Here is a 237,860-nt window from a genome sequence, read left to right as displayed (position 1 = left end):
CTCACCTCTAATGTATTAGTCTTGCACGTGAATAGAGCGAGAAACAAAGTACGTGCACTGCCTATAGAGAGCGCTCGCGGTGGTGATTATGGCGTCGTTCTTCTGATTTTTGTTGGGTTTTGTTTCCTGGGCAATATTTTCTTCCTCGAATGTGGAGAGCAGAGGCTTGTGCAGTACGTTGTTAACTATAACGCCGCTAAGGTGTAATAGTAATGAGGCACACACGATGAGGCGTCACCTTCGGGGTGGTCCCCGAGCACGCTAGCACCCGCAGTTGAATTTGATGAAGGAGACTGCTCGCGGTGCTCGAGGAAGCCTGAACAATACAGAAGAAATCATTGCATTTGATGTGGTGATTGCAGCCTGCTCATACAAATTGGTTTAGGAATTTGCTTCAGATTAAATTTGTAAAAAAATGTGTAACGCTGTCTGTTCATTAATGGTTTGGTTGCGTCGAGTATTAAAAATTAAGAGAAATATTTTGCTTGCATATTTAATGGACACAAGCGTAGCAAGATGCAATGTTGTTTAACTTCTTCATTGTTGACAGATAAAATTAATGACTATACAGTTTGCGAGACTTAGAGCGTAAGCTATTGGTTCGAGCCAGGTAAATATTGGGGATGAACAAGATATCCAGATTGACATATGCTACCGCCCCTTTCTTCCTTTTTTTTTTTGCTTTTATACATGTTTTTTTTTTTTTGTTTTAACGGTATCCACAAATACTGATAAATCATGAAAGCTTTATGAGTAGCTTCTCTGATCGCCCTTGTAGATTCAGTAATATTGAATGTCACTTTCACGACGTATACAATTAAACTGGTTACGTAATACGCAAGAGTTATGTAGCACGTTTGTCTTGTAAAATGAACCTGCATGTCGTGTTTGAACTGTCATTTGATATGTTTCTAAGAAAAATGCGTACGGTGCATTCATTCCCGTGTTTTTTTTTTTTCACTTTATTTTTCTTAGGTGCAGCGGAGAAACTATGGTATCTCATCGAATCGAAAAGGGTGTGCTTACAGACCTGGTACCACAACATCTAATAACGTAAGCTCACGTTACGTTTCTAACGTTTCTGTTCGTCTGTTGAGTCAAGTGTCTCAGTCAAACATGTGCTGACACGCAAAGTTTTTATTGCTTATTTTTTTTTTTATTTCATGTAGCTGCGTTTCGAAATTTTCGGGTCGGTCCTTTCGGGCATCAACCAACATTCGCGATGTGGTACGGGTTACCTTTCCTTTTTTTGATTGATGCTATCATGGGACAGTATGTTAAGCTTTACTTGCACTCGGTATCCGCGTAAAGAGATCAAGCGTGTTGTTATGAAGAATTCATTACTCAGACAAAGCAAGAGATGGGAAGGTTGTTTACGTGCTTTATTTCCACGTGACTTTCGTACAAACAATGTATAATGAACGGGGCAGTCCTATAACTTGGTCATTCTCAACTCAGTGGTATACCGCAGAACCGGCGAAAGATGCCGAGAGCGAGTGGGGCTATACTAATCCAGGTACAACCACATTAGTAAGGCCCACTAAGCTTCAACAGAGACACTCCCTCATCAGAACAGGAATTGGCCTCCCTGGTGCAGTATTCGGCCACCCCCTTCCTCATGATTCCTGCAATTAACCTATGGCCCTTTTTGATGTATTTGCTCAGCATTACGGTTGCTGAGAATATCATTTGAAGCATATCATGTATTCTTGTCGAGTTATTGCAGCGGAAGAATTGTAACGGACGAACGCTATCAAAGTTGTTTTCTTGATAGTGTGCTCTCGCCCAGTGTTTGAGTTGTCTCGAAAGCGACTATGATGCACATAGCTCATAAACTAGAGCCAACAAGGAGAGGGGTGCGAAGGGTAGGTATCAATGAGTAACGGCAGATTTGTTGGTATAACATTGCTGTTGTAGTTGTTTATTATCTTATAGTTTATTAGCAGGCAACATGTCGCGCTTAGCTGGTGCATCCGAAATGTTTGATGCGGTGACCGAGGTGTGCACGATTAACAGTTTACGATTAAGAATGTGAGACGAAGTATTGTACGGCATGCGAAAAGAAAGGTGTGTAGGAGGAAACCACGCTGAATTTAATTGAGGACGAGATTTCGCGAATGTGCCCGCATATTATTGAATTGCCACTAGCCTCAAGCTAGCTGCAGTAACTTACTTTACGCCATTTATTTATATGTCCTGCTCTGTGCACGTTTTCACTTGTCCAGGCGGTCAGCTTATTTTCACGTTCTTTATTCACTTATTTTCTTTTGTTTCGCCTCCGCGTTCGCAATTTCTTTCTTGCCCATGTGCGGCTTTCAAGGAGAACTACTTTCGTCCTCATTTTAATTATTTCTTTGTTTCTGCGCGCCGGCTTGGCGAGAGCCGTCGTAACAGCCGAAGAAGGCTGCCCGCTTTTCGCACCGATGTAAAATAACGCCTGACGACTGACAGGAACGCACACAACCGGTGATACGGTGTGATGCTCTCGGCTGACAAAAGGCTTCCAGCGGTACACCCGCGGAAAACAAACGCCCCTGTCTAGCTCGATATGAGTGACACGCAGAAAAAAAGGAGGCGTGCGGTGCGAAACATGCTTCGCAACACCTCGCGCGTAATTGAAAGATGAAAAAAAAAAAGAAAAAACGCACACGCGATATACAGCGAGCGTTCCGAGGGCTGCGGCGAGACGAGAAACCGTGAGAGCGTGGTGTACCGCCATCTGGCGGACGTGCGAAACTCTTCAAAAGTTAAGTACAGGTTTGGCTCTCGCTATCTCTCTCTCTCTCTCTCTCTCTCTCGCTCTATCAGTATAGTGCAGAGTGCGCGAGCGTGAACGCGTAACAGGGCTTCACTCTCCGTTCGCGCTTTGTTCTCCATTGAGCCCGCGACAAATTGCTGCCGCCGTGCGCGCGCCATGTCCAATCCAAGCCAGCGGCATGCCTCGCACGCCTCCTCCAGTGTACCCCCTCCGCGTTTGGTCTGTTACCGTGGCCGGCACGCCAAAAAGTGATCCACGCGCCCGCCGCGGCAGCGACCGGTTGCCGACGGCGACGCTGACAAACACCCAGCGGATCCCCGACCGGCTCGCTCTGTGTCGCAACGGGGTTCCCGCAGCCGTGGAGGGCGGGTGGATCCACACGCGGGCTTCGGGCGAGAACTGCCTGCCGCGCGCCATTGCGCCGCCGCCGGTCAACTGTCTGTTCCGCCCGTTTGTTTCTCCTCTGCGCTTACGCGTCGTAATCGCGCGCAGTCGCGCCTGTTCTCACCTGGCCTGGGCGCAACGCTTCCTGCGATGCTGCGCTCGCATCGCGCGCATCTGTCAGCGCGGGATCGGCCGTCGGTGTCCTCCGGAAACGCCTCAATCAAAGCGGTCTACAAGTACGCGGCTACGGAACTTGTAGAAACGGCTCGTTGAAGACGAGCTGTTACGGGCGGCTGGCGCGAGTGAGCGAAGTAGCAGGGTGCTGTGCATTGCTCCGAAGACGTCTTGCAGATACGCATATACGATCTCGCCGCCTGTGCTGCTGCAGCGTCTGCTCAAGGATGTTGTAGGCTGATAGGAGCAATGCGACGAGCGGCCTTTTAACGACGACAGTTCCGAATGCCGCAGTCTATTTATTGCATGAATTAATTCATTCATGCATTCTACGAGCACTAGTACTAAGGCAAACCAAAATGTGCCTGGTTTCATTAGCCACTCAACCAGCGGGTCTCCGTTTGATTGTTTACAGGACGAGCGGGAACGGAAGGTTATAACGTGCGTCCTACATCATGTCAGCCAAGCTGCTCAACGAAACACACGCACATAAAAAGACGAAAAAAGAACACGGTGCAAGATGCGGTTTTAAGATCTACGGGGTTTGGTCGCCAGAGGTCTGACGACCGAACACCGGAGGTCTCAAAATTGTATCTTGTACCATGCTTTCATTCTATTATTTTTTCTTTGAACAGTTTGGTTAACGTTAGCTGGGACACGGGCAGTTGTTGATTGTGCCCCCGCCTCCGTTATCCTGATTTTAAGTCACGAACATCGTCGATATCAGGTAACTCTTGCAAACAAAAATGACAATGAAGCACAAGGTCTACTCAGGACAGAAACTTTATGTATTTCGGAGCAGAGCATCCGGCACAAAGAACAACACAACTTTCTCAACGGGTAAAATAACCACCCAGCTAGTGATATAGACGCTAATTTGGGATGGTGGTCATCTGCTTTAACCATACAAAGTTATGAGGTTATGCACTCCCCGTCCGCACGAGACACCTAAAGAAATGAACTTGCATTCTCGTTTATTTTTTATTTTATTTTATTTATTTCTTGAGCACGATATTTCGGACCTTCCTTTCCTAGTTTTTATTTGCCATACTTCATAAAAACCTCCAAGCCTAGAGAAAAAGCTACGGGAACAGAAGCTATAGTCGATAGAAAAAAGAAACTTCCGCCGTCTCAGGCCGAAAGGAAGGGTGACGCAGTGTGGCCCGCGACCAAACCGTAAAATAGACCGCGGCAACCGCCACACATCTCCGGGAGTACAGCCGTCCAATTGCTGCGAGCCACACAGTGTCCTTCCAAACGGGTGTATAACGGTTGCGCCATAAAACTTTGGACACGGCGGCAACACAGCGTCCGGTCCGCCCGAGGCTTACTTTATGGTCTCTTCTTAGCTTGTGGAGCTTCTTTGCTTAACTTTATCTACGCGCTGCAGACCTCATGTCTTTCGCAATACACGCAGGAAGTCCCCGTTTCCAACCAGCAGTGAAGCAAGGATAAGAGCTAAAAAAAGGGCTAAAGAAGCACTCTCAGATCACGGAGTCGTACACAAAGGACTTAAGATGGGTTCGGACATTCTTTGGTCGCTCTAAGGACCCTGTCCTCTGGTCTTCTCGCGCCCAACTACACCTCTCTTCGTCTTATTCCTTTCTTTCTACCCTTCTTTCACTGTGCATCTTGTTTCGATACTTGTGAAGGTCTCGCGTTCTTTTTCAATGTCTTTTTTTCTCCTAGAAAGGGGGCTTGCCCTTTTTTTTTTTCTCCTTCTTCTTCCTATAGGGTCGGCGTCTGTCCTTCGGATGTTGCTTGAGATATACGCGCCTGCTCGCTCTCCCATGCTCCGGATCTCTATTTTACCAGATTCCGGCGTTGTCGGAACGCCTTGACGCCCCCGGAGGTCGGCCACGCATGCTCTTCATTTTCCTCTTTCCAGCGCGAAGCCGCCGCTGCCGCCGCCGGCTGCTTCGTCTTACGCGTGTTCTTGCGCTGCTAGGAAGCTTGCTTGCTCGCTTGCTTGCACTTGACTTTTCGTACGCCCGCCGTCCGGTCTCTGTGCCTCGCGGTATAGGTGCCGTGGCGAACAAGATTGGAATTCCGACTCGGTCAGTGCATGTCCGCTATTTTATTCCGTTTCTCGGGATGCGCGCGTTCTTTTGGGCCTTTGTGTATTTTCTTGCCGCCTGCTCCCCGGCTCCCTACGTATGGCGTGTCCGGCAACGGTGGTCTGGCTGGGATGCCGTGGTGTGGGTCCCACCCTCTCTCTCTCTATCTACTTTTTCTTATCTTTCTTTCATCTTTTTTTTCTTTAGTGCCCTGCGCGCAGATGTTCGTCTCTGGTCAGAAACCGTTGTTGCCAGGATGCAAGGATGTATGGAATTGGCGAGCGCTATGCGTACCGCGGAGGCCCTTACCGACCTTGTCTTTCCAGCAAGCTAAGAGACGCCGCTCCTATGTTCCATTAGCCTGGTTCTTTTGTTTGTGTGTCTGCGCTGTTTTTTCCTTCGCCTCTTTTTTCTCTATGCTCGTGTCTTGTTTCGCCGAGAACCAGGAGAAGAAACGAGGCAATCTTGGGATACCCACTAGAATGCGTGGAATGGCGACTGCAAGGTGCTTTGTGCCCAGTCCGGTGTCTTTGCAACAGACCCTTGTCTTCTGTTGGCTGAAAATGGGTCTATGCGTGCGCGTTCCTCTGAGTGAGTGAGTGAGTGAGTGAGTGAGTGAGTGAGTGAGTGAGTGAGTGAGTGAGTGAGTGAGTGAGTGAGTGAGTGAGTGAGTGAGTGAGTGAGTGAGTGAGTGAGTGAGTGAGTGAGTGAGTGAGTGAGTGAGTGAGTGAGTGAGTGAGTGAGTGAGTGAGTGAGTGAGTGAGTGAGTGAGTGAGTGAGTGAGTGAGTGAGTGAGTGAGTGAGTGAGCCGGATAACAGGGCAGAACACGTGCCTAGGAAAGGAGAAATGAGCTTCGCTTAGGTGCTTATCGCAGTAATTGTTCAATATTTCCTACCTGCCTTGATATTACGGATATATGTTACGAAAATTGTTTGTAAATATAAAGTTATCTCGTGCAAAGAAAGCCAGTATGCGACGATTACTACCTCGTCTGAGCCTATCAGGTTGAAAGGAAAGAACAAACAGGCGTCATCTATGGCACTCCATTGGTAAGCAGCAGTGAGGCCAGTGTATATCTTAGTGCGTTCCTCATTCAAGTAGTCATACTGATTGGCAAGCGAACAATAATTAAGAGAAGGAAGGCTTGGCCTTTAGCATCGTGCGTATGAATCCAACAGATAATGAAGCCACACAAAGCATATTGGAAATCAACATCTCCTTTTTCTATTTTATTGTAGAACTATTACAAAGGAATGTTAAACTTGCGATGAACTTCATATTTCTAACGACAGAACCAGTCATCGAAAGTGGAGAAAAAGGCTTCTGCTACCGTTTGGAGCTCTACCCACAATTTTCACATGGCGCATTGTAGGTGGTACAGGCTGTACCGCTGTTGAGGTACAGAGACGACTGTCCCTTCTTCCATCATCTTTGATATTTGTGTGCATGTAAGTAAACCTTAGTTCGTGATTATTAGTTAGTCCTACTCGAACAATGTCGGCCGATGGAGAACTTCTATAAAAAGGCAGAAGTGACAGGCAGCCGTCGCCGTACGTTCACTGGTCAACCACTTTTTGCATCATGCAGATGATTTGGATTCGGCTCTCGCCGGCAGCAAAAGTTGTGTTTTTATCTACTTTCATTTCCATATCGTATGATGAAGTCTATAAATTTTAACGCCAAATGTAAGCTTCATCTATAATTATTCGTATTTGTCAATTAAAAAAAAAACACAAAGCACTGAATATTCCTTCGGTCCCTCGTTTCATATTTTGGTTGGTATCGTGTGGTTTCTAGTAAACTCCAAAGACATCCTGCATACACTTGGCCTTGTTCCGTCCTTAAACAATAATCGTCGTCTACATTGCGTGTACTGGCTTTCTTGAGCGCTGCAGCCTCGACATATTTCTGTCAGGAACGCCATGTCACGCCAATGCGCAAAATACTTTCGTGACCTGACAGTATACCGGAAGCGCGACGTTATAGAAAGCAAGCTAGTGCACGCAATCTAGATGCCCCTTATTGGTTGGAGACAAGGTAAGGCCTAAATGACGCAAGTTATTAGTGTGCACGCAAGTGGAGACTACCTGCTGTAATGTCCGCTTTTTCCCTCTGAACAAAGGAATGCTAGCGGGAAAACATTCACCCGTTTATCACAGTCATGGCTGAACGGCACCTCGTATCAGACGCCCATTTATTCTGGACTGCCTATCCAGAATAGATGGGCATGGTGGTATTTTCACCCCATGTCCTCGCTGGCTTTGAGGCCAACCCATCATCAAAGGCGTTTCTACTACTACTGCTCACCATACGGTGAGTAAACTTCCTAATAAGCTGGCGCAATCAGCACGTTTGGCTACTTCCTAACATCTGGCTTAAAAATCGAATTTTAAAATATGAACGGTAGCAAAAGTTATGAAGAGGTCTCCTTTCATATACCTTTATGCGCCAGAAGCACGCAAGAGGACCACAGGAAAAGACAATATATAGATACCGCTTCCTTTCTCAGTACCTATTGGCAAAAGCTACAAAGAGAAGATGCAGCGGTGAACTTGAGTGCGTTCTCGACGTAACCAAGTTTGCAACGCATAGTCATTGCCATACGCACGCGTTCCCGAGGTCGCGCGGGCTGGGCACGTTACCCGCAGACAGATACACGCTCCATTACCCGCGCAGCAGGTCAGCCTCAAGAACTCGCAGCACCCAGATGATCAAAGGCGCATAACAAACAAAAGAGCAAAAGCCAAGACGATTCTAGTCAAGAAAGAAAGGGAGAAAAATGCGCTGGGCCGAGGTAAACTAGGAGGCGATTCAGTGCGGCATCCTCCTATGCTCCAGCGCGGCGGCAGAAGCGGCAATAAACGAAACTACTTCTCTCTCTGGCCACATGAGGTTGGAAGTGGGGAGGGGGGCAGGGGAAGAGAAGGGGCCGGTAACAAGAAGAAAGAAAGAAAGAAGGGGATATCAGGTCCTACAGAAGCAGGAGCAACAGCAGTGGCAGCTCGAACCATGGCAGCAGAGCATGGTCGTATAGGTTGTCCCCAAGAAGTGCGCCGCCCATTTGTGCGGTCCCAAATCGGCCCCGGTGCGCAGCGCTCACCGGCTCAGAAACGGTGTATGGCACGGCGACGACGGGGGCGACGCGGGCGCCCGGAAAACGAGGCGACCCAGCGCTAGCGCGCGCGCGCGCGCTCACAAACGCACGGTGTATATAGCGTCCGCGCCAAAGGAGAACATCTGGGCGCGTCCTCCCCATCAGCGGCCGTGGAGACAAAAGAAGAGAATAGCGCGGAGGAGGCGCGGTCGGCAACAACGTGAACGGCGAGCGAGCGCCAGAAGCAGCAGAGTCGCCTCCGTGATGACCATAGAAACCCGTCCGTCTTCCTGTCCAATGTCGCCCCCCCCCCCCCCCCCACCCCTACGTCTTGATGTGGACATCGACCTGTGCCGTTCGTTGACGCTTCTTTTCTCCGCTCGCGCCCTTTTCCTTCTTTTTTTTTTTGTCTCTCTATTCATTTCTTTTGTCGCGTTTCATAGCGAGCTGTTCGTGTTTGCGCCTTGTTCTCTCTCGTCCACCTTCCTATGGTTATTGTCTCCCAGGTCGTGGCCATCGTTGATCGTTCTTTTCCTTACTGTGGGCAGCCTTTGGGTGCCCGACGCGTTTTTTTGTCTTCTTTTCTTTCTCGTGTCTGTTGCTCGTTTTCGAATCTATGGTGACATTTTGGACTCGAATGTCGTTCTTCATGGTTTTCTTTTATTTTATTTATTCCTATTTTTTTTATTTTCTTGCGTTCCTATGACCACGACTGCAGGTGCTATAGGCAACTGCAGAGGGGTCGTTTTTTTTCTTTCTCTCGTTCTTTGATTATTTTTTGGTGACGAGTTACCTTTGTTCTAACCAGTTTTCCTCGTTTCCAACTTTTTTTTTGACTGCCTCGTCCTTTTGGTGTAGTTATTATGCCTCTCGGCTTCAGCCGTCCGCTCGTTTGTCCGCGTTTCTTCCTGCTCGCGGCGCGCATTTCTTGAACGCGGCGTCGCAATTCTTTGTCTTTATTCTCTCTCTCTCTCTAGGTATATATTCTTTTCTTTCTTTCCAACGCAAAAACGACAACGGCCTTCTCTTGCGGCGCAGTGGCTTCATTTCGAGGTTCCTAAGCGACCACCTCTGGAGTCTGCAGCCGTTCGAGCCAGGAAGAAGAAAGAGAGAGGCCAGCCAAGGAAAAGTCGCCTCATTCCCCCTTTCGGTCGGCAGTCGTACACCGCGGTGCTGGATTCTCGGCCGAAAACTCAAAACGACTGCCAGGCGTGGAGTGCGAGCGCACCTTTCTTTAAAGAGTTGGTATATATATATATATTTGCAGTATTTGTAGCTGGATTTCTGTTGCGCTTTTCTTGTTGAACGCGGTAGTCACGCCGGCGACTCTTGAACATCGTGTGGTTCATAACTAAAAAAAATCATGTTGTACTTGATCGATGTCAATTCAAGTCGACGTTATTAAGATAGGTGTAAGAGTAATTTTCGGAGCGTTTTTGAAAACGAAGCTTCCGTTACCTATTTCACGATGTTTTGTATTCGTCGTTTTCTTCCAAGAAATATTTGTACACACACACACACACACACATATATATATATATCTGCCTACACAGCAGTTCGCGCTGATGGAGGTGGCCGTGGCATTGGCGCTATCTTGTCTCAACGTCAGCGACATGCAAATCGAGTAATCGCTTGCGCTAGCCGCCTTCTCTCAGCCTCAGTGCGCTCAGTGCGGCATTATCCAATAACCGGACGCGAGTGCCTTGCTCTCGCTTGGGCGATTACTAAGTTCCGCCCTTGCCTGTTCGGCCGACTTTTTGCTGTCGTCACAGATCACCCCACCACACTGTTGGTCGTCCTCACTCAAAGACTCCACAGGCCGTCTTGGACTCTGAGCTTTACGTTTAGAAGGGTACTCCTTCTCTGTGTCCTATAAGTCTGGGTGGCGGCATCAGGATGCCGACTGCCTCTCCCGCTATCTGGTCGATCCACCCGGTGCCAAAGAACTTGAAGCCGATGCCTGCGTTTTGTCATTACCGACTTCATCAACGTCGCCGTCGCAACAGCGTCAGGACCTTTCTTTACGAGCCCTTATCAAGCGTATCACCTCGGAAAAGCACGACCGTCCTCTTGGCCTGTTCCTACAACAAAATGACACCTTGTTCCGCTGAACTGCTCCTCGTTGTTCCCCAGCACCTACGCTCTTCTGTTCTCGCCAACAGCACGATGCACCCACTGCTAGCCATTTGGGTGCCTCCCGCACTTGCGATCGCGTTCGCAGACACTTCGTCTGGCCTGGGCTACACCTCTCAGTTCGACGCTACGTCGCGGGTTGCGAGCTTTGTCAACGCCGCAAGAAGTATTTTGAATCGAAATGGCCCAAAATGGATGGATTTATGAGGCGAGCAGCTAGCGCTGAACATGCCTCAGCTTGTTCACGTCCCCAACAGAAACTAATGTCCTTTTTGAGGAGATCGGTGAGAGTGCGAGCGATGTCGGCAAAGTTCTTAATGAAACGGCGAAGGTATGAACACCGTCCAAGGAAACTTCGGACATCAGCGGACGAACGAGGAGGCGGAAATTCGCTGACAGCACCTATTTTGCCAGGGTCCGGCTGTGTACCGGTAGCGGCGACCAAGTGTCCGAGTGCTCATATTTGACTACAGCTAAACGGCATTTGGCCGAATTGAGCTGTAGGCCGACCTGTCGAAAGAGGTGGTGAACACTAGGTCAGAATTCGTGGCTACCACTGAGTTACAGTTTCTCTAATTCCCCTCGCATCCCACTGCTTGTTATGGCAGATATATGATATGCTTGAACATAGCTAGCGTGGTCTCTAATTGCTGCCTACGTACCGTTCAACATTTGTTACGGCTGCAATTACCAACTAGCCAATGCAACATTGCTTTGCACGCTGCCTATGGCTGGTTGGGGTATTTACAAGCGCCTATTCTTGCCATCTTGAAATAACCGATACTGTTTTGTTCTTTTATGCATGAGTTGCTGTGGAGAGAGGGAAATGCAGAGTACTTCGGCTACTCCATTTCTCAATATTATTCAAGAATAAATAAAGGAACGAATTATAATGCTCGTATATATATATATATATGCATTGAAAGAAACAAATATAACAACACCGCAACGGAGAGTTTGATGACGTCTGCTCATGCCGGATTTTGACGTCTGTCCATGCCGCATGAACTTCTTTGACGTCATCTTCCGTCACTGGGTATGGCCGCTCGTCGATGACAAAAAAAAAGAAATCCTTAAATATTAAATGGTGCTGTACGGAATCTAACGTGCATCAAATATATTAAGACAATCTGAAGTCCCGGCGCCACGCCGAATCTTCACGCCGGCACCTCTAGATGGCGCAGCCTGTCCTGAGGGATGCGCGAGAGAGGAGGCAGGATGCACACACGCCTCATACTTGACGTGTTCAGGCCGTGGCAGCAATGGTGTGTTGCTCTATTGATTCAATGCTAATCGCGTAAATGTCTGTATACGTTCATTGTAAGATAGAATCTGCGAGAATTTTCAGCAGAACAACAGCCTGAGTAATTAACGCAGGTAGTTGGGCTAATTGGTGTTGATGCATTTGCTGCGACATAGTTACTAGCGCTAACAATACTAACGGGAGAAAAGAGTGGGACAGGATTAGGGCTCTGTCCTGTCCCACCTTTTTGTTCCGTTAGTCTTGTTAGCGCTAGTAACTATATGACAACAGCCTGAATCACTGATTGCAGTCCTGCTGTGTATCCTACTTTGTGCGCCCAGTGCTCATTCTGCCCTTTTTTCTCTATTTTTATTCCTTCTTTCCTGTACACCTAGTGTAGGGTAGCAAACCGGAGAGTCGTCTTGTTGAACTCTAAACCTTTCCTTTGCTAGCTTTCACTCTCTTTCTATTCGTCTTATATTCTATAGTTTTATTAAATCTACAGTTCTACAGAGCACAGCGCTCTGTTTTCGTTATTTAAGAATATTACAAATTTCGTCTCGCATATTTCTAAAATGTGGACAAAGCTTAAGCAAGAAGGCCAAAAACGAGTTTTTCGAGGTTTTTATGAATTTTCATAGCGGTATTCCAATAGATTACCCGCTGAAATTTGTCGTGTGACTTGGGTAAAAATTTATTCAGGGATGCCTACCGACTTGTCTTTTGGCGGCCCTTGCAAACGCCCACAATCGCTCGTAGCCCCTCGATTTACGACGTAATCAAAGCCCCAACGCATCCTTCATAGCATTGATGTAGTGACTTCCTAGACCTGATTTAATTAAGCTTTTCCGCTTTATTACATCAGGCGTTTCTTCGAGAGACGTCTTTGAGATCTTTCTGAACGTTCAAAGCGTTCAGAGTTTGTGGTCGCCGTACGGCTGTTACATCGACTTTTGGAAGACGGGCCATTGTAGAGATTACCTTCGTCAGTTGATTGCCCCCTGAGTTACCTACGTTTCAAAGATGCCACAATTTTTCACTTCGCCTGTCAAGATTCTTGCACACAGGCCGCACTATCAGCGTCGATGTCGAGTGGACTCGCCGCTAATGGAGTGTGACCAGAGTAAGCTTAACTGAAGCTTACGTACTGATTCATTTTAAAAAACGCTGGCGCATGTCGTTGTCGAACAAGATGTGTTTCAAAAGGAAGGCACGTTGGGCACGTTGTTAATGGTCCGTACTGAAAACTATTCACAGTGCGAACGACACGAAAGAGACAAAAAAGATACGCCTACAAGCGCTGACTATTGTCTGTTGATAGTCAGCGTTTGACCGTGTATCTTTTCTGTGTCGTTTGTGCCGTTCGCGCTGTCAGTTGTTTTCAGTGTGAGCTCCACATAGCTGTCGCTGTTCTTACATTTCGACCAGGGGTCTTTCCACTCAAATCAACGCGAACGCAGAATTGTCCGATACGGGGTGAGAACTGAAATAGCCGCGACAGGAGCCGCATGTGACACCCTTGGTAGGGCCATACTGAATATTTCCCGCAGATTAGCAAGTACGTACGAGAGAAACTTAAACGAAGGTGAATGGTGTGCGAGGTAAACGCGAAACAATAAAGAAATCCTCACAACGATAGAAAAACAAGTGCGAAAGCATCAGCTGTGGCTTCACTCGCGTCTTCGCGCTCCGTTACTGGCCCGGGCGAGCTGCTTTACGGTGGCTATTAGAGGGGGCGCTCGAAGGCACCGAGACACCAAGGGAAGGAGTGCGAATAGACGGGAAGAAGAGAATCTGCAGAAAGAACGGGAGAATTATACGAAGCAAACAGGCCTGGGACATGCCTGACAAGGAAGAAGGTAAAGGGAAACAAAGAAAATGGGAAGGTACGGGTGATGGCAGTGGCGAGGGAAACTGGTAAAGAGCTCCCAGATATGGGTCCCTGGGTCCGAACAAAGGGTCGCGCCGAACCGACCGACGCGCGGCCGCGTTCCGTGGGGTTTCGGGGCACACAAAGACTCCGGGGTTTACCGCCGCTCGTCGTTCTGGGGGGAGCCGCGACATGGCCGCGAAATGATGAGAGGCCCGCTACTGCCAGAGTGCGAAGCGCGGGCCCCGTGGAGCCTAGATACGAGAAAGAGCGAGGTTTGTGGAGAGGGGAGTGGGGGATAACGCCGGTACGTGACCTTTTCTTCCCTTCAGTCCCGTCGTCGTGGAACTCTCCGCCATTTTCCCCTCTCTCTCCCATAGTTTCCTCCATCCCCACATTTTCCCCAGCATCTACCGTCTCCTACCGCTGCTCTCTTCCAAACCCTCCGGCGTGCCTCAGTAGTAACATCAGGGTAGATGGGCGAAGGGAAGAGAAGCCGGTATGGGAGAAGGAGAAAAGATGGCAATCGTGCGGATCCTGTGCTGTGTAACCCTCAGCGTATTCCTTTCTTTTTTGCTTTTTTAATACTCGATCATGTTCTTCTTTTGTTGGTTGTGTTTGTTTAGGGATCCTCCATAATCTGGTTTAGCTCGTTGGTTAGCTGAGAGGGGGAAACCGGGACGGACGGGGCAGACGCACACTACACCAGGGAGCACGTCCTCTCTCTTCCCTTTCATTTTTTTTTCATCCGGCCCCTGCCTTTCCTTTGCCCATTTCCGCTCGTGCCTTTTAAGTGCCCTTCTTGCCCGAATGCGCCATTGTCGTCCCCGCACGCAGACACGGGCAGCGGTGGTGGTGGTGGTAAAGTCGGACGCGAATACGGCGCGGTAGGGACGTGGTGCAGAGAAGCCCTGTCGTTCTTTTTCTTTGTTTGCATTGCTTCTAAACTTTTTTTTTTTTCAGTCCTCTATAGTGTACTTTCATCGCGTTGTGTTTGCGTGCGGCTTTTCGGACTCGGGACGGTGTGAAACGCGCGTGTCTGCCAGCAATGTTTCGTGGGATCCGAGGATGTTACGGCGGTGAAGCCAGGGGTCTCTCAGTGCGCGGCGCGATACTCTCTCGAAGGGGCGTGCTGACGCGACGCTGTCACGCCGTGATAGGCAGAGCGGCATTATGAAGACGTGCGTCGAGCTCTTCTTGGGGTTTGTTCGGTTTTTCTTATGGTTACTGCCTCCCGTCGGGCGCTTGCCTTCCCTTTTTGAGCGACTCCTGTCAGGTTCTTCGCAGGTTTTAGACGTTTTCGTGGCTGTGTTGCGCCTTCGCACAGATTGTGTAGATTTGACAAACACTGGCGAATGGGCCCTGCTGCGGCTGTTGAAAAGATAGCACGAAAGCAAAATGCACGTGATTCGCCATGTGCTAGTTCGCTTGTATTGTACATTGTCCTTCCAACGATGACTGAGGCAACGACTACTCCTTAGAACGCTCTAGGAATGCAAGTGGGCTCTAAAGAAGTTAAAGGTGCGCTAACCCCCGTCTCGGTTCTGCCTAGCAGCTATACTCGATAGCTATTTGCAACAGTTTGGTTGCCATGGACTTTTTATTAGCACTCGGTATTCGGTAGTGCACAAGCGCCGGCTATTCAAAATCTGTTCTGATGAGTCGAAAGTACGGTAACGTTTCCCAGCTATTCCTAAACTTGGCTGAAAATTGCAGAACTGGAGCGCCACTTGTGACCAATGTATAGAAACGAATAAATAGCGTGATCATGCACTTCTAGACTTGATAATAAATGAAGGCTGACCGGCTGACTATTCTTCCCCTCTCTCTGTCCATAGGCCAAAGAGCTGCTGATGCATAGACCAAGCTCTACAAAATCCCTACTACTGCGACTAGACTCAAGCCGTGATAGAAGGCGGGATACAGAGAGAGAGAAAGAGAGAGAGATAAACACATGAAGAAAGCGAAAACAAAACAAACAAATAAAGGAATAGAAAAAGGTTTTGAACAGAGGGCTGCCCGCTCCCCTCGACAGCCTATCCTTCCCTTCTTCCTTTCCTTTTCCGATTTATTCTGCGCTTCGCTTATTATTGTTGCCATTATGGCACGGTATCTGCGGATGACGTACACACAGTTGACGTGGGGCGTAGCGACAGCAGGGCATGAAAGCAGCGCCGAGGGAGAGAGGAAGGGGAGACAGGTCACATAAGAATGGTCGGCATGAATGGAGTTTGAAAAGGCCCGTGCCTCGAGCCCCGAACCGCGGTCCGCGTGAGCCAGCCACCGCGCACCGCTGTTACCGCCGCCGCGGCGAGCGGCGTTTCGGTCGGGTATGAGACTTGTTTGGTTCTTTCACTGCGGCCGCTGCACTCGTTGCAGTTCTTTATATTTGTCGCCGTCTCGGTATTTCGTTTCGCCCTCCAACCATGCAGCGTGCATGTGGTGTTCGTGCGTTCTGAGGAGACAGGGCAGGGAGGGGGGGTCTGGAGGAGGAGGAGGAGATGGGGCCGCGTATTGTGAGCCGCCACATATTTCTTTAGTCTGTTGCTTTTTCTGCGCCGCTGATTCGCGGGCACCGCTACCATTCCGGGAGCATGGGACCAAAGCGTGAAGGGATGAAGGGAAAGATATAGGGAAAGAGGGAAACGAATTGGGGTAGAGAGCGAATGGAGGAGAGGCGGTGTGGGGAGTTGTGTTGAGGAGACGTGGCTTTGGCTTGTCTGTGGATTTCTTCTTTGTGCGCCCGTCTATAATACGGCCGCGGGCTTTGGCTTGGCTTGGCTCCTGCCACCGCCACCACCACCGCTGCTGCCGCCGCCGCCGCTGCTCTATCGTGCTTTTAATAAAGGCGCGCTGCGGGTGTGCTTGTTGGGGGAAGTGCTTCTCGCCGGCTTGCTGCCACCCCCACCCCTCTCTAGTTCCCGTCCTTCATCGTGCCCTTCCGAGTCGAAACAGAAAGTGGAAAGGGAAAGGGTGAAAGAAAAGGAAGAAGAAAGAAATACTGAGGCCGAAAGCCGGTCGGAGCGGAAAAGTCGGCTTTCCCCCGCATCCCTCGTCATCCTGCACCAGCTGCTGCGCGCGCTGGGCGGCGCGAGGGCGGATTTTTGGCCATTTTATATTTCTGTAAGAGCAAAATAAAAGAGAGACAGAGAAGCGATCGAGTGCGAAGGAAAAGCGCGGGGGATTTCGCTCGCTAGATGAAGGGCCCAACAGCGACACCAAAAAAGATGAAATCACGACGGGGAACACTGCGAGAGGCGTCGCGCTTTGAAGAGCGGGCCGGGGAAGAGGCCGTGGGGGGGGGGGGTGAGGGGGGCGAGATCTCGTTGATCCCCTCGACGCTGTACGTGCGTGCTCGCGCTTGCGTTGCGTGCACGCGTGCAGCGGTAGCGCAGCGGCCGTGACAGTGCCGGCGGCGGTGGCGGCAAACGCTATCCGTGTTCCCTGCCCTCCCCCACCACCCACCGCTCATTCGTACAGCCACAGGTAGTGAGCTTGCCCGAAGCATGCCAGAGCTTTGACGTTTTCTCGTTCGAGGCGCTGCTGTAGCTTGCCCTGTCGCCGTCGCTGTTGGCTCGCAATGCTGTGACGCCTTGTCCGGCGAGATGCGTCCCGTTTAATAATGGTGCCTTGGGGCGCGAAGCCAAAGGAAACGCTCTGCTTCAGTGGAGGGACTTTTTTTCTTGCTGAATGCGCCACTGCCAAACGCCTATACGCGCGATTGTGATTGGTTGACCGGCTAGGCGATGCGGAAAGAGCGCTAGATGACGCGGGTCGTCAACGTCGTCGCAGCCCTGTCAACCCAGGACATGGGAGACATGGATGGAGCTAGGCTGTTAAACATGATATCCTGAGAGCCATTAATGAACTCGCTAGTGAAGAACACTGGATAATTTGGTATTCAGCGTTTTTGCTCCGGCAGCAGGTAAAAGGTCGCAACCGGATTGACTGTGCCCTGTCTGTCTGTCCTTCTGTCCGTCCTTTCCGTTACGCGGGCGACCATAGCCGTCATCCTCACCAGAGAACTTCCTCAGCTTCAGCATCGGTATAGCGCAAAGAAAAAAAAATGGCTATCACTGCCACTGGTATTGCGGAAAGAGAGATAAGAAAGAAAGGAGAAAAGCAGGAACTGCGAAAGATGTGCTATTGGGTATCGAAGATCGCATTTCCTTTGAATTCCAGCATAATAGGGAAGCGTAGAGCACCTCCATGCCAAACTGACATCCGGAACTGTCAAGTTCTACGTGGGGCGAATCACATTGCAGAGATTATCAAACACGAAGGTTGCGTGATAGTGAGGTGATCTTGTTAGGGAAACCACTGCACCGTCGCGCGACATTCGCTCTTTGTAGTTTGTGCAACGGGACACACCCACACAGACCTTGACAGTTGTGGCGTCTGGGCATCTATATTGGAAGCCCCAACAGGCATTACTGCATGTGACTAAGATGGCACTTTGTTCATTGAAAGTTCTTCAGAAGATTGCGGTTTTAGCTGTGACAGTCTGCTACAGTCGCTGAAGATGAGTACGAAGCCATAGAAACGGTTGACGTCTGCTATTTCATTTAGTTTCATTCATTCATTCATTCATTCATTCATTCATTCATTCATTCATTCATTCATTCATTCATTCATTCATTGTCAGGAAGGCCTCAAACGTGAAGTTGTAAGAAACGGGAGTTTGGTTGACCTGAGCTTGGGGGGACACCACGCAAAGTGGGCAATATTGTGTGAACACGTGAAGATTCACTGAAGAAACAAAACATCAACGGACATAGATAGAAATGATTTTGCAGGCAGCCTACGAGGCCCAAATTGTTAGATGGTTAGAAGTTATCGTGGCAGAAATTAGCTTCTCGACAAGGTCGCTGAGCAGCCTGTGCACTGTGTGCAGTAACAGTGCCTCGTGCGGATAAATAATTTAGTACAAAGGTTGCAAGTATGGTTGCTTCTGGTTGATTCAGGGGGTACGTATCTGAAAAATGAAGTTCTGATTAAAGCTTCCTATAATTATTGCTATGCAGCGGTGGTGACGATGTTGCTACGACGGGACTAGATTATACCAGACTTCGCCACAAATGCTTCGCCTGAGGGGCTCTTTCTGTGTCTTAAATATTGTCGCCATCAATTGATGAATACAGTACCTCGCAGAATTGCGAGTAGAATGCGCTACACATCTTTGTTGTGCCCGTTCGCGAAAAGACTTTTTCTTCTCATGCTGTCCAGAGGCCTCTTCCTTTCAGAACGGATGTGCTTGCAGGAACAGATGAAGTGATCCTATAAATATATCGCCTTCTATATGAGAGTTGCATAGTATATACTAACTAGGCGAACACCTAGTTGTATTTCACCATCAACTGCAGCTGAGATATGCAGGGAAGGCAGTTAAATATATTTTCCTTTTCTTCACATAAATGTATGCCAAACGTATCTGGTCAGTTGCTTTACGTCGACGTAACGTAAAGAAATATTGTAGTTAAAACTGATTGAGTGTGTAAGAAGTGTATTGAAGGCGTTCCTTTTAAGAATGAAACGTGGCTTACATATTTAATCTGATATTTGCACAGAAATTATATTGAAATTAATAGTAGTTGGTAACTATTTAGAAACATCGAATGCGAGATGTGGTTCACAAGAATCTAAGAACAAGTGGTAATTGATTCGCATTCAAATTATTCCAAATCCGCTCCCCTCTTTTAAAAAATATTTCAGCACAATACAGCAAGTCTCCGCAGCGCACATTGGAAAGCCCAAGCTTCGCAGCTCTCTACAAGGAGCAGATCAACATAATTAGCGCGCGCCTGTGCGAATATCGGCGTGTGCGTGCGCTTACATTCCATGCCTCTGGCCTGGCAAACTTCTCCAGCGATTGAAAGCATCTCTCTTTCTGTGTCTTTATCTCTCAAGCCTTCAATCGTGTGTGTCTGCCGTTTTAGCCTGCAAATATATCTTTGGTTTCGCCGAAATGGGAATTGCATGCGGTATAAGTAGCATCGGTTGTAAACCTTTACTCTATCTCTATGCTGGAACCGCTCCGTCGGTCGCGTTTGTCGAATGTATAGTCCGGCGCAGCTTATTCCGGCGAGTATAGCGTGGCGGGGTGGACGCAGGCTCTTGAACGGCGGGTCCTTCCAACTCAGTCAATCGAACCGCTGCACAGAGGGCAGCGGGAAGTGTTTTTCTCCATCAAAGGAGAGGACGCTGTCTGCGGTTGATCTATGGGTTTCCATTCTTTCTCAAGTTCGGAAGAGGTCCCGGCTTTCGTGGGGAAGACCATTGTTTCCAAGTTCTCCCGCGTTCACTTCGTATACACTGCGGACTGACTGACATTCAGCCCGCTCCCATTCTGCACTTCTTCTGAAAGTCGGTTTGCCCCCTTCTTCGATTGACGGGCACTGCCAGCTTTACTTATTGCCGGTGGCTCGCCTCGTAAACGCACCGTTTACAAAAGGCATGTCGGGCTGACTGACCAGGCTCGGGCCTTTCAGTAGTCGCAACCCCCGACTGCAATGCATTACCGAGCGTTCTGACAGACAGCCACAGAGTGGCTGTTTTTGCTATAGGCTTTTCGTTAGTACTTATCTATTGTCCAACTTTTCGCACGCCCACCTGGCCCTCTTATCTTTGTGGCCTTTCACATCGCTTGACTAGACTAGGCTTTCTTTGGTATAGTGAAATATATAACTTGTCTGTCTCTTAGTGTTTGAAAATTTAGGGTGCTGTTGGTGAAGCACGGGTATGAACGAGTTTCTCAAAGCCACTGACAAAAACTAGGCCATGACGTAGGAGTTACTTTCTGCCTTTCTGCCAAAGAAGGGCTAGCTCCTAGCCCTTCTTTGGTTGCTGCTGTACTCTGCCTGTATTTCCGGTTCACTGACCCAGATGAAGCTTTTTGTGATGCTGTTATGCCATTGAACGCGAGTGTGACTTGTCAAGGCAGACCACGAGCATGTTCTCCAACACCTGTCTTGATCTCAGGTTCTATCAATATCCCGCTTACCGTTGGTGCGTCTCTGCCTCTATACTTCATTTAGAGCGCTTAGGAGACAATTCTGGTGAGCGGCGACATATTATGGCTGTCTATGAATTTGACAAGTTGGATGAATTGGCCGTGTTGACAGCGAAATCGGGTACGGACAATGAGATTATCTGTGTGAAACGGTTGTTCGTCAGACTGTTCGAAGGTCCGTGCCCGTTCTGCTGGTCGCATGCGGAATTGTTTTCTGATACTGTGATTTCTCTTCCACGTCACACTTATCTTTATAAAAGAGCGACAGGAGGGCCACAAACGTCGTCGAGTCTGTTCATATGCCATCCTTTTATCTCTGTGTAAAATATGTCTGTATGTATGTATGTATGTATGTATGTATGTATGTATGTATGTATGTGTGTATGTATGTATGTATGTATGTATGTATGTATGTATGTATGTATGTATGTATGTATGTATGTATGTATGTATGTATGTATGTATGTATGTATGTATGTATGTATGTGTGCATGTATGTATGTATGTATGTATGTATGTATGTATGTATGTATGTATGTATGTATGTATGTATGCATGCATGCATGCATGCATGCATGCATGCATGCATGTATGTATGTATGTATGTATGTATGTATGTATGTATGTATGTATGTATGTATGTATGTATGTATGTATGTATGTATGTATGTATGTATGTATGTATGTATGTACTGAGGGGGACTTCAATGCCAAGGTAGGCAAGAAGCAGGCTGGAGACAAGTCAGTGGAGGAATATGGCATAAGCACTAGGAATAGCAGCGGAGTGTTATTAGTAGACTTTGCAGAACAGAATAATATGCGGATAATGAATACCTTCTTCCGCAAGCGGGATAGCCGAAAGTGGACGTGGAGGAGCGCGAATGACGAGACTAGAGATAAAATAGACTTTATACTCTGCGCTAACCCTGGCATCATACAAGCTGTGGACGTGCTCGGCAAGGTACGCTGCAGTGACCATAGGATGGTAAGAACTCCAATTAGCCTAGACTTGAGGAGCGAACGGAAGAAACTCGTACATAAGAAGCCGATCAATGAGTTAGCGGTAAGAGGGCAAATAGAGGAATTTCGGATCAAGCTACAGAACAGGTATTCGGCTTTAACTCAGGAAGAGGACCTTAGTGTTGAAACAATGAACGACAATCTTATCGGCATCATTAAGGAGTGTGCAATAGAAGTCGGTGGTAACTCCGTTAGACCGGATACCAGTAAGCTATCGCAGGAGACGAAAAATATGATTAAGAAACGCCAATGTATGAAAGCTTCTGACCCTACAGCTAGGATAGAACTGGCAGAACTTAAGTTAATCAACAAGCGTAAGACAGCTGACATAAGGAAGTATAATATGGATAGAATTGAACGTGCTCTCCGAAACGGAGGAAGCGTAAAAGCAGTGAAGAAGAAACTAGGATTTGGCAAGAATCAGATGTATGCGTTAAGAAGCAAAGCCGGCAATATCATTAGTGGCTGAGGAGTTCTATAGAGATTTACACGGTACCAGTGGCACCCACAACGATAATGGAAGAGAGAATAGTCTAGAGGAATTTGAAATCTCACAAGTAACGCAGGAAGAAGTAAAGAAAGCCGTGGGAGCTATGCAAAGGGGGAAGGCAGCTGGGGATGATCAGGTAACAGCATATTTGTTGAAGGATGGTGGGCAGATTGTTCTAGAAAAACTGGCCACCCTGTATACGCAATGCCTCATGACCTTGAGCATACCGGAATCTTGGAAGAACGCTATCATAATTCTAATCCATAAGAAAGAGGACGCCAAAGACTTGAAAAATTATAGACCGATCAGCTTACTGTCTGTTGCCTACAAAGTATCTACTAAGGTAATCGCAAATAGAATCAGGGATACCTTAGACTTCTGTCAACCAAAGTAGCAGGCAGGATTCCGTAAAGGCTATTCAACAATAGACCATATTCGCACTATCAATCAGGTGATTGAGAAAAGTGCAGAATATAACCGACCCTTATATATAGCTTTCATTGATTACGAGAAAGCGTTTGATTCAGTCGAAACCTCAGCAGTCATGCAGGCATTACGAAATCAGGGTGTAGACGAGCGGTATGTAAAAATGGTGAAATATACCTATAGCGGTTCCACAGCCACCGTAGTCCTACATAAAGACAGCAACAAAATCCCACTAAAAAAGGCCTCAGGCAGAGAAATACGATCTCTCCAGTGCTATTCACAGCGTGTTTACAGGAGGTATTCCGAGACCTGGATTGGGAAGAATTGAGGATAAGTGTTAATGGAGAATACCTCAGTAACTTGCGATTCGCGATGATATTGCCTTGCTTAGTATAAACTCAGGGGACTAATTACAATGCATGCTCACCGACCTGGAGAGGCAAAGCAGAAGGGTGGGTCTAAAAATTAATCTGCAGAAAACTAAAGTAATGTTTAACGGTCTCGGAAGAGAACAGCAGTCTACGATAGGCAGCGAGGCACTGGAAGTGGTAAGGGAATACATCTACTTAGGACAGGTAGTGACCATGGATCCGGATCATGAAACTGAAATAATCCGAAGAATAAGAATGGGATGGGGTGCGTTTGGCAGGCATTCTCAGATCATGAACAGCAGGTTGCCATTATCTCTCAAGAGAAAAGTGTTTAACAGCTGTGTCTTACCAGTACACACGTACGGGGCAGAAACCTGGAGGCTTACGAAAACGGTTCTACATAAATTGAGGACGACGCAACGAGCTATGGAAAGAAGAATAATGGGTGTAACGTTAAGGTATAAGAAAAGAGCAGATTGGGTGAGGGAACAAACGCGAGTTAAGGACATCTTAGTTGAAATCAAGAAAAAGAAATGGGGGGGGGGGGGGGGGCATGGGTAGGACATGTAATGAGGAGGGAAGATAACCGATGGTCATTAAGGATTACGGACTGGATTCCAAGGGAAGGGAAGTGTATCAGGGGTCGGCAGAAAGTTAGGTGGGCGGATGAGATTAAGAAGTTTGCAGGGACGACATGGCCACAATTAGTACATGACCGGGGTAGTTGGAGAAGTATGGGAGAAACCTCTGCCCTGCAGTGGGTGTAACCAGGCTGATTATGATGATGATGATGATGATGATGATGATGTGTGTGTGTGTGTGTGTGTGTGTGTGTGTGTGTGTGTGTGTGTGTGTGTGTGTGTGTGTGTGTGTGTGTGTGTGTGTGTGTGTGTGTGTGTGTGTGTGTGTGTGTGTGTGTGCGTGTGTGTGTTTGTGTGTGTTTGTGTGTGTGTGTGTGTGCGTGTGTGTCCTTTTCCTTTCTTTCTTTCTATTTCGTCTCCCAGTATCTCTTTAATTTCGCCCCTCTACTCCTATTTTACATGCCTTCTCTAACAACTTCTTGATTATTGCTTGATGCTCACTGTAACATCCACGAAGCTTGTCTATCTTTCTGCGCGTTCCTACTTTTTCCCCTAGATTCAGCACCGCAGTTGCCAAATAGAGAAAAGCGTTCGCGGGTCCCGGTTCTCGCACCAGCCTCGAAAGCATGGTTGGGAAGGAGTAACTCTTTGCAGAACTATGAAGAAACCGCGCAAAGAAGATAGAAAAAGGCAGACAAAAAGAAAGAAAGAGATCGAGCAGTGAAAGAACCATGCGGACCCACAGAGTCCACCGATGCGGTGCAGCCGGGGTTTCGGCCTCAATAACTGGTCAGCCAACGCACGTGTTGCCATCTCCGAGGCCTTTCCACAAAGACGTCGATCGTTTATCAAAGGTTCCCGTGCGCCTTCTCTGTCTGACTGCCCCTGTTCTCTCTCTCTCTCTCTCTCTCTCTCTCTCTCTCTCTCTCTCTCTCTCTCTCTCTCTCTCTCTCTCTTATTTTTGTTACTTGGTCTTGTTATGGCATTGTTGTTTTTCATTGTACGGCTTCTTCGGTTGAGTTTTCATTTATATTTTACTTATGGCAGGGGCGTGCGGTAGAAGGTTGAGAGCTGATGAAAAGGACGAAAGAAAGATTGCGTGCTGAGTTCCTTTCCGGTATTTCTTATTTTATTGCGTCGTTTGAATTTGTCCTCGAAATATACCGGTCGCGATATTTTTCCTTTGATTTCACCACTGTATATTGGTCGAAAGTCCTTACCCCATTTCATGCATTACTTTAGATTTTACGTATGGGCGCGACGTAGGCGTGTACACGTGTTTCGATTTAGTGTGTCAGCGCGCACTCCGAAGACTATTCGATTCTTTCTCCGGTATTTCTTTTTTCTTCTTCTTTTTCTCGGCTTTTCAATTCACGTTTTTCTTTCTTTTTGGCTTTAGTTTCATTTACTGTGTCATTTGTAACTCGCCAAGTGATTTATATTGTAACTCAAGATCTCGCTCCAATTTTTCTACCATTTCTTTTCAGTTTTCCGCTTGGGGTGGCCCGAAAGTTCCACATATTCTTCATACGACATTTGCTGATCGCTTTCTAGTTCCTCAATTCGATTCTGCATGTTCGATACGCGACGACTTACGCCGACGAAACGCCGTTCCGGCCGGCTCCTGCGCCTTCCAGCTGTCACTTCCGCGACGTGCAGTTAGTCTCCACCGCACTGCACCCCGGGCTTCCACAGAAGCCAGCCGCGCCCATTCGGATCAGCCTCCCTTTATACGTATTGTAGCATTCGGACTCTCGGCCGGCCGCTCTCCGAACAGCCAGCAGCGGTCGGACTTGTGCCATCGTCAACTTGTTTACTTTTCCGTCCGTCGCCGCCTTCGGTCCCTTTTGTGTCCCGCGACACAATGGAAAAAGCGGGAGGGGGAGGGGAGGCAGTGCACATTTTGTTGTTGGGTCGGCGTTTTAGCGGGGCGGGGTGCCCTCGACGCGCGCTTGGTGCCCGCATGGGTGTTTGTTTGCGCTGTGTCCGGCGTTAAAGATCGCCACCCTGCCCGATTTTACCCCCGTCGTTTCGGACTCGGCCAGCTTCAGCGGTGGCGGGCGACATTATTCATGGGGTTGCCGTCCCTGACCAAAAGGAACCGAGGGTGGGGAATTGGAGTCCGGTTCGCTGATGTGGCCAAATCGAATTTTGTGTTCCGACGGGGAGAGCCCTCGCGACCGTTGTGTCGCAACCGGCGTCCGCGACGCTGCTGTCCTTGGCCGTCGCTGGCGTCGGTACTGTGTAAGAGATTGCTTTCTCGCCGCTCACGTTAGGCCTTCTGCCTCGACTATACGTGACTCAGTGGTCTTTCAGTTGATCCTCGTTAGATTCCTGTCCGCCTGACAGCGCGCTGACTTCTCCCCTTCTGTTTCCCGATTGAAAGGAGACACTATTTACGGACTCAGCTTGGTTACTCGTTTTGTTTTGTGCTGCTCAGTGTTAAACGACACGCTGTGTACAGCGAAATTTGTTATCTGTGTCCTCGAGCGAAAGGAAAGACAAACCTACGCTATGCGGCGAGATATTACTCACTTTTTATTGGCTTCTAAAATAATAATTAAAATAATTTTACTGGCACCAATTATTAATTTGTTATTTTGCCTTCTTGTGCATTTTGCTTTTAGGTTTTGTGTTACCACCCGATTATTGGCTTGCATTGAGGAAGCGGCAGTATCATATGTACTTTTGGTATCCATATTTAATGTATTCAAACCAGCCGTAGGCTAGAGATATAGGTGTTTGCATACCATTTTGTATGATCCTGTCTTTATTTAATAAATGGTGATTATGATGACGACGACCACGACGATGTTAATGAAGAGTTCTCCTCTTTACCGAGGCGGCGACGAGGTTGAATTTCCACAAGATGATCATCCGCCCTCTGTTGCGGATGATCAGTGTTGCGGATCACTTCCATCAAAAGCTAAAGAAAAAGAAAGGAAAAAGAAAGAAAGAACAGCGGATTTTCTGTGCATAAATTAGAACGATATGAAAAATAAACACCTCAACGTTGACGATGCAGTGTTTAGCTTAGCGGCAGCTCAAGTCACTGCTATCCTTTATATACTTGTATAGAGGCTGGTACAATCGGAACTGAGTCGCCCACTTTCCCTTATTTTGTGCGTGGGTGTGGGCGTTGCTCACACAGTTCACTATATATGACAGTTAACTGCATATTAAGTGCGTGCGCGCTTCATATATAGTGAACTGTCATCACAGTGAACTCCACAGCGAACTGTTACCACAATAACTACCTATAACTATCAGCGGGAGAAGTCATCATTTGTACTATTTCCCGTAATTAAGAGAAAATCTACATGCTTGATACGGAATTTGGGCGGATACCGCGTTCTAGAAGTCACCGACGTCCGATTTCTAGGTATAGCCTGAGACCACGGGCTACTCTGGGGCCACACTGTAGGCCACATTGCGGCTTCACTGTGGCGACCACATTGTGGCATCATTTACAGCGGCTACAGAGAGTATCTTGCATATGCTGGGGCAACCATCCGACGTCGATGCTATATGGCTACATTCAGTTTTTGTTACCGGTCCGACCCTATACCAGCTACCTCAGACAGTCAGTACAAACACTTAGAAACCATGCACAAAAAAGGTCTTCGACTGTGCCTGCTAGTCTCTGAGCCGGCTTCGAACAAAGAAAGCCCTCTACAAAACTGAGTGACACCCTCTGCGGCTTCAGGCGTCCCAGACTCGCATGACCCTTGCATCTACTACGTGTGAGTGCTCGCCCGGCAATGCCCTTCTGGGACGTGTAGTAACAGGCCGCGCTCATATTTTGATGCAGCACTGAACATTTTGATGCGGCACTGAACACACTTCGACTTAGGCTACAGGGAAGAGGAAGACGAAGTGATCTGAGCAAGCATCGCTTCCTGCGTTGCTGCTCTAGTTTTTTCATAGTGGAGGCTTAATTATGCTTCTTGGACGAGACGTCGTCCGAAGCGATGACAAACGACACGCCACCACTTGCGTCGAGCACGCCTCTTCGCACTGCGTCTCGCACGGACATATTGTAAGGCTTTCAACGTAGCCATGGAGACGTCCGGTTCTTGTTTCTCCAACAGCGAGCCAATGGACTCCGACAACGACTACACCGTCGTGGAGGGCAAGCGACTGAAGAGAAAATACCGCAAGACAACCAAAGACGTGAGTGAGCAGGGCCCCAGCGGACCGCCTACTTCGACTTACAGGATTGCTTTTGTGCAGCTCGACGACTCCAAGAATTTAAGATCGGTGCACAGACAGATTCTTAACACCTACCTTGGTAATGTGGCTCCGAAAGTAATTAACGAAGTGCGTTTCAACACCAAGAAAGATGTAGTCACAGTGGAAGTAGCGTGTGCATACTAGGACACATAGAAGTCCGGTCCTTCGTCGTGCACAGTGGTCGCACTGGGGCAGGTGTTATCTCCGATGTCGTGATTGACATCAGCGACGAAGAGCTACAAAGGCTTTTGTCTTCAACCGTGAAGGCCATCGATTTTCACCGCTTCGGTCGCTCGACGAGCGTCAAGCTTCTTTTCGAGGGAGACACGAGACCTGATCATGTCAAGGTGGGCTACGTGAGACACCCGGTGCGTCCTTATGTGCCCCGACCATTGCAATGTCACAAGTGCCTAAAGCTAGGCCATGTCAGCGCTTTCTGCACAGGCCAGACGGCATGCCTCCGCTGTGCCGGCAGCCATGACGTATCTTCATGCACAGTAAGACAAACGAAGTGCTCCAATTGCGACGGTCCCCACGAGGCCAATTCCAAGGATTGTCCTAAACAGAAAAAGGAGAAAAAAATACTGAAACAAATGAACAAGACAAGTATATATGTCCCACAAGGAGGCGGCAGCGTCAGTGCCACACCGAAGGAGACGAACGCGTCGTCGCCGTGGACAAGCTGTAGGTCCAGACGAGAGCTGCCTGTCTACAATTCCGCAGGTATACCAGAAGGCAATTGAATCGGCATCGATAGATAAACCACTGTTTCAAGCGAGCTGCGCAAGCCCGGAACCGAATGTATGGCCACCCTTACCGCCGCGCTCACGGGCCTCAGACTGTCAGCGCGAGCAAGGACAGTGCACTCAGGTATCACCATCGGACTCTGTCATCAAAGCCATGCTGCGACAAATAATCGCCGCCCTGCAGCTGCTACTGTCCGGTTTAAATACGCCAGTGGCGCTAACAGCGGCAAAAATTATGAGCACTATAGACAGTCTCTTCGCTACGCTTCAGTAACTTATACCTCTGCCCGCGAAGATGACTGTGCTCTGCTGTGAAGTGTACACGTACACATTACACAGAAACATTGTGCTGTGCAGCCCTCATCATATCCACCATACCACCACCTTCCTTCCTCTTCACATCCTATCTCTGTTATTCCCCAAACCCCTTCCCCAGCGTGGAGTAGCAGGCTAGAGGCATTTCACTCAGGCCGACCTCTCCACCTTTCTGCCATTAAATATTCTCTCTCTCTCTCTCTGAACACACTTCGAGACTTAGGATTGCTCCGTTCGAGAGAAAGGCAAAAGGTAGACCCGCCCTTGACATTCGGATTGGAATGGTATAGTAGGTCGACCTTTGAATTTCTAGGATTGTCCGTCATCGGTGCAGAAGCGAAGCGCAAACGCGCGTCCACCAAATGTTAAGGTGTTTATTGGATCGGTTTAAGAGCAGCGCTGCGGCGACAGTCTAGGCGGGGCACGGACTTCGAGCGCGAGCGGCATTCACGAGCAAAAGCGCTGAAGAGGACGACCCACTAGAAAGGGCTGGAGAGGACGACCCACTATACCGTTCCAATCCTTATCTACACATGCAACAAATTCACGACAAACGCAGTCAAAGAACTGCATTCCATCTACAGAAGCAGTAGTTGTGGGGCGTTTGACCTCGACTTAAAGGGACTCTAAAGGTTACTATTAAGTCAACGTGGACTGTTGAAATACCATCACAGAAACCTCGAAACGCTTGTTTCGTGCCAAGGAGAGACTTATTTTAAGAGAAAATGCGTTCTGAAGCGTCCACGTACCTCTAGCGCAGTTCAAATCGCCCGCCCTCCGATCGAGGAGTACTGACATCATGGTCTCATAGTGACGTTGCGCCATCGGTGAGTAGAACGGCGTCCGCAGACGGCGCTACGGCTTTTCTGCGCAAAACGCGAACGCGCGCCAGAAACAGAGCCAAGACAGAGCCGACAGCAGAGCGAAAGCGGAAGTATGGTGGCTAGCGGAAGGAGAAACGAATTACGTCCCACATTACGTCCCACGGCACACGGAGAGTCCGTTTTCGTTAAACTATAGGCTGTGGCGAGCTCGCAGCGTGGTCGACGTGGTCTATGAGCAGCGACGAGCCTTTTCGCACTCGCAACAGGGCATAAAAATGTGCGAATCGACGCAAAACTCGGCCTAGAAACGTGCTTCGCCACAGCCAGGGCTCAATACGACCCAAGCTGGCACGACCCAGATGTCGTTTCCCGCACCGCCACCAGGCGCCGCTACTATACCTCAAACTCCAGCGCAAGACGCCCATAAGCTGGTACTTCATTCTGTGACGCTAACTTCGACGTTCGTCGCAATGGACCCTGACACCGACAGATCGGCTCGTGATGGTGGGCTCAACTTCAGCGATTTGAGCACCGACGAGCGCGACCTGCTGCTGAGGGCTCGCACTGCCGGAGTCGTTGCGTACTACGACGGCGGCCTCGACACCGGCTCTCCGGAGCGGGAAAGCAACGAGGGCTTCCCACGATATCACATGGACGTGGCATTCTCGCTGTTTGTTCCAAATGAAAGCTTCGCGAGCCAGCAGAACCCTCACAGCACGACGCGATAACGAAACTACTGAAACTCCAAAGCGTGCGCGGCGCAGAGTCGAGCGCGCAGAGCCGAGCGAAAACGAAACCTTTCGAACACCCATATTAATGAAGGGTAACGTCAAAATGTTATTTTTTCTTAGAATCGAATAGACGTAGACAAGTAGCATTTTTTTCCGTCTTATAATCGAATGAAATGATATTTTTAATATTAGTAGTTGAGTATTAGTAACACAAATTATGAGGAGTCCTTTCGTCATCGGGCTAGTACCGGAATGTCGCTGGGGGGTCTCAAATCGTGTCATGCATTTACCTCAATTTCTCGGTTACTAAAGCTCTGTTCGCGATTATATTGACGCCTTAGACGTTCTAGAACATTGCTCTACCACTTTAACTTTACTTTCTGGTAACCTTTAGTGTCCCTTTAACCGAATCACTTGTAGATAAACAGAGGTTGGCTTGTAAATGTACACGAACACCGCTGCGCAGATTCATTGTATGTTCCCTCTCTCACACTTACGTTACCTGGCCGTCTGGGCTATATGGCTTCGTCGACAGTTGTAGAAGACGGGGCAATAGTTGGTGGTGTACGCTAACTAAAGGCTTGGCCTGCACAGAACGTTATACTTTTTGCAGACTCAAAGCCTGCGTTTGAACAACTATGTCGTCGTTTACCATGCACCAGGTTTCCTTGCAAATCACTAGTTCCTGTGAAAGAAATCAGCAACAAAGGCTTCAGGGTGAAGTTTAATGAATTCCCTCCCCCATCGGTATTTCTGGCAATGAACCAGCTGATGCCCCCTTTTCTTACGCAGCGCTCTTTCATCCTCCTAAAGTCAAGGCCCCAGAGGGTAATAACGTATACCGTATCACTTTGGGTCACTTTGGGTTCCATCACATGTGCCCTGCGTAACTAAGCGATTTCGTTGAGAGGAAGCATCACTTGTATATTAAATAAGGACACGTACTTCCCGTACACTTACATGGTTATATAATACGAGCCGTACGTGCTCTGCGAACTGCACTGCATGCGACGTGACCGAAAAAATTTAACCCTTTCTGCGGCCGTGCCCAAAATACCGAGATGAAGGAGGCACTATTCTGCAGAACCTACAAAATAAGGACGCAAGAATAAGAGAGTCTGGTTTGAGGTAGGGAGAGATAGAAACGAAGAGGAAAAGGTAGGGAGGTTAACGAAGGACGTGCCCGGTTGGCTACCCTACGCCTGATGAGGGGGAAAAGGGAAGAACAGATAAGGAGAGAAAAGCAAAATAATAGTCAGTCATTCAGAGTCAGTCGCAGAGGAATGTCCACTGTCACAAGCGTTCATACAATCCAATGTCCTTCAAGAAACGCAAGAGGGCTTTTGTGGCCTTTTGCATGCAAGAACGCATAGGGCATGGTCCAAGGAACTTTTCTTCTGAAAGTGCTCTGTTGTCTAGCAGGTTGAGTTTCGCTTGTAAAGTACGTCGTTGACTGTCAAAGGTTGGGCAGTGACACAGAAGGGGCTCTAGAGTCTCATCGCGCCCGGACAAATTGTGCGCCGCACTGTTGGCCATTCCTATCAGGTATGAATAGGAATTAAATTAAATTAAAATTGTTTCGCGACGGGGGAGTTCAGGCGGCAGGCGAAGTCGCAAGTTAGGGTCGAGAGAATGCAAGCGTGAACTGGTGAAACGCGGTGAATTCCATCGTAATAGTGTGCTGTGGCGAGCAAGGGATTGAAGTTGAAGTGATTAAGTGATGTGTGGTGAAACACCGCAATGTTATTGTGAGATACGCTCGGGGGAAGCAATTTCGGGCCTTGATCTCTAGGCTAAACCCACTTGTTGCTACAACCCACCACCACCACCATCGCTGTGACTTTCAATATCCGACAAATGTACTGCACTGGTACGGACACGTAATGGAAATAATGACACTCTATACGTTTCTGCGCTCTTTCCTAGCCAACATAGTCTGACGAATTCATTCATTCTGCAGTTATATGTACGCTTCATTTCTTATTTCTTATACGGCCAGTACACTTTCGTCGTTTGCGGAAAAACTGCACCGAAACTTGTCACAATGATAAGGGGAGAAAAAAGGGGATTTCCGCCTTTTCGGGACAACCGCAGCATGTGTGCGTGTTGCGCGCAGCAAATCTCGGCAAGGCCCCTGACAGCAGTGCCTACCGCGAAACGGAAGCGGAAGAAATTTTCGCCCCTGAATGAATGGCGCACGCAGTACGGCGATGGTGGCGCCATTGTGCAGAGACGACGCCATCATTGCGCGGTCCTCCCTTCGTGTAGCTCCATGCGCGCGGTTTAGGCAAGTTTCTTTCCCCTAACGCCACTCTTTACGCCTCCACTTCCCATACAACCCGCCAGGCTTCTCTGCAGAGCAGACAGGGAAGGAAGAAGTGTGGTAAGGGAACGCAGGGGAGAGGGGGGAGGTATGATCCGTTGTCAGCCTGGCGTATGCACGCACACACACGCACACACACACACACAGGCGCGCGTCCGATGAGTCAGCGAAAAGCGGATGGATGGAGGCAGAGCAGCCCGTCCAGCGTGGGGCACCATAATGGAGGCTCGGACCGCGGCGGCGGCCGCTTTGACTCATGCCGATATTGAATTTGGGGTCTTTGCGGGGTCCCCCGCGATCCCCCTTCGGTCTGGCCGCTACGGCTGCCCCCAGATCGGTAAGTGGTTTGGCCCCTCGGCGGCCGGAGCGGTGTCGCACCCCTCGCGCGACCACTGGCGCAGCCGACAACGCCGCCGCACGGGGGCACCCCGCGCGGTCGCTCCCCCTTCGGCTGAGTGGTCTCGGGGCCGCATAGGAGAGCGCTACGCGCGTGTGACGCTGCGATAGGGAAAGTGGCGCGACACGGAGGCCCAGTGCTGCAGTAGCAACATTCATCGGAGGGGCGACGTATATACGTGCAGCCGATGCGGGCTGATTGCGAGACGGTGGTGCGTCGAGGCGACACGCCGCGGGTTCGTGTAGTCCAGTTGGCGATCTGAGATAAGCGAGCAGCAGTCCATTGTTATGGGTCGTGAAAAGCGAGGATGAATTATACGAAGTGCTCTAATTTGAGTAGTTAACTGTAAAAATCTCATAGTTTAGGAAAAATTCGTTCCAGAATGGGAATATAATAATTGAATCTAACCTACGTTTCTTTTTACAATCTTCCCATGTTACTATATTGTATACTTCCCAGTTATATTACTGTATTGCTTTACATTTCTGTTGTCAAATTTTACTACATTGTCTTATTCTTTTGTTGCTGTGATTTTGCCATTGTATTACTGTGCCCTTCCTGTTTGGACCTAACCATGGTCTGCAATATGTACACAAATAAATAAATATATATATATATATATATATATATATATATATATATATATATATATATATATATATATATATATATAGACCACTTCAAAATCAATACAACTGTTCTGTTAACTAAGGTATCCAAACTAACTGGATGCTTATAAGATATCGTTGAATAGAAATCATTCACTGCTACATGCGCTTGAAGAACTCGGAGAGTTAAAACAATGATCTTGATGGAAATTGCTACAGTTGGTAGAGATCATGTGATCACCTCGTTCCCGCTTTCACGGTACCTACTGCCACCTTCTAAACATTTCACCAGACACTCATAGGTCATTAATGGGCCAGATGATGTGTAATACATGTAACCGTCGATTAAGCTATGCTGCAAATTTATCTGCTTGCAAGCAACGTGACGAAAATGGCGTAAAATGGGTCCTCGAGAACGTTGCGTAGTACTTCGGCTGTATAGAGGTCTTTGATGCCGCAACACCGCATTGAAGTGACCGCATTTAAACTAAGGCCATTCGTATGTTAGAGTGGTTCCTAAATAGCAGAGAGCGGCTTGTTTCGAGCACGTCTCATAAAAACCTTCTTACGGCCACACCAGTGGTAGTTAGAACACGTCGCACCGACAGGACACTACGTCGTCCCCCCTCCGTTGGCTTTGTACAAAGCCTCTAGCGTCCCCGGCCTCCCCACCATGCCCCGACATCGAGGTCTCGCTGAACACCGCGGTGACCCCATAGTGGCTGCAACGGAAGATGAGCGTCCTGAGGGTTCGGTCTGATGGCTGCACGCCCGGTCAGTTCCCATATACCTCTGTCTTCTCTCTTTCTGCCTATCGAACTCAACCTCTCCCCTGTTTAGCCTTCTGCCCTGGTCCTTCTCTTCGTGCGTGTGTATAGGAGCCCTGAGGGACCGGCACAGAACTTGCGTGCCATTGGTCGACGTCTTCTGGCCTAATTTTTTACTCGAGTCGTCTGCTGCGTTTCAACGTAGATTTCAACGTAGCAAAGTAGATTGAATGGCTTTCCACGCCTTACTTCATCTGTTAGTTTTGTCTGGCCTGTTCTTGAAAGTCGAGACCAGACCAAACTACAGCAGCTGCACTTCGCACCATTGCACGTGAATTGTATACATTGGCCTTAAGCTCAACCAACGAGTTTCTCTAGCAGTCGCCTATATTCACTAGCGCCTGTCTTCAATTACTCCTGGAATACCTTGGTGTGAAGAAACTCTGCTACACCGGCGGCGCCTTGGCGTCACTTTTACCAGGTCAAATGGGTTTCTCGTTGAAGTTGCCGACAGCCGTTATGGTGGCATTGAAACAATCGCACATCTTCCGCGCGGGTGCACGCGTTATAGTATGAAAACATAAGGGCTGGGTATCGTGCCACAGATACTGGTCCGACTACCAGCGTCAGAACAAAATATATTATGACAGCAGTCACAGTGGACCTACATATGTACTATAAAGGCGCAAGTTCTCCTCCTGCGGTCTATGAGTCTGCGAGATAGACAGTGGCGGTGACGTGTATCGCTTGTGAATTTCATATACGTCGGTGTCACATTCCCTACTAATATTTCTTTTTCTTCATATCATTCTCCCCTTCCCCGCAGTATTGCTGTAGCAAATGACATTTTTCTGGTTGACCTCCGTCTTGCCTTTACACCTCCCCCTAAATATATATATATATATATATATATATATATATATATATATATATATATATATATATATATATATATATATACTGTGCACTGCTTGCAAAAAGCTCTCTGGCGGTCAATCTTGCGTGCAGGCAGTGACGTCAGGAGCAGCAGACGACCTGCGCCTCTTACGATGTTGGTCCATAATTCATCTATAACCGACATATTCAGCACACTGACCGAAATTATTTTCCAACTAACCTCAGTGCTTACAAGAACTGGCTTGCATGTCTGTGCTGCACCTTTGTACTATGATGTTTGGCTTGTGCTTTTGAGTGCGTTTTTCGCTTTTTTCTTAATCGTACTTTTCGAACGAATCAGGCGATAAAGGAAATAAAAACGAAAAAATAAACGGCATTTGAGAACAACCACGGTGTCTGTGGTAAGTGGTCGGGTGAGAACCGCTTCTATTATCCGCTTTCTGAATGCGCGCCCATTCTGCCGGGACCAGTGTTCGGTGACGGCGCTTTTGAAGACCGCCTTGATGCGTCGCCGTGGACATATGAACACACGTGTATCCTTTGTCATTCAAATTAGTGCGAAGCAAAATTTTCTTCCATGCGTCTGTTCTCTTGAGATCCACTGCGACGGTGGCTTTGGGGATCAAGTTTCCTCAAGCAAGAACTCGGAAAGCCGACCGGTACAATGTCAATGGGCATTGAGCTTGCGTCCGAAGAAACCGCATTTTGCTGGCAGTATTATGCTCGCTTTGGCAGGGTACCTACGAGACGACGTAATCGTACACTTTTTGAGCGCTCTTATGGTAATGTGGGAATTTTCGATGTACGTGTAAAGCGCGAATAAGCTCCATTGTCGGTAAGTTTGGGATCACGTTGCACCCTTTCGAGAGCTTTGAACACCTTCGGTATAGGAGAAGACACCAACGAAAAGGCATGTACGCCTACTCAAGTAGCTTCTCCGTGGTTTGCAAGCCACTTTTATAGTGTTGTCGGCTCTGAATATATAGGGCGTAGAACTGTGAAATGTAACACAGCAAATTTACGACCGGCTGCCTTGTGATACAGATAGCATACGGAAATGCTTGTAATGATATGGGTGACCCGGCGGTGTTTTCATTGCCGCGGTCATTTGATGATGTGCGTCATCTCTCACAAAGTGTATCCCCTAATAAAACCTGGTACTCGCCCTCTTTCTACTGTGTAGAGGTATTTCAGACTACCGCTGCTGATCTCTGTGAATTTGCCTTGTATCCATGCGTTAGCTACCATCTTGCTACAGATGACAGATTAGCCGAAAGTCTGGGTTGAGTCTTGTCTGCCAATTAGGAGTCCACAGGCGCTTTATGCTCAGCAGAGGTGAGAACTGCGCCTTAAGTTAAGAGCTATGGGCAATCATGCACTCTGTTTAGGAATTATTCTGACACCGTGGCCGTCTCCGCACATTAAAAACCGGGCATTGTGTGCCGTGCGAACTTATTGTTTTTTTTTATCGTACGACATTGAATCGATGTACTGATGTTGTGCATGCGTTCAGACTTTCTTCTTTTGGTTTCGCCTTGCGCCTACTAAGTGGGGCATTACCTTCTCCATTATTCGTTGTCTTTCTTTCTTCCTCATTCTGTTTTTTTCTTGTGTGTGTGTGCGTCTATCAGCGCTTTTGTTTCCAGTAACATTCATCACTGGAGCAGTGAGAGTGAAATAGAGCAAGCACATGCTTCCAACCTACCAATTAATGCCCTAGAGAAATCCAAACCAACCTAACAGAAAACCCTGAAATTTATCCGTCAACATTGTCGATAAGCGTCCATAAAGCTCGTGTAGATTCAAGAAATACCTTTTATAAGCGTGAAACGCTCGGTAAAATAACGCTGAACTGAACGGTTTGTGTAAATGGTACAGTGCGGTTATAGGCGATGTTTTCGTTATTAGAGGTACAGGTTAAACGAACAGTTGACAAGTTCTTAGTGATGTCAGATGACCAGTTCCTTCCTTAAAACAGTTCTTCTTTAGCAGTCATGATAATCATGACTTATTTAAAAATTCCTAATAATGCAAAGTCTGGGGATTAAATAATGATAAGTTCAGAAGCAGCTCGCAAAGCACAGCATTTGTGATTTGAGAATGTTGAGTAAGGACCAAAAAGAAAAGCGTAATAAGGGCAAACAGAACCTTAAAGAGTCGGCAATCTACTTCCCGGTGAAGCTTGCAATCGCAACTCATACGTCGTTTCATTAATTTCCGTCTCGGACTCTGTAAACGACTGCAGACAGCTTGACGTAGTCGAAGCCGCGTCGATCTGTGTGCGGCTTGCCTCGGACGATGCCATCGCATTGGCCCACCTCGGGAACATCTATGAAGGACACGAAGCTTGGCTATTCGCTGCCGTGTTCTCCGATTCCGCGGCATGGTAGGCAGTGCCGTTGGTCACGTGGCGGATTCGGCCCACCGTGATTGGGCGTCACGGCGGATGTGGGCCAGGAGGAGGGATTAACTTTTCTTTTCCTCGCGCTGGCTTCTTTCAAAAACATCGAACTTCGTCCGCGTTTCGCTTTGGTTCCTAGGCTCTGCTTCCTTCTTTCTTCCCCCCGCCCTTTTATTTTTATTTTTGGCTCGTCCGATCCGTCATATAGCGTCCGCTTCCACGGATGTCCTGGGCTTCCTACGGTTTTGTCTTAGACTACTACCGTCTGTGTGTCCTTTTTCTCACGAGTTTTATATATTTTCAATAGCATATCTTCTCGCTTTTCGAGTTCGAGGACACTACGATCACGCCGCTGTCCTTCGAACGTCTACTATTGGGCAAGAGAGTCGGAGCTGGGATGAGGAAGAGGAGGATAAGGGTGATGGGGCAAAAGGCGACGACGAGGAGGGCAGAGCGTCAAGACAGTAAAAGAGTTCGAAAGATCTGAGCAGAAATAAATGCTATAAGAACAGAAAGAGGGGGGGGGGGGGGGGCGACACAGGCTCAACGAAGACAAGATCGCAATTTCAAGAATTCCGCTCGAGTTCGCGACGAGAAAAATGACTGCTGCCCCCCCCCCCCCCCGTTCTCCTTTCGCCATCTTTCCCCAACCCTCCCCTTCCTACGCTTCCGCCCCCTTTTCTCACTTTCTTCTTTTTTTAGCTCCTGATTCTATTCCTTGTCCAAAAATCAGAAACGAGGGATGCGCGTCGCCAACGAATGCGGTGACGAGAGAGAGGCGAGGGGAGACAGACGGGGGGAACTAAGTGAGCTCGGAACAAAAACAAATACGGGAAAAGAAGGGCCCACGCAGAGGGAGGCCAGGCGAGCCAGAAGCCATCCCTCTTTACTGATCCACATAACTCATCTAGGCGACAACCTCCCGCCGAAGCGCCGTCGCGAGTGCGACGCGTGGGAGGATAACTCTATTTGCTTTAAGACGTCCCCCGGCCGTCGGACTCCGCGCGCGCAGACAGTTCCTTTCGAGTCCCCGCCCCTTAAGTTTTCAGTAATCGGGCAGATTAGACGCGCCTTCGACTGCAGCATGCCGCGCTAAGAAACACGGCGTGCATAGAGATGCTTCATGCACGGTGAGGAGCGCAGGCAGTGCTAGGCGTTGACGACACGAGTTTTCTTCTTCGTACCGGGAGCTGTACCCCATATCTCCTTTCCTTCTCTTTTTTTCATGCCAACGGCGGCATTCAGTACAAACACACAAACCACGCAAGCGCACACGCACATACACACACACACACACACAAAGACACCACAACTTCGTGCTGTAAACATGTTTCTTCCTTCTTTGCTTTTTTTCCAAAGCACAGCGCCTGATCATAGCGCGCGTCTTCCTCCCGTCACGACGCAAGAGGCCGTGATGATTGCATGATGGACGGGCGACGCCCGATCGAACCAACGTCTCGCTGTCGTGTATGCGTACACGCCTTCATATGCATGCGCCCCACGTGCGCTAAAATGCCACCGTCACGCGCTCTTGCGCGTGTACACGATGCGCGTGCGATCTGCATAACGCAGTGTCTCCTCGCAGCGCGAGGAAAGAAAAAGAGAAGGAAGAAAGAATTCATCGGCCGATGCGACGCGGCAGAGGCTATCGCTCATCGCAATGACAGATTCGAGGCGCGGCGTGGGGGAGCCGGGTCACGCCTTCGACGTCGAGCCAAGTTCGGGACGGGAAAAAAATGAAAAGTCGCCGGCGCGCCGTTCGGTTTGAGGCAATTGGTTTCGGGAGCAGGAGCAAAGGGACAAGGGTAACCGGAGCGATCTCCTGCATAAGCCTAGACGGGAACCATGCCTATGCTATATAAGTGACGGCAAAACGGGCTTCACGAGGATGCAACCAAAGACAGGGAGAGAAGAAGAAGCGCGACGATGGGTATGGCGGAAGGGTTCGGAACGTCTTTTGCCGCATCTTCCACAAAGCGGAGGAAAGTGTTCTATAGAACTATTTTTCAGTTTCCTCTTCTCTACGTACAGTTACATGTTTCTCGCGTTCCCTCTCAGGCTGCCTTTCTCAAGTGTCCTTTTTTTCCTGTGCTTCCTTTCTTCCCTTTTCATCCCCTGAGTTACCGTCGTTTCAGCTTGTTCCTATGTCCGTACAGAAGTGGGCGCGTGAGAAGGGTTGAAAAGGCGGAGGCACATGGCGCGTTGTTTTTTCGTCGTCGTCGAAATTCGCGTTTCATTGCGCACCATCGAATCAAGAGGTGGCGTGTGCAAGCTTGTCCCTGACACTTTTGCCGCGCGTCTACGCCATGTGTTAGTCAGCGCGCCAGGAGCCCCGCTTCTTCCTTTGCTTTTTTTTTTTTTTACTACTTTGCCGTCGTCTTCGGAGGCCTCGTAATACAAGCTTTTCACTCACACGTTGTAAGGAGAACGGTCACACTGGCTTCTCGATGGATGAGGTGAAGTATGGGTAGATGAGTTTTAAACGAATGGGGAAGCATTGACGGGCATGCCGTTGAAATGGAAGGAAAGGATGAAATAAACAAATAAGGGAGAGCGATGCGGCGAAGCTGGCCGCTCTCGTCGCGTAAACTAAACCCCGAAACACAGGAACCGAAGGCTATGAGGATGGAAAGGGGAAAAAGGAAAAGGCGGTTGGGGTGGAGTCTCTCGTGCTTCAAGAAGCGGAAACGTTTTCATAAATTGGAGAACGCGCCCACCTAACTGATGGCAGGCGCCGGGGTTGTCGACGAATTGCCAGAGCGCTACTCCTTTCCTCCGTTGTTTTTTTCTCAGCACCACGCGTTTTGCCGAAGATGACTAAGAAGCAGTTCCCACGTCGCACGGCCGTACAGCATCCTTCGTCTTCACCCGCCGCGCAAAACTCTTCGTACGCGCCGTTTCTTCCTCGGACCTCTCTTCCTCTCTCTCCTCATTCTCTATCCTGACATTTGTCTTCTTCCTTCGTTGATACCGTCTTTTCGCCGAACCCTTTCTGCTCTCCTGTACCGTCTTCCTTCGACCCCTTCTCTTACCCTCTTCCTCCATTGTCACTCTCTGTCTCTCAACCTCTCAACGTATCGCTGCGTCTCTTTCTCTTGCTGCCCGAATAAGGTTTCGGAATTGATTTTGCCGCATCTGTCTCCGTTATTTGCAGCGCGGACCGGGCGCCTTTTTCAGAGAGGAAACGAGGCGTTTGTGACGCGGTGTACGACGCCGCCACCGCCGCGGAAATTGATGGCGTCGCTTGCGACGAAAAACGCGAGCTGCTTGCTTTCGTGCGTATGTTCTGAGCGCGCGTGCAACGAAGGGGGTCGGCCGCAATTTCCGCTTTCTTTTCTCTCGGAGAAAGGGCACGGACAGAAAAAAAGAAGAGCCACGGAGGCTTCGAAAGTGAACGATTTTAAGCCTGAGTACGCCCGGCTGGCCCGACTCTTAGCGGGCGGAGTAAAATAATGCCTGCGCTGAGTGGCTGCAGTTTGCCGTATTCGATTAGGTGTTTCTAAGAGTGTGTAGACCGGGCCGAATACTCATCGAGAAGGGTGAAATGCAATTAGTAGGCCCTGCGACTTTCTTCCAGCGTTCTTTTTTTTTTCGTAGTGAATCCACGTTTTGTCCCAGAATGTTCAAACTTCATCCAAAGTGAAGCGTCCATGAGCTCGGTGAAAGTTTTGATTCTCTTGACATCGTGCCCGCTTCATTTTTATCTTCGGCGCCGTCTGGCTGGTCCGACGTCGCCTCAATTGCTGCAACAACTCAACTATTTAGGGACGTGAAAGAAACACACACACATTGTGTTCGGAGCCACTCCAAGGCTTGTGTCACGCTGCTGAAAAGCGTTTGATGGATATTAATAGTCCAGTATGACTACAGGAATAGAGCTATCGTTACCTTTCCTTCTGCACCTTAGTCAAACTTTACACCAAGAATGAGTGTCAGGCTAAACGACCCTGCAAGAAGTAATGGCTCACTTATGGAAAACTTAATTTGGAACGCAAGGAGCCGGAATTGCGTGTGTAGTAGTAATTTGTGCGCTAAGGTGTGTGGCTCGTCCTCGAAGCAGAGACTCGAAGCTGCCACACAGAGCTTTTGTGCTTGGACAGCCTTGATTTCTTCTTTGTCTCTATGCGTTTGCTCCCATCTCACAGTTGGAAACCGTCCTTATGTGGGTGCAGCGTCATAGTTTTATTTAATTTGCTGCTAGCTAGCTTCTGCTTATAAGGAAAACCGAATAATCAAGAGAAGCCGATCAACTAACATGTTTGTGACTTCGTTATTCGTACTTCACCTTTCATATGCGGAACACTTGAAATCGTTTATGTAGCTTTCTTATGCAAAGTTAAATCCAGGAAACTGAATTTTAAGTTGCAGGTTGTGTTTAAGGCTGGCATTGTTTCATAAACGGCTTACTCAATCGTCGAGATAGTCCAAGGCCCGTATTCATAAAAAGCCCTTGCAATAGAACTGTTCGTAAGAGAAAATTCTCGCCGATATTGATGCTGGACATACAAGGTGTTTTCTTTTAATTTTTTTACTGCACCAATTTTTTTAATTGCCTATAGCAGATAGCAAAATGTTAACCATTGATCTAAATTACTCAATGAAACGGCCATAACTTCTACTCGAAACTAAAATGTTTAATTGAATAATTAACATAAGTGCTCTAATTAACTTTTTAATTACTTACTTTACAGCACATGCTTAGGTTACGAGTCATAACCGGTGAGTTTATCCGTATCCACTTGGAACGAATACCCAGAACTACACCAGTTTCGGGATATTAACTTTCATAATATTTGGGGTTTAACGTGCCAAAACCACTTTCTGATTATGAGGCACGCCGTAGTGGAGGACTCCGGAAATTTTGACCACCTGGGGTTCTTTAACGTGCACCTAAATCTAAGCACACGGGTGTTTTCGCATTTCGCCCCCATCGAAATGCGGCCGCCGTGGCCGGGATTCGATCCCGCGACCTCGTGCTCAGCAGCCCAACACCATAGCCACTGAGCAACCACGGCGGGTTGGATATTAACTTTCAGAGGGTCAGACGAAATGCATTGCCGTTCCAGGTACTTTTGTGCTTCAATGCATAAAACCGCGTTTCCCTAAAAAATTAAGTTAGACAACAGCGCATTTTTACCGCAAGTTTGACGGCGCGTATCTTGATACCGGTGCCATCCTCAGCATTCCTTAGAAGTCTATATGCCTTGCTAACTCATTAGCTACGATTCGTAGATTGAAGTGTGTGTCCTAAAGTAATTAATTAAGAAGTTAACTAGTGCCATTATTTCGGTTATTCAATTAGGCGTTTTGTTTTCTCGTTGGAGTAATGGACGCGTCTTCGAGTAATTTAGCTCAAGGGTTAGAATTGTGCTGTCTCCAACAGACAATTTTTAAAAAAAAATTGCTGCAGCTGAAAAAGGCACCCTACATTATTAGAGAAGGTGGCAGGCCAATGGAACACTTACGAACAAAGCGCTTGGTGAATTCGTCCCCAGCGGCCCACGTGTGACTGCGTCAGTAATATGGTGCCCGCTATGATCCCCATTCTTTTTCCACCAGTATTTCTTCTGGCCGTGTATTCGGAACGAAAAACAAAAACGTTCTTACACCCGCACCGTTCGTAAAAGCAGATGCGAGCAAATTGTGATGCCTATAGCCGCCAGACTGCTGGCAACGCTGTGACAAATTTGAACAAGTTCCGTCAGCTCATTTCAAACGCGCCGTCACACGACAAGCTATTCAAACTGGTGAGAACCTGCCGTGGTTGCTCAGTGGCTATGGTTTAGGGCTGCTGACGAGGACGCGGGTTCGAATCCCGGCCACGGCGGCCGCATTTCGATGGGGGCGACAGGCGAAAACACCCGTGTACTTAGATTTAGGTGCACGTTAAAGATCCCCAGGTGGTCGAAATTTCTGGAATCCTCCACTACGGCGCGCCTCATAATCAGGAAGTGGTTTTGGTACGTTAAACCCCATAACTTAATTTTTTTTTTAAACTGGGGAATGAGTGCCTACAACAAGCTACGGTACGACGACAGCTGCGCATAGATAAACCAAACCCTGATCCTAAGCTCTTGAAGCTACGCGCCTGTCCACGCCGCGCTTACAAGAAAGCTCAGCGCTCTAAACGAAGTTATGATTGGACGGTATATATAACCGCCTAGACGTAGCTATGCGGCGGCACACAAAAAAACTTCGTCAAAAAAGCTGGGCCGCACTTCGTAGTTCGCTGCATGCGGCAAGCGGTATCGGAAGTGTATATAGCGCATCTTGAAGGCTCTCGGTACCCCTGAGATCTGCCCGAGTCCAACTGCTGCTTTGTGCATAACGACCGGCCGGTCGCCGAAAATTCTCGCGGAAGCATTTGCCGACCTTTTCGTATCTGCTATGTCAGGAGACAACAGAAACGGCGACCTTAATTCTCTGACAAGTCACGGCACGATAACCTCTTGCTGTGGTCCTGCTTGTGAGATGGATGAGGCAGATATTACTCTCGAGGAGCTAAGCTGTGCGCTTAGCCTTTCTAAACGTCGCATTGCCCCAGTCGCGTACCAAGCCTCACGAAACATCGATGAGGCCTTGGATCAGCTTATCTTGGACTAATGTGATGGAGTGGGGCAAACGAGTCTGATCCCGAACGAATGGAAATCATTTGTGGTGATACATGTGCTAAAGCCCGGGCGCCCTGCAAAACACCTCGAGTCATGCCAGCCAGTATCAGTAACATCTAATGTTATCAAGCTGATGGAACGAATGCTACTGTTTCGTCTTGATAGCAGATTGCAGGAACTGAATTTCTTTCCTGATGTCATGAGCAGCTTTCGTCGCCATCCTTCAGCCCTCGACAGCATTGCAGACCTTGTATCATCGCTTGAATCTGCTCGAGAAAACAAGCACTCTGCAAACACACTATTCCTAGACATACAGCAAGCATTTGATTGTTCTGGCGCTTATGTCTGCCGGGATTTCGGGCCGTTTGCTTCGTTTTGTGGGCCATTTTCTATCGGAGGGCAAAATGAAAGTGCGCGTTGGAGGAGCAACAAGTTAATCTCGCACTGAAAAGTGTGGTGTCCCGCAAGGCAGCGTCCTATCGCCGCTTCTCTTCAACAGCGTACTTGCTGGATTTCCAAGCCAATCGCCTCAAGATTGGGACTTCCCAATAGGTATATCAATCTATGCTGATAACATCGCACTGTAGATCAGCGGTCCTTCGCTTCACGGTCCACGTCTTCGTGGAATCTTGCAGAGCTCTGAATGTCACATCAGAATACACGGATGAAGTTGGTCTGCAGATTTCACCCGCAAAGTCAGCTGCAATTGCGTATCATCCTAGACAATGTGCTCGTCGAACTATGAGCGGGCTATACCTCGGAGATACACCGATAGATTGGGTACAGCAACACCGCTACCTGGGAGTAATTATCGATCATCGCCTATCATGGCTCCCTGCCGTCACATCTGTGCGGCGCAAATCGCAGTCCCTACTCGGATACGTGGCCGCCTTGACTGTTAGGGGCGACGGCTGTGACCATATGACAGCGCTACACGTATATCTATCACCTGTACTTTCTGGCATGATGTATGCCTTGCCAGTGTTGAACGTGCCGCCTAGTTTGATGTCTCAATTGAAACGGGACCATCGTGTTGCCCTCCGAGTCATTCTTGGATTACCTCGTGAAGCGGAGTCTGTTCCACTGCTCACTGAAGCACGCCAGTTGCCCCTGAAGCTGCAAGCATACCAGAGAGCATTATATCACGTAGAGCGTCTTCACCGAGTGTCAGATGGAGAAGCACTTATTAACCGGCTGATTCAGCGACCGTTCTCCCGCATGGGGAAAATCGCGGCATTGTTCGCTGCCATTGCTGGCAGTTCGGAAGATACTACCTCACTGACAACTCCGAAGGAACGCAACAACAAATGCCCCTTCCCTACTCATCTTTCGATTCCCGAGATACAAAAAAAGTCTGACCAGCCTGTTTCGACACTATTCCAGTTGGCCCAGCTGCACTTATTTGAAAAATATAAAGACCATCTGAAGGTATTTACGGATGCATCGCTAAGGATCGATGCCCAAGGCGCTGCAGCATATTTCTTCTGCCCTTCGACTAACATAAGAAGGGTGTTTAGAATACCTCATCCATGCTCACCAGCAACTGCGAAGCTGGCGGCGATTGATGTTGCTCTGAAGTACGTACAGGGAGAAATAAGCGCATCAAAGCTCGTCATCATTACAGACTCCCGTGTTGCCCTTGGCAGGCTGCTGAGAAAGGATGCCAATAGCTCAATTCTCCGCCGTATATATAATAGAGTCCGCCAACAAAATTACTTCTTGTGGGGTGTCCCTCATTGCCCAGTGGATAACTTCGCACGTGGGTGTTGCTGGAAATTAAGAAGCTTATCACCTCGTTTCAACCTGTACTCTCAACGAGAGTGAATGCCCAGAAATTTCTTGTATGATTGACAACGTCCGTGTCTTAATCTCCCGGTACCTCCTAAAGCAGCATCCCGACCACCGTGTTGCAAATGGCTCGTTCCCTCCCCGTGTTCGTGGCCGTTGCTTGCCTCGTAGTGCCAGAGCACTCTCAGGGAAATTAAGAGTTGGCTTTGTGTTTGGTGCAGGATCGCTTGTATAGTCAAAGACGTGTGGACCGTCCGTCGTGTACGCCATGTGGCTCCTGTGAGACACTGAACACCTTATATTGGAGTCTCCCGCATTCATCACACAACATGCACTGCTAATTAAGGAATACGGACTGATCGGACTCAAGCGTATGACCCTTGACGATGGGCTGTTTCCGAGAGGGAGTGCTACTCAACGCGACCATTGGCTCATAGAGCCTTGTTAACTTCCATGCAGAAAACTGATTTGGCCTCTCATTTACAGACATTTATTCCGCGTTCTTACTTCCTTTTGTCTGTGTCTCTGTCATTTGTTTGTTTCCTATTTTCTTTCCTATTTCTTTGTTTCCTAACCTCTTGTCTTTCCTCTTTTCCTTCCCTCCCCCCGACAGAGTAGCCAGGCGTTGCGCCCCTCTCGGTGGCAGTTGTCAGCTTGCTCCCTCCCTGTTTCCTTTGTGTGTTTGTATGTTTCAATAATAATAATAATAATAATAATAATAATAATAATAATAATAATAATAATAATAATAATAATAATAATAATAATAATAATAAGGAGAACTTGAAAAGTTGTTACGAGAAACTTTTTATATTCCGAGCATACACCAGGTGAATTGAGCCAGATAGACTGAATTTTCTCTCAGAAGGTCATTTATTCATACATATGCAGAAATTAAAGTCATTCATGTTTATACATATGAATGACATCTTGAAGGAAAATTTGGTGAAATGTACCCGAGTAATTTACTCAGCATTTCCGATCTTCCGGTGTGTTATCAAACATCACAATTCCGTCGCCATGCTGCAGTCTGGCAGAACATCACCGCTCCTAGACACAGCTGCATCAAAAAACAAGGACACGGTGAAAAAGAACAAAAGCGCGTAGTCGTTATTCTCATATATACGCAACTGGGCACGGCCGGCCTTGTGCCGCCCAAACTTTTCCAATCTGCAGCCGTGTTCCTCCAGCGAAACCCTTCTATCCACGTGGCATGGCACAGCGGTACAGGACGCTGATTTGATTGGTTTCGAACACCGCACACACAAACACACACACGCACACACACACATACACAAACGCGAGTGCCCCGTGTCGAAGCCTCAAAGCCGCGACCGATGCTCTGGTTATAGATAGCGCTGAGAGGAAAGGCGGGGGGTGAGGCAGGGGGACTCCGAGGGTTCTGTACGAGGACGCGAAATGAAAATATCGTTAGCGAAATGAAAAGCGATCAAAGTGTCGTTTTCGCCGCGTAACTTCGGCCCGCTCGGCTGACAGGCGAGATGACTAGAGCAGAGGTGTTCGTGTGCGTAGTACGCGTGTGGGTCCTCTGCGCCCGCCGTCATACCAGGGATTCCGAGAATCGCTGGACTTGTTATACGGCCGGTGCAAGTGTAGGGAGGCGCGGTGTTCCCCTACGTGCGCCAAGTTGCGAGGAGGCGGCGGCCACTGTGTCGGCTACTCTGATGGGCACTGATTGGCCTGCGCCTGATGTGTCGCCATCGACGTCGGCTTCTTTCCTTTTTTTTTTCGATGTATTTCTTTTTGCCCGAACAGAGTATAACTCCTGCTTGCACCAGAAGGCTGCCGGACAGGGCCCATCTAGAGGAAGCTACGTAACTGTCCCGAGAATACTCCTAAAGTTAAAAAAAAAAGAAAGACTCTTTTGCCTTTTGGCGCAGTAGAAAGCACATTAAGTTAGGGCTCAAGGTTTCCATTATTTGTCAGGCGTCCCACAGGGCCGCATTTCAGGTGCCCTTCTTTTCCGACATCGACGTTAACGACGTGATAGACACACAAAACGAGGCGAACAACTCTTCTGTTCCCGGATGATACCAGCCTGCTTGTCTCTGGCCTGGAAGCTTGCGAAGTCATTCGAAAGGCGAACACGCACCTTCTCACTCTATCTGAGTGGTCTCGTCGCAACGGCGTTAACATTAATAAGACCAAAGCAATCTTGTTCAGGACCAGGGACAGGCACGTGCTTTTGAATGAAGAATTGTTGTTTCATAATGTACCTATTGAGATTGTTTGTGAACTTGAGGTGTTTGGTATCATTTTTAATGCAGAAATCAATTGGAAACCTCATGTCGCCAGGTTGGCAGATTACTTAGCATCAGCAATGGGTGGCCTTTCACGCCGTCGTCATTTCTTTCCGGCAAAAGTGAAATTACAAATTTACCAGGCACTATTTGCGTCGCACATCAGCTATTTCACGCTTGTATGGGGCCCCACTACGAAAACTAACCCACAGAAACTTTATCTTCTTCCGAAACGTGTGCTTCCAATGATAGCTAACGTTCCACACTTCCACGAAACAGCACCGCTTTTCACCAAATTTAACATTATCAAAGTGACTGACGTTTATCAATTTCGTTTATTGTATTCATCCGCTTTCTTTTTCTCAAAAAGAGTATCATCCTTCCTCAAGTCACCAAGTCGTTGCCAGAACTACAACGATTGCTGAGTGATTCGGGTACCCGCATCCCGAATAGGTGGCTCGTGCCGTACAGGCGCACTAATTGTTTAATGCAATCACTAACTTATAATGTGCTTTCACTTATTAATAAATATGAAAAACAAGCTATTAATATTACTGCCTTTACCCGGAGAGAGATACCACAGTATTTTTTTCCCATAATACTGTACCATGTTTTAGTTTATTTATTTATTCTCATCATACCCTATGCGCGAGAACTCGTGGATGGATTCTTCCTAATGTAATGTAGAAGTTACTACGTTATTGTTCCACTCAGTCTTTGATATACTCAATGCGTTCATGCTAGTTTTTGTCGTGGTATGCAGTAGCAATGTGCATTTCTTTCTCATCACTTTATAACTCTGTGCAATTAGCCCTGTTTTGTTAACACCAGTCAATCCTAATGCGTTTCAGTCGTATTATATGGTGGGCACTCATATATGCGCTTTCTTTTCCTATGCGTTGGCTGTTGTGCTGTCATGAAGAACCTTCAAGTACCTTCAAGCTGTTTGCAACAGCTTTCCGCCTGAAGGACGCCCCACGTCCTAATTGAAATAAATTTCTGAAGCCTGAAAATTAACGTCAAGTCGGAGAAATTTGAAAAGAACATTGCACATTGCAAACCTATATTGAAAAGGTTGATTGTTATCTAAGTCTAATCGGATGCTACGCGAGGAGATGAGCCATGGATGAATTTCTGAAAAGAACTATTGAGAATTTGGCCGCCATGGGTGATGGCGATCGTTTGATTTCCTTATAGAGAAACAGAAAAATACTACCCTTCACTTTCCGTCTAAATCCTGTCCGCCTTAGTGATTGCTAAGACCACATATGCGCTTTCGCGAGAAGCTTGTCGCCGTCATCTGCTTGCCGGCGCCGCACTGAATCGAATTTTTTTCAACCCTAACCTTTTCTTGGCTTCACACGTCATTTATACAGTGTTTCACGTAACATGTGCCAAGGATTTACAACAAGTGCTTAGCCGCAACTCAATGAAACCAACGGCATATGGTTTGATGTCATGTGGTACTCCTTAGAGTACTTTTTTTTATATTCCACTTAGTTAACTGAGATCAATTATGCAAAATATTTAATATTCAGTTTAGGGCCAAGTGCGTTTGACTGAGTTGTAGAGGGGCTTCAGAAACGACCCATCCAATTTCTTGCGGCGACGTAGATGCTGCGTGGCGATTGTTTTTTTCGGCGTTTAAATAAATCCCGCGAAATATGAAATAAAACAACGTGACTGCTCTCGTGCACTATCGTATTGCAGCGCTGTCAACCGTGTACCGAGCCTATCTCTTATCAGGGACGAAGGCGCTTCCTCTCCGTGTGCCACCGCCAAAGATGCTGACGCACTGCGAAGCTGAAGCCTAGAGCCGTGGCCGCTCACCTTGGCACGTTCCGCGCGCACGGTTCTTTCGCACGAATCGCGAATGAGAGCGCTGCTATATGATAGCGCACGAGCGCAGTCACGTGGTTTTATTTCACATTTCGCGGGCTTCATTTTCACGCCGAAAAAAACAATCGCCACGCAGCATGCACGTTGCCACAAAAAAAAATTGGATCGGTCGTTTATGAACCCCCTCTGCAACACAAAGAAACGCGCTTGGCCCTAAAGTGAATGTTAAAGATTTTGCACAATTCATCTTAGTTAATTAACTAATTAAGCGGAATATAAGAAAGGTGCTCTAAGGAGCACCACAATGACGGCAGACCATATGCCGTTGGTTTCATTCAGCTGCGGCAAACCACTTTTTCAAAATCCTTGGCCCAAGTTAAGTGAACCACCCTGTAGATGTCTCAGACAACCTTCGGATGCTTACGCGCACAGTATGCCGGTCTCAAACAAGCATTTCAATTTCCCGAAACGTCCCAATTTCTTTTTTCTCTAAGAGTGTCCGTATACTCGTGTGTGGGTTATCAGAAAGTGCAAGGGGCGTTGCATGGGCAATTATATTTACTGGATCTAAGCGCTCGGGCTAGATTAAGCAATGATTTCCTCTAGCTTGGCCAAACGTTTTTCTCCCCACCGCCATGCAAGGACTATTCACTCTTTCCATCTATGCAATAACACGTGCTTTTTCGTTTTGTTCCCCTCTTGGTATTCCTTTTACGAACAAGGGGTGTCATTCTGGAAATGCGACGGGTCACTTTTACAACCCGAATTTGGGATACCAGGGCGTCCTCCTCTAATCGAACCTCGACACCGGCACTGATCACATTCAAGGAGCGTAAACACGGCTACTTCGAGATAGGCCTACGCTGAGCACGCGATTGTCGTGCGTAATATAGGAGGCGTTCGGAACGTCCAAGAAGCCGCCCGATTGCCTTTTTGTGCCATATTTTCTTTCTCAAGACGCGCATTTCGCTCTTCTTCCCCTCGACGACCTTCGCGTTGGAGCAGAACTGCATCAGACACGCGAATACTTTCTTAGCCATTCGTACGGAGATGGAGGGGAAAGAAACGTCAACATAAGAAAGGTTGCAAAACAAACGTCACATGCTGTTATATCGCTCAACGCAAAGCAACACAGCGACAACGTCTGTCTCGACGAGAAATATAATATACTTGAAGAATACAAAATGAAACATTGAAAGGTCCAAGACGAAAATATTTCGAAAACTTCGCTTTTCTTTTGCCTGCTTACCCTAATGTACAGAAAGTGTTTACAACTTTGTGAGAGCTTGAAAACGCGTTCGGGGAACCCACGTCAGGTTTCGCACGAGAGCATGCAAACTCCTTGAGGTCCGGGGTTTATGACGACTGCTTACTCATTTTGAATTCATTGCCGCTCGACCGACTGGGCGAATTGACTCGATCCGGACTGGCCCTTGTAAAAGAAATGATAATAATGATAGTAAAAAAAAAAAAGAAGGATATGCCGTAAACATTAAAAAGAAAGACCAGCGTACAAACACAACGAGCAACAGGATATAACGCAGCAAGGCCCGAGTGGCACCGCTTTGGCTTCGCTAACGAAACCGAAGTAAGCAAAGACAAAGGGGGACAGCCGAAGCGGAAGATTGTTTCGTTGCATCGAGCACGGGGGCTTGCCTTTACGACTCGGACCTTACGTGCGAATTTTCCCTTCCGCGGGAAACCCTGGGAACCGCGACTCGGGTTTACGGCGGGACCGAACTCATCGGGCACTGGACCGCTGCCTCGATTTCACTCTGCGGATTGCCATGGCTGCGCATGACACGACGCAAGCCATATTCGAGGCGTATCTGTGGACGCACCTGTATACCGTTGCGCGGTTTCTGCTGTAACGGGGTCGCCACTGCCGCTAACACAACTATGCACTGACGAGAAAACGCAAAGTCGCTAATCTGCAGGTTGGAGAAATATTTTCGCTTTTTACTTCCTTCTAGAAGTTCGTTTTCAAGCTATTATTTTAAGATACCAGGCACCTTAGTAGCTGTACTTCCAATTTTGTTGCAGCCAAACAACAATGTGCCGCTACACCTTTTTATTAAAAATGAAGCTGCGACTTTCATCACATTAGTCCACAATCCAAAACGGCTGCAACGTTCGCAGACATTGTTCGCGAACGAACTTGTTTGAGTTTTCGCCATGGCTCAGGTTTTGTTGACACACACACACACACACACACACACACACACACACACACACACACACACACACACACACACACACACACACACACACACACACGCACGCACATACATACATACATATACATATATATATATATATATATATATATATATATATATATATATATATATATATATATATATATATATATAGACACTGTCGAATGCGCGCCCGCATGAAACGATGGTTGTTGCACATGATGGTTATACACGATGGTGTCCACTCATGATAGTGATCGGCGTGACCAACGTTCCTGCAAAATATAGAAAAAGCCCATACCACAAGCTCGCTTAGCGGACCTGCTAAGAAAGCGCTTTGGGAAACAAAGAAGGGTTGTCGTTATTCTTACACAGTGTCAAACGAAGTCCACCATTCAAGCCTGTGTTCTCCAGCAGCCTGAATGCGGTGACTTCGGAAAGCTGACGCGTAGATCACATGGACGTGAACGAGCGATGCGTGAGGTCAGGCGGGCATTGTTGTCACATCGTGGAGTCGTGGACGACACCGTGGGGGACTTTCTGCGTGCGCCAGCGATTACTGATCATGACACGCGGGGACGGACAGCTCTTCAGCTCTGATGGCCAGTGTGTGCAGAAGGAGGTCCCCCAAGATGGAAGGAGAAGAAATACAAGCAACTGCACCGTCCCGCGTCTACAACGTTCGTAACGCGTGTTGCGCGAATGCTGTTCGGACCAGTTTATGTCACCGCTATTGTCTTCTCCGGATGGCGCCTTAGTTCGGATATTGTTGTGCTCCACCATTTCCATGCGGAAGTAGGGAGCTGCGTGACAACGCAAGAGGCTACTTTTTTTGTTCTTGTTCGAAGCATCGTCAGCTCATCCAGAAGCTGATATTCGCTGTCAGTTTTTAGCTAGATTTCCACACGGAGATTGTGCTTCGGCTTTGCCATGCTTCGCACTTTTGGTCACCGTAATTTCTGTCAACAGTCTACCAATGAGGTATTGCTTTTGTTTAGTAGGATCAGCAATGCGGGATTTGAGGTGTATAATTAAATTGACACATGTTTGATGAACCTTACACTGCTTTCACTGTTATATGATAAAAAAAGAATTCAGACGCAGTAAGGAATTGTATGAATTAGTAATTGATGCCTAAGCGAGCTAGCGCATGATTTAACATTGAAGAAGTGGCAAACACTTGACTTCACTCACCAGCGGGGGTGATCACTCAACATTTATATGAAACTGCGCTTATGACCTGGTCATCCCCGAATCGAATAAACAGTACTGTGTCGCTTCACCATTCACCAACGCACACTCATTCTTGATTAGAATGACCGATAACGCCGAATGCAATGCTTGTGGTGTCGAAGAAACTATACAGAACACCTCCTGCGCTACTACTCGTCCTTTGAAGATGAAAGGACTGACCTCCGTAAAGTCCTACACCAACTAGACGGAATGCCTTTGTCGTTGGACAAGCTCTTGGGACCATGGCCTCTGATATTACTGTAGCTTCAGAAGGCTACAAAAGCGCTGCTGCGATTCCTGAATGCTACTGGGCTGAGCGACCGTCTTTCATGCATAACTGAGAACTTTCGTTACGTTAGCGACATCAACACAGGACTTTCTCGCCTTCTCTTAATAGTTTCTTCCCCTTTACTCTTTCCCCAGCGCAGGGTAGCCAACCGGGCTCAGTCCAAGTTACCTTCCCTGCCTTTCATATATATATATATATATATATATATACCTTTTGGTGGATCACTGTATTTGTTTGCTTGCCTCGTGCTTTCTTTTGCTTCTTGTCTGTTTATCTCTCTCTTCAGCAGCGTACCAGTGAATTCGCCTCATTCCTAGAGGGGTGAGGCAAATATCGACACGCCTGACTCTTAACAGTAGATGTAATCCGGTTTGCCGGCCGCGACGAGTGGTCTGTCCCTGGACGTCACATTTGACAAGCTATTTTGGTGACGTGTCATTAAATGCCTTGTGGATTCATCATTGTGGATGTTCAACGCTCTTCATCGCCTAGTAGGGAAACGTTGAGCCAACCATCTCACATTCGGGCTGAAACTCTATTCATTGCTGATAAGCCGCATTATCTATGCCAGCTGCCGCTGATATCACCATCACAATGTTTCGAAATTATACTTTACCAGCCAAAACTGATGTAGTGTTTCCCTTTAGTGCATCTTTACTTTCAAAGGCGTGTACTTGTTTGTTTGAAAACATCCTTGTTGAAATTTTTAAAATAGATACTTTTCGGGATTCTTCACGTTGAACCGGAATCGAGGAGTCAGGCTAGAATGGTGTGTCAGCAGAAGGATGTCCTTGGTGTTAATAGGGTCGCCCTTGTCAGTATACGAAAAGGAAAAAGATTGTACACTTGCTTCTATCCCAGATCTTGAATCAAAGTGACCAGTGTCGAACAAATAATAATTCCTGCATTCTATAATAAGATGAAATACTGCGATTCTGCTACTTCTGTTCTTCATATAAAACAAATAATTTGACAACCTTCATAATATCTTTCGTGGAGCTGACACACAGTGAGTGGTGTAGTTTGCTATGATCATCATAGTCAACTCTGTTTTAGCGACGCGTATTGAGCCGGTTGCTGTTTATCGTCAATCCTGACTGTCATGTGTTGTGTGTCCGTTATTCGCCCTGGAATTCTGTCGCATAATCTGTTCCGATCCGGTGTGTTCGCTTCAAGAAAGAATGAGACGACATTTGATTAAGACGTTTCTCGGACAGTTCAATTTCTGTACGTTTTATGTTGCGTTGGAAAGCCATGAGAACGTCTCATATAGCGGATAGTTTGGATACACCTGCAGCGTTACCGTACAAAGCGTCATCACTGCCGCATGAATACCGACAGCACGCACCGCATAGCTCGGCAAGCCCACACAAGAGGAAGTGCAGGAAAGACTACAAGATACACTTCAAGGTGTGCTACAGCCACCCCTCGGGTCGATTCGTTCGTCGGCGACCTTTCGAGTTTCCTGCCGGCGCGCTTCTATAATGACGTCCCAAAACGTGAACTGTCAAAAGCACAAGAAGCTTCAGCTGTCATCAGTGGCGCTTCGGAGCTGCCTTAAGGCTAATTCATCACGGCCGGTGCCTTCCCAGGTGCGGCAAACAGCGGTGCATCCGTGACATTAAAACTCGGACGCGACATTCCACCCGTAGCGGCTGCAGCACAGCAGTGCTCGGCTGGGGCATCGACAAGGCACTCGAGTCTCACGTGGGGAGCTTAGCGAGTTCCAGCATCAGTTGGCGGAGGATATTCAGCGGTTTCTCTTCATTTGTTTCTCTCCACGGCGAAGTGCTGGCTGCCCACAGCGCTTTGCTCTCCGAAGGACTCTGCTCGGGATTGTCGGGAAAAGGCAACGGGGTCAAAAGGAAAAGTGGTGGTCGGTGATGGCGGTGGTAGAAGGCAGCGGCAGAGGAGGTGAGGGGGCCTGGGGCGCTGTGCGGATACGAGCTGTGGGCGCGTCTTTCTCCTAATCGGCACTTGGTGCCCTCCGGAATAGGGTCATTAAGCGCCGAGCGTTTCGGTGCGCCCGCGATTCCGACAGCCGCGGCGGCAGCGTCGCATTGATTGCAGTGGCCGCGGCCACCAGGCCCGGCCGTCGTATAGTATAGCGAGCGGTCGCCGCTGTCGTGGGTCCAGAACCTTCGAGCCTCGCGGCGACACTTTTTTGGGGGGGCTTTTCTTTGCGTTCGTTTCCCTGGACAGTCGTGGCTGCGTATGTGTAGAGGACCGCTGCCCCTTCGTCCGAGTGCCGCGCGTAAGCCCTCCGCGGTTCGCCACCATCAAACCCGATCCTCAGGCGATAGGGATCCATAGTTCTGGCTTTCGTTTCTCTTTGGTTCTTCTCGGTGGCCACAGCTATTCGCACCCTTTCTGCCCGCAGAGCAAGCGTTTGTATCGGTGATGGTACGGGGCTCAGACACTTGCTCAGTCTCTCGTTTATACTTTATGGTTCCACTCGCTTAGCAGTGTGTCCGCTAGAACCGCATATGTAGGACTGTAACGGTCGTTACGAAGGTGCACTAAACTCATGTGCTCTTAAAACTTTCGTGTGCTTGGTACGCTACCCTCACTTCAGAATATGAAAAGCAGTATCGTCTTTCGACGCGAAGGGGCCCCACGCTTTTTTAACACTTATCGGCATTTCCTGGCCTAAATGTCGTAACCAGGAGGCAGTGCCAACGTCTATTTGTAGGAAATATAGAAAGGATAGCTGTGTTTCTCTAACAACTAGTATATGCAGGAACTGCCTAAGAGCTTCATTACAGCACTATGGTCGAAGGACGGCGCATTCCTGCTCACTCCTGGGCATATTTTAGTCAAGTTTAATATACTCGAAGGAAAGCGTCACGTTGAAGCCTTTTGAGAAGGAGACACCTCAGCGCCCTTGAACCGCTAATATTGTGCATTTCTGGCGTCAGGTTTATGTATCTTGACTGACGCCGATAGAGAAAATTGAGAGACAAAAGAAAATAAAGCTTACGCCATAATTGCAACTGCATGAGCCACCGATATCATGGCTAAAGCCAGGATTTAGCAAGGTTATTGGCAACGACAATGATTGTGGTGGTAGTTAGGGATTATTACGCCCCCCTACTTTCTGGTTAACAGAAATGGTAGGGTAGGAATAGATTAAATAATTGAAGAGAGAGAGAGAGAGAGGGCACTAATTGCGAGATAATTTGGAGCTCCACGTGGTGTCTACAAGTGGTATTATGCTAAACCTTTCCCTCAAGGCACTTACTGCACTCCTGCGGTGAGTCATCCGCATGTGGTTGCGTGACTTCAGCGGACAACAATGTTTACGTCATCTTATATACACACAAAAAACATGCGTCACTCATTGGCAGCGTTCACCAGCAGGCCTGTGCTATGACATACTCCTCGATGCTAGCTCAAGAAATGAACTTCGCTCATCTAAAAAGCTGTCATATGCTCACCATCTATTTGAAAAGTTCCTTATGTGTCTCTATATGTCTTCAGCGTTGTGTAGCTTGTCTGGTATGGTCCAGCAAATAATATGCCGAATTCCTAAGTTAACGACGCAGTATAATATAGTTCATGATTTGCTAGTTCTCTTTACATCATGACGTGGGCTGTTGCTACTGGGCAGAATATGAACGCCTGCAAATCAACACACATAAAAACTAATTAAAACCGTTTATTTAAATTTGTAAAGGAGGCTATGTAGACATCCTAGAGACGTCACGTAGACCTACTACAGTGAAGATATGACTGAAAGTTTAAGGTCATAGAGTCCGCAGGCAGTATGAAACTTACGCAAACCGAAAAAGTAATCTAGCGATTGGCCGTATGCCCATAAACATGTAGACTTCGCAGAATATTGCCGCAAAACCTTCGATAGACCAGCGAAATGGAGAGAGAAAGAAATCCAGGGAGGTTGAGTTAACCAGGTTGCACTTGATTTGCTGCCCTACACTTGGAAAGGTGGCGGCGCGATGACATGAACGAAAGAAAAGTGAGAAGGATCAGAAATGTGCTCGGACACACAACAACGCTCACTGTGCTTTCAAAGGAGGCCGCTGCTACTTATATAGTTTGCTCGGGCTCTGATATAGCTTCTTGTATACGGATGACGGTCGAGTCCATCAGTAATCACAGACACTGGAACTGCGAAAATAGATTTTCGAAATGGTTAAGCAGCCTATACTACATCCGAGGCAACCTTGCGAAACTGGTCTCGCGCACGCCTTCACCGCGCCTGCCCTAGCTCCCACAACGCTGCACGGTATTAATGAACCACGCTCCACTCCAGCAGCGCTAAGCACAGCGGCGGAAGACCTCAAACAGAGCGCGCGCGCAGCGTTTGAAAAGACAAAAGCGGGCGGCGGCGCGGCGTTCGCGTGTAATCTATAGCGAGGAAGCAAGGCGGGGAAGGGAAAACAGAGGGAAAGCCGAAACTAAGCACGGTGGTGGAGGTACAGTGGAAGCGTGCGGGGATCAAACGAGACTTTTAACGCAAGCGACAAAATGCGGCCGGCCATGCGGGCACGCAAAGCGCGGCCACCACTGCACGCACGCACGCGCGCGCACACACACGCACAGCACAGCCACTGCCGGCAGCGGCGGAGGAGCGGCAGGCGTTCTCTCAAAAACCTCGAGTGAACCCACACAGCAGCGACGCTTGGCTGTGCCGCCGGCGGCGAGTTCATTAATGCAGACCGAGCGCCCGCCGCGCCGCTTTCCAAACGCGCTTCTTCTGCGCGTTCTCCCTTAAAAATCCCTTTGTTTGGGTTTTATGTGTGTACACGAGTCGGGGCAAGCGCGCGCGTTTCTGCGATACAGGCCGGCGCGTTTTGTCCGACCTCTTGCGCCTGCCCTTCTCCCTTACCGTCCGTGTCGCTCGCTTCCGGCCTGTTATACCGTGTTTGCTCCGTCATAAGGTGGGTGCGAGAACTGCTGAAACTAAGGTTGCGAACTTGCTTGCCTCTAAACGGGAAAAGAAGTAAAGGTGGCGACGTAATGGAAGTTGGCGACGGCTGGTAGCAGTGAAGGCATGCGGCTTACCGCAGGCGATGGAGCAAGTTGTGACAGTTGACACATAGTAATCGTGCAAGAGTTAAATTGCTTGAATTGAACGGCATAACGATTCCACTGGCACTGTATTCTTCTTTTTTTTTTTTTTTTGCATGATCGGTCAGTCTAGAGCGCCGAACGATAAGCGTAAAGTGAAAATATCCGTTGCTTTGTATATGAGGAGGTGTTACGTTTTCTTGGTGCCGACGCAATGCACTCGAGGTGGTCCAACAGAAATAAATTTCGTGCCTGTGCCTATTTAAATCACATCAAATTTTAAGATCGACCTGTTCATCTGACTTCATTTTTATTAAGTTTTAGTACCTTTGGGCGATGCGGCTGTGGCATCCTTCATAGGTATTACTGTTGCCATTACAGCAAAAAGTGAACCAATGTTTGACGCCGCCACTCGCAGTCGCGAGAGATGTATCTTTCGCGAAGATCACAGCTCTATAAAGCTGTGAAGGCGAGCAATACTGGAAGGTGATCAATATTTCCTGCTTTGTGGGTTGACCGAGACGAATCGAGAAAATGATTCTGCCACCGTTTGTTCATTCATTCACGATGCAATGCTGCTAAGTTCTGATTCTGCATCCAGCGCAACATTGTTATGCGTTATTAACTGTACCCGCTACTCTTTGCATCAATGACTTCTCTGTCAATGAACGACAATTCCCTTCTTTTCGACTATATATGCGACTTCGGCACACTAACGTCTTACGTAAGGGGAAAGACGACACTAAGTTTTTCAGAGCCTTCGCAAGTCTTCCAGCAGCCTTCCCACCTCTACATGTGTGGACATCCTCAGACACGTTGATATATTTATTTCGTCATGCCCTCTGTAACTTTCAAGATGCTCTCGCATCCTCGTGATTTCACCCTATACCTCAGACAACCTCGAGTTAGATTTTTCAAACTGTCTCCAAGTTAATTTGGTTGGCTTCTTCCTGCTGGAAGAACCTCCACTTTCTCACTTCACAAAACTGAAGCAAATACCCGCCGCCGTGGCTCAATTATAATGGTATGAGACCGAGGATCTCATTCCTGGCCATGGCGTGCGTACAACGGACAATGTACAAGGTTACGGTGTATGGCTGTAGCGAGACCGCCGGCGCTAACTTCCCACGTTTCCTTGCATTTATATCGCGCTTCAAGAGCGTTTAGAATGACGAGCTTCTGAAGTCCATAGTGTGAATCGCACATCCCTTACTCATAAATTCCAACGACTCTCTCGAGACCGCGCAGGTTCTTCAAACGTGTACACTGAAAATCACGTGTACGGATCATCCGCCTCATCGACGCTTTGCTCTTACTCTGCGATTGCTCTGCATACAGCAGCGATTGCATATACCGACGCAAACCCACAAATATTCCACACCCTTAAGTTGGATTTATCTTGAAGGAGCATTATGAGGCGACAACGGACAAGAAGCTTTGGTTGGGGGGATGGTATTAATAGTTATTCGCCTGTAAAAAAAAGGTAACGCGGAAACGCACCGCAGCGTCAGAAAACAATGTTCCCAGGGCCGCAACGCCCAAGCCTGACTTGACCTTCACCACCAGCACAACAGAAGCCTCTGTTGAACGTTGTTTCACTGTGGACACATTATAGGCGCCCTTTACCTGAGCAGAAAGTGCTTGTAACCTTGTAGTGCCTTAACAAGCAGAGACTGTAGCTCTCAGTGCTCAGTGGGATTTTCACGTCACAGGTAACTTGATCGGTTCTTTGGGAACGATAGTTCACGTGCATTTTAATATTTTCACTATGTTCTGATGTTTGTGTTGTTCTTGAACTCTTACGCATTTGTCTTTTTTTTGTTATTTCCTCCATGATTCATAGACTTGCTTATTTTGTGCTTTGTTATTTCTCTATAGACTTCTGATATTGTTTTGTAACGTTATCGCCTTTGATTTTCGTTGTCTTTCTCAGCAAAAATTTTCGGATAACGGGCCACCTCTGCGGCCAAACCTCACATGTTTCACAGCGAGTAAAGAAGAAAAAGAAGCATTAAGTGGACCACAGTTTCGTCGAAGAAGGATATCCTATCCTATCCTACCACAGTTTTCACACACGCGTGCCACATGTTGAAGGCGACAACAACAAGAGCAACAACAACGATAACAACAACAACAAGTACCTTTCCTTTTAAGGACATGTTTATTTGCATAGATTCGCTCATATTGTCGCATCAGCAGAGTGGCACGGGAAGCGGCGCTGCAAAAGGAGCGCAAATACGGGAGCGCACGAGCGTGCCTGTCTTTTGTAAATACGCGTTGCCCTGCTGGCGGTGTCAGCCGTCAGTTGTCAAATGGTCATTCATAACCGGCAAGAAGATGATGGGCGGGCAGAAACAGAAGCAGTCTGGCAACCGGCGCGTTCCCCTTTGGATCAGTCCGCGTGCGTCTGCATTGACCGTGTGGAGCGGCTTTTGTCTGCAACTGGCCCTGTCTTGAGCGCCCGACTTCTCACGGCTATAGCAGCTGTGATTGGCAGCGAATCAAGAGCCGGGGAAAGAACCACCTCCAGCGCACGCATTCAAAATGAACGGCCTAGTTTACAAGCGTGTCGCAGCTGACCTCAGGCTGTTGAACTTAGCCACAGTCACCGCAAGTGCAGACGGACAAATGAAAGAAACAATGAATAAATTAAAGCGAAAAAGCTGTATGAACGATGTGGCCAGGCTGAATTAAGCTTAATGTGTACAGTCCAAATTTATACTGAACATTCAATTTTTCTCTGCTGAATCGAATTAGAAGTGTCCATGGTGAGGATGCATTATTGAGGCACTGGCATAAGCGTGTTTTTTTTATTGAAAAGTGAGGTAAACTGGAATTCGCGGTAATACCGTATTAACCATCTCGCTCCTTTGAGGACGATATGCGACAGCAGGCGAACAACACAGTGCTCCACCTTCATAGCAATGTAGAAGTCACCCTCTTCCTCTCATCCTTCTTTCTTTTCGTCGTTGTTGTTCTACGGTAGCAACACATCTGTGACTTGCCATGGTGGCTTAACGGCTATGGCGTTTCGCTGCTTACCACAAGGTCGCGGGCTCAAATACCGGCTGTGGCGACCGCGTTTCGATAGGGGCGATAGGCAAGAACGGCCGTGAACTGTGCATTGGGGGCACGTTCCGTATTAATCCGTAGTCCCACTATCCGTAGTCCCACAATTAATCCGTAGTCTCCCACTATACCGTGTTCCTCCTAACCACATTGTGGTTTTGGCACGTAATGCACCGAAATTCAGTTCTTTATTGCAATAGCAATAATATGGACACGCCAAACGAATTTTCTCCGTCGGAGTTGTGGCAAGGTTCTTTATATGTTTAGGTACATCCACACTATATGCCATGTCATGCTATATGACCTGCAGTATACGCGGGCTATATTGCCGCACCATTCTATCACTAAAATTCCTCATACTAGGTCTTGCATTCCTGACAAAATTATTCCTCAGAACTTTGAGAATGGCAACCTACAAACAAATGTAATGAAACAAATCCCCGACAGCGCATGCCTTTCATCTTAAATCTTCTCAGACTTAAATATTAAAAGGGCGAAACAATAACAGAGTTCAAACGAGAAAATGATCTAATTTTATTGGCGTGGCTATGCACTACCTTCGGGATCGGCCAAGGAAAGAGGTTTGAAACATACTCGATATACATAAAAGTTGTGGTTAAGTCGCTAAGAAAGACATTGGCTTTACTTAATAAACATGAATGGAATCGCCCGATGGCAGGGTTCAGACAGAGGACCCTGAGCACAAAATCCCGCTTTTACTTAGCTTACGTTTGCTGCAATTCATACTGCCACTACAGCTAAGAGTCTCAAACTTCGTGTAATATTCTGACATGTTTCTATCGCATTAATTTTCTCGCTCTTATGGCGAAACTGTAATAACTTTTTTTTATTTATATGTAGGTAAATATAGATACGTCGACCCTGTCTACATAATTGTCAACTCCTTTTAGCGTTTTTGAACTTTTCTACGTACTTTCATTTGTTCAAGGAATTGCGGCGTCTCCGAGTGTCCCTAACTATCTTCTGTGCATTCCTTTACTCGTTGGCGGAGTTCCCCAACTGTTCGGGTCGTTTGACTGTGTTCAGTGTATTGGAGTATTTCTCATTCTCTTACTTTTATTTTCACTGCAAAGAGAAGTATAGCCGATGCCAATGAAAGTGTCAACCCCTCGTTTAAGTTTATATCAAGACAAAATTCTTTGATACACTTTATCAATTACCTTTTAAAGGGGTGCGTGCTTCCTACCCGAATGTTCCACTTGAAATCAGGACCACAGCAATGAAACAAAGAGAAAATGAGCAGATAGGCACTGAAGAAAGCCATCGATGACACAACTAGTCGACCCAGAAGAGTCCTTGTTTACAGCTTCAGGCTTAACACTCCTGCTTATAGGTGAAAGCGTATGCTAAACAACTCGCTTTAGGGTAGCGTCAATTCCGTTATAAGCGAACTAGAAGAACTAGAAGCACCTTCCCGGGTCTATTCATAGCGGCGTTGCACATTAAAACTCTCACATCTACTCCCAAGTCTACCGGCAGCAGCATCCGCACTCTTATTTTTCTTTCTTATACTTTAATGCAGTAACAGGAAGGCACTGCGACTATATACATTATTGAAACAGCGCTCTCACATATGCCTGCTCAGAAAAATAATTTGTTTCGTTGCCGCAAATCCTTTGTGTCGACCACCATTGACACGGTAGCGTAGGTACACACCTATTGCCTAACAACTCGTTCCAGGGTAAAGGGCGCACAAAAATATCCGACCGCTAGCAAGGCCGCGCATGGCAGCGCCGACTCCGCGGACAGAGACATCAGGCCCTTTCAGACCACTCTTTCTCTTTTGTTCTCCGCCGTTACGTTCGTTCGCTCCTTGCTATTCTTCAACGGCTTGGCCGAGTGGCTGTGTGCACCGAACCGTGGTGTCTGGCTAGCTATAAGCCAGATAGGTATGAGCCGCCGACGCTTCTGTCGTCTTTTCTCATTCGCACGCACGCAGGTGCGCATATAGGAAAGCCTGTGTTCGTGCGCGCGTGCATTTTCTTTTCTCCCCCTCTCTCTCTATCTTTAGAGTTCTTTGTTTCTTTTGCACCCTGGGAAACGCTCATGCGACGCGGTCATTGTGGACGCAGGAGGAGGAGTGGAAGGAGACGCTGCGCTCTGGCCCGCTAGGCGGCCGTAATGTGCGGTTTGATGACTCGCCGTCAATGGTTCCGGGGGTGCCTGCGCCAGGGCGCTACCGCCCACCCTTCCTCCATCTTCTCGTCGTCGCTTTCTCCTTAGGCTGCGCGTAGTGTGTGCGCAAGGAAGGGCAGGCCGGCCGTTGCACTTTACTCAAGCCCAGCAGCAGCAGCTCGGAAAGCCAGAGCGCGGACTTGTAGACACACAACACCCCGTCCTTCTTCTTCTTCGGCGTTTGGTGGCTCCCCTTCTCCTCGAGTCTCTTACTCTTTCATTTCTTCAATACTACAGGCGAGCAAGTTTCGTGTATACTGACGTGGGCGAACACCGCGAGGAGCTCCGAGATAGGTCCTTTGTCTAGCGCTAAGCCCGCAGAGCGCAGGAACTGGCCGTGGCGTCCGTGGCAGCAGCCTCAAGCTTCTCAACACGCGGCGCCTTCCTTTTGTTCTGTCCTCTCCTCGTGGAGCAAGCATCGTATGTGTACACGCGTCCGTCTGAGCCTTGTTAGTTGATTTCTTCATTTTTTTTTCTTTCATATTGCCTCGTTTCGCGTTGGGGTTTCGGCAGACCATGCGCGACGTCTGTGTGCAGACGGAGGTGCGAGGAAGTACACAGTCGGGAGATTCCTCGGTGTGGCCAGCGCATGGCAGGCCTCCTCCGTGCCCATTGAAGCGGTGAATCAAATTTTAGCTCCTCGGATTCCGGTCAATAAGCGTTCGCGTATAGAACGTGCTGCCGCCTATTCACCGCGCCTGGCCATTCTTGGGAGGACCTTTCTCACGGTTACGAGCGGACCGTAGTTGACTGCACTTCTGAGGGGGCGGAGATCGGGTGTGCTTGTAGAGAATGAAGAAAGCGTGGCGCTCAGACGCGGTTCGGCTGATGAAAAGTCAGTGGCTTGACTGCTGACGTTTTCTCGACTGCAGATGAAGAAATTTGTGACCGTCCATATGAAAGGTGCTTCTTTTGGTTCTGCTGTGTTGCGCGAAAGCAAAACTGTACAGCGTATACCGTTTACGGTACACATAGCATATCTTAGGGTTTTGTGTCTGTGATTCGTATAGTTTTTTAATGGTCATGGCTTGCCGTACTTTGAAAACATTTTCCGTGAGTTTATCGCATTATCTTTTATTTGTTTCATGCGCACTCAGCGTTAATCGGGAAATATGTTCTCTAATCTTCTCCTCCTGACTGTAATGAATACTCACTAATAGTATTTGTTACGGCAGCTTGAAAAATACCGAAAGGTGGTGCTATGGCAACAACAACGACGACAAAAGAACAAAGTGGTGTTCTTCACTTTTGTTTTGTTTCTTAAAATAAAACTTCGGAAACTGGAAAACTATCGCACGCGTTTGAAAAGCCACTTAAAGGCGATTAAAGTTCTTAAATAAAAAAGATGATGCCGCAACAGCGAAAATAATGGTCATTCACAAGCCAACATGGAGAAAGAAAGGGAAGGATAGCCAGAGAAGCTAACTTGGTTTTGTCCAATTGGCTACTTGGGGAGAAAAAGAGAGAGAAGTTACAACAATTTACGACTAATCATGTGCGAAGGCTGTTCAGCAACTAGGTAATGATGTTTTTGAGTACGAAAACAAGTGAAGTCATTCACCCGAATATTAACCATTCCGCTTGGTTAAATAGAGTAATTATTGTTTCGAAGTGTCTTCTAATGTCAGCAATTAGCAGTTATTAGAGGAGATGTTAGCAAGCCATGCTGAGAAGCTGAAGAAGTTATTTGTTCCGAAGAAAACTACGAACCTTGAAAAGGGCCTCGTTTGACTTGTGCTGCAAAGCATTGTTAAATAAATATGCAAGCAAGATAAGCTAAATTAGTAAGAAACACTGTCCCACACTCCATTGTTATTTGTGGCTGTACCTCTAGCAGCTATAAGTGTACAGAGCCTTGCAGTCGAGCTCTTCAGGATTGGCGAGGGTGGGGGAAGGCAACAAAAACGCATACTCATTGCTTCGAGACAATGCTATCTGTATTGGTGCCTGCGATTAACCCTCACTGGCTGTGCTTTCTAGTTACAAGAACATCTCAGATATACTATATTATACAATGGCTTTGTAGTGTACTTTCCTGGAAAGCTCAAAGATAAGGCATTACTTAATCTTACTTACATGAATGCTCGGTGGCATTGGTGGGACCTCAGCCGCAATTGTGCTTGCTCTGTTACACGTGTACTACGCTTGATACGGGTCTGCCCCACAACGGAGTGTTTAGATTAGTTTAATTTATTAAGTCATCGTTGGTTCTAATTTTTATACATAAATCTCTCCATCTTCCTCTTTGAGGATGTCAGTCTGCGTCGAATTGATGCTTCATGTCCCACAAAGGCTGTAACTGAGTTGAGTCTTCATAACCTTGCTGTCCGATTGCCAAGAGCCATGACGAGACAGAATAAGCATCTCGTCACACTTAAGCAGGGTGAAAGAACACAAAGAGCCAGATGTTAAATACACAGAAAAAAAAAAACATTCTCTTTATTTATTTATACGCCAACTTCACCCAGACCTCCACACGACGCGCGACATTTCTCTTTCGATTTTCTGGTTCCGTTCTCGTTTTTCAACTCGTATATGTGTTCCAGACTTGACATCGTGCGTCCATGTCGTTTTGTGCGTCTATAAATATACACGTCATATAAAAGAAGTCCCTCTTTCTCCTTGCTCATCGCCAGAGAATACAGGCGCGCTGGTCGAGTGGGCCGCCAATGGAGAAAGCAAAAAAAAAAAAAAAAATTATAACAACCTCGTCACGCGTGACATACGTCTAGGAAGGCGCGCCTTCGTGCGCGCCCTGACTCCGAGATCAAGAAGCAATAAAACGAAAAAAAAAAGGAACACGAAATTCAACCGGACGACAAGATGAGGATACCGGCAGCGGCGAAGTCGTTGCTCGAATCTCCTTCCCCATCCCCCCCATCCCCTCGCTACCTGCCTCGTCTTATTTTTTTTTTTCGCTGTCTTACTCCCCCTTTCCCACCGCTGCCCTCACATTATGTACACAAAGAGGCCAGCCTCCTTTTGCCCCCTACCCAGTTCACCGGCTCCGCACACAGCGCCCTCTGTCAATACAACACTTCGCCGCAGTTGAACGGATTTGCGCCCCTCCGAAGGAACGGCGCTTCTTCTTCTTAGGCGCAGACAATGTGCAACCCGGGACGCCACCGCGAAAGAACACGCGCTCACTCGCACACAAACGCCTCTACGCTTCGTGTAGCTGTTCCCATCCCTCCCTTTATTTTAGGTTCTGTTTTGTTCTGCTCACATCCTGTAAAGCCGGCTTGCCGCCGTTCCTGTGGCATCTTCGGTCGACGTCAGACAGCTTATGTCGTTAGACGACTCTCGCGCTTAAAGAGTGAATCCGCCGCACCGAGTCGTCTTGTATACGTTCGCCTCTAGCTCACATGACCTCGTCCTTCTCGAAATATTGTCTTCTTTTTTTTTTTTTTTTATCGTTCCTGCAGTCTGCGTCGCTGTTTCAGCTTTCGATATAGCACCTGTAGCTTTCGGACGTTTGATTTTCGAGACTGTAAAGCCTGTGGCCGCAATAAATCACCGCCTGAACTCACAAACCAATCCGTATGTCGACAGTGGCCGAGAAAGTGCCCAGAGATTTTCGTATCTAAGAATGCTTTGGTAACGGGCTGGCAACCTTCGCTAGTAGTATGACCGCTATCGCAATTGGTCGTGCCTGCTTTTCGATCCACTTCACCGTAGCACTGCTTTCTGAATGTTGGCCGAGGTTTCTAAAGCCAAGCAGCCAATTTCTTGCTAGATTTGGAAGACATTCGCGTGATAACGTGCCCGAAAAGTTTTGAAACGCCAAATTGCGATTAATATATAAATCTGGAAATTCTTAGGTGTGATCTCGGATGCTTTTAAACTCATAACACTGGCATCAACACGCCAAGTATAGAATCGTGTATGAGAGCACGTGACTTTGGCAAAGTGGACATGCAGACCACATTTACGGAATAATTGAATCGTTCATAAAATTTTGCGATTTGCTTTTTCCTGGATTCGGTCTCGGGCCCTGCAAATACATACAGGCTGACCTTCGCTAAGCCCGCAAGAGAGAAAGCGTTACATTCTTTTTACTTTTCTGCGTACTTTTTAACAAACCTTGCACCGAGTGACTTGGCAACTCGAACATTTGCCAACCAGCCAGCACCTACCGTCGGTGACACGGAAGAAAAGCCACAGGAGCGCAGCCGAATTTTTCTCACCGTACAGTATGATAAAAATAGAAGTGAACACGCATTGTCTCAGAGAACGTCCTCGGCGTGCTGGGAGACACCTATGTACAACTGATGGCACTGCACCTCTCTTCTCTCTCATAGCGTCGGCGGCATTTTGTTCGCACACACACAACGCGGTTTCACGTTTCCCTTCTCCTTCAGTACGGTCTCCACAGCGAAGAATCGCCACTGCCACTGTGTCCGTTGGTCGCCGCGTTCGCCGTCGGAGAGGAACCCCGCGTCGCCGTCGTAGCGCCCGACGCCGACAGCAGCGCCGACGCCGTCGGCGTGGTCGTCGTCGTCACCAGTCCACCTGTCCGTGCACCACTCACAACACTAGGAGGCGGGGGAACCACGAGCGGGAGCACGGGAGGTGTGACTCCGGCGACACCGCCAGCGCCGGCCGCTTTGCTTAACGTCGCACCACCCGCCAACGTCAACGTCGTGGCTGTCAGCGGCGAGGGCTTCTTCCTCGCCACGACCTCGTCCAGCATCGGCATCGGAAGAGGCAGCGGCGGCGGCGAGACGCTACGGTCCGAATCGTCCTGAGAGCGGGCGTGCTTCGGCGAGGAACAGCTCAGGTCGCTGTCCATGATCGGCGACGCCGTGGCGGACCTGTCGGGAGACGAGGACTCGCCGCCGCCCAGCGGGTGGTGGTGGCCGCCGCCGTGCAGGCTGGCAGCCCGCAGTTCGTTGCGCAGCAGCTGCAGACCCGGGTGCAGGCCCGCGGCTGCCGCTGCGGCAGCGGCAGCGGCCGCCGCCGCCGCGGCGTTCTGCTGGCCCACGGCGCCACCGTAGAGTTGAGGGTAGAGCAGCGTCGGTGCTAGCGCGGGAGGCCAAGTGGCGCCGTTGGCGCTGGTGTAGTAGCCGTGCGGGCCGAGCAGTCCCGCGGCGTAGCCAGCGGCGGCGTGGCTCAGGTACGGCGCTGCTGCGGTCGTCGCCATTAAGCTTCCGGTTGTGGTGGTGGGCTGCATAGCGAGATAGAGAAGAGTTGTTAAACGCAAGTAATGGTCGCTCACTGCATATCTTAGAGCGCATTCCAGGACTCCTGTGAAATCTGCATTTATTTACACTATGCAAGGACGAGTGGTTTGTGTCACGTGATGTTCTCATATTAATTAATTTAGCGTCTAGCAAGTGATTACGGACAACAGTAACTGTAGTGTAGATATTGAAATGAGGGACTTGCTCCGTAACTGACGTCACAGCATAAGGTATGCTCTTTACTAGGCGGGAGGGCTCTGTGGAGATCTGATTATGAAAGAGCAACTGATCGCGGTCGGTTGCAGAGGGTGACAGGTGGTAAACCATCTCTTTTTACTAGTAATATTTGTGCCTTTCGCACTATATGTGCGTGAACTGCGACGCATAATTGTCAATTTATCACCATTAGTATGGAAATACTGTGTAATATTCTGTAGTATATTAGTGAAACAAGCATACTGAATGACTGAGCTGCATATTGAGTGTTACTATGTGGTTATTTTAAGTAGTTCTAACATTAAATAATCGCAAACCAGCTTCATTTTACTCACGAGAGCCGCGTCAAGTTGGCGCAATGACAAGGAGCTAGTAAGGAAAACGCATTCAGGCTAAACACAACTGAAACCACTTGGCTACCATACCACGTGGAAGCGAGAAGATATGGCGAAATGGCAACAGTTTAAGTATCATCAAGCGCGCTCACCACCAAGTGACCTGCGGGGACATAGAATGCTCGTTCATGTGCCCCGAAGAAGTTTAATTATATACCAACCTGGTGCGCGAACGCCGATCCGCCGTTGACACCGGCGAGCCCCTGGCGCAGTTCGGAGAGCCTGTCGGAAAGGCAGAGGTCGACCGCGCTCCCGTATCGGCCCAGCAGCAGCGGGTCCACCTTGAGGCCCAGGTTGGCCGCGGCTGCCACTGCAGCAGCGGCCGACGGCGGAGGCGGATCCCCGCCGCCGCTGGCAGGGCCGTTGGTTCCTCCCGTTCCTCCGCCTCCGCCGCCGGTCATGCTGCTGCTGTTGGAGCCATTCGATCGGTCGCCTGGGTTGAAGAAAGCCAGGCGTAAACAAGAGTTCGCGAGGCTATCCAGGAGACTGTCAGCAGCAAGACGTGCGGGAAAAGAGAACGGGAGGATAAGACGGAGACTGGCTTATGGAGCCTCTCAGCTCAGTTGGCATTACAGCTAAACTGACCCTGCTTGTTTCGCCAGAAAAAAAAAATGTTATCTTGATTTAGGGCAACACCGCAATGTCACTGATGTAGAACGAGAGATCGTGTACCACGCTCTCATGGCCAACAAAAAATTGCGTCCATCACACGTAAATGTTTCATTCTCTTGACCCATGTGCTAATTAAGCGCACCGTTTAGCCATTCCCCCTAATTTAGCTTATTTTTGAACCTTTTTTTCTTAAACAACCGCGCCCTATACTGAACTATTATTTCCAACCTCACAAGAACAGGAGTCGCGACGCTTCGGGAGAGAGTTTAATCGGACAACTGACAAACAAATGGCTGGTACACCAAACGCCGGCACACTACCCGGCGCAGGATCACGTAAAAAGATATGTAAATGCGATGGCTCTCTCCATTGACAACCCTTGATCGCTGCAATGGAAACCGGTCTCGCATTTGTTACTACTCCGGGAGCCTCGTCGAGACTTACGAGCGAACTGATGAGTGGAGCCAGTTTTTCGGGTATTTGACAAGCCCGCGCGGATGAAAAACCGAACGAAGACGTCGCAGCCATCGTTACCGCTTTTAAACAAAAGAGCGACCTTTTTTTTTCTCTTTTGTTTCAGTTTACGAAACGGCTTTTTCATTCCCCTCAAGCAAAACTTGCAACAAATATTTCACTCTCTCTCTCTCTCTCTCTCTCTCTCTCTGACATGAGGATGGCGGCACGCTGCCGAGTTTTAATCAGATTAGCCGCAGCGCACCCGCATGCATGTGTGTTTATGGCATAGAGAAGCTCAAGAGACGTTCGTGAAAACGTTCATGCATGCTGCTGATGCTGCCACAGCAGCAACAGAAGCAGCCACGTTTTGGGCCATCGAGAGAAAAGAAACAAACAGGATTCATTTCGGACTCGCACAAACAAGCGAGGATGGCTGGAGAACTAAAGGAAAGAAAACGAAAATGAGGAGGGAACTTTGAAGCCGGAGACAGAGGAACAGAAGAGGAGAAGTTGTAAGCAATGCTCCAGAAAACGGAGGGGTTCGAAATTGAAGGGGGCGCAAGTGAGAGAGGAATATCGGAATAATAAGCACTTTTCTCCACTTTCGCATGCCCAGTGAAGAAGGCAAAATGAAAGGGGAGAGAAAGAAGAAGAGCGCCCGTTAACCCTTTTTCGGGTTTCCAGCCACCGCCACCAACGCCCTCGTACTGCGAATTACCGTTGCTGCTTTCCCGTGCTAGAGTTTGGCTTTCCACCCTTTCTCTCCAAGAATTTTTTTTTTTTTTCAACAAGAACTTTCTCGTTCGTCTTACACAGGATCCTCGTTTCCTTCTCACTCCTTATCTCTCTATGTCTCTCACTCTCTCACCCTCACTCACTCTTATCTTTCGCACCTCGTCGTCCCAGTTTTGCAGGGAGGCGGGGAGGGGGGGGGGGGGGAGGGAGGCGAGGCGACGCGCGTTAACTTTCGGGCGCGCAATTATTTGAACAGGGAATAAAGTGATTTGCGAAGTGCCCGAAATATAAAAGGAGAAAACGCACGTTTCCGCGGAGAGCGACGGACGCAGCCCTGGAAGACGGCAATTAAAGAAAGGAAAGAAAGGAATTAACGAAGTAGAAAAGGGTCGCGGGGAGAGGACACGGCGGCGTTCGGTGGGGGGTGGGGGTGAGGGGGATATACGGCGGCGGCCCGGGCTAACCGCGGCTGGCCAGGAGTCCACGTGCTCAAGCAGCAAAACAATTAAAGGATGAAAGGAAATTGAAGAGGATGGCGCCGCATAACGACACTTTACAGAAAACATCCCTGCTCCTGCATCCCCTCGTCCTGATTTGCCTCTATAGCTTTTCCCCTCGGTCTTCCCGCGTTTTGCTTTCTTGTTTTGTCGTTTCTCCTCGCTTCTCTCTCTCTCGTACTTATTATTGCCGGTCTCTCACTTTTCTTTCTCTCTCTCTCTCCTTTCTATTCGAAACCTTCAACCGTTCTGCCGGTAACCGTGGTAGTGGTGTGAGTTTCCTAATTTAAAATAAGTGGATATCATTCGCGCGTCCCCCGATTGGAGGCGACACCACCGGCTTTAATGACGGTGGCGATGGCTATGTGGCCGCGCAGAAGCATACGCGTGATCGAGTCGCGGGAGTGTCCGGGCATAAAAAAAAAGAGAGAAACAAACAAGAAATGGAGAAATGACAAGAGAGCGAAGTCGAAGTGAAACAAATCTGGCTGTTTTTTTATCTGTCTGGGTCTTCTATCTTGCGGCTATTTCACGCAGTTCTTTCTTTCTTTCTTTCTTTCTTTCTTTCTTTCTTTCTTTCTTTCTTTCTTTCTTTCTTTCTTTCTTTTGCTTGTGTATCTAATCTGATTCCCACTTCACTGCCCGCCATGTTTCCGGTCAATACTCGTAAGTTTGCCGCTTCTTTAGTGATCTCTTGCTTAAGCCATTTTTGCTACTGTTTTCGCCTGAGTCATTGACTTTGCCGTTTCTCTCTCTCTTTATTTCTCTCTCTCTCTCTCTCTCTCTGCATGGCCTTACGTCGAAATAACTTCTTTTTTCCCTTAAGTGTACTCGAACATTAGGGCCCACTGGGCGGGGGGGGGGGGGGGGGGAGGCTCTTAAGATTTTTCTAGGCTCGGTGCTGCCAGGAATTAGAGGTTTCCAAGCGATTCATTTGACTGCGGCTGCAGGAGAGGCGGGGTAAGTGCGGTGCACCACCGTTCGATGAACGAAACATTCAAATATGAAGCCAACTATAGAAAAAAAAAAAAAAAAAGACCGGCACTCGGGGAGAACAAACGTATTCTGGCATGTAGAGAAGCAAAAGAACGGGCGCGGTATTAGAAGAAGGAAAAAAATCGTGCAGTTCCGATCTTCCGTTTGAGCGAACCCTCGTTGAAAGCTCCGTACGCCTTGCGTGCGAACGCAAAATGAGAAAGAAGCTGGCGCTCTAATAAACGACCCGAGAATACAATAAAGTATGAATGAAAAACATGAAACTAAAAAAGAGAGGAGGCAAGCGAAGGGTCATGGTAGATATAGGCATAGAGGGTCGAAATTAGGGAGACAGAAAAAGAAAAGGGGTAGAGAAAGTAAAGGGAGAGGGAGAGCGGGAAGGAGGGAAGGGAAAAGGGGAGGGGGCCTCTGCGCTCAAGCCGGATGGGAGGAGAAGTTTCAGCGGTTCTTAATTTCACGGAGGTGTGCCAGCGGAAAGATTAAACACAGCGACGAGAACTCTCAAGCGTGTAACCTCACTCGGTCACCATCAGTGGCACCGCGGTTCATTCTTCAACTCGACGACGTTGCGCTGCTCCTCTTTTTTTTTTTTTTCTTGTTCCGTTCCAGGTTCGCGTTTCTTTTTTTCTTTCCTTCTTTCTGTACCTTCTCTATCTATCCTTACGCGGCGAGTCGCGTTTCCTCCTGTTTCTTAGTTGAATTCCTCGTGCTCACCGCAGCGACCACCTTTCATTAGGGGGCCGAGAGTTTCGGGTGTGGAAAAAAGGAAAGATGGAAAAGTGGAGGCGAAGTGAATAAGGTTGACGTAGAAACCCAAATGGTTAGGAAAGAAACTGAAATACAAAATCTGCAGTCAGGAAAGCCCAGAAAAGAAAGGTGGCTGGGGGGGGGGGGGGGGGTGTATGAAGTGAAATGTCTCGACAAAAGGAAAAGTGGGGAGAGAAATTTATGTAACTGGGGTGACAGACTAGTAAGAAGCCGAATCGATAGTAACAACGTGGCAGCGCTTGTATGCTGAGTTCGTACGCACACACACATGTGAGTGCGTACCAGGGTTGAAGGCGAGCACCCTGTGACTCTAACTCCATGAGCTTCGGTTCGGTCCGCCCGCAGCCGTAGTGACGGAGCAAAGTAATAAAAGAGGAATGAAGATTGGAAGTGAAAGGGGAGGGGGGAGGCAAAGCGGTCTCTGTTTCTGCAGGCGCGTTCTCGTTCATTAGCTAAATCTACACTACGGCGGCGGCAGGGTGCGGGAGACCGACACCGACCGGCTTTTCGAGAGAGCTCGGACAGAAAAAAAAAAAAAAAAGACAGGGTTCACTTTTCGTTTCGCCTTACTTTGCAGTACTATTGCATGCGTACTTACGTTTATTCTTTCTTTATTTTTTTGTGCTGCCACTTACGTTATCACTTTTCTCCTTTCACACCTTCTCTCTTCTCTTCGTTCTCTTTTCGTTCGGCCAAGCGGTAAAGCGTTTGCTCCTTCCGCTTTACTTGCTTTGCATTAATGATTTCGAAGCGCATCCATTGCTGATCACTAAAACATTTCGGTATTTTTGTATTTCGATTCTATCTTTCTTTTCTGCTTTTTTTCCTCTTGCGGACTGATAATTTCAGCAAGGAAATTAAAGTGGAAGGGTGTGTAGCAGTTGGAGAAGGACTCTTCGGGAGATCGTACAGGTTGGCAACCTTTGTAATGCTACTGTTGAATATAATAGCAGAAAGGCTGCACACGTGAACTTATACTGCCGTGTTTGGCATGCCCCAGTCTAGTATTCACATTACCGTTCTAAAGCATCCTTACGAAGTGCTTTCTTCTTGTCCTTTTGCCGGGACACCTATTACCTAAGGCGGACAAAATTAATATACGCTCTATTTTTCTCCTTACACATCTGCGCTGAAGAAGACAGTGCCACACATCCCACATCTGGCAGTGGTATCTAACTGTCCTTGCGACATCATCACTGCATATTATCCTATAGTTTCGAAGTTTTAAGCCAACAAAGTGATCGTCGGTCGAAAGTTTAATGCTGCAAAGCCACCTACCTGCCTTTTCGCTATTCTTCTTCTATCCTCCTCCTACCTTCCGCCCGGCGCGGGCGCGAACAACTTGCTGCGAACGGTTCAATTGATGTCACGAGACACAGAGCTTCAAAGCGCAAAACTTGGAGCTAATATATGCGTCAGGCTCTGCCCCGTTTCGCGAAGACAGATACACGCCAAACGCAAACTCGTAACCAAATTGGCAGGTCTATTCGCTTTCCCGTCGCAACGCACTTTCTTCTCGGGCGGCACTCTTCCCGGCATTGGTGGGGTGCTATGACGCTCTTGATGAGGGAGAATCGGATCGTCTTTTCTCCAATTGGTCGTATACGTATTGCAAGCAAAGAAAAAAAGAAACAGCCTAGCGAACTAATCGAAGATATAAAAGGGTGAAATGAAGAAGGTATAGGGCGGAGGGTTGCTAGCTGAAGTTGTGAAAAGTAGGAGGCGGGAAGGACTTTTTATTGTTACACAAATTCGATGAGAACCAATTTCATTCGCAACAATAGAAAGCCTCGCTACTGCCGCTTCCTTCGATATACGCACATCCCGAAGCGAGAAGCCAGGCTAGACAGGGCAGCTTCGTCTTCCCGTTGGCGGAGCTACGCAAAGTGGTTTCTCTTTCTTGACTCGCGAGTGGCGAAAAAAGTTAGGGCAGCTAGAGCTCCTGGGAACCGGGCTGCCTTTGGTTGGGAGTGCTAGAGCTATAGAATGTGTATATATACTATGTAGGGGTGCCGGAGAAATTCAAGCGCTGCTTATATGGACGCGCACCCCAATGGTGAGAGAGACGAAAAGTGATGAGACAGACCGGCCCAATGAAATGAAACGGAAATAGTGCATCACCTCGTGCGAAAGCTGGAGGAAAAGTCTCTCGCCGCTCCTGGAAGTAAGCCGAAGAGCAGGGGAAGCGTGCATATGCACACAACTTCCCTCGCTCTCTCCCTCATTCCCTCTATCGTATAGAGTGGGCATTTTACCTATGACATTCATTACTCCAATTCTTTTACTGAAGCTCCACATCACAAGCACTGGAAATTTTCTGTTCATTTGTACTGTTCCTTTCTTTCTTTCTTTCTTTCTTTCTTTCTTTCTTTCTTTCTTTCTTTCTTTCTTTCTTTCTTTCTTTCTTTCTTTCTTTTTCCAAATGTGTGGCTGCTTCTCATTTACTCTTGTGCGCTCGCCTTGTCGGCTATAATGAACAAACTCGAAGGACAACTCTTCTTAACCCTAATTTCGAGCATGAATCCTATACCTGCCAGTATACCTGAGACCGGTCCCAGAAAAGAAAGCGATGGGATACTGTGGATGGCCCTGTGCTTCTTGTTTTCGGCTTGCGTCAGATCGCCAGATTGAAAGAGTAAATACAGGTGAAACCTGGAAACGAAACAACGCATTGGCGTTGTTTCGTAATTGTGCGCGTTCTAACACTTGCGTGGATATATAGCACTTAACTGTGAACGCTGCTTCTTTAATTCGCTAGGCTGCGCGTTACAGAGCTGCTGTTAACACGTGAACATTTCGCCTTGGCTGCCTACAGGCTCGACTGTCCCGTCGGGCGTTCAGGCGCGAACAAATAGGCATATCGTTCATATACTGGAGGACCAGTTCTTACGATAGACGAAGCACACAGGAAATGGCGACTGAGACACACGTGTGTCGCTCCTTTCTGCGCGCATCGTCTAAGCACTGCTCCTCGCGAATCTGAACTGTGCCACACCAACCCGTCCAAACTGCCACCTCATCGAGGTAGGCGTAGCTTACTCACCAGGCGTGAGCTGCGAGGCCCCACTGGAAGGGCAGGAAGAAGGTGACCCGTCTCCACCGGGGGCCGGCCCGGACCCATCGAGTCCCAGAGCCTGAGGAGCGGTGACGAAAGGGCCGGCCGCTGCCAGGTACGTCGAGTAGTGCTGGTACGTACCCCAGTGCGGGTCCGTGCCCAGGTGAAGAACTTGGCTGGGGTCTGCGCACGAAGTTGGGAGAAAAGAACACAGGCGATTGGTCATAAGGAGGAGTATCTCCGAACGGGCACGCAGAACTAGTTATGCATAGCTAGCAGGGGCGTAGGCTAAGGGGAGGGGGCGAAATGGGGAGGGGGTGGTGCCCCCGATGTGCGAAAATCCCCTCACCCCAAAAATCTTTCGCACCTAATAAGCGTCTTCTTGCTCACCCAAACCACCAAGAAGTCGCACTGTGTTCCTCTTACCCGACTAGCACAGCAAGAGTCTCCTTTAAATTATGCGTGTAGAATAAAGGCTCACGTAGTGAACGCCGATACAGGATCTGACATGGAACACGTTCAAGAGCCATGCTCAGTATATACATGTGTATACGTAATACATCACGTATACAGCGTGGCTGACGTGAGTGATTCTTGCTAACACAACGGTTAAAAAAAAGAAAAACGGTCATTTCTCCAGCTGGGTTAGTTCAAAGCCAGAGTCCCATGTTGCGATTATGGCAGATCATCTCTCACGTGTGTATGTCTTGTAATCCAAGCCTACTTTTCGTCGCCAAGGTTCTGCCCGTCTTAGCGCCGCAGCACTGCGAGACGCGGGCTCCTTCAAAGCACCGAATGCAAGTGCCCATATAAGGCACACTATACATGACTTTCGTTATCTGACACGCACCAGACGACGGTACGACACAACGCGAGTCCGGCCTGAGGCCCAGACAACGCAGCGGAAGACGAACGTATTCGAAGCCCCGCGCCATCTTGCTCTTTGCTGCCGTTCTCTTATCGACACGCTCGCTCTTCTCCGTATTGAGTATCCGCTTATGATGCATCGCATCGTGCGCATGCAGCCGAAGCTCTGGGGCAAGGGTGCGGGCTTCTCTCTCTTTTTTGTTTTTTCTGAGGACGACTAGATAATAATCCGCCCCACCATAGACACACGCGCACACAGTGCGGCGCCCATACCAAGGCGAGGCGTGCTCGCTCGCTTGGAGGAGGCCTCGGCCGTATGTACTACATTATATACGACCACGTGCACTATACCGGCCGTGAGCTTGGCTGTGCGTGCGAATGTTTGCCGAGGACCAGCCGACACCTCCCGAAACCCGGGGTACACCGCGTATCGCGCTTCTCCTGGTTCCAGGGCAAGTTTTTTTTTTTTTTTTTTTCTTGTCTGGCATCTTTCTTTCTACCCTCTTTTCGCTTACTCTTTTTTTATTCCTTGCCAGGAGTGGCGTTACAAAATGAAGGGTAGAAGGGAGGATGGTTTTGGTTCCCGTGTTTGCCCATCGCGGAAAGCTCCCTTCGCTTCCCGTGAGTCGCTGGAGCGCTAATGATAATTTTTATTAATGCCGTTGCCTTTCCCTGGTCTTCTCCTTCGCTCCATCTATTCTCCCTACATCTCTCGCTTTGAGGCGGCTTTTCTTTTTCACGCGCTGTAATACGGGAGGGGGGGGGGGGCGCCGCAGGGTCGGTGTCTTCGCCTAAGCGGCTTTTTCGAATCCGCGCCATCAGCCGCTCTTTTCGCCAGAAGCGCGATCGGGAAGCCGCCGGCGCCGCCACCACCACCGCACACATCGCCCAGCCCCTCCCACAACTTCTTCCATTTTTTTTATTTTTTTTATCCCTGCTATGCTGTCATCCCCGGGAGCTGTCTCTCCACTCGCAGTTACTGTCTTTGTCCTCGTGCGTTTCTTTTTTTCTTTTTTTTTTTGTCTTAGTGCTCGATGCATTAAGAAGAGTTGCCCCACATATTCGGCTTACCCGAGCGCTTTGTCTCGGCGCGTGTCAAATTATTTAGGATTTGAGACACCGCGCATGCGCAATGTGTCACCGACGTGTGTGGTGCAATGCCCCTTCGCCGTGCAGTCTAACGGCACTGCTTTCTGTACTAGATCATTCTGAGGAGCTTACAGGTATTTTTTTTTCTATTATTAATATTCTACAACTGTCTTGCTGCTCTAGGCTGCGTGTCATTTATCATGTCGCTCATTTTTTTTATTACTTATTTCGAATAACTGATTATCGACCCGCTGCTTCCAAAATGTATCCCTGCATAGTGTCGCGCCACCGCCTCGTCTTTTCTGCGGCTCACCTAACAAAACTCAGGCCACCCGTTTACAAGTGAGCAGTGACGTGATATCGACGCCATTATCTCGATATACAGTCTTGAAGTATGTGTCGCTAAAGTAGCCAGAATGCTTGTCCCGTATGGAAACTTTTTATCTGCGTGTGCGCGTTTAGCAATACTGAAAGTCCGTGTACTTAGATTTAGGTGCACGTTAAAGAACCCCAGGTGGTCGACATTTTCGGAGTCCTCCATTACGGCGTGCCTCATAATCAGAGAGTGATTCTGGCACGTAAAACACCATATTTAAAAAAAATATATACTGAAAGTTGCTTGACAGTGAGTGAAAAGCTTCAGGTGATCAGTAAAACGATCAAGGTAAAAGATGTGTGTATAAATGACTACACTATCCTCTTTTTTTTTCTGTTCAGTTTGTTCCGCTGGAGAAAGCTCTTCAAGCACCGCCAAGAAGCTGTAACTTTCCTTCTTCTGCTGTTGAGCATGAATGTTAATGCGACGCGTGTTGAACGAATGCCAGAAGCAACGCTACAAGGCCTGAAGCATTAAAGTTCCTACTATCATCGCCCGCGCGGGCCGCTACAGGTCCTATATGAGAAGGAGTATCATTATATAGACTCTGAGACTATGAAACTGAGTACGATGACATTTAGAGGGTTTGAGAACTCTGGACTTATAACTTATGTAAGGATATGGTCGGCTATAGCGGATAGTCATTAACACTGTAAGGGTATAGTGCCCGCTTACATTGATAAGACCCGAAAGCGACCATAAAGATGAATATCTATGCCCTTTCTTGTTTTAGATTTAACCACTTAAAATGTTAATTTCATCTGCGTCACACTGCCGTTTATAGGTGACAATACCATGGGACATTTTTTCCGCGTGTACTTTCGGGGACCCGTGCCTCTGTGTTGGCGCATTAATTTTGTGCCGCGCGATAACCGCTTTGTTCTCGTGGCCAAAGTGCATGTAGTTTGTGCTATCAGTGTTATTTCTAAGGGAAGGATGTCGGTCGGTTAATAATAATAATATTTGGGGTTTTACGTGCCAAAACCACTTTCTGATTATGAGGCACGCCGTAGTGGAGGACTCCGGAAATTTTGACCACCTGGGGTTCTTTAACGTGCACCTAAATCTAAGCACACGGGTGTTTTCGCATTTCGCCCCCATCGAAATGCGGCCGCCGTGGCCGGGATTGTCGGTCGGTTAAATGAATGCTACGATCGTCGGGCAACCCGACGCCAAAAACATGCTACGAGTACGCTTCGTAAGGCTACCGCTTTATGGTCAGTTGCCATAATTTACCACCGCTATTCCCTTTTTGACCAATATACTACAACAAAGCTACGTCATCCGTCGTGTAACACGCGTGGTGTCTTAAAGGGGAGATAGAAAGACGTCTCTTTCTCATCTCTGTGCTCCTCGCTCTATATAAAGTAAACGAATAAGATAAAAAAAAGAAAGTTACCTGAGATTTAAAAGGACAGAAATCGCAAGCCGTACAGAATGTGCTCCCCTGCCACCACACTGTTTTTTTTTTTTTTTTCACTCTTACTTCTCCTTTTAAGCCTGCAAAAGTTGGTCTACCTGGTGCGGATAAATTATTCGTTGCGGCCATAAATCTCCGCGATAGCCGATCATGCGACGACTCCGGCGCCGCGAACGCTACGCCTACAACTACGCTACACGACGACGTTGTTTGCATAATTGACGCTCAGGAATGGCGACCGAAGAGAACGAGGGGCGATGGCGTATACACTCGCGCCGACGCTTTCGAAGCTGTAATTCCCGCTCTTTGTCCACGTGTATATATATATATACACATACTATATATACACGTATATACAGACACAGCAGCAACAAGACCAAAAAGCGCTGGATCAGGTGTACGTATGGGACGGTAGCTCGCGTTAAGCGCTTTACCCTTTTATGCCAGCGTCCTTTTCTTTCATCATTACTCGACTCCTGCATGCCACTCCCGCCCCCGCAGCTCGCTTCTTTTATCCCAACCGTATAGACCGCTTTCCGTTTTGCTGCGTAGAGGTGTTCATTACTCCTGATTAGATCCCGGTGCGTTAAAGAGCGCCCTCTGTCGCTAATTACCGCGCCTCCGCCCCATCCTCGTCCCCTGCCCACCATTCTTGCTTTTGCCACCTTCGCGAAAACCTTGCGTAAACTCAGGTAGACACTGTACTCCAACGGGGCCCTATACCGTGGCTGCAACTCTTATTTTAACCCGCTCGGTTCTTTTTTTTTCCCGTATTTTCGACTCCATGATCGCTGAACCGACCTCTGCAGTTTCAACCTCAGTGGCGTTGCAGCGTGTTGTGATTTCTTCTTTTTTTTTTTTAGCTCTAGACAAATCAGCGCAAGATTCCTCCCGCCGCAGCACACTATTCTCTTTTCGGCGAAGTAATGCTGTTGGCGCCGAGCAATATCTTCTCCACAACCATCCTTTACTTCCTTTCTCGGCGTCCTCCAGCTGATGCTTCAACCTCTTTCGTTCTTTGCCTCCCGCTCTCTCGGTCCCTTGCCGACACTCCTTTCAGTTCTTTTTCGGGACACCTGACGCGCGAACCTGCATCAGCTCGTTTTAACCTCATCAGCCGATTCTGCGCTTGTTTGTTCCGGTGCTTCAGTTTTGCATGCTTCCTCCGGTACACCATACCCGGCCGTTTACTTCTTTTTTTTTTTTTTTTGACTCCATCCTCTAATGTCTCCTTTCGTCTCCTTCCAGGTTCCACAGTGGAACTGCGCGCATGCGAACCTCGCGTGTGGACGTTTAGGCGCATAGGGGACGAAGTAAAGCACGCACAAACGAAGTAACGTGTAGAAATGCAGACAGGCTGCAGCGGGCGGAGTCGTGTTGTCGAACGCGCGGGAAAGGGCCACCGTGCGGAGCGAGTGTCGAAACGGGCGGTGATTGGTTAGAGAGCCGAGCACGGTTGGCGAGGTGTAAAGCGACTCCGCGCCTAACGTGGTGCGAGAATGAGCATTACAGGAGCCGACTGCGCCCCGCGCTCGTCGCGACGCCGATAAGACCCAGTCGTCTTACGTCGCCCCACGTTACGCGACTTTCGCTTTTCGTATGTTATCCAGGCAATGCGGCGTCCTTTCGCCGTTTGCTAGTGAACTACTTTCCGACTTGTGCACTTCATCTATGGCTGTAGGAGGTTTTTGAGCATGAAATGCTTTTAGCTCCCATTGTCGGCGACCTTCAGGTTACCTTGAGCCAAAAGCCACAGTCGTTATCCGGGCACTAAAACGAGAACATCCGGGCAAGTTGCGAGAACAAAACGAGATCATCCGGGCAACCAGTGAAAACGTAAGAAAATGCGGTCTGTGGCACCCATCCCTTTCTACAGGACCGCATTGTGCATACGGTAGTTACTTCCCAAACAAGTTACAAAAAATATTGCTTCCGAGTTCTTCCTAATGTTTGTTCGCGCTATCGCTCAAACTGTAACTTCTAGTACGCCGAAGTTTTATTCGTCATTTCCAATAGCGGCGTTCAACAGGCACATACAGGGCACCATACACTTCATTGTCAGCTTTTGGCACTGAGACAGAGCTGCATGCGCTCTGCGGAACGCCTGCGATCCGCGAGTTCCCCGACACGGATTTTGCGTCGCCTCGAGAGATGGTGCCGGACTGCGTGGCGCCTCCTTCAGGCGATTTTCTTCTAGCTGGGCAGTGTCCACATGGACCAGTGCACAGTAAGGCGTGGTGCGGTGTAGCTTGGTGGGGTGTGCCGTTGCGAACATGCAATACCCATTTTAAGACTATGGCTAGTATCATCTCCAACCGATCTGCTTTGTCGGTCGCCATTTTATGCTTGCGTATACTCTCGATTACGGGAGAGCCAGCAACTTTGTTTTTACGCTTGGTGTCGTCGGTGCCAAGAGTTGTGCGCGCTTTCTTCTACCCTTTTGCCTCTGTCGTTTTTGACACGGTTGCAGTCTTTCTGCACGCGAAGCTGGGTTTGTCGAAAGAAATGTAAACGTCTGGTTGGAGCGATAAAGGCATTTTTTCTTTTTTTGAGGGTGTGCGCGTTGGTTTTGTCTCCTGAGCTCTACTATTTTTTTTTTAGTCAATCTGAAGCTCATAGTTTTGTTTCTCAGCATCATCATTTGGTATTCCTGCATGCTTGTCTGTCATTGTGCGTGCGTGCGTTCGTGCGTGACTGTTTAAGATGCCCTCAGTTCACTGTTTTACTTGTTGCAGCCTGATTAAGTATTCCATGGTTGACTCTTTGCAGTACTCTTTTTTCCACCCCGTCGGATCGCGTAAACTTTGAGTTTACGCTGCTTGACTATTTATTCCTTTTATTTTTTCTTTATTTTTTTAGATCTACGAGGACCATGATTCTCAAAAAGCACCAACCTGCGTGCACGCGATTGACTTTTCCAAGAAGGGAAAAAAATAAGTAAGAAAGAAGTTCGCCCTCTCATGCTCAGGCAAAACAAATAGAGAAATAATTTCGTATTTTGTAGCGTTTGCATTCTAAGCTTGAAGGCACAACCTTCGGTCTACCGCTTATTCTGAACAGGTGAATAACTGAGTGTTGTTTTCCTTTTGGTTTTTCTCTTTTTTTTTCCTTCCTGTGCTCGCGCATGTTTGTCCTTATTCGCGTGTGACGGAGGTCGCGAAGCATGACGGAAACAGTCCAGGGATTTCCATGGTTCGCAGTGTCGCGGTGTTGTGAGACACGTCCGTGTGAGTCAGATTACAGCCCGAAAGCTATGCAAAAATAAGGACATATTGTTCTTTAATTTTCTTATAACTGGCGTAATTCTACTTCTGTTACGAACCTAATGATTCCTTTGATTTATTGCCAGTAACTTATAACCTGATTTCCGAGCACCTACGAAAGGGCCAAATTATTTTATGAATTTTAAATGTTTTTATCACGGGCCGAGTACGGAGGCGTCATATTTTCTCATAACAAATTTATATAGTTATAAATAATCGTATGTGCTAATAATATACTTATTTTCAGTGCAACCATTGTGTCCTAACGGGTCAATTTTATCTGAAATATGTATCCAGGGAGCATTCACCTCGTCAAGCTATAGCTCTTTAGCGAACGCCCCTCTCTTTCAGGTAAAAGAAAAATAAAGGAAACTGAATTGAATTAAGTTGAACCTGCGTAGTCGTGGATGCGTGTTCTTCTATTCTTAAGCCATGTGATCTCCCATAGAGTTGCGCTCATCTTTCTAAATAAGCATAGTGAGCACCACACTCGTCTTCGCATGCACTGAAAATGCCTGTCCTCTACTTACTGTCATTCACGGAAAGCCTTGTCAACACTGCAGTCAGACCTCTGCATAAAGAGAATGGCTGAGTCTTATATTGATTAATTCGAATAGTGAGCATCGATCACTTAAATTTTTATTGCGCTCCCTTTTCTTTGTTGTAGACTAGTTTTTTCTACCCGTATAATTTCCGTATGTGGTCGACATACAGAAGTCGTCCGCGAAGCTATTTCAGTTGCTTCATTGTGGTCCGTAAGCTGCTCACAGGTTCGCAGAACGTTTATCAACATTAGATCACAAACAGTGTAATGCCATGAGTCCGCAAGCTTTTTAGAGCGAATATTTGACGTCACAGGGCGACATGTATTGGCTGTGTCCAGACAAGCTGAATAAACTTTTGAAGGGAACACATGTGAGTAGCATGCGACCATTTTTAGCGGGCATTATATAGTGATCTCTCTCACTGTTGCCTCCATCATCTCCTCTCCTCAACGTTGTTGGCTTATCGCGCTTCTGGCGAATGGTGCGCTCTCTCTCTCTCTCTCTCTCTCTCTCTCTCTCTCCATTCACTTATCTGGTTTTATAGCGTCCGGCAAGGCTCCAGGCCGCCGCTCGTTCAGCGGCCGTCACCTTTTTCTTCGTTTTTTTTATATCCCCATCTTTCCATCATCATTCTTCGTTACAACTTGCCGCGCTCCCTCGCCGAGCCGCGTGAGTCGACCAACACGGTTTGCCGAAGTGTCCTTTTAATAGTAACAGATCGCCGCCCGCAGTTCGACACCACACTGCGCGCTAACAAGGGAAGGCGCTTTGAAAGTGAATGAGAGGGTGCGAGGTAGGGAGAGGGAGAGCTGAGGTGGCAAAGCGAGACCAGAAGGAAGCGGCCACCGCGAAGGCAGGCTTCGTATAAGAACGGAAACAAGTACGCCCGTGAGCGCGCAACATTACGGGCGCTTTTAATCTGCAGACAAGGAGCTGCGAGGTCCAAGCTGTCCCTTCGAAACCGAAGACAAAAGAGCGCGCTCGAAACTGGGTCTTCCAAATTGCTTTCGGAGGTTCGCTGTAGCGAAGCGAAGAAACCATATCGTTCTGTGAGAAACACTGATTTATTTTGCAGGGGATCTCTCCGTTCCACTTCTACTTGCTTGAAAGAGGATGTACGTACCTGTTCCTATGCGGGACATAAATCGCGACTGCTTCGAGAAGAGCTTTCTGCCGTTACAGTAGATGGGAGGCGCTAGCACCCAAGATGTGTGAATGGTGAAATCCATTCGTCACTCATAGTACCTCGCCGCGGTGTATACCGTTAACGTGATTGTTCTAGTTCTAATATAACGTCTGTGATTGAATTAAAAGCCTCAATTGTCCATGTAGAAGGCTGCGGAACACACATAATCCGGTGTCCGTAATGTCATCTTGCAGAGTGCTCTGCGGACAGGTATGGATCCGTCTCCACACAAGAATCCTGTTGAGATTTTGCTCCCAATAATATCATATTTGCCTCAAGTACAAAAGCATAACGAATGCAAAGTGCTTGACGAGTCAACGATGCTAAAGAGTGTGCACACGGAAAATTGTCCACATGCGAACGAGGTAACGCGTGAAGAGCTAACTGATCAAGCTAGAATGACCTGGCGGCAAACTAAACAAGGATGTGACACTAAGCGGGAATCGACGTAGAGAGCGTCAACAAATGAGCTGCGGTGATGTTATGAACTGCAGTGCTATCATGTTTGCAAGTCCACATGTTTAAGAATCTTTCGGGGCCCAACTTACTGGGATCACTAACTGGCACGCGGTAAGAGTGTCAGTGTAAAGGGTGCTTAATATTTACGTCAGTCGCAAAAGGAGAGTAACCTCAGTTGTAAGCTTAGCACACACACTCGATATAGACGAACAATTTCCAGACTGTAAGTCTGAATTACTGCAAAGCTTATAACAAAAAAAAAATTTTTTTTTTTAGCGCATTGAGCCAACAGGAGCATACACATACACGGAGAGAGCGGCGAAAGACGTGCGCGGTGGCCGGAGTAAAATAGTACATCACAAAGGACATCCCCGAATGAAATAATCACGCTACCATAGTTTCTTCTTGTCCTACTCATCCTCTTACGCCTTCGAGGTGCTTTCTTGCTTTCCTTTATCCTTTTTTTTCCTTCTTCTTATTTTCAATAGTGAGCTCTATAGGGATCGCGACAGAAATGGACGGCTGGTTGGGGTTAGGGACAAAGAGTTTCGAAGAGGGGAGGAGACCCGTGATACTAAGGAGGGTCTCGAGGAAAAGGGCGAACTGTAATCGAAACAAAGCAGCCATTAAGTTTCGATTGGAGCGAATGAAGAGTAAGAGGACCGGGTTTTCGCAGCTCGCGTGGCGTGCTCGCGCGGGTACAGGGCGTGTGCGTGTGTATGTGAGGTAGGGGGGGGGGAGGAGTTGCCTAGACAGCCCTTCCCCTGCAGTACACTTCGTTTCGTTCTCCACTAGCCTGTTCGGCGGCTCGCGCGTCTATAGCTTCTTCACGTGTGGCTTTCACTCCGGTTCCTTTGTTCGGGAGCGCATCGCGCCGCCGGTGCGAGAAGAAGTAGCTGTAGCTAGAGCAGGCGGCGCGGCGTGTTTTTCACTTGTTATACGACGCCTGCGCTGGCCGGGCGCGCGTTCCTATAGAGCTTCTCGTTGTTTCCTCGAGATTCGGCGGCTCCCAGCCCGCACGACTCTCGGAGACACTGGAGGGATGAGAGAGAAAAAGAGAGACCAGAGAAAGATGGAGTGTGCTGGGAGTCCTACCAGTGCTCTTTGCCTCCCGAATCCCAACGAGCCGGTGTTAGAGAATCAGAGGTTTGTCTCCGTTTTCCCGTTATGCCTCTTTTTTTCGTACAGCTAGGGCAGTGCAGTAGTTGGGGGTGTTACCTCACTTTCAGGGAACGGAACATCCACGAAGACTCTTTCTTTTCTCCTGTCTTCTTCCTCTGGCGATTTCGCCTCCGCTTTCCGACGAAGAGGCAACGCGGCAGGATTGAGAGCGTTTCAGGTAATTTGATTTTAAGATGCAGTGATCTATGTACTGCTGCAGCTTCGTTCCCAACTGCGCGTGCAGTCAGAGCAAAGAAAGGATGTTCAGAGCGGGGGATGTCTCTCTGACTTTGGCCAAGATGGACTGAGCTTGCGCCACGAAGTTTTTACGCGAAGTTTAGGCTTCAGTTTCGGTGGGGGCAAATTTCTTGTCGATGCGCGATGGTGGCGAGAATGTGCCGTCTATATACTCGGAGCTGCTCGCCCTTTTGGTTCGAAAGAGCGATTTTGTTCCGTTCGGCACTTTACGATATGAGCTCGGTGCCGACTGGTTTGTTTTAATCTTTGAATGCACATTCATTCACAATGCAGTGCGCAATGAGCTGGACCGTTTGCAAAGAAAACAGGTTGGTTTGTTCTTTGCGCAGGCAACTCTTCGTAAACTTGATCACTGATCAGTAATGCCCGCGAAGAACCCATCCATTAAACGAGGATCTTTTTGTTTGCAAGGAACAGCAACAAAATGCGCCACGATTCCGACTGAAATATTATTCAAGCTGACGCGAGCGCTATATTAGTGCGATCGAATGGACTCTATTTACGCAGAGGGAATGTTACGATATGCAACAAATGAAAAGGAGGAAGCATTGATATAATTGCTCGTAGGAAATCGACGGAATGACTGTGGATAATGGCCTACTGCTTTTATTACACATAACGCTATCCCGATAGTGAGGCGAAACAAAATTTAGAACCAACACGAATACAGGAAAGACGAAACACGAAGTGTAGTGTTCGAGAAAATAAATTTATCGACGTGTCGCTACCGTTCACTACATCGTTACGTCGGCTGTGCGTTGCGTTGTTTGTGGTTTACATAGTCGGAACGTTGCTTTGTTACCTTTGCAATAGTGCTTGGTAGACTGTACCGCTGGTTTTAATGTGGCCTTTTCGGCCTGTAGTCACTTGCTTCATTTCTTTTTTCCTTTCCCGGTACAATTTTTTTTACGGTCTTCATTATGCAGAGTGGTCAGACTCGAAGTACTTATAATTAACCAAGAAACGTACGACCCGCTATGGAGGAGCGGCAATGAGTCGTGCGGATAATTCGAAATTACAGTAACGATTAAAGCTGTACTATCACAGTTTTCAGTTTTTTTTTTTCAAGGGCTATCAGATAATATGTATCTATTTTCTGGCACCACTGATTCATGTTTTCCTACCCAGTAGTGACAGATATACAATAACAATTAGTCCTCGAAGCAGCACACATGCACAATAAATATATTTTCTTGGATTTCTGGACACCTTACAGCGGGAAAACTGCACAAAACAAACTCAAGAATAACGCGGCTCTTAGTGCAATGTTGAAGAAGGGGCAAAATGATAAATAAACGCAGTATTGGTCTATGTGTATGCATCTCCAAAACAACGAGAAACGGCGAAAGAGTACAGGAGGCTTGGGCGCACGAAGAGTTTTGTGCGTGGATGCTTGCTAAGGTACCAGCAGACCTCGAAGCTTTGCCGCAACGACCGTAAACCTCAGGAGGCTTACGGTCGTTGCGGCAAAGCTTGCAGTACAATGACCCAGGCATTGTACAATGACCAGGGCATTGTGCGATGTCGACGTGGTGGGCCATTGTATAGAGACGTTCGATTCTGTGGGCTACCGGTCGTTTGTTAGGCAGTTCGCTCATTGAGAATGGCTCAAGAGGAAGGGCTCTGGGCTCGCTGTGGAAGAGAACAGTGATAAGCCAGCAGAAAGAGAGTTAATGAACGCTTAGGCAAACACGGCGGCGAGTACGGCATAGATTTAACCTTTCTTCTAGGACCTGGAGAGAGTCTGACAATCACTATGCAGATAGATTGCTGAGTGGTGGTGATCAAAGGCCAAGAGTACCGTTACACAATGCTTAGAGGAGGGCGTTGGTTCAATGTACGCACAAACTCGTTCAATGTTGCTCAAGCATCAAAGCGCACCATACATTTTCTTTCTTTCTTTCTTTCTTTCTTTCTTTCTTTCTTTCTTTCTTTCTTTCTTTCTATCTTTCTTTCTTTCTTTCTTTCTTAATTTCTTTTTAAAAACGACCGTCTCTGTCCTGGCGGAGCATCGCGAACATTGTTCCTTCCTATCTTTGTATTTTCTGTTTTCTTCAGGTGTAGTATGAAGCCTTCTAACATAGCTGGGCGAGCGTCGAAAAACTATAAAGCGACTGTCGTCGACGAGTGGCGAGAGAGTGGAAATCTAGTACACAAACAGAATATTTCCCTAAACGATACATTTGCGCCAGTAATTACACCGCATCGTAGAAGCACAGGCAGTCAGAAAGCAGCAGAGAACATTTTAGGCCTCTATACAGCCTCGATACATCTGACAGTTAGCACTCGTCGCATCATCGACTCTCCCGCACCATTTCTTGGCGCTTTGTGGCCATTGCTGGCCCTCGCGCAAAAAAAAAGAAAGAAAAAAACCCTATACATCATTATCAGTCGGAAAGCAGATGAGCGCAACGTATATAGTGATCTGACGAAAGGCGCGGTTGCTGTTTGAGCCCTATGTTGTCATTAGAGCGGCCGCTCGTCTGAAGAAGAGCTTGCGAAGAACTTGAATGCAAATCTTAACCAATGAAATCTTCAATTTCCCTCGAAGGATTGGTATAAGGTGACTGCGTACGTCCAAGTTGAGCGTGGGATTCCGCGTCCCTTATATATATAGACAGCGCGAATATTGGCTCCGGCAAGCGCTGGTCGTGTGTCCAAAGCCCGGAGTGGCTGTCATCGATGAGTGACGCCCATAAACGTCGGCACTTCTCGTCTGGGATACTTCGGACGACGACAGAGCGCTGCACGAGGGCGACGTGTTCTTGACAAATGGACCTGCCAGATGGGCAGGCGGGCCCCTTTCGGTGTGACCGCGCCGGTCCAAGCGACCACTCAGCCGGCGGCAGCACACCGTCAGATGGGTGGCCGGCCACCTTTTCGCCCCCAGTTGGCCTTTTGTTTCTTTTTCGTGTGCGCCCGCGGGGACACGGCATACCGGCTTTCTGATGTGACCTACTCGGGAATTCTTTTATTTTCTTTGTTATTGCAAAAAAAGTTCTTCGCAGCATAAGTTTTGTCGCTGAAGGAAGAGGTGGTGAGTGAGTGAGTGAGTGAGTGAGTGAGTGAGTGAGTGAGTGAGTGAGTGAGTGAGTGAGTGAGTGAGTGAGTGAGTGAGTGAGTGAGTGAGTGAGTGAGTGAGTGAGTGAGTGAGTGAGTGAGTGAGTGAGTGAGTGAGTGAGTGAGTGAGTGAGTGAGGGTATTAATCTATATCACATGTATTTGTACAACCCCACGAAGGACTAAACACTGTTTCATATGCAAATGTAGGGGTAGCCAGTAGGCCGTGACAGTCAGCGACATCATGAACTTTCGTACAGGCGGCTGCAAATGGCCTATCAAGTGTAGCACTAAACGTATTCAAATTTGTGAACAACACAGGGAGAAATTTTTGCGATATGTGCCCCAGAGAAAGACCTTGTTAATTTCTCATCTTCGTTAATTGAGCAGACTGTTTACTCAAGCAACATTGAGTCATAGAGTTATCAAGCAGAAGAGAAAAAGTTAGGTGGAACTCTAGGAGAAAAAATACAACACACAAGTTAAAACAGATTACAAAACAAACAAAGCGAAGAGAACAAACTGAAGTCCCCCCACGCGTGCCTGCTTTGTTCGCCTTGTCTCTGCTAACCTTACACTCACGTTAAACCAAGTCCTCTCCATGCATCTAGAGTTTCCGGCGCGCCAATAAATAAGAAACAGGCAGGAAAGAACGACAGCAGAGTAAGAAACGGCTACTCGTAAGCGTCTGAGAACAAGAGAAAGGAAAGTCGTGATTCCTGCAATCTTATTTACAATCACGCGTGCTCCCCGACTCATACACGCGAGGCAAGTCCCGCCAGGCTACTTTCCATTCAACTCTCATTTTTCCATTGCCATAACCGTCGGGTTTGCTGCAGCTCGATGCCTCTCGGCGTTTGTTTTTATCTAAGCAGCCGCAGCTCCCTCGGCGAGATCTCGAACCCCGAAGTGGCGTCAGTCTCGTCCGTTCGAAGCGGCATTAATAACACTGTCCGGGTGGAGCTGCGCATAGCGTTGTGCGCGTTGGGTGCCGCGCGGCAAAGTCGTACAAAATGAAATGGAACGGAAAAACACAACACCCGTGCTTCCATTGCTGGGCAGGGAAGCTCCCTCGATCTCTCAGGAGGAAAAGGAGCGCGACGGGCAAGCCCACCGGCCGTGTCAGATTGGAGGCACAATCCGAGTCGACACGGGGAAAAAAAAACATGCGCACCCCTTATCCCTCCTCCCCCTACCCCCGCCCCTACCACATCGCGCTGGATGCCAATGCATGGCCCGACCACACGTCGAAAGATCTGCGTTGTTGCCACTAGCGTTTTGTGCTGACATAGCTCCTCGGTTCTACCGGTTTTATGTCTTACTTATTTTACAGGTGTCCTTGCAAACCGTAGAAATATAACCCGGAGCCCAAATGTCACAACTACCCGCAAAGACCACTTGGCGCATCTCATCCATTCGAAGTGGAACCGAGGTATCCCTGAGACGCGGTTCGATTGAAACGAAGGTCTCGCAAAGCGGCTTTCTTTCCAATCCTCCTTATGACGCAGTCGCACACCTGCATGCCAAATTCTCTGCTAACAAAAAAGTTTTCCACCTCCTCAACAGCTATTCCCACTACTCAACGCGAAAGGAGAATAATGCCTTTTCTCTGTGAGCTTCAGGAATTTCACAAACAGGTAGCGCAGCTGGCGACGCCGACTAAGCGGCTACTCAAAATAAAAAAAAAATCATTCAATTTTTTCTTTGCTTGGTTGTGCCAGTCAAATTGTGTGTTCTGTCTTTTTATCACTTGTGGGCGCCCATACACGCTCATGATTCCTTCATGATGCTTTCACACGCTCAAAATGCACAAAATTAAGAACTGGACATGAAACAGATCTACTTCTAGGTTGTGTTAGTAAATGTCGAGGTGTAATTCACATGAATCTACCCATGCACATGGGGGGAGGCTTGCGTTGACAGAAAAGAGCTTATAGCTTAGCCTCATTGTTCACAATTACCTCCTGCCGGTGAAGGAACGTGAAGCAGTTGTATCTCATGCACAGTACAAGCTTTTTCAAAGCTATAGCATTGCAATTTTCTTTTTTTATTTCTCGGGCACATTAAGCTAACATGTAAAAGCGCTAAGTAAAGCGTTACACAAGACCCACCTGTACAAATGTGTTATACATGAGACGTACCTGCTATTCGCATTTATTCTTTGTCAAAGAACCACCGCCTCTACTCTATTTCACCATCTCTTTCATGTTTGACACTGTCCCTTTACGCGTGCACATCCGGTAACGCGCTGTTCCCGCTACCGTGCAGGATTTATACCCATCGGCGACACGACCGCTTTCGTCTGTCGTTTCCCACCGCTCTCAGTCGCATGCATTAACATCCCTGCCTTCTCACTTTATTTCCTCCTCCTCGTTCGCCATGCACGTGTAGATTCCCAGCCCAGTCTACGAACGATCAAGTCGCGTTTCGCGGGCGACAAAATGCGCTCCAAAACCTGCAGCCCTATACCTCGGTATACATCGCTCCGTCCCAAGCGTGTGTAACATCTCAACGCATCTATCCATGTACACGTCCCATACAGCGCTGCATGCTCTGCAGCGCGAAGGGCTATACAGAGTCCTCCGACTCCCTCTCGGCCGACCGCCGCGCTATGCGCAACTCGCCGATGATGTAAAACACGGCTTTTCACTTTGGAGGGCGAAGAAAGGCGTGCAGAGGCGGTAGCATAGTAGGTGTGTGCGTTACACCGACCCAGAGAAGGACGCGCCATGCATTTTTGTGCGTGAATGCCTGTTTGTATATCGTAGGATGTATGGCTGCATTTGATATCTCTACCTCCTTCTCCCACTCGCCGTTTTTCCTCTGCGTTTCGAGCGCCCGCTGCGTCGCGCACGCAACGACGCTCCTGATACCAATGGGCGCGACATTTCGTGCGCGCCCCTCCCCTCCGTGTGCACTCTCTCCTCGCGTCCCCCCCCCCCCCCCCCCCCCCCCCGACAGCTGTAGTCGGGCCAGCCTCAACCTCTCCAGGAGACTCCACGGCCTACATGCCCTGGCCACTGCACTCCGCCTACCACTCCCACCCACCGTGAACGATTTCCTCCCCTCCTTCTACGAACTTCTTTTGTTCTCTCTCTCTGTCTCTCGGTCGTCCTCCCCCTTTGCAGCTTTGAATCCAGAGCGTCTCCTCCTCTCAGAAAGGAAGTTTCGAAGCCGGCCGTTTTCGCTAGCGCAGATTTATGCGTCCCGTCTGCGCATGTACAAGCACAGCTGTTCGGCGACCGTCGTAGGTGACCGAGGAGAAGCCCGCTGCAACCTGGAGCGGCGTGACGTTGCCGTCTGTCGCAACTGAGACGCGGTACACAGTGTGCTGCTGCGGCAACCGTATTACTCCGCGACCACGACTTGTTTGTTCCTTTCTTCGTGACCCAATTTCGCTTCCCTAGATAATAGCGCAGTATGTCACGCGTGATTTTGGCGAAGACTGCCTCTCGCTCATCGGTGCATGGTTCATTGACGATCGTGTGAGCAGCGGTTCTAGGACAAGAAAGGTGGCCATTTCTCTCTCTCTCTCTCTCTCTCTCTCTCTCTCTCTCTCTCTCTCTCTCTATTCTTCTTTTTTTATTTTTTAGATATGTCCTTGCTGTGCTTCGTGTTTCGGGCATGCATCCTCCATGAAACTACGGGCTGCAAAATCTCTTGAACAGCCCACGCCTAATTCTCCCCGTGACAGGGGAGAAAAAAGAAATAACGGCGATCGTTCATTGCAAATCAACTTACATTTACAACTACCTTGAAATCAGGCCTAAGGTCCTATTCTATGAGAATGGGACTGTAATATGAAATGTTTATACAGAAGGTTCCTTATAACTTGCCGCTTTGATGGCTTCATGCACCTTGCTGTCGCAAACGGTTAGAGAAGAAAGAATGTCACTGACTTTACGAAGAAAAAATATTTTTCGACTCTTTATGCGTCTAAGTGGATTGTTTTATGTAGCGAGCCGACAAATTAAGCAGTTTTGAAACTTCCAGGCGTATAAAGCGTTTGGACAGTGATTTGTTGCTCAGTATGTCGTTATTACTTACTCTTGGTCGTAAAAAAGAGAATATCGAACGGCGTTGTACAAATTATAGCTTTGTCAGTGAGAAACCGAAGTCTGACGTATACAGGCCAGTGCTTGCCAGACAAGACGCAGCTCGGCGCACGCGGGGCATTTCGTTCCATTAAGTATTTCTCTCAGGAAGTCACACTTACAATAAAACGAACCATATGCGCCTAAATGTTTAAAAGCACCCATGTAGCAATTGGGTGAAATAAAATATCCTTTAAGTAAGCAAGACCACCTCCAGTGTGGCGAAAATGCCGTGCGGCATTCTCGCGGTGGAGGAGCCGCAGGGATGCACCTTAGCAGCTATCCGTGCTTCATATTACATGCCTGGCCGGCAAGGCTAAGTACACCCCATTCATTTTCCTTATAAACTTTCTGTCGACTGGCGTTGCCTTGGAGATTCTAAGAGCTCGGCCGAAACCTAACGTACATCAACCGTGTGCCGTTCAGCCCTAGCGAGTTCGGTAATGGCTGTTCTCTGTGCCTCCTTCACATTGTTTTTCTTTTTCCTCAAAAAAAAAAAATGAATCACTTCGTTCAGCGTCAGTGCACCCGTAATTTGACGCCAATTCGTCTTAATCTTCAGCCCTGCGTGGTTAAAAACGCGAGCGCGAACGGCTTGAGCGGGTGAGGATCTTCACGCCGATTATGTTTTTCGTGAAGTTACTTGGCCCGGAGTACAGCGCGTGCGCGTCTGTGCGCGCTTGTGTGCATGTGTGTATGCATGTGTGTGCGTGCTTGCGTACATGTGTGTACATCTGTGTGCGTGCTAGTTGAGAAGGGGATGGGCACGGGATGGAGGGAGGTGTTGCCTATACTGACAGTGATACCGACCGTGATGGGCTCCTGCGCCGGGTATCCTCCGTGGGATTTCCAGCGCCCACTGCTCGGCCGTTTTCCTTCGAAGGTGATCCCATTCGCGTAGCGGGTCCAGAAACGGAGGTCGTTGACCGAACGCACTTGCGAACGCCCTCAACTGTTGCTGTTGGCCTGCGAGGAAACAAATATCCGGATTAAGATTGGGCACATGAAAACACTTTTGTCGCTGCAGCACACGTCGCACCTGTTAGGCGCGCTTGTGCCAGTGTGTTACGAAAAACAAACATTTGCTTTTGTTGCTCCTGTGAGGCACTTGAACACCTTATACTGAAGTGTCCCGCATTCGTCACACGACCTGGACTGCTAATTAAGGAATATGGACTAATTGGAATCAAGTGTAGAACCCTTGAAGATTGCCTGCTTCTGAGAGGGAGTGCTGCTCAACGCGACCAGGCCATAGAGCCTTGCTAACTTTCATGCAGAAAACTGATTTGGCCTCCCGTTTATAGACATTCTTTCCGTGTTCCTACTTTATTTTGTCCGTGTCTCTGTCATTTGTTTATTTCCTATTTTCTTTCCTATTTCATCGTTTTCTATTTTCTTCTCTTCTTTTCATTCCCTCCTCCCGAAAGAATAGGCAGGCGTTGTACCCCTCTCGGTGGCAGCTGCCAGCTTGCTCCCTCCCTGTTTCCTTTGTGTGGTTCTGTTTCCATAACTAATAATAATAATAATAATAATAATAATAATAATACATTGCTTTTGTTGAATGCATAGCACTTCATATTTAAAGCTCAGCACAGGAATTTATTGGGATGTTCATTTTAGCTTTCCAGACTTAAGACATGTCTTCAAGCAGTCTACACACGGTCCTGCATTTTTTATTGAAAGTGTGGCGTGCAATTACCGAAGCCTGCCAAATATAACATACTTCAGTTGCTTCGGACCGAAAGTCATGGGCATTTATATTCGTCTCACGACTTCCATAAATATCAGCTGAGTTATTCATCCTTACAAAGGGTTACTGAACTACTATGGACCAGAAGAAATATCCATTATTTTTGCGCGCACAGATGTTATCGCTAAATGCGAAGAACGTAAACATTATTTCCAAATCAAAGGATTCGAGTCTGGCGTCTCTTTAGTGGGCCTGGGCACCCGCCGCGGACTCGGTTCCGAGACTCTAACGAGCAATGTGCGTTTCTCCGCTATGGTTGCGAAGCTAGTTATTCACGTTTGTCCAGTATTATGGCAACTGTGGCCTACGTGTTATTTATGCGTTATCTCGCGTAATTATGAGGTTTTTCGTCGCGCTCTTGTCTTACGCCACCAGCTAGACCACCCAGCAAGTTTGTCCAGGACCAGTTTGCCGTCAGTACGCCTACAAATCACCCAGCTATGTCTAAAGACACGAAAAGATGGGAAAAAGATATTCGTGATGATAAGGTAAAAGCCGAGAGAGCTACTGTATGAAGGGAGCATGCGGGATCTAAGAAGATAAAAACTAACACCGATTGCAGTCGTTCGTGTTTAAAAGAAATGTACCGTTAGAAACGCAACATATTTCTGGTGACTGGAAAACGTCTAATGCGTTGTTTCGCCAAACGCAAATACACTTTGTGGCAGGCGGGTCCACTCGAAACAAATGTCTGCGGCTCTCCTCTGCGCGTTTTCGTGCATTTCGTGACGTAATCGCGTGATCTCGGCCGGTGCACCTTGACGGCTCTTGGCTTGCGTAGAACTTCACTGCATGATTCCATTTCGTTTGACCCTCGTTTAGATTGGTGCAGGCGGACGTGCGCCTCCGTACGCACCGGAAATAACAACAACGCCAAGTCCAATTGCCGCACTTTCGCATCTCGAGATAAGACAAAGGAGCAACTGCTCGAGACGCCCGAGCCCACGGCAGCCTGAAAGGTCGAACATTACCATAAGCTCGGGTGGCGGGCGAAGGCCCGTGGAAGCCCGGGAAGGAAGCAAATAGTATGAACGAAGTAAATGTCTGTAACGAGGAAACGGTTTACGCAGAGCAAATAGCACTGTGGCATATACGTACAAGGGGTATACCGCACGCACAAAATAAACATGCACCGGAGGAGGGCCAACGTACGCGTGTGCGTTCAGGCCCGGCGCAGAGCCGTTAACCTGACGAGTTCGCGAAGGAGGGTCATCTATCGACGAAACATCTAGCTGGGGGCTACTTATCAGAGGAAAGATCGCCAGCTTCGATATCGGTCCGGCATAGGCTCTGTATACACATGCACACACCACACACGTTCGTGCACCCATGGCTGAGCTCAGATTAGCCACAGCGAGCACGCCTGGGGGAAGGAAGGGTGGGGGGGGGGGTGAGAGGAGAGGTTGCGGGGAGCCATCGGTTGCGCATTCTACGAACGCTCGTGTGCTACGCACATCCGCACATACATTGCCGATGCGTACACGATGGCTTGCGCGTTCGCGTGTGCGTGGTGGCTACACTGCGGGCGCGTAATTTGCCGGTTCCTTTTGTTCCTGGCCAGAAGGGGCCGGCCACAGTAAACCGCACGACGCTTCTTCTTCTTTCGCCATGTGGGTGGCAGGAAAAGAAGCACGGCAGAGTGGGGAGAGGGTGTAGCCCAGGGTGCCGGGAACCGAGGGCGACCCCGAGGCCTTCGAGCACGCTTGCGCGCGCTGTGGAGAATCGCCAGTCGGTGCTGAGCTGGCGCCTTCGTGTGTGTGTTTCGATGCGTGCGTGCTGTTGGAGAGAGTCTAGTGCGTGAGCGCCGCGCGTGCGAGAGCGATCCGGGTGGCCCGGGCTACTTAGCGCCAATCGCTCATCCATATCGCAGCCGCCGCTGCATCCGCGCTCTGGAGGCTTTTGCAAATCTTGATGAGGGTGCGCGGCGTTTCGCGGCGTTTCGCGTGAATTGGGATTTGGTGGTGTTTTTTGCGATTCAGAGCGAGAACAGCAGGACGGGCGACGAAGCTGAGCGAGGATGCCGTGTTTCCTTGATTTTGTTGTTTTTAACGCGTTCTTCGTAGTAGACAAGTGGAATTGGTTCTGCGTCGCGATTTCCACGTCTAGACGTCCTGCGGGTTGAAATTACGCAGATTTGTGGAACGGAAACCATACGTGGGGCAAATTTTTGGCACGACCTCGCGCAGGGATGTGGCGTCCACTTCACGTCGTGTGGTGTCCACCTTTCATTTGTAATGGCTCAAATGCGCAACATTTCAGTATCGACGTTTCTAGATAGATACACATTAGACATACTTCAAGTGTGGAGCTCTCGGGCTTGTAACACTATACTCCGTTTCATACATCAGGTGCAACGCTGTGGAAGCTAGAGATATTTTTTTGCAGTGGCTGCGTTCGCACTCAGAAATAGCTCGGTGTTCCTTGACCCGATTTTCATGAAAATTGTCTTTATATAAACTGTCTTAAATAAAGGAAAAAAAGAATTTTCTCTTAGAAACAAACAAATAAACCATTTAGTCATACGGCTGATAACACGTTGTTTTAAATAAATTTGCGTTTTGTTGTTTCTTTTCGTTAGCCGTCGCGGCAGCCTCACGTGCATGCTCGCGCTAGAAAATGCCTCCTGGCACACAGCAAAGCATAGACGGGAACGCGCGGAGTGATAAATTTTGGTGAACGGACTTCCACAGCGTTGCACCTGATGTATGAAACGGGGTATAGTTGCTCGCAGGGTCGACGGCGTAAGGCGTGGACCCTTCCCCCAGTGCAGGTAACAAACCAGAATATTATCCAGTTAACTTCCCTGCATTTCCCATTCCGTTTATTCTCTTTCTCTTCAACTGTGGATTGCAACGCCGTCGTCACTCAACGTAAAAGGAACGCGTCGCCCGCTGCCATGCCGGAAAGGCGTCAGAAATATGCTATGCTGCAGTCGTGCGACACAAATTTCGTAGTTGTGCTCTGCTCCGCATCTCATTATTCTCTCAATGCTAACGCGCACGTATGCCACCCGATAACACACTGCTTCTTCTTTTTCTTCTTCTCGCTTTGGAGCGCGTACCGACATCGTTTCAATTGCACATTTCAAGCCGCCATTGACAGATACGTCAGAGACAAAACACAAATATTCGCGTGGAACGGACGAGCTGGTTCATTTTCGCTCGCCTAAAATGTACCCCTTTAGAACAAACGAGAATTATTCAGACACCCTTCATGCGACAGCACTACGTTTTTCTCGATTGTAAAGTTAACTTTCTTGCACTGCCAGGAAAATCACGCTGTAGCCAATTTTTCCTTATCAGGTCTTACGGGCGCAGTTCTTACGCGTTTTGTGGCGGAAAATGTACTCGGTGGGCTCCCGTGATGACGCCACGTGGTAGGTTAATCTCACGTTTCGTTTTCCTTTGAACAACGATCAGTGTCGCCATAACGCGGCGGAATGTCTGCACTGTGGAGAAGCGCACTTGCGAGTTAGGAAAAAATGATTTGGTGCGTGCCAAATGCGTCCGATTCCTCTACTAAGGGACACACATTTCTCTCCACTGCACTCACAGACTCGGCCTGTATATATATATATATATAGCGAGCCCACCAGTGGCTGCCCGCGGAAGACAGACGGGCTCGCTGACGAACACAACTTCGTTCCGGCGTGAAACCGATATACCAGCCGCCTTCGGGCGCACTCGGAAACTCAAACAACGAAACGCGTACGTGAAAGGGAAGCGCGGAAGTAAAGGGAAACCAGCAAAAACGCTATAACGAAATAGCGCGCAGCATAGACAGGCAGGGTCGGGGGGCGGCGCACGAAATACGAGTGTGGCTCGCAGATTAATGCCCGACCGGTGGCAACGCAGATCGCCGCGCTCGATAACTCGGCGGTGGCCGCTGCGGGAATTACGCGTGCATGCAGCCAGTCTCCGAAAGGGGAGTGAAGGAATAGAGGGGAGTGCGAGGTGGGATAGAGAGAGAGAGGGAAGAGTGCCGAAAGGGGATGCTCGGGTAAAGGGACGCAACAAGGAAAGGCCTACCGAACACAAGGCCTGCAGTGCGCCCGCGTTTGCGGCCTGAGCGCTCCCTGTTCGGCGGTGCCGAGGAGGGGAGCCCCCCTTTTTTCCCCTTTCCGTTTCCCTACCTAGGACTAGGTAAACAGGGCCGCTCATTAGGCTGTCGTGGCGCTAACTTGATTACCGGATGAATGAAGCCGCCTTCGCGCGCGCTCCTGCGGCCTGCGGACGACCGGGTCGACGCCGCGCTGCCGAGCAGCAGGGCGACGTGTCGCATCGCTCGGCACACCGCGTTGTCGTGTATATACCATGCTCCGGGGTTCCTCTCCTGTGCTTTGCGTGTTGCTGTGCGAAGCTTTAGCTATGCGAACGCGGCCGGCTGCCCACCGTGCATTCGCAGCCAACGGGAGCGTCGTTCTCTACCAGCCTCGAAAGTGGTTTTGGTTAGCGGCAACTTAACCCAACCTAGCCTCACGAAACAACCAACACGTTACATAGCGAGAGACGTTGCGGAAGATCGCTTCCATGCCTCTGTTTCAGCAGCTTACAATGAGGACACGCGCTTGTGCGTGAAGTAAGTAGTTGTGGCAATGGTCGCCGTCGGGCCACTTCTGTCTTGTTTGTGTATGTTTGTGTATTCAGCGAACGAAAGAAAATTGCTCAGGGAGTGGACACTGCAGCGCCATTAACATGACGTAGATGTTGTGGATAGGGTTGCGAAGCTTGATAGGCAAATGTTGGTGCAATTGGAATGTTTATAACATTCTAGCATTTGTGCTTCTGTGTACGGACATTATGTGTTACCGTTATGTGCCACAACAAAAGGATAAGAAATTAGAATTTCTGTTTTGCGCCACAGAAAACAATTATTTCAAGGCTGCTTGACACCACCGCTTGAATCTGCTGACGATGCCTTCAAGAGTATATAGTACTCCATACGTTATGGATTGTGTGCGCGCGCGCGCGCGTTTGTGTGTGTGTGTGTGTGTGGGTGGGTGGGTGTTCTTCTATTGTATAATGTTGATTAAGCGGCAAAAATAGGCACACATCTGCCTTCTTAATTTCGCTGTCGAATCGCCGAGCCGAAGACATTACTGCAGCGTCACGCATTGCACTGTATTTGCACGTTTCTCGGCAGTTTTTCGTGCTGCAAATTCAAAAGTTTCGCCGGAATGAGTATTGGCGCGCTTTCGGAGTACAATGTAACGATTGCTTATTGATTATCATTTAGCTGCGTTTCTTGAAATCAACCAACCTATATAGGACCGCTTGTGCCTGACTGAACGTTGAAGCGCTTGTGCATGCGCATGCATGCGTGGTGGGAACATTTACTATTCCAGAGCAAGGCAACCGACTGGGATCAACCTATTAACCTTGCCTTTCCCTTACCACTTCTCCCTGCACCGAGCAGACGTTGTTGGTCGTGACGTCGCGAGACTTATTACGAGAGTATTAAGGTGGTGTGTTAAGATGAGCTACGATGCAAGAATGAGTTATTTCCGATTCCAGATATTTCCAATGTATAAGTCTATTTATCGCCTAACTTACTATTTCTCATCCGAATGTGTCGCCAAAGAGACAGTGAGAACTCAACAGAGGACGCAATTACATCGAGAGCTGTACGGTTGCCACGACATCGGACAGTACATAGAGCATGCCGATCTGCATCAATATACTTCACGAGAAATTAGCTACGGCGCTACAGCGTTTCATTCTTCCGAGTGAAAGCATGCGTTGATTCTCTCGCGTCAAACTGCCCCGAGCGGCGCCTTCGGCCACGTCTGGCCTCAAGAAAGAAAAAAAAAAAAGAAGTTTCCTTTTCTTCGATCACGCCCGTCTTTCTTCTCGCCTTTTCTACAGCCACTCGCCGCCGGCGTGCGCTTCGTGGTCAGCGCGCACCCGTGTGTGATTGCTGTGCGCGGCTTCGTGCCTTCGCATTGATCGACCCCAAAAGCCAGGAAGAAACGGCCAGGGGAGGGAGGGGGCGAGTGTGCTTGCAAGAAAGAGTCCGACAGAGAGAGAAGGGGGGGGGGGGGGGGTTCGAACGTCGTATCCGAAATTATCGCGTCCCGGCGGCGGCGACGGCTTCTGCGACCGAGCAAGTCGTATCCATAACGCAGCGGCGACGGCGGCGGCGGCGGCGGCATTGGCGGTGTCGTAGGCGGCAAAGGTGCAGCAGCAGTGGGGGTGACTATGAGAGAGAGAGAGAGCACGCGAAGAGACAGGCAAGGCAGCGGCTGCTGCATCGGTGCCCTATTGATCGGTCCCCGAAGCGAGTCAGGCCCTTGTGTGTGCCGTCGCCGCCGTGTTGATTCGAGGCTCCGCCCCGCCACCCCCTGCCCTCCGGTCGGCTTTCGCTCTCCGACGCGGCTGTAGCAGCAGCAGCAGCAGCAGCGGCTGTGCAGCCGCGGGCGACGCGTCCCTTGGTTTCCTCGCCGCCGCCGTCGCCAGAGGCGTGTGGCGCCTTTTTCGCAGCGCCATGCATAAAACATCAGCTCGCTGCCGCCCCGGCCCACTGCTCCGTACCCCTTCGGCTCTCGCCCCCGCCACCGCGCGTGTCGCGCGACTGCGGTGGCGTGGCAGGGGCGCTGCCCCGGATATGTCAGCGCGTGCATGTGTCCGAGCGGTGTTTATACGCGCGCTATGTATACGATGCATGTTTGGGCCCTCCTGCCACACCTCCCTGGTTGCTTTAACTTCCGTGCCCCGTATACTGCTGGAACCCCCCCTTCCTCCAATCCCATCCTCTTTTTCTGCTCTCGATTTGGCTCCTCCGAGCTGTATACGTCGCGTCTGTTGGGCCATGGCGACGTGAGAGATCAAGTCGTCGCGACGCAGCAGCCCGCCGCGCAGTACGTGGGCTACGCTGAGTTCCCGGTGTGCCATTTTCGTGACGAAGGGCAGTGACAGAAAGAATGAAACTGTAGGAAACACGGTAGTAAAACGGGGCAGGCGGTGGAAACGGCGCAAAAGACCAGAAACGTTTTTAATTGTGGCTACGAGGGATAATACTGGGGCTACAGAACTTCGGGCGGTATGAGGACTTCTGAATTTCTCTACTCAATGCGCCGCATTTCACTCCTGCGCAATTACCTTTGTTTTTTGGAAAAGCGTGCCAAGAAGCCAATCTTCTCATTGCGTGTGACAGCGGCGCCTTGAAATGATTAGCAGTAATCATTAGGAGGTGGCCGGCGATCGGCATGGTGCTACTTCGGCGCCGAGCCATCTTAAAGCGTTATCTTAAGCTGTCAGTCAAATGTTCGCTGCGTTCTCTACGCCGAAGTTTCTCCCCTGCGAGACGAAGAGGCCGAGGACATGATCGAAGATTTCATACGCAGCGTCCCACCGATCACAGAGAAACAAATGGAGGCGAGTCCTAGTAATGACTTGAAAGAAAGCATTATGTTCGCTGCGAGAAATAATGCAACAACCATTGCGCTAAGTGAAACGACCTGTTTGCAACAACGATGTCACTGCTTAATTAGTCAACACCGCGATGCACCAGTGCATTGCGGGTGAACATTCCTTTGCGCTTGAAGAGGCGTGTTGTAGACTATTGTCGCTCATATGACAATGACTATAAATGTGAAGGAATGTAATGGACTAATAATGTACCGTGCCCGAGGTACTTCACCAAACAGTACGTCTAACCTAATGACTGGATCATAGAAAACTGTAAATCACGCATGTACAGCGCATGCAACAATCCTTGTGCGTGCGTGAGCCTCCAAGATTCGCCAAACAACAAATTTCATAAAGCCAGTAATCTTTATGGTGCTAGTATTACTTGAATAATTGTGAAATTCACATAACAAATATTGCACTGTAGTGCTTGTTTCAGCAAATGTTTCGTTTATCTTGTGTATATTTCTTTATATTGTCATATTCGCTTTTGCCCCACCAGCTCGTCTGGGTGATAGTGATGCTAACGTCTAAAAAACAGATGGGTTAAACATGAAATGGGCCATATAATAAGTGACATGCACTACATAAGTTGTTTAAAAAGTATAACTCACGCCTCGGTGTGCGTTGCTTAAGTTACTGCTCCAGCTCGCCTTCAACGTGCGCATGGCGTTACCACACCATTCTGCATTAAGATGAACATGCGAATAGATACTTTTATTATAAGTAAAACGAATATTATAGAAACAACCTCAAGATATGTCGGATAAGTGAGCAGAATTATCTCACTGCTAAAGCTATGATAAGGCACAAATGACGTGTAGATCTGCTCGCGTCAACGTGCACTCAAATCGAGCTATAATTTTCTGCAACCTTTGCGTGTACTTCTGCAAAGGCATACAAAAAACAGTACTTCCATGAAATTACTAATTTCCACATTTTCACCTCCAACGTCCATGGCGCCTCAATGTATAAAAATCGGGGGTGCTTTTCTGTGGTCATAGCGCAGCGGTTTTCAATAGGTACGACGTTGCGTGTCCGCCGTCGTGTTAAACAAGTATTTAAATAATGAAAAATGAACATCTTTCGAAGCGCCATGCTCTCGCAGCCTCGTTAAGGTCATAGTTCCTCCTTCTTTAACTTACTCAAAAAGCCAGCGCTTGATAGTTTAGAAACTTTAAAGAAACCGCCATCACACTTCACTGCGTTTTCGCGTGCAAGCGCAAGTCCGTCTATGCAGAAATGCGCTCGTTCTCCTTTCAACATCTTGCCTTCTTCGATCATGCTCATTTAAGCGTGAAACATGTGTCAGAACGCGAGCGCTCGCTGGCGCGCGGTCTATGCATACCCTAAGCGTCACCGTCCGCGGGGTCGGCATCGATGCACACTATATAGCGCACACCGGCGCACACCGCACGCTTGTGATCGCTCATACGCCCGCGCGTGTCCGAGCAAGCGACCAGCGTGCCGCTATCGCGTCAGGCACGCCGCCTTCCAGCAGGTGTCCAGCTCGGCAGCGCCACGCCGGACCCGGATCGATGTCGTCGCCGTCGACTCTTGCTACTCCCGCCACCGCCCCCTCATCCCGATCCTCCGGAGCATGAACACAACATCTCTCCCGGGAGCACCGGCCATCGCCTGTCGCCTCCCCCCCCCCCTCCCCCTGCTACTCTCACCCTGCCCTCCCGCCAACGTCGGGCAAGATATTTGCAAACCATGTGCCCGCTCCCCCGCTGGACCTCGGTGGGCCTGTAGCGGCGGCTGTTTTCACGCTGACACGAGCGCCTGTTCCACCGCTGTCGCTGTTTGCGTGCGAGACGTTGTACTTGCGTGTCTGTAACTTCGTGCCGCCTGGACTAGCGGCAAGCTGGCATACCGCTTGGGCAGCAGTGCGCCCCGTGGAGGGCGCGCTTTCGGTGGCATGCTCTCGACTGAGCTCGAGCCGCCTCTTCGTTGTCGTGGTCAGTGCAAGCCACATGCATCAAGGTGGGGGAGGGGAAGAAGTGTTAGCGGTCAGCGCCGGAACCAATAGGCATGGCTAGTTGCGATTCGTCTGAAAAGGGCGACTCAATGAAGGACAACCAGACAGAGGGCCAAGCGTTACACGCCTTTCATTCACATTAGTGTCGTGCCATCTATCGTCTTTCCCCCCTCTCCCTCTCTCTCTCCATTCCGCGCTCTTGCTTTTGTCTCTGTAAATGCGAGAAACCGGGAAATCAGATAATGTTCGCGAGTTAGAAAAAGCAGGAGGGTTACACGAAACTTGGTTCTCCTGTGTTCGAATAGACGCAATTTGCAGGGTGGCAGAGGAATGTAAAAGGTGAGCTAACTTTTTATGCCGTCGGACAGTCGAAGCAATAATACAAGGAGCAAAATTTGGCAGTTAATGGAAAACTAATCGTTTGTCGATTGTTCGAGTCGCATAATGATTCCCCGACAGAATCATGAGAATCCTTCGCATAATGCCAGATCGGCAAGAAGCAGCTTCTTTCCATTTTTGTACTTTTTTTTTTCATTTTTGTCTGTGTGTGGGTAAATCGTACGTAATGCTCCTGCGAAATCTTAGCTGAAGGTATTTTAGCCCTTCACAACCACTTCTGAAATATAAGTAAGGATACAAGAACCCTTTATGCAAACACCTTCCGATTCCATTAATTACCTCGCATTCTTCAATCTGCCTTGCACCCCTTCAGCCTGAATTTCTCTCTAACGATTTATATAGTTCTAAGCACAATTAATTTTTTTAAAGCAAGCAACCGTGAAAGTTGCGCACATGATTTCTTTTATCGGACAAATGAGCTTTCTGAACGGAAATCGTAACAGTGGGTCTATACTCCTAGCATGAGGAGTTTTTACTTTCAACCAGCAAAACAGAAAAGCCAACAGAAAAGAAAATCCTTTCTCGTAATTACGACTTCGCAGATGTAAAGTCCATCCCGGCTTGGAGCGTTACGGCACATTTATGCTTAAGAAAGCCAATCGCTTCCCTATGCTTTTCGACCTGCTAAAGGCCCAAGCGAAATTTAAAGACTCCAAAAGAACATCGAAGTGATCGATCGAGAACAGAGCACTTGCTAACATGTGTTCTTATCTCTACGTATTTTCTGTCACTACATTGCCTTTATTTTTTTTATTTTTGATGTCTCTCTCTTTCTCTCCCTCTTTCTTGCAGACAGAGAGCTAAATCTGAAGTACATCTGAAGAACTATCACTAGCTCTGTCTCAAAGTATTAGGCCGGGTTCTTTCACAAGCAACGCGAACGCTACCTGGACCGCTTTGATCATTTGTGACCAAATGACTTCATTTGCAGAACGACCTTCCATGCAGATAATTAATTTAAAAATGAAGCCTAATACTTTGGCAAGCCAAATCGTTCTATTCATTAGTGACACATTAAAAGAAAGCTTGAAGCTTGGAGTAGAATACTGTACTGCACCTTTCGAGAACGCTAATGCATCAGGCGCACAGGGCGGCGTCTGATGACACACACAGCGGCCGGCGTATACATGTCGGCGTCCCTCAAGCGACACGCGACAATGGCGCCGCGGGAGTGTGCTCGTGACAGTCTGGGAAAAGAGAGAGTAGGGCAGCCTGGCTGGAAATAAAGGGGGGGAGGATCGGGGCGAGGGCTTGACGGAGAAATGTTCCGGGGGGGGGGGGGAGTAAAGGGGGAGGATTATCTGGCATGGATAGACCGCCTGGAATTCTGCGGCAGCAACATCAGGCTTGAACGATGCGTGTGCAGGCAGCGGGCCCCGAGGTGCTCAGGTCGCGGCCACGAAGGGAGAGGGAGGGGGACGCAATTACGGCTCTCCGGGAAGCCGCCGCCTATGGTGTCGTTGGCCACCCGCGGTTCAAATCCTCACTCGCGTCATTCTTCCATCTCTACCCCTCTTCACAAAGAACGGACGCAAGCGTCTGTGACGCACCGAGAGAGAGAGAGGCGTGTACGTTGCTGCTATCCCCGCCATGCAGCATCTTCCGCATCCCGGTGCTCCCTCTGTCCTATCTTCTCAGCTCACGTTGAGCTCTATACCATATCATGTATATAGGTTTCCCGCACGGCTGACCGCCCTCCCTGCCTGAGTGTGATGTCTTCGCAAAATCTGTCGTTTCCTATTCGGTAACACTGTAACGCTCCCTAGCGGCCCAGCGACCGCTCGCTCGACCGTGCGGCTTTTGCGACAATGCGGCAGAGACAGTTTAGTCGTTCCATGGTAACAAAGTATACGAGGCCACTCTAACCACTTCCGCATCTAAGTGCCGTTTGGGGAGAGCTAAAGAAAGTTGGCTCATTTGAACGCGTTAAGCTCTTCTTTCTTTTCAAATTACGGCTGTCGATATCTGCTGTATAGACGTACGCTGCGCAGGTTAGTGTTCGCGTACTTTTGTTCAGCTTTGATCGCGAAATTGCAACGGCTAACATTACGTTCGAAATGAGGCCACGCTATTTTTAGGAAGGCTTGCGAACTGCTGTTGTGAGTGTTGCTACATACTTCGGATGAATAAATCACGTGGTTATCCTCCCATGGGGTACCCCATGTGTCTCCCCACTCCTCGTTCAATAAACGAGTCTGAACAAGATACAAAAAAATTATCAGCGAGTGCAGCTAATAGCTTGATGCCGCGCAACCTTTACTACAATAGCTAATATATCAACACAATAAAGAGTGCCTGTATAAAGGATGGCACACTACGCAGTACGAAATGCAGCTTCGCTTCTTCTTGCACGCAAACTACGTCAGTGCTATGCGTGTTTTTTTTTTTAACTTAAACATTAGCGCTATGATGTGTCATGTGCAGTGTGCGCTGGAACTTTTTTTTTTTCGTTTTCCTTTTCTTATTCTTTTACATTTACGTTTATCGTACGAGTAAAAATCGCGCATCTGCGGTACATCTGGCATGCGTCCCGTCTTCTTACCGCGACAAGCGGTAGGGGCGAGAAAACGAAGTGAAACAAAACGAACGACACGCCTTGTCGTCTATACGCACTCGCCACGTGGCAGCCCCCTTACGCGTCCGCAGTTACGCTCATTTCTGGCGCGCGCGCACGCATCACGGTCGAGCCCTTGAACCTCCGAACATGGAGGACCCAGCGTCGCGGACCCCGCGTCGTGCAACCCCCGCGCCTCCCTTTCCCATCCGGCCTCGTTTTCCCCAGAGCCTTTTGTCGGAGAACCAGCGGGAGGAAAGCCCGCGGCGGTGGCAGAAACGTGACTCACCGCGCCCAAACCCGATAACCTCCGTCCACGCGATCTGCCTCTCACAGCGGAGCTGGGATGCAGCTAGCGGGCAGCACCGACAGAGGCCGACAAAGAATGGAAAGGATTAGAACGAAAAAGAAAAGGCTCGGAAAGAAAAAGAAGAAGAAAAAAATTCGACTGAATTTAGTAAAGGATCCACCGCGCTGGAGGATCACATGATCGGAATTTACCACATGACGTGAAACGTAACGCCTGGGTCCATACGGGGAAACATGACCCATGGATACAAAAACACGAGATCGAAAAAGAGAACGAAAACAAGGAAGCTGGCAGGACGAGTGCTCGTTTGTAACTAGTTCATTTATAACAAGTGCTCATTTGTAACCGGAAGGCGTACAACATTGCCAACAAGTCAGGTGCCGCACATGCAATAGTTAATAATTGTCTTCACACGTGAAAGTCTCAAAATTTTAATTCTAGTTTTTTACGTGCCAAAACCACCATCCAATTATGAGGCCTGACGTTGTGAGGGATTCTAGAGTAATTCTGATCACCCTGGTTTCTTTAACTCCCATCTAACTCTAAGCGCACGAGCGTTTTTGCATTCCGCCTTCCTTGAAATATCAAGTATACGTCACCCTTACCGAGAGCAGGGCTGGGTAAGTGTTGCGTTTCGCCTGCGACACGTGGTTTGGCCGGCGCGACTGCGGCGGGGCGGCAGACATTTTGGCCCGATCGTCGTCGCCGCAACGCTCATCGGCAGGTGTTTCCAGGCGCGACTGCGGCGATGCGACCGCATAGGGATCATCCTCGCATTCCAGTCATTGTGCCAGAACCAGGCGATGCGAAAGCAGGGATCATCCTCTCATTACAGTCATTGTGCCCGACCGGCAGCGCTACAATAGGGTGCTACGAGATCGTGCTCGACATGGTGCTACGGCAGCGCTACAATAGGGTGCTACGAGATCGTGCTCAACATGGTGCTACGGCATCGCTACGACAGTGTGCGTCACCATTAGCCCATTGTACATTCACGTGCTCGTCTTTTGAGGGGTTCCTTCTTGCCCTCAACTGCGAGAGTATAAAAACAGCTGCCCCCGGACGCCAAAAGGAGGGCTCCGATTTCTTCTGTTGAGTGAAGTGCTCTCCCGTCTCTCTACTTCGGTCAAACTGACCGCCAACTCTTTGCGATGTTAAAATAAACAAGTTGTTTTGTTGTTACCAGTCGACTCATGCTTTGCCGGGACCTTCGGATGCTTCCAGTTGTATCCCAGGCCGCCAGGCCAACGCTACCCTTGGGGCTTGCGACCCAGGTACAACCACGGGCGTCAGCGCCGAGTTCCCAACAGATCGTACCAGCGGTGCGATCCAAACATCTGGTTGGCAGCGGTGAGATCGCCTCCGACTTCAAACAACTGTCTGCCAGCGGTGAGATCGCGACAACGGAGGCCAGCAGCGAAGAGATGCAGTTGACTGTATGCTGAGCAGCTCATCGACGATCCGGGAGCAGTGCAACGAGCCCTGTGTGATGACTGGTTGCCTGCAGCGGAACGACTGCGCTGAACTCTTGACTGCGAGGTTTGGTGAGTGCGGGACTTTCTTCTTCTGAGCTTTGCCAGGCTTTTTGTTAGTGTCAGAAACAGAGCTGGTAGTTGTGGTTGTCGTTGCTGCCGGGTTAGTTTGCGGCAAGACAATAGTAAGCAGTAGAGAAAGCAGCATTCAGAGCAGCCATGGATTTGAAGTCGTTGCGCAAACCGAAATTGTTGGAGCTTGCAAGAGAGTTGGGTCTGGATGTCTCGGACAAACTCAGAAAACCTGAACTGCTAAAGGCTATTCTTGAGTTAGAGGCTGAGGATGACGAGCTGTCGGAATGCCTTGAGACTATTGAGGAGAGGGAGACTGCAAAAAGACAGGAGAGCGAACTTAAAGAACAAAAAGAGCGAGAGCAACAAGATAAAAAAGAAGAGCGCGACCGTCAACACGCGTTGGAAATGAAGCGTCTCGAGATTGAGATGGAACGCGCTCGTAATGGAAGTCAGGCACACGGTGCAGGAGAACGAGTATTGTTCAAAATGACTGACCTGATGCGGCCGTTTAAGCTTGGAGAGGACATTGGTTTGTTCCTGGTTAACTTCGAGCGAACGTGCGAGAAGCAGGGGTTCTCTCGGGAAACGTGGCCACAGCGCTTGCTCACTTTGTTACCCGGCGAGGCGGCCGACGTAGTCGCTCGCTTGGATAGAGAGGAGGCAGAGGATTTCGACACAGTGAAATCGAGTCTTCTAAAAAAGTACCGGCTGTCTGCGGAGGCGTTCCGTCGGAAGTTTCGGGAAAATGAGAAAGGCAAAAGTGAGTCTTATACAGAGTTTGCGTATAGGCTTATGTCGAACATGCAGGAGTGGCTCAAAGAAGAGAAAGCGTTTGGTGACCACGATAAAGTTCTGCAGTGTTTCGGGCTAGAACAGTTTTATAGTCGGTTACCGGAGAACGTGCGATACTGGGTCTTGGATAGGCCAGACGTTTGTACGGTGGCTAAAGCCGCTGAGCTAGCCGAGGAGTTTGTGACGCGTCGGGCTCGCGGAGCTAAGGACGGTCAAAACGGTGAATTTGGCTCGAAGTTTGAGAGGCCGAAGTTCACACCCATGAGATTAAAGGGGGACACGCGTAGTGAGGATGCGAGTGAAAGCAGTCCGACCAAACGTAAAGAGACGGCGGCAGCCAAACGCAGAAAGCGGTTCGAGATGAGGCGAGCGCGCTTGTGTTATACGTGCCAGAAGCCGGGTCACTTTTCGGCGCAGTGTCCGGAAACAACACCAAAAGTTGTGTTTTTTTCAATAGGCAGCACTGACGAGAACATGAAGCTTCTCGAGCCTTACATGCGAGACCTCCTCGTGAACGGGAAAGAGTGCCGAGTGCTTCGCGATTCCGCAGCTACGATGGATGTAGTTCACCCGTCTTATGTAGAACCCCATATGTTCACGGGCGAGTGCGCGTGGATCAAGCAAGCCGTGGAAGCTCATAGCGTGTGTCTGCCAGTAGCAAAGGTGCTTATTGAAGGACCTTTCGGAGCGCTTGAGACGGAGGCCGCAGTGTCATCTATGCTGCCACCCCAGTACCCGTACCTATTTTCAAACAGGTCCGATCACCTCCTGCGCGAGAAGGGGCTTTTGTTTGGTGAAGCTAGTGTTCAGGCCTTAACCAGATCAAAGGTTCGGGAGCTCGCTGCAAAGGCGGTAGTTGCGGGGCCGACGTTATCAAACAACGAAAAAGGGTCAGAGGCGCAGCAAGCTGATATTCCGAGCACGCCCGAACTGAATAAACTTGAGTCTGTAACGTTAAAGGCGCCAGATACTGGAGAGGAAACGCCCGACGCGGGAAAGTTAGAAGAGCTATCTACTGATTTGCTCCTCGCGCCTACGTCAGACGGACTTGATAGGTTGCTAAAAGTCAGCCGGACGGCTTTGATAGCCGAGCAAAAAAAGGATGGCAGCCTGGAAAACGTGCGCTGCAATGTCAAAGAAGGTATCGCCAGGAAAACTGCGCGTTTTGTGGAAAGAGGTGGAGTCCTGTACCGGAAGTATCTAGACCGCAGAGGAGTGGAGTTCGATCAGCTGATCGTGCCTCAATGCTATCGTCAGGATCTGTTGCGCTTGTCACATGGGGGTTCGTGGTCCGGACACCTAGGAGTTAAGAAAACTAAGGACCGTCTCTTGCAAGAGTACTATTGGCCAGGGTGTTTTCGGGACGCAGACCATTTCGTGAGGACATGTGACACTTGTCAGCGGGTGGGCAAACCAGGGGACAAATCGAGGGCGCCGTTGAAATTGGTACCTATCCTTACGGAGCCTTTTAGACGGCTCGTTATTGATACTGTGGGACCTCTGCCGGTAACAGCCACGGGGTACAGACACATTTTGACTGTGATCTGCCCAGCGACAAAGTTCCCTGAAGCAGTGCCGCTTAAAGAACTCAGCTCAGTTGAGATAGTTAATGCACTACTGTCCATATTTGCGCGAGTTGGTTTTCCTGCGGAAATCCAATCAGATCAGGGCACAGTGTTTACTAGCGCTTTGACGACAACTTTTCTCGAAAGGTGTGGGGTAAAGCTGTTACACAGCTCAGTGTACCACCCACAGTCGAATTCCGTTGAGAAGCTCCACTCCGTCATGAAGCGCGTGTTGAGAGCGTTGTGTTTTGAACATCGAACTGACTGGGAGCTGTGTCTGCCTGGGGTGATGTTTGCTTTAAGGACCGCGCCGCATGCGGCTACGGGGTTTTCGCCAGCTGAACTGGTGTACGGTCGCTCGCTTCGATCTCCGCTTCGCATGCTTCGAGAATCATGGGAAGGTAGGGGCGACGACCCAGTCGTGGTGGAGTACGTGCTTAAGCTCCTCGAACGCTTAAGAAGGGCACAGGAGTTGTCAGGTGAAGCAATGACAAAGGCCCAGCAGAGGGCCAAGGTTTATTATGATCGGACAGCCAGGGCCCGTCGTTTTGAGGTGGGCGATGAGGTCATGATATTGCGCACATCGCTAAACAACAAACTAGACGTGCAGTGGGAGGGCCCAGCACGAATTGTTCAGAAACTGTCGGACGTTAACTACGTGGTAAGTCTGCCAGGAAAGCGGAAAGCACAGCAAGTTTACCACTGTAATCTGCTCAAACCTTATAGACAAAGGGAAGCAGTGGTGTGCATGATGGTAAACGTTCCTGAAGAGCTTCCGGTCGAGCTTCCGGGACTAGGCTCAGTGACGAACAGGGAAGACACCGGTCAAGTCATTAGTGACCTTATCAGTAAAGCACCGCTGTCGCCTGAGCAGAAAACCGAACTACACCAGCTATTACAAGAGTTTCAAGGTCTGTTCTCTGAGAGGCCTGGTAGGACTTCGGTACTTACTCATGATATAGAACTTACCTCCCCAGAGCCAGTACGATCCAAGGCGTATCGGGTGTCACCCCGCCAGAGCGATATTATAGAGGCTGAGGTAAAGAAAATGCTACAGCTCGGTGTTATTGAGGCAGGTGAGAGTGATTATACCTCCCCTTTGATTTTAGTTGAGGTACCGGGCAAGGAACCTCGTCCTTGCGTCGACTACCGCAGGCTTAATTCCATCACTAAGGATAAAATTTATCCGATCCCTAACATCGAGGAGCGCCTTGAGAAAGTTAGTAGCGCTCAGTTTATTTCCACCCTAGATCTTGTCAGGGGTTATTGGCAGGTTCCACTTACAGAAGAGGCTAGTAGGTATGCGGCGTTCATTTCACCAATGGGAACATTCCGTCCTAAAGTGTTGAGTTTTGGTTTGAAGAACGCGCCATACTGTTTTTCAAGCCTCATGGATAAAGTGTTGCGGGGACAGCAAGAATTCGCTTTACCGTATCTAGACGACGTAGCGATATTCTCCGCATCCTGGTCTGAGCATATGACACACTTGCGGGCCGTGCTAACCCGCCTGCGCGAAGCAGGCTTGACAGTAAAGGCTCCTAAGTGCCAGTTAGCACAGGCCGAGGTTGTCTACCTCGGTCACGTGATTGGTCAGGGTCGTCGCCGCCCCTCTGAAATAAAAGTGGCCGCTGTGCGAGACTTTCCGCAACCGCGCACCAAGACCGATATTCGGTCGTTCTTGGGTGTCGCCGGCTACTATCAGAGGTACATCCCTAGGTACTCTGATATCGCGGCTCCCCTGACGGATGCTCTAAGAAAGACAGAGCCTCAAACAGTCGTCTGGGACGAGACAAAGGAAAGAGCTTTTAGCGCCCTAAAGAGTGCCCTAACAAGCCAGCCTGTGCTACGATCGCCAGACTATACAAAAGGGTTCGTTGTTCAATGCGATGCTAGTGAGCGAGGCATGGGCGTTGTACTGTGCCAACGGGAAAATGGAGAAGTAGAACACCCCGTCCTGTATGCTAGTCGTAAGCTGACCAGTCGTGAGCAGGCGTATAGCGCCACCGAGAAAGAGTGTGCATGTCTCGTGTGGGCCGTTCAGAAATTGTCATGCTATCTAGCCGGCTCGAGGTGTATCATTGAGACGGATCACTGTCCTCTCCAATGGCTGCAGACCATTTCTCCCAAAAATGGCCGCCTCCTGCGCTGGAGCCTCGCTTTACAACAATATTCCTTTGAGGTGCGTTACAAAAAGGGGAGTCTCAACGGTAACGCCGATGGCTTAAGTCGAAGCCCCTAACGTAGGAATCAGCCTCAAAATTGTTTGTTACTGATGTTTTTCTTCCTGAGGCAGGATTTTTTTTTAACATATTGCTTTTGTTTAGTGTTTCAAAGTGATGATATGCTTTCTAGTGCAATTTTCCAATTTGTGGACGCGTTCTGAGTGATGCTAGACTACTGTAAGGAACTAGGCAGTGGTATAAAAAGGGGAAAGAGCCTGGCAGGGCTTAGTGAGGGTTGTGCCGTGCTTGCTGACTGAGCGGTTGAGTTTCAGCGTAGTTCTAACGCTTGCCGGGAACGAGAACAAAAATGTGAACTCTCCCGAAGTCACTTTGCAGTGTCCCGTGCGAACCTGAACTAGAGAACGAGGCCTTCTCTGTGCGCTGCGCTCAAGAAACGTCGAGGGACGCCCGACTTCGGTTATGAGCATCATCGAGCGACATCCCTCCGGACAGCGGATGCAGTCCCCTGTCCATCGGGATCTCCTTCCCCCGGCGGGGCGGTCTGTTGCGTTTCGCCTGCGACACGTGGTTTGGCCGGCGCGACTGCGGCGGGGCGGCAGACATTTTGGCCCGATCGTCGTCGCCGCAACGCTCATCGGCAGGTGTTTCCAGGCGCGACTGCGGCGATGCGACCGCATAGGGATCATCCTCGCATTCCAGTCATTGTGCCAGAACCAGGCGATGCGAAAGCAGGGATCATCCTCTCATTACAGTCATTGTGCCCGACCGGCAGCGCTACAATAGGGTGCTACGAGATCGTGCTCGACATGGTGCTACGGCAGCGCTACAATAGGGTGCTACGAGATCGTGCTCAACATGGTGCTACGGCATCGCTACGACAGTGTGCGTCACCATTAGCCCATTGTACATTCACGTGCTCGTCTTTTGAGGGGTTCCTTCTTGCCCTCAACTGCGAGAGTATAAAAACAGCTGCCCCCGGACGCCAAAAGGAGGGCTCCGATTTCTTCTGTTGAGTGAAGTGCTCTCCCGTCTCTCTACTTCGGTCAAACTGACCGCCAACTCTTTGCGATGTTAAAATAAACAAGTTGTTTTGTTGTTACCAGTCGACTCATGCTTTGCCGGGACCTTCGGATGCTTCCAGTTGTATCCCAGGCCGCCAGGCCAACGCTACCCTTGGGGCTTGCGACCCAGGTACAACCACGGGCGTCAGCGCCGAGTTCCCAACAGATCGTACCAGCGGTGCGATCCAAACAGTAAGACATAAAAGAGATCGAAAGAAGAAATACAAGTGGCGACATCGTAATGACATTTTTCGCGCCACCTACCGTGACGTGACGGGTTTTGATGGTGACTTGTCGTACTTAGTTAACTGCTCTTCGAGATGAAAGGATTACATAGCCTTCATTACTACACTGAACTGCACTTTGCACCTTTATAGGAACTTTCAATAAGGCAGCCCGGGGGCAGCCCTGACGTATCTGTAGATACTGCGGCAGCACGGCTTGAAGTCTGTATTCAATAATAGACCTTCTTTCCCTGTATATATATGTAACGTTTTCAAATAATGCACGATACTCTACCGGTTTGTACTGATTTATTGCTTATGTGTAGTGCTTCTGCAAATCTGGCTTCTAGTTTGATAAACAAAAGAACATCTAGTTATTTTGAAGCCACGTATAACTTGAGCTCTTACCTGGCCGCACCAAGACACAGAAAGGTGTCACACGTGAGTGTAACGGTGTCTAAAGATGAAACTAAGCTATTCATGTTTCAACAGACATCAATTAAACCCTGTATCCGCTGCTACAGAACAAATTGGGAAGAGAAATGAATACACATGCGCAAGCTTCTGGTGAAATAAAACACAGGTGCAAGATTATAATAGGCAGGAAAAACAGTGTAAAAAAGGCAAGCGGCTTCATAATAATATACGTTTAATATGGACATCGTGGAAGGCATGCATTTTTGCATCATAGCTAATATTCGAGGAGATTAATATGGTCCTTTTCCCGACTATTTACGGGAAACAAGGGGTGGTTCTAGAGCCAGAAGTTCCGACGACTCAATATAAAAACAAGCAATTAAAGAGAACATTCTCGCTTGTATATACAGGAGAAGCAGCACCTATTTACTTTTTCATGGCGCTTCTGAAAGCTGCTTCATGCACGACGTAATCGAGCAGTCCTAGCGAATAAAAACTATAGCGCAACGACCTGCACGCCAGGACTCTGCTAGTAAATGACAGTCTAAGAGACAAAACGGGGCCCACAGACACAAAGGATACCCGATCTCGTACAAATTAAGCGCGCTACACAACAAAGACGGCATACACGAGACCACCCCAGCTATACTCGTAAACAGAAACTCGGAACATACGAGTCTTACGTGGGTCGCAAACAACAAGAGTCGGCCAAATTTTCCTACTAAGAGAGTGTAGGAAATTGCGTGGACAACAGGAGACAAAAGAAACAGAAAAGTGATGCGAAGGCAAGCGCAGCAGGGCGGCGAGGACAGATTAGTTTTCAAGACCAGGAGGGCTGTATATACGAGCGCCGTTTCCGAGATCCGGGCTTCAAACCGCGCGCGGCGGTGTCTGGTTCTGCGGGTTGCAAGCTCCGGTTTGCGGCTCAGGTGTCGGCCGTGCGTCAGCCGACCGCTTGATATCCGACGCCGCGCTCAATTCCCCGTAGCATCTACGTTCTTTCTTTGTGACGCTTTATTCGTTAAAGGCGCCTCCCTCGCTTCCGCTGTCCTCTTTCTTTTACTTTTTGCTGCTTCGTTCTGTTATTGCGGTTAACTTACTTCTTTTGTTTGCTCGATTTCGGTTCCTCCGTTTCGCGATGTGCTTTCGTAGTTTCCGGCCGCCACGTCCCCTTTAGCGGTAATGCAGTTAGAAGATGATATGCTCGCATGGGTTTCGAGTTGCCACTCCGAAAGACACCCCATTTCGGTCCCGTGTTCCTCGGTGACGATCTTCTTACGTGCGAAGGCCCCCTCCTGCACCCCTCCAGACACATTAGCAGGCACACGTATAAGCGATGACCATGCCATCTGCCGTCGCTTGTCTGCGACTGTAAGCGTGACGGATTCCACCACCTGTCCCACTCGGTCCGCCGCAGTTGCTTACGAGACGGCAGCTGATAGCGTTGCGTGAGTACCGACGGAAGGCCCGCACAGCGTAAGCTCCTCGCGGCCAGATCGCACAGCGCGATAGAGAGCGCCCCCTACTTACCACCACTGGCCAGAGGGCAGCGTGTATATCGAAGTCGCAGCGTTATCACAGAACATGCAATGGTGGGAAATGGGGCATGCTGGACAATCTTCCAGCAGTGGCAGTAAAATCCAAAACGAAAGCAACTAGAAAAGGTTAGTGCTTTCGGGTGTCGCTTTTGGATGACTATATGTAAGAAATGAGCCGAATCGTGAAGAAGGCTCGATTTAAAATTGAATTGCTTTTAGACAATTTTCTCATTGTTGATGCAGTATGTTTGATTTTCCAGCTTTTGAAGGTAAGCAGCTGGCAAATCCTGAGGCAATTTCTTGCTGCTGCTATACAGTAATTTCATCGAATATGAATGAGAACCAAACGTTCTCTGGTCAAACGCTTGCACATGTCACAGTTGCTCACAATATGAGGCACAGGCAAATAAGAGTTATAATCAGAGTTCAACAATCCTTTTCGAAAGGTATTATTGACCTGAATGCTTCACAATAACCATTTGAATGTTCTGACAGGTATTCGCAGAGGGTAACTTTACCTGCATAATAATTTATACGTGAAACAAATAAGCAAGATTGTGGCCTCGTGGTAATTAATGGAAAATTTTCCCAGCCTCTTGACGATATTAAAGTTCGTATGACAGCGTCGTTCGGTGATTTCTTGAGCCACTGTACCGCCAGTCTTAGGAGGTTAGGTCAGTTTAAATTTTGTATCGCCGATTGCTGGTCAGCAATCGGCGATACAAAAGCTAAATATAAAAGTTCTTGAACAGCTGTTGCTTTAGAGAGTTCAACCGAGAGGAAGCCGTCGGGCAAGCTATATAGACTAAAGCTGTCTATCGGTACCCATGTGGCACTCACGGACATCGAGCTTCGGAAGGTACAATTTTCTCCTCCACAGCGTTCTCTGTATATGCTACAGCGGGGCAGGCTCTCTATAAGGGCGAGAAGAAGAAAGATACCAGGCGAGCCATACGGTTAGCGACCCGGCGGCGCGTTTTCTTTCCTCGAACGTAATTACCGCAAAAACGGAAACTGCCGGCTCGCAGTAACCAGTCCGCCCCTCCCATCGCCACAAAACGGCTCGCTTTTAAAGTTGGCCCAGAAAAGAGGGTCCGTTTCTGCCTGCCAGCACGAACGTGCGCGCCGGGGCCTTTGGGGGCGTTTCTAGAAGATTCTGGAAAGACCTTTTGACTCCCGCATGCTTTGGTTGTTGTTGTTGTTGTTGTAGTCGTCGTCGTCGTCGTCTGGGCGCTCTTAGACTCCTACATAGAACGGAACTACTCCTACACCCCTCTCTCCAGCCTTGTTTAACCCCTCGTTCTGGTGTTCTTTACCCCGCCCCAACGAGAGGTCTTTAATTTGCTCCCAGCACCACTTGTTCCGAAAACAGGCTCGCTTTGTTCCCAAGTGCGTCCGCGGGAGAAGGCAGCTTGTTTGTAAAAAAAAAAAAAAAAAAAAAGAGCGGTCATCAAGCTCCAGAAGACGAAACGTTTGTGGAAGAAGAGAGTGGGCGATTAGGAATGAGAAGAATGGAGCAGGACCGATATTGCACTGGGTGCGTTTGGGTCGACACCAGGTCTGTTGTTTCAGCGCTGGTTACTCCAATGGCGTAGTTTCTTCTTCCAAAACAACTTAAATCAAATCGATTTCCTTTGTCACAGCAAGTCCGGAGGAACGTCAGGTATACCTTGCTACAACTCACGTGAACGCGATCTTAGTTTGTGACATTCCAGTCGTGATATGTCGTTTCATATGGTCAGGGTATATTTTCCCTCGCTATATACTTTGGTAATGGTGCGAAAGTTACGCAAACTACTACTATCTTCAAGATCATTTTTCGAAACCTGCGCCAACAAAACTAAGTGAGAATTAGATAAAAAACAGCGCTACCAGACGGGAGGTAACAAGAAGAAGAGCACAGTCCCGTGATTCTTGTTTCGTCCCGTCTGGCACAGCGTTAATTTTATTCGATCATGAACCAACTAGCCGGACAGTAAATCCTCGTTGGGTGAGAGTACTTGTTAAGCAAACGGGGTTCGGCCGGAGGCGCTTGGCGCATTGAGTATATCGAGCTCGCGCATTCTCTCCAGAAGCAGTGGACCACAGAGAGAGAGAGAGAGAGCGTCGCCCCAAAGGCAAAAATCAGACAGGCGTCGCGAACTTCCCGCGGTAAAAGTTCTCGGGGTGTGGCACACAACCACACACGCGCGCTGCAGCAAAGTGAGGCCATCGGTATCACTAGCCGCCGCGGGCGTGGGGAAGGGCACGAATACGGCTACCGGCTTCTTTCCATGAGCACGAAGAAGCGCGCACACATGCGGGCGTCCGCCGCGGGCATTGCGGCCGACGAGGAAAAGTGAAAAATGGCGCGCATTCCTCGGTCGGAAGCGGCGTCCGTCGCTCGCAGTATATATGGGAGTGCCGCACGTATAGGTGACCACTGCACGACGAGCACGCCGCCGCTGCAGGTGAAGGGAGGTACCATGCGACTCGAGTCCTGCCGCTGGCTGCTCGAGGATCCGAGCCGAGAACGACCGCGAGATAGAAAAAGAAAGTGTCGAACCTGTGCCGCCTCCTCCTGCCCTCCCCCTGAGGCAAGAATGAAAAGGCTAAGAACGCTCGGCGGGTGGACGCATAGTACACCGAGTGTGTATATATACAGTCGTGCGAGTAACACTGGCAAGGTGGTCAGAACGAAGCTCGAAGAAACCCAAGAAGAACGGGAAAGGAGGATTGGAGGGGCACATAGGAAGGTGGCCGGAGCAATTCCGAAGCTGCGATGCGGCGAGTCTGTAATGACCGCCACCACCACCACGGCCACACTAGCACGGGCTCACTAGCAGTACCGGCGGCCACCGGTGGAGGGCGCGGTGCGGCATCCATCCGCGTCGCTTTGCTGTGCCCGACTTCATTCCTGGCCGTCCACTCTATGGTTAGGCCTGCGCAGGCCGCACGCTCCGTACTGGGACCGGGTGCACGCCCCTTTAATTGCGGCTTGTTTTGCGGCTCGCGCGATTTGGGAGACTTTCGTCCGCGGTGCCTCCTCGCCGACCTGCGCCATTCACCGCCTCCTTGCACAGGTTTTCTTTCGCTTTTTTTCTTTTTTATTTGTTTCCTCTTTTTCATTTTTTTTTATTCGAAGTGCGAATCCTACGCCGAGAGTGAGAAGGAGAGAGGTGTTACGAGAAGAAGAATGTTCGCTACCTTACTTGAGGCCATGTGATACTGGAGGAAGAGAGAAAAGCGTCGCGGCTTTCGAAGTAAATAAAAATGGACCGAAAGCATCCGCTGCTGCTGGACTAGAAAAGACCACCGAGAGGAGGAGATCCAGAGGCAAGGAGTGGGTGAAGAAAAATAAATATACATAGCAGCTTGGACGTAGAGGTGAAGTAGAAGTAGAAGGAGGAGGAAACGAAGAACCACTGTACGACACACCCGTTTCTTCTTTCTGTAATTTTCGAACCTTCGCGCTTTATTTTCTTGTTTTCGCTTGTTTTGCCTTCGCCACCTCGTCATTACTTGCGGCTTCGGTCTTCGGCATCACTTCGTCTAAAAAAAAAAAAAAAACAACGGCAAAAGAAATTTGCGACTCCCCTCTTTCGGGTCTTTCTCTCTCTTTCCCCGTTTCCTGCCATTTTCCCCGGGCGGTGTTTATGAGAGGCGTTACGCGCGGACCACGTCCGTTTTGTACACTGCGCTTTCTTAATACTCCCTCTCCTTTCTTCAATCTCTCTCCGCTCGGCGTTACTTGCGCAGCTCCGGAAATTAGCAGCGAAGTGGTAGCAGTTCTCCGGTCGAGCGTTTCTCCCTTTTTGTTGTTCTCGATGTCGTTTCTGCCTGTACGAGCAGCAGCCTACTAGACTATTCGCGCGCCTGCTGCGAGAGAGAAGCCGGCTTCGTGTATGCGCCGCGCAGTATGCGAGAGCATTCGTGTGCGCGCACCAGAGTGGTTTGTGTGTGCGGTGCGGGGTGGGGTGGGGGGGGGAGGCGGTGGCTCTGCGGTGCGTCCTGTTAGTGTGAATAAACATGACCCGCCGGGAGCGCCGTCGTCTCTCGATGCTTCCTTTCAGCGGACTACTAATCGACTTCGGAGGGACGTCTTCATAGAATGCGCGCGCCGCGTCGCCGCAGCGGGCCATCCGACGTGGTCTTGAGATACCGCGATGCCTGCGTCTTCGTCGCGGCCGCCGCCGCAGGTTTTTCCGGTCCGGTCGAGAAGTCGTCGATTCACTAATTTGCGTCTCAGCCACCGATAGCGACGAGGAGGCAAATTATCCCCACCAGTATACGAGCGAGCGTTCGTTAACGTGCGGTTTCATATACACTGGAGATAAAGAGAGAGAGAGAGAGAGAGAGAGAGAGAGAGAGAGAGAGAGAGAGAGAGAGAGAGAGAGAGAGAGAGAGAGAGAGAGTTTAATGATAACTCGCGCACGCTGGAGGCGAGGTTGGGGACCGACGTATGCAGCGCTGACCGGTGTTGCGTTATCCTTCCCTTTTCGGCCTTGTATTAGACAATTTAGCTATAGCTTCGAGATAACGATTACAAATAAGCGCCGCAAAGTACTTCGAGGCGTTTTTCGAGGTCCACTAACGCGCTAGGCGCGCATTATAGTGTCGTCGCCTCGGCGAATCTTTCCGCTGTGGCTTCCCCCGGTCTTCATAATTGCGCATTGCTTCGGATCCCTGCTACAACACTCGAATGAGGCATTTAGCGCTTATGCGGTGCTTTTACCACACCGGGCCTCGGAGGAAATATATCGCGGTGCCTCAAACAGGCGTGTTTTGTTCATTTTTTGTCACTAACTCATAATCATGCGTGATAAAACAAATATAGGAAGGCAAGGGTGCAAGACTTCCTCTCCAGTAGACAAAAGTTCACGTCGGTCAATAACTTTAACTCTCCTTTCGTTCCAGTCTCATCTGGTGTTCCTCAAGGAAGTGTGCTTCGTCCATTGCTTTTCCTAATTTATATTAATAATTTACCCTCCTCTGTCAAATCTAGAGTTGGGCTATTCGCCGACGATTGTGTTATTTACCGCAACATCTCTTCTGAAACTGACAGCCAATCTCCGCAATCTGACCTTGACTCCTTAACTAAGTGGTGCACAACGTGGATAATGACACTATAAATCCTTCAAAAACTTAGTCGATGTCTTTCACTAAAGAAGTTTCTCGCATTCCAACGTCTAACTTGCTAAATAATAATTCAGGGCAACTTACGACCACGTACAAATATCTTGGAGTTGACTTTCAGTCTGGCCTGTCCTGGCATTACCATATTAACGTCGCTCTTGCTTCAGCAAACCGCTCACTTGGGTTTCTTAAACGTAACTTGAAACACACCCCATCGCACTTACGTAAACTGGCTTATATCATTTTAATCCGCCCTAAAATAAAATATGCCTCAGCCATTTGGTATCCTGACCAAGACTACATTATTAAACACATCGAAGCCCTGCAGAACAGCGTTGTGCGTTTTATTTCTTCGGATTACTCACATCACACCAGCGTCACTCCATTGAATAATCGTGCTGAACTGCATGTGTTATCACGTCGCCGTAAAATCGCTCGCTTATCACTTCTTAATAAGCTCTACCATCACGCATCGCTTCGCGAGGACTTCTTTATGCCACTTCCTGCCATCATCCCCCGCCGTGATCACCCTTTTAAAATCGAACGGTTCACGTGTCGCACACTAACTTATGCTAGATCGTTCTTACCGCGCACAATAACCGAATGGAATAACTTGCCACCAGACATCGCAACCGTCACCGACATAAATGAATTTCAGAAACTTCTAACCGTGAATGAAAGTGCGTAAACCTTTCACGTGTCATGTCCCCCTCCCCCCTTTTTTACACTACAAACGGTGTTAAAAAGTTATCTTGGCTTCTGTCTAACATGCATATATTTATGGTTATTGTTCCTATTTTTATTGCGGTGATTTGCCTTTTCCTTTTAAGTTCACGTGTTGTGTTGTTTTCTGATTTGTTATACATTAATGGCGTGTGTGCTTTCTTAGAACCAGATTACCCTCCATATTTGTGTGCTTGTGATTCGTATTTTCTATTTGTACACTTCTGATTATTATTAGCACTACGACAATGTTGTTGGCCTAGTATTATTATTTATCTTTGTGTGATCATAGTTTACCAGTTCCCGTTTTTTTTTCTTATTATTACTCCTTTGTTACACCTGTATGCGTTACTGCAGCCCCCCCCCCCCCCTTTATGTAATACCCTTCTGCGAGAGGGCCTTTAGGGGTATTCTGAATAAATAAATAAAATAAAAATAAACATTGTCGTATACATATGTAGAAAAAAACACAATTTCAATCAGAAAATTGTCTGAAATTATCAACTTTCAACCGAATAGGAATCTAAGGATGCCCGTGTGTTGCCAGGAACCGAATACTCGTCCCTTGTCCTACAAGGACACACGCATATATAGATGTGCGAGCGCGCGAGTGCGCGAGCGAGCGAATTACGCGTCAGGGCACTCATACAGATGCCAATTGAAGCGAGCGTGTGAGTGACTCTTCATCTCAACGTTCATTTACCGAATCGAAGCTAGCCTTGCCATTGTTTATCATCTAACAGCATTCGACCAGCAGGTGTTGCAAACCGCACAAATCAGTTTTCATACATTGTTGACTATAAGTAACGTGACCGTAGATAAACGCTTCAGCAGGCTCGCGAGGTTGAGGAGTGAAGCGCTTCTGCGAACACTCACGGGCGAATAAATACGCGCCGAAACGGTCTCCAATTCACTGCTTTGCCAACGCGCTGCAGTGTGGCCATCGAGCTGGCGCAATTAGGCATAGCGTGGTACCACCGTCACCCGTTTTCCAAGGGCCTTGATGAGGTCATCATTGAAATTCAATAACAGCATCAGCGGGTCGGAAAGCGCAGGCAAATTAAATGATTGTTGCACGCCGCTCGGCACCAAACGCTTCCGCCTCGCTGCTGCAGTCGAGCGTCTTCTACATGACACAGCACGGTGGTGTGCCTCCACGCCTTCGGGCGACGACACTCGCTGCACCTTCTTCGGCCGCGACCCAAACGCGCATCTTGTAATCTCCGGTTACCGCTTGGGACACGCCGCAGTTCCGCAATTGCCTCATTCGGAAGAAAAGGCCGGAGAGATGCCAACTGTTGTACGCAATGACGTAGTTGGGGAACGTTTTTCTCTAAACGCCGGTTCGGTGCCGGTTGCTAATGCCGGATGATGTCGCGCGGTGAGACGCGGGAGAGAGAAAGACAGATGGCGAGTGAGGGAAAGGGTGCTGGGGAGGCTGCAAGGTGGCACAAGGAGCATGACAGCCAGAGTAAATGTGTAGTCCCGAGACGTGAGAGCGTACAGCATACTCCGAGAAGCCGAAGGGGCTAAAACGATACACCTCTCTACATAGGAGGACGAGAAAAAAAAAGATAACGAAAAACCAATGGGATAAAAAAAAATAAGCAAACGAAGAGACAAGTTTTGCGGGACACCTAAGTGCACGAGACTCGCCAACCAATACCCTTCGCAGCTGGACTGCCTAAAAGCAGCAGTAGTAACTGTTCTTGATTTGCTTATGCTGCGCATGTATAGATATGCGCGCGAGCTCAGCGCGACATGATATTTCCTTGCTTACTCTTTATATTTACTTCTTTCTACTTTTCCGTTCCCTACCCCGGAGGAAGGACGGCTCTAGCCAGGAGGCTCGAGCTACCCAGGCAAGACAGAGACAGGGGGAGGGGGGTGGGCAAGCGCTTTGCAGCGCAGAGTCAATGCGTAATTGGCCATGTCGAAATCCATATGCGTCCTCCGAGCCAAAAAACAGCCAAGCGCGGGCACGATTTATGGCTGCGAGCGCGGGGACATCTCTCGCGCGTTCTCGAGCTTTGCGAGGAAGGAAGGGAAGCAGGGACCGCCCATGGTCGGGCGAGGGAAGCAGCGGCATGCCTCGCGGTGCGGCCCAACCCAGGGCCGCCTCTGGCTCGGCCGCCACTTAACACCAACGAAGACGACGCCGCGCCGATTACTGGCCTTCCGAGCGGCACCCGCAATACGCTTGCCTGTTTGCGCCGCCGCTACTCCTTGCGTGCTACCGGCGAGGATATGCATTTCTTTTTGTGTCATCTTCAGTACAACATACGTGCTTGCGTATCGTCAGCTGCCGCGCACGCGCGCGCGCGCGCGTTTGAAGTTGCGTTGCGGGGAAATGTATTTAACAACATTTATTTTTTATCTTTGTTTCTCACGCTATACCCGCGCACATGCGACCTTCCCTCGCACCTCCATCTGCTCTCGCTCTCGCCCGCCTATTACTGTGTCAAGCGCGAACGGTTTTCCTTGGGCCCGAATATGTAGCAGTCGGTATGCGTCCCGCTCCGCCTCTTCTGATAAATATATATGTGTCTGGAACCTGCAACGCATATGCGGCAAAACCGCTACCGACGCAGTCTTATAAATGGTCGCGTTTCCCCCCCTCTCTCTCCCTCCCTCTTTCTTTTTTTACTTTAATCTTATGCGATACAAAACCGGTGTCGCGTTTAGGTCAGGCCAGGCTCACGCACCTGCCTCGGGGCCATCCAGGCGGTGTATGCAGTCTACGTACAGCGTGCGCGTAAACTCTCGACGAAGCGAAAGGGCGAGGTCGGGATGGGCGTGGACTCGTATCCATATTCACTCTTCTTGATGTAGCTCGCGTGCGAAAAGAACACCAAGATTGAACCCCAAAGTGGAGTCGTCCACGTGCGAACTCGAGCCTCATCCGGAATGCGCAACCGGTAGCGCTATATCACTCCTGCGGCCCTTGCAATTATCCATTAAAACGCTCGAACCACCGGTGCCGAGTCAAACCAGACTATGTACGTGCAGGGAGGAAAGTGAAAGGGCAAAAAAAACAGAGAAAGAGAGAGAGAGAGAGAGAGAGATCACGTCGTGGAAAATATCGTGGCGCGTCACCGGTAACCGTGCATGCGGTTGCTTCGAAGTTTCCGCTCTCCAATTTTTTGTGGCCTAACTACGCTCCCCAAAACCTAACCCGTATGCGCAAAAAGGTGCGTACGCTAAGGCTGTTCGTAATGGTCGATGCCAGCCGATCGTCATGTCGGACCAGGGACGTAGCCAGGAGATGGGAGGGAGAGGGGTGGCACTCCGGACACGTACCCCTCCGCCACCCTCTTCTTGAAACTTTTGCATACAATGCCGGAATACGTGGCATAAAACAACGTGCAACAACCGCTTGCCCTGCCCCTTTTTCCTCGAAATACATTCCTGTACGCCACAGTGTTGTGCACAGGTATTATTAGTGAATGCTGCCGGCAAATGACGATGAGAACTTATGAACAAACATCTTTGTAATTTAGAGCACAGGTCCTTCCCTTTCGCTCTGTTGAATCTCCTTACTTTTCTTTCACAGAGGAACACAACTCTGATAAGGTGGAATAGTATTTATGTTAGAACGAGTTGAGCGTTGCCGCTACCGTTACTTCTGATTCCTTATTGTTTTCTCTGTTTTTTACTCTTTGGCTCGTCAAGAACGTTCTCAAAGGAGTGACGCACAGCGGTTAACAATGATTAATATCTCCACCTGAAGCCAGCATTTTGACCAAGGTACACTTGCCTTCGCCATGATGGAGACAAGCCCCCTTGTCGAATTGGCCACTTCAATTCTTCACCTTCCTATCAACCTCTGTTTTCTTTCGATTTGTGCGGTAGTAAACACATTCAGGCCGAAAATGTTTCAGTGCACAAGTCTGGCAGTGTCGAATAACTTGGTATTGCTACCACGCGCACGTCAACTCTGAACTTTTCGTCTGTGTGAAGAAGGCAGCAAATCATTGCGAAGTTTCGTATGCATTATTTTTTCGTTTCTTAGCCCTGTGGAGGACATTGTAAATGTACATCATGATTTCTAGACGATGAAGGACTGCTGGAGGCACGTAACGCTTTGACATATTTCCCGTATATTAGCGGTGTCACATGCGTCTCAGATGGAAGATATATACCCTCCATCATGCGGTGTGCCAGTTAGCTTAAACCCATAATGTCTGAGGTGTTTCTATTACAGTCTCTCTATGTTTAACATGCGATGTAAAACTCCATAAATGTGCCGCAACGCCCCAGAGAGTACGACGCGTATATCAAGTGACCGTGCAAGGGGTTATAATGCACAATACCGCTCCGAAAAAAAGGCTACGCAACCTTTCACCATGACAGTCCAGGTACGCCAATCGGACCAAATAAGGAAGCAGGGATTATCTCACACAGTAACGTCAACTTTCTCAACAGCTTGTGGCAACGCTTAGCCGTAAATCAATTAGTGGTTCTCACGCCCTTGTCTTCTCACCGGTACGATATATACACCAGCGCTCAGCTGCGTAAGAAACAAGAATCGTGGTGTCCACCGGGGGCTTTCCGCCCGCCTACCCCAAGATTATCTATCGCCCCATCTATCGCCTCTCTCAGCTTGGAAATTCCTGTATCGGCCATCAATAACCATCATGTCGCATACCTGCGCAACGCGTATCCACGAGCTATACGTGGCCGCGACCCATAGCATCGCGATCTTATTAAAGACCGACTATTCTTCCCGGACGCCTCCTCGTCCTTCGTGCAAATTTTGCGCGTTGTCCGTCGCAACCTCGTAGGGGCGCCTGTGAACGACGGGGTAAAAAATGACACAAACAAGGACATGACAGCCTGCGATGGCGGAGATCTAGAAATCATATCAGTTTGGACCGGTTTTCATGAACCTCTCTTGCTTCTTTCCTTCTTTTGCCTTACCTCTTTGTACTACAAGTGGCCATGGACCGCCAAGGACTAAAAAAGAAAAAAAATACGAGAAAGAAGAACAAGCAAAGCACAAAACCGTGGGGACGCGTCGCCCGTGCTATTCTTTTGTATTAATTTTTCTGCGTAATCAGGAGCGCATGCAGTACGGCACCTTCGGGGCGCTGCGCTGGCCGCGTGAGAACGAACGGGGCAGCCGAGCTGGCGACCACACATAACTCACCGGTCACTTCCCATTAGGGCAAGAAAGCGAACCGCCCCGAGCGTCAGCTTCCCAGCGCAGTGGCAGCTACGGCTACGCCATACTGCGCTCTTATACACGCCGCCCAAACTCGCCTCGGCCCAGCGGTGGTGGTGGCGGCGGCGGCTCAAGCCATGCCTCCGAGGCAGTCCCGGCCATGCCGCACGGTGATCGTGCAGGCAAGCCAGCCTTCTTTCCGTCTCCTTTCCCGCCAGACCCCGAATCTCCCGCATACGAGATACCTCCTCCTTTGCCTGGGCGCTTTTGCGAAGCCGGCGCGCGGTATATGGTGCGCATACGAGGGCCGCGCCAGCTACGGTAGCGCGGCTTTTAAACAACGCGTGATTAATGCACGGTTCCAGCCAGCGGGCCGACCAGCCTGCCTGCCTCCACGGCTGTTGTCGTCGGCGCCTATCGCGGTGTGGCGGCTACTGTTTCGCCGCCGGCCCCCCTCGCTATACATGGGAGCCGAGCGCGATACTGTCTTGCGGGCAGGCGGAGTACATGTGTCTCTCGATATTTGCCGAGGTCTCGTACGAGGCTGTGGGAAGTGTGTGCGCGGCGGTAATGATCGGCGGCATTATTGCGGGAAGGTGGAGCTCAAAGCTCGCAATTTGACTCGCAAACGGTTTGCGATAACGCTCGGGCCCATTTTGCGAACTCTTGACGTACACTGCCGGGTGCTTTCGCAGCGATAACTGCGGTTTCTCGTCCGTTTTCGCGACGCATGTCGCCAGTGTGTCTTCACCATATCACCGAGGAAGAAGTCGGGAGACATCACTACACATGTCTGCAATGTAACGACGCGTTATAGGTACACTACGGGCCGCCGAAGTCGCCGTCATCACCGTTGCCATCGTTACAGCGTCGGGCAAGCTATCGGGCAAACTTCAGGTGGCCATTCTGCAGAATATTATTTCTTACATCTATTTTTAATATTTGCACAGACCTTATACGAAACGATCTTTGAGAAGGCCAATATATCTCTCAAAAAGAGATCTGTTAGCGGTTGCTAAGAGATCTCACTAGGCAACTAGGCAAGCGGTTGCTCACTAGGCAACCGCTGGCAGATAGCAGCGGGGTTACTTTGCCGGATCGGTAATTAATCGCTTATACGTACACACTTGACTGATACAATGACTGAGACGATAATTGAGATTCAAGACGGGGCAAAATGCGATCTACATGTACCGTGCGATTATCCACGGTGCAAATTTGTTGAAGAATGTCGATAAACTCGGCACAAGCGTTGCCGCCTCATTTGATAATTCCTTCAGCGTTGAATTGACGTAGCTTATACATCATCTTAGGCCCATAATGTTAATAAATAATTACAAATCAGGCAAAGCTTCATGGGATGCGTATGCCTCGCATTCAGCGAGTCTGCCTTACAGTTATCTAACCCGGTGAAAATCACACTCCGACAAGCAATACCTATATAGCGTGATAGCCACTGATCTACAGTGTCGGATTCATAACGGGTTACGGTGACAACCAAGGCGTCCTTCCTTTCGCTTCACTACTCTCATCTTTATACCAATATCGTGAAAGTAAAAATTCAACCAACGTATCCATTACCTTCACAGCCCTTCGTAATGCGCTTCGCGATTACCGATAGGCAAGCCGAAGGCGTCCATGGGCTGGCCTGCTGTTGGTCATTACCATTAACCCGTGTATCAAACGTGTCACTTGACGTTTTTATATGCCGCACTAAATTATTACTATTATTACCGTCGACGTTACTGTAGCAATCGTAGCCATCGATAGTGATCAGAAATGTCCACCAGGGGACGGGGGACGCTCGGTTGCGCGGCTCGAATATATATATATATATATATATATATATATATATATATATATATATATATATATATATATATATATATATATATATAGTGCATGCGTGCAGCTCTCTATACTACGGTTCCAGTCGCGAAAGTCACAGTCCCCGTGGGCGTCGCCTCCTCCTCACCGTCACGACGCCTGCGAGCGTAATTCCAGAACCGTGCTCTCGATCCGCAAATGACAGCATTAGCCGGTCGCCGCCATTGCCGTGCCTGTCTTTAAGCACCGCGTCACGACCTCGACGTGCGCTTGCACGTGCACGCACATACACACGACGCAAGAGAACAACACGCGTACCGGACACACTGGTCGAACCAGCGTGGTCGCCCGGCTCCCGGCCAGAACGTGCACATAATGTATATATCCGGACCGCGGGGGCTGCCGGCGCAAGAAGAGGCTAAGCAGTACGACGGTTCTGCGGGTACCACAACTCTTGAGTGCCTTATACGTATACGCATGCTATACACCCTGGCTTCTATCGTCGTCGATCCGTCGTTTCCTGTTCTGTCGGTGCAGCAAGGCTTGTCGTCTCTACTGCTACGTCCCGGTTCTAATTGTACGGCGGGCAGCTAATGAGAGCAACACCACAAAGAAGGCTTCCATCGCGGTGTGCTTCACGCCAAATTGTATAAGAGGTGCGTACGTTCCCGCCCCTGCTGCCAGTGGCTGTACACCTCTCAATTTATTTTGGCCGCAGTATCGGCTGCCACGCATGACGCCCGCATGTGTGTGCCATTGCGGCACACGGCTTGATTGCGAGAGTGATTTAAATGTGCTTATTTGTGCGCTGCTTGCACGAAGCACGCATCCGTGCGCAGAGAAAGAGGCGCGGATGAGAGAGCATGCGCACATCCTGGTGAGCGCGATGCATCGTGAAATGCGCCTTGTATTGCTGCGGGTTCTTAGTGATTCGATTCATTTGTCTGCCACTGCTACTATCCCAGCGCCCTGTGGCTTTGGAGTAATAATGGCGCTGCCGTATACAGCAGGAAGAGGCGTGTCCACGGGCCAGTGTGGATCAGAACGCGAAGCGAAGCGCCGGTTGAATGACACAGTTAAATTTCTTGGGAAGTTCGCAGTTTCGAATGGGTCGTCTCCAGCTCGCAAAATGAAAAGTCCTGGTCAAGATGACGACATCACGTTGACCCTCCTTGAAAAATCGCGTTGCAGGAAGTTTGACTCGCCATAGATGGTTAGTGTAGTGACAAGGTGTACGTGTACTTTCGTCAAGGCTACTGATTCTCCTTTTTTTTTCTTCCTTTTTGTAGTTATATTTTTCTTTCTTAAGTTGGCATAGTCGCGAATACCGTACACGTTCACAAAAGCAAAACAAGAGTGAACATCACTTAAAAAAAAAACTCCTTGAGTTTTACGTGCCAGAACCACGATCTGATTATGAGGCATGCACGCCGTAGTGAGCGGTTCCGGACTAATTTTGACCACCGGTGTCCTTTAACGTGCACACAATGCACGGTACGCGGGAGTATTTGGATTTCGTCTCCCTCGAAATTCGGCCGCCGTGACCGGAATTATATCTCTCGCCCTCCTATTTAGCAGTGAACGCCATAGCCACTAAACCCGCCGTGGTTGCTCAGTGGCTATGGTGTTAGGCTGCTGAGCACGAGGTCGCGGGATCGAATCCCGGCCACGGCGGCCGCATTTCGATGGGGGTGAAATGCGAAAACACCCGTGTACTTAGATTTAGGTGCACGTTAAAGAACCCCAGGTGGTCTAAATTTCCGGAGTCCTCCACTACGGCGTGCCTCATAATCAGAAAGTGGTTTTGGCACGTAAAACCCCATATATTATTTTCATAGCCACTAAGCCTACACGGCGGGTAAACATAGCAGTTGTCAAAACGTTCGCATTTTAAACAGACATCCACGTAGATAATTCAAACATGGCAAAAATCACTAGTTTTTTTTTTTTTTTTTCAGCAAGCTACTTGAATGCGCACTCGCGTCAATATCGTAAAGGATAAGAATGTGATGCTGAAAGTCTCTATCAAGCAATGAAACAATTAGGTGCAACTTTTTTTTTTTTCGACAGCATTATGCACCCTCACGACCTTACGGACTAGTAACACTCATCAATGCACAAACACCAGTAGAGGGCCTAAACAGCACACCAACTTCTGCCCTCAGTTCAGGTAAAATTATGTGTGCTGGCCAAGAATGAATAGGTGTACAATTCACAATGAGTTTGACTTTTCACAAGTTCTTTGCGAGTTTCGTGCTCGCTTTCGCGCGAGTTTTTATGCATGCTTCGCGCGCTGTCGGACTATTATACGCGGGAGTGGCTGGTGAAACGACACGCGCTTTTACGCGAGCGAACGATATGTACATGTATATACTTTGGCGCACTCAACTGTAATTGACGTCTATACGTAATGCGAATCATTTATGATTTGTAGAGAACAGTTGCAGGATTAATGTAACTATTGTGTAGCGAACGGTTACGTAGAGATTATATGCTGCAGTAGTGTTTATGTTTATATATCTATAGTTGGTAAGACAGAATGCTTTAATGGTAAGATATAAGATTGAAATGCAAACTAAAACTAACACCCAGTGACGTCAGGGCACGTACCCAGTCGCCCCTCTGGCACATAATTTTAGAGTGCACTATCACCGACATCGGCTCACGAGAGAGGCGTTGATGAGCTCACCCGCCATAAAGTGGCTGGATTCGGAGAAGAATGCTTGGCATTAGAAATTGTTACGGTGAGGCAGATGCATGCATCTTCACACAGTTGCAAACGCTCACAAATTCGCGCACGCTGAAGCCGATGCGCACCAGCGGATCTAAGCGGCAGCGCATCGAGCGGTTTCGTCGACTGCACTGAGATACATACGTGTGCCGCTGAGCCAGTGGCGCGGCATAGCCGGGAGCGCGGAGTGGTTGATAAAGGGAGAAAGAGCGACAGATACAGTCTGCGTGGAGGGGGAGTGCGGGAAGGGGGGAGGGGAGAAATAGCGGCGCTAATTAATCTCCCCGCGCCATAAATGAGTCCGGCTGCCCGACGACGACACTTGATTAAAGGTGGACCATGCGGCGGCGGCCGGCTCCAATTTCGAATCCCCTCGCGACCTGTGCGGGGCGCGACGATGCCGCCCTTGTATCACCCACCACACCAGACCTCTCCCACCACGCTATACATCAGATGCCATATCTCTCTGCCCGTTAGATGTACAGGAAGACACACAGATCGAAAGACACGCAGCGCCACCATTTGGGGGCGAGTCGCCCGTAACACTGTAACTGGCTTGTGGCCGTTTCTGGCCACCACACTGAAAAACCACACGGCACAAGTGCCGGATGGACCGGGCGAAGGTGTTTCTAGTGAGCTGGTAAAACAGTAAAGACTTAGGCTTTGCAGAAATTGTGCCGACGCGTTAAGCATAGGAAACTCAAAATTTGAACGGTTTTCGTATGTTTGTGTGCCCTCTAATACACCCTTGCACTTAAAGGAAGCCACTTGGTGTGCGCGGTGATGCGCAGCATAACGTATAACGTGGCTTCAGTGTTGTTGACTTTAATAATAAAAGAAGCTCAGTGGCGTCCTTTGTAATAAACTACCTTTCTAATGGCTTAGCTGTGTAATTCTGGCGAAGCATTTCTTTCTTTATATTTAACACTTAATTGTTTCTAATTAACATATTGTTACCGTTTCGCCTTTGGCATTCCTCTATTATAGTGTGTCCTTTATACAGATGGGCATTGATTTTTTGCGGAATCGAGCAAACGAAAGAATATAGATTTCAACCTCTGCTTGCGATCACACAGCACACACCTATTCGTCACTTTTCTGCGTTTAAAGGTATTTGAAGACAAATGACGATATGCGAAATTTCGTAAGCAGGCTTTTCCACACAGCTATATTGGCCTAACAAAGATGGCCGCGTTCCAGCTAGTAGCACTGTGAAATCCTGAAACACGAATTTTTAAAGCTTCGATGGTGCGAAGAAGGGAAGGCAGCACAGGGATGACTTCAGCAAGTCGCATGTTGACACCTTAATTACGATTCTAACCCGAGATCCGCCATCGTGGTTAGGTGAAATTAGATGTGTGGAGAAGCGCACTTGCATAATTTCGCATATCCCCGTTTCTATTTCGATGGTAGCGTATTCTGGCCTTATTATGCATTTAGACATAAGCTGCTGTCCTTTCTATTAAATCTAATGAGCCATTCTACTCTGTAAAGGTATATTACCAGCGAAGCTGTGTAGCACACGACAAAGAGGTAACACAGAACTTTGAACAAAGGTACGAACACATCTAATGCCTTGGCATCCGCGTTGATTCTTGATATCAATTCGTTATATACATACGCGTTTTCATTTCGCGATGTATTGAGGCAAGGAATTTGCGACCTAAATCACCGCACCGACTGGCCAGTGCCGTCAGCGCCTTCGCAGATGGAGGGGCACTATGGGAACGCCGGCATGATGAGCGACAACGGAGCCAGCTGCGGAAGAAGACGACGACGAACGCGCGAGTAGTAGCACGAGCCATTGCTGATGATGATAGTTTCCTATCACACAGATTTGTTGACGGACACGAAAAATGCACGGAACCCTAGCCATAAAATAGCTTCGCTGTAACATAGCATGCGGAAGTTTGAAAAATAAGCACATTCTATGTTTGAAATCAATTTCCCATTTGTAATCATCTTACCCTTTTAGTAGTATCTAGGTTAATAACGATATTATATTGGAATAAGAATAGTATATTCGAATTATCAAGGCTAAGTTTTAATTTCAAGCTTCAAAGTCTGAACGCAGAGACAGTGCTCGACTATATTCGGACCACTTATCTCGTTTCTTGAGAAACGAGCAGCCACGTGCGAGAAGTTTTAGCACTCCTGCTTTCTTATAAGGCACGATTCCAGTTAGCATTCTTTCTGGCGATTCCATTCTTTTCTAACGTTAAAGAACATTGGAAAAAATTGATGTGCTATGATCGACCCCCCGCCGTCGATTGTTAAGGGGACTTTCAAATAATTGTAGACGTGTTTCTACTGCGGTATACCACTGGCAAAATTTGAAGCATATTTTTGGTTTCGTGTAAGGATAAGGTGCAATCAGTATATTGCTCGCGAGAGACCATGCTGCAATATTTTTTACTTCAGCGCGACGTGCTTGCAGATCGCATGGGCGGAGTGGAATCGGAATGGAATCGACGCAAATCGACGCATTCCTAATCGGAATGGAATCGACGCAAAAGAATGCCACTGGTGGCCGCGGTCCCGTCTTTCGAGGAAGTACGTACGCGTCTTACTGCGTGGTTCCCGGGGTCCGTCGACGGTGACCTTGATGGCCTTGGTGTATGTGGCCACTTGCGGCGGGTTCGTGCTCAGTGTGATGGTGATGGTGAAGCTCTTGCCTGCACCCAGAAGAGGAGGGAGAAAAGGCACCCGTTAGAATTGCTTGCGGCAGTAAACAGACACAAGGAACAGAGATAAAGAAACTATATAGAGATAGTGCGGGATCAACCAAAGTTGTGTGTCGGCACCCTTTGATAGCACGTACAGTATACACATAGTACAACCACCTTCAAAAGTGCAGCTTCAGTTGTAATCGAGAGTGGGCGAACTGAAACTGCAAAGGCCAACGCGACCGCTATACAAAGCATTTGCGGAGCACCGAAAAGAGAACGAAACTTTCCAACAAGAGGGCAAACTCCCCGCGCTCGCAAATCCGACCACACGCGCCACAGAACATCAAATATGCAGGACGTGTACACGTCCTTTCCTTTGTGCGCTATGCATACGTCCATGCTTAGTGATCCCACTGCTTCTCCGCACGCATACAGCGCAGCTAAGAAGTGCACGCTTCCGAGTCTGGACATGTTCGGGGGTTTCCCACAAGAAAAGCCGCGACGACATCCTGACAGTCTAAACAAGCCTCGTGTAAACAACTCTGACCGAACTGTGGCTGCCAGGGTGGGTTGCGCAAACTCTACGGCCTGTGCCCCTCCAAACCCAATGCGAACACCCGCCGCCCCTCCTTTGCTAGCGCTTGGGAAAACACGACTTGAAATGGCCCTTATACTTGAGCAGAAAAAAGTTTACAGACGGTGTGAACAAGATCGCTCACTCGTCTCCGTTCTGCGTTGCTCTATAGGAGGGCAGACTGATCCTGAATGCACCGTCCGTCGCCGGGCACGCCCCCCCTTCTCTCACCACGACGGATTCAAGCGCGCAGGGAACCAGAGACCAGAGAGTTGCCTCCGCGTTCCCTTCCAGGGAGCCGTCTCAGCCATTCCTTCTATCTTTCTTTTTTCCCTTTCTTGTCTGGTCTCCCGCCTCTCCCGTTTTTACTTCTTTTTCCCGGGTCGGGAGCAAGTGTTGTTGAGGCTGTTTAACACGGGTACGGGCCGAGGACCAAGCCAGTAAGGAGGAGGAAGCGTTCCGGGGGCGATTGTGTCGTCGTCGACGCCGGTCGCCGTCGTGTGGGAGGAAGAAGCCGCGCAGTGGCGCGAGCGCGCGTGTTTGCGTTTGCGTGGCGCGGACGACAGCCTCTTTAACGTCCCGACGCGCCGTAGATCTTTCCTTATCGTCTTTCCCCTCTGGGGGGAAGCTCCCGACCACGCTCGTCCCCTTCGCGCGTACAACCCTCCTTCCCCACTCGCTCAAGGCGACAACGCTAGCCGCACGCGCCACAGTCAGCGACCCTAGCGGACAGAAGACGTGTGATGCCGTGGTGCGGGAACTGTGCTTGTGGAGCCGCTGCTTAGAGAATGGCAGTGGAACACGTTGCATGAGATTAGAGAGCGCTGCTCTCTCTCCCTCTCTCTGTCTCTCTACAAAGGTGAGACGCAGATATTACGGCAGGAACTGCGCGCGGCGTCTCTCGCGAGCCGATGGAGGGGCCTTAGCCGATGGTTAGCCACAGCAATACTTCAAAGAGGCTCCACGTCGCCGCTCACGCTGTTGTCTAACTATAATAAATGGATGAGCCGGAAAATGTGGAAGTAGCTAGACGCGGCTTCCTTAAGGAAGGTTAGTTTCACGAGAACTAGAGCTGGGGATTTTCAGTCAAAAGCACTCCGCAGCAGCAAAATAAAGTGGAAGATAAATCTAAGTTATAGTTCCCGTTTTGCATTCGTTCCTTCCCCGCACTGAGGTCAGCATCGATTTTATCAAGGAAATCGTTGAGCTACGAGGTGACGGAATTGGGTACAAGATTTGTTATTTTGCGTTTTAAGGATAATGTTTACCCCTTTACTTCCTGGCACATCTAAAATGCATAGACAACTGCTTTGGGCATACGGAGTCAATGAGGTTCTAAGGAAACTGATTAGAGTAACTACGATGAATACAGACTGCTTCCATATATGACTGGGTTTGTTTTACGTGTCGATGCAGCATTCTCGAGATCTCAGTCATCGCTTCTTACACTCACTTCTGAAAGCCATTTGTATAATCCCTGTTTCGGTTATAAAATGTTTTAACGTCGCCCGCCCGGTAAATGACGCTTTCATGGACAGATGGGCGTAATCTTTACTATATATCATGAAAGACAGACATCGAACAAATAAATACATGCGATAAAATACAAGCCTATATTCTTTTGGAACAAAACGGGTTGTGTTCTTGTTAAGTCGGGGTTGAAATAATGTATTTGCACGTCCTGTATCTCAGTGTTCATTCTATTACCCTTAGCAACAAAGAGGAATTACTGTTTGTGATGCTACTGGCTTTGCTTTCAGAACTGTTTTGATGTGTTACACTGTATAATTCCTCTGATCTTCCACAATGCCAAAAATAGATCACTTGAATGTAAATTAAATGTTATAGAATCTGCAGCTCGCTACGTTTGCTGTTCTTTCAGCGCAGAAGTTTGTCCTGCTCATGAAGCAAGAAATATTTTCGAACTAAAATCATTCTAGTTAAGGGGAGACGTGAGGAGAACGTCAAACTACTGTCAAGTCATCGTTAGTCCGTACTGTATTTACAAGCAGATTTTTCATGTGCAAATGCGCATCTCAGGCGAAGAACTGCTGGCGATTTGATATCACCATGCCTCGGAAAGTTTGCAGAAAACTACACCGGTCTAAGAACGTACATGCAGGCGTTATGCAAATCGGAAAGCGGAGAGCACACGGCTCTTGTAGATAAAGTGGCGCAGCGACCATAGATCTTTATTTACTACCTCCTTGACCAGAAGCACTATAGGTATCGTTCACCCGATACCCCCTTTTCTCTCCAGCAACAAATTAAACGAGCACGCGAAAAACGTTTCTCTCGTGAACGAGAAGTAATTGCACCGAAACACCGGTGGCAAATCATTCGCAGCCGATGAGGGCGACGTTACCATTCGCATGACCCCGCCCACCTCCAAGTCAGCGATTCGCGGCGCGACTGTACGGCACACGTATTGCACTTCTTCGCACCTCGCAGCAACCCTTTCCGCGTAGGCACGAGCGACACAACCGAGCTCGTTGCGTCCGCAATTATCGGCCGCGGCCAGCGTTCGATCCAGTCGGGGGAGTTCAGTCGCGGGTCCGCAACGAGATCGTCCACGCGGCGGCGCCCCCGGCGCCGCGTATGCACGGATGCACCATTGACGCGCTATTTATAAGTTGGCGCTCCACGCTCGCGTGCCCAAACAGTAGCCGCGGCCCTTCTCAGAACCTTTTCTCACGCTCCCGACGCCAAGCGTAGCGAACCGGCAGGCGCCAGGCCCGACATGTTCATGCTCGCTTATGGGTGCACACATACACTCACACACGCTATCTCTCTCTCTCTCTCGGTTTGAGGCAAGAAGGCGACAAAGAACGTAAGACGGATGTGTGCTTCGCGCGGGTGTGAAGAAGAGGTTGCACGAGGAAGGGTGCGAGTACAGCCTGCTGTTTGTACGCTGCGTATTTGCCTGGGTTACCTTCAGGGAGCTTGGCGGGGCGTTCAAAAAGGGTGTTCGCATACACAGCAGTGCGCGCGGGCTCGTTCCACCGTTCGGGTAGCCGCACCGGTAGAGGGCTATATATGCGTGCCTCGCCAGAGGCGACCGCGTCCTCTTCGACGTCAGTGAACCGTGCCGTACTTGTCTCTGCTATTTGGGGGGAGAGAGAAAGAGCGGAATCGCCGCCCGGGCCAATAAGGTCTCCGAAAGAGCACGCATGACCTCAGGGCGATGGGACAGAGTGGCGAGGGACGGAGGTTTGGCGCTATGGAACAAACGGTAGCCATTTTTAATCTATCAGCGTGGCCAGCTCCGTGGGGACGAGCGCATAACGTTCCCGGCACTGCAAGATATTCGAAACGAAAAGAAACGAACAAGAAAACAAAAAAGAAAGTTGGAACGACAAGAAAGCCAGCCAGGGAAGGGAAGCAAAAGAAGAAGACGGTGGGGAGGAAGACGAAGCAGCAGAAGAAGAAGCGAGCGATATTGAAAGAAGGGCATGGGATCGCCGAGAAGCCGCTGTTGGGGGGAACGCTAGCAGTTGACCCCCTGAAGAGCGCGCTGAGCTGCGCACGGTGCAGGTGACTTCGGGATGCGCTTGTGCGGCGGTGGCGTCGCTCGACGCTTCTCTCTGGCGGCGTGTCATTACCATTAATCCGGCATTAATAATAGACACGGGGGACAGCGTGGCACCTCCATTGGAAGAAGAAGAAGAAGCAGAGCGGGGACGCCTTTACCGGTCCGGGAGTGCCATTAAATTATTCCTTCTCCTTCGCCCTCGTGCCCTCCCATCTTCGTCCAGGGTTCCTTTATGTGTCTCCTCCCAAACGCGGGTCCTTCGGCCGCATGCGTGCGGGCTGCTAGCTCGTGCTGTTGGTTATTCTTGCTGAGAAGAGAAAACGACCGGTTATGTTAGGTTGCGCGCGGGCGTGCTACTGCTGCGTGGATTCTCGCATGCCAGCTGTGTCGCGTGATGCCCAGGCTCGACGAGTATGAGGAAATGTGAGCGTCATCGCCGCGCTCCCGGAAAGTATACGTTCGGCGCGCCATTTCTGAGGCAAAGAAAAAAGCGTTTTGTTTGCCAGGAACCCCTCTGCTCAATTACTTCACTTTCGTATCGCGCCTGCCGGAACACGGGCGGCTGCGATGACTTATGAATATATGTATTGTTAATTGATGACGTATGGTGATAATTCCAGTATATTTGGAATTGTCCTACTGAACAAAAAGACGCAACTTATAGTCCCCGTGTCGCCACTGAACTACGTTAAACGACCGTTAATCAGTCAATTTTCCTCCAATAAGAAATATCAATCAATTAGGATACCAGACATTTACAGTGGTTTCGCTGGCGGTGGAACAAGAAGTTGTGGTGCACTGAGGCGTTGCCGGCGAAGACAAAATTAGGAGGTCAGCATGGAGTACTAAGAGGCGCACAAGACCCTTTGGTGAATCGTTTCCTTTTTTTTCTGTGTGTGATAATCTCATCGAACAAGCGACGACAAAGTTGACCACTAGGCATTCACTGAGGAATAGAATTTTCCTTGGACAGATGTTCATTGAATTACATTATGAATGTGTATTCTCGCACTGTCACATACATCTTCATGTGTGTCCAAAGTTCAGCGCGAACTATCCTGCAAAATTCCTACAAAGAGATTACGTGCAGGCGAAGTGGTTGCATGTAAGAAGCTAGAAGGCCAACTCAAGTGAGCGAGAAAACTTAGAGCGCAAGAAAGGCACTGGACAAGAAAGGGGAGCAGACACCGTACGCATTATAACTTGATGTGAGCGTGACACATCCGTCTAAGCGTGACACCGCCACGAGCATGTTACGCCCGGTAGCATACTTGCAGCCGGCAGTATTTTGCTGAAGACACTTCGTTCCACACCCCCCGCCCCCTATACGAAAGGACTGAGGAGACAGCCCGGAGAGATCTCACCGATGCTCCAGTCGCCCAAGTATAACTGGCACTCACTTTTGCGAGCTCTTATGGTTCAGTCAAGTGCGAAGCGTCCACATTTTCGCAACATTAGCACGGACACGCCACCGGTCAGCCGCGGGAAGATGTCTGCTCGCTCCCTACAGACGCACGCAACACAGATTACCGACAGACTTCCTGGCGTATATAACTTGCGTCGCCTTCCACGTGTTCGTCTATACAACTGATGCGCATCGCCAGTAGGTCTTTTTCGCTCATTTCTCTGTGTGTTCTCTGTTTCCTTTCAGCACAAATAAATCTTTCTCTCCCTCTGCCATCCTTTCACGTGCGGTTCCTCTTCTGACAAGAGGAGGTGCCGTTCAGCGACACGAGCGAGGCCTCGGCGAACAAGCTACCCCCCACGCCGAACGCTTTCCTTTATAGCCCTAATCTCGCTGCTCGAAAACGGCCGAAATTTTTACAAATGGGCTCACGATTTCTCGTGTCCGTCGGCGCGGTCGGCACCCCCCCCCCCCCCCCGGACCTCCGCTTTCCCTTCTCCTCGGCTATACAACTCGCCGCGCACAAACTCGCACCAACCGCCACACTACCGCAGGAGGCACCACAACCGCCATCGCGTACGTACATACGTACACCCTTCGATTTTCCGCGCTGCAACTCTCCTTTCGTTTCTCTCCGCGTCGGAGATATAAACGGCCGCTGAGGGGCCAGGATGCTCCTCACGCCCGGCCGATCCGTCTCATTCACGTACGTGCCTGTTTGTGCGTGCGTTTTTTATTTATTTGTGGGTGCGCGTGTGGCGATGTGTACGTGCGCGCACACACACGCGTGGCCATCTTCTCCGCGCGAAAGACGCAACGGCCCGTCGAGGCACGTATACGCACTACCACGGGATATATACTTAGGATGCGATCCGAGGATAATCTTAGGGGCCTCCACTAACAAGCCGGCCATAAAGAGGAGAGCAGTATATCTATCTACGCGCCAAACGCGCGCGCGAGCGCGCGCGCGCGCGCAAACGCTAGAACACAGCTCCGCCACACACGCACCGTCGGCCGCAAAATGACCGCGCCGCCAACTTCTAATACCTTTACAACTCCTCCCCTTTCTTGCGGCGCACACGTGAGCGACCACCCTCCTCGGCAGGGCATCCGCGCACGTTTCCCTGGACACGTCATTGCCCGCCATCTTCAGCGCGTCCCTCAGACCAACGCTGTGTAGGCTGACGACTGTGTTTTGTTCGTTAGATTACTCCTTCTTTTACTACTTCTTTCTTTTCATTCTTTCTTCATCTTCCCTCTCTTCTTTCTTTTGTCTCGTCGTCTCTTCTTGCAGCTCTAATGTCGGGCTGTGCAACGAGGGTGCAGTGACTTTAACGTGGGTGCTTGGGCAGTTAACGTTGCCCAACGTGCGCCTTTTTTGGCGGGAACGACGGTGCTATAGGGTCACGTTCGTCGTATATACCGCTTCCCAGAGTAACTGAAGAAGAAAACGCCGACAACCTCAACGTTGTTGAGGTTTTAAGAGAGAGAAATCGTTTCGCGACCAGATTTAGTGTTGTGCTGCGAGTGAAAGAGAAAGCCAAATGATAAAAAAAAAATGAAGCGGGCAGGTTGCCGAACTATTCCGACAGGTTACGTTATAGCGGGAGGGTTGAGTCAAGAATGTAGATAAGTGGAAAAATCACGGTGTCGACTGATGAGAGAAGGAAAAAATGCAAACGTGACGGGGACTGCAGTTTTAGGAGGGAAGAGACGAGCGATGACGGGGGTGCGCGCGCATGCGTAGCACTTCTGCCGCAGCACCTCGTCGTCACGCCACGGTCTGGCCCTCCATATCCAGTGCTTTTTTTATTGTTCTTCTTCTACTATAACTTGCCCCCGTAAATGAGGCACGTCGGGTTCAAACAGCTAGAGAAGCCTCGGCATTCTTTCGCATTCGTTGTTGTCGTTTATCTGCTTCGATGATTAGCGCGCTGGCTGATGACTCCGGCAGGATTGCGCACGCAGTGGTCTGTCTCAAGAACTGGGAGCGGCCGGCCAGGACGCGCACACGGCAGTGACTGGGGCGAACACTGCGGTAGCCGGCCGGAATATCGACGACAGCCGCGAGGCGAAGCCGTAATTATCGTGGACGTTCACCGCAAAGAGGCGCTGTGGCGCGCGAGTCATCAGCGGTATACGCGCAGCTTCTGCACATGCGTCGTCTTTCTTTTTTTTTGAAACACCGACAACACGGCTTCGCTTGCACAACACCAACGCTTACGAGGCGTATGCGATTTCTGCGTTGGTTCTCGGTGAAAAAAAATAAAACGAATATATAATGCCCGAAGCGACAGTAAAAGAAGGATCTTCTATCCACTGAAGTAATTTATGTTCCCCTCGTTTTTAAGATGTATGCCAACTCTTCGGCTTCGGTTTCTGAATAGGTGGTATGGGTATGGATATCGTTGGATGTTTTAGCGAAGACGTATCAGGACACCAATTATGGGGGACGCGCCCATGTATACAATTCCGTTTATGTGGGTCTTGCTGAATATACCTTAACATTGATGCTCTGTCAAGATGTTTCGAATTGGTCGATGATAGCTTCTGTAAACGGACGCATCCTTAATTTTGCAGGCAATTTTCCGTAATAGGCACTGTGCGTTTATGTCCCCCCTTTTGCTTGCTTGTCGCCGGAGGCCTGAATTATGCTGACATGGATATGTCTTTTTTCGTGGTGCTTACAACTTCGCCTGCTTTTCTGCTGTGTAATAATAAATGACTAAATAAATACATCAACTAAGAAGAAACGAGGAGGCGGGAAAGAAGAAGGACAACCCCCGCTTGACGTTTTTTTCAGTGCTCCATGGGCATTCGCAAATGAAGGCCTAATGTTTTACCCGTTTTCAGTTTCGTTGCTTGTGTAGTCTTATGTTATTTGTTGTTGTCTTTTTCTCGTTTTTTTTCCCTTCCGTTTTGACCACAGCAAGCGGTCACCGATCTAAGGGGCATTGCAAATTGTTTCGGCATTTACATTGTGTATCAGTCTAAACCTTCGTTTATTTTTTTCTGAAATGTTTCAATGTACTGATCTACTTACTGTATGTGCTATTTATTTTCCAGCAAGTGATTCTATGGTTTTTTTTTCTTTGTTGACTTCTGGTGTAAGCCAATTTTATTGTTATATAATACTTATTGCATATGTATCTTCTGCTTTTTCGAAATCTATCCCGCTGAAGCAAAAGTAATGCTTTGGACACATGTGTCCTGAATAATTGAATTTTTCGTTGCTGTGTGCTGTGTGTTAAAGATAGGTTCGACAAATGTGTGTGTGAATGATATGTCATGCTGCCTTGAACTGTAGGGGCGCAGAGGCTCTGTCAGGCATTTTGCCTTTACCTCTGCCCCCTACACGGAGAGAATCCGTGAAACAATAAAGAAAGAAAAAAAAAATGAGAGACTTGGCGAAGCTCACATCATCTTGTACATGGCTCTGCTCTCCCCTCAATCCCATTCGCTGGAGTTGTTCTCAAACGCACGTATTCGAGAGCTTTCAACTGTCATAGACGACCTCATCTGCTCACAGACTGTCCGAGCTCAACGCCTACCTGTTCTTTCGGAACAAAAAGAACGCCCAGAAAACCAGACGTCTTGGCTGCACCGTATGAATTAAAGGCGGATTTTTTTTTTCGGGTGAAACTTACGTTCTACTTCATATCCCAAAGATAGGCCACGACAAGCCAGGTTTGTAAGCCAGTAAAGCAGCTACTGACGTCAGCATGTGCTAACAAGGAAAGAAAGTATGCACCCTAGATGCGCACCCAGAATATACTCCCCGCGGCAGCCCCTTTGAAGTCCCTCGAAGACTCCTACGGGGGGTCCGCGCACTGCGTTTCGTGAAACGCTCCAAAGTTTGCTGCTACACCCACACTCGCCTGGTCTTATGCCCCCCTCTCAACTGCCTCCCCCAGCTCCTAAATTACCCAACCCGTCGCCACCGCCGCCAAGTCAGTCCGCGGCGATGCGTGGCAAATGGCCGGCGCACGCGGTCAGCACCACATGCACCACGCCGAGGCGGGAACGTGACCGGAACGACACCGTGGGTCGCCAGTTTCGCCATGCGTGCATGCGGGCGCGAGCCGGTGGCGGCCGCGTCAAAAACGCGGAGGCAGCCATGCTGGACACGCGGCCCTCCGTGTAATTCGGGTGCGCGCTCGCCGCGCTAAAGCGGGAGCTTTCTTTAAGTTCCACATGACAGGTTATGCGCACCGTTTACCGCAATGACACACCAAGTTTGCCTCGTGCTTATTTTCTCTTCTTTTTTTCTGTCGTAGTGGCAATCAACGGATCGCCGCAGCTAGTCGGGCGTCTTCTTTGTGGGGACAAGGCAGACAGGCTAAAAAAGCCGATTGAAAACACTCGGGGGAACGTTGATAGAAAGCGTACTCAAAGGGTTACGGTGGAAAGGAAAACAATGCGGACGAGAAACCCTCAGTGACCATTAGTACAATCTCGTCCACGCATCAGTAACATCGCCTGCGGTAAATTCATATCTGTTCCCACTTGCGGCTCGCTTTCGTGCGTTACAGACGATTAGTCATCGGCGTAATTCGCTCTGTACTATACGATAGTAAAGAAACGACTACCCCCATAGTATCTCCACCGTCAATGCCTGCCGACGCGGGTTAAAAGCATCCGCTTAGCAATGCGACCTCTTGTTCACATATCTTCGGCTCGAAGGAGACCACGAGCTTTTCTTTTGAATGCTAATGGAGTTTTCTCTCTTCGACCGCACACAAGCTTCTAGTGACATAGCCGGCAGACGTTAGCAACGTTTACTTTATAGGAAAGCACACGTGTAAGTAAGCAAAATGTAACAGGGCATACATATATAGCCGCAATATGTTTTTGCAAGCTCGTGCTGTGACCGCCGGAACAATAGAATGAGTGAAGACAGTGCTTCTATCAGTGAAACTATACAGTAATGATCGCATGACCATCTCTGACCCATATCATACTTCTCCAGGGATGTTCCCGCACTCAGATGAGGAGCGACATGTCGCATTGGAAATTACGTTTTAAATTAATGAGAAAGGTTAAATTAGCAAATTCTATTAACTACGGAATATTATTCGACTGTTTGCCGCCGTCCAGCGTCACTTCTGGTCAACGCGGCAAGTGAATGGTCATCTTCACCATCTCAGTGGCCTTAAAGTATATAACCCTTCCAATCAATACCGTCAGCGTTCTTGCTTTGGTGATTAGCGCACATTCGCACAATTCACCGAGCTTTTACCTCAATATAAGACGCCAATCTTTTCTGATTCGATCTGCGTTGGTCGAGCGGCTATAGGAAGCCACACAGATTATATTAAGAAGTCACGTTTGATGATAATCGATTCAATTACTCAAATCAATACCCCGTCTCTCCACGAAAGGTGGGACGTGGCATCTGTGCACCCATAATGCAAAGGCATCGTCGAGTCCTTCTGCGTCGCGACATGCAAATAGCTGGCGGACTAAGAGCGTATACGGCCGCACCTACGCCTCTAAGGAGCATATATATAAAATTTTTCCTTCTTTTTAATATATCGTGCGGTAATTAAGTCGCGCCTATACTTTGTTCATATTTTCGGCCTCTTTTGCCGCGTTCGTGGCTGGCAGGCTGTGACCGGTTCTAGCCGTGCCTCGCTGTAATAGCGCGCAGCTACGGGCTCTGTTGGCATAACCGCCTGTGTAATTAGTCGGTTACCATAAGCGCTAGCTACTCGCGGCCATATCTGCGCGACTGGTAGCCTCTGCCAGTCGTCGGCTCCTGGGGCGTGACCGCGAACTCTTAGCCCAGCCAAGTGGATCGAATTCGCCTGTCATTATTTCAAAACTGCGTAACCGAACTTGCACCGCGTCAACGTCCTGCATGGGGGAACGGTATACGATGCGTGCTAATGCAGTGTTCGGTCTTGCTCTAATTTTTCGCACCACTCCGTTTCCTTAATGTATATACATTCCTCTTCTTCTTATTCATCCTTGCACCATGCATGTGTCTCCGTCTTCAAACATTAGCACTTGGGTCATTTTGGTGGAGCAAAGTTCACAAGCAGGCACTTTGGAGCTGTCTCGTTAGATTAGACTGCCTCGGTGCCTTAGAGGAGCTCTTATCGACGAAGTGCACCATTCCTACAACTTGTCGTGGTCTATCTCGGCCATACTGCACAATTCACCGACATTGGATAGGCACCCACCGTTTGTTAGAACTGCAGCGTTTGAACCCATAGTGTAACATTACATTAACTTATGTAGCACGTGTTGTAAATTGGGTAAACAACACAGCATGGGATAACGACACTGGTAATGTTACATGCTGTAACAAAATTGTGTTGAAGTGTGGCACTATACGTACGGAGCTATGTTAGCGACAGAGTTGAGCGAAAGCCGCCGTGTTTTCTCAGTGGCTACGGTGTTGGGCTGCTGAGCATGAGGTCGCGGGATCGAATCCCAGCCATGGCGGCCACATTTCGGTGGGGGCGAAATGCGAAAACACCCGTGTACTTAGATTTAGGTGCACGTTAAAGAACCCCAGTTGGTCGAAATTTCCGGAGTCCTCCACTACGGCGTGCCTCACAATCAGAAAGTGGTTTTGGTATGTAAAACCCCGCAATTTAATTTTTTTTCTAGTTGAGCCAGGACCTTTCTCAGTGCGCGCACCGACAATCGGCACGAGAAACGTTCGAAAATGAAGACACTTATTTTATGCAGCCCGACACCCATGTCCAACTATACCCGAGCCGTCCTTCCTTTCAGCTGTTACAACCTAAAACTGAAAACAAAAAGCAATCACACTTCTGCGGACATCATGGGTGCCGAAGAAACTGTCTGTCTAACTGAGTGGACAACTTGGACTAATGGGCACTTTGCCACTGGGAATAAACTGCCCGTTCTCGATCCAATACCGCAGAATGGGCGAGTACCACTGTGACACCAGGAGCATACAAACCCTAAATACATTTACACATGCGTCGTACACTGCGCCCTGTACACCCCTGATGAAAGGTCTTCTTTTGACAAGCACCATACATCAGCTTCGTCCTCGTGACATGATCATGACAGAATCGTGTCACCCGCTACTGCGTGCTGCTATACCTTGTTAACTAAGACAAGCATCGCGTCAATTATACTCCAACATCGCTTCGAATCTGTGGATTTGTGTGTGTGTTTCTCGTTGCGAGCGCTTCTCGGGCGCCACCTCTGACGATAAAAGACTCCGTGGACTCAGCAGACCTGAACGAGAACGTAGAAGCATGAAGTCATATTTCCGCTTGCCGCAGTTACGCCGAGGGGCTGAGACGTGGGCGGTTGTGTATAGTCCCATTGCCGGCACAGCAGGCAAAACCCACTTGGACTCCCGGCCGTCGTCGTATAGCCGTCGTTGAGCGGGTTAAATGGTTCGCAAGCTGGGCGGGCCTCCCCCTCCGCGCGCTGCAGTTTCCTCAGCGCTGGCAAAGGCTTGTCCGCAGCAAAGCGGCCAGTTGAGCCTGGCAGGTTTTATGCCAACGCAAATCGGATTTCGCTGTGCCGACTGTGGTCCGCAAAGCTCCGGCTCGGGTCTGTCCTAAGTGCTCTATGTTTCTTTTTTTTTCTGTGTGTGTGTGTGTGTGTGTGTGTGTGTTTCCCGATTTACCTTTTTCTTTTTTTGCATCGTGTGCCTTTCTTTGTGTCTCAGATCAGTGTCAGACAGAAGCAGCGGAAGCGCTCGGTTAACTTTTGGCGACGAAAGCTTTCGCTTGTTATTTCTTTCCTGGGTGCTTGACGGTGGAAGCCCGCTCAGTTCTGGCACGCGTGTTTCAGCCCAGCCGGCTTTCGACCGCAGCGCGATCCTCTTTCAGCTTCTACGCTCTGTCTGTGTTCTGTTTACCTGCGATGACAGCGAGCTTATGGCCGGCATCGCGGCGGCTTCTGTCTGCATTCAGAAGTCGCGGCCTCATGTTTTTTGTCGTCTATGAGCTTCTGTGTACCTGCACTTAAGACCCTCTTCTTTCGGAGGAAAGGAAACGGAGGCTGCCTTTTGACATTCACGCGCATTTATTTTCCCCGAAAGAAAGCCACTTTAAAGTGGCTGTTTCTATTGCGAGTTATTTTTGTCACACTGAAGTTGCCACATGACCTGAATTATGCTGCGGCCGTTCAGGTGCGTAAATCTCGTCGGAAAGGAGAGGTCTAGCCTATAAGCTATATTAGTCATTGCTTAAGCTCAAGGTATAGCGCTGCAATCAACGATGACGACCAGATTTTGACCAGTCTTACTGAACGTTTTAGAAGCGAGGATGAAAGCACCTGGAAGCAGCTGTCTTCGGCACAACCTCGGTAGTGCACTCACAGTCCTCGTTATTGCTTTTTTTTTTAATATAATTTCGTAATGTCCTTATACGCCTGCTCGAGCTATTGTACAAAGCTAAAGACACTCGTCAACAGAATGCGCTGCTGACGGCCAGAACAGCTGTCAGAGCATGTGGCGGCCGTGCAGGACGAGACAAGTCGCGGCATCTCGTCAATGTGTTATTGCGCGTGCTCATATCCAGCCGGTTTCGCCACAGCTGTCATAAATTGTCGCTATAGTGCCGTCCGGAGCATGCGGGTTGCTCGCGCTATACAAGTATGTTGACCCCTATGCTATAGATTCTTTTTTTTTGTTTTTATTAAACGTATACCAAGCAGATAGCGCGTACCGCGCCTGGCACTCTTCCCACGTGACGTATGCGTGTGCATACGCACCGGGCGGCAATTAGCAGGAACGCGCAGGCGGAGGTCAAGGTATAGGCGATACTCGGCGCAAAGCCGCGCATGCGTACGCTGTCGCAGAGAGGTCGACTGAATGCTGGAAATTAATAGTTTCCACTTTGCCAAGTGCCGGCGAACCACGTAAGCAACGTAATGTCCTACCCTCACAGTATGCGTATAGTAGGCATCCGTGCACGCCGTATCAGCCGATCGCTCCCTGTGCTTCTTTACTCCCACTCCTATAAAACGGCTCTTTCTTTTTTCTTTCTTGCGCGGGGACAACACTGCTCACATGCGCGTAATTACTAATTACACGTCTCGCGCATGCCGAACCGAGTTCGTAATTTGCAAGTAACGCACATCCGCTGCCGTTTTTGTGTGTTGTGGCTTCGTTGTAGACCTGGTGCAGCGCGTGGTATTACGCGGCTCTTTGCAAAAGCATGGAATGTGTAGTGCCATGCGAGAGGCCAGAGTAAAGCAGACTGAGCGGTCCGTACCAACGAGCTTTCCATACGGCAGCTGGGCCTTAGCATAATAAGCACACGCGGTGGGGCCTCGGTAGTCCCACGAGCAACGCAGGTTCAAGGGCGGGATGCCATAGGTGCATCGACGAACACCGACATGCGCGTCGGTGCCGTACGCGTCGCGGTATATCGGCAGGATCTCTAAAAAGAAAAGAAGAGAAAAAAAAAGCAGGGGATGCGTTTAGTTCACGGCCATATACCGCCACCGGAATAATTAAAGCCGATGCGCATGCGCCGTTTTAATGCGACGAAATTGAAGCTCTCGAGCTTATCGGCCGCTCCGAAGAGCCGGTCGGCCCGTGGGTTCCGCGGCGTAACTTGAGCTCAAGCGTGTGTCACCTTGATAGCCGACGCCCCTTAGTCAATGGCGTCTTCATCTTGGTACATTTTTTTTTTTTTTGTTCCCTGCCTTTTTGCCGGTCGAGAAAGAAACGGAGGCTTGATTATAGTCCTTGCTTGCGTACTAAGGACACGCGTCGACGTTTGAAAAGCGTTATTAATTGGCGCTCTTAATTAATCAAGACGTGTTGTTGTTCTTTATCGGCCAAGCATGCTTTTAGCCTCCCTCGCAAGGCGTTCGGAGGCATACCTTCTTCTTTCTCATTTTTTTTTTATTCAGTTTAATATATTGCGAGGCAGTTTGTTCGCTCTACCTCGCCCCCCTCTCCCGCTCCGGCTCGTTAATTAAATACGAAGTTAATCGCGCGCACCTGTTATTACGAGGGTCACACAAAACGCCGTCTGCAGCGCCTCGCGTGAAAAGGCCCTTTTAAAAGCGCGCGCTTTCGTTGTTTTATGAGGGCGATAATAAAGGTGCTCGTACGTAAGTAACCTGGATGCGGAAAGAAAAAAAATAAAGTATGCCTAAGTATTTACAAAGTAACATGCTTGCTATCGCATCTATAAGACAGGTGAGCTTTCATTTTTAAAACGGGCAAAGACATGGGTAGGCGGGGCTTATTCTTTGGAGATCCGGGGTGGGGGGAAGAAGCGTTTTTATGCTTCGCCGTGCTCCCGTGCGATTGTATAAGGAGGGCGTCGAGGGCGACATGCAAGTAGCTCTATAACGTCGCCGTATATATGGAGCCCAATATGCGCATAAGCCGCATGCTACCTCGCGACGTTAATTTCTAAAGCTTCGTTGAGGCGCTAAAGGTTTCTTTCTTTCTTTCTTTCTTTCTTTCTTTCTTTCTTTCTTTCTTTCTTTCTTTCTTTCTTTCTTTCTTTCTTTCTTTCTTTCTTTCTTTCTTTCTTTCTTTCTTTGTATTCTTCAAAATTTGCACGGCTTATTTTCTTATAGTGCAAGCTTATTACGCTTTCTCGTTCTTAGGGCACAGTTACGTTCACCTGCATGGCTGTCTCCACACCCACGGACCAGCAGATGTCTGGCCAACCTCGTCGCTTTTTGCCGCGGCACTTCTCAGCTTTTATATCGTGCTATAGTGAAGCTTGACAACCCTGTAGCGTTTGACACTATCTACCGTATACCTTTAGCAGCGCGAGACGCGGATCTTTTTGCTGTCTCTCTTAATCTGCGTCGTGTTTCTCTATCCTTACGTCAATGAAAGTCATCTATCTTGCGAGTACACGCGCTTTAATAAATCTCCAGAAGTTTGCGCCTCTCTCGCTGCCTCACTTTGGCAAACTTTGCAAAATTCTCGCCGACTTTCGTGACGGCGCTGTTGAACCGCTCAAGATAATCTTCTTAAACGTTCTTATTTTGCTTAATTTGTCTTTCTTCGCCTCTTGCACAGGTCGTCACCGACGGTATATACACACTGATGCCTCTTTAGTTTTCATTAGGGTACCGATCTGTAGCTCTCCGCGACACGATATTGCTGACCTATACGCCCCACTGTCCTTTTTTCTCGTACCATGTCTGCATCGAATCCGCGGCATTGTAACGGCATGATTCGTTTCATGCGCGCCTACAATGACAAACACAGATATGGCGCCAAACTGCGTCACGTATAGTTCGGCGATACTACGGGCTACGAAGTACAAGCACGTAACTTGAGCTTACTTAAAACTTAAAACTTTAAAAATAACGTTGCGTTTATGTGCATGCGCACGTGCATGCATGCTGCGAGATAAGTGCTTGCGACATGCCTTATAATGAGTGACTGGGAGCCATGCAGTTACATTTGCCGGAGAAGCCATTTCGTTACGCTGCGAGAAGTCACGTGACTGTTGTAAGCGGTAAAAATATGCGCCAGCGAACGAAACTCCACCGCTCAACAAATTACGGCATGCTTAACAAGTCAACATGACGCATGTTAAGAAGGAAGTCCTGCCTACCTATCGACCTATGCTTGTATGGTGGCAACGGCAACTCTATAGTGGAGAAAGTGAGCTTAATGGCTTGATGGTTTAATGTAAAACTCGTGTATATGCAATGCAATGTGCACAAGTTCAACGTCGCCTCTGTGTCAAAGAGAAAAAGCTCTTGTAACTGCACTGCATGGAAAGTTTTCAAACGTGAGCTCTCATGAAGATGAACGCGTATTCGTGGAGCGTCATGGCAGCACGCCCAGTCGACGTCGCGCTCTATAAATGCGGAGCTTCACGTCGCCTTAAATAGTATACGGACGAAACTTTCCCGCGCGCACTAATTTACGCGGGGTAGATTAGCGTGCGCACCGTGGCCTTCGAGTCGAGTATAACGGTAGCCGTTTTCACTGCGTCATAAGCCGCTGTTCTGCATTTGGAATGGAGCGAGAACATACTGCGCGCACGTTTTTCGCAAAGAAACATCTTGCGTCACTGATACAACACCGCGTGCTTCTGTGTACTCTCTTTAATGCACGCTGAGGATTTCAGCGTTTCTTTTTCTTTTTTCCCCTGCTCGTTAATCTGACGAAACCAAAACAAGAGCAGCAATAATTTAGCCGTCGCAAAAGACTTCACGTATGAGCGCGTTGCGTACAACGACCTCTTTCTTTTTTTTGAGACTGCCGCTTTTCTCAGATTGTCTTCGCTGTTGTTTTCCTTACCAGATAAATCCTTGCAGTAAATGCCATGTCGTCGCGTTCATTTCTAGCGAGCTCCTAATTTACAGGTTTAGACTCATCGGGGCTTATGCGTTGCCGCCTACTATGCATAGATTCGGTCTAAAAGGGAACTAGCAAGTTCTCTTTTTCTTGATGCCGCGGTGAGAAGCGAATTACCGTATTTTTTTTCTTCCATCGTGTAGTTCATCGTATATAGTCGCTAACTCATTCGTGTGCACTTTAAGCCAGCTAGTCTATTTTAGGCACGCTGATAGAGTGTTCGGTCACGTAGTTTTCTAAACAGACTGAACTTCAAAGCATTGCATATATATAATCCGGCGAGTTTAGCGTGTGGGCGCGGACTCCGGATTTTTGTTGGCCTTGCCCCGAAATCTCAGCGCATTTCGCACACCATTAAATGCTGCGTTGCATCACATATTCAAACCGAATTGGAGCAGCTGCCTAAAACGAGATGGGAACGGTATATCGCTATATAATATGGGTAACAGCAACTACAAATGATCTTCGATGCTTCATTACTTCTCAACTGTACACTTGTCAAGTCAGAAGCGATAATCCATGATTATTGCTTTCTTTTTCCAATGCCGTGTCCACACAGCCCTCTGCACTACTAACTTACCGGAATCCACGCTAAGCGTCAGGCGCAGGAATAAAATGAAAAAAGAAAAAGAAGGGCCAAATCGTGGGTGCTGTGAAGCCCCATTTAAGCGCGAGGTTGAAAAAATAGAAACGGATCAAATTATGCTTTCAACGCATGCACACTCTGCACAATGCGAAATAATGATAATTATTAATAGCTCAAGCCCATATACATGATCAGTACACTGTAGCCCCTCTTAGCGACTTCTACTTGTTCACACAATTGGAAACAGGGTTAACGGGTCGAATATTTAAGACGGTGCGGAGGATATGGTAGCCGTGTCGTGGACCGTTGTCATCACGATGAGAGAAAGTGGTTTCTGTGAGTGGCTTCACCAATTTCCAGCGGCTCTACCATCGCTGTCAAGCCTCATAGCGCTATCATACTTTGAGAGGGGGAGGAAGCCACTGATATCCTGGGATAGCCTGTCTGTCTTAACTCGTCAGTCCAGGAACTTTCCGGCTGTATAGGCCTCGTACGCGGCGAAAGCTGCCGGTAACGCTATACGATCCGGCGAAGCTGCGAACGAAAGCGCGTCTGTGACGGAATCGGAGGAAACCGAGTAAAATTCTTGCCGCATCCTCTCTGCCACTATATATCACCCCTGTTACGCAGTCTATTCAGCTGTCAGTCTTAGTTCCCTTCTGTTTAGCCCCCGCAGCTCTGCATGTCTCAGTGGCGTACTTCTCTTTTCTGCCTCACGGTTTCGAATCTTAGCATTCAATGGTTGCCTTCTTTATTTCTCTGTCTTTCTCTCGCCCCCCTTCCTGATAAAGCGCTAGTCGGGAAACGTGAGGTCTTGTCGAACGGAGGTTCACTCAGTCTTTGTTTGATTTCGCTCCACTACCTTTTTCTTTCTTTCTCTGTACTTTGCGCCACACGGAGAAGGGTTACATGGCACGAGTGTGTCCTCAAGTAAGTCTGCTATGTATATTTACGTATAACTTCTCTACCCCCCCCCTTTTTTTTTTTGCTACGTGGCTATACGGTTGTTTGCATGCGTGGAGTTCATTTACGCATAACATTTTTTTTATTTTTTTATGTGACCTGTAGTCTACGAAACACCCTGATTCGGTAGGTTTCAAAGATGAAACCCAAACAAGAAGCAAGGACAACTGCGAGGGGCAGGGGAAATTCGACGTCTGGGTAGTTGAAATGATCACGACGCATCAGCAGCGCACTCGCCAAAAAAGAACAACAAAACATAGCTCTTCTGGAAGTGTGTACACAACAGCTTCAGGGAAGGAACAGCCCGACGCGCAACGGGTTGAAACCCTTTGCGTACAAACAAACAATAAAAGAATCGCTATACGGGCCGGGGGCTGCGGTGGGGCTGCAGGTTTTCAGGCGAACGGCGTCATTCGCCACTCCTCTTTTTCTTCTTTTTTTTCTTTTTTGGTTTAATCTTCTTTTTCCTTTTCATTTCGTCACCTCCGCCGATATCGGCAGGACGCGGAGAGCGCGGAAAGGCTTTTCGCGTCGCCGAAACAAAAATCACGGTGTGTACACGTCGTTCAGAGCCCAAGCAAAGCGAGGGAGTATTGCGCACGTTATACAGGAACGCCGAAAAGGAAACAGAAGGGGGTGCAAAAGGAACTGTGAAACCGAAAATGCGTTTTGCGAGCTACCAAGACCACCGGTAGGGCGAGAAACAGGGAGACTGAATAAAAAAAAAAAAGACAGGAAGAAGCAGAAAACTAGAGATTGAGAGATAGAGATAGGAAGGGGACCCGAACGACGGAGAGGGATAAATTGGGGAGAAAAGGGGAAAGCATTTCGCGCGAGAAGGGAAATCGGTGCCGCAGAATCGTCGCGCGCCACTTCTCGTTGCATTCAGTGCTCGCGCGCCTGTCACTGCTCCACACGCTCAGTTACGCTTCTCGTCTCTTTTTTTTTTTTTCTTTTTCTTCTTTGTTGCTTACGCGAGCGCTCGTCTCTTGCTTCTGCTTCCTCTTCTTTATGCCCTTCTCTCCGCGCCTGCCTCATCTTGTGCATTATAAAAGGCGCCGAAAAAGGGTTGAAAAGGGTGAGACAGGAGAACGCGGTGGCGAACCAAGAAGAAGAAGGAGGGAGCGAGAATCCCTTTGCCACTTCAGCCGTCTGCCCGTCAAACGAAGCGAGGTTTCGAAGCGGGGAGCGATGGCGCGCCGAATAAACACAGAAACGCGCGCAAAAATACGCTCGTTCAACTCACTCGCGTACATAGGCATACCACACAAACACACACAGACACACAAGCACGCACGCACGCTCGCTCGCTCGCGCACAGACAAAACACGCGGCGGCGGCAGCGGCGGCGGCCGCTGTGGCGGCAAGGGTTGCACCACCACCCGCGTATCACGTTTATTGCGCGCATCACTCTCCCGCGCTTCTTATAGCTCGTCGCACCCCCTCAGCTTTCTTTTTTTCTTGCCTTTATTTTTTTTTTTTTCGAACCTCCGCGCGCCCCGTCGCAGCTACGTTTCCCCCCACCTCCACGGCGCGCATATCTCACGCGCGTGCGCGGGTACATCTTTCTTTTTTTTTTTTTTCGCGGGAACGCGTTGTTTCTGTTTGCCATTCACGGGGCCGCGCTTGGATGCTGTCATCGCGATGGGTGCCTGCACCCTTCTATACCCGTTCGCCGCTGAACGGACCACCGAATCTGAAGCCTTCACTCACCAGATTCCAGCCTTTTCCACTCTATTTCGCTCCCTGTCATTGCACTGTGTTTGTTTCTTTCTTTCTCTCTCTCTCTCCGTCTTTCTTTCCTATCCTCTACTGCGTCGTTCTCTCTCCGTCGTTGCTGACTCAAACGGCTTTATTTTGCTTATATAACTCTTTCGCTCGGCGAGGGCGAGAACTTCTTCCTCAATCTTTCAGCACTACCCCCTTCCCGCTTCTTCTTCTTCTTCCTCTTCCGGTTATTGTTATCCTTCCTCGGATGGCGTCGCATCCCCCTTCCATACCGCTGTCGGCGAAGGCGGTGGTCCTCTCACGTTTTCGCCCGTCCTTATGCCTGCGGTGTGTGTGTGTGTGTGTTCTCTGTTGCTTCGTATTGACATGTTTTCACCCGCGTTGCAATCACCGCCCCACTTCCTTTTCATTCTTTCTCTCTCTCTCTCTCTCTCTCTGCTTCAGGGCGTGAAATATTTTTTGCGTTCACACCGCTCCCCTGTTGGTCTCGTCTCTGAGCGTTCTCTCGTCTTGCTCAGTACTTGCAGCCAGAAAGCGTTCGTCCTTCGTCCAAGCGTGCTCGCGCGAGTGACGGCGCGTTCTTCATATTCACCTCCTTTTACCGAAATTGAAACGACGGAAGTTGACTTCGTCGGCGGCTGCGATATAGATCGTTTGTTTCGTGCCCCTGTGGAATTAGGTAAAAGCTACACTAAGAATGAAATGGAGAAAAAAGTTTAAAATCGCGATAGCAGAGTAAATCTGGCGCCAAGTTCCAGGGAAGTATAAATAGTATATTCTGGTTTAAAAACTGTCACAGTAGTACAGGGTTAAGCGAATATACCAGCTCGCCTTCATGCAGATTTACGGTGTACGATTGAAGCGAATAGTACTATAGAGAAATTAAAATCTAAATAAATGCGAGCAGCGAAGAAAGCAGAGAGAGAGAGAGAGAGAGAGAGAGAGAGAGAGAGAGAGAGAGAGCTTAACGAAAGCTGGAGGTGCGACTGCAAGTTGTGCGGCACATAGCGTGCGCTAAGCTATATGTTAGCTAAGTTAGCTAAGCCCACTTAGCTATGTTAGACATGTTAGCTAAGCTAAGCTATATGTTAGCCAAGTGCCGCATCAATATCAATCTCTTCTCGCTAAAATGCAGCAGAATTTTGTATTAACGAATTTGAAGGGGAAGGTGTAATTCTTCGTTCTAACAATTTCCCGCTGCGTCTCCACATCGGAAATAGTTAATACTGGGTAAGCCGAAGTCGGTGCAAGAGCGGCTCATTTTATTCTTCCGGCATAAAGGCACGCTGGCAAGTCGCTATAAGCGCTGTATGTTAAACAGCGCTGCGGCCCGGAGAACGCTTCGCAGCAGTGATGGCCGTGGCCGATTTCTGCTGCGAAATGAACACTCCAAGTCTTCATTCTCAAGCAAAGAAGGTTCGTTATATCATTAATTTATAGGTCAGCTTCCCTTCACTAAAGCGAACTATTGAATACATGGGGGCTTATACGGGAATTTCAGGGGAACTGTGATTACTTCGCTATACAGTATGCATTAGTTCCTTATGACCGTGTGTTCTAGCTGTTGTTGTTGTCGTAAGCGTAGCACTTCCCTACAAGGGAGAAATGAGCCAAGAAATTAGGGTGGCGGCCGCGAAGTGTATATGCGACGCTGCGAAGAAGCAAGTCGAAAATAGGTGCACTTAAGAGCAAGCAGTACCGAAAGGGCCAGTGGGGAGAGGCAAGGACGTTTCACGTGGGTGATCTTTTTTTTTATCATGTTTATTCGCATACGCCATATACTCGGCAGCTCTTTCAATTATCAGTTTAAGCAAGCCTTCTACTGATTGTGCATGCTTCCGTAGCTAACTATATACGTAAAAAAGCATAAGACACTGCTTTCGGAACAAACCCGAGTACAAGAATAATTGTCTGAAGACACTGTCGAAATATATAGTATATATATAGAAGCAAACCTATCGGGATGCACACATCCCAGCCGTTATTTCTCTTTCGCCCCTTCCGCCTGTTTTTTACCGCTCGAGAGACAAGAGTGAGGATGCGAGTGTAACGAGGGAAAGAACGGCAATAAGAGAAGGCAAGGGAAAGAACAAGCGCAAAAAAGAAGCAGAGACCGAATGCGTGCAGAAACGGAAAACCGAAACTCGAACTCGAGCCCGCCGTTGGTTTGCGTGGTGAACCGAGTTTGGAATGACGCGCGCCGTCGCAATCGACTGTCGGCGGAACTTAACGCCGCGGCGGCAGCGGCGTGGAGGCTTCGTCGCCGCGAGTGCCCGGGACTTCCTTCCTTCCTTCCTATTTCAGAACTCCCGCTTCCGTTTCAACACAGCAGCCGTCTCGGTCTGCGTCTTTTCTTTTCCCCTGTCAATGAAACCAGGCTTCCTTCTTCTTTCTCTTCCTTTCTTTTCTTTCTTTTTTTTTCGTCACTCTGGCGCGCGCCCATATAGTGCATTTGAAATCTCGGTGTAAGGTCTTTTATGTAAGGCGCGTTCGTGTCGGGACCTTTCAGTCTCTGCGTTCTCGGTTTCTGAGCTCGCGCCGGAATGTCCCGTCTACATGCGAACGGTTCACTATATACGTGAAAATAATATATATATATATATATATATATATATATATATATATATATATTCTTTCTTTTTTCGCCGAATCTGCGCGCTGGGCATTTGTGTGCATGGTTAAATGTGCTGTGCGCATTAGGCGCCGCAGGCCGTGATAGTGTTTGTTTTGGTTGCGAACGCTCGTTTGAGAGCGCGAGAAAAGACGAGAAATTGGACGTGGCGCGCGCTTTCACGCGCAAAGCTACATGTACGACAGCTGGCGCGCTGTCGGGCTTTAGTTAGTGCCTGGACAACTAAAGCGACAAATAGCGCAGATTGTTGGTAACGTGGTAAAGTTTGGTTTACGAGTGGTGACCTTAAACACATGACCCGTAGGGTCTCTGAGCGGTTTAAACAGCTATACAAGCCTATACCAAGGCTTAAGTTACTTAAATATGTAACATAAGTTCGTACATTCTTCGAACCATTAGTTAATAAGTTCCTGATATCTTGATCTGACCTGTACAATTCGTAAGACATCATATCTGACTTGCATTGCTTTTTCTTTTACTCTTTCTCTCTCATTTTGCACCCCTTTCCCCATTTCCTGGTACAGGGTAGCCAACGGGAGATATTCTTCATATATATATATATATATATATATATATATATATATATATATATATATATATATATATATATATAGTTTCTTCCTATGCGTATATGTTATCAGAGCTTTGTATAGCCCGGATATCCTTCGGTTAGCGTGCCTGTCTTTCCTTTGCTTCTATCTATATATCGCGTTCTCGCTTTCTCTCTATGCGTACGTCATCACAGCTTTGTATAGCTTGACGCTGAAGTTCCCCATAAAATGTCCGCTTGGATTTCGTATATGCTTTCACGGTTTTGGTTTGAGACTCGACTTTATTTGTAGGCGTGCCTGGCTGCATGGCTGCAGACCACGTAGGTAAACTATCAGTGCGAAAACATCGATATGAGTCGATTATCTGCCATGTTATGTAGCGAAGTCACAGTAAATGCTGGGATGATACGGAGCACAGTTTTATCCAAAGTCAATTGATTCTCTCTGGACTGCTCGCTTTCGTAACCTCTCATAGGTTGTTCACGAGTGCCTTTTAGGCAATCTGTCTTGTACGCGGCCTTACTATTCGCTTTCAATTATATTATAAGCCAATATACCACATAAAACACTAAGGAAAACTGTAGAATTATCGGAACCGCTGGCTAAAGGATACACCTAACCTGTCGTTCTTACGTATTCAAAACAGACGAAAAAAGAAAAGCGATTGCGAAGCACCAGCGATGGACGTTTTATTTTTCACAAGAGCAGTGATCATTTTCTTTGGTTTCTGCGGCACCTGCCTCGACAGCCTCCCACAAGACCTCCTCGTTCTCTCCACTCAAAAAAAGGAAAGAAGAAAGAAAGAAATTGTTTATCATCCTGCCCCGCCCTACAGCTGGCACCAGTCAGGCGACGAGAAAACAGCATTCTAGAGGAGAGAGAGAGAGAGAAAAGAAAACGCACAAACTCAGGCGGAGAAAAAGACGGACGAGGTGGCACAGACGGCGCGCGTGAAATAACTAAACACAATAAATGAATGAAAAGCGCGGCAACGAAAGCTTTAATCCGGGGTGCCTCCACACTTCAATCAGAGGTGTCGTGATATCTATCAGCGAGCTCGCTGCGGCGGCGGCTCGTCCCAGGCGAATGATAGAAGAAAGTAGACAGAGAAACAACGAAGTACGGGCCTCGCGATGACACTCGGGGTGAGAACGTAAGCAAACAATGGAAGAATGAGCGGAGGAAGGAGAAGAAGAGGAAGAAGAGGAAGCACAAGAAGAAGCAAGAATTCGAAGCGAATAATAGCCTCGTGCCGGCAAGTATTGTACTATAACACCACCCCAACACCCACACCTCTGTTCGTTGTTGTTGTTTCTTCTTTCGCTTTTCCTCACCACTCGCTCGCGTAGCATGAGCGCGGGCCTAGGGTATTTCTTTTCGCTTGTTCTTCTTCTTCTTCTTCCCCATCCGTCGTATACCGCACACAAACGCCCCTTTTGCTCTTGCGTCCTCGATCGCCGACAGTTACGCGCTCCGCAAACCTCTCTCTCTCTCTCTCTCTCTCTCTCTCTCTCTCTCTCTCTCTCTGTCTGCCTGCCTGCCTGTCTGTCTGTCTCTCTCTCTCTCTCTCTCTCTCTCTCTCTCTCTCTCTCTCCGCCTTCCCCTTCCTTCGACAAGGAAGGGGACGACTCTGTTTATTGGCTTGTTTATCCGGGGCTCCACGCCTGTAACATGCTGCTTCTCTTCCGCCTATCCCTCGAGAGCTGCTTCTTTCTGCTGTGTTAATTCGAATCCTCTTCTTGAAAACCTTTCACTCCTCCCACTACGCTATGTATACTTCACCTACCGCTGCTTGCCTTCACCTTACACCCGCAACGGAACGTTTCTCTCTTGATTTTCTTTCACCTCGTCCTACCCCCTTCCCTGTTCCTGCTTACTTCGTAGCGACAATTTCGTCGGCTGATTTCGGTTATTTCGCGCTTCTGCGTTTATCGCTTCCTTTCGCGTCGCTTCCACATTACCCACTTCCGCGTGTATTCTCTTCGGCGCAGCCTTCCGCATCCTTCTTACTGCGCTGCACGGTGTCGTCAACTCACGTGCCTCTAGAACAACCATTGTTGTCCCCCCCTCCCCCCTTTTTTTTCGTTGATGTTCCTTTATTCTTTTTTTTTTTCTTTTTAGCTTCTACACGGAGAACGAGGCAGGAGACGATGTGAGATGCTTGTGCGTAGGGGGTTCCCGTATACGGCAGATTGGCAGGCGCGCCACCGAGCTCAGCGCGTGTGTATTTATCCGTCCGCCAGGCGAAATCAGGCGTGCTCAGGAATGGATGCCGGGTGGAGGTGTGCGGCTTGCCTGAAGGGCTTTCGCTGCGGAAGCGGCGTCTTTATCAGGAATCCCCCGTTCCCAGAAGTGTCTATACAATTGAAAACGAAACAAAACAAAGCAAGCACACAAACAGACAAAAAGAAAAGATTGACAAAAAAAATAAGGACAGCCATAGGCTGGTACTCAAAGCTTGAACGAGTGAAGCTGGGAAGACGAAAGATACGTCGGAAAAGGTTCACAGCGTGTCTATGTGATACAATGCAAGTGCTGCGAGAAATTCCAATCAGAGGTTGCTGAAATCCTCTCCTCGTCTCCTTCCTTCGCTTTTCCTTTTTTTTTTGTGCTTTTCTGTTTTCGAGATAAAGATTATCGTGGCTGCCACGTTCATGAGTGCCAGCACCTCGTGTCGTCATTTGTGTTGTTGACATTGTTGCTATTGCTGCTCCTTCATTCGTCGTCCACTTACTGATGTTGCTTCCTTATATAAGCAGTGACTGTAGAGAATGATGGTAGCTAGCGCTCTTTCACTCTTTGTTATTCTTTCTATGTGACATTGAAACATGTTGCAGTGGTATTTTGCTCTGTCTGCACGTATACTGTATTAGTTCTTGTTAGTGACGGTATATTTTATTTAATTAGCTCGAGCAATTCTTACTATATGATAAGCTTTATTTCCTTGTTTCTTTATTTTCTTATATTTTCGATCCCCCCGCGTAATTTACTAGACAGTGGCCTTATAGCAACTGAAATGTGAAAACTGCATAGCCCAAATGCCCCATGAACTCAGCAGCAAGTCTTCACGTCACATTTACATCATTCTTCTAGAGATAAATTTTTGTACCTTTTTCTAGCGCATTTAGCTTTGGTGTTGTATCCTGTGAGTCACGAGATTGCTGCTGGAGATCGTGTTTACGTCAGCTCTAAAAAACAGTGATTGTGACGGCGCCTGTACGGACAAAAGTAAGGGTTTGACTCGAGCATCAACCACGTGACACAGGTTTGCGAGCAAAGAGCACGCACACAGCGCGTGGTCGGGGTGCCACTTCCGTCGAGCCGAGAGCACGACTAAAGCGTGGAGCTTCCGCGGAGGAGGGGCAACGATTGATTAGCTGTTTCATCCGCTCTTGTCTCCAGGGGATAAAGAGAAAGAGGAAAAACAAAAACAAGAAAAGAGTGGGCCAAGTAGCAGCAGCTTCTGTCCTGCGTGTTTCTACTGAGGCCAATGCTTCCCTTATACCCTGTCCGTGCTCTTCTTGTCTCGGCGCTGTGCGTTGCACGAAGCTGCGAATTCGTTGTACGAGAGTTCGAAGGCGCCTCTTTGTTCTCTTGTTTAGTTAACGCGTTTAGGCACTGCTGGCATTTCGTCTCACGTTGTGTTCGTGGAAAGAGCTAACGACAGAGGGACGCTTGTTCTAAGCGAAGGAGAATAAGATGCGGAACTCGGGGGCAAATGGAAAGGCGGTGGCGGGGAGCGTGACTTGACGACCGGCAGGAGAAAGAAAGCTTTGCAACTTGAACGGCTTCCGCGCAGCAAGTTTTCTAACCGGAGAGCTGAGAACGCCTGTCGTACGGAATGGCCGCGTCCTGTACCTTGCGAGATAACTGCTGCCTGACGGCTACAGTGTTGTGTGATGTCACCTAGGTTTGATAATAAGTTTTATGTCAAGGCTTGTGCTGTCACTCGGTCGCGGCTGGAAACAAACCGTTGGCATAGCGGTTGCGATCGTTTGCTTGTCACCGCATGGGACTGTATATGAAGAGTCACTCTTTAGTTGGTGGGAAATGCATGGGAATGGCTTCTTTCGGATTTGCCCTTGGGACTTTGTGAAACTTGAGGGCCGTGTAAAGTATAATGTCCTGAACGTTTGCTTTTTCTGGATATATATTTTCTTTGGTCTATATGAATGCGATCCACAGAATTTCAAGTTTGTAGATTGTAGACTCCTGATAGACATTAGTTGACAAAATACGCAATGCCATAAGTCCACGACCTGCTCATACGCATTCCGTAGACTTTACAGCACGACATTCACGTACTTTGCCTGTGTAGATTGTCTACACCAACTTTAAACTGGCTGGTCCGCTAAGTCAGGAGAGCGGTCATAAGGTCGTCCTTCCTTCGCAATCACCCGCCTGTCTGACGTGTCTCACTGCATTCGCAAATATCCTCCTCCCGTCCAATAAGGACGACTGACGAATGCGGAAGCGAACCGGCGCAGAAGAGGCCACTGCGAAACTCTTCGCTGCAACTGTATACGCCCCGGGCTGGGTCGAGCGCGCGCGCGTCTCCAGCCATCCGAGCGACGCGTAAACGGAGCATCGCGCACCGCACGATGAAGCTCGGGTTCGAACCGTTGCCAGCTCGCGCGCGGCGCCGCGGACGGGTCCGCTGATGCACGACCGCGTTTCGAGGTGCGAAAACTCATCAGCGCGAGCAGCCCGCCGATGGCAGGGAGGTGGATGCCGGCGACGAGGGGAGGGGGGTTGAAAAAGCCCAGAAGCCAGGCACGCGCAGAGAGAGAGAGAGAGGGAGAGGGAGTTTCGCTTTAGCGCCAGCATAGAGAACTTTCGCCAGCCCGTATTTGGCTGAGCCGAAGCCACGCGCGCTCATCATCGTAACCCCGCGCGGAGGGCAGAAATCGCGACGCTCGCGCACAGCGCAGGCTACCGGGAGATGGAAGCGGAGGGGGGTGAGCCAGAAGCGCGGGAGAAGAGCGACCGCCGGCAGCTGCGTCCATTTGGAAACCGGAGGAATGAACGGGGTCGAAAGCGACGACGGCGAGCCGCGGGTCGAAACGAAGGCTGGCGGCCAGCCGCGGTGGCCAAATAACTCTTTCTCGGGGTTAGCCACCGCGCACACACGCACGCACGCCGGAGAGATCGGTCGCCTTCGTGTGTGTCAGCGACGTGGCTGGGAAGCACCAAGGGAGAGGGGGTGGGATAGGGAGCTGGAGAGAATGGAGGAGCACTTAGAAGACCACGACCACTGGATGGAAGAGGGGATAGTTGGAAAGGCGGAGAGCGATCTTGACTGCGCATAACCTCGCCGGCTTTACGTATGTGACGTCCCCTTCTCGCCCCTTCATTCCCTATGGGCTGCCCTTTTAAAACATGCCCGGGCGCGTTGCGACTTGCTCTCAGGAATCAGGGGGGGAAAGTAGAGTCCGGGAAAAGGGTATAGCGAGGGGTATGCAGCAAGCTGATGAGGATTGGGGAGGCAAGTGGATGAAGCCGAGAGTATAAGGAGCGTAGGAAGGGAAGAGAGGAGAGTGAGGTCAGAGGAAAGCCGCCGTCGTGAGGGTTTGGTAAGGCCCGCTAGCCGCGGCATCGATTTTTCGGCCTCCCCAATCACTCGCACGGATGCGGGAAACCTGATGTGGCCATCTCGGGCCCGCCGCCGACCGAGGCCGCACGTTCGCCTCAAGTTTCCAGCCTTCGATATGCCTTTCATCCCCATTCTCTCTCCCTCCCCCTCCCTCCTGCTCCCTAAACATCTACCCTCTCTCTCTCTCTCGCCTGTTGTTCCTTTTTATTTATTTTTCCTCCACCCAAGAGCTTCTCCTGTTCGGTCGAGCGCGGATTCTCGGGTTGACCCACGACGTCGGACCACGGATGCGAGGTCCTGTGTCTCTTGTGTTACAGCGGGGCATTCGGGCGTGCCTCGAACGCCATCCGTCTAACCGAGCGCTTAGGCCCCATCTCGGATGATTTTCTTTTCCGTTGGTTGTCCGGGAATGTTTCGACCTGCTCGGATATCCTTTCGGTCGCCGGGCGGCCTACGACTAGCGTCGCTATTTTTGTCGTCTTTTGGAGGTGTAATTGCGCCGTGCGATGCCTTGCGGTACCTGTAGCTGCGATCGAAGAGGTCAACTGCCCAATCATGCGGCGAAATGGCGGGTGGGAGCGACGTCTTTTTGTTCTTTTTTTCTGTTTTTACTAATAAGACGCATGTGTTCTGAACCGTAAGAAAACAAATATGTGTGCGATATAAGAAGTTGAGAATAGTGTCCACGTTGTATGTTTCTCCCCTTGTATTCTCCCTTTCCCTTACTCCCAGTGTAGGGTAGCAAACCGGACGCTCGTCTGGCTGACCTCCCTGCCTTTCCTCCTTTGCTATCTCTCTCTTAGAGGCAGCCATACTAGAGAAGCATTTATTTTTGTCTTCACACACGCTTAAATGCATATACTAGAGTGCAACTTACTCGGTTTCCATTTCTGTATCTTTCTGGGTACCCGTGCGTTTTCATAGGTGCAGGACTAGCAGCATCTACCTTTAGATTTCAGACAGCCTCAACGCAAGATTTGCTGAAAGTTACAGATATGCAAAGCTATCTGGCTATCGCGTGTGATGTGCTTAAGACTGAGAAAGCACTGACCTTTGGAGCATCGGCGTGCTATACCACTCAACGATTTTTCGCACTTAAGCGATAGGCTTTGCTCACGTGGCTCACGCGCAGTTGCCGAGGTGATGCGACCCACCCGAACAACACCGAATGAATTCTTCCCTGCATCCCGCTCCCAGCGGCCGCGTATTCAGGCGAAGTTTCTGTAGAAAATAGGAGGTATCGATAGGAACGTTGTTTTCGTTCTAATTTGTTCACTATTTTCTTCCTTTCTGCTTGTCTGGTACTCTTCCTTTTATCACACAGAGGTCACCCTCCCGGAAGCGGCTTCAGTGCGTATTCAACTTCCCGTCAATCGCCACCAGAAAAACTGAAGAAAGGATCGAAAGACTGCTTTTTGTGGTTTTCTGGCAGCTTTGCGTTCAGCGAAATAGCGGCGTGACCGTGACGCAGAGCCTCATCTCTAAGCCAGGTGGAGCCGCAACGATCATCGGGGGTTTCGCGAGGGACGTTGGTGCCCAGGAAACTTGCCGAGGCCTGCACTTTGCTATAGTACGCTACAGTAATAGCGCTCACACCTGCATAGATTTGAAGATTGCGAGGCGTCTCTTAGGACACCCTCCAATCTTATGGCGCGTTCTTCATATTTGTAATTTTCTTTTTCTTCGAGTAGTGCATTGCCATTTCATTGAATTGAACTCTGAGACTGCAAGAAAGAAGTTCACAGTGATCTGCAATCTGCCGCCTTTTCAGCAAACCGTCCGGCGTTTGGCTTGCTGCTATAGCATTCACTTGGTACTGTTAAAAAAAAGAAAGAGAACGTACTGCAACTGACGTAGCCGTATCTGCCGAAGCATGTGTATGACACACACACACACACACACACACACACACACACACACACACACACACACACACACACACACACACACACACACACACACACACGCACGCACACACGCACACGCACACGCACATATATATATATATCTTAACTTGGGGAACCTCGCGGCTGCACGATTTCATCAAAGTGACCACATGAGCTCGTAACGAGAGGTAAGCTGAAAGAGAATGGCTATGACCTATCGAAGCATGTCAAAGACTGCGTTATAAGGTCTAACGTGGTAGATAAGGAAGATAACTATTTCTCGTCGAAGCTGAGTGTAGTTGTGTCGTGGTAGTATGCCATATACAAGCGCATTTAGCAATGACACTTTGAACAGGCTATGCCCCGCACGTGAACGATTTCCCGTTTCGAAGAGTTTCGTGATTGCTAATGGCGACTAGGGCAGATAACTCTAGATTCACGCATAAATGCGAAAAAGAAAAAAAAGGAATTGACACGCCTTCCCCACAACTTTAGAGCTTTCTGAAGATTTCGCCCGCTTCAGACATGCACGCGTCGATGTTCTCCTTGCCACATGTTACAAAAATTGAGTTTTTCTCGCCATACTTTACAACGAGCGGAAGCAGATGAGCAAACCCACACTCATCGACGATCATACTTCGCTTTCCCTCTCAAGACCCTATAGTTTCCAAAGAACGTAAGTGAGGAAGGAATAAAACCAATATTAAAGAAGCAACGCCGTGGTTCTCGCGAGGAAACGGATGAAACAGAGCTGAGGGGATCTTGAGCCACGCCAGTCATCGCCAAGTTCATATACGGCAAGCGCGCGTCAAGGAGTGGCATCCTCCCCCCCCCCCCCACCCCCCAACCCCCACCGCCCAATAGCCATAAGCGCATGCCGCAAAACTTGTCGGTGAAGAGCCGCCGCGCATCCTCCACGTTCCCACAGACTCGGCCGCGGAGAGGGTACAAACAACAGAAGGCAACCGCCAAGACCACTGCCACACGCACGCAGGCGACCGCACGAACCACTGGCACAAAAAAAAAAAAAAAAAAGCTTCGCTTCGGGACCGTAGAGACTCAATCAGAACGTAATGCGAGACAGACAGGACGCGTTCCAGACGCGCCCTTGTCCGCCAGACACGGTAAGAGAGGACTGGCGGGCAGAATTGCAGAAAGGAAATATCGTAGCGCAAACGGAAGAAAAGAATCGCAGTGTGGCCATAGACAAGGAGAACGATGGCCGCCGCGTAGTGTGCGTGCATCCTGCTCGAGGACTCGCTGATTACAACGAACACTGCACACACTGCATGCGCGCAGACGCACGTTGCTGGCGGTCGGTGAGCGAGCGCGCGAGACGAGCAAATACTCGGCGCAGAGCATGGCCGGCAGGCGGGCAAGAAGCTGGCAGGTACGCAAGCAGCAGGGTCTCAACTGTGTCGTGTCGCATCTTCGCATACGGTCTTTTTTTCCAGGGGCACACCGGGCGCGCGCGCGCGCACATCACACGGCCCGCATGCTCAGCAACCAACACCGCACCCACCCCGCCTCTAACCTTACACCGTCTCCCCCTCCCTATACCTATGGCATCTCCGCGCCTCGAAGAAGAGAGTGGAGAATCGCTCTATGGGCGAGTCGTCGTTTCCTGCGGACATTTTTTTTTTTTTTCGGCGGCGATGGCGGCCGACACCGTGATTAGGGGGTTTCTCACGGCTAGCCTTCCGACCGCCGTTTATGAGCGGGGGCCCTCGCCGTGCGGGAGAAAGACGACGCACCTCCACGAGAGACTCCTTCTTTTGGATCCTCGCTCCTCCGTCCTTCCTATATCTCGGCTGCTGTTGCTGCTGTTGCAGCGCGGGCGAGTCCAATGCGTTGGCAACTTCTTATTACGCGTACGCCACCACGCGGTAGTCGGCCGCAAAGGCAAGCTGTTGATGGTGGCGCCTTCAACTAAACTCGCGCGCGCAGGGACGCCGCGAACGCGTCGCGCAAACGAAAACTGCTGAGATTTCTTTTTTTATTTAAGCGGGGGGTAGAAGGGGGAAAGGGGGAGGGGGCGTGGCGGTATATGCGCTTCAAAGTGTAGAAGGGCGTCATTAAGTTGAGACTCTACCCGTGCAGGGATTGCAACTTACGCTTTCTTGCTTATCGTATCGCGTTGTAACTCTACCTGAAATGAATGGGCCAGCGCATTATCGCTTTCTCAACATTCTCAGCCGTAAAACTGCTCCCCCTCTTACTCACTCGGTGCACACAATATTCTCAAAGTGTACAAAGCGGCTCGAATTCGACGCTCCATTTGGGTATTGATCGTAGATCAACCCTACAGCATTCCCTTGCAGGGGAAAGTCGTCTTAACGTAACGCATGTGTTCTCTCAAATTGTTCTCTAGCTGTGATGCGATTGCGCATGGACTGAATTCATTGAACAGAAGAAAAAAGAAATAGCGCGTTGTTAAAACAACGTCACTGCAGACGGGTGGCCCATGCGATGGCTACGTGGACATGAGCTAACTCCGCGGGAATAAGTACGATGCAGTTTCCTTTGGTCTTTACGGGGTGCTTGTGATTCACCGCAGTGCCCCCAAGCTGTGCCGCGCGCGCGATATACCTTCGGAACGTGCCTTGTCCAGTGCGGCTTCGCCGACGCCTTGTATATAGTTAGCGCAAGCATTACCTTTAATGTCGTCGAAACCTGGTTACTCCCTATCGCTCAAATGCACGCGAGAAAGCAAGCGCGATGAAGGGAGAAGAAAAAAAAGAAACGTTGTAAGTTAACCAAAAAAAGAAAGAAAGCACCTTTCTGGCACGCAACCATCGAGCATACTGGCAGAGGACGTAAGGGTCCCGCGTCATTAATCGCCGCGACTGCGCTAACCGAAGGCGGCTGCATACTGCCGGTATATGCATGCGTGGCTAACGCGCATCGGATTTTCCCAGTGGTTTATGTTTCTTCATTACACGCACTTGCGTACAGTTCGTTTTATTTTTTTCGAATACGTTCGCCTTTCTTTCTTTTCGTCCCACCTCACGTCGCTTTTCTGCACGGCCGCAGGCGAGCCCCACACGAGTGTCCAAGAAGAGAAGGCGAGAGGAAGCCCGAAACGCAACGAATCTAAAGAACCACCGGCGCAATGCCTGGCTGGTGCTAGATCGAGCGAGAATAAGACAGCGCAGGAAAGAAAAATAAGAAGAGCCGCGGGGAGGAGAGAGTGGGGAGGGGGGGTGTTGCACAGAGAACGCGAGGAAGAGCCGTCCGTGCACTCTGGCCCCGTATGTATAAAATATGGGCACCAAATTTGAGGGTGTGGGTCGGCCACCACGAGGCGGCGGTCGGCTACCGTCTCGGCGAACGGGACGCGCCTCCGGGCATCGGTGGCTGCGGCGAGCAGCCCCGTAGACGCACGCACGAACAACGCCGCTCGCTGCCCGCGCGAGCGCGGCTTGCACCGTCATCACCGCAAAACTGCGAAGCCGGCGCGCAGCTTCAGTCACGGGTGGCTAAGTGCGCGCACGGAGCGGCGTCGCCGCCCGTGGAGCCTTTAGGTAAAAAGCACAATTTGATACGGGGCTGTGCGCAGGTTGCAAAGTGTACCCGGCGGTGACATCAATATATCCGCATTGCACTTCGGTATAGTTTGCAGATCGTATATGCACGTCCTCGTGCTGCGGTTTGCGAGCATCGCGCTGTATCACGGCAGTCTTTCTTTGACTTATTCAGTGAAGTGAAAGCAGCGCAAGCCATGTCGAGGAAGTAATATAGCAGCCTCTATAGAGACCGTACAGTCTCCTTTACGGTACAGCAACATGATATAAGACGCAGTTGAACAAACACTGCTCATGCAGAAAAGCTTAAGCTATACGTGGCCACCCTGTGCTGTAGAAGAGCGCAAGATGGATTATTTCGTATCACCAGCTGTAACTCTCGACTCATCACTGAAATCATTACGTTCGTGCGATGTCGAAATACGTAGTCATACAGCAGCTATCTGAAGGTAAATGAAGCGACCAACCGTGATTCCAGAATTTTCTACGTGTCCTTCCGCATAGAAGGGAAACAAGAGCAAGACTACAGAACGGTTCCCTCTGGGGGAGAATACGCGGTCCTTATAGAGCAGAACACAAAGTGGGAGTCTCAAAGAGCGTCACACTGAGGACAGATTCTCTGCAATCGTTACCCGCAAGACCCGTAAGGCTCTTACTAAATTTAGACGGTTTCTTGAATGTTTACAGACTTCAAATGGGCGGCTTTGACTTACTATAGTAGACTCGGCCTTTTGACCATGCAAGGTATATGCAGATACTCAATTAGCAAAGTATTAAATGACGTGTCTATTAAAAGAGGTCTAATTGCGGTCCATAGACTTTTAAACTGGCTCCTTGAAGGAAGCTCATAAGCGTCACTCTCCAAAAAGAAATATAAAGTCGTAAACATATAGGTACCATGTGTATTCTGTAGATCCTAGAAAGAAACGTCAATTAAGTCGAATTGTCTAAATAAATTTTTTTCCAAGACCAGCTATTAGAACTGCGATACAACTTTTACAATTCCCTGCTCTCACATTAACATCGCGTGCAAGGTTTGCGGTGAGTTACCCCGGTTGCACGGTCGCTCCGTTGCCCTTAGTCGCCGTACAGCGCCCTGACGTCGTCGGAAAGGCGAGCCACACCGGCTCGAAAAGGGGCGTCGCAGGGCGGTGCACATCGGCACGAAGGAGACGAGAGACCGAGGGCCAGCCATAAAGGCAGCGATGGGCCCTGCGGCCGTATCACTGCAGCCTCTCCTCCTGCGTATCTCTCTCGCCCTGCCTCTCGATCTGTCTCTAGAGCACATACACAACCTGCGGTTCGCCCGTTGCGGTGATCGCGGATCCGACCCTATCATCCTGCGGTGCGCGGTCTGCTCGAGGAAACCAAGTCGCACCCCGCCGCGTTGTGTCTCGTATCGCGCATCTCTCCCTTTGTCTCACCCACGAATCGCACACCTGCTGTGTTGTGCGCATGTACACCTACGAGCATTCTTCTATTCCGCGCTGCATATGTACCCTGCCGTACAGCCTCACTCTTTGATTAGGATTGGTCGTATTCTTTGTTCTGTGCTCGCCTGCAGAGCGCACGCCCCTACATAACGTATACTACGCGAGTGTGCCACACTATGATACAGGATGCGAGCTGAGCTCGTGTGTCTGTGTGTGTGCGGTGCAGTGTGCTCTATGGCGGCCAGCATTATCCCGCCCCCTTTCTCTCATCGGCAGGCCGCAATGGACGACGCGAGAGCCCGGCCCGTGTTACGAGCGTGATCTGCCGGACCTCGCGTGGCGAGTCGCCCGCACTGGGGTGCCATTAGACGAGGGCGCGATACGCGGCCAGAGAGCGTCATTAGACGCGAAGGGGGCTTCGAAGAACGACGGCGCCGAACTGCCGCGAAGCGCGCTAGGTGCCTTGCGAGTACGCGCTCCTTCGTGCTGCGTGTGGAGTATACAGCGCGAGCAACGGCTGTGCGTGTTGTACGCCAACGCGATCGCAACACAGCGACCCATGGAGAGTCGGGCACATTACCGTCCGTGTGTATACCGTGCGCTGTGTTCTCGCACCGGCGGTGGCTCGAACCGGATCGGGCCGAATGATACGTTTCTTGACAGGTTGCGGTGCGTGTTTGCATGTGTGCGTAGGCTGCGCGCGCACACGCCTACGAGATAGAGTGCGCACCGTAACCGCGCGGCTCTACTGTGATATAGTTCGGTGCAACTGATGGAAAGACCGAGAAAGTCTAAAGTTCAAGCTGCGTTCCACGCGATGAGACGCGGCATTACCCGTTGTTTCACGCTTTGTTTCTCTCCGGCCAATGGCTCACCACGTTCACTGAAACGCCAAGTCTTAACGGGACACACCGTTCCGAGCGTATCAAGCGAACGGATGGCCGACAGTAAACATAACTCATGTTTCTATTCAGTTGAAAGCATATGCGTAACATCTGCCTCCTTCAGTTAATATCTCACTCTTTCTCTCTGGACTGTGCTGTCACGTACTCAAATAAAGAACGTATATAGGCTTCCTTAATACTTTGAGTTCGAGTGCACACCGAACGAACGTTCGATTTACAGCGTTCGAATGCCACTTATTCTTTACCACAAAGTGTTGTTATTCTTTGTCGCATTTGGTTACCTTATGCGCTTATAACGGCAAACGGAAACAGTGCGATGGGCCTAATCTACACGTTTCGTTTTAGAGCACGTAATCACACGACACCGCAGGTCGACTGTGTATACATGTGCACAGCGACTGCCGAGCGACGTGGGCGCTCCATTGTTCTATATTTACTCGCGTGTGCTGCACTTATTGCACGTCCAGCTCCAGCAGCACAGCACAGACCTAACACGCCGGGTATTTCGTGTATCTGTACACCTTCGCGTGGCCAGCGCTGCTAGATGCAGCGTGCTTCGCGCGGCTTTTGTCTTCCGGCTCGATGGAAGCGCGCCTTGATATACGTACACGCGGGTACGCCGCAGGGGCGTTCTGGCGGGAAAAGGATGGCCAGTAATAAGCTGCCATGATGGCGTGCGCGCGCGCCGCCGTCTTGTTCTGCGTGGGCATTGTCTCAATCGAGCCCGTTCGCGTGCGGGAAGTATATACGGGCCTGGCACTCACTTGCGACTAGAATGCCCGCGATCGACTGCGATCTTCATCTATCGTCTGGCTGCTGCGTTTTTTTCCCTCCAAGGCGATGCTGCTAGGCGCGAAGCCGCAGCCCCGGGACATTCGCAGGAACGTTCGTCTCCTGGTAACCACTACGTGATATCGGGGTTCGGAGGACACACCATTTATACACAGTATAAATAGATGTATCTGGCTGCAACTTGTGTAGGTGCCTCGCATTTAGGTGAGCCGTTTCTCTTATTTATTTATTTATTTATTTATTTATTTATTTATTTATTTATTTATTTTGTAAGAAACCGAACCCAGTAGTCTGCAATCAATTAAGTATAACATTCAAAGATTACGTACAACATTAACCTAACATAGCATTTCAGCGTCGCCTTTTCAGTCAGCAATGTCCGTTACCGTCAGTTTCGCGTACGATGTCCGTTCAGCTGCCCACATCCGGAAATGCTGGCAATGATAAGCCATGACGATAACTACCATTCTTGAACACGAACCTTAGACGCAATGATGCGGCATTTCGCTCCCGAGGCGGGATCACGGATGCTGCAGACATTCCATACAATGTTGTGACATGAGCTCCCGAGTTACTGAGACAAAGGCGCGTAGTCACAAGCAGGCTGGACTGGAAGCCTGTCATGTCGCTTCAGCACTTGTAATTCGCTTATACCCAATCAATGTGATGTACGAGTTCTTATATAAACCTACATGAGCTACGTGTAAATGAATGGCGGAAGGAGACCATCTCGCAGTCTGAGAGCTGGGCTCGCACTTCCAACCGCGATATGTACGACAAGCCCTGCTTGCGCGGAGCAGCGAGGCTATTAGGCGTGTTTCCCCATTCGTGTTTCGTTCGTCACCGTTTCATGGCTTGCTCTTTCAACGCTAATCAACGCGTTACCACCAGACACAAAGACAGGAAAGGAAGTGGGGAGGGAAGAAGGGGACGTATAATGCGGCTATACGCTTTAACCGAGGGAACCCTAAAAGCCACTCGCTCCGCTGCGGCGCGCCACGCACTGTTGTTACACAAGTGTCCGCGACAATGGAGCGCGCACACAGCGCCGAGAGAAACTTAAAGAAAAGCTGGAGGGGAGACAGAGAGAGAGAGAGAGAGAGAGAGAGAGAGAGAAAAGACAATGAGAGACCAGAGACACGGTCGGTAATGAAAAAGTGGGGGTCTGCTAATGTAAGTACGCGCGCGCGCGCGCGCCTTACACCATACACACAGTAGTGAAAAGAGCCATGAATGGAACCACTTTGCGGGCGAAGCTTCGTCGTTGTCGTCGTCTTCGTTGCGCGCTCGGCCAGTCCTCCCAGGAGTGCCGGCTGGCGGCTGCGGCTGCGGCGGTTGAGAACAAAAGGGGGCCCGAGAAAAACGGAGGGGAGGAGGAAAGAAAGGTTTGGGGGGGGGGGGGAGGGGGCGGTTGGTTTCAGACCACGGTGGCTAAGATGACGACAGCGGCACGGATCTCGGCGAGTGCCAGCGGCTCCTTGAGGCGCGAGAGACAGCGGAAAGAGGGGCGACAGGACGGAAGAGGAGGCGGCTGGTGGTGACCGCCACCTAGGCCGGGCAGTGGAGCCGAGTTCGCTCACCGCGCAGCAGCCCGCGAACGCACTGCAAGGTGTGCGCGCGGGCGCCGCAGCGACTAACGTAATCAGCGCAGTAGACAATGGGGCCCAATTTAAGAACACCCCCTCCTCGTTCTTTTCAGCCGCGACGTACTCTGGCCCTTAACACTCTGGCATTCACCGGAGGCTGCACCCCCCCCCCCCCCACCCCTCCCTCCCGCTCTGTCCCGTTCCTGCGGCCACCGCTCTGTGGTCAGTGCCGTGGTCAGTGCGGCTTGCTCGAGGCTCGCTCATCTGTATGCGGCGCTCGCCGCCGCTTGGTCGCTCGCGGGAGCTTGGCGTCCGGCGCTCAGAATGGCTCGCGTGTCCGTGTGCGCAAGGCTGCAGCATCGAAGGTGGTGAAGAGTAAGTGACAGAAAAAGAAGCCTAATGTTCGCTTCGACGTCGCCGTGGTGGTGTGTGGTTTTATCTTTCGCCGCGTTACTTATAGCAGTTCGTATGTCGGTGAGATTGCTGCTTGAGTGGGTTGTATGCGGAGTGGCCGTTGTGTTGTCAATTCTTACGCTTGGAAGGTGACAGGGTATAGGTCAGGTCAGAATAAAGAAGTGCACAGCTAGCTTCGACTTCGTCGTGGGATGCACGGAGTTCTTCCGTTTGCAGTTCTCGTGGGCCTTTGGGCGTTATTGGTTGTGGACTGCAGCAAATAATTGCTGTACAGTTCAGGGTTTCAACTCGAATGAGCCACTTCGTATACACACAGCAGCGAAATGCATCGAAAGTTTACCTGCACTACTAAGCATGAGGCACTGCGTAATACGATGAGGCATCCGATACGGACACTTCCTGCTCAGTTTAATATATGGAGATATGAATAAAAGGAATCGGGAGGAAACGCTTTATAGGAAGACGTGGAGGAAGCTGTCTTAATTAGTTTCGCTTAACGGATAATAGTAACCTCGCGCATCTAATCGTTGGATGAAGCAAGAAACAATTGTACATGCTTCTGTCAGAAATGAAAGGAGAACGTTGCTCCGCTCCAAGTTTCTTGATTTTTATTTTGTAAGCAATCCCAGATAGATACTGTAGAAGTCGAAGTATAGAAGGTAATAATTAATGGAAAAAATCTGCAACAAACACCTTCTTAAATATCGCATTGCCCCACTCCCCAAGCATCCCTATTGGAACAGAATGCTAACATGATGAAGTAATTGAGTAGCAGCGCATAGGATATACTGACGGAAGCGCTGATTGGGAACCGTGGGTTGTAAGTAACCAAAGAAGTCAAACGAACGTTCACAATGCATTTATTCGCATGACATCAATTATATGCATTGCCGCGTACGGAACCAGCCTTCGTTCGCGCTGTACAAGTGCTCTGATTGAAACGTTTTTCGCTAGACTCAAAGAACACGCCCCTTCAAAGAGCATGTCCCTGTTACATGCAGCATGCCGTTTGCCAAAAACGACTTTTGCTTTCCAGATACACGCCAAAGTACTAAATGTGCAGCAGGTGTGTTGGCTTTCTGCTCCCCATTACAAGAAGATGCGCTGGAGCACGTATGTAGAGAAACAGAGAAGTCGCTCGACAGAATCGCTTGTCGACGCACTGCTTTCCGTGACAGCTTCGCACGCACCAGTTGATCGTTCTCGACTTGCCTTGTCGCTGGTACAGCAACAACCTGCGCCTTGCAGACAGCGCGGACAGGGTCGGCGTCCACCACTAGACGTGCACCATTGCTAAGCCGCCTCTACGAGGACAGCGCACGACAAGCGTCGGGCACACGTACTACCCGTCCCATTAGCAGCCTCTCAGCGCGCCTTGTCGAGTTGTCTCGATGCACTGCTCTTGTCTTTCACAGCCACGCCCTTTGCTTTTTCTTTCAGCGCCTGTTTGGCTCTCAACCAGCTGCATAGATCGTTTTTTTCTTCTGTTTGATGTTGTTTTCTTCGTGGAATCTGCAACCGTCTCGGTCGTTTCTGTGCACTGGCATTTGCTCTTCCTTTAATATTACCATGATATCTTCGATGGTTTACATGGCAGCGCGTCCCACCTGTCAGAAAACTTCGGTGCCACGCGTTCTCCTTTGCAGGCAAAAAAGAATGTGTGCCACTGGTGTTACGCCAAGCTTTCGCTTCTGATGCACCGTGCAGTCAGCAGTATATATCTATAGCTTTCGCTTGGAAGCAGCTGTACCTCAGTTGGTCGACAGTGTTTCTACAGAAAAGAGAAGCTCTTCTTTTGCTTGTTCGTTTGTTTGTTGTTTCTTTTTGTTTCTTTTTGCGAAAAGCGCCGTATATATCGTACACGCTACGCATTTGTGTATCGCAGGATGACATCACGCTGTCTCTCTTGTTCGGGCTCCAAGCGGAAGCGGATACGCTGTCAAAATTCAGCGGCGATAGCTGGGTGAAATAACTTCTACTCTGGAATTCTAGCTTTGTTTGTAAGCCTGTGCTTCTCAGCTTCGTGTCGCGAGCATCCGAAAGTGGAAGCCGCGAGAAACGCATTCCCGACGTGTTTTAGACGCGACGTGTCGGCGACGATTTCGCGCCGCACAAATTATCGATCTCCGATTAAATCATACTAAGTCTGAAAAGTGTCTTATATGCTGTTTCCACGCTCAGTTACAATCCAATTCGCGAAATGTTTTTCGGGTCGTATATTTAAATGAGGGCATTACGCCACACCCTGATGCGAGTGCTGCATGCAACGTCGCTCCAGTAATACATCGCTGGCATGTAGCTGCCATTTTCTTAGCCAAAGGAGACCATCTGAGACCATAGCTTGAGAAGCTTTCAATCACTCGTGCCGTGAAGCGAAACAAGACCTTCGGGTCCTGAGTGCGCTTTATTTCTTTAATTCTCTATCCTTCGGTTTCAAAGATAGAACACTTCCCGAAACGGTTTGGTGCCCACCGCGCGGGCCGACAACGAGCCGCGTTAAGGAGAAGGAGAAATAATTAGGCGATTCTTGGAAGAGCAAGTGGATCGCGAAAGCAGGTGACACGTACGCATATACGAGGGCCTCAAATGACGGCCGCGCCCGCAATTTCTGAGCGAACAGAAAAAGAAGAGAAAACGGAGCAACACAAGGGACACTCATGGTCAGCGTAAACAAGCATAACAAGGCCAACAACACCGTGGCGCGACGAGAGGCGGAGGCCGAGTGCGTCTCGCCTCACTAACCATCCCGCACGAGAGGGCGCGCGAACGCCAGCAGACCGTGGAGGAGGCCCCCCCCCCCCCCCCCCCTGTCCGTTAGCGGCACGACGCTCGCCGTTGCTAATTCTGTGCACGGCGTTCGAGGCGAAACGAGCTTAAGTACGCTGTCAATGCCGACTGATCATGGAAAAGAAGGTTAACATATGTAAGGCGTAAATGTGTACAGTCGAAGAATTCCCGTTCACTGATATAGATACTCCAAGGTGTCAAAGAATGTCTTCGTTGGTAGGACATCGATGTCTGAATTGTTTTGATCGTATTCATTAAAGTTATACAAGAGGGTCTCAACCCTAAGGAAATTGAATTCTAGCTGTAAGGGCCCGCAGAGCGAGTCCCAGGCGTCACTTCTATGCCTCTTAGACTGAAAGGTACAATCCCGTCAGGAGAATGCCGTGCGGTAAGCTTCTTCCAAGGACTTTACGGAATCATTCGCTGTTCATACCCTGCCCATGAATAAGAGGCGAACGTTGTCGCTTCAAGTTGTCAACACTGTCTGCTCTTATGGCGGCAGGGGTGATTTAAAAAGTCTAATCGGAACTTCGCTACTGAAGTCCCGAGAACTATGTCACGCACCGTGGCATATGACACGAAGCACGACTTTAATATGTACTGCGTATACCACATCAAGCAATGTGGCACAGTTGTTGCCGTGTTGCTCGCAACTTCGGATGCAAAGTGCCCAGTCGTCTGCGGGCATATCTTTCTCCCCGTTACGAAGCCCGCAACCGAAGCGCTACAGCGCGGTGCCGTTGGGCGTGAAATGGCGCGCTGCCCACGAGTATATGCACGCAGCCCGTGCGTTACCGGGAGCACGTTTGCGGACGTGTTGCGCCGTGCGGCCTGAGACATGGTCGGCTAGCTCGGTTGATTGCGCCGATGTGTTCGCTACCGTGGTCACCTTGTATCATTCTGTGTATCGTACCGCATCGAAGAGGAAACGCGCAAGCTGTTCGCTATACGTGGTTTCGTGTTTGTCGTGTCTCTCTTTCTCGTCTACGTCCTTTCCGCGCGCTTTTTCGCTAAGATGCAACTACACCAACTCACCCATCTCTCGGTTTTTATGTATCGCCTGCCGCCCGCCATCACTCATCGTGTAGTCACTATTGTTGTCATTGTTTTTTTTTTATGCCAGCGTCATTGATTCGTTGTTGTTCAGATATGCTTGGTCTATGGCCTTGCAAAGTGTAGGTGTTACTTGTTCTGATATATATATATATATATCACACTCTCCACGATCACCTGCATGCAGTTTCTTAGATTTCGTAGCAGAGCTTCCTAATCGTCGCCCAACGACGGACCGTGCATGAAGTGTGCGCCCTGCAGAGGTATAGTTACAAGCAGGGTCATACCCAGGAATTATTTTCGGGGAAGGGTTTTGCGGAGACAGCGGCAGCCATTTTGAAATACAAACTTATGTTCGAGCGTGAATCAAGCCCATCGCTCTTATATAATAGTATAAAATATGTATTTTGATAGTGTCATTTCACATGCACTTAAACCGAACACAGGGCGTTTTTGCATTGTGGCTACTGCTGCCAGGTGTCGAACCTATGAATTCCGTCTCAGCATCAGAACAGCGTAACCACTGGAGAAGCCGCTGCACGGGGCTCACCTGGAAGTCCTGGCTCGACGGATAACTATTCCAATTTCTATCAGAAGCAACCTCTGTGTTAGTACACATAATCAAGACACCTCTTGCTATACCGAGACACTATATATTGGTTTTGCTTTGGTATCACACAAAAGGGGCGAACCAGGATTTCAGCAGCGCAGCGAAGGCGACTGAAAGAAGCATTCAATGGAAAGGCAGGGCGAGGGGTGAGCGTCGGGCGACTGACAAGGTAATAACGCCGTCCAAAACACGCATAACACTCGGGAAAAAGCCAGCAGCGAAGAAATTAAAACGCGCCGGATAAATTGAAGCGGAGGAAGGTAGGGAGAAGGGGATCGCGAAGGGGAGGTGTGACACTCATAAGGCGATGGCTGTGAGAACGCAAAGATCAGGTTAAGAAGGGAGCCAGAAGAGAGAGCGTCTCCTCTCGCGTAGCAGAGAGAGAGAAGGGCACAATCCTTGCTTCCATTTTTTTCTCTCTCTCTCTTCTTTAGTGAAGAAGCACTGCAGACATGAGAAGCACGCAGCGGAAAGCGAAGAAAGGCAAACGAAGGAAGCCGAGGGAAGAGGCAATAATCAAAGTACGCGCAAGACGGAAATCAAGAAACGGGAAAACAAGGAAGATAAGAAAGAAAAAGGAAGGAGCAGAAACGAGGCTGCTATATGGAGAGCTGCAGGGAAAGGAGACAGCGGCGGCACCGGCAGCAGCAGGAGCACGGCGCGGTCCTGCCTTTAATGAACCGGCGCTGCCACCGGAACCCTCGCTTCTTGGCCGGGGCGCTCGCGCGCGCACTGCTGCTGGTGCTTCGACCGCGGTCCGAAACCCATCGAGGCCGCGCGCCGGCCTGTCTCACTGCCGCCGGAAAGCACTAGTGCCGCCGCCAGAACAGCAGGGAAAAGGAAGAAGTAAAAAAAAAAAAGAATAGAATTGCATGCGGGGCAAAAGGAACGAGGAAAAAAAAAACGAGCGTGATACTTGGAGGAAAGGTGGATACAGGGAAGGCGACGGGGGAGAGGCCACTCAGGAGCAAAATAGGAGGGAGCACGTCGGCGGGAGTGGCGAAGGGAAATAAAAGGCTTGGACGGAGAAGAAAGAGCAAAGGACTGAAGTGAGAGAGAACAAGATGACGACACGAAATAAGGTAGAGAGAGAGAGAGAGAGAGAGACGATAAGGGACAGAGGAAGGAACCCTTAGCGCAGAAGCCGAAGGAGTGAGTGGGTTTGGAGGGTGTACTGACGGAGCTAGAGAAGAGGGAAAAAAGCAGCGGAGAAGGAAGGGGGAAGGACTCCTGCGGGTCGTACTCCTCCTAATGGTTTGGGGCTACCACATTGCGACAGCGCGGCCCACCGCGGTGGTGGGCGACGGTGCGCTCGAGCGGCGCGCATTTCTGGGCGCTCGTCGTCGTCTCTTCGTCTTCTTCGTCTTCCTCCCGCGCCGGAAGGAGCAGCGCGCGGAACTGCGGCCCGGTGCGGAGCGAGCGGAAGAACGAGCTGCAGCGCGCGCCTGACGTCTCTCTTCAGGCGAGGACCTCGCCGCTGCCACTATGCTGCTGCTCTTGCTACGAGCGCGCTGCGCCCGGCAAGGCCTGCCCGTCCGGCACAATGTTGCAAGCGGCCACGCGTAAGGAATGAAAGAAACACACACACACACGCACGCAAAAAAATAAAAGAGAGGAAGAGGAATAAGAACGAGTACGGGAAGGCGTGTACTGCGGGAGCTCGTTTTCTGAGGGTATCGCGCGCGTTGCTGGACGAGGAACTCGTTTCGGATCATGTGCGGCGCGCGCGCAAGGCGACAGCGACCCGGAGGGGGGAGGGGGGGAATAAAAAGCAGTCGTCGCAGGATTTTTGTTGTTTATATGCGCTTTCTTTTATTTTTTCCCCCGCCTAGTAACGGAAGTCGTCTGGCGACACGAGTTTATCTCTTTTCACCCTTAATTCTGCGATGCACGATCAGCACATCAACAAGCCAACTACATGTTACGAACGTGTTACTCAGTATCTTGAGAGTATATCGCCTTCATTCCCGAGCCCATGTGTGGAATTCTGTGTGTGTGTGTGTGTGTGTGTGTGTGTGTGTGTGTGTGTGTGTGTGTGTGTGTGTGTGTGTGTGTGTGTGTGTGTGTGTGTGTGTGTGCGTATGTGCGTGTGTGTGTGTGCGTGTGTGTGTGTGTGTGTGTGTGTGTGTACTGTACTTAGTGCTCTTTGACGGTGCCACCCGAAAGCCTCCGTACGAGTCCTTTAATATCGCATCATAAAGAAAAAATAAAATTGGTTTCGCAGTATTGATCTTGAAGAGCAGTCGGAAAAACATATTTGTGTTTCAAATATGTTATATGGCCCCGCCATGCGCCGCAAAGAATGCCTTCTAGAGAAAATAATCAGAGGAACGCGGACACCAACATTTTGCAGACGCGTATCTCCGAACTGGTATCCTCCGTATGGCTAATAAGTTATAATAGCTCGTAAGCTAATAGGACCTTTCAGTTCCGAAAGTTTAGCAAGCTTGCTGAAGTAACTAGTCTAAAAGCCAACTTATTAATTTCAGTTAACTGAACAGCGCGTGCAGCGTTTATCGTGCAAATTCTAATGCTCTCCAACGTAATCGATGCATCGGAAGAAGAAAAAAGAAATAACACAAGCCCTTTATTTCCGTTTGCAAGATTATTGAAGGTTTTTGCTGAAACGCTTTGTATATAAGGACACAAAATGGACATCGCAGTTTAATGGAAAAAGGCTCACGCGCGCACTCTCTCCTGAGCCAATGGCATGGCAAGCCGCTGGGGCCACCGCTGCCATACTGATTAATTTAATTAAACCACTCCCGGCCTCAGCCATCACCGTGTATTTGCAGCAGCCCACGTGGGCGCGGCAGCTTCGTGTTGGGAGTGACGTGCTTTCGTTGACGAGAGGGCTAGAAAATACAATTAAGGAACCGAAAGATGCGAGACTTTGTAAACGTGAGCGTTATAAAACGCGCCGTAGATTAGCAATTTGGAAGTGCTGCAGAATGTGGCTGAAGCTCTCCACGTAAGCGCTAGTCCTTGGAATAAGCATAAACATGCACACGTTAAAGCCGAGCACAAAATAGTTGTTGTGGCACCGTATAGCTGAATCGGGGAGGGGGAAAGGAGGGGGAGACACAGAAAGACGACGGCGTGTTTGCATGGTAACGTCTCTCTTAACTCTTTCTTTCTTTCTTTCTTTCTTTCTTTCTTTCTTTCTTTCTTTCTTTCTTTCTTTCTTTCTTTCTTTCTTTCGGTCCATGTAACACCTTGAGCTTAATATTTTTCTTCAAGGAAGAGCCAACTTTCTCGCATGGTCGATTAGTGCTGGGTCCTCTGGTTTAGAAAATGTGGTTCATTTTACGTGTAAGCGCGATCCATTCGCCTCCCTAGATGGCGAAACAGAAACCTCTAAATGCCGTTGCTTAGTGCAACGGCTGCTGCCCAGCTGCACCTCGACGACCGTATCATCGGCTGCATGTACTCCTCAGTTTTGGGAGGGATAAAAGAGAAAAACTAATGAAAACGAAAATCTAGCGAACGAAAGACGTATAGAGAGTGTATGGGGAAAACATACCTGCCACACATATGAAAAAAGAGCAAAAAGATGTTATTTTCCCGACTGCATCGACAACTTCGCTCTAGGTGACAGATTATTACAGGTATAGACCAAACTGCGGGCAGCCTACCTGACCCGCTGCAACGTTGTACTTTCTTTCTATATGAAACGCCACAAAGTGTCACTCGATCGTTGGCATGGCCCCTTAGCTGTCACGTTTACGTGGGCTTCGTTATGCTGTGACGGGCTGACACTTGTCAGCGCGCCATCGAGGCAAAGCTGCCACTTTGCTTTATTCCAATTGGTCGCTCTGTAATTCGTCGATGTTGTTGAAGCAAAACAGCTAAACGCCCGTCCGCAATTCCCACTTCTCTGTTGGCTGCCTATACCCGACCAACAACATTGTCTAACTTCCTCCGAGTCCTCCCACCGTTCTTTTCTTTTTTCTTTTTGCCTTTCTCGGTGACGTTGACGCAAATTCGCTACCGGTCGCGAACACTCCAGCGGCGCTTCGTCAACCCAGTAGGCGAAGGAAAACGAGAAATTCGAAACTACAGGAACCAATAGACGTATATACTGAGCGCGGCAAGGAGTATACACAATCAGCGACAAACAAAAAAAGAAAAGAAAAAAAAAAGACAGGGGTTTCCTGCGCGCGCGCACGCGTCCGTTCGGAAATTGAGTTGCCTGTTGGGCTTTGTTTACGTCAACTTCCGAGCCAAAGCCAAAACCAAGCCGAGTCGCAAGCGCGTAGTCAGCCAAAGCGTGGAAAGAGGGAGCGCTGTAGTATAGCAGCAGCAACGACGCTAACAGCAACAGAAGCAAGCGGTAGCTATGGCAACGCGCAACTTTTGAAGCAGGCAAAGCAGGCGGTGGTTTGCAGAGCGACGCGAGAGGGCGAAAGATGGGAGGAAGGGCAAGACCGAGCTACTGCAGAAGCTTACGAGTACGGCGCGTTCGCGTATACACAAAGTTGCGTGAAACCGACCAAAATGCCGAGGACGTACATAGAAAAGTACACGCAAGCGCAGCAATGTAGCGGTATAGCAGCAATCGTGGGAGCAAAGGGAAGAAGCGGGATGGGAGGGAGCGATAGTGGCGAACAATGTGAACGCATACACGTATACACAGCGCACCACGCCACCGCTGCCGCGCGTCTTCAACGCAAAGTGACGCGTCGGCACAGAGCGCGGGGCGAGCCGAAAAGCGCGGGCGCTGGCGGCGCGGCCAGGAAACGAAGTTTCGAGAACAAACGAGGTTTTTGTTTCTCGGAAACGCGAAGAAGAAAAAGAGGCAACCCGCGGCTCGAACGAAGCGCTTTGTTTTCCCGTCGGATCCCACCGCCGCCCGCGCGCGGGTTTCCTTCATTTTCTCCGGTCGTATTCTTTTTTTCGTCGTTTCTCACGGACGTGTTAAGAGGGTGCGGCATTGCGAATGTGTAGCCTTGCGTATATTCGCGGGGGCGCCGTATGCGGGAGCCTGTACACTTCAAAACACGCGCAGCTGTACACCGCGTTCGCAATGCTTGTACTTGCGCCTTCATTGGCAGCTTCCACAAAAGCCACACTGTTTCGTCATGCGAGCGACTGCCGTTCGTGACGCAACCGATCTGAGCATCCTTTGGCTTCGCGCGTTTCTTCTGTATAGAAAACGTACGTTGTGTATGGGCAAACCATCCGTTTCTTCTTGGTGCGGTAGACGTAATATGTTCTGTTTCAATTTTGATTGCAGGATAGTTTTTTTTTTTTACATTTTCGTTCTCGACGCGTTGGTCGTGCGCAATTTGGGTGATGCCGTGAATAATTGTTGAGCGATGTGGCACGACGCGGAAGCATGCCCGACGAATAAAAGAAAAATGAAAATGGAGGGAGCTAGCGATAGAAAATCCCGGTGCTAACGGAAGCATCAGCTTAAGAACGGTGAAGAATTCGCCGCATACGGCGAAAAAAAAAAAAAAAAAACGCGGGGCACGCGAAAGCTCTTGCCTTTGCCAGTGCTTGATGTGAGCACTCGTGTGTGCGCGCGTTCTATAGTTTTTTTTTCTTGTACCACGCACGAACTCACCCACATACCCGCTACATACATATACGCACGCGTATTCACACAAGAAATCACCCAGGTAAGCGCAGACACACGTACACCCAGAACACCCAAACACACGCATAAACACACGCGAACACGCACGCTCGCCCACGCGTCCACACGTATACTTCGCGTGTGCCGGGCAGAAAGCGGGCACATCCAGAACAGAACGTATTTAACGGCAAAGAATACAGCGCGATTATAAGGCGTCCCCCGTATGACCACTGCTGATCGAAGACATCTCTCTCTCTCTCTCTGCGCGCGCGCAGTTAAAGTGAGCGCCGCTTTATCCCGCGACCTCCTTTCTTCCACTCTTCGACAATTCGCGCTGGGCCCGCAGCAGCAGCGGCCTCCGCGCAAAGTGCGAAGAACAGCCTGCAGTGTGTCTCGCCACTATTACAAAGCGCGCGTATGCGCACCGCGATTCTGCGGCACTCCACAGGGGCGCGGCTTGCCAACCTGCCCGCCTTCGGTTCTCTCTTAAAAGCGGGGGTAATCTTGTCAGGGAGGATTTCCAAGCGCTGGATTTGCGCCTAATTCCTCCGGGAGGTTTGGCGCACCGAGCGGATGAGCGCCCGAGCGCCTACCGCCGCCGAACGACGTCCTCTTTGTTCCGTCTCCCACCGAAAACACACGGCGCGGTTTCTTTTTTTTTTTTTTTCACTCGCAAAGTGCGTTAAGTGCAACGAAATGACAAGAGCGGTGGTCCAAAGAGATCGCGCCGGATAGAGTGCCGACTGCCGCGGGTAGACAGAGAAACGAAAACCAGACACGGAATGAGCGAAGCGAATACCTAAGACGTAAGAGTCTAGAGCATGTTTTTTCTGCAAAAGTCTCTCTCTTCTTTCTTTCTTTTTCACTTTCGTTCTTTCTTCTCGCTCCAGGCTTTGCATTCTAGAGTGAGATACAGTCGGGAATAAGAAGTTAGCACGCTGCGAAACTTGAAGAGAAAGAGTGAGTTTTCAGTTGTTAATACGTGCTCCGTCTATACACTCTCATAAGCCACGTCTAGCACCCACCTATATAGACGCTACCTTTTGTTTGTTTCTTGCAAGATTGCTTTTTCTCTTTTTTTAACCCACGGCTCCTCTAAACCTAAACAATAGCCTTCGTGCAGATCGGGCTATCCGACTAGAGTATTGGAGAGATCTCCGGTGAATGCAGGTCTGCGCTGCGCAAATCTCTATAGAAACACTTGCTCGTTTTCGCCTTTCTCGCACGGCATAGCGTCGAGAAAAACCCTCGAACAGAAGAACCGTCTGGTGCGCGCAATAGCTATAGGTATAGCAAAAGCTATAGGTTTCCTTTTGTTGTGTGACTTCAAGTATCTATCGCTATATAGGATACCTTCCTGTCGTGGTACCTTTCTTTTGCCTGTTTGTGTGTGCGCTTTACTCTTTTTTTTTCTTATTTCTGCGTTTTCCACGTTGATTTTCTTGGTTCCTCGCCATCAGCTGCAAGTGCGCATCAAATCTGATTTTTACTGCCAGGTTTCTCAAAGTTAACGATATTATTTTGAGCCGTGTTCCAAGTGGTATATCATTGGTACATATATAGTTACAGAACTCTGTGTGTCATCTCTCCTCCAACACCCTACATTCCCTGCTAACACCATCCCAGGCAATGAAGCGGTAGACAGGTAACCTTTGACCAGCTCTTTGCCTTATCCTTCGCAGATACACCCGAATGCTAAGGTATACAATGACTCCTTGAAGCGTTGTTTGACAAATCTTTTTTGTCGTTGTTGTCTGCATTTCTGATGCACGAAGCGCAGAAATAAATTGAGATTGAAATGACATATGCGACAAGCGAAAAAAAGCAATTATTGAAACTGAAAGGTAAAAGCGAAGCCGGCCAGAAATAATACCCTGAATCTATTCTAGGACCACTCCTTCTGCGCTTCGTCATTCGGTTGATTGAATACGATAATGAAGTATCAACACACACACACACACACACACGCACACGGACACGCACGCTCACACACACACACACACACACACACACACACACACACACACACGCACGCACGCACGCACGCACGCACGCACGCGCGCACACACACACACACACACACACACACACACACACACACACACACACACACACACACACACACACACACACACACACACACACACACACACGCACGCACACACACACATGTCAAGAACACATTCAGCATTATATTCCACTTCCGTTATTTTCATGTCGACGTTTTTCTTTTAGACCGACCGAAGTGCAGCCTACTTTATCACCGGGATCATCTGGTCGGTGAGGCCAACTTTAACAGACGTTTTCTATAGGTGGTATGACGTTGTGCTGCTGAGCAGGAGGTCGCTGGTTCAACCCCTGTCGGATGGGACCATGTTCTTGTGAGGAACGAATGCGAAAGCCCTGGTGCATTGTGATTTCCAAGCACGTCAAAGAACGCTTGTTGGTCAAAATTAATTTAAATTATGGGGTTTTACGTGCCAAAACCACTTTCTGATTATGAGGCACGCCGTAGTGGAGGACTCCGGAAATTTCAACCATCTGGGGTTCTTTCATGTGCACCTAAATCTAAGTACACGGGTGTTTTCGCATTTCGCCAGCACCGAAATGCGGCCGCCGTGGCCGGGATTCGATCCCGCCACCTCGTGCTCAGCAGCCCAACACCAGCCACTGAGCAACCGTGGTGGGTGTCAAAATTAATCCAGAGCCCACACTTGCGCAGCTGTCCCGCATAACCTGCTGTGCTGCTTCGGGACGCTAAACCTTACAATCTAATTGTTTAAAAACATTGACAGGTAAGTACGACTGAAAAGGAAGAAGTGACGTATATGTGGTAGCGCACCACTCAGGATATCCTCTTGCAAAAATATGTGCGTGAGATCCAACTGCACCTCAAAAGAAGATCTGTTGAGAATAGGAACTGAAAGGAAACACAAGAAAACTAACGTAACAACTTTTGTAAGGTATATCACGACCGCAGAATTAGGGGAATCGTCCAAAGATCTCGCGCGTCAAACATTCAAATGGCGTGTCGCGTGAAAAAAAAAAAAGAAGGAAACCCGCGAAGGGGCCAATTGGTTGCACACGTCAAGTGCGCTCACTATACGTGAAGTGGCTATTCGCTTCGGGGGAAAAAAAGAAGAGAGAGATAGATAAAATAAAACAAAATGTATCCACATGCAAAACCGGCGGGGCCTTTCACACCTCGCGCCGTTATATACGCCCGCAGAGTGTGAAACGGCGGCAGCAGCGGCAATCAATTCGCATTAAGTATTTCTCACGCGCTCTGCCAGTGCGAGACACATTGACTCCGTAATTGTTTCTATCCCCCTGCCGCCCTCGCCTGCAGGCTCGATTCTACGGCAGCTTCAGCCGAGAACGGAACCGCCACTCTCTCCAGCTCGCTTCCATAATTCTTTTTGTTTCCTCTCTATTTTGTATTTCTATCACTCTACGAAGCCCATTGGCACAAACCCATTTTCTCTTCGTTGGCCGATCATTCGTCGCTTTGCCCTCCTCGCTCGCTCAGGGTTTTGTCTTGATTTCTCCAATCTTCGGCTTATCTTGGTTTCATATACGTCTGTTCGCACCAGTCTTTCTCTCTCTTTTTTTTTTCCTTCTACTTCACGCCGACCTCCCAGTGTAACATTGTCAAGGGCCCGTTGATAAATGTTTTATTGCTTCACCCCCTGATTTGCCTTCGAGGAGGATTTTATGCGCAGAGGTGTTATCAGCCGGAATGGCCTACATTCCTATATGTGCGCTAGGTTCACCGCGATGGTGTCATTACATTAGTGCAAAAAAAAAGCAAGAAAAAGAATCATAATAAAAATAACAGAGAACGCACGAAACGTGCGGGAGAGCATACGTTACTTCTCAACGAGGACGTGCTATTACTTTTGTTTCTTGCTTCTGTTCAGTTCTTTTGAGCTACTATTGCGGGGATATACACAGCTCCATTGTTGGTAACGTAATTACAATACAGCGCCAGGGACGCAGACAGAGACAAGAAGCAAATGGAAGATGCACTGGTATCAAACGCTGGTATCCGTCATTGGTATAAAACTGCTGTCTTAAGTGATTGATCTTGCCACACCCGGTGAGACACTACCGAGAAATCTGCGTAGGCAACATTCAAGGCCTGACGTCACGGAGATGGGACGGCTGTGCCATTAGTTTCAGTGTACAAGCGGAATTACAGATGGCCGTCTCTTCTGCATATTGACCTTGTGGGGATGACTAACAAAACTGCTGCTATATACCTCCACTGGCGGTAAAGTCTTCTAAATGAAGCACGAGTGCTTTGTGGCGAGCTTTAGAAAAGTTTCTGTCGGAGAAATCATTCAAAGTGTTTGGATAAACAGAAAGTGCACAGCCGCCGCCTGTTGCGTTTTGTCTGCATCTATCTCGAATGCTGTAACGGAACTGCCCGAGGCGTGAACTAGCAATCGGAACATATCTCTAGACTGAGCAGACGACGTTCCGGCGTAAACGTAATACGCGATACAGGTACATACGCGCTCGCATGCTTGTTCTCTTGATTTCCCGGCGCCATTTTGGTGTTGCCGTCGCCTGCCTTCGTTGGCAGCAAGCACTCCGGACGATGAATAACGGGGAGAGCAGCACCTACGCACGCGTATATGAGGTATATGGGAGACTGTCAACGCGCGCCACCGACGACCGTGCGACCACTAAATTTTCTGTAGAGACTGTACGATCAGTGTCAATAGCTTACGGGCCGCAAGAACTGCGATGAAGATGAGCCTTTCGCCACACGTCACGCGCTGGGCATGAACAGCCTTGAATTTAAATTTTCGCCCTGCAGTATAGTATGTGTGGCCAACAAAGTATGTGGTTGTACTGGCTTCAAATACAAAATAAGGGAAGATTCAGCTTTTCTTTTTGTTTTCGTAGAACGCGTGCCCCGAAAACGTTTACTACCAACAACGCATGTACACTCTCGCTCCTCCCCGGCTTTCTTTTCCGCTGCTTCGGCGCGGATACGCGATAGGATATCGCCAGAAGCAAAACCAGCCGTGTAACCGCGACCGACCAGGCTTGTGCGACACGGCGACTCTGAGAAAAGACAGCGTCCTTACACAACGCAGTCTTCAGCTGAGACACAGGCAATTACTGTTTCCCCGTCCTTATACTCGCCGTCAACAAGGCTAACTGAGACCCACACACGAAGCTAGGAATAATAAATCAGCGTATATCCTTCCCCCACCAGCTCCCGCCTGATAGAAAGAGCGCGTACTACGGCACCTCTGCGTGTATATAGAATATACCCAGCCACACAATAACGCCGCACGCTGTACAGCCAAGCCCTCCGCGTTGCCCTTGCACACACGCTGTGAGGGCGTCGGAATCGCGACGCAAATGTATGCACCCTCCTCTGCCCGTTCTTCTGCAGGCGATGGCTGCACAGCAAGCCAGATGGCTCACGCCGCTTGGATCTCAGATGCAACACGCGGCGCGTGTGTCTTTCTTGCTTCCTCCTCTCTATTTTTCTTTGTTGAGTTTATCTTCGTTTCTTCTCCACGGTGAGCGTTCTCTGTACCAACAAACGCTTGTAACGCCCTCTCTCTTTCCTTTCTGCTTTCTCCCCCCCGCCCGCCCTCTAGGAGCGGAGACGAATGATGCGAAATCTCGAAGTCACTCCATCGCTAAATCGTGTGTTGCCTCGTCCCTAAGCGATGCGCGCCCTCCGCGTGCGTGCAGCTGGCTTCTCTGCGGGGCGGGAGTGACGTCACGTGCCAGAGGCTGAGATGAGCCGCGCGCAAGAAAGTGCCCCAATCTCGGTGCACTTTCGTGTTGTATAGACGCTCATTCAGCGGCTCCCTTGTGTGCAACCTTGGTCATCTTTAGTTATTCTTTTGCCCCCTGGGAATCGATATACGTACACATTGCTTAAACGAAACTCGAATTAAGGGATAAAATAATGTGTTTCGTTTATCCAAAGCTTTATTTAAGCGAAAGACGTAAAAAATTATCCACAATCGCTTTCGCAAAATGTCAAATGATTTTAATATTGTTGTGGGGGAAAAAGGTTCTGCTTTTGATACAGTAGCTTTGTTTGCGAGAGGTTATGTAACCTAGATACGCGCGGAAGAATTCCTAATAATTCTGCATAGTATTCGCGGTTAATATAGCACTACAGACTTTCAACTGCATCTCTTGCCATTCGGTGAAGCGCCCTGAAACATTATCGATGCCTTCATTAATAGAATCACGGCGTTCGCCACAAACTCCGCCGATAATATTTTCGACTGTATCTTTCAGGGTAGGTATCTAGGGCATCATCTCCGTGGGGTCTCTTATCCCTGGCGCTGAGAAAGAAGCAGCAGTGACAGCTAGACTGCAAGGTCTTACCGACTCCGATGCTCTCTTCCTCCTCCTGTATCATTACTTTCCTATAGCGAATTGCACATGATAGAAAGACCGTTGTGACTTGGACATCTTTAATTTGCGTTATATTTCCTGCAACTATAGTACCTGATCGATTAGATGTTATTCACTCAGTATGACATCACTATTTAACATGTTCCTCGGAGAGAGAGAGAGAGGGAGAAGGGAAGACGGAAAGGCAGGGAGGTTAACCATACTGAGTCCAGTTTGCTACCCTACACGTGGGGAGGGGAATGGGGAGTGAAAGAGGGAGAGAGAGAAATTTTCATGTTCCGTATACAGATGATGTAAGTGGTAGTTTCGAGCATAGTTCCGTTTAGGCGGAGTTAAAAAAAAAATAGGTTGTGTTTAACCGGAGTTTGTTAACATTTTGTCTATGGGCGGCCAGCCAAACAAATATCGAACCATTGTTCCGTTTATAAGGTATTTCCGCGTAAGCGAGTTACGCTTATCTAGAGTCCACTGTGCAGACAACTTTTCACCAACGTACCACGCAAGAACATGACACAATCAAGTGCGCTTTCTTTTCCGGTTTTTTGCCCAAGTTGCGTCCTCAATTCTAAAGAATCTACGAGCCAACTAGGCTCAAATGGGATGTAGATTGCTTACTGTTGTTGTTGAGGACAGCTAACGATGCTTTGCGCATCCCTGCTTAGATTACTTCCGTTGATATTCAGCAGATGACTGTAGACCACCTATATAGAAGATCGTACAGCAGAAATTACAACATAATTAACTGAAAAAGAAATGAAACAACACTAACGATTCTTCTTAGACACAATGACTGACATCATATTAGTGCCCCCGCGATGTCTCAGGACTCGGGTGGAGTACGTTTGAATAAATGGTCACGTATAACAGGGTTGGTTGTTAGTCGGCTTGTTTGAGAAGCAGCGCTTGATTATTTATCCACCTTATATATAATGAGACGGAAGTAGCACGATATTCCTATTGCGAATCTCGCGTAAGTGCAACTAAAGAACCAATTCTGCTTTAAGCTTGCCTGTGTAGCCTTGCATAAGTTGTATTATGACACTGCCGTCGATGGATTGACAATGCTGCATGCGCACAGATGCTTTGCGACACCATTCCTCCACAGGGCATGTGTGAACATAGAATACGAAACCGAGTCTTCAGAGCCGCAACATTTCGCTATAAGAGCCGTTTTGGCCGGACTGGTTCGCTATACGCGATAAGGATATTAAAGTGCGTACAGCGTTCTCGCACGCCAGTGCTGTGACGCCGCAATGCACTGCAGTTGCCATTCCTAATACCAAACCCGCTTTGCTTACCTATGCAGCCATTTTTATAGGCGGTGAAATTATGCTTATATGAATGGAATACAATGTCACGGGTAGTAGCAACATGTGTCACTGTGTTATCACTAACACGAAATCCGTTTTTTTTTTCTAGGAACAATACCATGCAAGGAGTACTCCTTGTACCCTTAACACGACTTCCTCTCGTGTGCGTTAACGTATAACAAACATTTAAACTTGACGAAAGTCAGCGTTCTTTTTCTTTCTCTCTCTTTATATCGTCGCAGTTTGGTTTAGTATGACCTCTCCGCGTTTTTGTCGACAAAATGGCATTGACGACTTGAGATCATTGGCATTCGAGAAAACCGACACGCTGAGATGGGTATACTCTCGATCGCCTTTGAATATTTTCATTCGTTACGAGACTCTTTAAAACACGACCTCCTTGTCTTTCCAATTAGAGTTTCTTTTTCATTTTGTAAGACGTCAATAAATGAAGAGAACGGAAAGACAGAAGGAGATCACGAAGAGCGGCGCGAACATGTTTCACCAACTCGACGCGGTCTGGAAACGAAGCGTGCATTGGCACGTGACATGATATGACGGAAAACGACGAATGCGAGCCGAGAAGCTTCCGCTGAAGTAACAGACTATTATGGCTTGCGCGACCGTGACCGCTTTGCCGAGGCCGGATAGACAGAGAGAATAATAATAAAAAGAAGAAGAAGAAGAAAAAAAGACGCAAGCGAGAAAGAATTAAAAGCAGAGAAAACAGAATTTTAGGAGGAAGCGGGCCTGCCCCGTGCTCCTTCGTCTAACGCGGTGGCGGTCGGTCGGCCATACGTACAACACCTGTCGCTTCCTGGCGCGGGCGAAGGTGAGGGTGAAGTGTCTCGCGCAAAGACATGCGTCATTTATAGAAAGCGTGTCCGACCGCTCTCGCATATTGCCAGCTTCATCTTCGTTGTATTTCGATGGGGGCGAAATGCGAAAACACCCGTGTACTTAGATTTAGGTGCACGTTAAAGAACCCCAGGTAGTCGAAATTTCCGGAGTCCTCCACTACGGCGTGCCTCATAATCAGAAAGTGGTTTTGGCACGTTAAAACCCATAATTTTTTTTTTTCATCTTCGTTGTTAGGTGTGAAACATTGGAAGTTTGGCCCCGAGAGGGCCGGCTATCGCAACATCTTAGATTGACAAAAAACAAAAAGACAAACAGAAAAATAAGCATAAAACTGCCTAAAATCTATAACAATATAGCGGAACAACAAAGCACGTCCGTGAATTCTGGAGGAAATGGAGAAAGAAAAAAAGAAAACGTTTAGGCTCCAATAAGAACACGAGCATGAATATATGTCATGCGCATAAAGAAAATTAAACATGCCTATAACTACTGTCCATAAGGAATTTATCAAATCGGTCTCCGTGAGAGAGGGACAGATGAAAGGGGAAAGGAAGGGAGGTTAACCAGAACAATAGCAAACAAAAATATGCCTCGTAGATCCATGACAGATCATTTCTGCTTGTGCTGGAGCGCGACCATGGGTCTAAGCACTTTTCGCACATAGAAAGGACGCTTATCTAAAGTGTTCAGACGACTGCGAAATATATCTCGCTGCTGGTCATGTTGAGGGCGCTCATTGAGACAGTGCTCAACAAAGGCTTCCGCTGTGCTCAGGTGCGGTTACTCTGCAGACTATAGATTAGAAGACCAATTCAACCAAATATGAGATTGGCATCTATCGGCATACATATACGCAAATCGATTTTATTAGCGAAACGAACTTAAAGATAGATAACTTTCTGCTGCTTTATATGGCACTGTATACAGTATACGCGGCACGTATATCCCACGCTGTTTCTATAGCCAGTGATATTGCATTAGGCGACCGCACATTGTTACTCGGACCTTCACTCTTTCGTTCTTCGCTCTCTCCTTGTTAACGCGGCTCTAACATGAGTGTCACGTCGCATGGCTGGAACACATACAAGCCAGCGTGGATGAAGATGCTCAGCGAACATTCGTAATAGCAAAATTAACTATAACAATATGCTCTGCTGAGCCACACAGAAAATTTAGCATCTTGACGGTATACATGAATCGTTTCTCGCTTAGCGCTTTTCGCATCGTCAGAAGAGGAGCCGTGTGCATGCTTTATTTATTTATTTTTCTCTCGCAGCTCACGACCGATGTTCTGTTTATGCTAGAATTACAGGACTTCATAAAACAAACAAAATATATTGCAGCATCCTTCCAGATGCTAAACGTGACCGCGCAGACATATAGTTATTGTGCATAAATACCCGTTGCCTTATTGAAAGACGACAAGATGTCTCCGTTGCACTAAAATGTTTCTCACACAATAACTCGTTATCAACCGTTTATAGATGGCTATAAACAGGCCCATTTACTATGTATATAATGCAAATCAGTAAGCCATTCTATTGCTATTCCTACATTTTTTAACTCTTAAGGTATTAGCCGACAGCATGCGGGAATAACCTATTGCGCAACGCCGCTCTAACGGGGACGGCGAACATTACCTATATCGTGCACGGTACTTTCAACAACGCGTTGCTGTATAGCGCACAACACTGTTCGTGCCCACCCACCGGCCTACCTATATGACAGGGACGCAAAGCATTTCGCGCAGAAAGCGCTGCCCACATATGCACACCCGTGCAACGGAAGCCAACGACGAATGCGCTCCACTCGTAAACAGTGAACCGCACGTATATACACACGGTCAAGGCGAAGCCAATCCAGCCGGCTTTGCGACTCGGCACGCATATACAGTATACAGCGACGTTCGCTAATCGAGCCAATTCCACGGAGGCAAGCTGTCTCTCAATTCGGATACCCCGGAGAAACTATAGCGTATTCGGGACGAGAAGTCTCTACGAGGAGGTGGAAAGAAGGGGCGGTGACGGAAGAACGGATCGCTAGCACGCGCGGTACATTTCTGCGTCCCCACATTTCGCCCGCGCACGCACAACGTCACAACCTCGACCGATTTCGTCTCTCTATCCCCGCGGGTGACGGCAGAGCGAGTGGAAATGGTCCTTGGCTTTATACAGCTGTGGCCTTGCAGCTAAGCACCGCACACAAACACAGAGCGCGTATACCATCCGGACCGCCCGCCCTAGCGCGTTCTAATTAAACCGCGGTTTTAACGCGGCCCCCCAATTATTGATCAGCGGCCGACACAAACGCACGCCGCTCGCGCAGCGTTGAAAGGGGTACGTCGTCGCCGCTGTCGTCCTAGGATACTGCGTCGTTCCGTCTTTCCCCACTCCCTTCGGCTCACTTCCCGAAATCCACGCAGGCTTCCCTTGGTTAGATGAGCCCACGGCCAGGAAGGGCGCACGCGAGCGCCTCTCTGGCGCTAACGCGGAGATGGGGAAAGCTCGCTAATGGTAAGCCACGTCGTCGAAGGCTGCGGCAGATTTAACGGCTTCCCGTCGCGTGCATGCGTGTGTTTGCGCCCGCGTACCGCATGCGGTGGTCTGACGATGCGCGGAACGACGACTGGCGTGCCGACGTATCCTACGCTCGTTTCTCCCGCTGGGAAAGAATGTTGACGTTGCCAGCACGTCGCGGAAGAATTTACGCAGCGTATAACTTCGGGGCGACAGCACCGTTGCACGTTCTCCACCGGAGAACGTGCACGCGTTGTTATGCGGTTTGAGCGCGTGGTCTGACGTTGCAACGTCAATGTATGCCCGCTGGTCACACATCCTGCGTAAGGTACAACGCAACCAGGTCTGACACTCGTGGTGAAACGTTGCGTCTGACTGTCGAACGCAAACCTTCTTGCAGAATAAGGCATATCACCGTTTTCTGCACTGTCAACTGACGAGTGCGATAAAAGTTTATAGAATTAAGTGCGGCAGCTGTATTCAAGCCCGTCGTAATTGTCTGTTGTCGGTACGGCTTCTACTGCGCATCACTATAATGTCAAAAAGTAAAAAAAAAGAAGAAAGAAATATGCATTACAGTAGAAGGCGGTTATTACGTCTTGCACTGCTGCACGCGCGCCAAACAGGCTCATTTATCAGCACCTATTGCTAGCGCATGCCGCACTTGTGTGCCGGTAAGGAGTACCCCATCGCTCCCTTACTATACGGATACCGGCCTAAACTACATTTCAAGTAAAAATTTAGCTTTAAGTAGGGCACAATGAATCACAGTATCAGGAAATACTATTAATAATGTCAATGTAAGTATAGGTAAAAACGAATGTAAAGGTAAAGACGCATTCGGAATCACACTTGATCGAATCATGCGGTGGTTGTTTTGAACCTTATGCATCGCTTATACACCCAGCGCTTCAGGTATGCCAAAATTTATCACTTTGTCACTGGAGGTATGGTGAACAAATATACCGAACACAGTGGTGTTTTCTAGTCAAGCACGAGCATCTGCAGCAGGAGTTGAGGTGGTGAAATCAACGCTTATGTCAGTTGCAGCTATCCCATTTCCCCTAGAGGAACTGGACTTCTATATCGAATGCCGAATCGTTTAGGATATGTCACTGTCAACGAGATTGAATTTCAATAGTGCATACTGTGTATTCAGTTATAAATATGCTTCATAGGTTTCAGTCCGATTGAATGCAAATAACACAGATACACGGGAACAAGCCTGCCGACAACTGCTGTGGCACGTATTGGTGGTGTCGAATATTTTGTGTCAGAGCGTTTTGTAAATTTTGGTAATCCCTCTCGATACTAATGCCTGCTTGTTTCTTATTGATATTCCTCCTTGTCCACCTTTTCCTGCCATCGTATACAACAAGCCATGAATGCTTCAAGTTACCCCAAGAATGTTGACGAATGTCCCCAATCAAAGACAGTTGTATTTTTGGCAGGAGTGCTTGAAAAACATAAAGAACCAGGAGAAGTTAACGTCGTCCTATGCCGCCATACATAACACGATGATATACACGATATTAAACAGTTTCTAAATGTATACCTTGTGGGTGTTCCTGACATGAGGTACAACAGGACAATATATACTTTGTATGGTCTGTACGTGCTGTCTTTAACTGCATCTACACTTATGGGTTGTGACAATCAAGGCCTAACCGATAACTAGCCAATAATTACTTCTCCACTATTGCCGTCTCATTTCAACTGCAGAGAGCTGGTAAGTGATGTTCCTACAGAGGAAACAGCAGCATTCAGTACAAATAAGTATGCCAAAGAACGTTCAATCAGAATTCAGGCAAAACTAAGTTATGAAGTGTGAGCCGATGTTTCACTTGATTTGTTGATTAAGTATCAGACCTATGGCACATAATTATTCCCGTAATGTTCAGCACCTAAGCAATAGCTTTGCATCTCTGATAACAGGTGAATTTCAAAATTGCGTCTGAACTCACTGAGTACCCATGAGCAAAGACATTCCCTGTTGAAATTTTGTAGACCTGCTACCATTGTCAAACTTGCCTCTAGTGGTACATTGCTTTGCTATAGTAGATATTTACACTGCCGTACGACTCCATAATGGCACTGTTAAGAAATATTGGCAGCAACATTAATGCAATGTCATACGCGAAGGGGCATATCGCACATGCATGATTCATGTCTATGACATACGTGCTGTTTCCTTACTTTCGCCTAAAGCAATGCAGTAACGTGGGCTAATTAATAAACAGCTACAACTAATGTCACGCAGAACAGCATATGTACTCAATGAAAAACCAATGCATCCGCGCATTAAAGAAACAATAAAGATACGTTTTTTCTCATACCGAAATTCTAGCGCAACTAAAACTGCCATCAGCGCTTACTTCACGGTAAAGCGCCATAGTGGACAGCTTGGTAGCAAATCGACTTCGGCCACGACACAACACAATATGCGCGGTACTCACTCTGCGTGTTGAAATGTAGCTAGCGAACCGTTCGAGAAGCGGGTGCACACAAACATCAATAACTTTCCATGGATTGGACCCTTGCGGCGAATATTGTATTTAGAGCTCAAATCCGCGGGTGAACTTCCTTCGATAGCGACCAGTTTTCGAAAATGCAAAAATTTTATATGCTAGCATATATAGTATAACTAACCTAAACTTTGCGTCAGTGCTAGACAACCACGAAGAGCATCTCAGTTCCATCCACACCGTCTACGAAAGGAGTGATAATTTTCTTGCTGCGTCATATGCAAGTGCTATATTGCGAACGAGGCGCGTTCTGCTGATCGTGACCAAGGACTCCTTTTTGGCAGGAGCGTATCTGCCACCAAGCATGACAATAAATAGTTGTGTGCCGTTGTCTTTCCAGCACAGCCGTATCACGATAATCTGTTGCAAACCGAAAGCTGCTCCTTTAGTATGACACGCTTCTCACATTTCAACGATCGATCACCGAACTTCTGTCGCACCAGATGTTGGTTTACCATAAAATTAAACGTGCATTGCTCGCGGAAAGTTTCCTGGCGAAAGCCTAGCGAGCGAAGACATATCCCCTGACATCGAGCGCACGTTTGTGACTCCTGTGGAGTTTTCGTGCGAAGCCAAGTCTTTTAATATAGCACTCGTGCAAATTTAGAATGAATCGGAAAAAAATCGCCACAGCAGGCTGTCCAACTATGAAAAGGTTCAACATATGCTCGGGAACGTTCCCAACATTATGTATAAGTGCGACTAACAGGAGATATGGAACTCTATTGTAGCTTCAGTGCATAGTTGTGTTTGTCGCACGTCAGAAGACGTAGCAGGCGGCAGTGGCGAATAGCGCGTGTGCTACCTGAATGGTCTTGGAGCGGACACTGGAATGCATTTGCGCGTAATAACAGCTGCGACATCCTAAACCGCAAGAAATAGAGCAGTACAACGAGCCAATGACCATGGATTTTTTTTCTGCGAACGACACTATAATGATCGATCACATGATCAAGCAAACAATTGCTAGTAGCAAGCAGTTAAAGCTTGCCTGTCCTCAAACACTTCTTTCTTTCCCCCGCTTGATGTCATCGCGTCATCCCTGACCCAACTGTTCGGGCAACGTCTCCAGGCTTTGTCCCCACTTTACCCCGCACGTGCTTATCGGGAGCGACGGAGGATCAGGAGGGAGTGAAGGAAACTGGAGCACCAGAACTCACCTCTTCCACTCCTGCCGACGAACCTGAGGTCGTTAAACTTGGCCACTTGATTCTTGACAACGGCCGAAGCGTTCCTCAGTTCGGCGCAGTAGTTTTCATCGTTTCCCGCACGCAGCGTGACCAGGGTCCCGTCGCAAACGTCCCCGAGGGTGACCACCTTGAACGCCACCGGTAGCGTCTTGTTGGAGCGCCAGTGGCTGGGAAGCACCGAGCACACCAAGTTGGGGCTTCCCGTACGCATCAGTTCGCCCGGGTGCTCTGCCAGCACCTGGGTAAGGGCCCGTTCACCGGGCAGCACCATTTCGGCCATCCTGCGACGCCGATGCGAGGACGACTCGCGGTGCGTCGTCGTCGTCGTCTGCTGTTCACGCGGCGGCTGCTGCTTGCTGCCCTGGTCGGCCGCTGCCGCCGGCAGATGCATTGAACGCTGCCCGGACCAGCGCACGCGCACGCGCACTCGCCGCCCTTCTGAGGTTTGCGGGCTCTGCCCGAATCGGCCGTCTGCCAGACCGCACCGCCGCCGCACCGCCTTGGCTTCCTCCTCTCTCACCCCTCGCATCGCGCGCCTCCCCGCCACCACCACCACTTCCCTCCTCTTCGCGGCCACCCGCGACCTCTCGCCCACCACTGCCTCCTCTTCCAGGTTTTACGCGTTAACGACGCTGCTCTCCTCCTTTGCGGGGAAAGAATCGAGGAAAAGCATGAACCACCTCACTTCCTCCCTCTTCCTCCATCACCGCCTAGAAGTAAGAGAAAATGAGAGAGGAGAAATAGTGCGCGCCGCGGTGCGGGCAGCGCTGGAAGCGACGGCGGCGGCGCGAGCGCGCGAGCGCCTGTTGCGTTGTGTGTGCGTGCGTGACGCGCCGCGAGCGGCGTGTGGGTGTGCGGGGCTTGCCGCAGCGGGCGACGCGGGCGCGCGCGCGCGAGGGGGCTGACGTGCAAAACCGCGCTGGTTGGCGGGGAAGCTCGCCCGGAGGAGGAGCGGTCGGGGCGCGCGGGCGGCCGCCGCAGCCGGAGAGGCCGGCTCTGCGCCGCTCCGGCCGCACTGGGAGGCCGCTTCCCTCGCCGACGGTAGCGGCGGCGGAGAACGCACGCGGTCGCCGCAGCCGCCGCTTGCTGCTGCTGCGCTAGCTCGGCGCGTTTTCCTCGGTCGCTACCGGTCGTTGGCGGTGGCGGGCGGCGCGTGCTTCGTTTCTTCTCCTTGCGCCCAGCAGCCGCCAACCTTCTTCTACTCCCACCCCCCTACACCGGTGTGCTGCTCTCTTTTCCTTTCTGACGTTTTCATTTCGTTTTTATTTTCTATCGCTGCTTCTTCGGCGCTATCTTGGTTGGCCGCAAGGAAGCTCTCACTTCGGCTGCGCTGCGCAGTGAATGCTTTCAGTTCGAGAACCGCTTCGACACTTGTTATGGCAGCTTGCCTGCAACAGCGTTCCTCATTTTATTCTGATAGTAAATATATGGACACTCCAAGCGAATTTTTGTGGTTGGCTTCGTCGTGAGGCTCTGTATATATGTGGTATATGCATGCTATATGACATGCTATGCTCTATGACATGCGGTATATGAGGATTGTATTGCAGCACCATTCTATCTCTGAAGTTGCCCATAACAGGTCTTAGATTCTTTACAAAATTATTCCTTCGCATCTTGAGAATGGCAGCCCACAAACAAATGTCATGAAAGAAACCACCGACAGCGCATGTCTTTCCTCTGAAATCTTTTCAGCCTTAGATATTAAACGCGCGAAACAATAACAGAGCTCAAACAAAAAAAGGTGATGTAATTTTACTGGCGCGGCTATGCACTACCTCCGGTATCGGCCCTGGAAAGAGGTTCGAAACACACCCGATATACAGAAGAGTGGTGACAAAGTCGCTAAGAAAGACGTCGGCTTTAATTAATAAACATAAGTGCAATTGTCCGATGGCATTATTCAAAGAGAGGACCCCTAACACAACAGCTCGTCGTTACGTAATCAGCTTACGTTTACTTCAATTCATACTGCCACTACAGCCATGCAGGAATCTTCGTGTAATATTATAAAATGTTGCTGTCGCATTCATTGCTTCGCCTTTATGGCCAAACTATGATATTTTTCTTTCATTCGCTCTACTCTGCACGGCACCCGATTTGTTAGCGCATTAATTGCCGGTGTGAGCGGCTTCGGTTCATCCGGCACTCAATACGCTATGAACTTGGTCGTGTTCATTACGAATGCTATCGTCAGTGATAACTCAAGATAAGCAGTTAGCAAATCTCTGCAAGGGCTGGTATTAGAAATGGCGCCCTTGTCTGTGTGAATTGAATTATAACCAACAAAGGAAATTATGAATACAACGACTTCAGTCGCGGAAGATGGCGTCATAAATAAATACAACAGAAAACAGATTCCTTTCGTCATATGCAATAAGCTCCCTGCACCTCCAAACCTGGAAAGTTGCGTGGTCGCAGTATGCCACATTTCCGTGGCCATAGGTTGGGTCGGTGGGATGAGTAACCTAGGAAGAATCAAGTATAAAGCTGTCACAGCCCGTCTTTAATGTTGACGTTGCTTCTGTCATGACGCATGAACACAGGACGTGTCGAAACCTTCTCGTCTAATGTGCCATCGCCCAATGCCATGCCCGGATGAACGCCGGGAATGAAGTAAGCACGCATAACCGTCGAAAGCAAGGTTCGTCGGGAAGCGACACATACAGTGCACCGACCAATAACAGTATCGCTTTAATTTACATGCCGCTTTATTCGAAATTTTTATGGACCCAACTTCAACGCGCACATTTTACACGCAAATATTTGAAGTGAACGGGCGCGGAAAACCGCTTCGTACGATATGCGCAACGGGAAATCAGCACGGAACCATATACTATGCAGCGCATAGACGGTGACATTTTGATATGTTTCGTGTTTTTCTACCCGGTGGCAACCATTAAAGGCTATGACTGTGTCACACGATGTTAAGTGAAAGATTAGGCACGGCCGTCAGGAGAATCCCGCGTACTGTCGTTTGTCCACTGTCGAGCGTGACCCATGCTTCATGCTCTACGGGCTGTTGGGGTGCACTTCCCACGTAACTATCGCTCCTTTAAGCGAATTTTTTTTTAACGAAATATCACTTACAAAGCAGTTCATCACATTCTGTTTATAGATTATTTCGTTATAGCGAGGATTATATTTTATACTTCTGCATAGACGATCAAAAGGAAGTACATCTGTAGCATGTTGGTGACACTTGCTGTGCATGGTGACTTAGCGCCTATGGCGTAGACCTGTTAAGCAAAAGGTTGTAGGTTCGACTGCCGGCCCCGACGTCTGAATTTCGTTGGGGGCGAAATGAAAAAAATAAAACACTGGTGTGCTCATAGATTTAGGTGTACGTGTTCAAAAATATTCAGCAGTTCGCCACTGCCGTGTGCCTTATAAATATCATCGTGGTTTTGGCACGCATAAAACCCCAGAATTTGATTTCTTTTTTTATCGGTGACAGCTAACGAACGTCAAGCGCACAGGCCCTGCTGAGAAGAGAGTAGCCTTATATGTGTATAAGGATAGCAACTATCGTGTATCTTCGCAAATATAATCTGCCCATGTTCAAAGGATAAAGAAGTTCACTGGAAGATGGACGCTGGATGAAGCTGTTGTTGCACTGAAGAAGACAACTTCCCTTGTCGAAACGTTGGTTTAAGCGGCATTCCGTGTTCATCCACTGTCCATGATCACTCCTGGGCACGTCACAATTCTCGTCAAACAGCGAAGTCAAAGGCAGTGTTAAGAAGTGAATTCGTAATCGGTGAGCCACGCTATCCAATTTGGTGTCGCTATTGGGAAGACAAAGGCAAAATTAAATAATCAAGTAAATTTCCTGAATTAGGATATATGAGAGAGATCATCTATATGTATACTCAGCTTAAGTTTCTCGCACATCGGTAGAAAGCAGGGCCATGGAATCAGTCAAACTCAGTGCGCATTTGTTACTGTCTTACAGGAGGGAGGTAGATAAATATACTGACTTCCCTGAATAGAAGTGTGTGCATGTTCGGCCTTTTACCGAATCAAAGGTCCTGCATGATAACCTGGCCTCACAACTTATACTCCCATAAAGTCACCCGATCTCTTCCTCAATACCTGAAGTCGACAAACATGAGTACCCGCTATGAATACGCTGTCTCTTATGTATAGCGCACGTGATTGATCTGTGCTCATGTTTTCCTTTTTTGTTTCACTCCCTCATCCGACTTCTTACTTGTAGGGATATCAAAGTGGACAAAGTCATTTAAGGCCTACAGATTTAAGGAATACTTCGAGCGTTTTCTTGGCGCTTCTATAGAAGTTGTTGCGTTGCAGAGTTCGTGCTGAATGCCTTTGTATGAGGGTGAGAACTGGTACTAGAGGAGCGCAACCTTTGGTCTGTTTCTGTTGGTTCCTTTTATTTCTTTTTTTTTGCTACGCACTCTAATGGCACAATTAACGTTAATATATTGCGACTGAAGCACTTTGCCTTACTTACTTGAGTACAAAAAGTTTATATCTGTATAACACTTTTCTGACGTGTTAATTTGCAGCGAGATTAAAAACTTAAGGTTCGCAGGTCAAGGCTAATAGTGGGTTTTGGTTTGTATTTTTTATCAGTCGAAACCTGAGCCACGGTCAACGCATCGACTCACGTTGCCCCGTAGTAACACGATGAACGACGCAAGGTGCCCATCACGAGTGTTTCAGGTGTGTGGAACTTAAATTAAACGGTTGTAGACTGTATACTTTCTTGTTTAGGCTTGTAATTGCGTACGTGGCATAACATACATACGTCGCTAAAGAAAACGCACTTAGAGAGAAGGAAACATCATGCGTACATCACGATTAGCCATGCATATGCCACCATACATATGCATAAATTAGTGCTGCGTACCAGTGCATGTGTGCCGGTTATGAACAGCTGAAACCCACCGTTCTGAGTCAACTGCATCTGGTCCCCGCGCTCTTGGATGGCCCAGGAGAAGGAAAGAACATTGACGAAAAGACCCAGGTGAGTCAAATTCCTCAACAAAAGGAACACGGGGTGAGAATGCACGACTAAGAGCGAAGTAACACGATGAGCCTGAGAATGAACAAGCGAAAAAGATAATAAGTGAAGCAGCCTCGCACAGCAACCGCGGCCATTGTCCAAAGCAAGAGCACGCGCCACTCCTGTGATGTCGGTACAGCGCAAAGAGAAAGCATGACGCAAGCGCGCGCACCTACACACACGCGCGCGCGCGCAAACACAGAGTATAGAAAGTAAGGAGTAAGGAGAATTACGACCCGCGACGCGACCGACCGGGGTTTCCGAGGGAAGCCGTAAAGAAAGCAGCCCGGGGTTCGGGTCCAGCAGCGCTCCCCGAGATCGAGCCGCAATGACCGAACGTCGTGGCTCGCTTTTCTGTCCGCACGATATCCTCTCGACGATGAGTGTTGCGTACAGCGCCTCAAGGCCTGTGCGTATGTTTATGGGCGCGTGCTTGCGACGCTGCAGCAGGCGACGCCGATAGTCATTCTTGTTAAGCCTCGCGTGATTGTGCTGCGTGATGCGCCGCTGATTCAAATTTAGAAGGGGGGGGGGGGTTGACACCAAGTGCGATGGCGAAACCTTGACTCTGTTAGTTGTTGCTCTGAGTTGTGAGACTGGGAGAGCAGATTAATCGCTTGGTTACATTAACGTGCACGGAACTCTTGCTTTTCGAATTTTTCGGCGAGTTTGCGCGTTAGCGTGCTTGTTAAAAACGGAAAGCTAGACGCCCATCAGGTACGTTCTTTCTTGAGTGCAGCGGATAATAACTATTCCCCTTTGTGCCTTGCAGGGGTGTAGGCGAAGTGAAAGGGGGAGTGGAGTGGAGCCAAGCAATATTGATAATCGCTAAAGTAGCGGCATTCTTATTTTTTTTTTTTTCAGAAATGGAAACAGTCTTAGTAGCCGCTTTGAACGCACCCACCCCACTCCCTATAGCTGTACATATACATACAATATTATCTTTTGCGTTTACAGTGACTGAAAACTACCTCCCCCAGTCCTCTCTCACATACATATACAGATTCGGATACACAGGGTGTCCCAACTATCATGCACCAAGATTTAAAAATATGCAAATGCCACGTAGCTGGACAGAATCAAGGCAATGTCGTTTGCCGTCGCTTGGAGATAAATACTCCCAATCTTTCTCGCACCTGCCCGGCCTTCTCTGCCGGTAGCTCCGCGGCACGGCGCTGCCGTCACTTGTTGAAGATGGCGGTTGTGTTTCACAAGCTCCGGTCATTTCACAGGGAGAGTCTGGACCACCCACCATACAGTCCGGACCTCGCCCCTAATGATTTCATCGTTTTCGGTGCGCTGAAAAAGTTCCTGGCAGGAGAGCGATTTACGTGCAACGATGAAGTCAAGGCAGCACTCCGACGGTGGTTCCACAGGGGCATCTCAAATTTAGTGCTGCGATGGGACAAATGTGTGAGCCGGTGTGGGGGCTATGTGGAAAAATAGTGTAAGGTACGTATACTATACCATAGTACGTGTATTTGTGATTACTTGTACGTACCTTCTTTTGGCCAATAAATAACAGGGGCCAAGGCTTTCTTATTCGCCCTCGTACATAAAGGTGTTTTTCCGAACGTGAAAGAAGACCGCGAGTACTCTCAAATCAGCCGCGCAACTGGCAGCTCGAGGCACTTTGCGTGTATTCGCGGGCTTCTTTCACGCTCGGAAAAACACATTTATGCAGCACGTGTTGAGCAATGGAAAGCTTTATCGGGAGTTTTTCATGTTGCTCTTCAATCTTTTCATTGACACTTTTCATCCAAATATAATATTTGAGAAGTTGATTAATTAATGAAGAATAATTGCGTAATTAGGCGGAATGGAAAAAACATATGAGCAAACAACATTACCTTGGTTCTGTCTAGCTACGTGGCACTCACATAATTTTAAATCTTGGTGCATGATAGTTGGACAACCTGTATAAGCGTAGAAAGTTGTTAGGTGGAAACACTTTACTGTATGACGACTTCAACGTTTTCTTTTTTTTTTTTCTGACTAAGTGACAAAGGTGAAAAGAAGCTTAGCGAGGTTAACAAGAGCTAACTACATCTTTCTCGCTGTACCGTACACGCACAAAGGAGGATAAACTAACAACAGATAATGGGGCAGTGGCAACGATGTATAGAGTTCATGCTGGTGAGGGAAGGCGCATGCAGTCAATCCATGCACTGAAGTCAACTCAAGCTCGCGTACTTCGAGCCACTGCTCAGTGCGTTTGCAGCACTGTTCTAACACTGTTTTACATTGGTGAAGTGAATGGTGTAGAGAATTATGTAGAGAGTGCCTCGGCCACTCAATTGATAATATTCTATAGGATAAATAAAGAAATAAGAATAATAAAATAAATAAATAATACCTGATAATTCAGTTAATCATATAGATGACAGTGGTTGCAGCCCTAAAAATCAGTCAGCCCGTCATCAACATCTGTTTGTAAGTTTGTTTGTTTGTTTATTAAAAGAATGCTTGAACGCTTTTGTTCGCACTGTGTTGCCTCACATCACACGTGCTGCGAAAGGGATAAAATCCAAGGTTTTGCTGCGAAAATAAATTCAAATGCCAAAACATAATCATATTACCCAAGTGATTGTCTATGAGCTTTCCTGCCGCATTTCCGTCTTATCGTCATGTCTGGTGTCGACCTTGCCTAACTTAATGGTCGTAACGGAATACTGGCAGTAGTGCACCTGTGCCTTCATGCGTTGCAGTGTTTGTGTGCGCGTGTGCGTATGTGTGTGGGTTTGCTACCCACTATATATTACCTGCTGCTTTTTAACTGACAGATCGTGGTGCGTTTATCATTTTTCCCGACCTTTCTCAACCTCTCCGCTTCTGTGCGTCTCCAGGGCAACAGTCAGCGGTAAACATATAAACAGATAAAGGGCGATACACCGCACAGTATAAAAATAGTCATAAAGTGGCCAGACGTGACTCGCATTTTCGCCGCAGCCTTCCCGACCGATACACACCGGAAGCAAATCTGGCCGGACGATCCCATTGATTACAAGTTTCCCTTGGTCTGCAAACGTTATTGATCAGTATTTCTTCCCTGCCGGAGTGTTTCCCTTTGCGCTGTATCTTTATTCGTGATTTGCAGAATAATAATAACAGAAGCAAAAAAGATAAATAAGAACAGAGAGAGAGAGAATACGAACAAAGAAAAGACATTACGTGTTTCTTTTTCATTTCTTCCTTCTTCCTTCATTTCCTTTATTTCTTTAGTTTCTTGTTCTTTCTTTTTTTGTGACCTTTGCGTTTTTGTTTGATTTCGTACAGGTTTTCATTCGGAGTGCTGGACCTAACCGTTCTGCATAAAGCTCCTGTTGAAATAGAAGAATTTGCGGAGCATGGAGCGGTAAGCCCAACAAATCAAAGTTAAAATTAAATTACGGGGTTTAACTTGCCGAAACAGCACAGTGGCTTATGATGGGCGCCGCCTTTGTGAACGCAACAAATTAATTGCGAAGAGAATTGCGCAAAAGTTCTGCCGTGGTTGAAGGAGTGCTCTGAGACCATCTGTTAGCGGCTTGTTCCCCGTAAACCAGAATCAAGCACACGTGGTAAACATTTACCAATGCGTGATTCGGCTGTATATATACTTGAATATGATCTTGGTGCTCAGTGTAAATGTGTGACAATGCGTGGCGTCAAGTGATTATGAAGTGTCATTATTCTCCATAAGAAACGTCCGCTTTTGCTCATGCTAATGATGTTTTAATATATGAGATACAAAAGACTTACACCATTGCAAAAGAATAGCAGTAAGATAGTAGTGCTCCAGTGGGTAACGAGTCATCGGGGAATTGCAGCGAATGATGCTGTAAATGCTTTGGCGCGCATGGCACATAAAGGAAGATGAAAATTTGCTTGTTCGTTTGTCAAAAAGGAATGCGCATTGCACTGGTAACAGTAACTGCGGCAGAATTACAAGATATACTTGGCTTAATAAGGGGGTTCACTGCTCAACATTATTCAGGATAGATTCACTTATGAAGTTCTTCTTGCCAGTCAAGGTCAACCACGCTATAGAAACCTTAATACGTAGATTACGGCTCCGCACAGCCTTAGCGAAGTGCTTCTTATAACGGATAGGAAAAGCTAATAGCCCCATTTGTTCCTGTGAAGAATCTGATTAAGATATGAATAGAATACTTTTCCTAACATTGTGGCGAATGCTCAGCTAGCCGCAAAAAGCTGTCAAGATAACTGCCAATTTTTGATAGAAGGCCGCGGTAGTGGCAGAAACTCTTGGGTTCGTGGCCAACAGAAAAATTGCAAATACGGACAGTGCGCGTATCTGTGATTCTCTTGAGTAAACGAGAATCGTGGAAAATCAGTTGAAATTTTAATACAACTTGGAAGATGTTGGACTCTTTAGATCCGTATTTACACTTGTTCAGACATGTGCATCGACGCTTGTGGTCCCTGTGGCAACATAGATCACAGAGATGTGGTCTTCTACGTTCATTGTTCATTGTAAGTTCTTATGTTGTGGTGTATGGCATATTGTGGTGGTGCATGTATTTTTTTCCTCTTTCTTTCTTTCTTTCACGAGGAATTCGTTGGCACTTGTTTTCTAGCTTGTGAACCTAGATGGTGAACTACACTCGCGGGAAACATCGTTCTTGAGTGCTGCTGCTTTGCTGTGGCTTTGTTCTTCCCAGAGTGTTCCCCTATTTTAGTGCACGTCGGAGAAAAGCAGCAGTAGCCGGCGCCTCTGCGAGGCACCAAATTCCCTTGACATACTGGAGGAACTCCAGGTTAATTTCGTCAACCTGAGGGTTCTTTCGCGTGCACCCGACGCACGGTATACAATTGTTCTTGGATTCCGCGCCCATCGGAATGCGGCCGCCGTGCTGAGCATCGAACCCACGACCTGGCGCTCTGCTGCGCAACGCCTTAGCCACTGAGCCATTGCGGCTGGTAACATACCAGACAGGTAACAAACGAAGGACGCGCACACCGCGTCGTGCGTGTCTTTCTTCGTTCGTCCCCGTTCCTCGAGCTGTCCTTATGTTAAACATGGGCTACCAACATGGCCAAGTCTCTACCCTCCATGTGCGTGGGGGCGCGTGTGCGTCACGCTTTTTTGGCCATCCTAATTGGTTACTTCAGCGCCTGAGTTATGCTCTGGTAAAAAGAACCTGTCCTCACCGCGTTTCGACGAAAGAGAAGATGCTCCGTATCAATCCGTGCAATGTCTTACTTGCATTATTATGTGCAGGTTCCTGATGAAACTCGGGTGCAATAGTTTTGGTATACGTAATTCCGCAAGGCCGGAACTGCTCGAGGCACAAAACAGCCACAGCTGTTAAAATACGAGCTCAATGTCCGCCGGAGACAGCGGGTTAGCTAGAATTCGCGAGTATACCTATAAGCTATGCGTAAGCGCTGAGTTCGAGCTTAAGATTCGCTTCGCCTCATGCGCCGGTCCCCGCGATGTGGATGACGGGAGAACGCACGATGGCAGTGGTATGCGTATACAGGCTCCTTCAGCTCTCAGCGTTACGAAGCTGCCGCAAATATTAAATCGCTTTTTTTCTCTCTCTCGCGCTCTCCATTTGGGCATCCTCGTGATTTCTGAGGCGTACTACATAGTTCGACTACCGCGCGCCCGCAGAACGAACTTGCACTCACCTAACCGCATCGATCAACGTCGCCCAAAAAACATCCGGAGCCCCTCAAGCTGACCCATAGCCACGGAGCGATCGCATTTACGTATAGAGTCGGGTCTGCGCACCGACTCCATGCAGGCAATGGAAACGCTCGAAAAAGACAGAAGACAAGCGTGATGAAAAGGATATAACGAAGACAGCCACGCAGAGAGGGGATGGGAGGGGGGGGGGCGAGGAGTGGCGCAAGCCAATGCTCGCTGCTCGAGACCCCCGTAAAGTGAGCACAGAGGGGAAAGCAGAGCATAAAGAAAACGAGAACGGTGCTAATAACGCGTTCAGTGCTTCATCATGACGTGAAAACCACTTGAGAGATCTGGGGGCGTGGCCGAAGCCTCCCACCCTGAAACGCGGCTCCCTCCACGTGGGTATTACACTGCGTGTACGTGTAGAGTGGAACGTATATATACAACCTTGAACGACGCTTCTGCACTCTTACATAGCGCCTGCGGATGATCCTCAGAAGGCCTGCCTCGGCTAAATTTGAAGCCATGGCACGAGATTTGCGGGCGCTTATGTGTGCGTATACCGCAATCTTCGGTACATACGAAAGCTATTATACACTCTTTCTATGTGTGTGCGAGCATCAGTTGCCTCGGAAGGGCAGGATGGTAAAAAAAAATAATAATAATAACGCTCTACGCGGCTTTTTGAGGGCGCTTTCGTTCCTCTTGCTTCGTCTAGCTTTTCCGGGTAAAAGCAATCGCCTCTTTCTTTCTCTCTTTTTTCCTCGGATTCAAGGTCAACGATGGTGGGCCTTGCGCCGCGCTCGGCCGGTCTGGGTTGCCCAGTTTGGGTTAATTGCTCGGTTCGGTTGAGGGGAGGAGACGGTGCGCGGCATTGTTTGCCGCCTCACCCGAGAGTGCTATGGACCCGTGCGCCGTTCCTGCGGGGACTATAGCCGCAGGAGCGCTCGTTAGCTTGCAGGAAAGCCAGCCTTTCTTGTTCCATCGTTGTTTAAATTTCTCGCTCTCACCGGAGTGTTACGGAGTGTGAGGCGTGCATGTCTATGCTTGCATCTCCTTTCCGCCGGTGGCCCTCTTACTGTTTGGGCCTCTACGTTATAGGTCCAGTGCGAAAACCTTTCTTTTCCGTGAAAACGGAAACTGGCAATTAGAGCCGTCCAGCGGAGGTGTATTGTCGGATGCTTTGCTGAAAAAAAAAAAAAAAAGAAAGCGAGATCGCTTTCCTCTTGCCTGAGGTCAGGCAGGGCTGTTGGAGAGCCAGGAGAGGTGGTAATAATAACAGTGTGATACTTCGGAGAGGTTAAGCGGTGATAGTTAGCGTATACTACACCGAGCTCCGGCTTTCTGAGCACTCTGCAGGCATTTTCTTTTTTTCTTCTGTCTCTTATTATGTTTTTTTTTAGGTTTAGTACCGGTCTTATAGCTATGCGAATGAGAGATGTGGTGAGCCAACATAATATCCACCCGGTCACTTTGAGGACAACATGCAGCGCCGGTTCGACTCAAAGTTTAAGTAAGTTGTTGCAGGTTAAATTCTACGATCAATTGAGATGTGGGCGGAGCGCAAAAATACTTTTCTAACTAGGTTCAGGCACATGTTAAAACACCTGGAATGGTGAAAACATTTTCGTAATACACAAATCCTCAATATCCCGTGTGTTACATTGGGGGTGTTACATTGGGGCGTTATGCCCATAAAAAAAAGAAAATGCTTCTCACGGACGTATTAAAGGGGGGATCCCACAAAATTACAAGATAGTTTTTCTGTAACGTGCGAACGCTAATAATATTTTCTCCCTCAACTATTTATAGCCCTCTAAAAAAATCAAGCGGATCCCGCACCCTGTGGGCATCGGAGGACGCGAAACTTCTTTGATGTAGGCGCTTGTGTTAAAGCTATAAATCTGTTGATGTTACTTGGTGTTATTTTAATGTAGGTACCGTGCAAAATTATGTAGATGCCATGTTTCCGCTATGTCGACGCTGTAATTTTGCCATGCACGTAATGGCACTACTTGTGTTGAAAACGCGAGGCGAAATCACATTGATATCTTTATTCCTTGAGCAAAGTGAATGATCGTTGCTGCTTCACATTCGAGCGTATTCATACCCGTGATGGCTTCTTTCGCACTCTAAATACCGAGACGCCGTTTCTCCTGCTGTTCAGGTGAAATTGCAAGTTATAGGTGTGTGTGTGTGTGTGCGTACTGAGAAAGACTCAATATAATGTTTTACCTTTAGCGCGTCTGCACCCGTTGCAAAGAAAATATCAATCGCACCTCTCAATCAAAACGCATGACGAAAGTCCTTTAGGCTTGAACTTAATTATAGAAATACCATTAGTTACTCATAGTAACAAACGAAACTCAGCGCTAAGACGAATGAAACCGAAAGGAATGCGCGTAAGTGGCCAAGTCCTTCGCCTTAGCGCTGAGTTTTGTTTGCTACCGTGAATCCAATCCAACTAGCCCAATTTTCAGTGTTAATTCACCGTTTGTAACGTATAAAACATGACGCAGCTCCTGTCACTCCTAACTACCCTCCCCTGTAACGTCACAGCTGTTCTTTGTGCTTTCCCTCTCTGCGCCGCAGCTGCGGGGAAGAACCTCAGCTACCTCGGCGCTAAACCTGAAGAAAGAGGTAAAGGAGCTAGGTTCACTTGCTACACGAGAACAGCCGTAGTGCGTCAGAATTGTAAGGATAGCCAACGCATACCTTCGATTACACGGCCTCCAGGATCGGCTTGCTTTACAAACGACATTTAAACCCTTGCGATGATACATCGCTGCTCAAAAATCCCGTATGCTCCATATGCCCTGCATACATAATCCTATATCATCCAATAAAATGCTTGATGAAAACCTGTATGTTCCCATATAAACCAATATGATCATATAGGATTATGGTACTGGGTATTTTTTTGGTCTGCACTTGGTCGTATAGGATCGGCCCATGAATTGGGCATGTTTTGTTATGCTGTCTCTCGGATTAGCCCAGCTTCGATTACGTCTCCTCTGTTATGGGCCCAGTTTACACAGCGAGAAAGCGAGTAGCAGCAGTTACGTCAAGTTTTGGAGAGAGAGAGAGAGAGAGAGAGAGAGAGAGAGAGAGAGAGAGTAAGAGAGAGAGAGAGAAGGATGCATAAAAAGCAGGGAGGTTAACCAGAGGCAGTTTCCAAACTTTGGGGAAGTAGACAAAGAAAGCTCCACTCTAAATGAGGAACTATTTTTTTTTTTTTCAAATATTTATATGAGTTTGATTTTGCTGCACACTCAGGATCATTGCCTTTGTTTGTCCTAATGATTCTTAGATGTCTGAATAAATATTGACTCAAACACTTTTACTTTACCTAGATACACTCCGGGTAATTGCATTGAAACCAACAAGCGATGCGACTAACGTGAACAAATGAACGAAAATATCAACAAAAAGATAGTGCCATGTTGGAGGATGCCAACATTTTTCAAGTTCATTAGAAAACTGATATTTTCATATGGTGCTGATTATTGCATGATCACATATCAAGAGTAGGTTGCCAGCATACCATAAGAAACCAATTTAGCTTTCGATAGGATATAAGAGATGTTACGCCTATGCTTCAGAAGGTTATTTAGCTAATCTGACTGTCATAATTCACACAGTTGAATCGCCAGTTGTTTAAACGCCAACAACGAACTTATGGCTGATAATCCAGGGCTTGTTTCGTGTAGCTTGATTTTATTCACTTTAATAAAGCCCTCCAAGCAGCGCGTGAACGGCTCCTAGATACCACCAGTGTAATTTAATGTTTTGAGACTGGCTTCAAAATGAAAATGAAATAGAAATACAAAATGGAGAGCCTCTCTGTTGCACAAATCAGAACTGGTTACATTATTCTTTTTCACATGGGAACGAAACTGTCGTCTATTCAAGTCGACTAGCTTCGCGAAGCCGCACACGATGAGTTAGTAGAGGGTGGCTAAAAGAACATAAGTGAGTTCACATCTGCTGAATTGTTCTTTTTTTCTAATGATCATGTAGAAGGTAGCCTGTTTTTGATCAGCACTCATTGGGCCTCTTCTTGACAAATTGTTGTCAGAATCGCACACATCATTATAAGCTTACTCCGCATTTCCAAGATTGTGGTGATATAAATATGTACTTTCCTCCCCATTTACGCGACTTTCGTGCTTACCAAAGTTCTGCTCCCTGCAACGCATGCGCAGTCGCTATATACCAGACCACTTTTCTATAAGTTCATCTTTTCTTAATTTTTGCCTTTGTTTAATCGAATGATTCGTTAGGAACCATAGCCCGGTCCAGGTATGTTCGGTCCTCTATCACACCCGTTCCCCCTTCCTGCTAGTCCAAAAATCAATCTTAAAGCGCTTGCCGAACACCTTGAATAGAAAACGATTCGTTCCTGCCGACAGCCTTAATGCAGTTAGTACAAAATTAAAGCCGCATTATCTCGGCTTTGAGACTTCGCGCGACGATCCCACTACACCAAAAAAAAAGCTCGTAAAGACGGAAGGAGTTCTGAACGCCCGTGCGAACGGGCCTCCCTATACGGAGAACGCGTTGTTTAAACATGCAATTTGTGGCATGCATGAATTGAATGTCCCGGATGAAACGGATGCGGTGAGCGGACATGAAACAGAAACGCGCCTCTTATACCGGAAACAGCCGGACCAAGCAATGAACACACACACACACACTGAATGAACGCCGACCTCACGCTCAACACCACCTTCCTCGTCATCCACTAAAAACACACGCGCATAGCCGCACGCGCCCTGAAAACCTCCGCGCAGCCGTGAATGAGGTGACAATTGAATTCGACTGCTGTCCTCCCCTCCCGCTAATTGTATGACAGCAGTCGCGAGCGCTTCCTGTTCAATGCGCCGTTGGCTCGGAGCACTCGTGTATTCAGTAAGTGTCGCCAGCTCGACGTGCCGATCCTTTCATTTGCCGCGCCGGCGCCTCACGGTGTTCTGAGTGCGTGCCGGGACAATGCGGTTACGACTCGTTATGCGAGGGAAGGGACAAGGTAAAGCGGCAGGCCTCACACCTATGCCCCCCCTTCCCCAGTCGGCCCGCACCACCCGTCCTGTTTGTCTATCCGCTCGCTCTGTAACTGGCCTATAGCCGGACGCATTGTCTACGCATTAAAGAGATTCCTGCGCATGGGCGCCAATGCCCGTATTTAAAGCGACACCTTTTGTGCGACTGTTAATTCGTCCGTTCTGTCATGGACGTGGCTTTCCATGCACAATGCAAATCGCCACCCCCGCAATTCAAACCCACTTTCAAACCCACTCACCTTCATCATTACAGTTCACAAAAGGTGTTGTGTGTACAGGCGTAAGGCTGTTTCCGGGCACAGTCTGGGACAGAATTAAGTATCGGCGTGCAAGAGACGTTTCCGCTTCGATCATGTCAGGCTGCGGCGAAACAATGAGACACGCGACGACAAAATTGCGCGCTAAGCTTCGATAAAGCGCCTTTTCAAATTTTCGCAACGAGGACGTTAAGGTATCTGGCACGCGTAAGTTAGAGCGTGCCTATTTCAGTACGTCATGCAGGGCGCAAGATCTGTACTACGGTGGTTTATCGACTATAGCGTCCTACTGCTGATCTCGAGGTCGTGTGTTAGATCCTCGGTCACGGCGGCTACATTTTCATGAACCGATTTGAAAAAGCGCTAAAAATACTCGCTTATGTACTTAGCTTTAGGTGCCCGTTAAAAAAAAAAAAACGCTCGAGTGGCTAAAATTATTCCGAAGACACTACGGCGTTCCTCACAGTAGTATGTACCTTCGGGATGTTACGCCGGACGAATAAACCTCCCTAGGGGGAGGGTAAGGTTTCTGCGTGAGAGAGGTTCGGGCTTCGATTACAGCTTCACTCTTTCTTTCCAGGTAGGCTAAATAGAGTCGCCTATAACGCGACTGGCAGTTCCCCCGGATTTTGAGACATCTTTTCACGAAAAAAAGAAGGGATGAGCTTTCTATTCCCCAGCTTTCGAAAAAGAAGAATTGCTTCTGACAGCTCACAGTGTGTGCATTGATGACTGCAGAGCAACGCCACGGCAGCTGGTGAAAATTTCGCTTTTGCTTAGGCGAATGATACACAACTTCTGGTGCTTCATATTAACCCGATTGTGTGTGAGCTTATATTAGGCGTTCTTTTACTATAGTTATAAATTTGATGGACGTCTTCAGGGGTCAGGGGAAGTTTTGTGCCTTGCCTTCGTTTCACGACGAGGTTTCGTTGAAATTCACGGTACATGACATGTCATGATTCATGTTCGCAATGACCGAAAATTTGTCCTACGCAAGTGCAAATATATGCTACGGGTATATATACGGGATTTTGCGGTTTCTTATTGCTCGTTTTTTTTCTGCATATACAACATTTGCATAAAGAAGATGGTCATGATAAACTTACTAATCGGTTATAAGCTAAACTTCAATAAGCATGACATCGTTATTAAAGTTGTCTGCAGCTTGCGCCCTGCCCGAAATTTTAATTGGCTGCTGCAGTACTAATATTTTTTTATGTTATCATGGTAGTTTAGCGAAAGAACGGCGAATGGACTGCACTTTCAGACATTGTAATGTAGTTTTTTTCCTTTCTTTTCGGGCTGGGGCTGTTATTTAATTTTTTATTTTATCTAATATTCTTGAAAGCGCAGGTCAACTGTGTGCTTCCTGTGCGCGTTTCTTTCGAGAAACGTTTTCATATTCAAGGGGCACCGGCGGCCACTCGCGTCCTCACTTCGAACGGGCGCCGAAAACGGTGGCACGCTGCCGCCATCTGTCCGCAGCTCGGCTAGTTACCGAAAGCTCGCTTGGCCCGGTCCGGTGCTCAGCCGGCCCACTCTTCTGAGCCACGCATTTCTATTTGACGACGGTTGAGAACAACTTCAGGATGCGTGTTCCCTTGCGGCGGCGTGTGAGCATTCATACAAGTGAGGAATCAATACACGCCTTATCGAAATACGTGGCTGTACTAACCCCAAAGTAAAAGTGCGCAGATGAAGTTCGTGGAATCAAAGCTATGGTGACCAAGCTTTCCATTATCGGCAGCCAACGATCGTTAATACTTACGATAACGTACAACTTTAAAAATTCGGGCGATGATTTTCGATGTCCCGTGCATGGTAGGGCTTCCTGTTTGCATAGGTTGTGCACGCTTTGGATCTCTTCTTGTCTAATTATTTCATATGCTCAAGGTTTTCGATGTTCCGATGCTGTGTTCCGACGCTCAAACATTTCAAACCTAGGCCGGCATGATCAAACGCTTCTATCGTAATTATGTTCTGAGCGGACGATACGTCGACCTTATCACCGGTTGTAAGAAAGGTGTAGAACCAAGCGAAATGACTCTTTACATTATACTGGCCTTCTGTAAATGAATGTCTATTTTCACGATTGCTATTTCGAATGAGTGTAAGTTTGAATGAACTTGTTATGTTATAGTTTTGATTGTTGGTAATATGTGTCATTGCTTCGATGCCATGTATTTATTTATTTTGTGGCCTCATGGGCATTCAAGCTACAGTTCTAAGGCGCTTAGTCTGCGGGCCCTTCTCTTTTGTTGTAGAGGTATAAAATAAAGAACATGCTCGATCTATATGGCCGTAAAAAATATTCATTATGCGACATATGAGTCTAGTAAAGCCACAAAGTAGCGGGAGGCTCAATAAAGGGGAACCTGGAGGCTTGAACCGAAGAGTTGCGCGTAGCCATGATTTGCATAATCACTGTTATAGCATTTCGAGTCGTCCTTGCCATTCCACCTGCTGGCACTTTGGTTTACACAGTTGGGGGAGCAACTGCCCCATACATGCGGCAGTGCCGCTTTGGATCCCTGAACGAAAATTAATATTTTATTTTCGAATAATATTCGATTTTGTGAAATACTGTTAATGGGTGCGAGCTGTTCCTATAGATATTTGGCACGTTGATAAGGCAAGAAAAGAAGATGATTGCAAGCGTAAAGCAGGAGCAAGGACTGCTTAGATTTATCTAGTAGCCTACGGACTACGAAAAGGTACTTACGAGGTGGCATCAAAAGGTTTCGAGACAATGTCTGTTTTAATGCTACTAGCATTGCTTGGGAACTTTCTCCAATATCGCGGCTTGTCGCTATGTGCTGCTGCGCCGGGGGGACCGGAATCGAAACCAACCGTCGGACCAACTTGGGTCACTGAGTGCGTAACTACAGTTATGTGGTGTTCTTAATTAATCTCTGACGGTAACTTGGGTCTCATGAGTATGTGCCACTGTGTTTGTGTCCTTCTTCAATGACGCTCTTTCAAGCAAACTTAGGGGCACAGGGTATATGCCCCTGTTGTATGCGCAGCTCTTTAATTAATCAATCTCATTGTCTGTTTTTCAGTCACAGCATTGGGCATCGGGAATTTGTCCATAATGGTGAGATCATCAAAAGCGTATACTTTAAAACCAAGTTTTAGCGCGGCTGAGGGAAGCCGTTAGACGGAAACAGCCCGATCTGTGGCGCACGATATTCTGGATGCTGCGCGTCGGCAATGCATCTTGCCACAGAGCGAATCAGTATGGTATGGTATGAAGAACTTTATTTAGGTCCTGAGGGATCAGTCAGAGATTGATGAGTGAGAAAACTTTATTTCGAATCAAAACGATTCGCGTCCGGCGAGTTAGTGGGCTGGGGCACCCGCCGAGGTTACGGCCACGAGTTCTTGTATCTCGGAGGCTTCCTTGGCCCGCTGGACTGCCCAGAGTTGGTCTTCCATGTTCGAGCTGAGCTGCGCGGCCTGCCATCGCGCGCGGAGACTGTCGATGGAGGCTTCGCTCTCATTGTCCTGTATTAGTCCCTGGCATTCCCATAGCGTGTGTTCTAGCGTGCTTCTGGTGCCACACACTTTGAATCTATCTGTTGTGTATATGTCTGGATAAATAGCGCGCATTAGTATCGGACTCTTGTACGATTTGGTTTGTAGTTGTCGCCACTGGACAGCTTGCGATCTAGCGAGTTATGGATGGGGTGGTGGATAAGTGCATCTTTGCATCTTGTAATGGTTGGTGATGTCGTTGAACCTGGTCATTTTGTCTTCTCATTCCCATACTTGAGAAGGCCCTGTCGAGGGGTCTACGTTCGTCGCAGCTCGGAAATTGAGTCCTCGAGCTACGTTGTGGGCCGCCGCCTTAGGGTTGTTCTCTACCGTTGAGTCGGTGGTGTGGGCTGGACGCAGGATTTGGACGCATCTGTCTTCCTTTGTTGTTTTGCCTTTTCTGAGTATGTTTAGCGCCTCAGCTGAGATCCGGCCGTTCGCGAAGTTGCGTACTGCCGTCTGGGAATCGCTGATTATATAGTATGCGTTGGTTTGTGCTATTGCTAACGCTATAGCCGCTTCCTCAGCCATTTCGATGCGTGTCGTATTTATAGTCAAGCTTGTGCAGCATTGTCTGTTGTAGTTAAGTACTGCTGCAACAAAGCTGCGTTTGTGCTTGTAACGTGCAGCGTCTGCAAAGACCGCGTCCTTGTTTCTTCTGTAGTTCTTCGCCATGTTCTTCGCCCTGCTTTTTGTCCTACCCTCGCGGTGTACAGGATGCATATTCTTGGGTAAGGGGAATACAGAGCTCTTCCCAAGTTTCTTGCCGGAATAAAGACCATGGCTTGTCTTCCACACGCGCCCCAATCGCCATATTTGGCCCCGGCTGACTTCATTCTCTTCCCAAATTTAATATCCCAGCTCTAAGATCGTCGTCCCGACACATCTCCTTTAAAATTTTGCCTGCAATTATGAAGTTACGATTGCTAATTACAAAAATCAGCTCTCGGGTTGATTATTATTGCGCCTAACACTTCATTCTTTCGATTCTTGTCGGATCTCTCGTGCTGATCCTATCATCACTCCGCGGGGAGACTGCTGCTAAGCTCTTGGCCTCAAGTTACCCGGTCCGCGAGCGCCCTGTGCACACATGCCCAAGCACGCACATCAGTCCGCGCGCTGTACGGACTGCGCACGGAGAACGCGAGCAGGAAGGGAGAGGGATCGTTTCCCCGGCACGGGGGCGAACCGCATCACGACAGGCTCGGCTGCCCACTGTCCACACCTTTCCTCTGTTTGCCCAGCGCCCCGGCTCACTCACACACGTCCAAGTAAATGAAAAGAAGTAGTATATAAGAAGAAAGCTCAAACAAGGAGAACGCGCACGCGCGCTCTGCAAAGCGAGCAGATATCGAGAGGACGGGAGAAATGGCCCAGGGAGCGCAGACGTCCGCGCGCATATACGCACGCCCGCCGGGAACCATCAGGGCTCACGATGCGTGCTGGGCTCACATCATTTATAACAGCCAGCCGTGCACCCTCCCCCCACCCCGACACCTCTTCGCACAGCCGTGGCCGCGATCACGCACCCTGTGGCACGCGCGCATACAGCATGAGCGGAAGCCCGCTTGTCGTGTCCAGAGCTGCGCGTGTACGCGCACATACATCGCTGCCCGCTCTTTCTTTGACCAATGGCCCACCCCTTCTCTACACACCGCATTCCTCTTACCCTCCCCCCCTCACCGCGCCTCGCGCGCCCACACAACCGTTCCCTTGGTCAGCTCTGCCGCGACCGTCGTATGCGGGGGTGCCGGCATGCTGCGTGACACGGATGAGCCGAGCGCGTGTTTACTCAACCTGGAAAAGCGATACGCTGAGGGGACGTGGGGCACCGGGGGCATCGGAGTCTCTTGTCTCTGAAGCTCCAGGCATCGCGCTTCCTCTTTGCGAGGGCATCTGTCCTTTGCTTGTCTTCTCGCGCTGTGAATCGGCCGCCGGCAGGAGAAAAGCGGCAGTACGAGAATATTAGTCATGGATCTCCCTCAGCTTGTCCTTGAATATCACTTTGAATATTTTGTTTTTATTTTTTTGGCAGCAGTGATACTTAAAGTAAGACAGAAAGTTGGGATGGACGCATACTTGAAATCGGCGCGCAAAATGACGGCAATTGCACCATAAGTACTGTGCCGTTTTCTTCGTCTTGCTGTGGTTTCAATAATTTCAATAGTACCTGAAGTATCCGTATAACACATAATACAAGCGAAATATAGAACTACGACCAACTCAGTGCGGATGCCGGAGGGAAGAGAGGTAATGCAACGACCCTAACTGATGTCGTTGAGCTGCTGTTCTTCAGATGGATGCTGTCGAAGACGCCAGACACGTGCCGTTATCGAGCGTTTGTGCTACGTTAATATTCCCGTTTTGTTTAAATATTGTAATGTACTTTCCATAAGATTTTGTCTGCCGCAGCAGATCATCATGCAAACCCGTCTATCATGCAAACGATGGCCATTGTCGTTATTGACGGTATCGACAGTGCACGACAGTGCATGACAGTGCACGGCTGTTATCGACAATGCAAGGCTGCATACCCCCAGCCATACAGGAAGCTCAGGCACGCAGGAGTTGGCGGCAAGGTCTATTTCTGGATAAGTAGCTATCTACATAAGAGATCATTTTTCGTACTTACCGAGGATGGCTCGAAATCCCAGCATTACAGTAACCGCGGGGCGCCTCAGGGCGGAGTACTGAGCCCACGCGCAACGCTCTTCTGTCTAGCACTCATTGGACTCGCCGACATCCTGCCATGCACCTTTAGGCTCTCCATCTATGCCGACGACCTTTGCATTTGGACGTCGGGTGTGACGCGACTGCGACTTCGCGCGCGGCTTCAGATGGCAGCCACTTTAACATCACCCTACCTTCGAGAACAAGGACTTCATATATCATGTGCAAAGTGTGCAGTGGTGGCGTTTACCAGGAAATCAATGTCTCCATACGTGATATCCGTCGACGGACAGCTGATCTCGTACAGCATGAGTCACAGATTTTTGCGGGTGGTCATTGAGAGAAATCCCTCCTGGACCCCTCATGTGAATTATGTGAGAAAACGCCTGACAGGAATTTGCCATATGTTTAAGTTCCTACCAGGAAAGACCTGCGGAGTGCCAATACAATCTATGCTGAAATTGTACAGGGTCCTCTTTATTGGATTCCTGCGGTACAGCCTACCGGTCATGTCCAACACCTGCAGAACTAACCTGAATATAATCCAAAGCATCCAAGCCCACGCCCTCATGATATACCTTAGTCTACCGCGGAGTGCGTCAACGACTGAAGTTATTGCATTCGCTCAAGATTCCACTCTTAGGACACACATTACCATTGAAACAATGCTTGTGCACATGAGACACTTCGCCCGGGCCCCTACTCACCACCTCGCAAGTCTCCTAGTAGATAGGCCCCACACGACATTCAGTGTGACTGTCTTCGCGCACCATGCCTCTCTCAGGTCATGTTACGACGCACCTGCAGCAAGACCTTCCATTCCTCCATAGTGTTTACGCCGTACTCAAGTAAACCTTACAATCCCAGGACTTCAGAAAAAGTCGGACTTGCCGTCATCAGCAGTCAAGCAACTAACTTTACTTCTCTTGTACGAGGAATACAGTGACTGCAAACACGTCTATACTGATGGATCAACTACATCAACCAGTTCAGGTGGCGCTGTAGTTATACCAATAATGAGAATAACCCAGCGGTTCAAGAGTTCCCATGTCACTACGTCTACAGCTGCAGAGCTCGCGGCTCTCCGCGACACGCTTCATCTGATAAATGCTGAAGGTCATAGAAAATGGGCAGTCGTCTGCAATTCAAGGCCGGCCTTGCAATGTGTGCAGTCGTTTCTCCGACATGGAACTCACGATCAGCTCACATGCGAAATCGTGGAACTTGTCCATCACTTAAGAGAAAAAGGCCATGATATATCTTTTTAATGGATACCAGGTCATAGCGGTATCATTGGAAATGGTGACCCAGATAAGGCAGCTCGGACGTCAAACCAAGCAGACCTCTGCGTCCCCATTTCTCTCTCAAGGACCGACGCCGCGAGACGACTTCGCAGCCTAGCTCGCATGATCTCCCTATAGCAGAGTGGAATACCGCACATACAAGGTGCACAAGACTGCACAGACTAAACCCGTTACTGCAACTCAGACCTCCGGCCGGTCTGCACCGACGTGAAGCGTCTCTTCTGTGTCGGTTGTGGCTTGGAGTTGCCCTCACGAATGCCTACTCAGCACTAATTGGAATAGCTGATAGTCCTGCAAGTGGTGTTTGCGGATGCAAGGACAACATTGACCACTTATTGTGCCATTGTCCTCAGTTTCAAGCACAAACACAATGTTTGTCCAACACATTGAGGAAATTAGATGATCGTCCTCTGAGTGAATAGACAGTACTAGAGCACCGTCCCGATCAATCATCGGCTCAGAAGGCAGTGAAGGCACTTTTGCGCTTTCTCAGAACGTCTGGTTTGCGCGAGCGGCTTTAACTCAAGTACTGTCCGTACACGTCTCTACACCTTCTCTCTCCCTTATCTCTCTTCCCCTTCTCCATTCGCCCAGCGTAGGGTAGCCAACCAGAACCTTGACTGGTTAACACCCCTGCCTTCCTATATTCCTCTCTCCCTCTCTCTCAGGCACGTATTAACGTGCGTCGCCGAGGGTAAGTCTGCACAGCCCGCCTTTGAATTTTACCTCGAAGCTATGAGAACGGCGCTTCTACCTATGTTAAATGAGAGTGGGCGTACTTCCACTGACGGTCGCTTGCGTGAGCTGTTGCGTTTGTCTCGTTTCGCGCAGCGCAAGATTTTGCACGCTGTGCACGAGAAGACCTAACTAGCAGCATAAGTCAGTGCTACGCGAACACTGCGGCAGACACAAGCGCATCACAGAGCACGATCGCGCGCTGAAACACGGCGGAAAATGACATCGTTTCGCTCTCAGCGCGAGCGACTGCACGACGTGGTAACAAGCAGACGAAACGGAAGTGCGCGTACATGACTCTTGCTGCCGTGCGAATTAAAAGAAAAAAAACACGCAGACAATCGGTTTTTGTGTTTTCTTATTTCTCTAAACCTTAATTCGTCTATTGAAGCAACAGATTACACAAATAACAGATGTTGCCTTGAATAGTTCTCGAAGTGTCACGTGTCCCTCTTAGCGACGTCACAGTGTATACATGTACGTAGCTGCACTTGCGCATATACGTCACCTCTCTGGCTGGGAACGCGGCGCCTGCGAGGAGAAAGGCAAATGGCGTTTAGTTTGAACTTTCATCTCTTTCCGCGGCGTATAGCGGTGTAAAGTTCTTAGCAGACAGGATCGTGAGCGCGCATTGCATGCACTACGCTTGTCAGCTCAGGATGGCTGAAACCCGATGAGCGAGCCTTGAAGGATGATCCCTCCGTATAGTACCGTTGGTTGACACGCAGCCTGTTAGACATGTAGATATCTGTTAAACCATAAATGATGCTTCAAAGTTGCAACGTTACACGAGTAATGCTCCAGCTTAGAAGCTCCGGATTTAGTTCACAGCATAATTGAACTTACAGTGCAAACTACGCCAAGGCGCCGTTACCACTGGTAGGACGTCAATTTAACGTTTAGTTTTGTTCAACTGACCCTAGTTCATTCAAGAGCTCCGTCGCCTTGGTGTGTATGTGGCAGTCAAGCGCTGTAAGGTTAATAAATGAACGAAAGAGATTACCTGATGGTGCGGGTGTGAATAATAAAGAGAAAAATTCACGGATATGGAACGAAATTCTGCAATGTTCGAAAGGAGGTGTGCTCAGACTGACTTTCGCTGCACGCGAAAAAAAAAACAAAGAAAAACTGATGTGCAACTGGAGCAAAGCAAAAACATCAGATTAAAAAAAAAAATTCTTGGTTGCATACACGAAAGCAGGAAGAGAGTAAATGGAAAGAAGACAGATAAGCCTGTGTGGGAGTCGTCCGTCATCGATCTGTTTGCACAGCGAGCGAGGGCGCGAGAGTGTGCGTGTCTGCGCGTGCGTGTCTGCACTCACGAATCAGGCATAAAGTGGGCAGGTGTGTACTATACGCCCCCACTTCCTGCGCGCGGCAAGGCAGGTCTGACCATACTCGTTGTTGATGAAAAAAAAAAAAACTGCGAATCCAGTGTGCATCGTCTTAAATGATGCCGCTTAAAGAAGCGAATGCTGCCATATACCCAGCAGCATCTGAGCCCTCAAAATCTCCCCAATTCCAGTACCCGTTTTCTAAGGGTCTCCTCCCTACCTGTCTTTATTTTTTTTCGGCTGAACGCGTCTGTTTAGCCATTAATCTACGTGGGTAACGGTCAGCCAAAGAAGGTGAGGAGGGAGCTAAATTATATTTATTACACCCTGTAAAAAACAAAATATAAATTAAATTCTTGGATTTACTTGGCAAAACCCCCATCCATTTATCAGCCACGCCGTAGTGAGGGAATCCATATTAATTTGGACCACCTGAGGTTCCTTAATCTGCACCAAAATCTAAGTACGCGAGCTTTCTTGTATTTCGCCACCATCGAACTGCGGCCGCCGCGGTTGGGATCGAACCTGCGACCTCGAGCTGAGCAACGCTACGCCGCAGTCACTGAGTTGCCGCTGCGGGTGCACTGTAAAAAAATTAATCGAGGGCTCCCAAACTCCTTCATTCTGGAGTCATTTCGTGTGGCAAGTTTGCGGACATAAGATGCTCTGTGTCCCTTGACCTCTCGTCCTTGTCTGAGCTGCGCATTTTTTATTCTTCCTAAGCAAAATGGTGTAAGCTGATTTAAGACAGCGGTAAATGAATATGCCGAGCCCATTTAGTATATATCTACGCGGTCCATGACGCATAAATTCGCATCAGCTACAGTAGTTTCCATTGTTAAATAACGTTTAGTACTACTACTTGCTCAACCATGCCGGTCTATGTTTCTTGTTCGTTTGCGGCGACTTTTATTTCCATTTGGCGTCGCCATGAGCGACAAAAAAACTTTGACGGCATATAGCCACCACGTTATCGTGTACACCGCGGTGAACACGAAAATAGGAGCATAAACTGTACGAAAACAATGAATACGAGAGGACATGCTCGCTCTGTCGTCTTCCTCGTTCAAGTTCTCTTCGTGCTCCTCTTTTCGTATACATGGGCATGTGCCAACTCTCCCAACAACTTACTTCGCTATGACATAAGAGAGAGAGAGAGAGAGAGAGAGAGAGAGAGAGAGAGAGAGAGAGAGAGAGAATAAACTTTATACAAAAGAGCACACCAGCGTAGGTAGCTTCTCCACTCTGCTGTGGGTGGTGCCCTCAGTCCAGGAGTCCGGCGGCCTTAGCTGCCCTTCTCGCTCATTTGACCAGGTTGAGCTGGTCCGTCGAGTCGGAGCTGGACAGCGCTGCCTCCCATTGCTGTGCGTTGGGGTGTGTCATGGGTGCGAGGTCGGGTTTGCTTGCGCAAGCCCATATCATGTGGTAAAGCGTTGCGCATTGATCGGAGCTTAGGCATTTAGGAATACAGCGCAGGATGTATGGCGTAGCAGCGACTCAAGTGTGGATGTGTGTTTGTTTGGAGTTTCCGCCATATTACGGCTTCGTCTCGCCACAGAGCATTATGAGGCGGTGCTAGTGTTCTTCGTGAAAGGCGATAGTGTTGTAAGATGTGAGCCTAGGTTAATGGTATCGGCTCGCGATGGAACTGCTCGGCGCGTCCCTCTTGCGGCTCCCGGTGTGCATTTGTGCAAACTAATGCCAGTGCTTGATCGTATCCTGGTGCACGGACAGTGCCTAATACGCTTCTGCAGCTTTTATGGCGATCTCCGTAGATTGGTGCAGCGCGATAGGGCATAGGCTCATTTGAGCCGAGGTCCGGCCAGCGTCACTTGTGCACCATAGTTCTCGCTAACAAGGTAGAGAGCAACACCCACATGAAACAGAGCTGACTTTCGACAAACTTCATTCGTATGAAATGTTTGAACTTATACGTATAACGGGATTGCTTGGCTGTTGTAACGTGTTATTGCTCGCAAGGCTAATAAAGATAATCGTGGGTAGCTACAAATTGTCGCTTCATGCACTTTCCGTCTATGTCTTTATAGAGAAGCAGTTGGCTGCAGCGTCAGTTTTCAGAAGCAAAGGTCCCGCGTACCCCATTGCTCAAGCTGCTTTCTTTTTTTTTTCAATGCTTCATGTTAGGTTTGGATTGTCTTTATAATTATGGTCGTTATACAAGAACCAGAGAGAGAAACAGGAAACGATAAACGAAAGGCAGGGAGGTTAACCAGGACTGAGCCCGATTGGCTACACTGCACTGGGGAAGGGAAAAGGCGAAGAGAAACCAATTACGACTTACGGTGGTGACGTAAGGCAGAAATGTCTAACTATCGCTGTAATAAGGAAGTGACAGAGATCGATCTTGTGAAAAAATAAAAGAACATAAAAGGGATACGGAAAACCACGAAGAGTGCGTTCGGCTTCGCACAAATGTCCCTGGCAGAAAAGTTTCCTTCAAAACGTCGACATCGATCAGGCAACCAGGCCAACCAGTCGCGCGCGAAGGGCGAAAACGAAACTACGGCCGTGTATGCACAGCGCCTGCGATGCGAGACTCGGCTGTTCGGTGGACCTTCTTTCGTGTGGCGGCCTTGCGCGGCATTGACAAATGCGTCAAATATGTGCGGAGCTGCTCCTCTCCGGCTCATCGCGGCTTCTCTGCGTGGTAGAATGCGCCGCGACCTGCTTCCAAAACCGAGGGCGCTTACTCGTGCACAGTCGCTTTTCTTTTTTTTTCTTGTTTCCTTTCTTTCCTTTCCTTTTCTTCACTTTTCTTTGGCGATCAGTGTGCCTCTGCATGCTTCAAATCTTTTGCATTGTATTATATTGACCTGATGCTGGTTTCACCCCGCTGAAAGAACAGCGACAAATAAGTACAAATTACGATAAACAGGGAGCAAGTGATCGAAGGTTGGGTGGATGTCGTTTGCTGCTTTCTCTTCTCTGCCAACCCATGCTTCCTGCATGCTGTTTTTCTTTTGATGCCAAGCAAGAACTCAAGAGACTAGCTTTTACGAGCATTCATTTTTTTCTGACGTTCTATTCCGTGTTGCTAGAAAACTCTATATTTCCTGATTCTTCCGGACAACGAAGTGGAAATCGAGCTTATGTAATACATGCGTAAACAAGAACGCAAATGAAATGAGGACATGTAAAGTAGGGCTAAATTCTGGCGATCTGGTTTCTTGTGGAAGGCGAGCAGGAGCTCACTGCATATGGTATATGATAGACTATTGAATGGAGCAATCAGCTGTTATTCCGCTGGAGATCCAAAGCTGAGGCACCATATGGAGGTCTCAATAATTTTTTTGTGCGTAGTCGTAAGGTGTAATGTCTGCAGCAGCCAACACCCGCTACGCCCACTTCACTGGCCATAATTGATCTCGCAAGCTTGAGCTGGATAGTACTGCTTCCCACTGGTCTGTACAGTAGGATTAGGAAGGAGTTGCTGGCTGGGGGTGCTTTTTAGTGCCCACACTGAATCGTATAGGGAAGCATATTCATTGCAGTGCAGGTACTTGTATGGGTAGGGGGTAGGATGTATGGCGTGATAGAGGCTTAAGTGCGCATAACTGTTCGTTTGAGGGCGATGACTCATGATGAAGTACGGCGAAGCAATCCGGCCGCCGTTCCTCCGGTACTCGGGCATTTGCTCCTGGAAGTACGCCACTCGGTGAAGAGCAGGTGCGCAGGTATTCACTTCTCTGGCACCACGCATCAACATTTGCGTTGGTTAGCTTCCTCACCTGTCCGTCTTCATCATACTTCATAATGAACAGATATCAATATTGACGGCTATAAGATCTCATATTCTGGGTGTAAACTGCAGTGTTTGTAAATCTGATTAATTGAGGGTGATATATTAGACGTTAAACCTGACACAAACCACTACCGAATAGCTTTCTGTTGTACTCCAAGACGATAAGCAAGTGCTCGAGGAAAACCAGTATATCATTAACGCGGAGTGCACGACGTTAATTGCCAAAGTTCTTCGGGAATGCTTATTTCCTTTTGTATTACGTTTTTGTCAACGCCTCTTGGTCTCGTCGAAATTGAAAAAAGAAAGAATAAAGAAAGGAAGAAGAAACACACACACACGCAACCACGCAATCAGGCAAACAAACACACGCAAACAAGCAAACAAACGCGCGCGCACATCAATATGGTTTGACATCCTGGACAATGCACCTAAAGCCCTTCCTGAATATCTATCGCGCTATTTTCTCAAGTTTTATTACGACCATGCATACGAATATTTGTGATATTGGCGCAAGTAAAGCGAGCGCATGTGTGTTCACCGTCTTAAGCCAGACGCGCTGCGTGTCAACACTCTTCTGGAACTTGAAACATATATAAGTCCTGACGAATAATGCTGACGGACGGGAGCCTGTGTGGTGTCCTGGCACAGGATTGACCTTTGCAGCTTTGTCGGGGACGCCGCCTCGGTGAAAAACTGCGATGTCTTAACCTCGCGGCAGCAAGCGGTGGAAATCGCGTGTGCACGTCCGTGATAGACCAGCGGTGTATTGCCCTCGTCAGATCACCCTGCATGAAGCCAAGGCAAGAAGTGCCGCACGCGCGCGCACGCACACACACACACATACACCCCCGAGAACACTATATAGGCGGCGCCGTCTGCTGCCCGAAATCCCACAAAAAAACAAGGCGATCCGTCGTCCCTGCAGGAAAATGGAAGGGGCTGGAGGAAGGTCGTGGGGGAATGAACGCCACAGCCGGCGCGAGGCGCGCGCCTTGCCCGCACCCGAGTCGAGCAAGCAGAACGATTGCTGCGGGGCTGTATCGAATAAAGCAGATAGAAGAGGGTTGGCCTATTCAAGCGACTGTGATTGAAACCTCCCGGCGTTGGTGCGCGCTGTATGTTTCGCTTTCCCTGACCTGCAACGGTGGTTGTTTCCCCTCGCCGCCACTCGATAGTGTACCGTTGCTCCATGTCTCTGAAAATTGTCTTTCCCTGTGCTCTGTACCGGACTCTGGTTTTGTGCGTGCGTGCGTGTGCGTGCGTGTGCGTGCGTGTGCGTGTGTGTGTGCGTGTGCGTGTGCGTGTGCGTGTGCGTGTGCGTGTGTGTGTGTGTGTGTGTGTGTGTGTGTGTGTGTGTGTGTGTGTGTGTGTGTGTGTGTGTGTGTGTGCGTGTGCGTGTGCGTGTGCGTGTGCGTGTGTGTGTGTGTGTGTGTGTGTGTGTGTGTGTGTGTGTGTGTGTGTGTGTGTGTGTGTGTGTGTGTTCATCTCTTTCATCTCTTTATTTGATTAGGGATCAGCTATGTAACATGCTCTCTCTTCTTTTTTTGCTCGGTTAACTTGACACTCACGCAGGAGGGTTAATGTGTTTCTGAGTTGGCCTCGAGTAGGCGTGAGCTTGAGTTAGGGCTGAGTCCAGGTATGTTTGAAGGGGTGTGGACTGGATCCTACATATTTCAAGTGAATGCCGTCGTGATGTTGATCTCTTGCAATGTCTCTTGCGTTTCATAGAACATTCAAAGTGCTCGCTCTGTCGTTTTATGCGGGAAGGAAAACTCCATTGGTGCAATGTGAAGAGAACGTGCTGATCAGTCCTAGCCACACCGCTTCGCGATGCATGGCCCATGATGTACAGCTTATGAGAGTGGAGTAGAAACCTGAGTTACTGCGTGTGGGATAATAGTTCCTAGAATAAATATTCATGACACAATTACGGTGATGCAGGTACAACGCGTGTTCTTCGTAAAGCATTCGCAATGTCTTCTGTCATATCTAAACTATACTAACGCGTGTAAGGAAAGTGTAGTGCTTTGGTATATTTACAGTGTGCCCACAAACGCAACCTCAGCCCGAAGTCAACGTATCGGTAAGGGATTTGTTTCCGTCGAAGACTGCCGCCTTGAAACGTCCTCTGAACGACCGTCACGCAACCTTTCAAAGACTGCGCTGCAGCTCGGCTCTGGCCATATATATACAGGGTGTCCCAGCTAACATTAGCCAGAGCTTAAATACATGCCGATGGACTCTAAGACGACGTGGCCAAAGGCATGTATCACTATTGCATGGAGTAAGTCACACTATTCTTTGTGTTCTGCTCAATTGCATAATTAGTCAAAATTATTTACCGAACTTCGGAAGCAACGAAGTTAGGCAAAAATTACAATTACAAAGTTGTAGAGCGGTCTGCAGAACGTCTAATTAAACAGCTTCTAACTTTCTATCTATTCGTTATTAGTGTTTTTCTGCTTACTGCAGATGCGCGCGTAATACGAATACAGTACCATGTGACATGCCCGCTTGCGCGGCGTGATTCCATCGCTCCTAAACATTCGGCGCAAAAACAAACTTAGTATCTAGCAGGGTGTGCTGCCGCTTGAAAGGCAACAAGGCAGTGACGCAGGCGTTGGCTGTGCGACTTACGCCAGCGATGTGCTTGCATCGCAGTGGTTCATGATGGCGATAAGCAGACGCAGCGGCAGCACATCCGGCTAAATGCTATGTTCGTTTGTACTCGGAACGTTCGGGAGCGCTGCAATCACAGCTAGCAAGCGGGCGTGTCACGTGTTTTGTTTTATTTTTGTTTTTTCCTATTTCACGGGCATCTGCAGTAAGCGGAAAAGCAGTAATATCGACTAGATAGAAAGTTATGAACCATTTAATCGCATGTTTTGCAAACCGCTCGACAACTTTCTAATTATAATCTTTTGCCTAACCTTGTTGCTTCCGAAGTTGGTCAATTAATTTTGACTAATGACACAATTAAGCAGGATAAAAAGAATAGATTGACTTACTCCATACAATAGTGAGCAACATTAATTTGGTCACGTCATCTTAGACTGCATCGGAATGCATTTAAACTCTGGCTAAAGTCAGCTGGGACACCCTGTATAGGCAGAAGCCGATGCGTCACTGTCTAAAATCCTGGGGCATCTGCAGAAATATGGGGCCGTATAACGTAAGACTATTCCAATATGTTTTTATTCCAATCTCCTGACGTCAAATTTGCGTAACCGCAGACGCAAGCACCGGGCAGTCACCCGCCAGGGTTGTCTGAACAAACCAATCAAACGCTCTCATCGTTCATAGGAGGACACTTTTGTTTGCTTGAAGAACGAATAACATTGCCTACACTGACAGGCTTGTCATATCTAATTGGCTCACAAGAGGCAAGGAGTACGCTCAAGGAGAGAGGGATTCGATGGGGCACGGAAAATCGATAACCGGATGGAGAGGGTAGTGCCAGTGTCTGCGATTGGTTCGCTTTCTCTTACTTAGCTTGCGGTGGCTCGTCGACAATCGCGGAGGCATGCAACGGAAGCTTAAGAGTGACGCTAAAACGAATCCTCAGCAAAAAGAGTTGGCAGAACGAGGTCGTAAACGTGCCGAAAGTTCTCCAAAACGTTGCACGGCCACGCAGAATGTTTTATTACACGCAAATAAACCCATGCTCTCCGGCAGGTGCGAGTAGCGAGTGCCTGAGCGATCGGCGCCAGCCATCTTTTATTCCTTTCGGACTGGGTCAGCCTGCGGCTATTCAGAAGAAAATTGAGTTTTGTTCGGTATATTAATGCATCTTTAACGTGTAGACGTACCTTTGACGCCGTGAGTTTTTGCGGTTTTGTGACATCGCGTGACAGGCAGGTGAAGAAAACTTTGACCAGTAGCGGAGGGCTAATGGCGAAAAGGCGTTGAATGAGAAATGACTATTTTTCGTTTCTTCTTTCAAATTATGCGTAAACAGTCTGTACACGTCATATAAGATGGGGAGCTATCGCGGTTTTCGTGACGTCGCGTGACAGACAGGTGAAGTGGGGGTGGTCCAAAAACGTTTTTGACCAATCGCGGAGGGCCGATTGCAGAATTGGAATAGAAAAGTTTGGAATAGGTTTATGTGATAGCGCCCATGTTCTACTCACCGTGGTTGCTTAGTAGCTATGGTGTTGGGCAGCTAAGCACGAGGTCACAGGATCGTATCCCGGCCACGGGGACCGCATCTCGATGGGGGCGAAATGCAAAAACACCCGCGTACTTAGATATAAGTGCACTTCAAAGAAGCCCTGGTGTTCAAAATTGTGCCGGAGCTCTCTGCTACGGTGTTTCTCATACACTAATCGCGGTTTTGGCACGCAAAACCCCATAATCTAATCTTTTTAATTTTTTGAAATATGTTCAGCCTTTTGCCGGGTGCGTAAACGACGCACCCGGGAATTTTAGGTGATCTCACACTATCTATGCGCTTACAACGCCCGACTAATTTCTTCGGTCCTCGTGTGCACATAAATCGCCTGACGTTAATCTGAAAAGCTTTTCGCCATTATATCTGGCTCAATATAACTCTTAAAATGTAATGTCATGGTTATGACCAGTGGCAACTCCGGAGTGATATGACTAAGAAAAAAAAAGAACGGGCAGGTTAAATTAGTTCAATTACGAGGTGGAACACCCAGAGGAACACAATTTGGCTATGGGAAGCGAAGTAGGTGAGAGCCGCTGTGTTAATTTTTTACTACTTGGAGTTCATTAAACGCGCAGCTAAATCAATGAGACAAACTTTGTTTTATTCTTCTCCGGTGAAAAACGAAATAGAAAATGTTGCTAATGGCATTATGCCACGAGTATGATGGGGTTAGCAGAAAGACAAAATGCACGGAACGTAGCCGAGAGAGAGACCACAAGCTCTTGCAGGAGAAATTCACCGAGGAATGATGGGGGCAAGAAATCAAGATACCGCTACAAGATAAAGAAAGTAAAGAAGCAACTGCTGATAGAGAGAAACGAATGGAAGACACTGAAGGCTGCTGGAAAGAAACGCCGATGTTTTGTGCTTCTGAATTGTAAAACAAAACAACAACAAAGAGAAGATTCCGGAGTGGCTTTGATTCTCCGAAAGAGAGCGAAAGATAAAAGAGAACGACGACGGCGAAAAATAGGAAGATGCGGCGACATGGCCGGGCGCAAAGCGTGATCCCGTCTCCTGCGGTGATTGAGGATACGCGGCCGACCCGAACGACAGGCGATATTACAAGCGGGACCGCTGCGACAGACCGCCAAACGGGTCACCTGAGACCCATACCGAGCTGGGCCAATTTTCCAGATGCGCAGCGTCCCGCCTTCACTTCCGCTGCGCATCACTAGATGCGTGCAGTAAAGGGACACCCAAGCAGACAAGAAGGCGTTCCTGCGCCTATATACACGCGAGCTGAGAAAGTACACACAAGTTATTTTCTCCTTGGCTTAACTGGAACGCGCTAATTAGGAAGAGTTACATGAAGTGGAAGCCAATGGTAAACATACGTGCTGCAAATAAAGCTCGTGGTTGGCTCGATATATGGATGTAGTCCTAAGAAAGAAGATTAATCTTTTCGGTCAGCTGGCCACAGCGGTGGTGTCCTCGCCACTGCACGCAACATCCCTGATGTACCGCGTCTTCCACGTTCTAAAGCATCGCGGTTCGGTAGCATACACACATGCACACACATACACGCACGCGAAAAAAATTGCTGAAATGGAAGGGGGAGGGGGCGAGGTAGTAGAAGAAGAAAGAAATAAAGAACAGAGGGGGGGTGGGGCGGCAATGAATGGGAACGTATATATAAAATGGAAGGTGGTTGACGAGCTTAACCCGCGTGCTTCGTTCTCATGGGCAATTGCGTTGTGCACCAAAGCATCCAGCTCTGTACTATACATAGGATGGTCGCCGCTGTTGTAGCAGTCGCTCGAGACGCGGCACTGCCTCGACGAGCGTGGTATAAAACGTTTGGCAAGCGCCGATTCCTTTCGTCTTGAATTGAAGTGAGAACAATACGTGAGGGCGATTATTTGTTTCCTTTCTTCAGTTTCTTCTGGGATAAAAGGGCCACGGATTCTCGATATTGCAGAAGAAACGTCCAAATTGGAAAACCGCTTCCTTCGTCACTTTGGTTTTGGTTGAAGCTCCAGTCATTCTTTAATTGACTGCAGCAGCAATGGCACGGATGCAGTTTGCCTTCTCAATATCATATAACCACATTGCTTTTAACTACTCTGGATTGACGAAACAGCTGCAGATACGTGCCGTTTGC

General features: G+C 48.8%; 1 protein-coding gene across 1 annotated transcript; it reads right to left on the bottom strand.

Moving 5' to 3' along the window:
* Window positions 1-68,533: 68,533 nt before the first annotated feature.
* On the bottom strand, window positions 68,534-202,664 carry LOC142585528 (uncharacterized). Its single transcript, XM_075696337.1, has 6 exons — window positions 202,217-202,664; window positions 136,917-137,021; window positions 95,870-96,025; window positions 77,270-77,464; window positions 70,324-70,595; window positions 68,534-69,535 (listed from the first exon to the last, which is right to left on the bottom strand). The coding sequence occupies exons 1-6, from the start codon at window positions 202,635-202,637 to the stop codon at window positions 68,726-68,728; spliced, it is 1,959 nt and encodes a 652-aa protein (XP_075552452.1). The 5' UTR covers window positions 202,638-202,664; the 3' UTR covers window positions 68,534-68,725.
* Between the last annotated feature and the right edge of the window lie 35,196 nt (window positions 202,665-237,860).

The sequence above is a fragment of the Dermacentor variabilis genome, chromosome 6 (assembly GCF_050947875.1).
Source record: "Dermacentor variabilis isolate Ectoservices chromosome 6, ASM5094787v1, whole genome shotgun sequence".
In the NCBI taxonomy this organism is placed as follows: domain Eukaryota; kingdom Metazoa; phylum Arthropoda; class Arachnida; order Ixodida; family Ixodidae; genus Dermacentor; species Dermacentor variabilis.
Note: the sequence above shows the minus strand (reverse complement) of the source record. Positions and strands in the feature narration are given on the sequence as shown.

Coding starts and splice junctions, on each gene's coding strand:
- LOC142585528 (XM_075696337.1), bottom strand. CDS start 202,637: ATGCATCTGCCGGCGGCAGCGGCCGACCAGGGCAGCAAGCAGCAGCCG. Junction 96,026..136,916: donor CGGACCCCGGGAACCACGCA/GTAAGACGCGTA, acceptor GTTTCCTCGCAG/GCCAACAGCAACAGTTGAGG. Junction 77,465..95,869: donor CGGCGCAGGAGCCCATCACG/GTCGGTATCACT, acceptor CTTCGTGCGCAG/ACCCCAGCCAAGTTCTTCAC.